The 288,358-nt window shown below is 45.2% G+C and overlaps 6 protein-coding genes and 1 pseudogene across 11 annotated transcripts; 3 read left to right on the top strand and 4 right to left on the bottom strand.

Annotated features, from left to right (window-relative positions):
- Positions 1-55,454: 55,454 nt before the first annotated feature.
- LOC117365794 (calcineurin B homologous protein 2-like) lies at positions 55,455-80,679 on the top strand. The gene is made up of 7 exons (XM_033956625.1): positions 55,455-55,597; positions 64,492-64,564; positions 67,494-67,574; positions 70,274-70,395; positions 71,043-71,104; positions 76,504-76,626; positions 80,175-80,679. Exons 1-7 carry the CDS (start codon positions 55,528-55,530, stop codon positions 80,226-80,228), a joined length of 585 nt encoding a protein of 194 aa, XP_033812516.1. The 5' UTR covers positions 55,455-55,527; the 3' UTR covers positions 80,229-80,679.
- Positions 80,680-88,569: 7,890 nt separating this feature from the next.
- Positions 88,570-119,919, top strand: LOC117365621 (ras-related protein ORAB-1-like). 3 transcript variants are annotated; one of them, XM_033956193.1, is made up of 7 exons: positions 88,570-88,708; positions 93,524-93,610; positions 93,726-93,798; positions 93,945-94,040; positions 104,727-104,822; positions 105,148-105,279; positions 119,111-119,919. In XM_033956193.1, the coding sequence occupies exons 2-7, from the start codon at positions 93,588-93,590 to the stop codon at positions 119,318-119,320; spliced, it is 630 nt and encodes a 209-aa protein (XP_033812084.1). In that variant the 5' UTR covers positions 88,570-88,708; positions 93,524-93,587; the 3' UTR covers positions 119,321-119,919. The 3 variants fall into 3 exon arrangements, with proteins under 3 accessions (XP_033812084.1, XP_033812083.1, XP_033812085.1); XM_033956192.1 differs by lacking the exon at positions 88,570-88,708 and adding an exon at positions 89,310-89,420; XM_033956194.1 differs by lacking the exon at positions 88,570-88,708 and adding an exon at positions 89,447-89,562.
- LOC117365620 (adenosine deaminase domain-containing protein 2-like) lies at positions 119,759-174,202 on the bottom strand. 3 transcript variants are annotated; one of them, XM_033956188.1, is made up of 12 exons: positions 174,069-174,202; positions 167,694-167,968; positions 167,358-167,507; positions 147,276-147,425; positions 146,613-146,675; positions 138,541-138,666; positions 136,819-136,969; positions 136,423-136,587; positions 135,738-135,952; positions 135,397-135,631; positions 134,934-135,066; positions 119,759-120,675 (listed from the first exon to the last, which is right to left on the bottom strand). In XM_033956188.1, the coding sequence occupies exons 2-12, from the start codon at positions 167,959-167,961 to the stop codon at positions 120,526-120,528; spliced, it is 1,806 nt and encodes a 601-aa protein (XP_033812079.1). In that variant the 5' UTR covers positions 167,962-167,968; positions 174,069-174,202; the 3' UTR covers positions 119,759-120,525. The 3 variants fall into 3 exon arrangements, with proteins under 3 accessions (XP_033812079.1, XP_033812080.1, XP_033812081.1); XM_033956189.1 differs by having other exon boundaries at positions 173,988-174,106; XM_033956190.1 differs by having other exon boundaries at positions 173,994-174,096.
- A 2,954-nt stretch (positions 174,203-177,156) lies between these two features.
- On the bottom strand, positions 177,157-203,458 carry LOC117365793 (ribonuclease T2-like). The gene is made up of 10 exons (XM_033956624.1): positions 203,351-203,458; positions 198,621-198,719; positions 198,444-198,501; positions 192,845-192,912; positions 191,903-191,960; positions 189,813-189,877; positions 185,838-185,951; positions 184,512-184,560; positions 181,698-181,772; positions 177,157-177,626 (listed from the first exon to the last, which is right to left on the bottom strand). The coding sequence occupies exons 1-10, from the start codon at positions 203,404-203,406 to the stop codon at positions 177,450-177,452; spliced, it is 819 nt and encodes a 272-aa protein (XP_033812515.1). The 5' UTR covers positions 203,407-203,458; the 3' UTR covers positions 177,157-177,449.
- Positions 203,459-205,105: 1,647 nt separating this feature from the next.
- On the top strand, positions 205,106-214,219 carry LOC117366066 (cytochrome c oxidase subunit 7A2, mitochondrial-like). The gene is made up of 4 exons (XM_033957143.1): positions 205,106-205,262; positions 207,830-207,919; positions 212,969-213,053; positions 213,848-214,219. The coding sequence occupies exons 1-4, from the start codon at positions 205,248-205,250 to the stop codon at positions 213,904-213,906; spliced, it is 249 nt and encodes an 82-aa protein (XP_033813034.1). The 5' UTR covers positions 205,106-205,247; the 3' UTR covers positions 213,907-214,219.
- Positions 214,220-219,086: 4,867 nt separating this feature from the next.
- LOC117365635 (synaptosomal-associated protein 25-like) lies at positions 219,087-241,871 on the bottom strand. 2 transcript variants are annotated; one of them, XM_033956224.1, is made up of 7 exons: positions 241,774-241,871; positions 238,615-238,656; positions 231,080-231,128; positions 229,115-229,232; positions 220,919-221,053; positions 220,100-220,244; positions 219,087-219,902 (listed from the first exon to the last, which is right to left on the bottom strand). In XM_033956224.1, the coding sequence occupies exons 1-7, from the start codon at positions 241,825-241,827 to the stop codon at positions 219,834-219,836; spliced, it is 612 nt and encodes a 203-aa protein (XP_033812115.1). In that variant the 5' UTR covers positions 241,828-241,871; the 3' UTR covers positions 219,087-219,833. The 2 variants fall into 2 exon arrangements, with proteins under 2 accessions (XP_033812115.1, XP_033812116.1); XM_033956225.1 differs by lacking the exon at positions 241,774-241,871 and adding an exon at positions 238,914-238,946.
- Positions 241,872-258,538: 16,667 nt separating this feature from the next.
- LOC117364846 lies at positions 258,539-259,620 on the bottom strand (annotated as a pseudogene).
- Positions 259,621-288,358: the final 28,738 nt, after the last annotated feature.

Genomic DNA, 288,358 nt, shown 5'->3' on the forward strand with positions numbered 1-288,358 from the left:
ATCGGCCCAGATTCTGCAAACTGCATCCCGATTGTAGGCAGCTATAGGTGTCCTACAGCTGTCTAACCAGCCAATCAGAATGCAATTAAAAAAAAAAAAAAAAAAAGCTTCCCAGGCAGGCCACCTACATTGGAGGTGCCTCCAGGAGCATAGGAAGGTCCGCAAGCCCGCCTAAGTTCACCTAAGACTAGGCGTGGGCGTGGTTTGCCCCAGAAATAGCCTTAGGCGGCCGTATGCGTCTCCCTAGGCCAGCGGGAGACGCGTACAATGTAGGCCAACAAAATGCTGGCTTACATTGTAAGTAGACGCAGCCGCTACACTTATCATGGCAAGGGATCTGCCACGATAAGTGTAGCGGCAACGGCTACAATAACCCGATTGCCTAACCAACATCTGTAACATGGACGTCGGTTACAGAATCGGGCTTATTTTAGGCGGCCTTAGGCCCCATTCTATATAGGACGCCCGTCGGCAATACCTTCCAGATCGATGCGGTTTACATCATCAAGAGATTGTACATCACAGTGAAATATAAGAGGAATATCATCTTCCTTACTTTCCTAAGAATTTTACAAAAAGAGATGTCTTTAATAGTTTTTGGAAATGCATATATGAAATTGAAGAAGCAAACAAAATACGCAGTTCCGAATCTCTTTCAAACTACATGTGATTTTTATTTGGAAGGGGATGGTGTCTAAGTTGTCCATTCCTACAGTAGGTCCCAGCTGCAGTACTGAATACAAGATCCTTAGCTCTCTCCATTGGGAGGGAAGGAGGCAGAGATCCAATATTTTTTTCTCATGTCTCTTCCCATGCTTAGCCTTCTCCCCACCTGATATCCTAATTAGGCCCCTGTGCTTTCACTGATCGATCTGTGTCTTCTCCAGGGTTTCTTGTATCAACACAACTAAAAACTTAAATGGATAAAACATACAGGATTCTCTCAACACACACCACCCTGCAGGACCCCCTGTGCTGTGAAATACTTTGACCTCTAACCCTCAGAGGAAGGCCTTTTACTCCCAGCTGTCATCACATCGTTAAAGAGAAAGCAGGGCTAAGCATTTTCTCCAGGTCATGTCTTTAGTTACAGGCTGGGGCGGAAGTGTGTTTTCTGAGTGTATATAGGGATACCAAGAAAGGCGATATAGCCCACCACTGGCAGAACACAGGGGGCATAAAAACCAGGGTTGTAAGTGCTCAAGGGGGCATTCAGCCCTCCACTAGCAAAACACAGGAGGGAAATGACATCATGTCTGTAATTTGTAGATGATGTGAAGCTCATATGAGGAAAGACTAAAGAGGCCAGGGTTCTTCAGCTTGGAAAGGAGATGGTTCGGGGTGGTGGGGAATGATTGAAGTCTACAAAATCCTGTGTTGTAGAACAGGTAATAGTGAATCGATTTTTCACCCTTTCAAAGGACACTCAATGAAATTACATAGGAATACATTTAAAACAAATAGGAGGAAATATTTTGTTTACACAAATTAAGTTCTGGAACTCATTGCCAGAGAATGTGGTTACAGCGGTTAGAATAGTTGGGTTTAAGAAAGATTTGGACAAGGTCCTGGAAGAAAAGTCCATAGCATGCTATTGAGACAGACATGGGGGGAGGGGGAGCCACTGCTTGCCCTGGGATCGATAGCATGAAATCTTGTTATTCTTTGGAATTTTGGAATGGGATTTGCTACTCTTTGGGGTTCTGGAATATTGCTACTTTTTGGGGTTTTGCCAGGTACATGTAACCAGAATTGGCCACTGTGGAAGCAGAATACTGGTCTAGAAGGACCATTGGTCTGACCCAATATGGCTGTTCTTATGTTCTTAAGCTGTGATTACCATTTGATAGAACAGCTTTGAGTAGGAAAGAGTTTCTCAAAAGGTATCAAGATGATTTTGGACTGGAAGATACAGAAGAAGAACCTCTGTCACCACCAAGGGTAAAAATCAAACAAAACAAACACTTAAAAACTATGCAGCCAATATTCATTTATCTATTTGAGTGGTGGGAAACTATCCTTAATAGCATGTTGGAGCAGCAGCCATTTAAAACATTGAGAAAATGGCAAATCGAATTTCTGTTGCAAAGACTGAAAAGATATTGACCATCCTTGATCCATCACATCATGCAATGTTTTAATTCCTGCTTGCATCCAAATTTTCCAAAGGTTCATAGAGCCATTGATGGTAATTGCAGGGTTCAGCCATGGAGATATTTGTGTCATGCTTTTAGTTGGAATAGTAAGCAAAACATCCAAAAACAACAAAGCTTGCCACGTAGATTTGAAAATTTCATTGTCCCTATTAATGTATGGAATTCATATACCTATCAAGTGGTTAAGTTGGAGCGGTGACATCAGAGCAGATTCTAATTTTAACCGATCATATATCTCCAGTACTATCCAGGCCTTTTTCTGCCGTCAAACTCTATGTTTCAAACTCTATTCCTTGTCTTAAAAATACAAAGACTAGGGGACACTCAATGAAGTTACAGGGAAATACTTTTAAAACCAATAGGAGGAAATATTTTTTCACTCAGAGAATAGTTAAGCTCTGGAAGTGTTGCCAGAGGATGTGGTAAGACCGGTTAACGTAGCTGTTTTTAAGAAAGGTTTGGACAATTTCCGGGAGGAAAAGTCCATAGTCTGTTATTGAGAACATGGGGGAAGCCACTGCTTGCCCTGGATTGGTAGCATGGAATGTTGTTACTACTTCAGATTCTGGATTCTTTGGTTACTCTTTGGGATTCTGGAATCTTGCTGTTCTTTAGAATTCTGAATGGAATGTTGCTACTCTTTGGGTTTGGGCCAGGTAGTAGTGATCTGGATTGGCCACCGTGAGAATGGGCTACTGGGCTTGATGAACCATTGGTCTGACCCAGTAAGGCTATTCTTAGGTTCTTAAGTCCTGAATATTGGCACTTAACCTGCCATGTGCCTTTGTGGATATTTTGTGGTATATCTAGCCTTTGAAATAAAATAAAATAAATTACATTGTTCCATAAAAAGTGTATGGGTGTGACATGGGTCCTTAGTACAGCCAAGTCATCAGGATCCACTCTGATCACCTCTCCAGTTGCTATCTCAGGCTTACCAAGGGTTAGACAGGCAAACAGAAGAGCACCTCGCCTTGGGATATAGGCAGTCTAAGGCAGGGGTGTCAAAGTCCCTCCTCGAGGGCCGCAATCCAGTCAGGTTTTCAGGATTTCCCCAATGAATATGCATGAGCTCTATTAGCATACAATGAAAGCAGTGCATGCAAATAGACCTCATGCATATTCATTGGGGAAATCCTGAAAACTCGACTGGATTGCGGCCCTCGAGGAGGGACTTTGACACCCCTGGTCTAAGGAAAGGCAAGGGAAGTGTCTCTTCAACCAATGATCAAGACTTTATTTAAACCAGTGGTCTCAACAAGGATCCAAGTTTTAGTGCTTGGAAAACGCCTTCCTCAGGGGACACTCTGTTATAAAACGCTGAAGGCAAAAACACTCTTTGCTTACAAAAGCTGAGTGTGATTCACTCTTACGGAGATAAACCTCACCTCACCTCGTTTACACTGTTCTGAGCAGTGAGGTTTAGCTGCCAAAGCGTTGAACCCCTCACCCCGATAATAAAAAGGACCTATCAATAACTAACCTCGGACTCAGGTTGTGTTTGCATATGGTTTTCTCCTAAGAGAATTCTCCCTGGGATGCCTCGCTTCCCGTGATGGGTTGTATACCTCTTCACAATGGGTTTCCATGAGTGTACTTGGGCTTCTTTTCAAGTGTAAGATTTTTTTAATTTATTTTATTTAAAAAAATGTCTTATATGTCCAATATTGGTCGCCGTACCTTAAGAAGGATATGGCGATACTCAAGAGGGTTCAGAAAAGAGCAACGCGATTGATAAGAGGTATGGAAAACCTTTCATATGCTGAAAGATTAGAGAAACTGGGGCTCTTTTCCCTGGAAAAGCGGAGGCTCAGAGGGGACATGATAGAGACTTACAAGATCATGAAGGGCATAGAGAAAGTGGAGAGGGACAGATTCTTCAAACTTTCAGAAACTACAAGAACAAGAGGGCATTCGGAAAAATTAAGAGGGGACAGATTCAGAACCAATGCTAGGAAGTTCTTCTTCACCCAAAGGGTGGTGAATGCCTGGAATGCGCTTCCAGAGGGTACGGTATCAGGGTTCAAGAAGGGATTGGATGAATTCCTGAAGAAAAAAGGGATAGAAGGGTATAGATAGATAGAAGAAGAAAGGGATAGAAGGGTATAGATAGAGATCATTATACAGGTCCTGGACCTGATGGGCTGCCGCGTGAGCGGACTGCTGGGCAGGATGAACCCCTGGTCTGACCCAGCAGAGGCACTGCTTATGTTCTTATATATTGCACATCTACAAATCTGGGCAGTTAAAAAAAAAAAATACATACACAGTCTAAAGCAGGGATGTCAAAGTCCCTCCTCGAGTGCCACAATCCAGTCGGGTTTACAGGATTTCCCCAATGAATATGCATGAGATCTATTAGCATACAATGAAAGCAGTGCATGCAAATAGATCTCATGCATATTCATTGGGGAAATCCTGAAAACCCGACTGGATTGCGGCCCTCAAGGAGGGACTTTGACACCCCTGTAAAGCATACAACCCATATAATATACATGCATACCCAGTGCTGGTTCCAAAGGCTTCCCTCTACTGCCAACCTGCCAAACAGGAGAGAGGAAGTGATATCAGCGAGGGTGGGACATAGCAGAAGAAAGGGCAAGTGACACCTGCCAAACAGGAAAGAAGTGACTTCTGCGAGGGTGGGATAGAGCAAAGGAAAAGGCCATCACCAGCTACAGAAATGAGTTGCTGCAGGTGCCAGGAACACATGTAAGGTTTGAGGAGGAGGGGCAGGTTTGAGAGAGGCAGGTTTGAGAGATAGGATGGCAGATGCTGGGATGCCGAGGAGAGCGGGGAGAGGGCAGTGTGATGCTATCACTGGATGGGCCCGTGCCCACCCGCATCTACACAACTGCTTTGTGGTGCCTATGTGAGTTGATTTTTGTCTTCAGCGTCTGACCCATCTCCCCAGCATAGCACCATCGCTGGATGGGCCCGTGCCCACCCAGGCCCACCCGCATCTACACAACTGCTTTGTGGTGCCTATGTGAGTTGATTTTTGTCTTCAGCGTCTGATCCATCTCCCCTGTAGTACCCAGGAGAAGCCTCTATTTATGTTTATTGAACTAGATATACCGCCTTTGGAAAGGAACACTAAAATGTGTTACAGGAAAGAGATCAGTGAGCCAACATGAATAATCAGCACAGATCTTCAATCAGAAGGTAAAATGTAGAGCGAAATCAGCAAGTGCCATGTCCAGTCAGGCAAAAAGCCTCTTGCGCTCCACCTGATCCCCAAACACATGGAGTGCTGCAGATCTCATCTCAAGAACCTGCTTCCCCTGCAATGCCCCCTCTCGCATCTTATTTTTCTTCCTCCTGGCGAGGAGCCAGATGCACTGACTGAAACATGGCACGACACAAACACTCTTGTGAACTCCAGTCCTAAACTTCCTGGCCTTTACGGAATGCACTTCAAAACAGGATACGCCGTGAGGATTAACAATTAAGAGAGCACACAGGGAAGCCTTCCCGCTGCCGGGGGGCACGGACAGCCTATTCCTGGAGTATACAGAGTTGCTTATAGTAACTGGGTATATCACTGGCAAGGGCAGCTCATGATGCAAATGCTGCCCCTCTGTTCCCAACCCCCAGGTATTGATCCTAGTAACTCTGACTCCTTCATCTGCCTGGACAGAAGATGATAAAATTGGGCTGTTACCCTCTTATCCGCGGACAAGTAGGATAAGTCAGCTACTCACTGATGAGACCTCTACTTGTAAATATAGATGGTGGTGAAAAACAGAAATACAGGCAGTCCCCGAGTTACAGACACCCGACTTAAGTATGACTCGTACTTAAGAACACGGTTGCGGCTTCATTTAATTTCGCTGAGCAGTCTTTCCAGTTGCATAGATTCCTATACTTCTCCTGCAGCATATTCAGGAATGATGCATGGCCACATTAAGAACCTTAGAGAGAACACTGGAAGGGACAGTTGGCCCTTTTGTTGGCCCTTTTGTCAGCAGAGGTAAGCAGCGAGAATCTTAAAATCTACATATTCTGAGTTACATACAAATCTGACAATGAGAACAGCTTTAAAAACGTAACTTATTCGTAACCCGGGGACTGCCTATAAAGAAATAATCAAGCCATTGTGACATCACTGATGAGGTTGGCTCTTAGGCATTGGTGGAATGAGGCATTATGACATCACAATCTCAGCTCTGGAATGTTGCTACTCTTTGGGTTGGCCACTGTTGGAAACAGGATACTGGGCCTGAGGGACCTTCGGTCTGTTCCCGTTGGGCAACTCTTATGCTCTTATGTGAGTCAAGTGCAGCCAGTCCCCGAGTTACAGACGCCCGACTTAAGTATGACTCGTACTTAAGAACAGCTTTAAAAACGTAACTTGTTCTTAACCTGGGGATTGTCTGTAGCTATATTCCACATAAGGCAACCTGTACAGAACAGGGATAAAGGGAGAATGGGGAAATATGCTGTCGTACGCACTAACCCCCCCCCCCTTTATAAAACCGTTGCACAGTTTTTAGCACCGGCCGCAACGTTAACAGCTCTGACACTCATAAGAATTATATGAGCGTCGGATCTGTTACTGCCATGGCCGGCGCTAAAAACCTTGATACTGTTTTGTAAAAGGGGGCTAAATGCAGGTTATAAAGGCACTACCACAGGACACGCTCAGATGTCCTGCGGTATTTGATGGATCGGCGAGCGCTATCCATGTGCTAAAAGTAGATTTTATTTTTTTAGCACAGAGGGGTATGTTTAGGGGAGAGCCGACGGAGGAGGGCTGCAGTCCGTCCATCGGACCAACGGTCGGCTCGGGGGCCCGTTCAAGCTGGACTTCAGTTTTGACTGTTTTGATTTTATTTTCACTTCTTTTTAGTTTATGATATATTTTTTAATCTCACTTATTGTTTTACCACTTGTTTTGTTTTATTTTATCATTCAAATTTCATTTAAATTTCTCCAGAATTCTATTGCTTCAACAGTTCTCCCTCTGCATCTATTCTTATCTCCCCTCTTTTTAACCTTTCAAATTCCTTTAGATCATTGTAATCTTATTAGTATGTTTATTTTCTTATTTTTCTCCTCTATCTCTATTTTCTTTCTTTATTACTCTTCTAATTGCCATTTTTCCTGGTACTTTAGTTAGATTGTGAGCCTTCGGGACAGTAAGGGAATTTCTAAGTACCTATCTTACTTATAATTTTAATGCACCAATATATTCATTGTAACCCGTTCTGGGCTCTTTTGGGAGGACGGGCTAAAAAATCGAATAAATAAATAAATAAAAATAGGTATGCCCTGTGCTAATCAGTTAATGCAACTACATCACCGCGTTCTAACCAATTGCATAAACAGATCAGCATAGAAGATAATCTTAAAATCAACAAACTGTTCTCAATATTAGATAATCTAACCAACATGAGCAAGATCACATATGGTGACTATCCCACTATTCCAACAGCCTCAGAACTAGCTAACTATTTTAAAACAAAGATTCAGTCCACACGAGACCAGCTACCCCACTACCAGTCCAGCTAGACCCACTGCAACAAAACCACCTATTGAACGATTTTGAAGAGATTAAATTCAAAGACGCAAAACAGCTTCTCCTAAAATACTCCAAAGCATACTGCAGCCTCGACACCTGCCCACCTTACCTGATCAAAGCAGCCACCCCAACAACCTTAGGAAAAATAACCCAACTATCACCTAAAATCTGGCCTTTTCCCCCAAATCAGGAAGAGCAATTATCTTAACACCCATTCCCAAGAACCCAAAACTCAGCCCTTCTGATGTGACCAATTAGAAGCCAGTAGCTTCCATCCGCCTATTTATCAAAATGATGGAAGGAGATGTCACAGAACAACTCAAACGCTACTTACGCTTCAATATCCTCCACCCGTCACAATCGGGATTCAGGAAAAATCGCATCACTGGGATGGTGGTCATAGCTCTAGTAACACACGGCAAAGAACTACTAAGCCAGGGTCACAGTGCAATCATAATCCAATTCGACCTCAACAGCATATCTGACCTAATAGACTTTGATCAAATGTTTAAGATCTTCAGTTATTTTGGATATAGCGTCCCAGTCCTCTTCTGGTTCAAAGTCTTCCTAACCACTAGGCACTATGCTGTACATAAGGATGGTGAGTGAACTATCTGACTGTTGGCACCCTCTTAGCAGAGTCCCCAAAGGATCCCCACTTTCACCATCAGTGTTCAGTCTTCTAATGCAATTCTCGGGAGACAACCTAGATCTCACATGAATAAAACATGTCACCTATGCAGATGACAACAATCTTGCTACCTGTATTGGTTGCATTAGCCAACACCCTTGCCAATGCCAAAAAATGTGTCCATTTCATAGAAAACTGGACCTCAACCCAACACCTCAAACTAAATAAGAACAGAACCAAATTACTTTGGCTAGGACCTTCACCTGACCCACATTACACTCCAAGGATTACAGTAGTAGGCAACTCAGACTTTCCATTAGAACTACAATCCCGAATCTTAGGAGTAGAAATTGATAACCACCTATCCATGAAGAGCCACATACAATCAATAATAAAACAATCTATCCTTGTGATGAGAAAACTAAGATCCATCAAAAAAATACTTCAGAACAGAAGCTTTCCGACTTTTAGTGCAATCCCTAACCCTATCTCGACTAGACTACTGTAATGCAACACTAGATCTTTGCTCTAAAACGCTGCTTTCACATCTACAACTAGTTCAAAATGCAGCAGTAAGATTCATATAGAGACTATGGAAATCGGAACACCTACAGCCCTACTATAAGAAACTACATTGGCTGCCCATAACTGCAAAGATCAAGTACAAATTAGGCATCACTGTCTTTAAGATCCTGACAGGCAATGCCCCCGACTACCTAACAGAGTTGGCCATCCTACTCCAGGATGCTTCCAACAGAAATTCCACCAGAAATCTTTTCCACTTAAAACTCTCAGCATGCAACAATATAAAGTCTAACAGGCAACTTACCTTATCGATCCAATATCAATGAGCAAAATGCTAGAACCAACTACCACTTACACTATGATCTTGTGACCACTCATATCTCAGGTACCTTTCAAAAGCATTTTTGTACCAACAATGAAGGAACTGAAGCGGTAGTTGTAAAAGCCCATTTCTAAACTGTCTACAGTATAATCTCATTATAACGGACTCGCTTATAATGGAACCTCACCTATAATGCCATTATAAACATACAGAAACTCATCGGATATATTGGACTTGCATATAACAGACTTTTAGATATAACGGACAACTATTTTGTCCCGAGAGCCACTTCTAGCTGTAAATTTCTTCAGCTATAACGGACATGCAGGCTCTGCCTGCAAGGTGCGTGGCATGCTGGTGATATAGTATCAAAATGCATCCCAGAAGAAAATGACAGAGTGTTTTTCTTTCCAGTACAGTACGACATAATGCTTTAGAAAATCTTTTAGTTCTGGTTTTGCAATCATTTCGTGCCATACCAATGTTTTGCTGAGTTTTGTTCTTGATGTTGCTGATATGGTTGTGTAGTGACTGTTGTTCATTGATTGTATGTTGTTTCAAGTTGACCTAAATAAAGTTTTTAAAAAATGCAACTCTGGACTCTGGCTATAACGGACCATTTTTCCAGGTCCCTTGAAGTCTGTTATAACGAGATTATACTGTAATGCAACTCCATAATAATGAGCCTATGATGACCTATTTGAACTTGTAACTATGTATTTGTAACTATGACCTAACTGTATTGATCTGCCTACGCTAGCAATACTATCCACTGTAACTTCCTGGGTTATTGATCCAACCGCTTGCAATGTAATTCGACCTTGAACTGAGTAGGTAAAGGCGGAATAGAAAACCTGATTAACATAGTATAACATAATGCACCCATATCTATATATATGGTGAAAATGTAGGTGTGAACACAACTTTTTGGGATCTGCAGGGTGAAAAGGATTCAGGTCCCAATTCCTGCCCCATACTTTCTCTGTCTCTGTCATATGTAAGTCAGGTACCTGGGGACACATCTTAAAGACCAGAAACCATCTTTCAAATATGTCCGTCTTTTATTATGAGTTTCACATCTTTTATACGAATCAGGTTTGTCAGCATGTGATGGCATGTGACGTAAATACAAACCATATATGGAAGGTCACATGAAACTTTAAACACATCAGCATTTTTTCTAGCTAGAGATTGAAGTCCAAAAGGTAAGAAAAAGCCTTGACCAGCAGAGCTTCTTAACTAAAGCTGTCTGTAAATACGGCTTAACAAAACAATTGAATTCACTTCACTACAACTCTGTTTAAACATTCATGTCAAAGAAAGAAAGACAAACATAGATGTCCTTATACCATCTTCAAAGAAGGGAAAGATAAACAGGGCCTACCTTTGCATCTTTAAACAACATATGCCTAAGGACACTTACTAAAGTTCTGATACGTGTCCGTTCAATTCCCCTCTTACGTCATGTAAATGACGTCACAAATACACAGCATGAGCTGGAAGGGAGTGATACTCTAGGTATGTCTCTCAAGGAGGGGTCTTTTTAGGAGCTGTAATACGAATAACACAGTACATGAGCAGTCAAGACAAGAGTGCAAATAATAAGAGATTATGCATTCAACTAAAGTGCTGATCCCAAAAATTAGATAAATCAGAGTTACATTTGAACTCAGCAAAGAGGTCTGCTAATTTCTGAATGTCCATAGGAGGACCTATATTGTCAGAAAGAAAAGTACAACAGCATAAAATACTGGGAAGAATTTTTCAGCTAGAATCCTAGCTAGGGCCATACGATTTTGAGAACCATCTGAGAAGTGGAGCCTAATTGATCAGTAATACCTTGCAAGGCGTTCCTAGAATAGTTCACAAAGCGTTGCTGATTATAATAATTTTAACTAATCCGATCAACATTCTTATTAATAGTAATAAAGGGAATAAGGAACTCAAACCCAGCCTTAACCTGAGCTCGGGCCTTAAATTCATCTGGGACCCCTCTTGGGACCCCTATAGCATCTATGTATACATGTGATCAGATTTATATCAAGACAAAAAAGAGGAAAAACCATGTGAATAGGAAGGATGCCTTTCAGAAAAATATGCAGGAGCATAGTAACCTTAACTAAAGTGCACTGGCCTATCCACTGGCTGGGTAGCTTAACAGGGAGCCAAAAGTCTCCATAAAGCCAGTAAATATCAAATCTGATGCAGCAACAATGGGGCATACCTATGAGCCAAGACAGAACAATAACCTGGGGGTAAATTACCTACAAAACTACCCTGTGTCAGATTAGAAACATGACATGTGTAATTGCCCTTATAGATGGTAATGGCAATATCAAGCTTTTGCTGTCCTGGCAACAAAGGGTATTTAGAACACTACAGTGCACAAAGAGGATAGGTAAAATTAGAGGAGATACTGGTAAATAACCCAAAAAGGCATGGTTGGATACCAGGAGGGAGGTCCAGAGGTACGGTTCCTAGATGGGGTCTAGCTTGAGCACATATGTAACAATTACTCTTATTATGTTGATCAGCAGTGAATTTCATCCATTCTAACCAAAGGTTACGTTCTGAAAACCCTACCTCAACAGCCACAATATCTTCAAAAGTGGGATTGGCAATAGCCATCATGTCAGTAAGTTTATTGAATGTAGGGGCCAGTGGGTTAGTATTTTTTGGGGCCCCCACAAAATGGCAGGAGAAGATGAGTGGAGGTAGATAGATCCCGTAAGAAAACTGATGATAGCTAGACCCACCCTTAAACCACATGTCCATAATGTACATACCTTCATCAGTAGGTCTAGGGTTGTCAATAGTAAGAGAAAGCTTAATAATTTGTGCAGGAACACTTTTCCTATAACAGTGTCCAACCTTATGAAGGGTCATACAAGTAAGCAGTGATTTACCATTTTGGTCCACTGTTTTTCAGGGTATTTTCTAGTTTATAAGCCCAGTCAGTATTAATATTCCACCCTACCACTCCCCAGAATGCACACTTAACCCCCCCAACGTGAGTCAGTAACATATACATATATGTCCTTAGTTTTAGGAATCTCTGAGGACCAATGGCACAGCCTTGGGATATCAATTAATGAACAGTCCACAATGTCACAATACTCAAAGGAGAAGGTGGCAACTTGTACACTGCTGGAATTATACCAAAGGGTAGCATACTATCGGTCTTTTCTGGATTCCAATTGAAGGACAGCCTTTGCGAGGGAGTAGTCCAGCTTGATATTTTAGTCGCAAAGAGGTGTCGGGGGTGCTGTTTACAGCAGAAGTGTCATTTACAGATGGGTATGGGCAGAAAGTGTCGTGAACCCAGAACACATCATCCCTGTAGACCCAGTTAGAAATGATTCATACAGGGAGAAAAACTAGCAGCAGCAGTGCCAGTAAGAGAATGATAAAGTTGGTAGAATGCTGCAATGAGATCATCATGTTGTTCCACTGGAGGAGGTGAAATCTGCGCAGGGAAGACTTGCTTCTGGGGTTTTAGGTTAACCCTCTTCAAGCGACTTGCGTGGATCCAAACAGGAAACTCCTCAGTGAGTGCAGCGGGCCTGGTCACAGCGATCACAGTAGTGGGAAGGCCAAAGGGGAAATCCATCTGCTTCCGAACCTTGGAAAGCTGCTGGATAATCACCAGGCTGGAAAAAATGGGTAGGAATCTGTGGAGAGAAAGGAGAAGTGCAAGACACGTTTCTTTGAACAAGCCCTAATATTTCAATTAGCTTTTGGACGTATTCCTCCTGTATCAAGGGAAAATCTACCCATGGGGCAGGGAAAGGTCATCCCGTGAGAATCTCAAAGGGAGAACAGCCAGATGTCTGTGCATACAGAAAGAGATACTTGAAAAGAAATGCTTGAAAAGCATTCCAAATATCATTCAGCAGCTGTACTCCAATGTGATCCAAATAAGAGATAGAAAACAAGAGAAACCATGTTGCCTGTACTGAATGTGGCAACATGTAACAATACCAATTCATTCACTTAGCATAGCCATGGCAAAAGAGAGACAATACTCAGTTACTTAAGGTTCTTAATTGAACAATCCAAAAGGATATGTTTTTTCGTGCTTCATATAACTATTATGCACTTCAGAGAGACCATACTGATGTACTGAATGTATTCAGAAATGTATGGATCATATGTAGGGAACACCACGAAATAAATGCTGTATAAAGTAAAACTTTTTCTTATAACCCCTAACTAAACTATATTCAGAATATAAAAGCTAAAAGTAAAAGAACATTGCGCAGTTAGGCTAGTAAGAAGTGGAAAAAGAGCTCTAGAAATGGCCAATATTATGTATCCTGGGGTACCCACTAAACTAAAACAAGTAGACATGACACAGACAAAACATAAAGTTTTAAGCGTGGAGCTATTTCTTCATCTGTCAAGTGTGCAGGGCTGAATTTAACTGCAAATAAACACATTGATATAAAAAAACCAAAACTACAAATAATGTATATCATAACCATCTCATATTTGAAAAAAGGCATAAAGCTAATGTCTCTTTGGAGCGTCTCTATCTCTGCAGTGATAAAGAGGACCCGTGGAAAACATTAGAAATATCTGTGCCAAAACTGATCTGGGATGGCTATGTATAAATCCGGAAAAAACATTTTAAATTAGCAACATCCTAATTTCAGCTAAAACAATAGAAAGGAATTGTATTTTCCAATTTATTTTCAATTCACAACCATGCCAGTTGTAATTATCGAGCTATATATCTCTGTATCAAGGAGCAAAAGGTCAAGAATGAAAATATCACTAGCAAGAAGTTAAAATGTCGAGCGAGCACTACGATAACCAATACCACGAGCACTACGATAACCAATACCATGATATTGGGCAATGAATAAGGGAGAGCTAGCAGCTGGTATCCAGGGTTTCCCCTCTTTGCACCAAAGTCCGTCCAAAAGGGCGGCTTTGGGCACCTGCCAAACGCCAGGCAACAAATTCAGAGGAAGCTGTGAAAAAAGAGAGGAAGAGAATCCTGTTCACCCTTGAGACCCAGAAGCCTATTTAAAAGAAGGGCTTGGACATCGTGAAAAGTATGAAGGGAAATGGGGTGACCTAGGATCAAAGAAGTAACCATCTCTACCACAATAGCACAAGCAGCCAGGGAACTTGAACAGGAGTGACTATAAAAAAAGGCAACAGAGCGTAATTTACCGCCATGTTCTCCCTTCATGGTGTTACAATAGTCCCAAACAGATAAAACATGTGGGCATAAGCAGGAAAACCCAAACTTGAGCTAGAAACCAAAGCACATCTTAAATGTCCAACATTTCATAAGTCCATCTGATAAGAGCAGTCATTTCAGAAACCAGGGTCTGTCTCAAAATCTGGTCATAGAAGGAACAAGCAGAAATCCATTGGCGGCAGTGACCAATCATAGCAAGAAAAGTAAGCATGTCTTTCTTGGTAACTGGGAGGGGCAGACACAGAATAGCAGCAGTGCAGAAAGTGCAGATTTTCCTCTGACCATGAGACAGGACAAAACCCAGGTATTTCACTTCAGATGTACACCAGTGCAGTTTATTTCATGACACCTTGTGACCACACACAGACAATCATTATAAAAGGTACAAACTATCAATCGGACAGGTCTCCTGAATTATGGAACACAAAAAGTTGTACAAAATAAGAATAGGACCATGAGGGGCAGTGCATGACTTGTAGAATAGCCAAAAGGACATTCCACACTAGGTATACTGTTGCTTAAAGGTGAAGGCAGCCTCACCAAAGGGACTAAAATAAAACATTCTTTAGGAAAATGACAGAAAAAAAAATCATTGGCTGCCGGTGGAATGGTGGAAGAAACATAAGGGCAATGAGAATTACCAAAACATTAACAGCCCGAAAATCTAGGACGAAACAGGGAATGCCATCAGCTTTGGCAACAAGAGCGATGGGCGTATTATAAGAAGAGATGGTGGTTTTGATAATGCCGGAGAAAAGTCAAGAGACGAGCAGTGGAATCTCACCTTACTGCTTGATAAAACCAAGAATGAGTAACTTCAAAGAAGCACTATAGGGGGTCAGTGGAAGCCCAAACAGAGAAGTCTGGGGGAAGGGACAAAAACATTCATGCACAGACCCTGATAATGAAAGCAAAGAACAGATTAGCTTTGCTCTGCACAAGAAAGAAAACCTTTAAAACGGAATTTTTTCTTTTTCTTGTTTCTTTTTTTTTTATGATCCAGCACAGAACACAAAGAAAGCAGCCGGTAGAAAAAACGCACAAAATTAGTCAGGATCAAAAGGAAGACAAGAAATAGTGCTTGTGTACAAACTACAAGGGAAAGATCTTAGACTGATTCAAACAGCGCTTTCAATTCATTCCACATAACAGCATGTCCTACCTCAGTATTAAACATTGGTGACACAGAAAGATGGGAGCTGAAGGAAAAATGTCATACACACACACAGCCGTACAAGTCTCATTTGTCTAGGAGTAAGTGCCTTTATGACTCATTACAAAAGCAATATAACAATGCAAAAATATTCGCTTATCTTACCTTATAAGCGAGGTACAGTAATAAGAGACAATAAAATCTTATACTCTATAAAAGTGTTAACCTTACAAATGACAGAGTGGGCAGGGGGGTTCTATAAATAATTTCATTCTTTCCGAAAGAATGGCAGCTGCGTATATATTCATGAGGGGCGCTTACCGAAAGTACCCCGAGATTTTTCCCAAAAAAACTCCATAATAGAACCCAAAGCTTGAACTTAAAATAAAGGGTTGGGTACAGGTCACCACTACCCAGTGAGTATTAAAGAACAGAAAAAATTCAGAAATACTCACAAAATACTGGTGATATCATCTGCCCATCCCGGACGAGCCCCCAACTGAAAAGGATTCAGGTCCCAATTCCTGCCCCATACTTTCTCTGTCTCTGTCATATGTAAGTCAGGTACCTGGGGACACATCTTAAAGACCAGAAACCATCTTTCAAATATGTCCGTCTTTTATTATGAGTTTCACATCTTTTATACGAATCAGGTTTGTCAGCATGTGATGGCATGTGACGTAAATACAAACCATATATGGAAGGTCACATGAAACTTTAAACACATCAGCATTTTTTCTAGCTAGAGATTGAAGTCCAAAAGGTAAGAAAAAGCCTTGACCAGCAGAGCTTCTTAACTAAAGCTGTCTGTAAATACGGCTTAACAAAACAATTGAATTCACTTCACTACAACTCTGTTTAAACATTCATGTCAAAGAAAGAAAGACAAACATAGATGTCCTTATACCATCTTCAAAGAAGGGAAAGATAAACAGGGCCTACCTTTGCATCTTTAAACAACATATGCCTAAGGACACTTACTAAAGTTCTGATACGTGTCCGTTCAAAGGGTTATTGTTATTAAGTACTATTAACCTGGTGTTGACTCATGGCAGAAAAACCAAGAGGCACAATGTCTCAAACTATAACCGACCAAGACACGGCGAACCTATAACACGGGGCACCTGAGACTTTCTGTCAACTTTCCTATCCACTGTAGCCATGCTGATAATATTCTCAGATTCTCTATGGCTTGTATGTCCTTAGATTCACTATAGAAAACAAAACCAGAACTGCAGTATAATGTACAAGGTGCAGGAATTTAATAAAAAGTCATAAAAGCATGAATAACATACATAAAATAAATATAATAAAAATCCAAAATCTGGTCAAAAAAACACTTCTTCCTCAGGGGTCCCGGATGATGGTACGTGGAATATCGCCTACACAGGAGAATTTAACGCCTGTTCCGTTCAGTTTTGGTTTTTCCAATCTGGTTTTGTGATATTCCACGTACCATCATCCGGGACCCCTGAGGAAGAAATGTTTTTCCGAAACACGGACCGTGTCGGCTCCGGTCCACATGAATACTAGGACCCCACTTGTTCAACCCTTCCCCCACCCTTTCCTATCTTAACTAATATATGTAACTTCTCCCTTCCTTCCCCTCCTATCCTCACTTTCCAGTTAGTCTAGTTAATGTCATTTTCGTTCACTTCATAGTATTTAATCATTATTTACTTTTACTATATTTTGTAAACCGGCCAGATATTCATTTGATGGTCGGGATATTAAAAAATTAATAAACTTGGAAACTTGGACCAGTTTTGGGATTTTTATTATATGTTATACATGCTTTTATAACTTTTTATTAAATTCCTGCACCTTACAGTTCTGGTTTTGTTTTCTGCTTTGCATTTTTTTCCTGCAGGCCTTGTTGGGTTGTTGTTTTTTTTTGTTTTGCTTTAGATTCACTATAGCATGTGTGTTATTGATACCAGTCTTAGGGCTCCTTTTACGAAGCCGCGGTAGCGGTTTAACGTGCATAATAACGCGTGCTAAACTGCCGGCCACGCTAGCCGCTACCGCCTCCTCTTGAGAAGGCGGTAGTTTTTTTCAGCTAGCGCGGGGTTAGCGTTTGATTAAAAGTCACGCGCATTAAAGCCGCTACCGCGGCTTCATAAAAGGAGCCTTTAAATTCTCTGTAACTTATGTGGTCTGGATCCTGGTGACCACTGTGTACGTTCTGGGCTCCTGGGGAGGATGGGCTATAAACCTAAATAAACAATTAGGGGAGTGACACGATCGTCACGTTTAGCATTGCATAATAATCTTGCAGCGGTGTTTTGAAGAGACTGTTTCTAAGCAGTGCGGTAAGTTAAGCGGTGGCAGACGCCATACCGCTGCCCAACTTAATTGTTTTAATTGGTGCTAATCGGTGCGGTAATTGACTGTTATTTAAAATCAATTAAAATGTTATTTTAAAAAAGTATATCGATATAATAAAATACTCATAAATATCAATTTTTTCAAATATCCAGTAGTCAATTTAATGTGTTTTTTAATTTATTTATGTAGTGCTTATTTTATTTTATTTTTTTATTGTTGTTGTTTTATTTATCGGATTTCAGCGACGTCACTCAACAGCTTCTTTGCCGCTTGAGAAAAAAAACCCTCAATTCTTCATCCGATCCATTTTTTTTTTTTTCAGTTATTTTTGCTTACCGCAAATTATGCTACCCAATTTCACTTTTAAAACAAATTTTTCATTAAATATAAAGTGAGGGATAACTTTTCCAGACAGTCAGTGGTTCATTATACCAACATTCACATGTTTCACTAGGTCGCTGTTTCAAGGCAAAATCCCCCTGAATTGTAAGATAATAAAATTAATCCAGCACTCCAAAAGAATATACAGTCAAACCTTGGTTTGCAAGCATAATTCATTCCAGAAGCATGCTTGTAATCCAAAGCACTCGTATATCAAAGCGAATTTCCCCATAGGAAATAATGGAAACTCGATTCGTTCCACAACCCGAAAACTTTAATACAAAATACTATACATACTTGTATTGCAAGACTTCGCTCGTTTAAAACAGTCACTACACTCGTGCAGTGTCAGAAAGAGAACCATCGGCTCAGTTGTGATGTGTATATACTGTATGTACTTGTATTGCAAGACCTTGCTTGTATATCAAGTTAAAATTTAATAAAATGTTTTGCTTGTCTTGCAAACCAATGTTACTTGCAATCCAAGGTTTTACTGTATATATACAGTGCATATTATCCTCATTATTTATGAATTGTTACTTTTCAAATACCTTAGAGCTGTACCACAGTCGTCCATCAGCATAATTTTAGCGCTTCAAAATGGCCGCAGTGGTTTTAAACTGGCATTCTCTAAACAGCTGACATCTTCTCCACCAATCACAGAGCTTCTATGGTCAGAACAATGTCATCCATTCAATTTCCACATTAAGCCCAAGGTTAAACTATAACCCCATACGATGACTAAAGTGTAACCCTATGTATTATTATATTGAACGCTCTTCCGGAGTCTGTCATAGGGAAAAACACACTCCAGGGATTCAAGGCAAAGTTAGACAAGTTCCTGCTGAACCGGAACGTACGCAAGTAGGGCTAGTCTGTTAGGGCACTGGTCTTTGACCAGAGGGCTGCCATGTGAACGGACTGCTGGGCATGATGGTCTGACCCAGCAGCGGGAATTCTTATGTTCTTAAATAGTAAACCGTTCTGAACTCTATGGGGAGGACAGTGGGAATAGTGAGTTCAAATGTGTAAAAACCGTCAGTAGACTTTTTAAAACACCTCTGTTACGCAGGGACAATTGCAGAGTGAACAGCTAGAGGAAAATTGTTGATGGGGCCAATGTGGTTTATTAAATAAATGACAAATGTAAATGTGAACATACAACCTATAAAAGAAAAAAAGGCATGTTCCAAGACCCCAAACAGTGCCCGCCCCCTAACCCTGCATAGTCTCGCTGTTAATGTGGGTCTTACTCTTATCTGCAAAATTACTTTAAAGGAAGAGGTAAACGGGCCTACAAGTTATCTTTTTGAAGACAGGAAGAAGTAAATTAGAAATAAACAGGCCCTCCATCCTTCCTTCCCGCCCTCTCCTATTAATCAGTCCTGGGTATTTTAGGCCCCTCTCTCCGGGCATCTCCCTGCAGCTTCAGAGAAACTTTGTCCCTGTCCCTTTAAGACCCTGAAATAACACCCCTATCAGTAAAGTCAATAAACAGAGGGGCTGGATGGGAGGAGGGCCTGGTTATAGGAAAGGGCACTGCTTTCATGGGAACTGATTTTGCTTGCCTTCTTCTTCCCTCTCCCAATTCTATTCCTACAGATCCTCTTTTGTTGACCTGTGCTAGACTACATTATAGAGAATGGCACAGGGACAAATATGGCCACGTCCCCGCAGGAACTCAACTTCCCTGTCCCGTCCCCGCGAGTCTTGTCGCTGTCCCTGTCCCATTCCTGTAAGCTCTGCTTTAACTGCACAAGCCTCAAACACATGATTTTAAAGTGTTTGAGGCTTGTGCGGATGAGGACGGTGCTTAGGCATTGGTGGAATGAAGCATTATGACATCACAATCTGAGCTCTAGAATGTTGCTGCTTATGATATTAAAGTGTCTGAGGCTTGTGCGGATGAGGACGGAGCTTAGGCATTGGTGGAATGAGGCATTATGACATCACAATCTGAGCTCTAGAATGTTGCTACTTAGGATTTTAAAGTGTGTGAGGCTTGTGCAGATTAGGACGGAGCTTAGGCATTGGTGGAATGAAGCATTATGACATCACAATCTGAGCTCTAGAATGTTGCTGCTTATGATATTAAAGTGTCTGAGGCTTGTGCGGATGAGGACGGAGCTTAGGCATTGGTGGAATGAGGCATTATGACATCACAATCTGAGCTCTAGAATGTTGCTACTTATGATTTTAAAGTGTTTGAGGCTTGTGCAGATGAGGCCAGAGCTTTTAGGAATGGGGCAGGGACAGGAAAAGAACTTGCTGGGACAGGATAGGAAAATGAGTTCCCGCGGGGATGGGGGAAAAATTTATCCCCGTGTCAATCTCTACTACATTAATGTGAAGAGTTAGCTTGAGATTCTGGGGCTGATCTTTGCAGAGAGGGATGCTGACTGAGAACACAACCAGTCGATTTCACCATTCCACCACAGGGCCTCTGTCTCTGACCCCACTCTGCAGTTACCATTACACATCCCCCTCCATATTTGCGGGTTCAGAACGCGCGATTTTCATCTGGCTGACCCAGCCCCCGCCTTTCTCCCACCTCCCAGAATGCTCCACAGGACTTACTCTTTAAAACCTGGTGGTCTAGCAGTGAAGCAAGGCAGAAGCGATTTTCCTGCGCTCTGTGCAGAAATGGGAACAAAAATGGCTGCCGTGAGTTCCCGTGGTCAGGGTCTGTGTGCTTCTGCACTAAGTAGGTGACCTTATGACCTGGGCCTCTGCATGATTCAGATTTTTGAACTCCAATCACTACACATCATAATGCCCCACAATATCTTGATTTGCCCAGGGCTACATTCATAGTAACATATAGTAACATAGTAACATAGTAGATGACGGCAGATAAAGACCCGAATGGTCCATCTAGTCTGCCCAACCTGATTCAATTTAAATTTTTTTTTTTTTTTTTTCTTCTTAGCTATTTCTGGGCGAGAATCCAAAGCTTTACCCGGTACTGTGCTTGGGTTCCAACTGCCGAAATCTCTGTTAAGACTTACTCCAGCCCATCTACACCCTCCCAGCCATTGAAGCCCTCCCCTGCCCATCCTCCTCCAAACGGCCATACATAGACGCAGACCGTACAAGTCTGCCCAGTAACTGGCCTAGTTCAATCTTTAATATTATTTTCTGATTCTAAATCTTCTGTGTTCATCCCACGCTTCTTTGAACTCAGTCACAGTTTTACTCTCCACCACCTCTCTCGGGAGCGCATTCCAGGCATCCACCACCCTCTCCGTAAAGTAGAATTTCCTAACATTGCCCCTGAATCTACCACCCCTCAACCTCAAATTATGTCCTCTGGTTTTACCATTTTCCTTTCTCTGGAAAAGATTTTGTTCTACGTTAATACCCTTTAAGTATTTGAACGTCTGAATCATATCTCCCCTGTCTCTCCTTTCCTCTAGGGTATACATATTCAGGGCTTCCAGTCTCTCCTCATACGTCTTCTGGCGCAAGCCTCCTATCATTTTCGTCGCCCTCCTCTGGACCGCCTCAAGTCTTCTTACGTCTTTCGCCAGATACGGTCTCCAAAACTGAACACAATACTCCAAGTATTCCATGATGCTGTGTAATCTAATCTAATTCTTAGTCTTATATACCGAATTATCCCCTTAAAATAGGAGCTCGATTCGGTTTACATAATTAGATCACAAAGAAAGATCCATTAACATTCGCTAGAGCTACAGCCTACAAAGCGATGAAACATAGAGGTTTTTATAATTTTGCGAAAGATCTGAAGAGAGAAACACAATCTGATTTGAGGAGGGAGTCCATTCCATATCGCAGTTAGTAAGTATGGAAAGGAGTGTGAAAATTTTACTATTAGACTTGATTCCTCTCAAAGATAGAAAAGAGAGCTTATTCATATGAGTTGTTCTCATGCCCGAAGATCTCATGATGTTTAGAGATAAAGACATCAAAGGAACAAATAGTCCATGTACAATTTTAAAGACTATACAGGCACGTTTAAATTGAACTCTCAATTGAAACGGAAGCCAATATAATTTCCTCAACAAATCTTTCCAAAAATTAGTCTGGCTGCAGCATTTTGAATCAATTGCTTAATTCACATAAATGGAATTACAGTAATCCAGCTGTGCCAAGCTAATGGTTTGAACCAATACTGCAAAATGATCTTGATGGAACAGATGACGAACTTTTCTCAGCTTGCGGAGACTAAAGAAACATGTTTTGGTAAGATTATTTACCTGGCATCGAAAAAAGAGAGAAGAACCTAAAAACAACCCCCAATACTCTTGAAGTTTGCAAAATATTACCAGATTTAAGGATAACTGAAGATGGCAAATTAACAATTTCTGTAGAGCTGCCAAATTTACCCAGTTCCAGGAGGGAGACTTTTGGCCAGTCCTGGTTTTACTTACCCCCATAGCATCATGGCTCGTATTTGTAATCCCTGATTCTACCCATTGAAATCCAAGGCAGGGCCATAATTTCCCTCTTGGAACTGGGTAACTTGACAGCTCCGGCTGAGCATGTCTTTTCAGTACATTTTATTGAGTTTTTGTAATAAACAAAATACAGCTAAGGAGAACTATATTAAACATAAAATATGAATAAAACATTGTTATATCATTGTCATCGAGAAGGGAAGAAATACTACAATCTCATAATTAACAGAAGCACAATCCTAACACCCATTGATGAGAGAGTATATTAACCCCCCCTCTTTCACGAAGCAGCGTTCGGCTTTTGTATCGCCAGCCATGGCGGTATTAGCTCCAATGCTCATAGGAATATCGCCCTAACTGGCGATTTTAAAAAAAGCCTCGTAAAAGAGCCCTAAATCCATAAAAGATAAGTTTCAAGGAGTTTCCAAATCTTACAGATTTTATGGTATCTGTTGTCTTTTTCCACAGCCTTAAGTTCATATTTCCAGATAAGACATATTGTTTGCCATCAAAAGATATCATTCAGAGTTGTGGCAGTCTTCCAAGAAAATCAAAAAAACTCTGTGGAGTGACGATGTTCCTAAATGGACTTTATTTGAAAGTGTCAAAGTTCCAAAGGTCCACTGAAATCATCCACATAAAATAATTCCATCCACATAAAAGTAAATCATCCACATAAGAGCCTTAAAGGACCTAGTCCGCTAGGGATACAGAACCCAACACAGTCCGCGTTTCGACAAAAAGTCTTCTTCAGAGGTCCTATAAAGGTGAGTACATGAAGAAGACTTTTTGTCGAATCGCGGACCGTGTTGGGTCCTGTATCCCTAGCGGACTAGGTCCTTTAAGGCTCTTATGTGGATGATTTACTTTTATGTGGATGGAATTATTTTATGTGGATGATTTCAGTGGACCTTTGGAACTTTGACACTTTCAAATAAAGTCAATTTAGGAACATCGTCACTCCACAGAGGGGTTTTTTTTTTTGTTTTCTCTGGATTTTCTTCTTTGTGGATATTTTGGGGTCAATTCCTTTTGTTTTTTGCAGTCTTCCAACAACCAAGAATCATTTGGATTGCAAGCACAATTAATATGTAAATTACTAATGCTGAATGACAGATGATGATGGATAGCAAAACTAAATTGATTTTCAATTGGTTTGAATAGTTGACCATGGGCTCCTTTTATCAAACTAGGTAGAGCTTTAAAAAAATAAAAATAAAAAAAATTATTATTTTATGTCAATATGTTTTATTAAATTTACAACAGAAAAACAGATCACTCAAAGATGCATGGTGTTCAACAAAATACCTGAATACCAATTTTCACCCAAACTTCACCATATACCTGAGCACCTACCCTCCCCCCACCCCACTCCCAATGCCACAAGAAACACAGTAAGCAATAAACTTATTCCATTCCAGTGCAATCTACAGAACAAAAAAAACCCAAAAAACCTCATACATTCAACAAATGACTATGAGCTCTAGGTGTTAAAGTGTGCCAAAAGGGTTCCCAACAAAGGCTAAAGGTTCGTCCCAAAACAAAAATTTTATTATTTTATAAACTGCAACAGTGTATTACATTTGTTAAAATACAGAACAATTTTTCATAGAATATACCATTTCATACAATTAATATAAAAACCATTACTTTACCCACCCACCCTTCTATCAAATAATGATAATACCAAGTAACTTTATTACAATTAAAATGAAAATTTAATATATATATTTTTTTCAATTACTTCCCGCCCTCCCGAATGTGTAATGATCAAATCTTAGAACAAAAACTCTTAATGTGAATCAGCAAATAAAGCCAATGGACCCCATATTTTGTTAAATAAAGCACTGTATTCCAAACATTCAGCATTCATTTTCTCATATTTCTATGTATTACATACATTTGTCCACCAAAATGTGTAGTTTAATCTATCATAATTTTTTAAATTTTTTGTGATCAATTGAACAGCTATTCCAGTAAAGATCAGGAAAAGATGACTGTTATATTTATCGAGGGGAGGTTTAACATGTAACATAGTACCACATATAATGGCTTCATATGTTAATGAAATATCAGATTCTAATATAATATTTATTTGTCCCCAAATCGACTTCCAGAATTTAAATATCAGTGAACAAAAAAATAACAGATGATCTAAGGTCCCTAAGTCAGTATTACAGTGCCAGAATCTATTAGATTTGGAACTACAGGATCTAATTTTTGCAAACGAACTGGGGGTCCAAAAAATCCTATGTAATAAAAATAACCATGTTTGCCTCATGGATGCTGACGCTGTACATTTCAACCTCCAAGACCAAATTTGTGGCCAAACTAGGTAGAGCTTTTTACCACAGGCCAGTGAAGTACAAGTGCTCCGACGCTTATTCCATTTCTATGAAAGCTGGGAGTATATTAAAAAAAAAAGTTCTATCACAGTTTGACAAAAGAAGCCCCCATATCTCTTCCCTGAAAGTATTAATACATGAGCTGTGAGCTAAGGTGCTATAATTTGGGGGTCCTTTTACTAAGGGCTCAAGTTTCAAGTTTCAAGTTTATTTAGATTTAATGGTTCGCCTAATAAATTCTAAGCGAATTACATAACAGTATAATAGGGATAAAACAATTAAATAAAAAGTAAAAATATAAAAGAAAAAACAAAAAATACAGGGTTAATGCAGACTCACAATTTGGACAAGACTGGAATAATGGGAAAGAACATAAGGGAATGAAAGTTACAAATTTGTTGGGTTCCCAATGGGAAGAGAAGAAAATAGTAAAGGATGGGAAAAAACATTAGGGATGGGGTTTTTAAAAAAAAAGTAAAAACTTTTCTCTTTTATTATTTTAAATTGTCAAGGAAAACGTTCCTTTTTACAGATTGAAAGAAGCTTTAAAGAGAAATGTTTTTAAGTTGGTTTTAAATAAAGCGAGGTCTTTGATATTTCTAATATATAAAGGGAGAGTATTCCAAATAAGTGGAGCTTTGACTGAAAATATGTCGTGACGTCTAGTTCCTATTATTTTTAAAGAAGGGACCATAAGTAGCTCTTGGGTGTTAGATCGAAGAAGGCGGTTTGAACCGTGAGGAATTAGTAAACGATCAATGAACTGAGGTTCATTCGAAGTTATTGTTTTGAAAACTAATAATGCTATTTTATATGTTATTCTTTGGTTGATGGGTAGCCAATGAGATTTTATCAGATAAGGAGTCACATGATCATATTTCTTCCCATGATGGATTATTTTTATGGCTATATTTTGTATTATTTGTAAACGTCTTTGTTCTTTATATGTGATGTTTAATAACAGTGAATTACAATAATCTAATTTGGAAATTATTAAAGAGTGAACTAAGATATTTAAGGATTTTGGCTCCTTTTACAAAGCTGCGCTAGCGAGTTTAACGCACGCGGCTTTTCATCACGTGCTAACCCCCACGCTGAAAAACTACCGCCTGCTCGAGAGGAGGCGGTAGCGGCTAGCGTGGCCGGCGGTTTGGCACGCGCTATTACGCGCGGATTTGTAAAAGGAGCCCTAAGGCGCGCTAACCGATTTAGCAAGCGCTAATCAATTTAGCACGGGCTAAAGATTAGTGCACGCTAAATGCTAAGGCACCCAATATATTCTATGGGTGCCTTAGTATTTAACGCATGCTAAATCGGTTAGCTAAATTGGTTTACTAGTCCTACCAGCCTTAGTAAAAGGAGCCCTTTGTTTACAATGCTAGCAGTTTGATAATGTCAATGTTTGTTCTCTGTTTTTTAAACAGAGTCTATATTGCGGTGTCAGGTCAAAAGAGCGCCGGGACAAAGGCACGCCCAGACAATTGAGCACAGCGCGGAGGTGTGCACCGCTCAAAATTACTGTTTTTAGGGCTCCGCCAGGGAGGAACACCCCCACTTTACTTAATAGACATCGCGCCGCGTTGTGGGGGCGTTGTGGGGGGTTTGGGGGGTTGTAACCCCCCCCATTTTACTGAAAACTTCACTTTTTCCCTGTTTTTAGGGAAAAAGTTAAGTTTACAGTAAAATGTGGAGGGTTACAACCTCCCAAACTCCCCATAACGCCGGCGTGATGTCTATTAAGTAAAGTGGGGGGGGGGGTCCCCAACGAAACCCCCCGTCGGAGCCCCTAAAAACTGTAATTTTGAGCGGCGCACGCCTCCGCGCTGCGCTCAATTGTCCGGGCACGCCTTCGTCTTTCGCGCCGTTGTCTATGAACCTATATTGCTATATGGGCAAGAAAATATAAGTATCGGGATAGGCTAATTGATTTTGTAGGTCTGTTGACCTTATGCCGAGGGCTCCTTTGACTAAGCTGCGATAGCGGTTTTAGCGCGTGCTGAATTGCCCCGCGCGCTAGACCTTGACGCCAGCATCGAGCTGGCATTAGTTCTAGCCGCGTGGCGCGGGTTTAGCGCATGCTAACATCCTGCGTTGCGCTAAAAACGCTATCGCAGCGTAGTCAAAGGAGCCCCACAAGTATTCCCGGTTTACAGTTTGATCGAGAATTTCCAGATCTTGTTCCCAGGATTTTGTAAAGACAAAATGTGTATGAAAAGAGAAATTATGAAGAATTTTGGAGGTGGGTGAGGCAAATTTGCCTGCCACTAATATTTTTTTTTACTTAGATTGTACTGTAAATATAATGTAATTTGTAATTTATTTCTTATATACCGCTACATCCGTTAGGTTCTAAGCGGTTTACAGAAAATATACATTAAAATTAGAAATAAGAAAGGTACTTGGAAAATTCCCTTACTGTCCCGAAGGCTCACAATCTAACTAAAGTACCTGGAGGGTAATAGAGAAGTGAAAAGTAGAGTTAGAGGAAAAATAAAAATAAAATAAACATTTTAACAAGACAGCATTGATCGAAATACTTTGGAAGGTAGAAGAGAGGAGAGAAAGGAATAGAAGCAGAAGGGGGAGCCGTTGAACAGTAGAATTCTGGAGAAATTTAAATGATAGAAATAGAACAAAACAAAGACAAAAGGCAAAACAATAGATAAGATTAAAGATAAATCATAAGCTGGAAAGAAAAATAAAATATAACACATTTCTTCTAAATTATCAAAATTTATGGAGCTATTTTTTTATTGTTTGTATAAGGCATAGCCAATTAAAATATTGGGTTTTAGGTAAGTTATATTTGGGCAAATGTTCTTCAAAAGAGTAAAAGATATGAGCAAAGTTGTTTCAAAGTTCAAATACCATGAGAATGCCACAGGGGTCAAAATATAATTGATTGGGCAATTTTAAATTTGGGATTATACCAAAGTGACATATTAAGAGAGTTCCAACAAACAGTTGTTAGACATTTGTCTAATACCGTGTTTCCCCAAAAATAAGACATGACATATTAATTATGGGCCCAAAAAAACCACTAAGGTCTTATTTTCGGGAAAACAATCACAAACCCACAGCATCTTTCTATCCCCCTCCCCCCCCACCATGCAGCCGAACCCCCACTGACCCTTCCAGCTCACCCTCCCCTTCCATCTCTCTATCCCCACGCAGACAGCAGCGCTTAATCCACCCCCCCGCGCACCACCCCTGATCCTTCCAACTCTCCCTCCCCTTCCATCTCTCTATCCCCACGCAGACAGCAGCGCTTAATCCACCCCCCCTGCGCACCACCCCTGATCCTTCCAACTCTCCCTCCCCTTCCATCTCTCTATCCCCACGCAGACAGCAGCGCTTAATCCACCCCCCCTGCGCACCAACCCTGATCCTTCCAACTCCCCCTCCCCTTCCATCTCTCTATCCCCACGCAGACAGCAGCGCTTAATCCACCCCCCCCCTGCGCACCACCCCTGATCCTTCCAACTCTCCCTCCCCTTGCCAACCGCGAGACTGACATACCATCACCTTCTTCTAAATGGTAACGTCGCGGCAGCAATCTAAACGGGCTGCTTCGGGAGAAGGCACGAAGCAGCGTGTTTAGATTGCTGCCGCGATGCTACCATTTAGAAGTTAATGTATGTCAGTCTCGCGGTTGGCAAGGGGAGGGAGAGCTGGAAGGGGCAGGGGTGGTGCTCAGGGAGGGGGCGGAGGAAGCGCTGCTGTCTGCAAATCCAGCGCTTCAACTAGGGCTTAATTTTGGGGTAGGGCTTATATTAAGACCTACCCCGAAAATCATGCTAGGGCTTATTTTGGGGGTAGGTCTTATTTTCGGGGAAACACGGTATTAGTAAGGCTTTATGGGCCCCTTTTATCAAACCGCGGTAGAGCTTTTTACCGTGGATTAGTGAGGTAAATGATCCAACACTCATTCAGTTCCTATGAGTGTCAGAGCATTTACTTTAACAGCCCACAATCAAGTTTCAAGTTTATTAAAAATTTGATAAATCACTTATCGGACTTTTCTTTTTTTTTTTCCCCCAGCTTTTTCCTTTTTTTATTGTGTACAAAGCAATAGATGAGTGATTAGTTCTTGTATCCTCTGCTGGCTCTGAGACCTCAGGCACGTTCAAACTTCCTACCCCTGGAGCGCACATAAGGCTTAGGACTCCTTTTACTAAGGTGTGCTAGTGTTTTTAGCGCATGCTAAATTGCCACGCACGCTAACCCCACACTACGTGCTAAAAACTAATGCCAGCTCAATAGAGTCGTTAGTGTCTAACGCATGTGGCATTGCAGCACAGCTTCAAGTTTCAAGTTTCAAGTTTATTAGCATTTTATGAATCGCCTATCGTAATATCTAGGCGATGTACATTCTAAAAGCCACAGATGGTGGTTTCACATATAATTTTGACAAATTAGACTTATTACCGACAATACAAAACATAATCAAAATTTTTTAAAAAACAGTCAATACAATACATTTAGGATCAAAAAATAACATGACTGGGTAGGAAAGGAGGCAAAAGTTACATCGTTTTTATCTATTGAAATTTACATGAATAGGAAAACACAATATGGGGTGAGGATAAAAAAAAAAAAAAAAAAGTCCAATGTTTGTTATAAAATGTATAAAAGTTATGTGCGTTATATTGTGTGTTCAAATGCATCTTGAAATAAAAAAGTTTTTAAAAATCTTTTAAATGTTTGTAAGTCTTTTTCTATTCTTATGTAATTTGGTAGTGAGTTCCACAACGTGGGTGCCATAACTGAAAAAATGTCGTTTCTTCTTATACCAATAATTTTCAAGGAGGGGATAGATAATAAGTTCGAAGCCGATGATCGTAAGGAACGTACGGAATTGTATGGAATGATCATTTTAGAAATAAATTGCGGTTCATTGAAAGTAAAAGTAAAAGTAAAAGTAGCCCTTAGTGTGGCTGTGTGGGCTACCGGGTGCTTTGCCGAAGTGTCTATAGACTTCACGGGCCTCGCGCGGGCCGGATAGCAGGACTGCATTCTGGCCCTTGGGTGCAGCCGTGGCCAGCTGGTCAAAAGTCATGATCAACCCGCCATTTTTCAGAATGCGGTCGCGAGCCCCTATCGGACTTCTAAGCAGTCTACATATTTAAAACTATAACTTTGGGTGACAGACACTATAACAAACAGACGTACTGTAACGATAGGGATAAGGGGTAAGAAATACATGTAAAAATAGGAAAGCGAGCCATTTAAGGGTCGTACAAAAGGGAGGGAATCCCATCTGCAAGCAAAAGTTGAGAAAAAGAAAATACGTATGTTAAAGGTTAAAGGCATCTTTGAATAAAAATGTTTTTAATTTCCTTTGAAATGTTCTAATATTGTTTCTTCTCGTAATTCTGGGGGCGATGAAAGCTCTACTGCGGTTTGATAAAAGGAGCCCTATGAATATCTAATAATAATTTACGATCTGTAATTTTGGGAGGTATTATACAATAAGTGGAGACAACATTCCCCCTTCAGGTTGGCTGAGCATGTCTCGATTAAGGACACAGTGTGCCAAGCTGCCTTGCCTGCGCTGGTACAATGCCAGTCCTGGATTTAGTTCCATGTGTCTTTCTAAATTTTGGAAAAGGTCTTACCGGCGTGTCCAACCTGCGGCTCCGTGAAGTATTTTGTGTGGCCCCGGTCGAGGGCGATGCAGTGTTTTCCTCTGCTGACCCTGGGTGTTTACCGTCTTGCCGGCTCCCTCCTCTGCAGTGTTTGCGCGTTTGTGCGGCCCCAGAAATTTTTTTTTTTCAGCCAATGCGGCCCAGGGAAGCCAAAAGTTTGGACACCCCATTGTCTACAGCAGTGGTCTCAAACACGCGGCCCGGGGGCCACATGCGGCCCGCTAAGTACTATTTTGAGGCCCTCGGTATGCTTATCATAATCACAAAAGTAAAATAAAACAGTTTCTTGATAATATGTCTCTTTAGCTATAAATTACAATATTATTATTAAGATTTAGCCAAAAGGAAAGATTTATAAATTTTAAAGAGTTGCCGGACTTGATGGACCTAAGGTCTGATTCGGTGAAGGCATTTCTTATGTTCTTATGGAAAATTGTTATTTCTTTAATAAGACATTAACTATTTTTTTCTGAGGCCCCTCCAAGTACCTACAAATCCAAAATGTGGCCCTGCAAAGGGTTTGAGTTTGAGACCACTGGTCTACAGTGTAGTTTGACTGACTGTCACAAGACGTTAGCAGACTCTGCCTTCCTGGTTGAGGGATGATTCTGTGAGGATTTATGAAATCTTGGTTTTAAGATGTAATTATTCATTTGTATTTTAATGATATGTGTATAAGTCGTGTTTGTTTGACTTTATGTGTGTTATTTTTGTAATGCCACTTTGGAATAGGCGGTTGACAAACTTTTGTTAAATACATAAAATAAATACTATTTAAAACAATAAACAAGCAGAAAAATGACATCTTACTCCTCAGCTTCCCATTTCCAGATACAGGGGGGGGGGGGGGGGAAACACTCCGATGCCATCGTCACATCTGTAAACAGGAAAGAGATCCAAATTTAGAGTTTCCACCTAAAGCCGACCATTCTCCTTCAGCTAAAGAGTCTTTTCTCAGGCATGAATCACCAGTTCAATACTCAGTCCTGTTCCCGGATTTCTTGCAACCATCATACACCGTTCGTACTGCAGGCAAAGTAGGCACTTGCCTAGAGTGAGAATCTGAGGGAAGTGGGAGCGGCAAACGGGCAACTAGAGCCAGCCAGGAGTAGCACGACGCAGTTGGATGGGGGCGGCAGAAGCTTGTACAGCAGCTCCCTAATGCTTTTCCTCCTCCTCTTCTATAAGGCCAGTTCTGCGAACGCATTCAAAGCATAGGGACATGGGGCCAGCATCGATGCTTATTCGTAGAGGGGAACTCATCAGCGGGCCCTCTTATACAAAGGTTTTAGGGCACGATTAGCACCTGCTAAATGCTAATGCGTCCATAGGATAACATGCACACATTAGTGTTTAGCGTGCACTAATATTTAGCGCATGCTAAAAAGCATAGCGCACCTTTGTAAAAGAGGGGGTAAGTGATTAACCATATTATATATAAACATTATGGCCCAGATTCTATAGAAACATAGAAAGATGACGGCAGAAAAGGGCCACAGCCCATCAAGTCTGCCCACACTACTGACCCACCCCATTAAGTCTGAATGCTGATGACCTAGTTCCTTAACTCTCGTAGGGATCCCACGTGGATGTCCCATTTATTCTTAAAGTCGAGCACGTTGGTGGCCTTGACCACCTGCACCGGAAGTCTGTTCCAGCGATCTACCACCCTTTCTGTGAAAAAATACTTCCTGGTGTCACCATTAAATTTCCCTCCTCTGAGTTTGAGCGGGTGCCCCCTTGTGACCAAGGGTCCCTTGGGAAAGAATATGTCATTTTCCACTTCGACACGACCTGTGATGTACTTAAATGTCTCAATCATGTCACCCCTTTCCCTGCGCTCCTCTAGAGTGTAGAGCTGTAATTTGCCCAGTCTTTCTTCGTATGAGAGACCCTTGAGTTCAGAGACCATCCTAGTGGCCATCCGCTGGTCCGACTCAGCTCGAAGCACATCTTTATGGTAATGTGGCCTCCAGAATTGCACACAGTACAGTATAAACGACACCATTGCTGGTGGTCGCCGATCACGTGTCAGTCACACTTTCGGGAAAGGTAGGGTTTTTAAGGCCTACATTTCTGGTGCTTACCTTTTACATCAATCATGCCCACGTAGACAGTGGCATAGCAAGGGTGAGAGGCACCCGTGGCAGTGGCACCCCTCCCCTGACATCCTTCCCTGTACTCCCCCCCACCACAGCCACCCACATGCCCACTTCCATTCCCCATACCTCTTTAACTTTCCCAGCACGAGCAGCATCACCAACTTGCTGCCCGCGCCAGCTCTCCCTCTGATATCACTTCCTAGGCAAGGGACCCGGAAGTGACATCAGAGGGAGAGGCGATGCTGACACGAGCAGCAGGTTGGAGTTGCTGCTCATGCTGGTGAAGAAGTGAAGGTGCGCACACGGCAGGGGGAGGAGTGAGGAGTGGGAGCTGAGAGAAGGGGTGCCAGCACCCCGACCGAGATGACATGACCACCACCTCCCTTACTATGCCACTGTACGGAGATGCTTTACAATGCCTAATGCCACTTCCGGCGTTAGCCATGCCTACAATGGCATGGGGCACCTTTGTCTTTGTGATTCTAGCACCATTTTTATAGGTACTGGTAGGCGCCTTGAAATTTATTTTAAGAGCGTTTTTAAACAGCGTTTTGCACTAAGGCACCAGTAGGGCCATTTATGGGACACGGTGTTAAGCACTCAAAAATGTATTGATTATATCAGTTAAGTAAATATGCTGATATATTGTTCACATTCAAGCTTCCCAAGCATTCATTTAATCAATTAAAATGATCACTTTATATTTTAAAATTCTCAATTGATTAATTCTCCAATGATTCCATAATTAACTTTTTAATGTATTGGCTTCAGTCTGTTTTTAAATCATGTATTTGTCGTTAAAACATTTATTTTTTAGCACACGATGTTGTTATGTGCTCAAAAATTGATTGATTATATCAGTTAAGTAAATACGAGCTGATATATTGTTTAAGAACATAAGAAGTTGCCTCCACTGGGTCAGACCAGAGGTCCATCCCGCCCAGCGGTCCGCTCCCGCGGCGGCCCATCAGGTCTGTGACCTGTGAAGTGGTTTCTGACCACTTCTATAACCTACCTCAAGTTCTATCTGTACCCCTCTATCCCCTTATCCTCCAGGAACCTATCCAAACCTTCCTTGAACCCCTGTACCGAGTTCTGGCTTATCACCTCCTCCGGAAGCTTGTTTCATGTGTCCACCACCTTCTGGGTAAAAAAGAACTTCCTAGCATTTGTTCTAAACCTGTCCCCTTTCAATTTCTCCGAGTGACCCCTAGTGCTTGTGGCTCCCCACAGTTTGAAGAATCTGTCCTTATTTACTTTCTCTATGCCCTTTAGGATTTTGAAGGTTTCTATCATGTCCCCTCTAAGTCTCCTCTTCTCCAGGGAGAACAGCCCCAGCATTTTTAACCTGTCAGCGTATGAAAAATTTTCCATACCTCTTATCAGTTTAGTCGCCCTCCTCTGCACTCCCTCGAGTACCGCCATGTCCTTTTTGAGGTAGTATATTTAAGCTTCCCCAGCGTTCATTCAATCAACTAATTACAGTTATTAGAAACTTTTTTCTTCATTAACCAAATTCTTCTTGCTCATTGGTTACTTCTCCTTTTCATCTATTGCACTTGGTTGGTAAGCTTTTATTACAAAGAGCAGTCCACATTGATTGAAACAAATGTCTTTTCTGTTAAATGACATTGGTAATTTGTTCCTGTTATATTTCTTAATCAATCTTGCAAAATAATTTTTAAAAATGTAAGTGTATTTATTGTTTATAATATGTATTCATTCAAATGCATATTCTCTTATGTATTCCTTTAGTTCACGATTGTCCCCTGAGGAAGGCGATGTAGTCGCTGAAACTTGGACCTTAGTCGGGACTTTGTTTTTACATTTTTTTAGATGTTTTGCTTTGAATTAAAGACTCATGACCATCGGTTGGTTTTGACATCTCCAGTGCCTCTTTTTGTTGCTCTCTTCATTGTAGTTAGGAACATAAGAATTGCCACTACTGGGTCAGACCAGTGGTTCATCGTGCCCAGCAGTCTGCTCACGTGGCGGCCCTTATGTCAAAGACCAGCGCCCTAACTGAGACTAGTCCTACCAGCGTTCGGCCTTGTTCATTATGAACTTGTCTAACTTTGTCTTGAACCCCTGGAGGGTGTTTTCCCCTATGACAGACTCCAGAAGAGCGTTCCAGTTTTCCACCACTCTCTGGGTGAAGAAGAACTTCCTTATGTTCGTACGGAATCTATCCCCTTTCAATTTTAGAGGGTGCCCTCTCGTTCTCTCTATCTTGGAGAGGGTGAACAATCTGTCTTTATCTACTTTGTCTTGAGTCCCTGGAGGGTGTTTTCCCCTATGACAGACTCCGGAAGAGCGTTCCAGTTTTCCACCACTCTCTGGGTGAAGAAGAACTTCCTTATGTTCGTACGGAATCTATCCCCTTTCAATTTTAGAGAGTGCCCTCTCGTTCTCTCTACCTTGGAGAGGGTGAACAACCTGTCCTTATCTACTAAGTCTATTCCCTTCAGTACCTTGAATGTTTCGAACATGTCCCCTCTCAATCTCCTCTGTTCGAGGGAGAAGAGGCCCAATTTCTCTAATCTTTCTTCTGTTCTTTTTCTCTACCATATTCCTATGGGCATCATAGCATTTAGCACATGCCAATCATCAGCACACACTAATGCAGTTAACATGCATTGATAGGCTCCCCCCTTAGTTTCCTGGGATGCATTTCAACTGGTCTCTTGGCTGTGTTCATTTTTTTTCAGTTTTGTAAGCTCTTATTTATTAAAAAAATTTATTACTCGCAACCATCCAATAATTCTGAGTGAGTTACAATCAAACACACATAATTAAAACAATATTACACACTACAAAAAGACATAAAAACAAATCATTTCATAAACTATATCAAAACAATAAAATTCTTCCTAACTCAGTCATTTACCCCCCAAAACCCCCCATAAACAACACAATAGAAAGAATTTACCTAAACAATTTCTAACTCAATTGTTTACCAAAAACATTTCTGGAAAAGCAAAGTTTTAACCAATTATATAGGGCTCCTTTTACAAAGCTGCGATAGCATTTTTAGCGCACGCTACGCGGCTAGAACTAACGCCAGCTCAATGCTGGCATTAGCATCTAGTGCGCGCGGCATTATAGCACGCGCTAAAACCGCTAGGGCAGCTTTGTAAAAGGAGCCCATACTCTGTATGTTTGTTTGATTGTGAATCGTGGGATATCTATTCCATTTCCATATGTCCTTTTGCCAGCCTTCTGCGGTCCTTTTCCAGGGGTCATCTGCGAATGGTGACCCAGAAATGCTTGTTTGGAACTTCAGTCTTTTCCTTACCACTCTCCGCACCACCACCTCTGGTCTTCTCCTCCCCAACATACCTAAAGTATCTAGACAACTGATCCTCTCTTCTCTCTCCCCTCTATAGCGATTAACTTGTTCTATTGATCACTCTCTCCTCAAAAATGGATTTCCTGTCCTATTAACCCTCTTTCTTCCTCCCCTCTTAAAGTCAATCAATTTGTACCTTTGCTTAATCTTTGTAAACCGCAGAGAACTTCACGGTATTGCGGTATATAAGCTGTTATTATTATTACTAGTCTTTAAGCCCGTTACATTAACGGGTGCTAGAACATATGTGTGTGTGTCTGTCTTTATTTCTTTCTCTCTCTCTCCTTAGCCGCTTTTTTTCTTTCTTCCTTTCTTTTTCCTTGGCTGTCCATCACCACCCCTTAGCTGCTCCCCCTGTCCATTTTCCCTTCCTTTTACCTCCTCTGTGTCCACCACCACCCCTTCACTGCTCTCCTTATGCAGCAGCAGCCCTTCTCCCTTTGTTTTACCTCCCCCCTGTCCAGCAGCACCTCTTTTCTTCTCCCCCTGTCCAACATTAGTCCTCCGTTCCTTTTCTTCAACCCCCTGTCCATCAGCATCTCTTTCGTTCTCCCCCTGTGCAACGGGTGCTAGAGTAGACGACTGTTTGTTTTTTTTCCTTTCTCTCTCTGTGCTTGGATGCTGTCTGTCTGTCTGTCATTCTTTCTGTCTTTGTCTCTGTCTTGCGCCCTGCCTGCCTGTATTTCTCCATTGCACCATGTCTGCCTATCTCTCTGTGGCCCCCTTCTCTTCCCCGGCATGATTGGTGTGTGCCCCCAGAACACCCTTCCCCCCAAAGCAGCCCCGTTTCCCAATGCCCCTGCCCCTTTTTGTGCCATGCCTGCCTGCTCTGTGGCCCCCTTCTGTTTCCCCCCTATGATTGGTGTCTGGCCCAGCAAACCCCTCACCCCAAAACAGGCCCCTTTCCCTCTCCCCTTGTTGAGCCATGCCTGCCTGTTCTGTGATCCCCTGCCCATGACTGCTGTGTGCCCCCAGCATACCCCTACCCCCAAAGCAGCCCCTTTCCCTCTCCCCCTGCTTGCCTGCCATGCCTGCCTGCTCCCTGTGCATCAGCATTTCCCTCCCCCTCACCTGTTCCTTCATAGCAGCATGGAGATAAAACGGCTCCCTTAGTTCTTTGCTGGATTTTTTTTTAAGTTTAAAGATGCCGACGCGGCTCCTCTCACGATCCGGCCTGCGTCGGAAGCCTTCTCTGACACAGGCCGGGATCGTGAGAGGAGCCACGGCGGCAGTTTTAAACTTAATTAAAAAATTCAGCGAAGAACTAAGGGAGCCGTTTTCAAAGCCGCCGCCACCGCCGCGGCTCCTCTCATGAGCTGCACTTATATTACGTCGGAAGATGAGAGAGGAGCCGCGGCGGCAGATTTGAAATGAAAATAATTTATGCGGCAAGCCAGCTCCCTCGAAACCCTCCTCCCCCCCCCCCTTTCCGTTCCTGCGGTCCGTCTGGCTGCGTTGTTCTCTCCCTCATTCTCAAACCGTCCGTGCCCTACCTTCAAACTTGCAGTTCAGGCCTTGAGGATCAGGGAGGAAGGCATTGTTTGGCGGCCGCTGGAAGTTGTGGGGAGTGATGAGCCAGCGGTGCATCTGGATTGTGAGCAGCCCTGCCTTCGGTGCTGTCTCGGTCCCCCTAAACCGGCTGGCAATAACGAAGCCAGACATCACGGGGGCTTTCCCTCTTGCTAAATCGCTATAGGCTCTTCCGGTCTCGATCCCGCCCCTCAGGATCGAGACCGGCAGAGCCTTTAGTAATTTGGCAAAAGGGAAGAACCCATGGCATCTGACTTTGTTATTGCCAGCCGGTTTTTTTTTTTTTTTTTAGTATAAACTTTTTTATTCACCAACATGAAAGATATACACAGAACAGAGAGAACACAATTATTTTCTCAGTACAATACCACAATGCAGAGTAACATGATAACTCCCAACTAGAAATCTCAGATATCAGCGAGAGTCCAGGCCTGTACTCTGATAGCCTGGAGCCCTCCAAATCCATACTAGGCACAACCCCCCAACCGCTCCATCCCAACACCCCCCACCCCCAACACCCCACCCTCAACCCACTGGCAAGACGGGGGCAACTGGCTTCCGCAAGCGATTGACCACCTGGCTCTTTATCACAGGGGGCAGAGTATCCAAATAAGAAGCCCAAACAGACAGAAAAAGCTTGCTCCGAGATCCAGAGAACCGAGCGGACATGGACTCCCAGACCATTAAAAGATGCAATTTATTGCGCCAATACCAGATGGTGGGCGGGGAGTCCTGAAGCCAATGAGTAAGAATACATTTCATTCCCACAATATATCCCTTACGAATGAGCTGGCTATCCCCTGCAGAAAGGCCGCCTAAATAGCCCTCCGCCAAAAAAATAGTCCCTTCCACCGATGAGGGGAGCCGATAACCTACCAAAGATTCCAAATAACCGCGGACCTCCATCCAAAAGGCAGAAATTGAAGTACACAGCCACACCCCATGTGCCAAAGAATTATCAACCCGGTGACATTTCAGACAAATAGCCGTAGGGGCACATCCGAAATAAAAGGCCCGCTGCTGAGAGACATATCCCCGATGCAAAACCCGAAAGTGACATTCCCGGAGCTCGGCGCTCTGCACCACCCGAGGTATCCGGCGCACCAGAGGAGCCAAGGACGCCACCCGCGGGCGACATCCCAGGTCCCGGGCCCAAGATGCCAAAAGCCGCTGATAATCCCGCCGAGGCTGCAGAGCCACCAATCTGCGATGATATTGAGAGATAGAAAGCCAATCCCACTGAGCATCAAAGAAAAAGTCGCGTACAGTGATAGCAAAAGACTGGGTCAATGAGTCCCTGGGCAAGGAGGCTGCATAATGGGAGAGCTGCATATAAGCAAACCGATCCGTCGCCCCCAAAGACCAGGACGCCTGGAGAGTCAAAAAAGGAACAGCGCTACCATCCATCTGTAGAAACTGCTTTGCCAGCCGGTTTAACAGGGACAGGACTGCTCACGATCCGGATGTGCCACAGGACTCGGCGTTCACTCGCTCTGTGACGGTTCGTCTTCTGCCAGTGACGTACTATGCGCGCATGCGCAGTCGTGTGGCCACATCCCGACAGAAAGGGGATCAGGGAACACGTTTCGCTACTGCGCATGCGCGGGCTAGCATTTTATTATTTAAGATTATTATTAATAAACACTGCAAGTGATGTCTCTCATGGTATATAGTAAGAGCCCTAGGTGATGTCTCTTATGGATATTATAGATGCTGTAATTATATCTTTTGTGGCACCATTGCATCCTGTTTGTCTGTCGACTGATTAGATTGTTAGCTCATTCGAGCAGACTGTCTTCTTCACAATTACATCAGTGCTGCATATATCTGGTAGCTCTCTAGAAATAATTAATAGAAGTATTACTGTTGAGTGATGTCTCTTATGGTATATAATAGGCGCTCTGATATCCATTATGGTATGTCTCTTATGGCATGGGACTTGATATACCCCTTTTTCTGTGTGGTTACAATCAAAACAGTTTATATATTTTAGACAGATACTTATTTTGTACCTGGGGCAATGAAGTTTTAAATGACTTGCCCAGAGTCACAAGGAGCTGTTGTGGGAGTTGAACTCACAACCTAAGGGTGCTGAAGCAGTTGCTCTAACCACTGAGCCACTCCTCTACTCCCGGTGACCTATGTGGCTAGCTTCCCCCTTAGTGTGAAGAGTTTCAGACTCTGGCAACCAGAACTGAGATTGTGATGTCATAATGCCTCATTCCACCAATAAGATTCAACCACATCAATGATGTCACAATAGCTTGATTGTAAAGGGTAAAGGACTTTTATGCTGCTTTTTCTATGTGGTTTACACAATCAAAGGAGTTTAGGTGTTTTAGGCAGGTACTTATTTTGGACCTGGGACAATGAAGTGTTATGTGACTTGCCCAGAGTCACAAGGAGCTGAAGTAGGATGAACTCACAACCTCAGGGCGCTGAAGCAACTGCTATAACTGCTAGGCCACTCCTCCATAACAAATGCTATGACTGACGTCTCATGGTATATAATATGAGTAGGTAGTGTGAGTGATGCCTCTTATGATATATAATAAGTTTTATGATATCCATTATGGTATGTCTCTAATGGCATATAACAAGTGCCATGACTGATGTTTCATGGTATATAATAGGTAGTGTGAGTGATATCTCATCCAGTATATAATAGATGCTATGAGATCCATTATTATATGTCTCATATGGTATATAATAAGTATGATATATAATAAGTCTCTGTAGCACACACTATTCCAGGGTTTGGTTTCTGCCTAGCTAGCAACTATTTTTCTCAGCTGTCTGAAAACTATAATCTCTTTCTTCCTCACCTACCCAGACACTAATACATCCTGCCCTTTCTCAAACAGGGAAGAGAGCAACCGCAAAGGACAGACACAAGAAACAAACAAAAATAAAAAAAATCTAAAAAATTCACATCTGGTTCTGCTGTTAACACATCTGTCCATCCGCAATGCATCACTTCCTGTTTGTAAAGGAAGCCTGAGAACTGCACACCTCTGTATACAAACTTCCAGTGGCCTTGCCCGCATCCTTTTGCTGCGGTGATGATAACAATCCCCCCCTCCCTTCTACTATTTCCCCTGGGGCGGTGGGGGCTGAGGCACTTACAGAGAAGAACACAAAGACAGTGAACCATGGTATGCCCCTCAGCATGGAAGCGAAGGGTTCACAATATACAGGAATCAATCTCGGTGATATTATTTCAGGACAACAGGGAATTCAGCACAGATACCACGGCAAAACAACAGAGATCTCTAGTGTCTAAATAGGGGAATATTATTGCCAACTTACTCCTCTTCTATAGGGCTACCAGACGTCCAGATTATACCCGGACATTTCCTCTTTTTAGAGGACCGTCCAGGCATCAAAACCTGGCACTTTATCGGGGTTTTCAAAAGCTTTGGAGGGTATCTGTGGATGCAATGCGGTGATGCCACACATACGCGCACAAGCGCATGGGGTCATCGTGTCAGACCCGCACATGCTCGGAGGCCCTCCAAAGGCGGCTCTGAGCTTGAGAAAAGGTTTGGGGGTAGGGATAGGGATGGTGAGCTGGCCAGGTCCTGCTGCAGCAAAGCATCCCCAAACCATGATACTTCCACCTCCATGCTTCACAGTTTGTATGAGGTTCTTTTCCTGGAATGCTGTATTTGGTGTACGCCAAACTTGTCCTCTTTACTGGTGTCCAAATAATTCCATTTTAGGTTCATCTGTCCATAGAACATTTTAGGTTCATCTGTCCATAGAACACTATTCCAGAAGTCCTGGTGTTTGTCTACGTTCTCTCTGGCAAACTTGAGTCTGGCCTTGATGTTTCTCATAGAAAGCAAAGGTTTCCTCCTTGCATACCTCCCGTGCAAGTTAAATTTGTGCAGTCTTTTTCTGATTGTAGAGGCATGCACTTTCACATCAACAGCAGCAAGAGCCTGCTGTAGGTCCTCTGATGTCATTTTAGGGTTTTTGGAGACTTCTTTTAGCATCTTGCAGTCTGCTCTAGGAGTCAACTTGCTTGGACAGCCACACCTGGGCATGTTGGCAGTTGTTTGGAAAGTCCTCCACTTGTACATTATTTAATGGACCATGGAATGGCTAATATCAAATTCTTTCAATATCTTTTTAAATACCCTTACCAGACTTATAAGCTGCTACAATCTTTTTTTTTTTTAAGGCCTCAGACCGCTCTTTTGATCTCACCATGGCGTTCAATCTCACCGCAGCAGTCATGAGGTTTAAGTAGGGCAAACCTCTTTCAAAATACGGAGTAATCATGTTCTAATCATGTGCACCTGATGTGATACACCTGTGTGTGATTTGAGCCACTTTAAGTGGGAGGATATGTGGGGGTACCCTAATTTATTCCTCAGTTAGATTACACATTTTTGTGGCTATCTTTTGTTTCATGAGTAAATCAAGGAACATTTTTGTTGTTTACCTGCAATTACATCACTTTCTTTTCCAGAGATAAATAAAAAAAAGATTTGACATTGATATGTGAACATTTCTTAAGAAAGAACTGAATATCTCGTGGGGTGTCCTAATTTTTTCACGACTGTATGGTTTAGGCACCATTTATAGAATCGGGGCCTCAGTGCGTGGCATTGGCATGCCCAAATTATGGTGGCCCCCATGAGATAATTTGCGTCTTCAGTTCAGTTTTCTTGACCAATTACTGGAGATATATGGGACAAAAAAATTAAGAAAAAGAAGCCTGGCCCCCAGGGGGGGAGGGATAGGGTACCTGACTGCTTTTGATGGAACAATAAGTCAGGATATGAGACAGGAGAAGGAGACAGACTAAATAGTAAAGTAGGAAGTAGTTCTTCCTGGTGACACTCAGGGCACTGGATGCATTGAACAGCAACATCTGAGAAAGCCAGAGATCTTTCATGGTGAGATAGAGAGATCAAGTAAGGTCTGGGGCAGTAGAGTGGGCAGGGAAAATGAGACGAAACTAGACACATATAAGGATTGTTTTATATTCTCTCATAATCTATATTTATGTTACCCTTTTCCATAAGGCAGTTTTTCATGAATTCCTTTTCCAGTTCTCGCAAAACGTAGCTCTATCATGTCTCACAAACACCACATGATCCGCCATGCAGTATGCAGAATTCCAAGGGCTTTGCAAAAATGAAAATACATACATTGAGGCAATATAGGGACTCAGATAAACAACACAGCTCTTCAGCGGTGGGCATGGTAACAAATAGCAAATAGTTTTCTTTCCTCTAACACAACACAAACCGCATCTTGGCATTGAGCCAAGCTTTGGACAACTCATCCAGTGCCTGCAAAGACCAATACAAGGCGTTCTAAAATGCAAACTCCCTGAGCCATCATCAGCACTTTGTAAGGAAAAGGGTGTTTGGGGGAAAGATGGAGGAAGGATTGACAGCCACAGTGTTACTACGCCCAAAACTACCGTTTAATGCAAGTAGCCAAAATCTCTACACTGGAGAGATGGAAGGAAGGCATATTTTAAAGAAATTGTAACCTGTATGAAATAATGTAGGGGACTTTTTACGAAAATACACTAGATCTGAGTTTAACGCATGGTAATGTGTAATGATACTGTGCACTAAGCCCAGATTTAACACAGGACTTATGGGGGAGATTTTTTTTAAATATTTTTTTTAATGTTATCAGTGCGCAGTAGTATCTGTCCGGAGTTAATGCGAGAGCACGGACTGCCTCTTATTTAACACGCACTAATCATAGAGGTATTTTTACTAAGGGCTCCTTTTAGGAAGGCGTGATAGCGGTTTTACCGCACGCACCGGATGATCGCGCACTAGCCGGAAATCTACTGCCTGCTCAAAATGAGGCAGTAGCGGCTAGCGCGCGGGGTAATTTAGTGCACGCTAGTCCGCGCGTTAAGGCCCTAGCGCAGTGGTTCCCAAACCTGTCCTGGAGGACCCCAGGCCAGTCAGGTTTTCAAGATAGCCCTAATGAATATGCACGACAGAGATTTTCATAAAATGGAGATGCCAGGAATGCAGATCTGCTCCATGCATATTCATTAGGACTATCTTGAAAACCCGACTGGCCTGGGGGTCGTCCAGGACAGGTTTGGGAACCACTGCCCTAGCGCACCTTCGTAAAAGGAGCCCTAAGTTGTGGTAAGCAAGCGTCGGTGCTTACCACAGGTGACAAAGCACTACCATGCGGCATGCTCAGACACCATGTAATAGTTTTAGGATCAGATCAAACATTTGGGCTGCAAAAACCCGAGGGAATGATGCAGTTTAGGGGGTGAAGAACTTTTCTGCACAAAAGGGAGCGGAACTTGGGTGTGATAATATCTGGTGATTGAATGGTACAGTTTAGAGAAGGGGTCTCAAAGTCCCTCCCTGAAGGCCACAATCCAGTCGGGGATTGCGGTCCTCAAGGAGGGACTTTGAGATCCCTGGTTTAGAGGGTGAAGAACTTTTCTGCACAAAAGAGGACTTGGTGTGTGATAGTATCTGGTGATCTTAAGGTGGCCAAACAGGTTGAACAGGCGATGGCGAAAACTAGAAGGATGCTAAGAAGGTACATAGGGAGAGGTATGGCCAGTAGGAAAAAGGAGCTATTTGTGCCCCTGTATAAAACTGTGGTGAGACCTCATTTAGAATATTGTGTACTATTCTGGAGGCCACACCTTCAAAAAGACATAAAAAGGATGGAGTCGGTCCAGAGAAAGGCTACTAAAATGTTTGGTAGTCTACATCATAAGGCGTACGGGGACAAACTCAAAGATCTCAATATGTGTACTTTGGAAGAAAGGCGAGAGAGGGGAGATATGATAGAGAAGTTTAGATATCTACATGGATAAATGTGCATGAGTTGAGTCTCTTTCAATTGAAAGGACATGCTGGAATGAGGAGGCATAGGATGAAGTTGAAAGGGGATAGACTCAGAAGTAATCTGAGAAAAGACTTTTTCACACAGAGCATGGTGAATGATCGGCATGGCCTCCCAATGGAGGAGGTGGAGGCAGAAAGTGTTATCTGAATTCAAGAAATCTTCGGATAAGTACGTTGGCTCTCTAAGAGAGGAGGGGATAGTAGATGGCATGGTTAGGCAGACAAGATAGGCCATATGGTCTTTATCTGCCTTAATTTTTCTATGCTTCTATGAATAGAATAGGTGGCTTGGCATTTAGCATGTGCTGCTTTGCACTGCACCTTCATATAAGGATCTGTTTATTCTTTAGAATTGTTTAAATATTCTCTTTGCCAAAGATTAGAGGTCAAAGAGTGTGCAACAAGCAACACTGGGCTATTTTAAATAATCTTAGGGCCCCTTTTATCCAGCTGCGCTAGAGGTTTTTAGCGTGAGTCGGCATTGGAGCACTTACCTTGCCGGCCCGCACTAAAAACCTCTAGTTCAGTTTGATAAAAGAGAGGGCGAGGGGATTAGCCATATAAAAACTGCGCAGAGATCTGGGGCCCATCTTGCTCCAATGTAGCCAGAAAAGTTTAGCAAATGTATTCTTGCCACCTGAAAGTACGTGAGTGATGTTTCATAATGGAACTCAAAAGTGGGCAGAATTGTTCCAAGCCGATAGTTTTGCATGCATATTTTTTTTTTCTGATCTCTGATGTGTTGTTAAAATTCAGCAAAGCGGCCTTTTAAAAAGTCCTTTTGTTGTTATTTCTCCCAAATGATTCTGTAAACCTGACCTTCCTGTGGAAGTGCGCACGTGAGCCGTGGCAGATTGAAAAACAGGTCCGTGAGTCTTGGCATGAGAAGTGTGATCTAGCAGCAGCCCCTGGTGGCTGTTTGTAAGCATCAGATGGATACCAAATTATTTGAAAAATATATGCCTCTATACCAGTGTCTCGCAATCTTTCTCAAGCCGGGGCACACTAAACCTAGTGTCTGTGGCTCAAGATGCCCGGAAGTGCATGACTTCACTGTGATGACATCACGCATATGTGTGACATCATCACGTTAACGTCAGCGCATGTGCAAAGGCTCTTCAAAGGGGCCGGAGAGAAGAGGTGCTGGCGCTGGCTGATTGCCTACAGGATGTGCTTCTCTTCGCGAAAGGCACGTCCTGTAGAAAGTCAGCTGGCGCGGGCATCTCTCCTCCTCCCCAGTGTGCCGTGGCGCATCTGAAATCTCAGGAGGCGCACACTTTGCAATACACTGCTTTATAAAGTGGCGTAGCGAGAGTGAGAGGTGCCCATGGCAGTGGCTCCCCTCCCCACCCTCTTTTCCGCCCCTGCTCCTTACCCACCCACCTGCCCTCATGCCCCTTTCCCTTCCCCCGCACCTCTTTAACTTTCCCGGCGCAAGAAGCATCACCGCCTCGCTGCCCGCGTTGGCATCAGCTCTCCCTCTGACATCACTTCTTAGGCGTGGGACTGGTAAGTGACATCAGAGGGAGAGCCAACGCTGGTGCGAGCAACAGGTTAGAGTTGCTGCTCACGCCTGCAAAGAACTAGAGGTTCAGCGGAGGAAAGGGAAGGCACGCGCGCAGCAGGGGATTGAGAAAGGGGGACAGAGAGGAGGGCGGGTGCCGGCACCCCCCAGCAAAATGGTGCCCGAGGTGGACCGCCTCCCCACCCCTCCTTATTACACCACTGCCTTTGTAGTAGACACAATAGTCACAGAAACAAAGGGGGTAATTTTATGAGCCATTTTCAGACATAAAGGGGTACATTCTATATATGGTGCAGGAAAAAAACACAGTTAAACATGATTTTGTAAAGTGTGCTTAAAGTTAGCCACGGTTAGCAGAGCTTGCGAGATCAAATACCAGTGCTGCTCTTTGTGACCTTGGGCAAGTCACTTAATCCTCCAGTGCCCACCGCTTTGAATGCCAGCTTTCAAATGCCAAAGCCACAAAAAGGCAGTTCCGTAACTAAAGCGTGCAGGTCAATGGCGCACGGTCAATGGAGCACCGACACCTGCGCGCAGGACGATTGCGTACCGCTGTTTCCAGTGGTTTTATGGCTTACTGGGAGCGTTTTGAGGGGGGTTGGGGTGGAACCCCCAGTACACTTGTAAGTGGCTGCGCTCCCGTTGGGGGGGGTTTTGGGAGGGGGACCTCCCCCCATTTCACTGAAAACTTCCGTTCTCTCGCTGTTCAGGAGTTTTCAGTGGGAGCGCGAGCATTTATAAGTATAGTGGGGGGGTTCCCCCCACATTCCCCCTCAAAATGCTCCCGGTAAGCCATAAAAGCTCTGGAAACAGTAGCGCGCAATCGTCCTGCGCGCAGGTGTCAGCGCGCCATTGTCAATACGCCATTGACGTGCCAACCAAAAAGGCGGTATACAAGTCCCCTTTTCCTTTCCCCTGTAGAATACTACTACTATTTCTGTAGCGCTACCAGACACACGCAGCACTGCACAGAGTCACAAAGAAGAAGAAAACAGTCCCTGCTGGAAAGAGCTTACAATCTAAGCAGACAAGACGGACAAACAGGATGTCATGGATACAGTTAAAGGGTTGGAGGACAGAGGGAGTACAGGAGAATCAAGCCATTGTGACATCACTGATGAGGTTGGCTCTTATTGGTGGAATGAGGCATTATGACATCACAATCTCAGCTCTGCTTCCCAAAGACTGAAACTCTTCACACTACTACTATGAATTATTTGTTTGGTGCTACCAGATGCATGCAGCGCTGTAGAGAATCACAAAGAAGAAGAAACAGACCCTGCTCGAAAGAGCTTACAATCTAAACAGCCAAGACAGACAAACAGAATGTCATGGAATAATTAATCAGATAGCTGGGTTGGAGGGCAGAGTAGGCTTAAGGATTGAAGGCTATATCAAAAAGATGGGTTTTCAGTCTGCTTTTTTAACAAGGGAAGAAAGGGGCTTGACGGACAAACTTGGGTAATTTATTCCAGGCTTAGGGGCAGCTAGATGAAAGAAACAAAGTCTGGAATTGGCAGTGGAGGAGAAGGGTAAAGCTAAGAGCGACTTATCTGAGGAACGGAGTTCTCTGGGAGGTGTTTAAGGAGAGAGAGAGGGGCAAGGAGCAAGAAGGGCAAGAAGGGCAAGAAGCAAGGAGAGAGATTGAGGGGCAGCTGAATGAACACACTTGTAGGTCAGCAATAAGATCTTGAACTATATGCATGCATAGTGGCCAGTGCATGGGTGGGTCAGGGGTATTCCTAAAATTTGCTTATAGTGTTATGGATATGCGTCCAAATTAGACATTAGGAATTACACCAGCTTTTAGGAGGGGTAAATCCTTGAATCTAAATTTCGGCACTGAAATCTGCCCTCAATGAGACTCTGCAACAGTGTTTTTCAACTCGGTCCTGGAGTACCCCCTTGCCAGTCAGGTTTTCGGGATATCCACATTGAATTTGCATACACTGCCTCCGTTATATGTAAATTTCTTTAATGCATATTCATTGTGGATATCTTGCAAACCTGACTGGCAAGGGGGTACTCCAGGACTGCTCTACAATAGGCATTCATCATTAACTGTTCATTACACTGTGGAATAGCATTTAAGCGCTGAATTTTTTTTTTTTTGCGCTGAATTCTGAGCGCCATTTATCGAATCTAGCCCTAAGCATGAACTCTATTTAATTATTTTTTAAACCCACCAAAAAGAAAACTAAAGGGGGAAATTCATCAAAGAGCTCTACCTCATTGGTGCGCGCTAAACACTAAAGATGCCCATAAGAATATAATGGGCGTCTTTACCATTTAGCACACATTAACTTTGAGGAATTCAAAGAAAAACCTTCAAAGACTTCAGCGGATTCAGAATGCCGCGGCTAAGCTTATCTTCGCAAAAAGTAAATTTGACCATGTCTCACCGCTCCTGTCCAAGCTTCACTGGCTTCTAGTAATCTCCAGGGTCCGCTTTAAATGCGCCTGCCTAACTTTCAAGATCCTACACGGCATCCTTCCTCCCTTTATTCCACTTTCTTGGAATTCCTCAAATCCTAATACCACCAGATCCACCCCAAAATTAAAACTATCCTTCCCCTCATTAAAAGGCATATCCCATGCAGGAAAACTAGGGACCTCCCTCCCCTTCAGAATCACTGAGCTCTGGAACAACCTTACCTCCCCACTTTGGAATCTGAGCTCCCTCCAACTTTTCCGTAAACATCTGAAAACTTGGCTATTCTCGAAAATGTAATACTTCCTCCCTCTCTGGTATACTAAGCCCCTCTAAACATTCTTTACACTAAGGCCTATAACCCTTCATTGGAGTTCCTTTTCTATTCCAGTTCCTGTAAACCGTGCCGAGCTCTACGATTGTGGAGAGGATGCGGTATACAAACCTAAGGTTTAGTTTAGGAATTCCCCCCTAAGCAGCTTACAATTCAAGATTCACAAGATTCAAGGCCGACATCCGCCTTGCCGTATTTTTTTTTTGTTGTTGAAAGATGCGGCGGTGGCTCCTCTCATGATCCCCACCTGCGTCGGAAGTCCAAAGCAGGCGGGGATCGTGAGAGTAGCCACCGCTGCGTCTTTCAAAGAACTGTAAGCCGCGCATGCGCACTTCCTATGGGTCGCTACAGCTCACGGAAAACGGATGCACGCATAGGAAGTGCGCATGCGCGGCCTAGCCTTTTATTATATTAAGATTATTTTCTGATTCTAAATCCTCTGTGTTCATCCCATGTTTCTTTGAACTCTGTCACCGTTTTCCTCTCCACCATCTCTCTCGGGAGCGCATTTCAGGCAACCACCACCCTCTCCGTAAAGTAGAATTTCCTAAAATTGCTCTTGAATCTACCACCCCTCAAATTATGTCCTCTGGTTAGCGTTATAGTGCGAATTTAGCACACGCTAAATCAACCCGTGCGCTAACCGCTAACGCGTCCATATAATAATATGGACGCGTTAGCGTTTAGCACGTGTATAGCGGGCGCTAAAAAGCTTAGCGCACCTTTATAAAAAAGAGGGGGGTTAGCTTTTGGTCAGTGAACTTCTGATCTTTGGTCTTAGTAGCTGTAATCAATAAACTTTTGACATCTGATCTCGACGGGACCTGTTTCGCCCTGAGCTTCTTCAGGAAATTAGGAAATAAACAGTCCTCATACAGCCATGTTTCAAAGCACTCTTGATACAACAAGAGTGTCTACAATGCATATCTGCAACACACATAAAACCCTATCGCAGTGGTTCCCAACCCTGTCCTGGAGGAACACCAGGCCAATTGGATTTTCAGGCTAGCCCTAATGAATATGCATGAAGCAAATTTGCATGCCTATCACTTCCATCATATGCAAATCTCTCTCATGCATATTCATTAGGGCTAGCCTGAAAACCCGATTGGCCTGGTGTTCCTCCAGGACAGGGTTGGGAATCACTGCCCTATCGGCCAAATAACAGACAGACACACTGACATACTACATCAGTAGTTCCCAACCCTGTCCTGGAGGACCAGCAGGCCAATCGGGTTTTCAGACTAGCCCTAATGAATTTGCATGAGAGAGATTTGCATATAATGGAAGTGACAGGCATGCAAATTTGCTCCATGCATATTCATTAAGGCTATCCTGAAAACTCGATTGGCCTGCTGGTCCTCCAGGACAGGGCTGGGAAGTGGGAACCACTGTACTACATAATAACAATACCCTAGCTCAGTGGTTCCCAACCCTGTCCTGGAGGAACACCAGGCCAATTGGGTTTTCAGGCTAGCCCTAATGAATATGCATGAAGCAAATTTGCATGCCTATCACTTCCATCATATGCAAATCTCTCTCATGCATATTCATTAGGGCTAGCCTGAAAACCCGATTGGCCTGGTGTTCCTCCAGGACAGGGTTGGGAATCACTGCCCTAGCTAGCACATCCTGGGAGACTGTTTATTAACCACCTTTTATGAAGAGATTCACACAAGAGGTGCATAGCTACACATAAAACTTACAACTTTATTAATAGCCTAACAATAGTTAAATGACCAAACATAAGTATAAATACAATCAATGAGGTAAACCTGGAGATGGTTAAGAGTCACTGCCCAGGAAAAGGATCTAGTCATCATTGAGGATATGTTGAAACTCTCAGCTCAGTGTGTGGTGGCAGCAGCTTAAAAAAAAGCAAATAGAATGTTAGGAATGATCAGGAAAGGAATGGAAAGCTGATGAAAATGTTATAATGCCTTTGTATTGCTCTATGGTGTGGCCTCACATTGAAAACTGTGTGCGATTCATCTCGCTGCATCTCAAAAAAGATATAGCTGAATTAGAAAAAGGTACAGAGCGGGGCGATGAAAATGATAAAGAAGATGGGACGACTTTCCTACGAGGAAAGGCTAAACTAGGCTAAACTAGGCTTTTCAGCCTAGAGAAGAGGTGGCTCAGGTAGACAGAGATCTATAAAATACTGAGTGGAGTGGAGTGGAAAAGTGAGTCGCTTGTTTGCTCTTTCCAAAAATACTAGGACTAGGGGGCATGCGATGAAGCTACTAAATAGTAGATTTAAAACAAAACAGAAGAAAATATTTCTTTACTCAACATAGAATTAAACTCTGGAATTTGTTGCCAGAGAATGTGGTGAAAGCAGTTAGCTTAGCAGGGTTTAAAAAAAGGTTTGGTCCATAAGCCATTATTGAGATGGTTTGGGGAAATCCACTGCTTATTCTTAGGATAAGCAACATAAAATCTGTTTTACTCCTTTAGATCTTGCCAGCTACTTGTAACCTGGGTTGGCCACTGATGGAAACAGGATACTTGACTTGATGGACCTTTGGTCTGTCTCAGTATGGCAACTCTTATATTCATGTTCTCAAACTGAGTCCTAGTAAGAGGACTAACAAGAAGCAATATCAGGAATATAAACACTTAACAGCACTGTAAAACAATCAAAGCAGAAATGTGATAAATGTCAGCAGAATATGAATGATATAATAGGCAGCATGAAAAAACATTCAAACAACATAGATATGAAATTCTCAATGTCAGTACAATACCAATGAAACACTTAATAGTCACACATTAAAAGTAGGATGATGGATTATGAGCTAATCATGCCACTCTGTATTGCAACACCACCACAGAACTCCGTGTAGTTCAGTTTAGAGTCCATGTATTATAACACCTCACAGAAGCTCTATGCAACTCTGTATGGTAACATCTCTACAGAAGCTCATGTATCATATAACACCTTTACAGAAGCTCATGTATTGTAGCACATGTAGACCGCTCTGAATTAACTCCCCAGTCATTAGTAGCGGTATAGAACTCACAATAAACAATAGCTAAAAGGGCAAGTGCAGTTGAGATGCTGTATATAGACCAACAAGATGGGTAATACAAAATCAGTTGGAATAATAGATGGGCTTAGTACCGTGAGGCTTCCGCAAGTGGTCACGCAGCCATTAAGGCAGCCACAAGAGGCAGCAGTGAGTGGGCTTTGCTCCTGCCACCATCTCTTCACTGAAACATCAGGATAAGTAGGAGGTAGGGGGAGAGGGGGGGATTGGATATGTTACAGGCTGCGGGAAGGGGGAAAGAGGTGCCCAGAAAGAGACTGCTTTGGGGGCTTGGGTGGGAGGGAAAGAAAAAAAAAAAAGTTATATGAGTCCTGGCCAGTATTCAGATAGGGCTCAGATAACTTCCTTATGTGGGCCCCTGCCGAATATCTGCTGAGACTGCATAAGCTTCAGTGGCCAGGCCTACCAAAATCAGCTCCTCATATTCAGGGCCAGGGCCCCCGCCTGGCATTGAATATCTGGAGCTAATTCGTCCCACAGCGGTCAGCATTTTTTTTTTTTTTTTTAAAACGCTGACCATCGTGGGCTAAATATCTACCCCCATCATTTTTAAATGTGATTAAGTGATTTGAATGTGCCACCTTTGTAAATGTGAAGGTGCAGCATCCCTTGATCAAAAGGTGGTATACCAAACTGATAAATAAACATTCTATTAATTGGCACCTTGGTTTAGGCTGGGCACATAGCCTAAACCAAGGTGCCACTGTTTCTATAACAGCACCTTGGCACCTAAATTCCATTATAGAATACTAACATGTGTGATCATTGGCACACCCAGGTTTAGGTGTGCCCTTTTACATCATGCCAATGGCAGGTGTAAGTTGGCACGCCTGAGTGTGCCAAGCGGTGCAGGTAATTATTCTATAAACTAGGCACATAACTGGAAGACATGTCCATGGCTCCCCCCCATGCTCCCCCCTCCCACACATATGACTCCTTTGCTGCTAGGCAATATGGCTCTGATTCTATCAATATCGCCGAATAGTGTGGTGCCACTGGCGTAGCAAGGGTGGGAGGCACCCAGGCTGGTGGTGCCCCCCTTGCCCTCTTCTCCACCTCCTGCAGCGCACACGCCCCCTTCTCTTCCCCATATCTGTTTAGCTTCCCCGGCACGAGCTGCGCCTCCAACTTACTGCCCCACCGGCATTAGCTTTCCCTCTGATGTCACTTCCTGGCCCCGCGACCCGGAAGTAATTTCAGAGGGGAGCCAGGCCAGCGCAAGCAGCAGGCCAGAGAATTTACTCGCGCTGACAAAGATTTAAAGAGGTATGGCAGGGGAAGGGAGGCCGTGAGCGTGGCATGGGGAGCAGAGAGGTGCCGGTGCCCCCACCAAGATGGTGCATCCACCCCTCTCCTTACTTCGCCACTGGGGGGAATGTTATAAAGCAAGTAATAGTCTATAGCAGGGGTATCCAATAGGTCGATCGCGATCGACCGGTAGATCGCCAAGGCAAAGTGAGTCGATCGCGGAGCCCATCTCGGGCTCCGTGATCGACCCACTTTGCCTTGGCGATCTACCGGGCCAATCAGCCTTCCTCACCCTGACGTCAATTCTGCCATCGGAGAGGAAGTTTGGGCCAACCAATCACTGCCTGGCTGGGCCGGAACTTCCTCTCCAACGGCAGAATTGACGTCGGGGAGAGGAATGCTGGTTAGCCCGACACAGGGAAGCAGGGAGAGCTTGGGGTGGAGGCAGCTTTGGGGCCTATTCCCTGATGGTGGCAGCAGTGGCTTGGTGGAGGGCAGGGAGAAAGAAAGAAAGGGGGCAGGCAGGGAGACAGAAGGAAAGAAGGGAAACAGAAAAAAAAGAAAGGGGGCATGAAGAGAGAAAAAAAGAAAGGGAGGCAGAGAGAAAGAAAGGACAGGGAGAGAGGAAGAAAAAGTTGGGGGAGGGAATGAGGTCTGGAGGAGAGGAAGCATACAGGCTGAAAGAAGGGAAGAAAGATTGGATGCACAGTCAGAAGAAAGTGCAACCAGAGACTCATGAAATCACCAGACAACAAAGGTAGGAAAAATGATTTTATTTTCAATTTAGTGATCAAAATGTGTCTGAATTTATATCTGCTGTCTATATTTTGCACTATGGCCCCCCTTTCACTAAACCACAAGAGCGTTTTTTAGTGCAGGGAGCCTGTGAGCCAGCTCCCTGTGCTAAAAACTGCTATTGTGGTTTAGTAAAAAGGGAAGGAGGGTATATTTGTCTATTTTTGTATGGTTGTTACTGAGGTGACAGTGCACAAAGTCATCTGCCTTGACCTCTTTGAAAAAAAAACCCTGAATAGGAATGATAATTAACATTTTCTCAGGGTACAGTGTGCTTTGTGTTGGGTTTTTTATTTAATTGTTGGTAGATCATTTTAACTTGGTCATTTTAAAAGTAGCTCGCAAGCCCCAATAGTGTGGGCACCCCTGGTCTATAGCAGTGATTCCCTGGAGCCAGTCAGGTTTTCAGGATATCCACAGGGAATATTCATAAAGATATCTGCATGCACTGCCTCCACTGAAAGCAAATCTCTCCCGTCATGGCGGAGATCCTGAAAACTGGGGGTGCCTCCACGAGCAGGTTTAGTCTCCCATCAGAAGTGGGGTTACTCGGCACCTTTCACACTGCCCAGACCTCCCAGAATTCGTCTGGCCTGCAGCCCCTGTTGACCGCCACCGAGGTTGCGGTATGAGTCCCTAAGCTCAGCCCTCCCGCCCTCTTGCTCTGGACCCCCACATAATCCCGTTCGGTGGCTCAGATCTTTCCCCTGATTTCCAGGAGAGAAGTGGTGGGGCTTTTTTGCCTGTCTTTAGCACATCTAGCTGAATACACAGATGTTATTAGTTCTTTTAAAACTGATTACTAGTTTCTACCATTAGCCGAGCGAGGGAAAAAAATTGAAAAGGATGAGCTTTTAGCTTTCTAAAGAAAGGACAGATGTGTCCATTGTTTGTCCATTAAAAACATTAAGCCAATCCACCCAAACTGGGGCTTCTCTTTCCTCAACCCAAACTGCGGGAGGATCTGAAGTAGAGAATGACACGGTGACAAAATTCATCACCGTCCCCGTCCCCGCGGATAACCGCGGGAAACCATCTTCATGTCATTCTTTAAGGAAAGAGGGAAGAATCAGAGAATGAACGGCCACAACCACTGACCCGCAAGCTTTGCTTTGAAGAATGCTGGTGTAGAAGGACAGAGGATGAAATAGCCACTAGAAAATGGCATGTGTTTATTTCCCGCGGTTATCCGCGGGGACGGGGACGGTGATATTTTGTCACCGTGTCATTCTCTAATCTTCGCTTTTCCTGCAGCTCAGCTCAGGCCCCCGACTCCCTCGCGGTCCTCACGGATCTGAAGTGCACGTCACATCCTTAAAAATCCGAGGTCCGCGCACTTTTAGTCTGGCTCTGACAGAGCTCTATGACAATGTAACTCTGACGGATCCTAAAAGTGGCGCGGAACTCGGATTTTTAAGGACGTGCGGGTTTAGATCCGCGAGGTCCGTGTTTTACCCCTTCCCCCTTAAAAAAGAGCCAGCCAAGCTCCGCCCCCAAGCTGCCTGCAGACTCTGAGATTGGTGGGCCCTGCTTGTCTATCACTCCCTGAGCCCAGCGGCAAACAGTGATTGAGTAAAATTCAGCACAAAAGCAGCGGGTGTGAGAGGGAGCTGGACATTAGACCCGTCCAGAGCAGGGAAGCGTACACACCATGGGGAGTCAGGGCTCCCACCATGCCTCCAAAATCCCAGACATTGAAGCAATCAAGAAGGAGACAGGCTGTGAGTATGCTCCTTATTCTCCCGATAAAATCAGGGGGGGAAAAGTGTCTTATTTTCTGCATTTAAAAAAGTTACCTAAAGGTGGAATGGTCAGGAATGCGGAGAATGTGCTTACAAGCGCACAGAGAGGGGGAGATCGTGCACAGCGGGCTGGCGGGGGTTGCAAGAGAGGAGATGGGAAGTGCTTGCTGACATCTGGTGCATTTGCTTTCCTTGGGCGTAAGGCACTGCTGTGCTCCGGCACCCGGCCAACAAATCCTACAAAAACTTCTTTTTTCCTCTATTTTCTGATGCCGGCTTTCACATCTCCCATGTACTGGTGCAGGGGTTGAGGTTAAGGTGCTTTGGGTGAATCTTCAGCTTGATATAGGCTCCCCCCTCCAACACACACACACACACACAAGAGTTATCTTTCAAGCCCCCTACCCATCCCTCTCCCCTGAGGGTTGATAATAAAACTGAACAAGCCTGATTACCCAACACAACTCCACCCGAACAAGTATAATACAGACATCATACTTATTAAACTCTGTTTTGTGGGTGTGTATAGATAAATGGACAATATTCCATACATTTTATATCTACACCTCCCCCTCCCCATTCGCGGTTTCAGCAATCGCGATTTCACATATTCGTGATTTTTGGGGGAGGGGGAAAAAAAGAACCCTCCCCCCCCACACACACAGTTTAGCCTTCCCCCCGGCGTCCCGGCCTTACCTGGCGGTCTAGTGGACTTTCGGGGCAGGAGATCGCCAATAGGAAATGGCTGTGGGGAGTTCCCGTTGTAGTCTCCAGAGACTACAGGAACTCACGGCAGCTATTTCCTATTGGCGATCTGCACGGGGCAGGAGCGTAGGAAGATCGCTCCTGCCCCGAAAGCCCGCTAGACCACCAGGTAAGGCCGGGATGCCGGGGGGAAGGCAGGAGGGAGGCAGGGGTGGATCAGAGCTGGACCAGAAGATATTCGCGGTATTTTACCATTCGCGGTCCGGCTCTGCCCCTATCCCCCGCGAATCCGGAGGGAGAAGTGTATTTCAAAAATTGCCCACTGTAAAAGTATGCGCCGATGGTATTGTTTTTGCTTTGACTACACTTCCTGTTGGGCTACCCCCAGTGTCCCGCAAACTTTGTCGAGTCCGCGACACAGTAAACGTCGTGGCCACGGCTCAAGGCATCGAGAAGTGTGCCGACATCGACGCGATAACATCACGCATATGAGTGACATCATCACATCGATGTCGCATACGAGAAGGCCCTCCAGAAGGGCCCTGAACTGCCAGTGGGGGTGGGGGAGGGGGGGTACCGGTAGGGAAGGCGCATGGAGAAGAGAGGTATAAAGTTATCCTTTTTATGTATGAGGGTCTATGGCCCAGAAATATCAAAGAAAAAAGACAAGTTAATTTAATCATGAATTTATAATATATATAACAAATGGCCAGACTGGATGAACCATTCAGGTCTTTATCTGCCATCATTTTACTGTGTTACAGGACGTGCCTTTCACCACGCAAGGCACATCCTGTAGGCAGTCAGCCAGTGCCAGCGGCTCTCCTCCTCCCCAGTGTCTCAGGGCACACCTCAGATCTCAGGAGGCACACAGTTTGCGATAACTGGGCTACCCAAATTATCTGGTCTGCCTAATGGTTAAGCAAAAACCCTGTATCTCTGTGCAACCTTTGACTAATGCAATAAAATCCATCGTGGCAGCTTCTTTTGGATTTGTTTCCTGAGAGGTGAAGTAAGGTTTAAGTGTTTGCAAAGTTTCATCCACAGCAGCCAAAGGGCTGGTGTTAGACATGATGGGGGCACAGGGCAGAAGCCAGGGAGGGGAGCCCCAAAGCTTGCTTGCAGGCTGTCCCTCTTTCAACTTCAGGCAGGTTTAGGGCCCCATGTGAAGTGCCCTATTTGCCCATCCCTAATGCCTCACTGAGCAGCTATTTGATGACATTTTTTCAGAGTCTGACTTGCTGGACTCACCTCTGGTCTAAGTGGGAGGCTCAGTCACATCACCATTATTTCAGAATTAGAGACCTTGGAAGGCGACAGAGGATAGTGGTCAATGGAGATCGCTCTGAAGAAAGGGATGCTACTAGTGGTGTGCCTCAAGGTTTGGTTCTTGAGTCATCACAAGAACATAAGAATAGCCTCACTGTGTCAGACCAATGGTCCATCAAGCCCAGTAGCTCGTTCTCACGGTGGCCGATCCAGGCCTCTAGTACCTGGCAAAAACCCAAGGAGCAGCAACATTCCAAGCTACCGATCCAGGGCAAGCAGTGGCTTCCCCCATGTCTTTCTCAATAACAGACTAAGGACTTTTCCTCCAGGAAGTTGTCCAAACCCTTCTTAAAATCAGCTACGCTATCCGCTCTTACCACAACCTCTGGCTTAACTATTCTCTGAGTGAAAAAATATTTCCTCCTATTGGTTTTAAAAGTATTTCCCTGTAACTTCATTGAGCCCTAAACCTTTTAATCTTTCCTCATATGAGAGGATTGCCATCCCCTCTATCATCTTACTCGCTCTTCTTTGAACCTTTTCTAGTGCTCTTATATCTTTCTTGAGATAAGGAGACCAGAATTGAATGCATTATCCCATGACAAGCAGGCAGCATATTCTCTACATGTGGGTGACGTCATCCACGGAGCCCCGTCGCGGACAGCTTTTCAAGCAAGCTTGATTGAAGATCTCAAGTTTGTTAGTGCTGCATCGCGCAAGCTCAGCTAGAGGACACATCTCCTCAACGTGGTCTTCAGTTCTTAGTTTTCCGCGGAGCCAGAAAGCCCTGTCTCTCTTCTCTGCGATCCTAAGTGCCTCTCTTGCACCGCGGCTTCTTTCTTGTTTTTCTAGTCGGAAGTCGCTGTGCTCTGCGTCTTTATTGTTTTCATTGTCTTCTAAAAAAAAAAACCCAACTAAAATTTATTATTATTTTTCGGTATTTTTTTTCTTCGATCTGCAACCAGGAGATCCCGGTTTTGCAGTGCACGCAGTGCAGTCGGGTAATTTCCATCCGTTGGTGTATCCTTTGCCTGGGTGTTGATCACCTTATGGACTCTTGCCCTCGTTGTGCCACCCTTCAGCCTCGGGCGCTTCGTCGGTGTCAGGCAAAGATTCTGGACCTCTTCGCCATGGAAGCTGGTAACACCTCGACCCCGGTCTCGGCCTCGACCTCAGTCTCGACGTCGGCCTTGAAGACCTCGGTCCCGAGCAGTTCTCCCTCGACTTCGAAGTCTGGGTGAGGTCACACTATGGAGCGATACAGGGGCATTATAATATTCTTAGTCTTGTTAACCTTTTTTAATAATTCCTAGCATCCTGTTTGCTTTTTTGACCACCGACGCACATTGTCTACGATGACACCCACATCCTTTTCTTGGGTCTATTCTTTTTAACATTTTTTTAAAGCAATATTGCTGAAGGGCTGACTGGTAAGATTTGCCTCTTTGCAGATGATCCAAAATCTGCAATAGAGTAGACACCCTAACCCTGATAGTGTGGAAAACATGAGGAAGGACCTAGCAAAAGCTTCAGGAATGGTCTGAAATTTGGCAGCTAAGATTTAATGCTAAGAAATACAAAGTCATGCATTTGGGCTGCAGAAACCCAAGGGAATGGTACAATTTAGGGGCTGAAGAATGTTTATGCATGAAAGAGGAGTGGTATTTGAGTGAGATAGTATGTGATGATCTTAAGGTGGCCAAACAGGTTGAAAAAGCAATGGTGAAAGCTAGAAGGATGATTGGGTGCATAGGGAGAGGAATGGCCAGTAGGAAAAAGGAGGTATTGATGCTCCTGTATAAGACTCTGGTGAGACCTCATTTAGAATATTGTGTTCAGTTCTGATCACACTTTCAAGAAGATATAAACAGGATGGAGTCGGTTCGGAGGAAGGAAACTGGTTGATGGTCTCTACATCATAAGGCATACAGGGACAGACTTAAAGATCTCAATATATATACTGTGGAGGAAAGGCAGGAGAGGTGAAATATCATAGAGATGTTTAAATACTTATATAGCATAAATACACGAAGTTAGTCTCTTTCAATTGAAAGGAAACTCCGGAGTGAGAGGGCATGGTTCCTCATTCTATTTAAAAGCTTTCTAAAATGCACATAAGAGTACATACAACCTGTAACTGCAGAGAACTTGAAAGAAGAAAAGTTAGGCAAAGAACATCCCGGAGATGCAAATAAAAATTGATTCATCAAATATTTTGGTATTAAACCATGCTATGCTTTATATATAAAGAATTCAAACTTAAATAAAACTTTGCCCTCTCTGCAGGGCAGGGGTGTCAAAGTCCCTCCTCGAAGGCCACAATCCAATCGGGTTTTCAGGATTTCCCCAATGAATATGCATGAGATCTATTTGCATACACTTCTTTCACTGTATGCTAATAGAGCTCATGCATATTCATTGGGGAAAGCCTGAAAACCCGACTGGATTGCGGCCCTCGAGGAGGGACTTTGACACCCCTGCTGTAGGGAGTCTTGGGGTTTTTTGTAATTACTTTTTAATTGGTTTTAAACAATACGCTCAATTACTGCGTCGTTTAGCACTAATTAAAACAATTAAGTTAGGTGGCGGTAGGATGCCTGCCGCTGCCTAACTTTCGGCGTCCCAATGAAAATCTGGGCCGAAGGTTCTCGAATGAGGGGCAGGGTGCAAGGACTGCCATTTCCCATTGCGCTTAGGCCTAAACAAAACATAAATCTGATCTGGGACAGCAACTGAATATTGTTGCCCTCTGACTATATAGATCAGGCTTGTCCAACGTATGGCCCTGGGGTCGCAACCCGGCCCTTCATGTGCTTTTTTTTTTTTTGGCCCTTGGAAGCTTGGTAATTCATGTGGCGCTTATAGCAAGATTCCCGCTTCCCCGTCATGACTAAGATCTTTAAGTCTGAGCTGAGCAGTGGCAGAAGTTTGAGGTCTCATGAGACTTAAACCATGAAACCGACTTCCAGCACCATGCAGCTCAGACTTGAGAGAGCAAGGTCAGGGTGGGGAAGCAGGAAACCCATTGTTTGTTTTGTAACTGAAGCCAGGTGAGGGGAAAGAGACTGGGTAAAGCCGGTGGAGGGCTGCTACATGAGAGAGAGCAAGTAGACTGGATGAAGGCTGCAGGTAGATGAGACAGAGAGAGAGAGAGACTGGTTGGGTGGTGACAACACACTTTATTTTGCCACTATTTGATGAAGCATATGGCAAAATACAATAGTGCATGTTTTGGACCTCCGAATGTTACAAAATATGGCCCCTGATAGAAAAAGATCGGACAAGCCTGAAGATAGTGTCAGGCTGGACAGAGATTTTCAACTCAATACTATCCATATAGCTGCTGAAAATATTTAGGCAGAGTTAACCAGTGAATGTGTAACTGCTTATGAATTTGACCCAAAGATGATCATCACTCTGCGATGCCTAATTTCCATTTCTGGTATATGTAAATAAAAGTTACCACAAAAATAAGTTGAATCATTTCTTGGCTAACCTTTGGAGCTGACACCCTTCCTGATGTGAATTATATGACTTTCTGAGCAATAAGTGCAGTGTTCAAGATAAGCAGTTGTTTTTCCCTATAGGAAATTAGGCAGCAAATGGAATCAGCTGACCTTGGCCACCAACCAATAGCAGGGCAGCTTTATAAATGCTCAGTCAGCTGACCATAGCCACCAACCAATAGCAGGGCAGCTTTATAAATGCTCAGTCAGCTGACCATAGCCACCAACCAATAGCAGGGCAGCTTTATAAATGCTCAGGCAATTAATGATATCACAATATACCCTCACCTATCCTCAGATTTCAACTGAGCTAAGAACATAAGAGCTGCCACACTGGGACAGACTGCAGGTCTGTCAAGCCCAGTACTATTCTGTTTCCAACAGTGGCCAGGTCACAAGTACCTGGCAAGATGCCAAAGAGTAAAACAGATATGCTGCTTATCCTAGGAATAAGCAGTGGATTTCCCCACATCTATCTTAAGAATGGTTTAAAGACTTCAGCTTAGGTATTCTGGACTCTTTCCTTAGAAGAAATAAGAGAGGAAAAATTCTAAGTGTTGGGAACATTAAGGATACACAAACTTTGAGGCAGAGTCTATTGAGTTCTCTCTAGTGTATGAGAACATTTTGAATGAAATTGGTTGAATATTTCATAAGTTATTGGGGGGGGGGGGGGGAGAACAGGCACACAGACAATGATTTTATAAACCAAGTTTTCCTAGGAAACTGTGCTACACATTTATTGAAGCTAGTAAAATGCTGGCTTTCCTTGAGTGTGATTGTGACAATTCATTTTTGTTTATTTAAGGTTCACAAAATGATCAACTACTTGCACCTTTAACTACAGTAGTCTTTCTCTCATCCTTCTTCCTGTCATCCTACAACATGAAAACTTGGGCAACTCATGTTCTAAATACTTTCTATTATAATATGCATGTAATATTTATGTCAGTTGAGCTATTCTTATACCCCCTCTCAACCCTTGGGTTTCCCTTCACCACCAACTTTTGAATCCTCCTTCCCCACACAGGCCTCCCCAACCCATCCTATCCCTCTCCTTAACGTATCATTCCTGAAAAGGGTCTTGCACTTCCTAGAATTTTTACTTTCTAGCAAAACGTTTCATTTTGATTGGTTTTCTCAGTGAAGCAAGAAAGAATTGAGCTTTCATCGTCCATGGAAGAATCATTGCCAATTCCGTGGCCGAAGGAAAGGCTGCAAAATCCGGCCCCTCCCACTGAATTGGCCAGTTCCTGTGGCGTTACAAGGGGAAATAGGGATTGGGTCGGGGAGTCGGTGGAGACAGGTTGGGCAGGGTGCATATTTATAAATCCTTCCCCTAATGCTGAGGGGGCCAACAGGAAGAGATCAATAGCTGTGCAGTTCAGAATGACTGTTTGATCCCAGGCAGGAAAATACAGCCCATGAGGCAGGGGTGTCAAAGTCCCTCGTCGAGGGCCGCAATCCAGTCAGGTTTTCAGGATTTCCCCAATTAATATGCATGAGATCTATTTGCATGCACTGCTTTCATTGTATGCTAATAGATCTCATGCATAGTCATTGGGGAAATCCTGAAAACCCGACTGGATTGCGGCCCTCGCGGACTGACATTTGACACCCCTGCATTAGTCTATGCTTTCTTTCCCACCCTGTCAGCCCAATCGGGGTGGGAAAGGAAGGCATGAGGATGGGTGGCTGTAAGTGGTTTAGGACAAGTGGCCCTGCCCTGTTCCATCCCTGCCCCCACACAAATTTTGTCTCTTCTTCCCTGAGCTTGGGGCCACGTCTCGAGGGCCTCTGAGGATGCGACACAATGATGTCACACGCCTGCGAAGCAATGATGTCATGCAATGCAATTATGTCACACGCATGCGATGCAATGATATCATGCACGTGACATCATCGCATCGCACTCACACATGCTCTGAAGCCCTCCTGACGTGGCTTTGAGCTCTTGTCAGAACTGGGGCCTTCCAAAACCCAGACAAACTGTCGGGTTTTTTAAGTCTGTCCGGACATCCGGACAGCTCTCTAAAAACAAGACATGACTGGGTAAATCCGGACATCTAGTAGCCCTAGGCTTGTGTGAAAAAAAAGGTTCAAAAGGAAAGGGTGGTGTATTTGTGTATATATATAATAATAATAATAATAACAGTTTATATACCGCAATACCGTTAAGTTCTATGCGGTTTACAATAGATTAAGCGAGGTACAAATTGACTGAATTTAAGAGGGGAGAAGAGGAGAGTTAATAGGACCGGAAATGCGTTGTTGAGGAGAAAGAGATTAATAGGACAGAGGAATCTCTATGGAGGAGAAAGAAGATGAGTGGGTCAGTTGTCTAGATACTTTGGGAACAGTTGAGTTGTTTAGACGTTTTCTGAATTCCTCATAAGTAGTGGGCGAAAGCAGTTGATCTAGATCTTTACCCCACAATGCTGCTTGATGTGAAAGAAAGTGTTCATGGTGTTTTTTCAGTTTACAACCTCTAACTGGGGGGGAAACGAAGTAGGAATGAGAGCTTCTCTTGTGTCTGTTGGCAGAGAAGGAGAAAAAGGTCAGTTATGTATTTAGCGCTTTAAAGCAGAAGCAGGCGAATTTAAACTTTATGCGTGGCTTCTATCGGTAGCCAATGTAACTGCCGATAGTAGGGTGATACATGATCGAATTTCTTTAGTCCGAAGATTAGTCTGACCACTGCATTTTGCATTAATTGTAAACGTTGCATATTTTTTTGGGAAATGGCTAAGTAGGCGATGTTACAGTAGTCAAGCGACTTAGTACGAGGGATTGGACCAGGGTTCTGAATGCCGACGTATCGAAATAAGCCTTAATGAATCTGAGTTTCCAGAGAGTGAAGAAACCCTTTCTGATTAAGGAGTCCACCTGGTCTTATATAGTGACACTGGGATAGGAAGTGAAAGTAGTCCAGGGAGTGTGGAGGTGGAGGATGAGGGGGAGAGGTTGGAAAGAAGAGATGGAACAAGGCTGGAACCAGGAGAGACACACCTCCATCCAAAATCTTCTTCTCCCCCTAACTCCCCCCCCCCCCTCCATTTCCTTTCTGAGATTATCTCTTCCTTCTTCTCTACCTACCCCCTCCCCATCTGTATCCTGAGACCTGCACCTGAAAATTAGGTACGTAACACAAAGTAAGCTTGGAAAACTATTTTATTTCTGTAATGAAACTAATTTTTGCATTATTTACCATGCAAAACACTTCAAAATTTATGTTAATGTTTGTTTAAGCAGCAAAAACTTTCCCACAGAATCAACCCTTAAGCTGCAGAAGGAATTTGGGTTTCATTTATCTTGCATTATCCCCCCACTCCAACACACCTGTTTGATTTGGGGAATATTATTTGCAGAGTTAATGCTTTCTCTGGTTCTCAGTTTCTCAGGCCAACATTGTCCGTCTCCACCATCGCTTCAGGGCACTGGACAAAGAAGATAAGGGCTTCCTTAGGTAAGGTTGCTCTGAGGGACAATCACTATTGTATCCCCACTCCCCGGTACCCTGTTCGCTTTCTGGGATCTATTAGCCCTGCCCTGCTCTACCCTTCTGATAACATATCAGTTTTTTGCTTTGATAAATGAGAAATCAATCCCCAGCACTCTGGCCTCTAGCTCTAAAACAAACTCCACCGGAGGACCTAATGACTTGGTAACTAAGTTACGATGTCCAGCCCACAAGGATATATTGGGGCCAGGTTTTAGAAACAAGCAGTTAAAGTGTCGTGCATTTGATTTACTGTCTTTCTGAGCACAACCAAAGCAGTTCAAATATTATATAATCACAATTAATTTATTTAGTGTTCAATCTAGACCGTTCTCCCAAGGGAACTCAGAACTGTTTACATGAATTTATTCAGGTATTCAAGCATTTTTCCCTGTCTGTCCCGACAGGCTCACAATCTATCTAATGTACCTGGGGCAATGGAGGGATTAAGTGACTTGCCCAGGGTCACAAGGAGCAGCGTGGGTTTGAACCCACAACCCCAGGGTGTTTTTTAAGCACTGCACCACACTCTTCCTAAGGAGCTGTTGTGGGAATCAAACCCGGTTCCTTGGGTTCACAGCCCACTACACCTGTATTTAAATGGGATAACTAGTCTTGGCTCATGTAAATTAGGTTATATTTTTGGTGTGTACTAAACCCCTAAAGTTTCAACTGAATTTAAGATATGGGAGTCAGTTTTAAAATACTTAGCCATCTGCTATAAAGGTAGAAGAATTAACGTACAATAGAATTTAATTTGGAATTTATATCCTGCACCATAATCAAACTAAGAACATAAGTAAGCTATATGCAGGTAAGTGGTTCCATAATGTGCAGACTTGTTTATATGATGAGCTATTTTAGAGTTGTGTATAATATAGAGAGTTGCACAGGGAGACAAATTTCACCCATTCCCACCCATTCTTAAGAGATCTAATAGATATCCACCTGTACCTGCTAAAGATCCATTCCATCCCCACAGGAATTGACACTATTATTTACTTGCTCAAAGACCTCTGTTTCCTCCCAATCCCAACAGCCTGGTATTCACTATTCAACCAATAAGTGTTCCAAGCCTCATTCTGGTACTCCAGTTGCCTCTTTCAGTGCATTCCAAGCCTCATTCTAGAGTCAACAGCGATTTTGACTACAGTCCTGCAGGAATCCTGTGGTAACTTCTTCCATACCTACCATGTTTCCCCAAAAATAAGCCCTAGCATGATTTTTAAAGATGCTCCTAATATAAGCCCTACCCAAAAAATAAGCCCTAGTTAAGATCAACCCCGCAGCCCCCCCGAATGTCCTTGACACTCCCCAACTCCATCCCTAGTTAAAAAAAAAATCCCAGGGCCGGGCCTCCCCTCTGCAATATCTTTCTATCCCTCCCATCCCCCTGTGCATCAAAATCCCCCAACCCTCCCACTGTGAAATTGACATACCTCCAAGGCATCCAAAAACAGTGGTGATGGCAGCGCTATGAACGGGCTGCTTCGTGACCTTCTCCACTGGTGCCTTCCCTCTGCAGCATCACAGGGAAGGACCCGGCGGGGAAGGCCATGAAGCAGCCCGTCCACCGCCGCTGTTTTTGAATGCCTTGAAGGTATGTCAGTCTCACGGTGGGAGGGTAGGTGGGGTTCTGCTGTACAGGGGGATGGGAGGGAGGGATAGAAAAATGCTGGACAAGAGGATGGGTGAGAGGGAAGGAAAGATGCTGCACATGGGGGGGGTGGAGAAAGGAAAGAGGAAGATTTTGGGTGGAGGAGAGGAAGGGAGAGATGATTGTTGTACATGAAAAAAAATGACATCCCCTGAAAATAAGCCCTAATGCATTTTGTGGAGCTAAAATTAATATAAGACCCTGTCTTATTTTCAGGAAAACATGGTATGTGCTCTGTGGGATTCCTGCAATCCCAATTCCAATGCAGCTCTCTAGTATAATACAGTATAATCTCGTTATAACGGACTCGCTTATAACGGAATATTGTTTATAGCAGACGAAGTCTGCTGGTCCCGGCCGTGCGCCTTTATGAGCATGCAGAAAATCACTGCATATAGCGGACTTGCACATAACGGACTTTTCTTTCCAGTACAGTACGACATAATGCTTTAGAACAGTGATTCCCAACCCTGTCCTGGAGGATCACCAGGCCAGTCGGGTTTTCAGGATAACCCTAATGAATATGCATGGAGCAGATTGGCATGCCTGGCACCTCCATTATATGCAGATCTCTCTCATGCATATTCATTAGGGCTATCCTGAAAACCCGATTGGCCTAGTGGTCCTCCAGGACAGGGTTGGGAACCACTGCTTTAGAACATCTTTTAGTGCAGTGATTCCCAACCCTGTCCTGGAGGAACACCAGGCCAATCGGGTTTTCAGGCTAGCCCTAATGAATATGCATGAGAGAGATTTGCATATGATGGAAGTGATAGGCATGCAAATTTGCTTCATGCATATTCATTAGGGCTAGCCTGAAAACCCAATTGGCCTGGTGTTCCTCCAGGACAGGGTTGGGAACCACTGTTTTAGTGGTTTTGCAATCATTTCATGCCATACCAATGTTTTGCTGAGTTTTGTTATTGATGTTGCCGATATGCTTGTGCAGTGACTGTTGTTCATTGATTGTACGTTGTTTCAAGCTGACCTAAATAAAGTTTTTTAAAAATACAACTCTGGATATAATGGACTGTTTTTCCAGGTCCCTTGAAGTCCGTTATATCGAGATTATACTGTATGTGCTCGCAAACCTAACATTTTCAGCACGTGCACACTTAGATATCCCTTCCCTAAATGTAACAGTCTGTTTTTCAAAACTGTATATGGAGTGAGAAGAGGTGGATCTGGTGTTTGAAAATCACCTTGATCATTCTTAACAAACGCTATCATCCTTTCCAGCAAAGAGAACTTCCTCTGCATTGGAGAGCTGGCTGTTAACCCTTTGTGTGACAGGATCATCAATGCGTTCTTTGAGAACAGGTCTGTCTGAACTTTGTTTTTAATGTCATGTGATTAGTGATGGTGTGACCCAAAAGTGTGTTGGGGGGAGGAGGATCAGGAGATATCTGTATCTAGGACTCGGTAGCCCAGAAATTCAAGTCTTTATCAGCTGAAGGACTGTTTAATTAAAAAGACACCAATAAATAGTTTCTCCTAACTGGGTTGGGAATCCTAGAAATAGAATGTCGCAACTCTGAATAAGGGAGATGAGATGAGATTAGATATACTGCCTTTCTGTGGTTACAGTCAAAGCAGTTTAAATATTATATAGGGCTGCAAGTTAATTGTACACTTCTCCCTCCGTATTTGCGGTTTCGGCACTCGCGGTTTCGCTTATTCGTGATTTTTTTGCATGCTGACTCCGCCCCCCCCAAATTACATCATGAATTAAGTTCCTTTTCTTTTACTGTACCGATAAAAAAGTTTAGCGCTTACCAACATTCACTCTGAAAGTCGCTGCTTACATGCTTTCTCCCACAAAATTGCTGGTTCAAATTTTTCGCCCTGAAAATCGCTGCTTCCCAGTATGCACAGAGAAAAACGCTGCTTCCCAGCATCCATAGAGAGGAACGCTGCTTCCCAGCATGCATGGAGAAAATCGCTATTACTGTACCCTGAAAATCGCTGGGGATTGCTGCTTGCTTGCAATAAGCCCAAAAAGCTTTGGGAATCGCTGCCTGCCTGCCATAAGCCCAAAAATATCTGGGAATCGCTGCTTGCCTGCTATATCCTCTTCGTCTCCTCCTCCTGCAGTACTTGTACAGGACGATGAGGATGAAGACACTGCCTGAGTACAGTAATGAACATTTCTTTTTTTTCCTTGTTGAGAAAACAGTATTGAACTTTTTTTCTACCCTGAGATTATTACTGTACTGTACATTCACTACCTTATTCGCGGTTTCAATACTAAAAACGCTAACTTTTGCAAAAAAAAGTTATTCACGGTTTTTCCATATTCACAGCTATGTGCCGCCTGCATCCACCGTAAATACGGAAGGAAAAGTGTAGTTATTTTTGCAATTAATGCATTAATAATAGTGATTAAAAAATTAATCACATTGCAGTGTCTCTTCTAAATATCCCCCACTGTCTTCCATTCCCAAGCCCTGTCCTCTACATGATGATCCAGCATCTTTTTCCCCAAATCCATGCCGGTTTACTTTAAAAGTGCTCTTCTCCTGGTCCCTTGCAGCGGCAATGTTGCACACCTGCAGCCTGCTATGAAGCTTTCTCTCTGGCCCATCCCACCTAAGCAGAAACAGGAAGTGATGTCAGAGGAGATGGGATGGGCCATAGGGAACGCTTTGGAGCAGGCTGTGCAACACTGCTGGGGACCAACAGAAGACCAGCTTTAAGATAGACCCTCTCACTGCTCATGGGGAAAGAGGGGGAGAGGGAGAGGTGCTGGATGATGGGAGGGAGGAAGGGAAGAGAAGAGAGAGAATGGACCTGGAGGAAGAGGAGAGGGAGGAAAGAAAGAAAAGGAGAGATATTGGATTTGGGGGTGGAAGGGGGGAGATTATATTGGTCCTTTAAGGTGGATGGGATTTGATATACTGCCTTTTTTTGGTTACAGTGAAAGCGGTTTATGTATTATAAATGGATAATTATTTTGTATCTGGAGTAATGGAGGGTTAAGTGACTTACCCAGAATCGCAAGGAGCTACGGTGGGAAATAAATAAATAAATAAAACTAAATACCTTTAATTGTGTGATTAATCGTGAAGAAAAATTTTAATTGAAATGCAGCCCTTATAACAGGTGCTTATTTTGTACCTAGGGCAGCGGAGGGTTAAGTGACTTGCCTAAAGCCATGAGGAACTGCAGTGGGGACTTGAACCCCATTCCCCTGGTTCTCAGGCCACTGCACTAACCATTAGGCTACCCCTCCACTCCAAACCCTAAATAAGTGTTTATGGTGTCGAAGTCGGTCCTCGAGGGCCGCAATCCACTCGGGTTTTCAAGATTTCCCCAATGAATATGCATGAGATCGATTTGCATGCACTGCTTTCAATGCATATTCATTGGGGAAATTCTGAAAACCCGACTGGATTGCGGCCCTCGAGACCGACTTCGACACCTGTGGTTTAGAGGCATTACTGTTCCTTCTCCAAGACACTTTTATTTATGTTGTTTTCACATCGTCTTCATGGAGTGGAGATGGGACCTGAAATACATTCTGTAGCAATCAGGGAGGGGGGGGGAAGGGGGAAGGAAAGAGGAACATCAGCTTTATTGGGGCCATAGAACAACGGCTACAATTCTCAATTAATAGCAAAAATAACATACAGGCTGACCTTTTGCAGATGTTCAGATTGGTTGGCTGACAACTGGGAAATCTCCTTAGCAGGAAAGTACATGTAACTGGTCAGAATGAGCAAGCTAAATGGTCTTTTTCTATTCATATCTTCTGTGCATGCCATGTACAAAGCCAGTGGGAGAGCTTCCCTGTGCATACGTGTCCTAATTACCCTGTACTGTCCAGTAGTGATTGGGACTTATTGCCGTAATCAAATTTCTGTTCCATTCAAATACGCAGGGAAAGAATACAGACTTTACAAAATGTTTACTGTAGCGGGAGATTACCAGGCTAAGCCGGAGCCCTCCCCAGTCTTCTGTCTACTCCGCCACCTGTTAGCTTTCATGCATGTAGTAATTGTTCCTTTTTCTCCCCCCAGCAATTCTTTGGATTTTCGATCCTTCATTCGCATCCTAGCCCACTTTCGCCCCATTGAAGAAGATAAACCAAAAGACCCCAATTCTCAGGAGCCTATTAACAGCCGGAGAAACAAACTGAAATGTGAGTGACGAGAAAATCAGGGCATCGGATGTTGTGAACAGCCAGGCCAGAGCTGTTGGCGGCAGCGGCAGCAAACTGTTGAGTCCAAGGTCGTGATTTAGGGAAAGTTCAGTATGGAAGGACGGAGTGATAGATTCTGTCAAAGTAATGCTTGTGAAAAACATCTGTCATTAGATTGTAAGCTCTTTCGAGCAGGGACTGCTTTCTTCTTTGTGACTCTGTACAGTGCTGCGTGCATCTGGTAGTGCTAATATATACTAACCAGAACAAAAAAAAAAAAGAAAAACAGTCAGTGGTGATTGTCTGCTGGCCTGAATCCATTTGGTGCTAATCTGGAACCTTTCTGAACTTTTTGGGAATGCAGAGGCTGCCACTGGCCCCAAACTGGTTCCTTTTTCATTAACGAGAACGACCACTGGGAACGTTACGACTGCCGATTTATGCAGCCGGTTGACAAAGATAAGCAAAAAAGAGAAAGGGGATTGCCCCATCTTTATAGATATTAAGGTCAATGTGATAAAAGGCGGGAAACTTGATGCATAGCATGGCACAGATTTTGCGCACAGTTTTCTGCATTATAGAAGCCATTTGTACGAGGATTAAATGTAGAGTATCTAAATTAGTTTGTTTTTTCTTTTTTTGTAAAGTTGCTTTTCAGCTGTACGATCAGGACAAAGATGGAAAGATTTCCAGGAATGAACTTTTACAGGTAAGAAGTCATGAGTACAGCATCATAAGAAAGAGTCTTCCTCTTTATCTATCTTATCATTCCTTACTCTCCAGTTAGATTGCTTTAGTCTATCAATCTATTACACTGGCCAATACTCATTTTGGTGCCTCAAATGTTAGACCTGTTTCTGGGTATATTTGACCTCTGATTCCAAAAAGAGAGGCAGAACATGTGCCATATATCACTCTTCACTCTGCTCGCCCATTTAAAAAATTTGGATATTTTAATGTAGTGTTTAAATTAATATCTTTTAAGCATGAAGGAAACATATTAAAAATTAAAAGAAAAGGTACAACATGAAAATCCGCTTAGTTCATGCCAAAAACACAAGTTTATGATACAAACTTTCCAGTCATTCAACACACAAGAAACTCCTTTTGTAAGACTTCTGAGAGTGGGATCTGCCAGGGCAATCCCGCATAAGATTCCAACAATAGTCTGCCATCATGTGTGCATCCTATCTTCCTTGGTATCTGGCTTCCATTGTTTTTATGTCTTAGTGAAATCTTTCACCTTGTTCTTCGCTTAAGTCACCAAGGTTCTCTGCAAAGCGATCTAAGTGACTGCGCAGATAATGGACTTTAACATTCATGTTGCAGCCAAGCCTGTTGAAATGAAAGAGCATATCCTCTACTAATTGTGTGTAGTTGTCTGCCTTCTTGTTGCCAAGAAAGTTTTTCACAACAAGAACAAATGAAGACCAGGCACATGATTCAATTTCATTCACTGATGCTATGAAGTGTGGGTCATTTTTAAGTTGTCTGATCTGTGGACCATCGAAAATTCCTGTGTTCTGTTTTTCCATGATAAGTCCAGGTAACATATGTGCTATATATTCAATGCACGAACTGACTTTATTCAAAGCCTTTACAAATTGTTTCATCAGGCCTCGCTTTATATGTAGTGGTGGTGGTATGATTCTGTCTTGTGCTACCAAAGGTTCCTTGATTACATTTTGTCCTCCAACCAACATATATTCCCTTGGAGGCCAATCTTTTTTGCCCAATGTTCAGATTTGGCTCTACTATCCCATAACCATATCTAAGAAACTAGAGCTGATGCGGTCTATCCAATGCAATTTTCTGAATCAGCGCCCCAGATAACCCCAGGAACAGGTCAAAAACCCAAGGTACCAAGAAATTTTTTTTGTTGTTGTTATTATTAGTAGTACCAATAGAGGATCTAAGCAGTTTACAAAACTAAAATTAAAGAACACATAAAAATAGACCAAAATCAACAGGAAAAGTTTCAAACATCACAGCAATCACACAGAAAATAGATGCATGATGATCATTGCCTACACCTTCCTAGTCCCAGAAATGCTCAGCTAGAATCCACTAGACATTGTGCTTTCTTTTTTAATGGCTCCTTTTCTCTGGAACTCCCTTCCCCTTCAAATACACATTGAACTTTCCTTCTAAAACTTCAGGTCTTCTCTGAAGACATTGTCTTAGTAGATTTAAAACAAACCGGAGAAAATATTTCTTCACACAATATGTAATTAAACTCTGGAATTTGTTGTGAAATCAGTTAGCTTAGTGGGGTTTAAAAAAGGCTTGGATAATTTCCTAAAAGAGAAGTCCTAGGACAGCGATGGCGAACCTATGGCACGCGTGCCAACTGTGGCACGCGAAGGCCTTGCAGCTGGCACGCGCAGGGCCGCCATCAGGGCAGTACTACCAGGGGGTGCACAGGAGAGAGAGCTGAACGGGGACGATGGGGGACCCGCGGGGTTAAATATAACTCGAGCCGCGAGGCTCGTCTTCTACTCCGACTGCCCTGCCGCTCACACAGCCGATCGGAAATCTTCCCCGACGTCAGCGCTGACGTCGGAGGGAGGGCTTAAGCAAAGCCCGCCCTCTGACGACAGCGCTGAAGTCGGGGAAGATTTCCGATCGGCTATGTGTGCGCGGCGGGACAGGCAGGAAATAGAAGACAAGCCTACACGGCTCGAGCAACATTTTGCTGAGAAAGTTGCTAAGATGGGCTGGGAGACAAACGGGGAACACAAAAGGGGGAGGGAGTGCGTTTTGGACACAAGGCATGAACTTGGGAGAAAGGAAGGGAGGGAAAGAGATGCTGAGGTGGGGGAGGGAATGGGTTTTTGGACACAGAAGGCATGAACTTGGGAGAGAGGAAGGGAGGGAAAGAGATGCTGAGGTGGGGCAGGGAATGGGTTTTTGGATACAGAAGGCATGGACTTGGGAGAGAGGAAGGGAGGGAAAGAGATGCTGAGGTGGGGGAGGGAATGGGTTTTTGCACACAGAAGGCATGGACTTGAGAGAGAGGAAGGGAGGGAAAGAGATGCTGAGGTGGGGGAGGGAATGGGTTTTTGCACACAGAAGGCATGGACTTGGGAGAGAGGAAGGGAGGGAAATAGATGCTGAGGTGGGGGAGGGAATGGGTTTTTGGACACAAGGCATGAACTTGGGAGAGAGGAAGGGAGGGAAAGAGATGCTGAGGTGGGGTGGGAATGGGTTTTTGGACACAAGGCATGGACTTGGGAGAGAGGAAGGGAGGGAAATAGATGCTGAGGTGGGGGAGGGAATGTGTTTTTGGACACAGAAGGCATGGACTTGGGAGAGAGGAAGGGAGGGAAAGAGATGCTGAGGTGGGGGAGGGAATGTGTTTTTGGACACAGAAGGCATGGACTTGGGAGAGAGGAAGGGAGGGAAAGAGATGCTGAGGTGGGGGAGGGAATGGGTTTTTGCACAGAGAAGGCATGGACTTGGGAGAGAGGAAGGGAGGGAAAGAGATGCTGAGGTGGGGGAGGGAATGGGTTTTTGCACACAGAAGGCATGGACTTGGGAGAGAGGAAGGGAGGGAAAGAGATGCTGAGGTGGGGGAGGGAATGGGTTTTTGCACACAAGGCATGAACTTGGGAGAGAGGAAGGGAGGGAAAGAGATGCTGAGGTGGGGTGGGAATGGGTTTTTGGACACAAGGCATGGACTTGGGAGAGAGGAAGGGAGGGAAATAGATGCTGAGGTGGGGGAGGGAATGGGTTTTTGGACACAGAAGGCATGGACTTGGGAGAGAGGAAGGGAGGGAAAGAGATGCTGAGGTGGGGGAGGGAATGTGTTTTTGGACACAGAAGGCAAGGACTTGGGAGAGAGGAAGGGAGGGAAAGAGATGGTTGTGTACACGGGGAATAGAAGAAAGGAGAATTTTTGGTCATAGGGAGGGAGTGAGGTAGACAGTGGCATACCAGGGTGGGGGCGGTCTGCCCCGGTTTTACGCCCCAAGGGGGTGCACAGCTGGCCACCCTTCAGTGTTCTCCCTAGGCTGGCAAACTGCATCTCTTTAGCCACTTGAGTGCCACCGCCGCCATTGGGAACAGGCCGGTGCCAAGTTCTCCTTTCTTTTCCCTGTGGGGCCGACCAACTCTAGCCACCCGCATCAATTCTGATGTCGGAGAGGACGTTCTGGGCCAGCCAATCGCTGCCTGGCTGGCCCAGAACGTCCTCTCCGATGTTAGAATTGACGTCGAGTGGCGAGAGTTGGTCGGCCCCGTGGGGAAGAGAAGCAGGGCGAACTCGGCGCCGGCCTGTTCCCGATAGCGGCAGTGGCAGCCTATTCCCCAGCGGCGGTGGCAGCATTTTCCCAATGGTGGTGGCATAGGGGAGGGCAAGGAGAAAGAAAGAAAGGGGGGGACAGGGAGCCAAAAAAGAAAGAGGGCTGGGTGAAACAAAGAAAAATGGGGCACGGAGAGCAAGAGAGAGACAGACATACAGAATGAAAGGGGGTATGGAGAGAGAGAAAAAGAAAGAAGGGGGCAGGGTGAAACAAAGAAAAAGTTTGGGGAGGGAATGAGGTCTGGAGGAGAGAAAGCATACAGGAGGCTGAAAAAAGGGAAGAAATATTGGATGCACAGTCAGAAGAATAAAGTGCAACCAGAGACTGATGAAATTACCAAAGGTAGGAAAATGATTTTATTTTCAATTTAGTGATCAAAATGTGTCCGTTTTGAGAATTTATATATGCTGTCTATATTTTGCACTATGGCCCCCTTTTACTAAACCGCAATAGCGTTTTTTAGCGCAGGGAGCCTATGAGCTTCAAGAGCAGCGTGGGGCATTCAGCGCAGGTCCCTGCGCTAAAAACCGCTATCGCGGTTTAGTAAAAAGGGAGGGGGAATATTTGTCTATTTTTGTATAGTTGTTACTGAGATGACATTGCATAAAGTCATCTGCCTTGACCTCTTTGAAAACCTGCGGAATATAAATGATAATTAACATTTTCTCTGCGTACAGCATGCTTTGTGTTTTTAAAATTTTTATTGTTGGTAGATCATTTTGACTTGGCGACAAAGGTAAGGGGGAGGGAGGGGAGCTGCTGAAAGAGTCTACCTTGACGTGGTTGCAGGCTTACAAATCTTTTGGTCAAAGAGTGCGGTGACAGAGAAAAGTATGTGTGTATTCAGCCCATGAATGAAATCATTAAAACATTATAAATTGCCAATAAATTGAAATGAAAACCAAAGGATTGTGAATCAAATTGACAATACAAAGATTCCAACCTTTAAAAATGATGTTACATAGTTCAGGCAACTTTATAAAGAGTTTTTAGATACTAAAATCTTGTCGTGCTGGCACTTTGAGGAAATTCTTTGGTTTTGTGCGGCAGTTTGGGCACTCGGGCTCAAAAAGGTTAGCCATCACTGTCCTAGGATAAGCAGCATAAAATCTGTTTTATTACTTGGGATCTAGCTAGGTACTTGAGACCTGGGTTGACCATTTTTCAGAACATGATACTGAGCTTGGTGGAACTTCAATCTGTCCCAGTATGGCAGCTCTTATGTTCTTATGTGAGCCAAGTATATGATGAGCCATTGTGACATCACTGATGAGGTTGGCTCTTAAGCATTGGTGGAATGAAGCATTATGACATCACAGTCTTAGCTCTGGAATGTTGCTACTCTTTGGATTTCTGCCAGGTACTTGGGACCTGGGTTGGCCACTGGGCTTGATGGACCTTCAGTCTGTCCCAATATGGCAGTTCTTATGTTATGTTAAGACATGGCTATTTCAAAATACTTTTGAGCACTCCTGAAATGGTATTCTTACTATTATCATCATTCTCCTTTCCTTTCTTTCCTCTCCTTTCTCCTCCTATCTCAACTCTGATCTGTTCTTGCTCTAAGTGTATGGTTCTGTCCTATTTCCTTATTGTTTTTAACTTAATTGCCTTGGTCTGAAAATTAGTAAAGGCGGTATATCAAATCTCAATAAATATAAACAGGAGGACAAGAGGTCTGTGCATGGGGATAGGGGAACATGAATAGATTGGAGTGCCCAATAGGGGATCAGCTCAGGCAGAGCACAGGCAAGACTGGGAAAGCATCACAGGGAATGAGGCTTTGTGTGTCTTTGGTGCACAGGTGCTACGGATGATGGTCGGCGTGCAGGTCACCAATGAACAGCTGGAGAGCATCGCAGACAGGACCATCCAAGAGTCGGATCTAGACAATGACAACGCTATCTCCTTTGAAGAGTTTGCAAAGGTTTGATCAGTGAGACAGTCATAAAGCACAGTGCCGTTCACAATACATAGCAATGGGTCAAAAAGCCATCTTCCAATCACACAAAGGAAGATGCAGGTGTGATAGTGAAGCGAGCTGTCGGTCCACAGTACAATTGTCATGCCTCAGCATTATGGCAACTGAGGGGAGAATAGTCCCTTGCCTCCCAGCACTGGTTGAACTGAGATACTGAATTCTTTGTTGTGCTTTGGTGTTTTGGAAATCCTTGAAACTAGGTCACCTTCTAGGAACAAGTTCTTCATCCATCCTCCTGTATTATAGGGCAGTGGTCCCCAACCCCCTGTCCTGGAGGACCACAAGCCAGTTGGGGGTTTCACGATGGCCTTAATGAATATGCATGAGACAGATTTGCATATAATGGAAGTGACAGGCATGCAAATCTGCCCCATGCATATTCATTAGGGCTATCCTGAAAACCCGGCTGGCTGCTGGTCCTCCAGGACAGGGTTGGGGACCACTGTTATAGGATCTGTAAAGCAAAGGTCTGCAATCGTGCCCTGGAGGCATATTTAAGGATCTAGTTTTCAAGATAACCACAATGGATGTAAGACATTCAAATTCCTCTGTAGCGTAAGTGCACAAGCAGCAGACCTTTTTCAATTGAAAGGAAACTCTGGATGAAGATTAAAAGGGATAGATTCGGCAATAATCTAATGAAATATTTATGAAAACGGTCTTCCAGAGGAGGTAGTGAAGATGGAAGACTGCATCTGAAATCAAGAAAACATGGGATAAGCACAAAGATTGTCTAATGAAGATGAAAGGTTTATAGAACTTAGAAGTGGTTTGAATGGGCAGACTGGATAGGCTTCATAATCTATATCTACCTTCATTTTCTCATGTTTCTTTGCATACCTTGGAGAGCCATTGTTTGAAAACCTCTCATAGAAACATGATGGCAGATAAAGGCCAAATGGCCCATCTGCAGGAACCATTATCTCTTCCTATCCCATGCCTTCTTGAATTCGGACACATTCTCTGTCTCCACTACTTCTTCCGGGAGACTGCAAAAAAGTATTTCCTTAGATTACACCTGAGCCTATCACCTCTTTAACTTCATCCTATGCCCTCTCATTCCAGAACTTTCTTTCAAATGAAAGAGACTCGACTCATGCACATTTACGTCATGTAGGTATTTAATCGTCTTTATCATATCTCCCCTCTCCTTTCCTCTAATGAATGCATATTGAAATCTTTAAGTCTGTCCCCATATGCCTTATGACGAAGACCATGCACCATTTTAGTAGCCTTCCTCTGGATCGACTCCATCCTTTTTATATCTTTTTGAAGGTGCGACCTCCAGAATTGTACACAATATTCTAAATGAAGTCTCATCAGAGACTTATACAGGGTCATTAATGCCTCCTTTTTCCTACTGGCCATACCTCTTCCTATGCACCCTAGCATCCTTCTAGCTTTCCACCATCACCTTTTCAACCTGTTTGGCCACCTTAAGGTCATTACATACAATCATACCCAAGTCCAGCTCTTCTGAACTACATTACCTTGCATTTCTTAGCATGAAATTTTAGCTGCCAAATTTCAGACCATTCTTCAAGCTTCACTAGGTCTTTCTTCATGTTATTCATACCATCTGGGGTGTCTACTCTATTGCAGATTTTGGTATCATCCGTAAATCTTACCTGACAGCCCTTCAGCAATATCACTTTTAAAAATGTTAAAAAGTTGCTCATGTTTGGGATCCCAACTAACTTCCAGGATGAACTTCATATAGCTGAGGTTGAGCAAAGTTGTAGGAAACGGCAGGTCAGTAAGACCCTACTTAAATCATGATTTTGAAGAAATTGCAGATCTTGCAATATTAGGCCTCTACCCATTGGTGTAGTAAGGGGGTGGGGGTACCATGCTCTGGGTGCCATATTGGCTAGAGCTCCAGCATCTCCCACCTGCTGTTTGCGCTAGCCTCGGCACTCTGATATCACTTCCTCTTTGCATAGGGTTACCAGATTTTCCATTTGGAAAATCCGGACCCCTAGACCCACATCCAGGTCCGCCCAGTTCCACCCATCCCCGCCCTGTTATGCCCCAGTCCCGCCTCCAATCCCACCCTAGCCCTGCCCCAGCTGTCTGCTTTTGTTGGGCAGGAGCGCATCCGAGCATGTGTGGAATAACATGATGATGTCACGCGCATGTGACATCATTGCGTGGCATTTGTGGATGCGCTCCTGCCCAACAGTGATTTTTTTTCCAAGCTTTTCAAAATTCGAACAAAGTACTGGGTTTTGAAAAGATATCCGGGGAACTCCAGATGTCTGGTAACCCTATCTTTGCGGACCAGGAAGTGAAGATCTAAAGAGGTACTGGGGGGGGGGGGCACACGGTGCAGTGATGCCAGGGTGCGGGAAAAGACTGCATGGGGCACTTGGTGTGATGATGATGGGCGCCTCCACCCCAGGTGCAAATTTCCCTTGTTAGGCCACTGCCTCTCTCACAATTTAAATAGGGTCTTCCTCATATATATTGATTACATAGAAAGATAATTAGATAGCCTAAAGAAAACAATGTTGTATGTGCCTCCAGGACAAAGTTCAGAACCATTTGAAAAGGGGGTGAAGAACTTAAGTGAACGACAGAAGAGTGGGACTTGGGTGTGATTGTATGTGATGATCTTAAGGTTGAAAAAGTGACGGCAAAAGGTAGAAAGGTGCATAGGGAGAGAAAGGCCAGTAGGAAAAAGGAGGTATTGATGCCCCTGTTTAAGACTCTGGTGAGACCTCATTTAGAATATTGTGTACAATTCTGGAGGCCGCACCTTCAAAAAGATATAAAAAGGATGGAGTCGGTCCAGAGGAAGGCTACTAAAATGGTGTGTGGCCTTCATTATAAGGTGTATAAGGACAGACTTAAAGATTTCAATGTGTATACTTTACAGAGAAGGCGGGAGAGGGGAAATATAATAGAGATGTTTAAATACTTACGTGGCGTAAATGTGCATGAGTCGAGTCTCTTGAAATTGAAAGGAAGCTCTGGAACGATAGGGCATAGGATGAAGTTAAAAGGTGATAGGCTCCGGAGTAATCTAAGGAAATACTTTTTTATAGAAAGAGTGGTAGATGCGTGGAACAGTCTCCCAGAAGAAGTGGTGGAGACAGAGATCAAGAATGCATAGGATAGGCACATGAGATCTTGGAGAGAGAAAGAGATAATGGTGACTGCGGATGGGCAGACTAGATGGGCCATTTGGCCTTTATCTGGCATCATGTTACAATGTTTCTATAACCATAAGGTTCTATGACATCACAATGCAGGTGTAAAGAGCCTTAGCCTATAGGAAGAGGAGATGCAAATGTTAAGAGCTTTAGCTAATAGGGAGAGGAGGAGATAGTGGATGTTGCAGATGGGTAGACTAAGATGGGCCATTTGGCCTTTATCTGCCATCATGTTTCTATGTTTAAGTATTATATCTCTTATGATTCAGCCTTTTAGGATCATGTCTCTTGTGGTGGTATTGAATAAATTTAATGTGTCTTATTTCTCTCTTCCCTCAGTCACTGGAGAAAATGAATATAGAGCACAAGATGAGCATCCGATTTCTTAAATAACTGAGCCAGATATCACATGAACCACAGAGACCCACTTCCCCCATGGACCTGACTAGAAGACCATGGCCAAGACTGTTTCATAAACTTCTTCCCTGGCTGCCATGAGTGAGACTGTTGGCAATGCCTTTTTTTGTGCAGCAAGCCTATTTTCATGAGCTGGTACCCTGACTGCCAAGGGTGAAACTTGTATTACAAACTGCTAGCTGGAATGGTTTCCTGAGCTATTTCCACTGTTGCATAGTTTTGGCTTCCATATGACAGAAGAAAACCAGAGATTTTTTTTTTTTTAAGTGAATCATAACTTTTTCCATGAGAGACATCTTTAGGCTCCCTGGAATTCATTGCCAGAGAATGTGGTGAAATCAGTTAGCTTAGCAGGGTTTAAAAAAGGATTGGATAATTTCCTAAAAGAGAAGTCCATAGGTGAGATAGCTTGTGGAAATCCACTGCTTATTCCTAGGATAAGCAGCATAAAATCTGGTGTACTACTTGGATCTTGCTAGGTGCTTGGGACTGGGTTGACCACTGTTGGAAACAGGATACTGGGCTTGATGGGCCTATGGTCTGTCCCAGTGTGGAAATTCTTATCTTCTTATGTAGCTATCCCATGAGCCTTAACAAGAGCCAATACTTCAGTTGAGTGTATTTCAATATAGTATTAAAAACTGTACTGATCTACCTGTACTAGCAACTCTATTGAATATCCCTGTCATACTGTCCATTGTAACGTTCTGGGTGACACAACCTCTTGTAATGTAATCTGACTGTAAGGATTCGCTGCCTACCTGTAGTACCCCCAGTAAAATTTCAATTTTAGTACTCCGATTCGTGAATGTCCTGGTACGGGAGAAAAGGCATCTCTAAACTGGCCCACCAGATATTGTAACTGGGATTTAAGGACTCTCCCATTTCTATCTTCTGGACCTCCCCTCCATAGTGCTAATTTCTGGACCCAAACCCACCTGTTCTTCATCCACTCTCTCTCAACCCACAATTTTAGAAGGTTCACAAGGAACACCTGCTTTTTTTCCTTTACCCAACTTTATTTTGTAAGTTATGGGTCCTAACTGCTTAGAGACTTCGGAGGGCCCTTTCCACTGAGCCTGCAGTTTGTTGGCAGAGGTGAGTCCCTCACTCTTAGAACGTCTGATCATAATATAGTTTTTGCTATTCCTGGGCTTCTTCCAGGTTTTCCTAGTAATCTGTCTTATACTCTCTAACCTCTGACCCAATTTTTGTACAAACTTAGATACCAAGGTAATATCTTCCTGTGACCCTGACCAAGACTCCTTCACTGACTCTAATATGTTCCGGGGCTGTCTCCCAAACATCAATTCAAAGGGAGAAAACCTCAAAGAGGCTTGAGGTACTTCGATGAACGCAAATAGGACATAAGGGATTGCCATGTCCCATTCAGTGGTCTTTTCCCCGAGGCACTTTAGCATTTTGTCCTAGACTTTGGTTGAACCGTTCAACCAAGCCATCCGTTTGCGGATGATAAGCAGAAGTTTTTAAGTGCTTAGTGCCAAACATCTTAAAGGTATTCTCTAGAGTCTGTGATAGGAAATTTGTTTCCCTGTCAAGACTTCCCTAGGAAAACCTACTTGGCAAAAAATCTTAAGCGCTTCTTGAGAAATTAATGGAGCTGTTGTTTTCCTTAATGGTACTTCCCAGGGATACCGGGTGGCATTATCTATTAGCAATATTTATTGATACCCAGCAGGCGTACGATCAAGAGATCCCACCATATCCATACCTATTTTATTTTATGATCTCCCCATAGCTGGTAAAGGGAATAGGGGAACCTTTTCAGGCATTCTTTGGAGTACTCGTTGACATTCTGAGCATGAGCAACAGAATTTCCTCACATCTTGGTTTATTTCAGGCCCAAAGAACTGAGCCACTCTTTCTTGGTTTTAACCTCTCTCCTTGTGGCATAGGGGTCTAGGCTTTCTCCTAAAGAGGCTTTAGGATCATATCTTCCTTCTGCTCCTGGGAGAACTGATTGAATTTATGAAGGACATCTATTTCTAACATTCTACCCTCTGGGCAGGGATCACCTTCTCCCACTTTTCTTCCCTCCAGTGGTCGGCCCATTCTCTCTTCTGAAACTTCCTTCAATAACATTCAGGAGATATTCCCAACCGTTCATGTATAGCTTCCTACACTTGTACATAGTCTAAAGCCTTGCTGGCATCTAGGGCTCTATATGTGGCCTGGGCTTCACAGGCTAGGTATGGCGCAAGCCTTACAGTCCATTGTGCCACTGAGCAGCAACTGCTACCCTCTCAAAGGTAATCAAAAAAGCCTCCGGGTCCTCCTCCGGGCCTAGCTTGGTCAAAGTAAGTTCTCTAGTCTACTCCCCTGCATCCAGCTTGTGAGCCCCCACATCTGAAATTGGGGTTGCATCTGTTCGAGCTACCTGTTGGTGTATCCTGTCCACCAGTCGGTGCAATTCTGTGGCTTGTGCCTCTAACAGTTGCATCAGGGGCTTTTGTCTCTGCCAGTGCTGGTCCATGGTTTGACTAAAGCGTCTCTCCATGGCCTCTTGCGCCTGTAGCTGTTCCGCCATCCATTTGAGACCTGCCTCCGATGCCATAGTGCTGATCTGCTGGGACAGAAACAAAAAAGATAATTCAAGTGTAGATCAACCCTCAAGCACACTCCCTCCCGCCTAGCCACAGCTTGGTAGGAGCACCTTCCCCGAGGGAACACAGTACTGGTTGTTCATTAGGTGGTTTCTCAATCCCACTTCTGACAAAATGTAAGGTTTCACTGCCTACCCATGAGCCTGGGCTGAGTCTCCAAGCTGCCACACCGCCTACCTGTGAATGTAGGCCATGTCTCTAAAGCTGCCACACTGCCTATCCGTGGACATAGGCCAAGTCTCCAAACTATCACACCACCTATCTGTGGACGTAGGCCGAGTCTCCAAACTGCCACACCTAGGATGAGTTCTGGACCACATTCTGGTCCCTCCAGTTCTCTGGCTCATAGGCACAAGTATGGCTTACTGAGAGTTAGGCCAAAGGCCAACATCCATCCCCCCTCGAAGTTTGCGTAAGGAGTCCTTGTCTCCAAGAACTCAGAGAGCATGTTCTCTTGCACTGAGAATCCTATGAGTAGTTTCCCGTGCCCTCAGGGTGAGGCCACTATCAGTCCATCCAAATGACTTTAGACCATAAAGTCCCATGTGAGGAACTCCCCACACCCCTTTGGTTCATACTCCACTCTTCTAAAGTCTCTTCTCTACTTCCAAAGGTAATACTATTCCCTATTCAAACTTCTAAGCAAATGAGTATGCAAATTAGTTTATCAGGCACCTACCCACTCTGGGAAGATATGGGGTAGCCTATTCCTGCCAACACTCACCTAGTCTCCTGGAATGACTAGTACTTCCCCCTAAGCAGGAATTGGAATGACTGAGCTACCCTCACACCCATGTAGTTTTCCTAAAATTATGTTGGGGACCCTGGAGATCCTTTTGCATCTGTGATGGAACATATATCCCGTCACACTGATCTTGAACTGAATAGGTAAAGACGGAATAGATAACGCAGCATAAAATTTCAATATAATAACTTCCAGGCAGTAGGGGTTCTCTCGCTTCCTAAAAAGAGCACAGATGTAAGAAATGTGAGGTGGAGAAACAAGAGACAGTAGTCCCTAATCAAACTATCCATGGACTATTGATAGTCAAGCGGCAGTTTTCAGGCAAAAAAAAAAAAAAATCTGTGGATGGGAAGCTCAGAAGCCCAACATCAGGCTCTTCATGTCTTTGCTACATGTGTTCTCCAGAAGTAAATGACTATAGGCTCCTTTTACAAAGGTGTGCTAGGGCCTTAAAGCGCACAATAGCGCGTGGTAAATTCCTGAGCGCGCTAGCCTCTATCGCCTCCTTTTTTTTTGCGCGGTAATTTTGAGCGTGTGCTAAAAACCCTAGCGCACCTTCATAAAAGGAGCTCTATATTGTGTGAATGGGAGAATTTAATTATCTGGATGTACTAAATTCAATAAAATAACTATTGTTATCCTGGAGCACATTCATATCTTAATCGGTGTTAGTCTCCTCTAAGTAATGTTTCTCTCTCAATCATTGTATTTATATAAATTTCTCAAAAAAGACTTGGGGGCTCATTTTCAAAAAAAGAAAAACATTCAGAAAGGGGCAGATGAACGTTTTTCTTGCCAAACTAGGGCTGTGCATCGATTAAAATTTTTAATTGCATGATTAATCGTATAAAGTGCACCCTGTACAGTGCAAAATAGAAATAGCAGATATAAATTCTCAGAATTGAAATATTTCAATTACTAAACTAAAAATAAAATAATTTATCTTACTTTTGTTGTCTGGTGATTTAATCTTTCTAATTTCTCACTCCCTTACTCGGGTGCTGCTTTCTGCACATGCAGCACAACTCTGTTTTCAAGGCCTCCTTACTCACTATTTATTTTTTTCTCCTTCACTTCCTGTTGTATACCAGTCCTTAACATTAAACTGTCTTCCATTTTTCTTCCTTCATCTTTATTCTATCTAGTTTTTATCTCTTCTATTCCCTTGTTTTTTTCCATTCATGGACTCCATCTCCTCCCTTCTTTTTTCTTACTTTCCCTTCTGCTCCATGACCATCATTTCCACCAGACTCTCTTCTCTCCCTTTATTCTCCTCTTTACATTTGCTGTCTCCTTCCATCTCCCTTGGGCACTATCTCATCCCTCCCTCCATGGTCCACCATTTCGAGAACAAGAGGACACTCTCTAAAGTTGAAAGGGGATAGATTCCGTACAAACGTAAGGAAATTCTTCTTCACCCAGAGAGTGGTAGAAAACTGGAACACTCTTCCGGAGTCTGTTATAGGGGAAAACACTCTCCAGGGTTTCAAGACAAAGTTGGACAAAGTTCATGCTAAACTGGTAAGACTGGACTCATTTGGAGCACTGGTCTTGACCTTGGGGCCGCCGCGTGAGCAGACAGCTAGGCAGGATGGACATTGGTCTGACCAGCAGTGGCAATTCTTATGTTCTCTCTATCACTGTCACCATTTCTCCCCGCAGATCCAAAAGACAAGTCCTTTTGGGGTGTCACATCCACGCTGTAGAACTCTGTAAAAGTAAGTAGCTGCTCTACAAATCTCGTCAGGCGGAACCGTCCTGGACTCTGCCCATGAAGAAGCTCCACTTCAAATGGAATGCACTTTCAAGGAAATTGGCGGATGTTTACCATATCTGATGTATGCGGAGGAAAAAGCCACCCATATCCATCTGGAAATCAAGGCCAGCCTTCCTCTCCGTTCAGGACCCGTTAGGATAGAGATGATCTGAAAGTCGGAAATCATTTGTCACTTCCAGGTAATGGAGTACCTTTCTGACATCTAGCCGTGCTATACTGTCCTACTTCTTTATGCACGTGGCCTGAAATGCTGGCAGTCAGATTTCCTGATTCACTACTAGTTAGAACCACCCAAGTATATTGAGATAAACAGAAATACAGTGAACAACACTCTCAAAATATTTTAGCACAGTAAACATACAATCCAGATGAGAGACCCCCAAGCTCATGGGAAAGGCAAAACAAAAATTCATGGGATTATTCCAAAACCAGAGTCCAACACTTCAAACAGCTTTTGCACCAAAATAACTTTGAGGTAGGAAAAAGCCTCAAAGCCACTCCTCCACCAGCCGATACAACGGCTATTTAAATGGAGACTACACCGGGGTACAGTTAAGTCATTGGCATAAAAAACTTTCTCGATTGATAATTTGGCAAAAAAAAACCTTCTACAATGCAAACCTTTTGATTTCAAAATAAGACCGCCATGAATCACTAAATCATTAAAGGAGTACTTATAACATAACATAACATAACTTTATTCTTCTATACCGCCACAATCCGATGATTTCTAGGCGGTTTACACTGAAGAGAGCTGGACAATCAGCGAATAACAAAATACAAATAGTAAAAGTACAACATATTTCTCAAGAATAGTCAGAATAAAATTATTAAATTTAGTATGACTTCTGTTTAGGAAGTAGATCTATCAAACAATACAGTCTTAATTTCTTTCCCAAATGCGCCATAGGTCAACCAGACTCCATTGATGTAATTACCTAATCAAGACTGCTGTTTACTTGCTTAAAACATAAAAGTTCTATCCAAAAAGGACCTGTATTTACAACTGGTGATCCTTGGATAGGCAAATAAAGTACAATGTCTGGTTATCCTTGTAAGGCTATATAGCACGAAATGATGTAAGAGATAGGTAGGAGCTATTCCCCAAACCAACTTAAAGCAAATGCAAGAGAACTTAAACATTATTCGTGCCTCCATTGGCACCAGTGCAGCAATCTATAGTAGGGACTAACATGATCGCTTTTCTTTATCTGAAGTTGAAGTTGGAAGCACACCACACACCATCGCTGACACCACCTTTGGCAGAAAAAAGGGAACCATAGGCAGGGAAGCTCCTGCCTCTGTGATTCTGAGGAATGGTTCCCTACTTGACAAGGCTTGGAGCTCCGAAACTCTTCTAGCTAAAATGATGGCTACCAGAAAAACCATATTTACATTGAGATTCAACAGTATGGCCTCCTGTAAGGGCTTGTAAGGGGGCCTTACTTAGGTCCAACACGAGGTTAAGATTCCATGAAGGACAAGTTTAACGCACAGGTGAATGCATCCACACTGTTCCCTTCAAGAACCTGGCCAAAGAACTTCTCTCCAATTGAGCTCAAAAACAGGAGAGATTTGCCCCCCTGAACCTTTAAGGAACTAACCACCAAGCCCTGCTCTAGACCTTTCTGAAAGAATGATAGGATTGCGGCTATTGGAGCCCTAACAAGCTCTAGCTGTTGCTCCAAACACCAGTATTGAAATAATTTCCAGACTTTAGCATAAACCGAAACTGTTGCTGGTTTCTTGGAGTGAAGGAGTGTGGCTATGACCACCTCCGAGTAACCTTTTTGCGCTAAGGCCATGTGCTCAAGAGCCATGCTATAAGCCCAAATCGTTGCAAATTCTCTAAGGCAACTGGACCCTGTGAGAGCAGCGTCAAATGGAGAGGGAGTCTCAGACTCTGGTCTCTGCAGTCAAACTAGATCCATGTACCATGCATGATGTGGCCATTCAAGAGCTATGAGGGTCACCAGCACCTCAATGTATCACTATTCTTTAAATGACACAACTTATCATTCGCCAAAGCAGGAACACATACATTAGATTCCTTGAGCCTACCAAGGTATGAGTGACGCTTCCACTGTCCACTCCAAAGGCATCAAAGGGAATCTATAGTGACCAGTGGGACAAAAATGCTCTCTGGATAAGTTGGAGATGAGCTTTCACCAACGGTATCATCTCTTTTGCTGCCACCACAGACCCCAATAACTGTAGATAATGCCATGCTGTGGGGGCTGGCATTACCAGAATCTCTAGTATCTGCTACCTCAACTTTTGTTTGCAAGCTTCCGGAAACCTCCGGAAGCCCTCTGCCATGTTGAATACAATCCTCAATTACTCCAGGGACCGCAAGGGATCCAGATGACTCTTTTGGAAACTGAGGATCCAATCCAGGTCCTGCATGAGGTGGATTACTTGCACTACTGCCTGGGCCACAGACCTGATGAGCCAGTTGTTCAAGTACGAATGAATCTGATTCCTGGCTCTGCACAAATGTGTTATCCAAGGACCGGAGGCAGATATTCTTACTAACTTCCCACCTGCCCTAGTTGGCATCTTACTGAACTGAAGGAGCTGCAAGCTGGTGTCGGGCAGGAAGGCACTCGCATGTGCATGGTATGGCTGATCTTAAGACTAAGGGTTATTTTTTAAAGTGATAGTGTACTTTTAAACTGTCCATACTGGGCTTGGTGGATGTAGGGTTACCAGACATCCAGATTTCCCCAGACATGTCCTCCCTTTTAAGGACATGTTCAGGGGTCCGGACAGCTTTGAAAAGTTTCCTGTCAAATTGCGTTGGGAGGGGGGCATCTGCACATGCATGAATGCAACACGGTGATGTCATTGTGTCACAGCTGGGGCGGAACAGGGTGGGCCTAGGGGCATGGCCAATCTGGTAACCCTAGGTGGAGGACGTCACCCACATGTAGGGTTACCAGACATCCGGATGTCCCTTTACATGTCCTCAAAAGAAGGGGGGTCCAGATGGCTTTTCAAAACCCAGCACTTTGTCTGGGTTTTGAAAAACTTCAAATCGCATTGGACTGGGAGGAAATCTGCACATGATGTCATCGTGTGGCATCCGTGCATGCGCAGATTTCCTCCCTGCCCAATAAGAACAGGCAGCCTAGGGCGGGGCTAGGGCAGGACTGGGGGGTGGGTTAGGGTGTTACAGGGAAGGGATGGGTGGAACTGGACGAGGCCTGGGAGCGGCTCTAAGTGCCTGAATTTTCCGATTGGAAAATCTGGCAACCCTACCCACATGTAAGAATATCTTCCTGCTGTCCTTGGATAACACCTGTTACAGGTAAGTAACTTTGTTAAAGTTGAGAACAGAGCAACTAGCGACAGAAGAGTCAATTTTTCCAAACTCTCCTGGGTATTTAACTGTAGCCCTCATGTTGTGAAGACAGAGCAATCACCTGTCAAAGCAACGCCAGAGTGAGACCTGGCTGGAACGCACTGAGAGAAGCAATTGGAGAACCAGAACGAGACTTGGAATACAACAGATGCTATTCGAGTCCCAGTATGAGGCTTGCAATGCACTGAAAGAAGCTACGAGCGCGAGAATGAGGCTTGAAATTAACAGAATAGGAAGACCGGAGATTTGGAACACTCATTGGTTGAATGGTGAATACCGCCCCAAAAAACCGCACACACTACAATAAAATAACCCCCCCCCCAAAAAAAAAACAAAAAAAAACACCAAACAAACAACCGCAACCTGCTAATACCAAACATTTCCCCGCCGCCAACCTCCAAATCTAGTCCTAATTGGCGGGAAACCCAACCAACTGGCACTGACGCACCGCTTCCCTGCCTCTCCCGTTGGCTGCGGGCGCCGTCGGGACAGGTTGTGCAGGGGGGGGCGGGACGCTAGCCCTGTGTCCGCGCCTCTATTGGTGGGAGCGGAGTGTCCCTCGGTTTCTTCCGAGGCGCTATTGGCGGGTTCCGGGGGCGGGGCAGAGCGGCGGGTTGATGGCACCGTGGCCTGTGGTGAGGTGAGAGCCGGGATTTGGGTGAGTATTAGCAGGGAGGAAGCGCATATAAGTAACGGTGATGGTGCAGGCGATTTAGTTCGTGTTCTTTTGAAGTTATAGATGCTGCTTAGAGCCATGTCTTCGTTTCCAGTGACGTGTTCCTATCCCTATATGATATATTGTATGTATTGTATAATTACTGTGCTGATAACTATCTCTTGCCCTTATATAAAATCTACTAATGTTCTGACACACATAAGGGGAAAAAAACGATGTTCAGGATATCGCCTGTTCCTGATGGTAACCATATCCCAGATATAGTCTGCCCTGTGTGGTATATACCTTATGTGTTCCTATGTCTGTGTCCGGTTGGATTTTTACCACTGTATTTTTTACCATTGTGCTTTTTTAATTGAATTTTCATGTTTTTATATGTCAGTGTATAATAAATTATCTCCAGAACATCTATATCCACAGTTTTTTGTTTTTGTTTTCACTGTGGATCATTGGATCTCTCCATTTTTCTATATTGTTAAGCAAGTCATTGCTGTTGTTACAATAACACTATGTTTACATGATATGTATTGTACCTATAAGAACTTCCTTCTTTCTCATTTATATCCTGTCCTTTATGAAATATCCAGCCAATGTCTCTGAAGCCCTAGTAGTATCGAGTTTGTTTGTTTTGGGTTTGTTTTTTTTAATATGTCATGAGTTCTCAACCCAGTTCTCTGGACATACCTGGCTAGTAAGGTTTTTAGGCTCTCCATACTAAATATGCATGAGACTGATTTGCATACAAAGAAGTGCATGCAAATTTATCTCATGCATATTTATTGTGGATATCTTGAAAACCTGACAGCTAGGTGTATCCTGAAGGCTGGGTTGAGAACCCAGTGGCTACCAAGAGCAAGATGGATGCATTGAGCAATCATGGTGTCGCAATCTACAGTTGCATGACTGTCGGCTCCGCCAGTCCTCTATCCTGGTCAGAGGGGGCAGGGAACCAGCAGAGTTAACAGCTGTGCACCTGTAGACTGCGGCTCCATCACTGCTTACAGGAGGATGGGAGGAGGAAGGGTGGGCACGAGGTGGAGTACTCTATCCCAGGTGGCAAACAGGTTAGGTATGCTGCTGTACTAATAATATTGGTCCAGTAGGCAGAGGGGCTGATAAGTTTCAGTATCATCAGTTCCCTAATCCAGTTCAGCATATACCAGGCCTGGCTAATTTGAACTCATTGGTGAATAAATTAATGGAATTGTTGGTGTGCTTTGTCAACCCTCTCTAGAAGGTTCATGTAGCCAGTTGAGTTTTCAGGATTGCCACAGTGAATATGCATGAGAGACTTCCATACCTTGAGATCTTTAATATATGCAAATTTGCCTGAAAAAATATTCACTGTGGTAGCTCTGAAAATTCAACTTAACGAAGTGCCTCCAGAAGAGGAAAAGCACTAGACTACATGATCTAGTCTGGTTATTGATTGTAAACTACATTGATGGCTTCAACTGGTGGTATATCAAGACTTTAATAAACTTGGACAGACAAATCTGATACATTTATTTGACTGGGTGAAAGAGAATTGAATCAGTAAAGCACTTGATGTAAAAGACCTGGATTTAGCAAGGCCCCTGACATGGTCCCACATACATGACTCCTAAATAAAAGTGAATGCCCTTGGTATAGGCCTAGGAGTAGAGAATGACACGGGGACAAATTTTTCCCCGTCCCTGCAGGGATTCAAGACAAAGTTAGACAGGTTCCTGCTGGACCAGAACATACGCAGGTAAGACTAGACTCAGTTAGGACTCAGGTCCTTGACCTGGGGGCCGCCGTGGGAGCGGACTGCTGGGCACGATGGACCACTGGTTTGACCAGCAGCAGCAGTTCTTAACCCAATTTCCCCGTGAGTTTTGGCCCTGTCCCATTCCTGTAAGCTCTGCCTTAATCACACAAGTTTCGAACACTTATGATTTTAAAGTGTTTGAGGCTTGTGCAGATGAGGACAGAGAGATTTCAGGAATGAGGTAGGGACAGGAAAAGAACTCGACAGGAAAATGAGTTCCCACGGAGACAGGGAAAAATCCCTCCCCCCCCTCCCCGTGTCATTCTAGGAGCTGGTTGAGTTGGAGGTAACAAAAGGGTAGTGGTAGAAAGAGCTCAGGCTGTGAATAGGGCCATTCCCAATGTGTGCTACCTTAGTTTGGTTCTTTTCAACATTTTCATAAGTCAGCATTGCAGAAAGGCTGCTGGGAAAGGTTTGCCTTTTTATGTAGATGATATAAACATTTAAAACCAGGTAGAGACCCTGGAAGGTGAGGAAAAGCAAGAGTCCTAGCAAAACAAAGGTCTCTCTGTCATATTCTCATTTCTCAAACCTGGTCCTACTACAGTGGTTCTCAACCGAGTCCTCAGCCACACCAAGCCAGTTGGGTTTTCAGGATGGCCACAATAAATATGCATGAGATGGATTTTTATACCAAGGAAGCAGTGTATGCAAATCTCTCAATTATATTTATTGTGGAAAACTTGAAAGCCCAACTGGCTGGGTCAAACAAATATTAGAACAGCACATTCACCATAATCAGTAATATGGTCTCTTTTTTCTGCTGTCATGTTCTATATTTCAATCTGTTAACAAAGTATTTCCAGAAGTGCACAGCAGCAAGTCATTGCTGTTGCCTCTCTGTGTCTGGCTGCTGCTTGCTGTTATAGTAGCATTTATCCTAATGAATAGGTAAAGGGGTCATGGACTTGATATACTGTCTTTCTATGGGTATCATCAAAGCGGTTTACATGCAGGTGCTTTTTTCTGTTCCTAGTGGGCTCACATTCTAGGTTCTGTTCCTGGGGCTCTGGAGGATTAAATGACTTGCCTAGGAGCTACAATGGGAATTGAGCCCACCGCAGTAACCATCAGGCTACACCTCCATTCCATTTCCTGCTGATATTCCCAGTATTACTAGAGTCAGCGTGTGTAGTTTGACCATGTAAGGTTTCTAGGACAACCCCTTGTTGGAAAACAATTGGCAGTCTTGAAATGGTATCTCACTCTGCAGTTAATAAATTATAAAGTTGTACCAGAGTGGGATGCTTGGAGTGTGCATGAGATGGCCAGTTCTATTTCTCACTTCCTTTTCTCTGAGCTGCTGATGTCTTTCTGTTGTGTGCAGTCTTGCAGTAGGATTTTGTTGCTGGAAATGTGAGTTTTCTCTCTTACAACAGGGAAGGCTGGAATGGGATTACATGACTTTCTGATGGCTAGAAAGGTTCAGTTTTCGCTGCTGCAGGAGTAGTCAGAAGTCTGCAGTTGAATGGGACATGCTTCTGTTTGAGAAGTGTCTGCAGTACATGGAGCTTTGTGTGCACCTGCTCAAACTCCCAGGGCATAGTCCAGGCTGATTAGGCCTAGTTGTGGTTTTAAGACATCTGGATTTCCTTATCTGTCTGATAGATTTGCTGAGTTTAAGGAGGCTTCTGGAAGTTTTTCAGGATGCTTCTAATTTGGCACCAGCTAGAAACAAAATCAACTCATTGCCAAAGAATGTGGTGAAAGCAGTTGACTTAGCAGAGTTTAAAAAAGGTTTGGATAATTTCCTAAAAGAAAAATCTATAAGCCATTATTAAGATGGGCATGGTAAAATCCACTGCTTATTTGTAGGATAAGCAGCATAAAATCTGGTTTACTCTTTGGGATCTTGCCAGGTGTTTGTGACCTGGATTGGCCACTGCTGGAAACAGGATACTGGGCTTAATGGACCTTCAATCTATCCCAGTATGGAAACTCTTATGTTCTTATGACCCAGTTTCTATGTGATAAATTGTAATCAAGCTGAGGGCACTGCAGCAGACTGCAGGGCTACTACTGACATATTTGTGTTTGAAGCAGAAAGCTCAGGAAAAGAGAACAAGCCAAATAATATCCCTTTCAGAACCAATCCCAGCTGGTATTAAAAAAAAAAATCACGGTCAGCTAGCGCTAGTAGAAGTTAAAATCTAATCTGTCAGATGTGCAGTTGTAACACTAAGTGAATGCAGGGCAATGTTGCTCAGAAATATTTTCTGCTCATAGAGGTGGCTGAAGGTACTAGCACATGGGGAACACTTTACACTGATCCATTTCACTTGTCTCTATTTAGATTAAGAAGCAATACACTAAAGTGACACCAAGAAACTGTTGCAAAGAAAATTCTAGCTACTGTGATGTCGGCGATGAATCCAGAGTAGTGAGTACCAATAATGTCTCCTATCCATTCTTCACACACACTGGAAGGATGAAACAGCTAGCCCATGCCCTATCACCAGATCACAGGATGTGTCTTTGCTCTTTCCTTGTCACAGTGACTACTTATTTAAGCTCCTCCTGATTGGTGACTCTGGTGTTGGCAAGTCATGCCTGCTGCTTCGGTTTGCAGTAAGTATTTGATTTGGATCTCACTGTATACTTTATTTATTTTAAAAGTTTATATTCTGCATATCCTGCAATTCTATGCGGAGTACAAATGCGTGAGACAAGCCAGCTTCATGCCATTTTTAACCTTGGTCGTCATCTTTTCTCAGGATGACACGTACACAGACAGCTACATTAGCACTATAGGAGTGGACTTCAAGATCCGAACCATAGAGCAGGAGGGCAAGACCATTAAACTGCAGATTGTGAGTATGTCCATCTCGCAGTACAATGTGGGATATGCTGCCATTGGTTCTTAAGTTCATCTTGGGGCTGTATAGTAATGGACCCTCCAGAGACGCGCTCTCTCTTGAGAGTGACATCTGTCCTGTTGTGAATAAGTCATGCATGCATGCAAAGCATCCCTGGCATCAGATATTTATGAGAGCCTAAGGATTGCAAACCCAGCCATTTACACCCAGCACTCTGCTGGAATAAGATGAATGGTAAGGCCTTACATGGTTCTGCCCTCACAGACTGTGGAATATGATGAAGTCTTCCATGAGTTTTCTACCATTGCAGATCCCTGTGGCTCAGGGATGCTTAGTCAGTTTTGGTATGGGGGGGGTTAAATTTTTGTACAGAATCTGAGGTTTATCATGCTGGATAACCTTAAGTTACATAAGGCAACAGCAAAAGGAACAAGGATGTTTGGGAGTATTAGCATTGGCCAGTCAGATAGAGATGGTAATATAAATCTCCAGCAATTCCAGCAAATTGTGCTGTACTGTATATGGACCTATCCTGTAAAAACTGCTCATCAGATTCCATTTGGCTGTCTCCCTTTAGTATCGTTCACCAGGGGCAAATTTACGTAGATGACACAGACTAAGCTAATTGATGTGGACCATTTTAAGGACATATTCACCTTGAAAGGTTTTTCTTGTGCAAATATGATATGCAACAGGAGAAGCTTTGTCCACTATACGAAGTCCTGACAGTTAGGTTCATGAACTCATCCTAGAAAAAGTGCTACATATTTCATTGCTGAATTTCACTATGGTCACTTTCGAAGTACTCCCCTTGGGAAGCTATGCACTGATGCCAGCACCTAGTCCACCCTTCAAAACAATTTTGGAACTCTTTTTCTGGAATGGCCTTCAGAGCTATAGTCGTATTACCCTTGATGCCCTGAATGTCATCAAAATGTCTTCCTTTCAATATTTCCTTTATTTTCGGGTAAAGAAAAAAGTCATTGGCCATATCAGATGAATAGGGAGGGTGTTCCAATACTGTTATTTGTTTTCTGGCTAGAAACTCACAGCTGTGTGAGCTAGTGCATTGTCATGATGCAAAAGCCATGATGAACCGTTTTTGCACACATCTTTCTCAAGCTAAGATTTTCAGTTAAGATTTTCCTGTTTATTGATGTTTACGTGGTCTATGCTTCTCACAGTCAAATGATGATTTTGATGCACAATCCAACAAATTTTTGCAATGTTTTCATCAGTTCTGCTAGTTACTGGCTGCCCTGATCTCTCCATCAGTGACTCTTTCTCTCCCCTCAGAAAAAGGTTTAATCCATTTGTACTGCCATTTTCTTCATTTCATTATCCCCATAAACTTGGACTAACATGCCCATGATTTCACTTCCACTCTTGCCAAGTTTAACAAGAAATTTAATGTTTGTTCATTGCTCTAATTCAAGCTCCGACATTTATTTATTTAAAAATTTATATACCGCTTAAAACTGTGGATAGCATATTGGTTACACACATAATATACTAATCGCCCTTTAGTCGCATGGATATGAACAATGGACAGACATCTTATCAAGGAATAGCAGATTTAGCAACATTTTCATAAGAAAGCATTAACAAAGAGCTGCGTGTTCAACATTTTCTTAAAGTTGATCTTTCCAACACAAAATCACAGTATGCCTGGCAGAGCATCCCAAAGTTTGACACCCACCACTGACATCATTGATGCTCCAATTCTAACGTAAATAATAGGCATCCTCCCCTTTAAACTCAATTTCATAGTGTTTTCAGACCTTAGATTTCTTCTAGGTTGGTAGATTTCAAACAATTCTTGTAGTACCCTTGGAGCAATATGGTACAATATTTGATGGATGATTGCAATGATTTTAAAATGTACTCTTTGCTGAATAGATAGCCAGTGTAGCTGTTTCAATATTTTTGCAACGGCACACAAGAACATGCAACAATAATGAATGCCACTCAGCAAGATACTGCCACTAGTATGCACTGATATACCAAGGTTATGAAACTTTAACAAGCTGTTTGTACAGTGCTGCCAACATAAGTGCACAGTGACAAGTTCGTGAACTTAATTGTCAGACCTCATAGAACATGGATCATGCCAGCTAGACAAAAAATTGTGTTCCTTGGCCTTGTTTTTGCCAGAGATATAAGAGCACCGTATTACCAATTTGGTATTTCTTGGAGGATAGTAGGCTTTTCTACCTTGCACTGTACTTTCCATATTCTTTTGAACAATGCAAACATAGTCTGCAAATGTTTATGTAAGTGGGTAACATAGTGGCTAACACTGGCAGTTTCTCATCAGTAAGTGTAAGAGAATGGAACATAGAAACATAGAAAGATGACGGCAGAAAAGGGCTATAGCCCATCAAGTCTGCCCACTCTACTGTCCCACCCCTTTAAGTTAGAGTGCTGCTCGACCCACGTAGAGATCCCACGTGGATGTCCCATTTATTCTTAAAGTCGAGCACGCTAGTGGCCTTGATCACCTGCACCGGTAGTTTGTTCCAGTGATCCACCACCCTTTCTGTAAAGAAATACTTCCTGGTGTCACCACCAAATCTCCCTTCTCTGAGTTTGAGCGGGTGCCCCCTTGTGACTGAAGGTCCCTTAGGAAAGAATATGTTGTTTTCCACCTCGACACGACCTGTGACGTACTTAAATGTCTCAATCATGTCACCCCTCTCCCTGCGCTCCTCTAGAGAGTAGAGCTGCAACTTGCCCAGTCTTTTCTCGTATGAGAGACCCTTGAGTCCAGAGACCATCTTAGTGGCCATTCGCTGGACTGACTCAGCTCGAAGTACATCTTTACGGTAATGTGGCCTCCAGAATTGCACACAGTACTCCAGATGAGGTCTCACCATCTGATGTTTTGTTGTTTTTATGCGTGTTTTGTACTATTAATATATGTTTTTTTTACTGTGATCCACCGGAATTAAGCGGAATACAAGTGTTAAAATAAATAAATACAATAGATGAATGAGTAAAACCATTTCCCTGCCTGTTATCATCTCAAAAGGGAAGCCCCTGTTGAATAACAAGGTGTGGCACAAATAGCCATCAAGATCAAGGGTAATCCTTGCCAGATGTAGACACATACTACCTCAGCAGAGACAGAACGAGGCTACTTGCAAGCAGCATCAAGAGAGAAGTTGAGAAGTTTTTAAACTGGGAAGAAGGAGAAAGCTGACAGTCGACCGAGAGAGTCGATAGTTCGGGAACAGGTATACCCGGAGGATATCGTACAGGAAGATAGAGGGGAAGACTCACCAGATCACAGGCAAGACAAATTGAAAGGGACACGAGAGGGAAGGAAATGCAAGAAAGGAACAGGCCGCAAACTCAAGTGTATGTACATGAACGCAAGGAGCCTTAGGAATAAGATGGGTGAATTAGAAGCTATGGCACAAAAAGATAACGTTGACATCATCGGCATCACGGAAACATGGTGGACGGAGGAAAACATCTGGGACACTGTGCTACCGGGATACAAACTATATCACAGAGACAGAGTGGCTCAAAAAGGTGGAGGCATTGCCATATACGTCAAAGAGGGAATTGAATCTACTGGAGAGAATACACCACAACTGACGGATAAGTTAGAGTCTCTATGGGTCAAAATTCCAAGAACAAATGGACTGGAAACGAAGATCGGCATCTAATACCGACCCTCGGACAGTCCGAAGAAATTGATGGAGAAATGACAGACGGGATTAAACGCAACTGCAAGGGAGGCAACGCAGTTATCATGAGTGACTTCAACTATCCAGGGATAGACTGGAACCTAGGCACCTCGGGCTGCGCTAGGGAGACCAAGTTTCTGGATGCTGTAGGCGATTGCTTCCTGGAACAACTTGTCAAGGAAAATACAAGAGGAAATGCAATTCTGGACTTAATTCTAAATTGACTGCGAGGACCGGCACAAGGTATAAAAGTAGAAGGGACACAGGGAAACAGTGATCACAATATGATCCGCTTTGAACTGGACGCAGAGGTGAAACATTGGTCCAGAACAACGGCCACGGCACTGAACTTCCGAAAAGGGAATTTCGAAGGGATGAGACTCATGGTGGGGAAGAAGATTAAGAAGAGAATAAGCACTGTAAAAACGCTAGAGCAAGCTTTGTCCCTTTTTAAGGACACAGTCACCGAGGCACAAAATCTATACATACCGCATATCAACAAGGGATCCAAGAGGAAAAAGAACAAAGAACCGGTGTGACTCACTATAGAGGTGAAGGAAGCGATCATAAGAAGTTTCAAGTTTCAAGTTTATTCATTATTTGATTGATCGCCTATCATAATTACTAAGCGATTTACATATACAAAGAATACAGGATAAAACTATAACATTAATAACAATAAAAATATAAAAATCATTTAAATACTAGACAAATTATTACAGGAAACAATAGGATAGAGGGTAAAGAAATACACTTTATAATAGGAAAGAACATAAGAAGTTGCCTCCACTGGGTCAAACCAGAGGTCCATCCTGCACAGCAGTCCGCTCCCGCCGCGGCCCATCAGGCCTATCACCTGTGCAGAGGTCCCTGACTATTCCTATAACTTATCTCTACTCCTATCTGTACCCCTCAATTCCCTTATCTTCTAGGAACCTATCCAAACCTTCTTTGAAGAGACAAGAAAACTTCGTTTAAGGAATGGAAAAGGTCAAAAACGGACAAAAACTGGAATAAGCACAAACAACATCAACGCAGGTGCCATAAGACGGTAAAAGGGGCCAAAAGAGACTACGAGGAAAAAATAGCCAAGGAGGTGAAAAACTTCAAACCGTTCTTTCGATATATTAAGGGGAAACGACCCATGAAGGAAGTGGTGGGGCCATTGGATGAATATGGAATAAAGGGAGAGCTAAAGGAGGACAAAGCAATTGCCGACAAACTGAACACATTTTTTGTGTCTGTATTTACTGAAGAGGATATACAAAGCATACCGGAACCCATCAGGCTATATGCTGGAAATGAAGACTGGAAACTGACAGGGTTGACGGTCAGTCTAGAAGAGGTATGCAGGCAGATTGATAGACTTAAGATCAATATATCCCCGGGATCGGATGGCATCCATCCGAGGGTCATCAAGATACTGAAAGGGACTATAGCTGAACTGCTTCAACTAATAGCCAATCTGTCGATCAAATCGGGAAAGATTCCAGAAGACTGGAAGGTGGCGAATGTTTAACGCCGATCTTCAAAAAAGTTCAAGGGGAGATCGGGAAACTACAGACCGGCGAGTCTGACCTCAGTACTGGGAAAGATGGTAGGACCGCATCATTGACCACCTTGGTAGGACACAGTCTGATGAGGACCAGCCAGCACGGTTTCAGCAAAGACAGATCTTGTTTGACGAACTTGCTGCACTTCTTCGAGGGAGTAAAAAGGCAGAGAGACAAGGGCGACCCAGTTGGATTTTCAAAAGGCATTCGACAAGGTTCCACGTGAACGACTACTTCAGAAAAGTGCAAGCCATGGAATTGTTGAAATACGTGGTTTAAAAACTGGCTAGAGCATAGGAAAGGGAGAGTGGGGGTAAATGGACAATACTCAGACTGGAAGACCGTCACCAGTGGGATGCCGCAGGGCTCAGTGCTTGGACCCGTGCTCTTCAACATCTTTATAAACAATCTGGACATTGGTATGACGAGTGAGGTGATTAATTTGCGGATGATACGAAGTTATTAAGAGTAGTGAAGACACAGGGGGATTGAGAAGATCTGCAAAGTGTCATAATCAAGCTCGAGAAATGGGCATCAACATAGCAAATGAGGTTCAATGTGGATAAGTGTAAAGTGATGCATATTGGTAACAAAAATCTCATGCACAAATACAGGATGTCCGGGGCAGTACTTGGAGAGACCTCCAAGGAAAGAGACTTGGGAGTTCTGATTGACAAGTCGATGAAGCCATCCAGACAATGTGCGGCAGCGGTGAAAAGGGCAAACAGAATGCTAGGAATGATAAAGGAGATCACGAACAGATCGGAGAAGGTTATCATATCACTGTACTGGGCCATGGTGCGCCCTCACCTGAAGTACTGCGTCTATTACTGGTCGCCGTACACGAAGAAGGACACGGTACTACTCGAAATAGTCCAGAGAAGAGCGACTAAAATGATTAAGGGGCTGGCGGAGTTGCCGCACAGCGAGAGATTAGAAAAACTGGGCCTCTTTCTTGAAAAGAGACTGAGAGGGGACATGATCAAAACATTCAAGATACTGAAGGGAATAGATTTAGTAGATAGACAGGGTTGTTCACCCTCTCCAAGAACGAGAGGGCACTCTCTGAAGTTGAAAGGGGATAGATTCCGTACAAACGTAGGGAAGTTCTTCTTCACCCAGAGAATGGTAGAAAACTGGAATGCTCTTCCGGAGTCTGTTATAGGGGAAAACATCCTCCAGGGATTCAAGATAAAGTTGGACAAGTTCCTGTTAAACTGGAACGTACGCAGGTGAGGCTGGACTCATTTAGAACACTGGTGTTTGACCTAAGGGCCGCCACGTGAGCGGACTGCTGGGCATGATGGACCACTGGTCTGACCCAGCAGCGGCAATTCTTATGTACTCAGAATAATAATATGGTTGGCTCTTTCTACTTGGCCTGAGTACTTCATTTTCTCTCTTCCCAAACCACCCCTGCAACCAGCTCTTGTCAGAATTTCTGAAGAAGGCATGGCCATCCATGTAGACCTTAGGGATATCACTGTTACCAGTTCTTTGGTGGGGAATGTGGTTCATGAATACCTGCAAGGGAATTATTTACAATACATTCATGCAGTTCTGCTAATTCGTGAGCTGCAGCATTCCAGTACTTCTGAGTATACCTCCATTATCCCAGGACAAGCAGGCAGCCTATTCTCAACCTGTGGGTGACATCATCCACAAAGCCCCGATGCGGACAGCTTCACAAGCTGATTTGCTTGCAGAACTTAGAAAGTTTGCGACTGCCGCACCATGCATGCACGAGTGCCTTCCCACCTACGCAAGGGCGCGCGTCTCCTCAGTTCTCTGTTTTCCACAGAGCCAAGAAGTTGTGTTTTCGACACTCTGCGCTAGACTCAGTTCTAAACTTTGTGCCTTCTCTAACACGGCTCGTGTTTTCTTATTTTATAGGGTCGCTGTGTTTCTTGCGTGTTTTTTTTTCTTTTCAATTAAAAAAAGAAAAAAGCTTTCCTTTTATATCTTTGTCACGGTGGGACCTGCTTTGCGGCCTCTGCCACCGGGTTTTGATTTTGCTGAAGCCATCTTCCCGCCTATGTCCAGGCCAGTCACAGGCTTCAAAAATTAGCCATTGCCAGTGCGCAATCTCCCTCACTGACCCACATAGGTGGTGTATTCAGTGTTTGTGACCTGACCACTATCCGGAGTCGTGTACTCGCTGTGCTACCCTTTAACCTCGAGCCCACATGAGTCATCTAGTTCAGGTGGAAAAGCTCTTTGGTGGTATGGACCTCGCATCCGGTCAAGCTTACCGGGGTTCCGCCTTCTGCCTCGACTTTGACCTTGTCCTTGATCAAGCCTGCCTTGTTCGATGGGACCTCGTCCTCAAGCAAATCTGCTAAGTCTTCACCTAACAAGACACTTTGGTTCTCGGAGCCCTCAACAAGTTTCTTGTCAGGGAGAAATTTCAAAAAGTAAACTAAACTAAAACTTAGCCTTATATACTGGGTCACACTCGCATTCCCATTCATCCAGTCTCTCGAAAGTTCCTCAGATTTCGGGTGGGAAATTTGCATTTTCAGTACAGAGTGCTACCTTTCGGCCTGGCTTCATCTCCAAGAGTGTTCACCAAGTGCCTAGTTGTAATAGCAGCAGCTCTGCAGAACCATGGGCTCCAGGTGTTCCCGTACATGGACGACTGGCTCATCAAGGATTCCACAGCTCAAGGGGTTATTGTAGCGATCCTACGGACTACGTGGTTTCTACAAAGTTTGGGATTCAAAATCAACTTTCCCAAATCCCAGCTACAGCCCTCTCAGACTTTACAGTTCATCAGAGCTGTCTTTGACACTGTCCGACTCAGAGCATTCCTTCCTCAACAACGTCAGAATGCTCATCTCGACAGTCTCCGTATTCAAGGCCATTGGTCCAGCACGGATCGTCAGTGTCACATCAATCTGTTGGAACTCAGCGCGATCTTCAATGCTCAAAGCTTTTCAGCATCTTCTTCATGACCAGGTAGTCCTCATTTTGGACAGACAACCAAGTCGCCATGTACTATGTCAACAAGAAGGGAAGAACAGGATCTCTCCCTCTTTGTCAGGAAGCTCAAAAGGTGTGGACCTGGGCAATCCATCACAACACCTTCATGAAAGCAGTCTACATTCAAGGAGAGAAAAATTGGTGGACAAATTGAGTCGTCTTCTGCAATCTCATGAATAGACACTCAATTCCTCGCCTCTACATCACATTTTTCCTCAGTGGGGCACTCCTCAGATAGATCTCTTTGCATCTTCCCACAACCACAAACTGCCTCAGTTCTGCTCCAGGATATATTCTCCTCATCGCCTCGAGGCAGATGCTTTCCTTCTGGAATGGACGACTCAGTTTCTCTATGCATTCCCTCCATTTCCTCTGATTTCGCAAGACTCTTGTCAAACTCAAAGAGGAGCATGCCACCATGATTCTGATAGCTCCTCGGTGGCCCAGGCAACCTTGGTTCTCCCTTCTACTTCAACTCAGCAGCAGGGAGCCACTGCTTCTACCAGTTTTTCCCTCTGCTTACACAGTCAGGGGTCTCTACTTTATCCCAACCTGCAGTCTCTGCACCTGACAGCTTGGTACCTCTTAACCTAACTGCCACTCTACAGTTTTCCCAATCTGTACAGGACATTTTTGAAGCTACTAGAAAGCCTACCAATAGACAATGCTACAATCAGAAATGGACTAGATTTTCTGCTTGGTGCACCACACATCACAAGGAGCCCCAATCTACCTCCTTTTCAGTTTTGGATTACCTGTTCCACTTATCACAATCAGGCCTCAAATCCACATCCATTCGAGTCCATCTCAGTGCAATTGCTGCTTTTCATCAGCCTATCGAAGGGAAACCCCTTTCTGCTCATCCTGTGGTTTCCAAGTTTATGAAAGGACTTTTCAATCTCAAACCTCCTCTAGTGGTTTGGGATCTCAATGTTGTTCTTGCTCAATTGATGAAGCCTCCTTTTGAACCAATGGATATGGCTGATCTTAAATATTTCACTTGGAAAGTGTTTTTTCTCATTGCTCTTATGTCTGTTGGCAGAGTCAGCGAGCTACAAGCTTTAGTAGCGGACCCACCTTTCACAGTATTCCATCATGACAAGGTGGTCCTTCGTACTCATCCTAAATTCTTACCTAAAGTGGTTTCAGAATTTTATCTCAACCAATCGATTGTACTTCCAGTATTTTTTCCAAAGCCTCATTCTCATCCTGGAGAAACAGTTCTTCATACTATGGACTGTAAGCATGCTTTGGCTTTCTACTTGCAACGCACTCGACCACATAGATCTGCTCAACTTTTTGTCTCCTTTGATCCAAACAAGTTGGGACATCCGATTTCCAAGCACACCATCTCCAACTGGTTAGCGGCTTGCATCTCTTTTTGCTATGCTCAGGCTGGACTGCATCTACAGAGTCGAGTCACAGCCCACAAAGTCAGAGCCATGGCAGCATCAGTAGCTTTCCTTAGACCTACTCCTATTGAGGAAATCTGCAAAGCTGCCACTTGGTCCTCGGTTCATACTTTCACATCTCATTGTCTGGATACTTTTTCCAGATGGGATGGCCATTTTGGCCAGGCAGTATTAAAAAATTTATTCTCCTGAATTGCCAACACTCCCACCATCCCATTATGGTTAGCTTGGAGGTCACCCACAGGTTGAGAATAGTCTGCCTGCTTGTCCTGGGATAAAGCACAGTTACTTACCGTAACAGGTGTTATCCAGGGACAGCAGGCAACTATTCTCACAACCCACCCACCTCCCCTGGTTGGCTTCTCTGCTAGTTATCTGAACTGAGGAGACGCGTGCCCTTGCATAGGCTGGAAGGCACTCGAGCATGCGCGGTGCAGCAGTCGTGAACTTTTTATGTTCTGCAAGCAAATCAGCTTGCAAAGCTGTCCGCATCGGGGCTCTGTGGATGATATCACCCACAGGTTGAGAATAGCTGCCTGCTGTCCCTGGATAACACATGTTACAGTAAGTAACTGTGCTTTATTGGCCATCCTTGGAGAACCAAAGTCCCAGAACCTATCTTGTTGGACACTCAATCATATTTGATCCATTCACTACCCAAGAAACTTATGGATTGGTGAAAGAGTTCCACAATCAACATCAGCAGGGGACAATCTTGGTACTGGTTAAGGTTCACAGTGTTAGAATCCCAGCAGTGGTTCTGATTAAGATGGAAGAAAAAATGGAGACTACAGGGTCAAGAAAAATAAATGTAGCTTCTCCAGTATGTCCCCTTCCATATAGTACTGGTCACCTTTTCAATCTTACAATTCAACTTGTTTTTCTTTCTTTCACTGACCTACTTGAAAGTCTGGTCAACTCTCGTTACCTTTTCTTCCATTTGTCTTTTTGCTGTGCTGAAAATTCTCACTGCTTATCTAGGTGCAGAGACCAGGAAGCAGAATTGTTAGTCTGTTTCTTTTCTCTCCTTCTCTTCAGTGGGATACAGCAGGTCAAGAACGCTTCCGAACCATCACTTCCAGCTACTACAGAGGGGCCCATGGCATCATCATTGTATATGATGTTACAGACCAGGTACAAAAGTGGGAAATTCTGCACCTAGCTAGTGTCTTAACTGTTGCAGAGAGAGAGAGATATAGTTTGGAAATATGAAGTTATGAGAGTTATCTAAAACAAAGACTGGGCACTATAGACCCTCTCAAGACCTGGAGAAGCTTCAGGAGATAACCAGTTGCTCACTAGAGGTTAGGTTAAAAAGACTGGAGAAAGCATCTGATATGGCTTTATTTCTGTCTATATTGGGGATATCTGAGGGAATGTGCTGGGCACTCCTTCCCAGTATGTTACCAGGTATCTGACCCAGCTGTTTTAGACCCATCTGTATTCTCTCTACATGCAGGACTCTTTCAGCAATGTGCAACAGTGGCTAGAGGAGATTAATCGCTACGCCAGTGAAAATGTCAACAAGTTACTGGTGGGGAACAAGAGCGACCTCACCACCAAGAAGGTTGTTGACTACACAACAGCCAAGGTTAGTGAAGCACCAGACCTACAAGGCATCATGTCCTCCCCTTCCCTTTTGTCCCTCTTTGTGCACTCGAGGCTCAAAGCCTATCCTACATCCGTTCTTAACTGCCAAGGACATAACTTAGCAGAAGTTTTCAACCCAGTCCTTCCTTGAACCACATCTAGCTAGTCTGGTTTTCAGGATCTCTCTAATATGCACAGCTTTCATTATATACAAATCTCTTATGTATTGTGGATATCCTGAAAACCATACTGGGTTGAGAACTCCTGCTTAAGAGTAATGAACCATGGTGGTTAAAGATGGAGAAATAATTTGTTCATCTCTGATTTAAGCACAGGGGTTTTCAACCTAGTCTGGGTTTTCAAGCTAGATTTGCATTTTTATTATGGTATTACCTTCATTATTACAAGACTAGGCATCCAGTTGGCAAATAAATATGAACAAGGGCAAAATGCTGCTTATAGGGAAGAGCAACTCAAACTATAGCTATATGATGAAGAGGATCTAGGTGTCCATGATGATATGTTGCATTGGCAACCAAGCAAATAAATAGATTGTTTAGAATTGTTAAGGAAAGGAATGGCAAATAAAAAAGAATGTTATTCTTTTTTCTTTCTTCACAGGGCAGTCACAACTCAAATATTGGGGAAGATTAGGTTCTGACTTCAATCTTTCTCTTAATACAGCATACGAGTCCTGATATTAGATGAATATCCCATACTTGCAAATTCGCTACAGCAGGTTGAAATTTACATTCTTCAGCTCTTGCCTCCAATGCTGTAGAGCCCACTTCAAAGCAATCGAACAGCACTAAAACACAGAAAACAAGGAAAGGGGGTACATGGAGAGGGGTACATGGAGACTCCCCACAAACGAGTTCTGTTCTGCTCTGTAAGAAATATTAAACAAGGTTAAACACCACCTTAAATAACTTAGGGTGAACGAACCAAAGACACCTACCAAAAACATGCATTAATCTTATGGAGCTTGGAGTGTCTTTTCCAGTAAAGCACTCCTCTCTTCCTGAGTGACAACAGAAAATTTGTAGCTGTGGATACTGAACTCTGATCCAGTAAATACACAGAATCCCAGAATGATAGTGTCAGGATTCGTATGCTGTTAATAGAAAAAAATGATTATCGAGGTAAGAACCTAATCCTCCCTTTTGTTACACAAAGCAAATGAGTCCTGACAACAGGTGCCATACCAAAGCAGTCCCTGAGTTTAGGGCAGGACAGATGAGCCTGCCCTTATCACTGATGATTCACTGCTACATCTACCCTATAAAACTTTATAAGAACATAAGAATTTCCGCTGCTGGGTCAGACTAGTGGTTCATCATGCCCAGCAGTCCGCTCACTCAGCAGCCCTCTGGTCAAAGACCAGTACCCTGAGACTAGCCCTACCAGTGCACGTTCTTGTTCAGCAGGAACTTGTCTAACTTTGTCTTGATTCTCTGGAGGGTGTTTTCCCCTATGACAGACTCCAGAAGAGTGTTCCAGTTTTCTACCACTCTCTGGGTGAAGAACTTCCTTACGTTTGTACAGAATCTATCCCCTTTCAACTTTAAAGAGTGCCCTCTCGTTCTCCCTACCTTGGAGAGGGTGAACAAAACCTGTCCTTATCTACTAAGTACCTTGAATGTTTTGATCATGTCCCCTCTCAATCTCTGTTTGAGGGAGAAGAGGCCCAGTTTCTCTAATCTTTCGCTGTACGGCAGCTCCTCCAAACTCTTAACCATCTTGGTCTCTCTTCTCTGGACCCTTTCGAGTAGTACCTTGTCCTCCTTCATGTACGGTGACCAATGCTGTGTGCAGTACTCCAGATGAGGGCGCACCCTGGCCCGGTACAGCAGCATGATAACCTTCTCCGATCTGTTGTGATCCCCCTTCTTTATCATTCCTAGCATTCTGTTCATCCTTTTTGCCGCTGCCGCACATTGCGCGGATGGCTTCATCGACTTGTCAATCAGACTCCCAAGTCCCTTTCCTGGGAGGTCGCTCCAAGTACTGCCCCGTTCATCCATTCGTGCATAAGATTTGTTACCGACATGCATCACTTAACACTTATCCATGTTGAATCTCATCTGCCCTGTCGATGCTCATTTCTCGAGTCTGATTACCTCACGTTACAGATCTTCACAATCTCCCTGCATTTTCACTATTCTAAATAACTTCATATCGTCTGCAAATTTAATCACATCACTCGTCGTACCTATGTCCAGTTCGTTTATAAAGATGTTGAAGAGCACGGGTCCAAGCACCGAGCACTGCGGCACCCCACTGGTGATGGTCTTCCAGTCTGAGTATTGTCCATTTACCCCCACTCTCTGTTTCCTATCCGCCAGCCAGTTTTTAATTCACGTGAATATGTCACCCTCAATTCAATGGCTTGTAATTTTCTGAAGTAGTCGTTCATACGGAACCTTGTCAAACGCCTTCTGAAAGTCCAGATATGCAATGTCGACCAGGTCGCCCTTGTCTATCTGCCTGTTTACTCCCTCAAAGAAGTGCAGCAAGTTTGTCAGACAAGATCTGCCTTTGATGAAACCGTGCTGGCTGGTCCTCATCAGACCATGTCCATCAAGGTGATCAATGATGTAGTCCTTTATTAGCACCTCTACCATCTTTCCCAGTACTGAGGTCAGACTCACTGGTCTGTAGTTTCCCGGGTCTTCCCTCAAACCTTTTTTGAAGTTCGGCGTAACATTCGTCACCTTCCAATCCTCCGGAATCTTTCCCGATTCGATCGACAGATTGGCTGTTAGTTGAAGCAGTCCAGCTATGGTCCCTTTCAGTTCCTTGATGACCCTCAGATGGATGCCATCCGGTCCTGGGGATTTATCGCTTTTAAGCCTATCAATCTTCCTGCATACCTCTTCTAGACTGACTTAAACCTGTCAGTTTCCTGTTTTCACTTCCAGCATATAGCCTGATGGGTTCTGGTATGCTGTGTATGTCCTCTTCAGTAAAAACAGACACAAAAAATGTGTTCAGTTTGTCAGCGATTGCTTTGTCCTCCTTTAGCTCTCCCTTTATTCCTTGGTCATCCAACGGTCCCACCGCTTCCTTTGCAGGACGTTTCCCTTTAATATATTGAAAGAACGGCTTGAAGTTTTTCACCTCCTTGGCTATTTTTTCCTCGTAGTCTTTTTTGGCCCCTTTTACTGCCTTATGGCACCTGCGTTATGTTGTTTGTTTTTGTTCCAGTTTTCGTCTTTTTTTAATCTTTTCCATTCCTTAAGACTTTTTTGTTTGTTTCTGATCGCTTCCTTTACCTCTACAGTGAGCTACGCTGGTTCTTTTGTCTTTTTCCTCTTTGATCCTTTGTTATACGAGGTATATATAGATTTTGTGCTTCGGTGACTGTATCCTTAAAAAGAGACCAAGCTTGCTCTAACGTCTTTACAGTGTTTATCCTCTTAATCTTCTTCCCCACCATGCGTCTCATCCCTTCGTAATTCCCTTTTCGGAAGTTTAGCGCCATGGCCGTCGTTCTGGACCGATGTTTCGCCCATATTTCCAGGTTGAAGCGGATCATATTGTGATCCCTGTTTCCCAGCATCCCTTCTACATCATGTGCCGGTCCTCGCAGTCCATTTAGAATTAGGTCTAGAATTGCGTTTCCTCTTGTATTTTCCTTGACAAGTTGTTCCAGGAAGCATTTGCCTACAGTTTCCAGGAACTTGGTCTCTCTAACACAGCCAGAGGTGACTAGGTTCCATTCTATCCCATGATAGTTGAAGTTCCCTTGATAACTGCGTTGCCTCCCTTGCAGTTGCGTTTAATCTCTTCCATCATTTCTCCATCAATTTCTTCAGACTGCCCTGGGGGTCGGTAGATGCCTATCCTCGTTTCCGGTCCATTTGTTCCTGGAATTTTGACCCATAGAGACTCTTAACTTATCCGTCCATAGAGACTCTAACTTATAAATATGTGGAGAATGGACCATGTAACTGCTCTACAAGTTTCCTCAGGAGAAATTGCCCGCATCTCCTCCCATGAAACCACTACACTTCTGGTAGTGTGCTCTCAAAGCTATTGGAAACTGTTGCCTAAAACCAATGTATGTGGAAGATATCATCATACAGATCCATCTGAAAATGGTCGCCTTTAAAGTAAGCCTGCTACTCCTAGTAGCATTTATCAAAACAAAAAGATACTCAGAAAGATAGTCATTCGTCACTTCTAGGTATTTAAGAGCTCTTCTCACATCCAGTAATTTCAACACTTCGTCCCTCAGCTGGGAGCCCGTGGACTGAAAGACAGGTAACTTGACTTCCTTGATTGATATAAAACAACATGACCACCTTCGGTAAAAATGAGGGTACAAATCAAAAAGCACAGTTACTTACCGTAACAGGTGTTATCCAGGGACAGCAGGCAGATATTCTTAACGCATGGGTGACGTCACCGACGGAGCCCCAGTACGGACACTTTTAACTAGAAAGTTCTAGTTGGCCGCACCGCGCATGCGCGAGTGCCTTCCCGCCCGATGGAGGAGTGCGTGGTCCCCAGTTAAGATAAGCCAGCTAAGAAGCCAACCCGGGGAGGTGGGTGGGACGTAAGAATATCTGCCTGCTGTCCCTGAATAACACCTGTTACGGTAAGTAACTGTGCTTTATCCCAGGACAAGCAGGCAGCATATTCTTGACACATGGGTGACCTATAAGCTAACAGAGAGGGAGGAGGGATGGTTGGCCATTAGGAAAATAAATTATGTAACACAGATTGGCCGAAGTGTCCATCCCGTCTGGAGAAGGCATCCAGACAGTAGTGAGTAGTGAATGTGCGAACTGAGGACCAAGTGGCAGCCTTGCAGATTTCCTCGATGGGCGTGGAACAGAGGAAAGCCACAGAAGCAGCCATAGCTCTGACCCTGTGAGCCGTGACAGCACCTTCCAGTGAGAGACCGGCCCGAGCATAACAGAACGCAATGCAGGCAGCCAGCCAGTTGGAAAGCGTCCGTTTAGAGACAGGGCGACCTAGACGGTTAAGAGTCGAAGGATAAAAAGAGCTGAGGGGACGAGCGGTGAGCCCTGGTACGGTCAAGGTAGTATGCAAGGGCACGCTTACAATCCAGCGTGTGTAACGCCTGTTCCCCAGGATGAGAATGGGGCTTAGGGAAAAAGACAGGCAACACAATGGATTGGTTGAGGTGGAAGTCCGAGACCACCTTGGGAAGGAATTTAGGATGGGTACGCAGAACCACCTTGTCATGGTGAAAAACAGTGAAAGGTGGGTCGGCAACCAGTGCATGCAGCTCACTAACCCTCCTGGCAGAGGTGATGGCAATGAGGAAAAGCACCTTCCATGTCAGAAATTTGAGTGAAGTAGTGGCAAGAGGCTCAAACGGAGGTTTCATGAGGGCTGATAAAACCACATTCAGGTCCCAGACGACTGGAGGCTTCAGAGGTGGTTTGACATTGAAGAGGCCTCTCATGAACCAGGAAACCAGGGGATGAGCCGTAAGCGGTTTTCCGAGGATAGGCTCATGAAACACAGTGATGGCACTGAGGTGGACTCTGATTGAGGTGGACTTAAGGCCAGCATCGGATAGAGAGAGCAAATAGTCCAGTACAGTTTCCACCGCCAAAGAGGTAGGATAGTGGTGATGCAGTAGACACCAAGAAGAGAACCTGGTCCACTTCTGATGGTAACATTGGAGGGTAGCCGGTTTCCTGGAGGCATCCAAAATGCGACGGACAGGCTGAGACAGATTCTCTGGAGAGGTCAGCCCGAGAGAAACCAAGCTGTCAGGTGGAGCGAGGACAGATTGGGATGTAGTAGAGACTGATGCTGCTGCGTAAGTAGAGTAGGAAACACAGGAAGAGGAATGGGCTCCCTGGAGCTGAGCTGGAGCAGGAGGGAGAACCAGTGTTGGCGAGGCCACCGAGGAGCGATGAGAATCACGGTGGCTCTGTCCCTGCGGAGTTTGAATAACGTCCGCAACATCAGAGGCAGTGGAGGAAAGGCATAGAGGAACTGATCCGTCCAGTCGAGCAGGAATGCATCTGGGGCCAGACGATGAGGAGAGAAGAGTCTGGAACAGAACTGGGGCAGCTGATGGATGTGAGGAGCTGCAAAGAGGTCCACCTGAGGAGTGCCCCAGCGAGCAAAGATGGAGCGGAGTGTGGGAGGATCCAGAGTCCACTCGTGAGGTTGAAGGATGCGGCTGAGATTGTCGGCCAGGGAGTTCTGTTCGCCCTGGATATAGACAGCCTTGAGGAAGACTGTGGGCCGTGGCCCAGGTCCAAATGCGGATGGCCTCCTGACAGAGGAGGAGAGATCCGGTGCCGCCTTGCTTGTTTATGTAGTACATGGCGACTTGGTTGTCTGTGCATAGGAGAAGAACCTGAGGGTAGAGAAGGTGCTGGAAGGCCTTGAAAGCATAGAACATGGCCCTGAGTTCCAGGAAGTTGATGTGATGCTGACGCTCCTGATGGGTCCAGAGTCCCTGGGTGCGAAGATCTCCCAGGTGAGCTCCCCATGCATAGGGGGAGGCATCTGTGGTTATGATCATGGAGTGAGGGGGTAGATGAAAGAGTAGACCCCTGGAAAGATTGGAGGAGTTCAACCACCAGTGAAAAGATTGCTGAAGAGACGATGTCACAGAGATGGGACGAGAAAGAGGATCCGTGGTCTGTGACCATTGGTTGGCCAGCGTCCATTGAGGTGTCCTGAGGTGGAGTCGCGCCAGAGGAAGCACATGGACCGTTGAGGCCATGTGGCCCAGGAGGACCATCATTTGCCGAGCTGGAATGGAGCGACGAAGGAGCACCTGACGGCAGAGGTGGAGCAGGGTCCGTTGGCGGTCTGAAGGGAGAAACGCCCTCATCAGAGTGGTGTCAAGGACGGCTCCAATAAACTGAAGTCGCTGTGTGGGAAGCAGATGCGACTTGGGGTAGTTGATCTCGAACCCCAGGAGGTGGAGGAAGGAGATGGTGTGCTGAGTGGCTTGTAGCACAAGAGGAGACGTAGGTGCTTTCACTAACCAATCATCCAAGTAGGGGAACACCTGGAGGTTGTGGGACCTGAGAAAGGCCGCCACCACAATGAGGCATTTGATGAACACCCTGGGCGATGATGCGAGGCCAAATGGTAGCACTTTGTACTGATAGTGACGGTGCTGTACCTGAAATCGAAGGTAGCGACGTGAAGTCAGATGGATTGGAATGTGAGTGTAGGCCTCTTTGAGGTCTAGGGAACATAGCCAGTCGTGTTGAGAGAGAAGAGGGTAAAGCGTGGCAAGGGAGAGCATTCTGAACTTTTCCTTGACCAGACACTTGTTGAGGTCCCGGAGATCGAGGATGGGACGGAGGTCTCCTGTCTTCTTGGGAACCAGGAAGTAGCGGGAGTAGAATCCCTGAGCCCTTTGGGCTGGGGGTACCTCTTCGATGGCATTGAGAAGAAGGAGGGATTGGACCTCCCTCAGGAGAAGGGATTGGGAGGAGTGAGAAACAGACTCTATGGGAGGATTGTCTGGTGGAAGAGTCTGGAAGTTTAGAGAGTAGCCGTGGCGAATGATGTTGAGGACCCACAGGTCTGATGTGATGACCTCCCAACGGCTGAGGAAGAGTTGAAGGCGTCCTCCGATCGGTTGAGGAAGAGGCAAGGATGGTGGGAGACTGGCTATGCCCTGGAGAAAGGAGTCAAAAGGGCTGAGATGGCTTTGACGGAGGGAGAGGCTTGGCAGGTTGGTGAGACTGTGAGCGAGCCTGAGTTTGATGCTGTTGCCGAGGTCGGCGAGGCTGTTGTTGAGGCGGGTTGAGAGGTCTGGCCGAGAACCTGCGTTGGTAGGAAAACTGCTGTCTGTAGGGGCGAGCAGGTGGAGTCTTCTTCTTAGGTTTTATCAGAGTATCCCACCTGGTCTCGTGTGCTGAGAGTTTCTGGGTGGTTGAGTCCAGGGACTCCCCGAAGAGTTCATCACCAAGACAAGGTGCGTTAGCCAGGCGGTCTTGGTGATTAATGTCGAGGTCAGAAACTCTCAGCCAGGCCAGGCGCCTCATGGCCACAGCCATGGCAGATGCTCGAGAGGTTAACTCAAAAGAGTCATAAATGGAGTGCACCATGAATTTCCGGAGTTGGAGTAGACTGGAAATTTGTTGTTGAAAAACAGGAACCTTACGTTCAGGGATGTATTTTTGTAAGGAGGAGAGTTGTTGCACCAGATGCTTCATATAGAAGGAGAAGTGGAAGGTGTAATTATTAGCCCTGTTGGCAAGCATTGAATTTTGATAAAGGCGCTTGCCAAATTTATCCATCGTTCTGCCCTCTCTGCCAGGAGGGGTGGAGGCATAAACACTGGAGCCCAGGGTTTTCTTTAAGGTGGACTCCACTAGAAGAGATTCATGGGGTAGTTGAGGTTTGTCGAACCCCGGGATAGGAATGACCCTGTACAAACTATCCAGTTTTTGAGGGGCTCCCGGTACCGTGAGAGGGTTTTCCCAATTTTTGTAAAAAGTTTCCCGTAAGATGTCGACGGGTAACTTCAAAAATTCTTTGGGGGGTTGTTCGAAGTCTAAGGCGTCGAGAAAAGCCTGGGACTTCTTAGAGTCGGATTGAAAGAACCGCCGACATCTCCCTTAGAAATTTAGTGAATGAGGACTGTTCAGGTTTGGAACCGGTATCGACCATCGAGGGGTTCCTCGTCCGTTGATGAAGCCTCATCATCGGTACCGGGTGGGGATTCTTCCCATAAGTCCGGGTCCCTGACGTCGGTGTGTGCAGGACGGGACGGTGGTGTGGATGGCTCAGCGTGGCGAGTCTTAGAGATTTGCCAGAGCGCATCGAGACGGTACCGGGGGGACCGGTGTCGGTCTTGATGTCGGGGAGGGTCGGCATCAGAGCGTGGTTGCACAGGAGGATTGAGTGGTTCAGCCGCGAGCACCGGCATGGACGTGTTCAACGGTACCGATGGGGTCGACACCGGTGGTATGGTGCGAGGCTCGGGCCGGTCTGGTACCGGAAGGAGTGGGGCCAACATTGCTGGCAACAGGGGTTGGAGTTGCTGCTGTAGTTGCTCCTGCAATTGGCTTTGGAGTATGGCCACAATGCGGTCGTCCAGGGGAGGCACCGGTACTGCTTTTTTCTTTTTCGGTACCATAGGTGCCGCTCCATGCCCCGGCGATAAGGAGGCCGATGACGAGGCACTCACCGAAATCGGGGCGGAGCTTTTGCGGGGTCGGCATGATGTCGGGAGGACCGGCGTCGCAGCTGTAGCAGGAGGGCGCTCAAGGGAAGTGGAAGGCTTCTTAGCCGGCTTACCTGGTGCTAGCGACCCCGAGGAAGGATCAGGCGTCGTCGAAGTAGTCGGTGCTGACTTTTGCGGTGCCGTCGACGGCGCGGCCGATTCCATGGCAGATCCGGTACCGAAAAGGATATTCTGTTGGATCTGTCTATTTTTTAATGTACGTTTTTTAAGAGTAGCACAGCGGGTGCAGGTGTCAGCCCGACACTCTGGACCCCAGGCACTGTAGGCACCAATTGTGCGGGTCAGTGAGAGAGATCGGGCATGCACACTGCTGGCACTTCTTAAAGCCCGGCTGAGGGGGCATGAAGGGAAACACGGCCTCCGCAAAATCAAAACTGGATTTCTCAATATGTATGGTGGCAACAGGCCCCGCCGGGGCCGGCCTGAAAAATAAAGAAAAAAGAAGAAGCAAAGTTTTTTGTTTTTTTAAACTGAAAAGAAACCCGAAGGGAAAAAGAACAAAAAAGAAGAAAATTTTGCGAGCGGGAAGGCAAAAATCAGATTTTTCAACAGCTGTTGAAAACACATGCGTCTTCTTCGCTCCGCGGAAACAAAGAAACTGGGGACCACGCACTCCTCCGTCGGGCGGGAAGGCACTCGCGCATGCGCGGTGCGGCCAACTAGAACTTTCTAGTTAAAAGTGTCCGTACCGGGGCTCCGTCGGTGACGTCACCCATGCGTTAAGAATATGCTGCCTGCTTGTCCTGGGATAATGTGTCCGCTTCTGTAATTCTGAGAAATGGATCTCTGCAAGGCAGAGCCTGTATTTCCGAGACATGTTTCACGGAGACTATGACTACCAAAAAGACGGTCTTCACTGTTAGATCCAGCAGACATCCCACAAAGGGGAGTCTGCTCAAGGTGCCTTTAGAAGCCGAGACTTCCACCATGGCCTAATCCAGAGCATTCTGCAGGCAGAGATGGAATACGCTGACAACTAGTCAATCCCCACCATAAGCAGCTGGGGACATACTTAAATCATCTATGCTGGAAAGCCTACGAACTCTGGTAAGACAGGTTCGTATCACAAAAGCCACTGAGGCAGACTTAAAACCCAAAGCCAGGGCCTCAAACTGATGCTTGAGGATTATATCCACTTGGTGGTCCTGTGCATTCTTCCATATGACCTCCCCTCACTAGGGAGGGAAGTACGCTTGGTAATTTGCACTACCAGCAAGTCCACCTTGGACTGGATGAATAACTCCTGAAAATCAGGAGCCAAGGGACACAGACATGTCATTGCCTTTACACCCTATAAGGAGCCCTCCAGGACCTCCCAGTGCTCTGTAATTAAAGAAAAATGAAGTCTGCGCTACCACTACCTGAAGCGGTTCCAGATCTAATTCCCTCAGCTGACCTTTTGAACAGGCGGTGCACCATAGGATCTTCTCCTTGCTTAAGGGAAACAACTGCCTCCTGGCTTTGCCTAGGCTCTGCAGTGCCCACACACCTGCACATTGCCTTCACTCTTTCCCCAGGCTCCTGAGGGATTCTTTTTCCCAAAGGATATTTTGCAATCCCCCATCTTTACTGATGCCAAATGGGATGAAGCCTGTAGTTCCCACTCCTCCCTCAAGTGGCGTATGGCCACTGTTCAGTCAGTCATCCATCTTAAATCTGGCATGAAATAGGGGTATCACCACTAGAGTCCATGCCTAGTGATTTCTACTGAAATTGGGGTTTTCTTGAGGCAAATGGAAGCTTTCTCTCAAAATTGGGAAAATCCAAGATGGCCACCACTAAAATGTGGTTGCAGCAAAAACAGCCCCAGGATCAAAAAATTCTGAGAAGGGGTTATTGGAGGTAGGGAACCCTAAATACAGCCCCAGATGATCTTAAAACCACCATAGACTTGTATATGTAGAACTGTATGTATGTGTGCTGGGAAAGCCTGCTGCAGCTGACAGAGAAGCTGGGAACTGGAGGACACTGCCTTACTCGACAATCCAGATCCACGTATTGAAAGCTTCAGTTTGCCATTCAGACCAAAAATCCGACTGAGACATCAGCCCCTGTGGATCCATTTGCGAGCAGGGGGAGAATTTAATGCAGCCAGCACCCATTAAGCCCAGCTGGTCCAAGCAGCTTGTGCTCAAGCAACTGATGACTCAGGATGCGAGCTAGTTTCAAGGGAACAGTTAGCTCAAAAGGTTCAAAGAAGGCTGACTGGCCTGGAACCCAAAGCTTATCGTGCTAGCTTCAGATTTCTGACAGTCTGTGTCCTCTCCCAGACAGAGCTACCCCCAGGGTCACCAGGGGTCCTTTCTAGCAATAAAAGTCTTGGACTCAAATAGAAAACGCAAAACTAATTATAAATGTTCAGAGATCAGAAACGCCCTTCACAACTCGCTTGCAGAAGGGAAAAACTGGAGGAAGTAGATCTGAATTAAATTGCATCCTTCTGCAGACAACTCCTAAGTATGGGATATTATTATCAGGACTTGTATGCTTTGTGTAACAGAATGTGCCATTCTATCACCGCATCTCATTGATATACTTAGAAAAGGTACAGAGGTAGGGACCAGACAGTCAATACCCTTCTTCTCCATGCCCTGCAAATAAAAGTAACTGTAAGCAAATCTCCCTTCTTCTCCATGGCCTGCAAATAAAAGTAACTGTAAGCAAATCTCGCTCATGTATTGTCATTGTGGGTATCCTGCAAATCTGACTGGTTGGATGTGGCCTGAGGACTGGGTTGAGAACCCCTGCCTTAGCACACATGACTAAGTTCAGGTCACATGTATACTGTTTCACATCCTTCACTTGGTGACAGAGGAGCAGCTATAGTAGTGGTCTCAAACTCGTGGCCCATGGGTACTATTTTGAGGCCTTCGATATTATAAATGATTCTTTATAGAAAACTTGTGCCTTAAGTGACCGGCGGTCACTGTAACCTCACGCAAGCGCTTTCCTGAGTCTATGCGATTGTGAGGTGGAGTCCAATCATATGCAGACACAGGAAAGCGCTTGCATGAGGTTACAGCAGTGAGGCGGGGAAACGGTCCAGAACGTAAGGTAACCATTGGAGGCAGTGCAGCTTATGTGTGTGTCTGGAGCTGAAGGTGGATGCAACCGCTGGACACTTAAGGAACAAGTTTGCCATAAAGAATCATTCTTTATAATACCAAAGGCCTCAAAATAGTTGGTCCAAAATCTTGTCTCTTGCAATTGATACTTTGATAGTTTTTCACTTCCTGCATGTTGCACTGCTTTCAGCTTATAGTTAAAAAACTTATACTTTAAAGTTTATAATAAGTTTATAAATCTTATAACTATAAGTTAGCTATACACAGCTGAAAGCTTTATTATATTTATTATTATAAACTTATAGTTATAAGATTTATAAACTATATTACAACTATATGACAACTTTGCTTGAGGTAAAACTCATTATAGTTACTATAATGAGTTTTACCTCATGCAAAGTTGTCTTTTCTTTAATAAGACATTAATTATTTTTTCTGCAGCCCTCCATGTATCTACAAATCCAAACTGTGGCCCTGTAAAGGGTTTGAGACTGCTGAGCTATAGCTTATGTTCATAGTGGATCATGGAGGCACTTCTGTAAAGGGTGTTTAAAAGGCAAGCACCTAAAATCTAGGTGCTAAGCTAGTATTCTATAATGGAAAATTTGTGTGCCTCATTCATTATGGAACATTACCATAGGTCACTTACGCATAGTCTATGGGCGTAGCTAACTTAGTGTTTCCCAAGTTGGTCCTGGAATATTCCTTCCCAGGAAGGATCTGAAGATGTCCAAAATGAATATGCAAGAAAGAGATTTGCATATAAAGGAAACAATGTATACAAATCTTTCATGCATATTCATTGCAGATATCCTGGAAACCTGACTTGGAAGAGGGTACTCCAGAACAGATTTAGGAAACACTGACCTTAATATGCTAGTTAAGCTAGTGCTTTATTTCAAATGATGTCAAGCTTCCTAAATCAGGGGTTTTTAGCCAGTCATCAGGGCACCCACCTAGCCAGTCAGGTTTTCAGGATACCCAAATTGAATATGCATGAGCTCCATTAGCATGTCTACCTCCACTGTATACTAGTCTAGCAGCTCATGTATATTCATTATAGGTATCCTGAAAACCAAACTGGCTAGGTGTACTTTAAGGACTGGGTTGAGAACCCCTGGCTTAAATCTTGCAAATGTCACTTTCCTAGTTACACATTTTATAGATCAGCACCTAACTGCCATTTGAATGCCAATTTAGGCTCCCAGTAGGTACACTATATAAGCAGGGTTTCTCAATTATAGTCCTTAGGCAGGGCAGGTTTTCAGGATAGCCACATTGAATATGCGTGAGAGAAATTTAAATGCCTTGCCTCCTAGGTATGCAAATTTCTCTCACGCATATTCATTGTGGCTATCCTGAAATTGTGCCAGTGGACTTCAAGGACTGGAATGGAGTAATTGTGCTAGATAGAACGAGAAGCCATCTGTTATTCATCATTAACCTCCCTTTGTAACTAGTAGCTGCACGCTGCTGTCAAAGGACCAGCTTCCCCCCTCAAAATCATTTGTCCTCAAGCCTGTTTTGTAACTAGTTCTATTTATATCCCCTTGCAGGAATATGCAGATTCACTGCAGATCCCGTTCCTGGAGACCAGCGCCAAAAATGCCACCAATGTAGAACAGGCCTTTGTCACCATGGCCACGGAAATTAAGAATCGTGTGGGGACCGGTCCCACCCACGACGACTCCCAGAAACCCAACATCCGCATCCAGAGTGCACCCCTGAAACAGGGTGGGACAGGTGGGGGTGGGGGATGCTGCTAGAGCCCCTCCACCCCTTCTCCCTACTGTAACAATGAATCGGGACAGCCAGTGTGTGAGCCAGAGCTACAAGCTCTTTCTATTTATTTTAAGTTAATTTCTTTTATTTATTTGATGTTCTTCTAATTGCTGGGGCCATGACAGCAGCTCTGCATAACAATTTCTTTTTGTTCAACATATGGGGCACCTTGCACCACTGTTTAATAATATATAAATAGGTAGCTCTTTAAGAGAGCATACTATGGTCAGGAAATCCATAGGTCAGCACAACATAACCCCCTCCCAGGCTATGAGGTAAGGGAGAGAAAGTCCTCTGCCTTTGGCTGTAACAATCTCTCTCCTCAGATAAGACAGGTTGCCACAGCAGGCACTGAGGGGAATAGGTGGCGCTCTTGCAACATAACAGCCCTAGTCGGGGTTCAAGAGCATAAGCCAAGTTGGGCAAGACCTGAAGAGACACAGTCCTATGTGAGCAGATGCTGAGCCTGAGCCCCTCCTCCCAGCAACCAAGAAGCCAGAACCATGATTATGGCCAGGTTACTCACTACTGTGACTTCTGCTAGAAAGAATGATGAATAAACCTGTATCGGATTTTTCTCTTATGTTTTTTTTTGTAAATATTTAACAGCAAAATCCACCAGAGTACCTGTTCCAAAGAAGGGCAGCAACCAATGCTCCACCTCTTTCTGCCTCTTCTAAAACATTTCATGAGCCACAACGAAGGATTGAACAGTCTGACATGAACAGTCTGACATGCTCTCAGCCATTACACATACCAAACATAGCATTTATGCTACCTAGTTCGCTCCCACCTCTTCCAGAAAATGTGGGGCAGGGTGCACTTACTAGAGAGAGACAAGGGAAGTATTCTTTAAACACAATATTTCTCTTCTTTAGCAAAACACAGGAAACACACTGAGGAACAAAACCCTTTCTCTTTTCACCACCTTACCAGATAGGAAGCTAGGCTGCATAAGCTGAACTGTAACACGATAACAGTAAAAAGATACTGCTCCTGCTTCTACCGTGCAAGGCAAAGTGGCCATTCTTCTAAAGCAGTTACATTAAAAACTAAAAAATAACTTAAAAGGGCCACTATCAGAACAAACATAATACGAGTCCAATTCGTCTCTGCCCCAGTGACCGGATGAGATTTAACATGATGACTCCAAAACAACTCAGGAAACCACAGCTTCAGCTACGCCCATTCAGAAGGTGATCTCTTCCACTGTCAGATCTTCTCGCTTTGGCCTAGGGAACCTGTCTACTAACTGTTTTCTTGGCCAGTCGCCTAGGCCCTTCTTGCTCAGGTGACTGTACAACTGATTTTTGGCCTGCTGGTAGTCCAAAGCTGCCATCTGAAACAGAAAATAATTTAACAAAAGAAAGCATTAAATATACTGCTTATAATAGCTGTCTAAGATTACAGTATAAAAATGTTAAAAATAAAATTTTGGGGAATAAAACAAAGACACATGACATAATATGATGTACAGGAACAAATGGAAGGGAAGGCTGAACTACAATTGAGAATAGGAGAGAAGAACAGCAATGGATAGAACAGATTAGGGCGGAGTAGCTATGCTCCTTGATGGTATGGATGGGAATAAGGATGTAAGCGGTCGCAAGCATCCTTAAATAGGATCCATAATGCACAAATTACTCTTTAACACATCGCCTAAAAATTACAGATGTATTACACTAGAACAGTGGCTCTCAACCAAGTCTTTTGAGCCCAATAAGGCAGCTGTATTTTTATCATATGTATAGACGTCAAGTCTAAACAAACAACAAAAGTCCAACAGGACAAAAACACACAAAAAGAAGTAGGAACGGACAATGAACACTCCACAAAATATCAAGAATGTAAAAAAACTTTGTTTATTCCAGAAAAAAGGACAAAACATTAACTGTGGACCCATAGTTGATGTTTGTCCTTTTTTATCTTTTGTGGAGTGTTCATTGTCCGTTCCCACTTTTTTGTGTGTTTTTATCATATGTAACATGAGTATCACATAGTGAAACATGACAAGACTATACTGCTTATCCAATCTGTATCTATACCAATGACAAAACTCTCCCATCCCTTCCTAGCCCTGGGAGATCCTCTGTATTTTATGCTACATATCTATGGTTGCGAGGTTTGTTTTTTTATTAAAATTTTTAAACATTTTCCACAAAACAGAGAATAATAATAATTTTATTCTTATATACCGCCAAAGCCATAGTAGTTCGAGGCGGTTTACAATAAGAAGATCTGGACAATCGGCAAAATAGTCACAATGAAAGTTGTCGAATACATGTAAGCAGGTTATAGGAGCTAATCAGAGAAAAGGAGATAGACAGGGAAGTAATCACAATGTTGTCAAGTACAGAGATAAGGCTTTAAGAGTTCTTAGATTACAAATTGGTTAAACAAGTTTGTTTTAACTAGTTTTCTAAAACTAAGATAGGATGAGGAGTGCTTAATGATGTTACCCAACCAATCGTTCTGTTGACCTGCTTGGAAAGCAAGAGTTCTGTCCAGTTATCTTTTATATTGGCAGGCCTTTACTGTTGGGTGGCTAAACATATGAACTCTACATGTAGGTCTGGTGGAACAATCCAAATTAAAATGAGAATCCAGGTACGTAGGGGCCGAACCAAGAATAGATTTGAAACAAAGACAAGCAAATTTGAACAACACTCTTGCTTCCAGGGGCAGCCAATGAAGTTTTTGATAATAGGGGGTTATGTTCCCATTTTTTTTATACAAAAAAAAAAAAAAAACCTGCTGGATTTTGGATATCAAACAAATCATACTAATCATTATCCCAGGACAAGCAGGCAGCCTATTCTCACATATGGGTGACGTCATCAACGGAGCACCGAAGCGGAAGACTTGCTTGTAGAAACTAGAAGTTTCGAGTCAGACGCACCGCACATGCGCAAGTGTCTTCCCTCCCAGCACAGGGCGCATCTCCTCAGTTCTCAGTTTTCCACGAAGGCGAGAAGTCCGTCTTTGACTCTCTGCATTTAACTTTGTTTCTTCGTGCCTTCTCTCATCATGGTTTGTTTTTATTTTCTTCGCGAATCACTGATACCTCCCATCAGTATCTCAGATTTCGGGTGGGATATCTGCATTATCAATACAGAGTGCTACCCTCTGGCCTGGATTCATCTCCCAGAGTATTCACCAGGTGCCTGGTGGTGGTAGCAGCAGCTCTAAGGAACCACAGTCTCCAGGTATTTCCCTACCTAGACGACTGGCTCAAAGATTCAACATCTCAAGGGGTTATTGTAGCGACCCAACGGACTACGTGGTTCCTACAGAGTTTGCGATTCGAAATCAACTTTCCTAAGTCCCAACTTCAGCCTTCTCAGAATCTACAGTTCATCGGAGCTGTTCTGGACACTATTCAATTCAGAACATTCCTTCCGCAACAATGTCTGGAAGCTCTCATTCAACTCTGTATGCAGTGTCTTCCTGCTCTTCAATCTCAACGACACACATGATGATACTACTAGGTCACATGGCCTCCACAGTACACGTAACTTCTTTTGCCAGCCTTCACCTCAGAATTCCTCAGTGGACCCTGGCATCTCAGTGGATGCAGGTTTGCGACCCACTTTCGACACATTGCATTCACTCCTTCATTGAGACAGTCTCTCCGCTGGTGGATGCTCTTCCAATCTCTCCAGAGGCTTGATGTTTCAAACACCCCCTCATCAGAAGGTCCTCACAACAGATTCCTCGACCTACGCTTGGGGCGCTCATCTCGATGGTCTCCGTACTCAGGGCCACTGGACCAGTACGGATTGTCAGTGTCACATCAACCTGTTGAACTCAGAGCAATTTTCAAAGCTCTCAAAGCTTTTCAACATCTTCAAGATCAGGTAGTCCTCATTCGGATGGACAACCAAGTCGCCATGTATTATGTCAACAAACAGGGAGGGATGGGATCTTCCTCCCTTTGTCAAGAAGCTCTGAAGTTTTGGGACTGGGCAATCCGCCACAATACCTTCCTCAAAGCCGTCTACATCCAAGGGGCAAAAAATTGCTTGGCGGACAACTTGAGTCATCTTCTGCAATCTCACGAATGGACACTCCATTCCTCGCCTCTACATCACATTTTTTCACAGTGGGGAACGTCTCCGATAGATCTCTTTGCAGCTCCCCACAACCACAAACTGCCTCAGTTCTGCTCCAGGATCTATTCTCCTCATCGCCTCGAGGCAGATGCTTTTCTTCTGGAATGGACGAATCTCTTCCTGTATGTATTCCCTCCATTCCCTCTCATTCTCAAGACTCTTGTCAAGTTGAAGAACGACCATGCCACCATGATTCTGATTGCTCCTCGGTGGCCGAGACAACCTTGGTACTCCCTTCTCCTTCAACTCAGCAGCAGGGAGCCATACCTTCTACCAGTTTTTCCATCTCTGCTTACACAGTCAGGGATCTCTGCTTCATCCCAACCTGCAGTCTCTACACCTGACAGCTTGATACCTCTCAATATAACTCCTCTTCAGTTTTCTCAATCTGTGAGACATTTTAGAGACTTCTAGGAAGCCTACCACTAGACAATGCTATCACCAAAAATGGACTAGATTTTCTATGTGGTGTTTTTCTCAAGATAAGGAGCCTCAACATTCCTCCTTATCTTCTGTTTTAAACTACCTTTTGCACTTATCCACCTATGTCCTCAAGTCTACATCGATCCTAGTCCATCTCAGTGCAATTGCTGCTTTCCATCAGCCTATTGAAGGAAACCCCCTTTCTGCTCATCCAGTGGTTTCCAGATTCATGAAAGGACTTTTCAATGTCAAACCGCCTCCAGTGGTTTGGGACCTCAATGTTGTTCTTACTCAATTGATGAAGCCTCCATTTGAACCAATGTGTACGGCTCATCTGAAGTATCTCACTTGAAAAGTGGTGTTTCTCATTGCCCTCACTTCTGCTCGAAGAGTCAGTGAGCTGAAAGCTTTAGTTGCTGACCCACCTTTCACTGTGTTCCATCTTGACAAGGTGGTTCTCTGTACTCATCCTAAATTCCTACCTAAAGTGGTTTCGGAATTTCATCTCAACTAATCCATTATTCTTCCAGTGTTTTTTCCAAAGCCTCATTCTCATCCTAGAGAATCAATTCTTCATACTCTGAACTGTAAACGTGCTTTGGCCTTCTATTTGGAACACACCAAACCGCACAGAACTACTCCTCAACTTTTTGTCTCCTTCGATCCAAATAAGTTGGGACATCCTATCTCTAAGCGTACCATCTCCAACTGGATGGCTGCTTGTATCTCTTTCTGCTATGCCCAGGCTGGATTACCCCTACAAAGTAGAGTCACACCCCATAAGGTCAGAGCACAATGGCAACTTCAGTAGCTTTCCTCAGATCCTATTGAGGAAATTTGCAAGGCTGCTACTTGGTCCTCGGTTCATACTTTCACTTCTCACTATTGTCTGGATGTTTTCTCCAGACAGTATGGCCATTTTGGCCAGACAGTATTACAAAATTTATTCTCCTAAATTGCCAATACTTCCACCATCCCATTCTGGTTAGCTTGGAGGTCACCCATATGTGAGAATAGGCTGCCTGCTTGTCCTGGGACAAAGCACAGATACTTACCGTAACAGGTGTTATCCAGGGACAGCAGGCAGCTATTCTCACAACTCACCCACCTTCCCTGGTTGGCTTCTCTGCTAGCTATCTGAACTGAGGAGATGCGCCCTGTGCTGGGCGGGAAGGTACTCGCGCATGCGCAGTGCGGCTGACTCAAAACTTCTAGTTTCTACAAGCAAATCTGCTTGCGAGGCTTCCACATCAGGGCTCCGTCGATGACGTCACCCATATGTGAGAATAGCTGCCTGCTGTCCCTGGATAACACCTGTTACGGTAAGTAACTGTGCTTTCTAGTGCAAAAGGCATGAATCTTGAACCAGTGTATTATTCACCTTTACTCATGAGTTTGTTTAGAAGGTGTCATCTACATTTCTTTATTGTCCCTCCAGACTGGCACAGAACGGACGGGTTTATATTCCTCTGCCAGCAGGTGGAAACTGAGACATGACTTTTGGCTACAGTACAAGTGGGCTGTGCAGTCCCATCTACAGTCTGTTCTCAGTCTCCAGCAGGTGGAGTGTTGCTTGTGCAGTCTGTGCTGTTTGTTAGGGCTTGTTGGATCTGATTAGTGAATCTTTCTTGTCCCTTTTGCTGTCCAGACAGAGCTTGGGGGACCCTCTTGGGGGTCCTTCTGACCTCAGGGGTGCCACACTCGGAAGGGTTGAGTTCCTCCCCCATTTCCCCCTACCTCCCCTTATGTCTTTGCTTTAGAGGAGCCTCAACTGGCCACTTGTTAGGCACAGACTACAGTTTAGAGAGCTGGTGGGGTCTGCTATCTTGATACAACTGGTGAGCTGTGAGAAGGAAAACCTCCCCCCAATAAAAGGGCCTGAGACTGCCATTTTTATATGGCGTTGTTGTGCGTGGGTTTTTGGCACGTTCGTTATGAGGACTTCTATAAAACAAAGTGCATTTTTTTGTGGGCACAGAGCAGTGGATGCAGCCAGCGTATGCGCAAAGTGTTCTGGCCGCCTCGGTGTCTGCTTTGGGTGTCTGCATGCAGGGCTCCCCATCGCGGATGCACCGCTCATCGGCAGGGGTAGGTGGAGACTGCTGGGATTTCCTTCCCTGCCGAGAGTCAGGGAGATTCAGCATTGATCGATTGATGGGGTGCTGGGAATTCCCTTGCCGCTGCAGGAAGTCCTGCCTTAGCAGCCTCGTTGCCACTTCTTTCAGGAGACAGTTTGTCTGCAGGTCTTTCCTCGATGGGAAGCGCAGCCTTAGGCGACCAGAACAGGTCTTGCATGTATCTTCTGCTCCTGCTGTGAATTCTGTATTGGGTGGGGGTTGGGGATGGGGGTTTGCCCTGATTTTGGGTTAGCCATGTACAAGATTTATTTACAGGTGGCAGGGGGTCCTGCTTCTGTCCCGGGCGGGAGTCTAAAATATATCACCTATCTACTAGAAAAGAATTACCAAGGTAAGTACATAATCTCTTTTTCCAGTGCAATAGGTGAGACATTCTAGACCAGGGGTGAGCAATGAGGGCCGCAATCCAGTCCAGTTTTTAGGATTTCCCCAATGAACATGAGATCCATTTGCATACAATGAGAAGCAATGCATGCAAATAGATCTCATGTATATTCATTGGGGAAATCCTGAAAACCCGACTGGATTGTGGCCATCGTTGCCCACCTCTGTTCTAGACATTAGGGATGTACAAAAGCAGCCCCCCAAAAATCTAGGGTGCACTGGCCTGGAAGACCGAGGGCCCAAAGGCAGAGTCCTGTCTTACCACCTTGTCCACTTTGTAGAACTTGGCAAACGTGAATAGAAGTGCTGGCCTGCAAATCTCCACAAGAGAGACAGCTCTAGCTGTGGCCCACTAAGAGACTACACAGCTGACTAAGTTTCTGCAAGAATGTGAGCTGACGAAATGACCCTATGGAGCCATCTGGAAATCTACTCTACTCTCAGCACATCTTTTCGATAGTATGGCCTCCAGAATTGCACACACTATTCCAAATGAGGCCTCACCATTTGCTCGCCAACTCTGCTTGCTGTCGTGCAAGTCTTTCCAAATCTTCATTCAGTGACTTGAACTTATTCACCCACATGTCTGAGGCCTTCAGGTCAGCAGCTTGGAGCTCAAAATCTCTGACAGAGACACCGGGGATGTAACTCAGGTCGATGCTGTCCACTGCACACTCGTGCGGATGGGTGATGAACTTAAAAAGACGAGCGCACTCACAAAATTCTCCAAAGCGCGCTTTGAATGACTGCAGGAAATTAGATGTGAAGCCCGCTAGCTGCTGAAGATCAAGATGTTGAGCAGGGTCACTTGCTGTGCATGCATCTTTAAACTCTCCCAGTTTTTCAAAAAGTAGTAAGGTTTTCAGGATATCCACAATGAATATGTATGAAAGAGATTTGCATATCAGGAAGCCAGTGCAGGCAAATCTTTTTCATACATATTCATTGTGGATATCCTGAAAACCTGGCCTGCCAGTAGATCTCAAGGACCGGACTTGGGCAGCCCTGCTTTAGGCTAATTATAACCACCAGATTTACCTATAAGAAATTTTTAAGATTCAACACATGTGGCATAAATATGCATGAGGCGAGTCCCTTTCAATTGGAAGGAAACTCCAGAGAGGACATGGTATGAAGTTAAGAGGTAATAAGTATCTCCTTAGATTACTCCTGAGCCTTTTTTTTTTTTTACAGAAAGGGTGGTATATACTTGGAATAGGCTTCTGGTAAAGGTGATGGATACAAAGACTGTATCTGAATTCAAGAACGCATGTGACAGGCACGTACGATCTCTTAGGGAGAGGAGGAGATAGTGGATGGGCAGACTGGAAGTGCCATCTGGCCTTTATCTGCCATAGTTTCTAGGTTTCTATGTAATGTACAACTGGCGACGAACAAAGGGAAGATAAAGAAGTATCCAAAGAAGAAATAGATGGTGTGGAGGGTCCATTGACCGGAATTAAAAAGGACCCTCCAGAGAAATTTCTTCATCTCTTACTCTGCCCGCCTCCACCATTTCGTGCTTCTCCATGAGCCAATCAGTACAGGAGAAAGGGAGCACAATAAGGTAAGTTTCATGACCAAAAAGAAACAGAAGAACCTCAAAGTCATTGGTGTCCTAAAGTGCTCCTTTACCACAAATGCAGTACAAAGTTATTTTGTTTTTTTAAGAAAAAGGTAAATTTTTTTTTTTTTTATAATTCTTTATTCATTTTCATATTTTACATGAAGTGTACAAAATATTGAGTTACAACTAATGAATACACAATATCACTTTTATATCTATTACATAATATTCTGAACAAATTTTTTTTATCCCCTCTCCCACCCCCCACCCTTCAAGTACTTTCCAATCACCTTATACATATTGTATACATATTATAACATGTTATGTAAAATTATTTTCACTACCCCCCCTCCATGTGTGCCATAAAGAAGACAAGATAAAGAAGAAGATAAATCCTACTATTCATTCAGTACAATAATTTGTCAATGGCCCCCATATTTTTATAAATTTAGGATATGTCCCTCTTTGTATTGCTATTACTCTTTCCATTTTGAATATATGACAAATTGTATGCCACCAAAATGTATAATTAAGGTTACTATGTTTCTTCCAGTTATTGGTTATATGCTGAATGGCAACCCCTGTCATGACTAGTAAAAGCTTGTTATTTTCTGGTGAAATTTGACTTTTTTTTCTCATCATCATTCCAAATAACACTGTATCATATGATATTGCTACATGATTTTCCATCAATTTATTAATTTGTGGCCAAATTGCATTCCAAAAACTTTTAATGTAGGGACAATGATATAGTAAATGATCCAACGTTCCAGATTACAGTGCCAGCATTTATTGGACTTAGAACTATCTAATTTTTGCAAACGTGTAGGGGTCCAAAAAGCTCTATGTAATAAAAAGAACCAAGTTTGTCTCATAGATGCTGACACTGTACATCTCATTCTCCAAGACCAAATTAGTGGCCATTGAGATGCAGTAATTTGATGCTTAATCTCAATGTTCCAAATGTCTCTTAGACCATTTTTTGGTTTTTTATTCAAATATCCAGATATTAATTTATACCACAATGCGGCTTGATGCCCTAGGAAGTCTGCTTGGAAGCATAAGAACTCTAAACTATATTGATTATTCAATGTTTTCCATTCAGGGAACCCAACCTGAATGGCCTACTTCAATTGCAACCATTTAAAACTTTGTTTTTTACTAAGACCAAATCTATGTTGCAATTGTGAAAATTCCAGCAGTTTACCTTCCGAAATAACATCATTCAGAGATCTAATGCCTGCAATAATCCAGTCCTTCCAAAGGATTTGAGCTCCGCCAATTTTAATCTTGGAGTTTATCCATAAAGACTGATTAGTTGACTTGTTTATTGGGGCAGGTGTTAATTTACTAATAAACCTCAACGTTTTCCAAGTATCCATTAATATCTTATTTTCTCTGTATCTTCTAGGCATGTTGATACTTGGAAGATGAACTAAATTTAGGGGAAACATAAGGCGCCATTCCAAATATAACCAATCCGGTGCATTATCTATCAGTTCTGGGAGGATCCAATACATACCCTGACGTAAAATATAGGCTTGATGGTACCTATAAAAATTTGGAAAATTTACCCCTCCCTCCTTAATTGATTTTTGCAAAGATACCAAAGCTATTCTATGCGTTTTACCAAGCCAAAGAAATTTCGTTAAAATGCTATTAAGCTTTTTATAAAAGGACCCCTGAAAATAAATAGGTATCATACTCATTTGGTAGCAAACTACAGGCAAGATCATCATTTTAATAGTTTGAACTCTCCCCCACCAAGAAAGATGTAACGGATTCCATTGCTCACATAACTCTGTAACTCTTTTCAATACAAATTTTTCATTTTCTTTTACTGTATCTTCAATTGTATTTTTAACTTGAATGCCAAGATATTTAAATCCTTCTTCTTTCCATATGAACGGAAAAGCGTCAAATAATCCTTTTACACAGTGAACATTTAAAGGTATAAGTTCAGACTTACTCCAATTAATTTTATAACCTGAAAATTTGCCAAACATATCAATTAATTCCAATAGACAAGATAAGGTAGACTCTGGATTCCTCAAATAAAGTAAAATATCATCCGCATAAGCCAAAATTTTATATTCCATATCAGAATAAGGAATACCCTGTATCCCCCTTGCTTGCTGTATTGCTAACAATAAGGGTTCTAATACAACATCAAATAACAAAGGATATAAAGGACAACCTTGTGTAACTCCCCTCTGCAATTGAAAACCATCAGATATCATATTATTAATATTTAATCTTGCAATCGGGAAGCTATACAATGTTTTTACCATTTGTATAAATCCAGAACCTATACCAAACCATTCTAAAGCCTGATACATAAAATTCCATTTTACCCTATCAAACGCTTTTTCTGCATCCAAGGAAACTGTAAAAGCCGGTTCATCCATTTTTTTTTGATAAATTTAACATATGAAACAATAATCTAGAGTTATTAGAGGAATGTCTTTTAGCAACGAAACCCGTCTGATGCGTGTCTATAATATGTGGGAGAGCTTTGGCTAATCTCAAAGCCAAAATTTTTGCCAAAAGTTTATTATCCACATTTATTAACGATATAGGCCTGTAGTTTGAAACCAAAGTAGGATCTTTATTTGGCTTAGGCAAAACAATTACTATTGATTCAGCCATAGTACCTTTAATATCACCTTTTATAAGTTGTGTCTGATATAAATTTAGTAAATATGGGGAAAGGACATTTTGAAATGTTTTATAAAATTCTACTGTATAACCATCACCACCTGGAGCGGATCCAACTCTAAGAGATCTCAACGCTGTTTCTAATTCTTTTAATGATATAGGTTAATCTAAACTCCGTTTTATATGATCAGGAACCTTAGGTCCAATAATTAAATCTAAAAAATTTTTACCATCTTTTTGCCTCTCCAAATAAGACTCGGAAGAATACAGGTCCTTATAAAATTTTAGAAATTGCTTTAAAATTATATCTGTTTGATTGGTTATTATACCATTATCATCTTTTATCCCATTAATGTTAGTTCTTCTTTTTTTTGCTTTAAGATAATTTGCCAATAATCTTCCCGCCTTATTAGAATTTCCATAATACATTGTCTGTTTGGAAAACAAGTCTTTTCTTATCATTTTTGAAGCTAATTCGTTATATTTACCTTTTGCTTTCAAAAGAGCTTGTAATACATCATGTTCCCATTTGCTTACCAATTTAGTTTCTAGTATTTTAATTTCTTTTTCTAACTCTATATACTGTTTTTTAATCTGTTTCCTAACAAAAGCCGAATATGATATAATATGACCTCTCATAGTCGCTTTAAAAGCGTCCCATACATTTTCAATAGATGTATCTTCCACTAAATTAATTTGAAAGAAATCACTAATTTGTGTTTTAAAATTTTCCAAAAATTTTTCATCCACAAGCAATGCATTATCAAATCTCCAAAGAGGTCTTCTATTTTCTAACTGATCTAATTGTAAATCTATCCATACTCCCGCATGATCCGAAATGATAATGGGATCAATGGAAGCCTTAATCACTTGCTGCACCTTATGTGATGAAATAAAAATATAATCTATTCTTGAAAATGATTTATGAACCTGTGAACAAAATGAAAATTCCTGATCATTAAAATGAAGAATGCGCCATATATCCTTCAAATCACATGATTGAACCAAATTATCTAAACCTATAAGATTTTATACTTTTACCTGGTTTTTTATCCATTAATGGATCCATTACAGCATTAAAATCTCCAGACACCACTAAATTAGAAGCAGCCAGTGGTAACAACATACTCTGCAATTTTTTAAAGAATTCTGATTGATTCAAATTAGGGGCATATATATTGAACAACGTCAGGGCATTATTTCCCATACTTATATCAACATGTAGCCATCTTCCATGTGGGTCCGAATTTACTATCTTAAAATTGGCCATACACTTTTTATTTATAAGAACTGCTACTCCTGCTTTTTTACCCTCTGCTGGAGCAAAAAAACATTCTTTCACCCACCCACCCATTAGTTTCTGTGATTCCTTTATATTAAGATGGGTCTCCTGCAGACAATAAACATCCGCGTTTTGCTTCTTTAAAAATGATACCTTTTTCCTTTTGATTACATGATTCAGGCCATTGACATTAATAGAAAATATCTTAAGACATAATATATTTTATACTCCTTATCATAATCTTCCTCTTCCCTTCTTCCATAACTAAGATCTAAAAAACTTCTCCCCATGGCACACATTCTTACCTCCAAATTACCCAATCCTTTATTAATCTTTTCCTTAATCATCCTAGTAATATCTTTAATACCCACCTTCTTCCCACCCCTCCCCCCCCAATATAATGACTGCTTAAGGACACACATTGGACAGTAATCCCAACTTCCCCCCTCCCCCAGGCAACCAATATTTATTAATAACCCCTTTATCCTTTGAGACAAACTCACTACCTCTCCACAATATATCTAATTATATCTCTCTTCTTTTTCCATTTTAAAGTAATTAATTTCTCTATCTATTATTTAACCTTTAGTCACATAACCATATTTATTTCCTAACATTCCATTAATGCATTTTTATCATTTCACCAATCTCTAATTCATTCCCCCAACATTTTATTTCATTCAAGAAAATTCTATCATAGTCATATATTTAATAAAAAGTATCATTTTCCTATATCTTATATTATCTAATCCATCTTCTCCTATCCTCCTTTAAATATCCAACAACAAATATCCATCTCTTCATATATTTGTTTAAAAAAAAATTTCAATTTTATAAGTTTTTATCCCCTATTTGTATTTAAACATTTGTATTTCATTTTCAAAATAATTTTTTTTTTCCCCCTTTTTATATTTCCTCTTCTCCAAATTAAATCCAATCTTTTTAAAACTATATTATCACAACATCAATCTTTACATTCCTTCAGCTACCAATAAATTCTTATGTATCTTTCTTTTATATTATTCATTTTCCTTTCCTTTACTTGCATTTAAATATCATATAACTTGTCCTTTCTATCATTAGTCCATTCTGCAATCTTTTCCTTATTGTCCTTTCATTCTTTACTTTCTCCTTTTCTGACATTAAATAAACTGAACTTTCATATTTATTTATCTCCATCCATCCACTCTTAAAGACTTTTGACTGCCAATTGTCATTCATTTTTTTTTTTTTTTATAATATCCTTTTAGTCTATCAATCCTGCTTTCTTCTTCTTCACATCTATTTATTTTCCTATTCAGTCTTCACTTTTCCTTTTGTGTTAATTTGTCCAGTCCTTTAATCCTTCTTGTTCATTCTTTACTCCAACCATCCATCTTTCAGTCTCCTAAAAGTTCAATCTAATAACTTCACTTTAATGTCTTTCCAGTCTATCCTTCTTTCTACTTTCTTTTTTACATTCTTTTATTTTCTTTTTCACTTGTTCATTTTTATTTCCTGTTCTTTGTTGCATATTCTTCTTTTTCCAACAAACAAAAGTCCCATAGTTCTTTATATTTAATTTTTTGTTCAATATCCACCAATCCAGTCTTAGTATTTATCCCTTCATTTCAACACCCATTGTGCTAAAATGACATAGGTTCTGATTTTGAAAGAAAGGTCTTTAGTTTTTCCGGATCAACAAAATACAAAGATTTATCCCCACAAGATACCCTCATTTTTGCTGGGTAATATAACCCATACTTATATCCTTTTTCCTTTAATTGAGATCTCAGATCAAGGAATTTCTTCCTAATATTTGCTGTATTTTTAGCAAAGTCTGGTAAAAACCATATTTTGGATCCTTTATAGTTTAAGTTTTTATCTTTTTTGGCAGCATTTAAAATTTCTATTGCTTGCTGGTATCTTAACATCTTGAATATTAATGGTCTTGGTCTCCCTTGATTTTTCAGACTCTTTATTGGAATCCTGCGCGCCCGTTCTATTTCCAAAGGCTGTTTGAAATCCAACTGCAATAATCTAGGAATTAAATTTTCTAAAAACTGTATTGCATTTTTCCCTTCCAAATTTTCCTGTATTCCAAAAAGTTTTATATTCTTTCTTCTTCCACGGTTTTCGTAATCTTCCAGCTGACTTTTCAATTGAATTATTTCCAAACTGTCATTTTTGCATCTTTTTCCTTCACATTCTAAGCTCTCCATTTTAACTTCTAACTCTGTTGTTCTTTTATTAGCTACTTCCATTTGTCTGTGTATATTCAGGATTTCTTCCTTCAGTTCTGCCATATTACTCATAGTCTCTGTCAGCATTTGTTTGATTTGCCTCAGTTCCCCCATAACTTCAGCTTTGCTTAACTCCTTTGATACATCAGCAGGAAGCGGAACCTTACTCGGGGTAATTTGATCCTGCTTCTGCCTTTTCACAGCCCCTCCGGTTTCACTCTTACTCTGTCGGGTGCTCGCCATGCTCCCGCTGTCCTCTCTGATGTTTTCAGCCGAAAACAGTTTAAAAGGAAATCTTTATTTATTCAACGATTGCCCAGGTAAGAGGAGCGCTGCGATCACACGACCATTTTGTGTGCGAGCTGCGGTTGGAAATGAACCCAGTTCCCCTGGTTTTCAGACTACTGCATTAAGTTACTCAGCCTTTGGGTGCCTAGATACAGATCAATCAATTTCTAAGCCAGCCAGTCAATTTAAGGCCCTTTATAGTTTTTATTTATAATTTCCAGATAATAAAACTGTCAGAAACCTTGCTGACATCTAAATACACATTTAGCACTCTTCCCCAAAACTCTCTGGTCACAGAATCAAAGAAATCAATTGGAAAATATTTGAACACAACAGAGGCAGTGCCTTTAGATCTCTGTCACACATATTCTATGTGAATAGCCTATAAAACCAACTAACTGGACAGGTCCCATAGAGTGGCAAAACCACTCCTCAAGTATCCATCTTGACTACCTAAATGTTAGATATTCATGCTACACTAGTAAAGGCCTTTGCCACGGCACACCCTGGTTTCTGTGCCTACCTTTGCTTGCTGGTAGGTAGGCAACTGAAGGAGGTCATCCTTCTTCATGGTCCGCAGAAGGTTCCGGAAGTAACTCAGCATTGCAGCCTTGCAGAGGCGACTGCCACCAGATACGCTGTCTTGTGTCGGTGAGCTGTGGTAAGAAAAAAGATGCAAAAAGGCGGTCATAAGAGGCGCAGCATGGCATCAAGACCACACCCATTTTTCAATCCTGCACACAGGCAGAGCCATATGCTCATTTCACCAAAATGAAGCATCTTTCTCATTCTCTCTACAGAGGCAGCACAGCCTTGCATCCTCAACCCCCAGCAAGTATGCCCAGACCCAAGGAAGAAGACAGATCATAAGAGAAGCCAGCATATTTGGGCAGTAAAGGCCAATAACGATCAGCGTGGTGAAAGAAAATGATCTCAGCAGAACTAAGAGAGACTGTTCTCAGGACCCCCATTTTTTGGTTACTCACTCCTTTGTCACTTTGCCTGTGGTTCCATCTACTATTTCAAAATTCTGGTCCCCCCGTGTCCAATTGAGACTGAGAGTCTGGCAGGCTGGGTCACACTGTGCCAAGAACACCTGAGGTCCCTGGAAGGCCTGTAACTGTTTCACTGCATAGGGCTTTGGCAGCCTCATATGATCCTCAGGCTGTTGCCTCCGATTTATTGCCCGGTCTACTGCAGCAATGTCTGCAAACTTGCTTCCTGCAAGCAGAAGCACTACAGAGTTAGAATAGGAGAGCCGGTAGGTACGCATAACCCAAGCGTTAAGGAGCCAAAAAAAGAAGAGTTCTGTTATCACTTTCCTTACCTAGCACCAAACTGGAGATATAGATGGGGTAGATTAGATTACTGAGAAGCGCTCCCTGTACTCCCAGCACGTTCCAGCGGGTAAGCTTATCGCTGCCAGACATACAGCACACACGGGCAGCCAGCACACATGGCCGGCAATACGAGGCTGGCTTTAGGGCCCCCTTGGCTTGGATGTGAAGAGCCAGTGAGGAGTCATACTCCACACAAAGATTACTGTGAAAAGTGTGTGAAAAGCGTTAAGGATCTGACACAGGGTACTCCATCTGTGAAACATACTATGAGCGGGCATGTGCCATTCAGCAAGTGTATTTATTGTAGTTTTCCCCTCCTACCTTTTGTTCTTATTGTAAGTTTGTTTTATGTCATGTTTATTCACTGCTCATTCCTCCCATTTTTTTATTATTGTAAAATGCTTAGAATTTGATAAGCGTTTAATCAAATTTTTAATAAACTTGGTATGCAATGCATGTGTAATCAGAAGTGTAACTCAAGAGTTTCAGCACATATGTGCACACAAGCTATCCTCTGCAAGCATGTGTGTATGCACATATGGTTGGGCGCATGCTTCCCTGGAATGTGCATATATGCTTATAGGCATGTACACCTTGGTAAGTACATGCTCCCTGAACGTTCCATAAGCATGTGCACATATATGAGGGAAAAGAAAGGAGAATCAGACTTACTGGAAGTTCTCAGCTGCTCCAGAAGGATTCTTGCTAAGGAAGAGATGCAAAAAGATCTTGGGTTTAAGACAAAGCAGACCTGTGTCCTCTGCGTAACAGAAGATGGATTTTTGCATAGCCAAAGGTTTTCCACTATGGAACAGCATCAGTTGCTTGTAGAAATACCTGTTGGCGAAAGACATTCACCATTGCCCATTCGAAAGCATCACAGGCATTCCACAGCCAACAGCAGGAGTACAAAAATCTCAGATTAGAAAGTGAATTCTAGGCATCTCCAAAGAAGGATCTATAAGGGAATCAAAAGGCATCCTCTGGGACCCTCTTGTCCGTGCAGTCGTCTACGTGACCTATTTCAGTGATACGATCTAAGTATTCATTCATCCTCTATGTACTCACCTCTGCAGCGCTCTGCGGGCAGTGACCAAGGCATGCATATCATGCAGTAACAAGCCATTAAACTCCAGCCAGCCGGTATAGGACACATCTCCTGTGCCCAATGCTATTGCCTCATATACCTCTCCATAACAGTCTGGGCTCTCTGAAACCTCTGCAGGTAGTAAAGTAAGCGGACACCAAGAGTTGTGCATGAGAAGATCTGCGCCTACTGTTATGTTAGCATATTACTAGAAAAAAAATACACAATGCTGTTACTATTTCTTGTGAACTGCTCAGAATAGTACGAGAGGCGTTCAATATTTTATCCACCTTAGTAGGGAAAAAAAAAAGTGTTTTATTTTTCAATACAGTCTCCCCCAATAGCTCCATTCACTTTTCCTGCAATGACTTTAACCTCTTTGAAAATAATTCTTTTTGACCTTCAAATCAGGATGTTACAGCTTCCTTGATGTCTTCAACGCTTGAAAACCACTGTCCGAGAGATTCAAAACTCAACAGGAAATAATCTGAGGGAGCCAGGTCAGGACTGTAGGGTTGATGGTTCAGCTCTGAAACCCACATTCTTGGATGGCAGCCCGTGATTGTCATGACATGTGCACCAGTACATTGTCGTGAAGAAGCAGCACGCCTGCTGTGAGTTTTCCTCATCTTTTCACCTTGACTCACGCAAAATGATCATTGTGTTGGCAAAACTCTCCCCAGTTATGGATGTCTTGTGTGGCATGAACTCCAGAAGCAAAAGTCCATCATCCTAGAAGACAGCGCCATGACTTTGCCTGCAGATTTTTCTGTCTTGAACTTTTTTGAGGTGGGGGAATGACTTGTGCTTCCACAGCATTGCCTCCGTTTTGGACTCAGGATCTCTGTGATATACCAAGTCTCTTCTCCAGTCACCAAACGATGAAAAAAATTCACTTGGTCTTCACGGAGCATCTCCAAGTTCTCTTGACAGCACTGGAGCCTCGTGGCCATGACATGGCATCAGCATTCTTGGAACCCATCTTGCATGAACCTTTGACATGCCCAACCTTTCATGAATTATTTTCCAAACTGTACCTGCTGAGATGCCCATTTGTTCAGCTGCTATTTGGTAAACCTTAATTCATCTGACAAAATTAAATCCTTGACTTTATTGCATATTTCTGTGGAAGTTGCTTCCACAGGCTGTCCAGTGTGATGGTCATCTTGAATGGACTCTCTACTCCACTTAAACTGCTTGCTTCAAAATTTTACTTTGTAGGATGATGGGGCACTCACCAGAAACTGCTGTCATGCATTCATGGATCTCCTTTTGCTGTTTCCCTTCTTTTGTGAGAAATTATCATTGAATGGTGCTCCAAATCTAGCAGTTTCTTACTTGATTTGCACGGGGACACTCCTGACATCCTGTCTCTTGGAATGTTTAGGCTCACATTGAGCCACAACTGTGCATGAGTAACCTGGAGATGTCACATGTTTCAACACACTTGCTACTTTCTTTTATACTCAGGTAGATAAATTATTGAATTCCCCTCATAGATGATGTGTGGTGGTAAATTTTTAAAATAAACCACTTCTCATGAACAAATGCCCTGCCCCTCACTTCTTAACTTTTAGAATCTTTCACATCCTCCAGCCTCTCGATTTGTATCCAGAGTCTTCCCTCCCACCCCACATTACCCCACTCCAGGATAAATACTACTACAGGCCTCTGGTATGTGTCTAAGGATTCTTCCACATTACCCCGCTCCAGGATAAAAACTGCCAGAGAACTCTTGCAGCTCTGATAATCCTTAGCATTTTCCAACAGATGATCATAAATGAAACTGCTGATAGCGGCACAACGGTCTTCATGCACCAGCAACGTCTCTATAGGGGAGGGACAAACATATCAGAGATGTCAATAATATGCAAGCAGCAGAGAGAGGGCAAGAACACAGAAGGAACACAAGGTAACATGGTGTCCAAGGTACATATGGGGCTGGAGAAGAGGGTGAGAAATTGCAAAAGAAGAGTTGGGAGTGAAAGTATGCCAGGGACCCAGAGTATGAACATGTAGCGCTGTGCTTTTCAACCCAGTCCTCAGAGCACACCCGGCCAGTCGGGTTTTCAGGATATCCATAAATGAATATGCACGAGATATTTGCCCATCAAGGAGAGAGTGAATGCAACTCTCTCTCAAGCATGTATTATGGCTATTCTAAAAACCTGACTAATTTGGAACATTCTGAGGACCAGATTGAGAAGTACTGATGTAAGGAGCAGGGCTTAATTTCTGGAGCATGGCCTAGAGCACAGTTCCATCACTTTTCAGACTGCAGAGCCATAAGGGTGTTACGTTCCAGCCCCTTCTTTCCAGGCAGCTTGCAGAGGAGGGGATGAACCTGGAGCTAAAAAAATGACACGGGGACAGATACCCACAATTAACCGTGGGGCGGGGACAAACTGTGTGCCTGTGTCCTTCACTAGACAAGCCTTAAAATAGGCTGTTCCAACTACATGGAACACATCTTAAGGCGATTGGCATCTGAATTCAATGAACATAAGAACATAAGAAGTTGCCTCACTGGGTCAGACAAGAGGTCCATCTCGCCCAGCGGTCCGCTCCCGTGGCGGCCCATCAGGTCCGCGACCTGTGAAGTGGTTTTTGACCATTTCTATAACCTACCTCAACCTACCATTGCAGAAGCTGCTTTGGGATTTAAATTAAGCACTTAAATGACATCATTTATGTATTGTCTGCTAATCAGACTTCTACCATCTGCAATGTCCTTCCACCACATGCCCAGTTGCTTATAATAATAATAATAACTTTATTCTTATATACCGCCAACAATCTTGCGACTTCTAGGCGGTTTACAGTGAGGTGAAACTGTACAGTCAGCGAATTACAGAGTATAACAGTGACCATCTGATATTAACAACATTAATAATAACAACAGTTTATATTAAGCACTGCAAGAGATTCATCCATCGTTGCTGGCCTCAAGGAGCATTTCCAACCCTTTGATAGGCATTTATTTTCCTGTTCATCTACTACACTGTTGGTTCTCTTCTACACACAAGTCTGAAAGACAATCCAGTTATCTTCCCAGATGATGTAAAAACACAGGCAACCAAATCTTTGGTAAAGTTGTACCAAAACCAGATTGAAATGGAAGGCTCTATTTGTTGTTTACAAATAGTTGAACATAATATTGCCCCTTTATATACTTTGATTAAAAGATTTAAATATAAAATAAGTGTTTTGAGGCCAGTGCAAATAAGGAAAATATCTGCAGGGATGGGGATAGGAACAAACTTTACACTGGGGCATTCTCTACCTGGGAAAGAGCAATCGCTCTACACTTCCCCTCCGCATTCGTGGTGACAGGGGAACGGCAAGGCAGTGAATAGAGAAAAACTGCAAATATCTTTTCGTAAGTTATTTGCAGTTTTTCTGTTAAAAAAAAAAAAAAAAGACACAAAGCCGCAAATAACCTGACCTGTTCCAATGAAGAAAGTGCAGCTGGGAGCAGCTATTTTCTTTGTGCATCTCCCGGAGAGCAGTTACTTACCGTAACAGGTGTTATCCAGGGACAGCAGGCAGATATTCTCTACATGTGGGTGACCTCATCCACGGAGCCCCCACGCGGACAGCTTTTCAAGCAAACTTGATTGAAGATTTCAAGTTTGATGGTGCTGCACCACGCATGTGTGTGCCTTCCTGCTCCATTAGAGGGCGCGTCCTCTCCTCGTGGTCTTCAGTTCAGATAGCTAGCAAAGAAGTCAACCCCGGGAAGGTGGGAGGGTTGCGAGAATATCTGCCTGCTGTCCCTGGATAACACCCGTTATAGTAAGTAACTGTGCTTTATCCCAGGACAAGCAGGCAGCATATTCTCTACATGTGGGTGACCTCCAAGCTAACCAAAAAAAGGGACAGAGGGAAATTGGCAATTTAGGAAAACAGATTACGCAAAACCGACTGGCCAAACCGGCCATCGCTTCTGGACAAAGTATCCAGACAGTAGTGAGGTGAAGGTATGAACCGAAGACCAAGTGGCAGCCTTGCAGCTCTCCTCAATGGGCGTGGACCTGAGGAAAGCGACAGAAGCCGCCATCGCTCGGACTTTATGTCCCATGACCAGACCATGCAAAGAGAGACCAGCCTGAGCATAGCAGAAGGAAATACAAGCAGCCAACCAGTTGGACAAGATGCGCTTGGAAACAGGACGGCCCAACCGATTAGGATCAAAAGATAAGAACAACTGAGGAGCCTTCCGATAAGGCTGGGTGCGTTGGAGATAGAACGACAACGCCCTCTTACAGTCAAGAGTATGAAGCGCCACCTCCCCAGGATGAGAGTGGGGCTTCGGAAAAAACACCGGAAGAACGATAGACTGATTTAGGTGAAAATCTGACACCACTTTAGGCAAGAACTTGGGATGAGTGCGCAGGACCACCTTGTCATGGTGAAAACAGTAAAAGGTGGGTCCGCGACCAAAGTCTGCAGCTTACTGACCCTGCGAGCAGACGTGAGGGCAAGCAGGAAGATCACCTTCCAAGTAAGGAACTTCAGATGAGCTTTGTCCATGAGCTCAAAAGGAGGTTTCATCAATTGAGCGAGGACCACATTGAGATACCAAACCACAGGGGGAGGCTTGAGAGGAGGATGGACATGCAAGAGACCCCTCATGAAACGAGAAACCAAGGGGTGGACAGACAGCGACTTTCCATCAAGCTGCCGATGGAAGGCAGCAATCGCACTACGATGGACACGAACACAATTGGTCTTGAGGCCAGACCGAGACAAATGAAGCAAATAATCCAAAACCGAAGACAAAGAAGCAGACAAAGGTTCTACCTGATTGGACGCACACCAAGTGGCGAATCTAGTCCACTTCTGGGCGTAACACTGTGTAGTAGAAGCCTTCCGGGAGGCTTCCAGAACATCCCGCACCGACCAGGACAACCCCAGGGAAGGTGTCAAGTGGAAAGGAACCAAGCCGTCAGATGAAGAGACTGCAGATTGGGATGCAACAGTGAACCCCGACTCTGAGACAGCAGAGAAGGAAACACAGGCAGAAGCAGAGGATCCCTGACACTGAGTTGAAAAAGCAGGGAAAACCAGGGCTGCCGAGGCCACTGAGGGGCTATGAATGTTGTACACTTGTTGTAATTTTTGAAAATGAATAAAGATTTTTTTAAAAAGAATCATGGTGGTGCGGGCAGACTTCAGATGGACAAGAGTCCTCAGAATCAACGGGAAGGGAGGAAATGCATACAGGAACCTGCCCGTCCAATCCAAAAGGAATGCATCGGCCTCAAGACGGTCCGGGGAGAATACCCTGGAGCAGAACAGAGGCAACTTGTGATTGAGAGGCGAGGCAAAGAGATCTACCTGCAGAGTCCCCCACCGTAGAAACACTTGGTGCAGAGTCTGGGAATGGAGCGACCATTTGTGCGGCTGCAGAAGGCGGCTTAACCTGTCCGCCAGACAGTTGTGCTCGCCCTGGATATACACCGCTCGAAGAAAGATGTTGTGGTGGAACGCCCAATTCCAAAGGCGAAGAGCTTCCTTGCAAAGAGACAGGGAACATGTACCCTCCTGTTTGTTCACGTAATACATCGCCACCTGGTTGTCCGTGCGCACCAGGACCACCTGATCCTGAAGCAGATGTCGGAAGGCCACCAAAGCATTGTAAATGGCCCGAAGCTCCAACAAGTTGATGTGACAACGGCGGTCCACACTCGACCAAAGGCCCTGTGTACGCAGCCCGTCGAGATGCACCCCCCAAGCATACGCCGAGGAGTCCGTCGTGAGGTCCTTGTGATACGGAGGAGCAAGAAAGAGCAAACCTCTGGAAAGATTGGACGAGGTGGTCCACCAACGGAGCGAGCGTCTCAAGGAGGGAGTTACCGTAATGCGATGAGAAGCAGGATCCCGATCCTGCCGCCACTGAGAGGCCAGAGTCCACTGAGGGACCCTCAAATGCAGTCTCGCGAATGGTGCGACATGCACGGTGGAGGCCATGTGACCCAAGAGGACCATCATCTGCTTGGCCGAGACCGAAGTCCGCAGGGACACCTGCCGGCTCAGCCGCACGAGCGCGGCTTGCCGAGGGGGAGGCAGGAACGACAGGAGGCGAACCGTGTCCAGCACCGCCCAGATAAACTGAGAGGGGCACAACTGAGACTTGGGGAAGTTTACCTCGAACCCCAGACTCTGAAGGAACGTAATAGTCCGACAGGTCGCTGAAATAACCCCCTCCCTCGACGGGGCTTTGATCAGCCAGTCGTCAAGGTACAGGAAGACCTGGAGTCCCCGCAACCGCAGAGCCGCAGCCACCACCACAAGACACTTCGTGAAGACTCGTGGGGATGAAGCCAGCCCAAATGGGAGGACCCTGTACTGAAGATGCAGGCCCCCACCTGAAAGCGCAGGAACCGGCAACAAGCCAGATGAACTGGCACGTGAGTGTAGGCCTCCTTCAGATCGCGGGAACACATCCAGTCGCCCTCGTTCAGCAACGGATACAAAACAGGAAGCGAGAGCATCCAGAACTTTTCCCGAACCAGGAACTTGTTCAGCTTCCGGAGGTCCAGAATAGGACGGAGGTCCCCAGTCTTTTTGGGGACCAGGAAGTACCGGGAGTAAAAAACCCACCCCCGCTGGGAGGGGTGAACCTCCTCCATAGCCCGAAGACTAAGAAGAGTCCGAGCCTCCAGGAGGAGTAAGGGAAGCTGCGCTCGATTTGAAAGAGACCCGCTGGGAGGATTGTCCGGAGGCAACTCCCGGAAGTTCAGCGAATACCCCTCTCCGACAACGGAGAGGACCCATGCGTCCGACGTGATGCAGGTCCAGGTCAGATAGAACGCCCGTAGACGGCCCCCAATAGGAAGAGGGACGATGTCCAAAGTGGAGGGGGCCCGCCCCCTTCCGCTCAGCCAGTGAAAAAGACGGCGCGGGCTTAGACACAGCAGGGGTCTGAGGCATAGGAGGAGCCCGTTGCTGCCGCTGGCATCGAGGAGGCGGACAAGAGAAGGCAGGTGTAGACTTCTGCGAGTACCGCCGTGGCGGCAGTCAATACGCCTTCGAAGGAGTGGGCTTCAGCTTAGGACACACCAAGGACGCAAAGGACCACTCGTGCTCCAAGAGGCGCTTAGTGGCCGCCTCAATCGAGTCGTCAAAGAGCTCGTGCCCCACACAGTGGAGATTCGCTAATCGGTCCTGAAGGTTGGGGTCCATATCAACAATGCGAAGCCATGCCAAACAGCGCATGGCGACCGCAAAGGCAGAGACCCGAGAGGAAAGCTCGAAGGCATCGTAAACGGCATGGAACAAATGCAGACGAAGCTGCAAAAGAGAGTCCACCACCAGCCCAAACTCCGCATGGCGAAAGGCGGGCAAATCACCCTGAAAAGCAGGCAAAGATTTGACAAGGACCTTCAGATACGAGATGAACGAGAAGGTATAGTTCAAGACCCTGTTGGCCATCATGGAATTTTGGTAGAGGCGTCTACCAAACTTATCCATGGTCCTTCCTTCCCGGCCCGGCGGGACAGCCGCGGAGATCCTAGAGGGATGAGACTTCTTCAGGAAAGACTCGAACAGCAAAGACTGGTGGGAAAGCTGCGCCTTCTCAAACCCCGGGCATGGAACAGTCCGGTATCTAGACTCCATTTTGGACGGAATAGCGGGGACCGCATAAGGGGTCTCCACATTCCGGAAGAAAGCCTGGCGTAGAACCGGATTCAAAGGGAGCCGCAAAGACTCCAGAGGAGGACAAGGGAGGTACATCTCCTCCAGGAACTCCTTGGTATACTTGGAGTCAGAATTGGAGGTCAAGATTGAGCGCTCTCCCCATGTCCTGGACAAACCTTGTGAAGGAAGAAGGGCGACCCTCCGACTGGTCCTCAAGAGGGGTGGTCGAGCGAGACCGCAGTGCTGCCTAGAAAGAGGGCGAGGCCTCCCGAGAATAGTGAGGCGGCCTATTAAGTGTCACCATGCCCGGAAGCCCAGGACGCTCCACTAAAGGAACGCGGCGGGGTCGAGGACCGCCTGCGCCTCGAGGACGCCTGAGGCAAGGACCCCGGGGTTCAAGGCACCGAGGTCCGCCACCGAGGCGACACGCCTCGGGACACCGAAGGGGAGCCTCTCAATGCCCCGGCTCCCTGGGCCGGGGCCCCGGACCAGGCTGGTGACTTAAACAATCGGGGGTTGGACAAGGACACCACCGAGACCCGGAGAGCCTCAGTCCGGTGACCCAGAGACCAGCCCCACCTCGGGGGGGGGGGGGGGAGTCCCGGGGCTGCTTCGCCAAGCGGCGAGACAGGGTCGAGGCACGCCCCGATCAGCGCTTTGGCTTCGGCCACCCTGAAGGAGAGGAACGCCCAGAGGCGAAGAGTCGGAGGAAGAAAGACGCCGAGACTGATGCACCTTGCCCCGCGGGGCCTCAACAGGACGCTCGGGCTGGTCTACCAGCCGCGGGGTCAAACAGGCCAAAGCCGAGGAGAGCTCCGAGGATATCAAGGCTCGCAGCATACCCTGGAACACAGGCACCGAGACAATCGAGGGTCTATCAGGTGCAGCAGTGCATTCCACCGAGGGCGACCTCGAGGATGAGTATTCCCGGGAGGCAGAAGCACGCTTGGAGGGCTTGGACAAGACCGGGGGGAGCACACTCCCACCATGGACGGCCGGAGACTCCAAGGCCGGCTTCCTCGCCAGCGCTGACCCTGAAGAAGGAAGAGGGGACTTACCCGGAGCCGAGGTCTTCGAAGCCAGGGTCGAGCCCTTCGAGGTCGAGGTCTTAGCCGAGGCTGAGGTCTTCGAGGCCGACACCAATGTCGAGGCCGAGACCAGAGCCACCGGCTCTCCAGCAAAAAGTTCAGCCATGCGGGCCCGACGCCGCCACAGGGCACAATTCTGAAAATTAGCACACCGGGGGCAAGCGTCGGTCGGATGATCGGCCCCCAGGCACAAGATACACCACCGATGCGGGTCGGTGATTGACAACAGCCAACCGCACTGGGTGCACTTTTTAAACCCGGTAAGAGGCCGGGACATAGAGGGAAAAAAACGGCCGCAGCCAAGTCGAGGCCAGGCGGCGGATGCCGAAGTCCAAAATCACGGAAGTCAAAAACTTTTTTTTTTTTGTATGAAAAAACCCAAAGGCAAAAAGGCGCACAGCGACTCCGAGAAACACAAAGAAGCCGCGGTGCTAGAAAGGCACTTCAACATGGAGAGAAAAACGACAGGGCTTTCTGGCTCCACGGAAAACTAAGAACTGAAGACCATGAGGAGGGGATGCGCCCTCCAGTGGAGCAGGAAGGCACACACATGCGTGGTGCAGCACCAGCAAACTTGAAATCTTTAATCAAGTTTGCTTGAAAAGCTGTCCGCGTCCGGGCTCCGTGGATGACATCACCCACATGTAGAGAATATGCTGCCTGCTTGTCCTGGGATAACATCGATTTCCTATGATGTAAATTTGTGGGTGGGACCTTCAATCAAAAAACAAAGAATAACCGAAACCGCAGTCCGCAAAACCGTGAATATGGAGGGGGAAGTATACTCTCTAATCCAGCCCCTCTTCAACTGTTTTTCCTGCCCTCCCCCCTCCAGCTCCAATTTTGTACAAATTAAGCCCTGCGGAAAGGGAGACTGGATGTGGGAGTTAAGACCCTGTAAGGACCCAGGAAATATATAGAGGGAGGTGAGTGTATACACAAGCAAATGGAGAAGAAAAACTTAGGAATGAGCAAGAAGTGGGGATGTGCAAAACAAGGAGGCAGTCCAAGAGTGCTTAAAAAAATAAAAATGAAGACCATACCTATTGGTGGGGTGACATGAGTAACAGTTGCTTGGTTCAAGGCCTTACAATGCGATTCAGGTTCTGTGAACAGACACAAAGTACTGTACTTTGCTAAAAATCAGTCATCTGGAACTCTACCCAACTCTACCTATATCTGGCCAGTACATGCAAGAGATAGCTCAAGGGAAGGGCATAGACCACAGCCACAGAGATAATACAAAATCAAGCCCCCTCCCACCCTTGGTTCAGTCCTGACACGGGGGAAGATTTTTCCCCATCCCCGTGGGAACTCTTTTTCCCGTCTCGGCGAGTTCTTTTCCTATCCAATTCCTATAAGTTCTGTCCTCATCTGCACAAGCCTCAAACACTTTAAAATCAAAATTGTTCGAGACTTGTGCAGTTAAGGCAGAGCTTACAAGAATGGGACAGGGACAGCGACAAAACCCGCAGGGATGTGGATAAATTTGTCCCCATGTCATTCTCTATTCCCGATGTCCTCAATAAGTTAGCAATTGCGGGAAAGGAGTGGGCATGCGTATCAAGCTCCGAGTCAGCAGATAGCTGAGTGGAGGAGTACAAAGAGGGTACAGAGTTGCACAGGTTCTTGAATCAGAGGTTGAAGGGTAGGGGTGAGAGGTGCAACCCAGCCCAAAGTCAGGCAGTGGAATGTGCAACTCTTACCTTTGTCGTCCTGGAACTCAAGCATCTGCCGCAGCTGGCGAAGAGCATTTTGGGCTGCTCGGATCTTGGCTTCCCTCTTGCTGCTCCCTATCCCTTCAGGAAAGGTAACTCCATCCACCACGGCGCAGAGGGAGAACTGAAGAGATGAGGCTGGACGGGGAAAAGACAGGACATATAAATGCAAGTAGCCTGCACACAGACTTCATACATCCCCCTGAGGTTAGGGTTCAAATCCTGCACTGCTCCTTCTGACCTGGGAAAGTCACTTAATCCTCCACTGCCCCAAATACATTAGATAGACTGAGCCCACTGGGACAGATAGGGAAAAATGCTTGCGTAAACCGCTTAATACACATTGTTCAAGTAGTATATAGAAACCCCATTCCCTTCCCTCAGCAAGATACAACAGATATGGTCTATATAAAGCTCCCAAATGCTTTTCCATAGAAATGCACTAACAATAGACGTTATCACATTATATATATATTTTTTTTTTTTTTTGCTTTTCTATTGACAACTTATTTCCATGCATTCAAATGGCCTAACATGACTACAAAAGAATCTCAGTTATCCGGCACCCACGGGGAATGGTGGATACCAGATAACTGTTTTTCTGGTTAATTGAGAGTGTATTGGAAACCTTGTCTAACACACTCTCAATTCCCCCCGCCCCAAAGCACCAGCGCGGCAGTGGTCCTGAGCCGCACAGCTGTCCTCCTTCCCTCAAGCCCCAAAGTGGCAGAAGCAAGCGGCGGTCCTGATCCAAGAACTCATCACTTCTAACGCATGAGTAAAGGCCCTGCAAGGGTTGTCTGCAAGCAGCCTGTTTTGAGGCAGCCTCTTGCTGACTGGCTGCGCTCGGGTAAGGAAGGGAAAGGAGGGAGAGAGCAAGGGAGTTCGTGGCTCAGGACCGCCGCCTGCTTCTGCCACATCAGGGCTTGAGGGAGGAGGGTTTTGCGGCTCAGGACTGCTGCCACACTAGTGCTTCGGGGCAGGAGGGAGGATTTGCAGCTCAGGACCCTGCCACTGGTGCTTCAGGAGACATTATCCCCCCCCAGCAATTTTTTTTGCCAGTTCTGTGAAAGTCCCAGTTAACCGAAACTATACTGTACTTAGCAGAGACTAGGAGCACAACGAGAAAATTTAGTGGGGGAGGGGGGGTGGATGACCTAGCATTTCCACTAATCCCCCCTACCACCAATTATACTTTGCTGGCAGGGATGTTTAAGCCCTGCCAGATAAAGTTTTGCTGCCGGAGTCCTGAACATGCTGAGAAACAGTGCAGCAGGCAGGCCGCTCTAGCTTCCGACACCTGCACATGCTCAGTTCGAATACATGAACTAAGCACGTGCAAAAGTGCCGACATCGGTAGATAAAGCAAGAATGGAACAACATTCTGCTGCTGCTCAGGCAGCACAGGCAAAGCTCTATCAGTGAAAACTCTTTGGCTGGCGGGGCTTAAACATTCCCATCAGCCTTGACTACCACAATTTTGGAGGGGGCCTGAGCCCAAAGTTAGGAGGGCCCAAGCCCTCGCTGGCTACACCAGTGGTAAAACCTACGCAGTTTCAGTGAACCATACGGGAGTTAGGAAATAAAATGAAAACCTGAGTGAGAAGTTTAAGCAACACAGCTCAAAGCATGCAGTAGTGGTTGATGGGGTCCAATCTGCTGCAAGAAAAATGCAGAGCGATACCGCAATATTTATAAAGGTCAATGTTTGGCACCAACATTGCAGAAGAGCTAACAGACAGATATGTCAAAGGGTGTAGTTAAGAGGTAAAAAAGACTTAAAAATTTAAATAAAAAACCAAGGACTGTACTTAGAGATATTTGGAGCATTGAGATTAAGCATAAAATTAATGCATCTCAATGGCCACGTATTTGGTCTTGGAGGATAAGATGTACATTGTCTGCGTCTATGAGGCAAACATGGTTTTTCCTGTTGCATAGAGCACTCTGGACCCCTGTTCGTTTACAAAAATTGGATTGCTCTAAGTCTAATAGATGTTGGCATTGTCATCTTGAGGCTGGAACCCTAGATCATTTATTATTTTATTGTCCTCATTAATAATTTTTGGAAATTGATCTGGGGACAAATAAATTCTATGTTAGAGAATCATGTGGCCCTGTCATATGACACAGTTTTGTTTGGGATGTCTATGAGGGCCAAAAGTCAAATCTCCTCGAATAAGCTGTTAATGATTTTAACAGGAGTTGCCATCCAACAAATAACATACAATTGGAAAGATTACAGGGGGTTGAATTACTGTTTCTGGTGGAGTTCGGTGTGTCATGTGTATGAAATGGAAAAAACATTGGCGATTAAGAGAGGATATTATAAGAAATTTAAAGATGTGTGGGGACCATTAATTGATTACTATAATAAATAATTGAATTTATCCCCATTTAGTATGTATAGGGTGGGAGGGTGGATGGGTGGGTTTTATGACATTAGGATGAGTAGTTAAAAAAATATTTGGAAAGGGAGGGAGGGGAGGTAATTTATGGTATAAGATGATTGTAAAGTTTCAAGTGAAGAATGTATAATATGACTTGATTTATTGTACACTTGTTTGTATAATGTAAAAAGGAATAAAGATATTAAAAAAAAAAAAAAAGACTTAAAAATTTCTAAGAATGGTTGAGTGTTTGACTATTTAATCCATAAAATTGAAAACATATTTGGGGTAAAAAAATCTGATGCAGCCACCAAAACAAGAAAAAAAGGACTTGTCTGATAACCCATTAATGAAAATGCATTTCTAACCTTTTCCAGCCGAGTTATGCTGACTTTGGGATTATCAATGTTTTAAATATTTATTTATTTTAAAAAACATTTTATACCATCTACTTGCTCCTGAATAAAAACTCAAATCAATGTACAAACCATAAGTCGCCTTTATCTGCCATCGTTTTCTAGGTCAATCATAAAAATAAAATAGAATAAAAAACAAATAAAGAAATGCAAAAAGCTCTTCCTGATAACCTCTCAATAACTAAACTAGACTCAAAATTATTAGGTTTAACAGAAAAGTGGTGAACATTTGGAAAATACCGTATTTTCACGCATATAACGCGCGCGTTATACGCGTTTTTACCTACCGTGCATACCCCTCGCGCGTTATATGCGTGAGCGCGGTATACGAAAGTTTTAAAACATAGTTCCCACCCCGCCCGACGCCCGATTCACCCCCCCAGCAGGACCACTCGCACCCCCACCCCGAACGACCACTCGCACGCGCTCCCACCCGCACCCGCATCCACGATCGGAGCAAGAGGGAGCCCAAGCCCTCTTGCCCGGCCGACTCCCCGACGTCCGATACATCCCCCCCCCCCGGCAGGACCACTCGCACCCCCACCCCGAAGGACCGCCGACTTCCCGACAATATCGGGCCAGAAGGGAGCCCAAACCCTCCTGGCCACGGCGACCCCCTAACCCCACCCCGCACTACATTACGGGCAGGAGGGATCCCAGGCCCTCCTGCCCTCGACGCAAACCCCCCTCCCCCCCAACGACCGTCCCCCCCCCAAGAACCTCCGACCGCCCCCCCAGCCGACCCGCGACCCCCCTGGCCGACCCCCCCACCCCCCTTCCCCGTACCTTTGGAAGTTGGCCGGACAGACGGGAGCCAAAGCCGCCTGTCCGGCAGGCAGCCAACGAAGGAATGAGGCCGGATTGGCCCATCCGTCCTAAAGCTCCGCCTACTGGTGGGGCCTAAGGCGCGTGGGCCAATCAGAATAGGCCCTGGAGCCTTAGGTCCCACCTGGGGGCGCGGCCTGAGGCACATGGTCGGGTTGGGCCCATGTGCCTCAGGCCGCGCCCCCAGGTGGGACCTAAGGCTCCAGGGCCTATTCTGATTGGCCCACGCGCCTTAGGCCCCACCAGTAGGCGGAGCTTTAGGACGGATGGGCCAATCCGGCCTCATTCCTTCGTTGGCTGCCTGCCGGACAGGCGGGTTTGGCTCCCGTCTGTCCGGCCAACTACCAAAGGTACGGGGAAGGGGGGTGGGGGGGTCGTGGGGGTCGCCAGGGGGGTCGCGGGTCGGCTGGGGGGGCGGTCGGAGGTTCTTGGGGGGGGCGGTCGTTGGGGGGGAGGGGGGTTTGCGTCGAGGGCAGGAGGGCCTGGGATCCCTCCTGCCCGTAATGTAGTGCGGGGTGGGGTTAGGGGGTCGCCGTGGCCAGGAGGGTTTGGGCTCCCTTCTGGCCCAACTACCAAAGGTACGGGGAAGGGGGGTGGGGGCGTCGTGGGGGTCGCCAGGGGGGGCGCGGGTCGGCTGGGGGGGCGGTCGGAGGTTCTTGGGGGGGGCGGTCGTTGGGGGGGAGGGGGGTTTGCGTCGAGGGCAGGAGGGCCTGGGATCCCTCCTGCCCGTAATGTAGTGCGGGGTGGGGGTAGGGGGTCGCCGTGGCCAGGAGGGTTTGGGCTCCCTCCTGGCCCGATATTGTCGGGGAGTCGGCGGTCCTTCGGGGTGGGGGTGCGAATGGTCCTGCCGGGGGGGGGGGATGAATCGGACGTCGGGGGGGGGGGGTGAACGGAGAGTCGGGACAGCGCACGGAGAGGCGGGGCAGTGCACGGAAGTCAGGGGGGTGAACGGAGAGTCGGGACAGCGCACGGAAAGTCAGGGCAGTGCACGGAAGTCAGGGGGGGTGAACGGAGAGTCGGGACAGCGCACGGAAAGTCAGGGCAGTGCATGGAAGTCAGGGGGGGGTGAACGGAGAGTCGGGACAGCGCACGGAAAGTCAGGGCAGTGCACGGAAGTCAGGGGGGGTGAACGGAGAGTCGGGACAGCGCACGGAGAGGCGGGGCAGTGCACGGAAGTCAGGGGGGGTGAACGGAGAGTCGGGACAGCGCACGGAAAGTCAGGGCAGTGCACGGAAGTCAGGGGGGGGTGAACGGAGAGTCGGGACAGCGCACGGAGAGGCGGGGCAGTGCACGGAAGTCAGGGGGGGTGAACGGAGAGTCGGGACAGCGCACGGAGAGGCGGGGCAGTGCACGGAAGTCAGGGGGGTGAACGGAGAGTCGGGCAGCATGCGCGGTATAATCGTGAGCGCGTTATACCAAAGTTTTTGTGCTTATCATCGTGATTTCTGCGCGCTATACACGTGTGCGCGTTTTATACGGGTGCGTGTTATTTGCGTGAAAATACGGTACTTCCAGTAGAGTCTCTAAGAGGCAAACTAGAGGCAGAATTCAAGCAGACTGGGGACAGACAGAAGATCCTGGTGGTAGCAGGGGAGCCACAGATCAATGGAAGATTAGGTTTATACTTTCGATAATCTGTTAGTCCCTGGAGGATTCCATATGCTAGGTATTCAATCTCAACCCGCAGTCTGGGTTTTGCAGAAATCCACATCTTTTCTGAACCCATGCTCCACCCCCTTGGCTTGAGAGTTAGTAATTCCAGTTAAGTCCCAAAGTAAAGCACATACCTGCAAATCCAGGACAAGGGGGTATAGCCTAGAATCCCCATCAACAGAAGTAATTCAAGAACTGGCATGCTCTGCAAAGTATTAACAAGTGATAACAGGCACAAAGACAACTCAGAAAAAACACTGAGGAACACTGTATCACTAACCTGCAGTGTGCAGAAAGCACCACAAGAAAGGCCTTCGGTAAAGCACAGTTACTTACCGTAACAGGTGTTATCCAGGGACAGCAGGCATATATTCTCACATGTGGGTGACGTCATCTACGGAGCCCCGATGCGGAAGCATTTTCAAGCAAACTTGATTGAAGATTTAAGTTTGCTCTGCTGCTCCACGCATGCATGCCTTCCTGCTCCACTAGGGGGCGCATCCCCTCGTGGTCTCCAGTTCACTTAACTAGCAAAGAAGCCAACCTCGGGGAGGTGGGCGGGTTGTGAGAATATATGCCTGCTGTCCCTGGATAACACCTGTTACGGTAAGTAACTGTGCTTTACATGATTGAGACATTTAAATACATCACGGGACGTATCGAGGTGGAAGATGATATCTTCTTTCTCAGGGGACCCTCTGCCACTAGAGGGCATCCGCTCAAACTCAGAGGCGGGAAATTTCATAGCGACATCAGGAAGTATTTCTTCACAGAAAGAGTGGTTGACCATTGGAATGAGCTTCCAGCGCAGGTGATCGAGGCCAGCAGCGTGCTGGACTTTAAGAATAAATGGGATACCTATGTGGGATCCCTACGAGGGTCGAACTGGAATATCGGTCGCTAGGTATAGACTTAAGAGGATGGGTCAGTAGGGTGGGCAGACTTGATGGGCTATAGCCCTTTTCTGCCGTCATCTTCTATGTTTCTATCCCAGGACAAGCAGGCATGATATTCTCACATGTGGGTGACTCCAAGCTAACTGAAAAGGGATGGAGGGAAGTTGGCAATTTAAGCAAATAGATTTCGCAATACCGATTGGCCGAACCGGCCATCGCTTCTGGACAGTGAGTCCAGACAGTAGTGGGAGGTGAAAGTATGAACCGAAGACCACGTGGCAGCCTTGCAGATTTCCTCAATAGGTGTGGACCTGAGGAACGCTACGGAGGCTGCCATCGCTCGGACCTTGTGTCCCGTTACTCGACCATGCAGCGCGAGACCAGCCTGAGCGTAGCAAAAGGTGATGCAATCGGCCAACCAGTTGGACAAGGTGCGCTTGGAAACTGGGTAGCCTAACCAGTTTGGGTCGAAGGACAAAAATAATTGTGGGACTTTCCGGTGTGGTTGAGTGCGTTGGAGGTAAAAGGCCAACGCTCTCTTACAGTCAAGAGTGTGAAGCGCCACCTCTCCGGGGTGAGAGTGAGGCTTGGGGAAAAACACGGGCAAGACGATGGACTGAGAGGTGAAAATCAGACACTACTTTAGGCAGGAACTTTGGATGTGTGCGGAGTACTACCTTGTCATGGTGGAAAACAGTGAAGGGTGGGTCCGCTACCAGAGCCTGTAGCTCACTAACTCGCCAGGCGGAAATGAGTGCAAGCAGGAAAATCACCTTCCACGTGAGGAATTTAGGATGGCATTTGTCTAGGGGCTCAAATGGAGGTTTCATTAGTTGAGCCAGAACCACGTTAAGGTCCCAAACCACCGGAGGGGGTTTGAGAGGAGGGTGGATATTCAGAAGACCCTTCATGAAGCGAGAGACTAAGGGGTGGAGCGAGAGGGCTTTTCCTTCCAGGGGCTGATGAAAGGCTGCAATCGCACTGAGGTGTACTCGAATGGAGTTGGTCTTTAGGCCGGAATGAGATAATTGAAGTAAATAGTCAAGGACCAGAGGGACGGGGACCGACACCGGGTCCTGGCTCTGAGAGGAGCACCAGGTTGAGAATCTTGTCCACTTTTGAGCATAGCAGGTTCTCGTCGAGGTCTTTCTAGAGGCCTCCAATATCTCCTTGACTGATTGAGACACGGGGAGAGAAGTCAGGGGGAAAGAAACCAAGCATTCAGATGAAGAGATTGAAGATTGGGATGTAACAGCGAACCCTGACTCTGTGATAGTAGAGAGGGAAACCGAGGCAGAGGCAGTGGATCTCTGACACTGAGTTGAAGTAGAAGGGAAAACCAAGGCTGGCGTGGCCAGCGAGGAGCAATCAGGATCAGGGTGGCTTTCACCATTTTCAGGTGGACCAGCGTACAGTAAACCTTCCCTCCCAGTCGAGGAGGAAGGCGTCGGCCTCGAGTCGGTCCAGGGAATGTATCCGGGAGCAGAAGAGGGGCAGTTTGTGATTGTGGGGGGATGCGAACAGATCTATTTGCTGCGTCCCCCACTTTTCAAACACCTGTCGTAGGGTCTGAGAGTGCAGTGACCACTCGTGTGGCTGGAGGAGGCGGCTGAGTCTGTCCGCCAGACAGTTTTGTTCTCCTTGTATGTACACCGCTCGAAGGAAGGTGTTGTTGGAGATTGCCCATTTCCAGAGGCGCATGGCTTCCCGACAGAGGGGCCAAGACCCTGTCCCCCCTTTGTTTGTTTACGTAGTACATTGCTACCTGGTTGTCGGTTCGGATGAGAAGCAGATGTTGAAAAGCTACAGCTGCGAGATAGATGGCCCGGAGTTCTAGCACGTTGATGTGACAGCGGCGGTCTTCTGCTGACCACATCCCCTGAGTGCGGAGGCCGTCCAGGTGGGCTCCCCAAGCGTACTCCGATGAGTCTGTGGTGAGTACCTTGCTGTGAGGAGGGGCGAGGAAGAGCAAATCTTTGGAAAGATTTGAAGAGTCAGCCCACCAGCGGAGCGATCGTTGCAAGGAAGGAGTCACTGTCACGGGACGATCGATCGGGTCCCGGTCTTGACGCCATTGAGAGGCCTGGGTCCATTGAGGGATTCTCAGATGGAGACGGGCGAAGGGTGTGACATGGACGGTGGAGGCCATGTGGCCCAGGAGAGTCATCATCTGTCGAGCTGATACCGAGGTCATCAGTGAGATCCTTCGGCTCAGACTTACTAACGCCTCTAGACGCGGAGGGGGGGAGGAAGGAACGGAGGCGAACCGTGTCCAGCGTGGCCCCGATGAATTGTAGGGACTGCGAGGGCCGTAGTTGGGATTTTGGGAAGTTTATCTCGAACCCCAGACTTTGTAGGTAGATAATAGTCTGTTGGGTCGCTGAGATAACCCCATCCCTGGACGGGGCTTTGATCAGCCAGTCGTCCAGGTAGGGGAAAACCTGAAGACCCTGGGAGCGTAAGGTAGCTGCGACCACCACGAGGCACTTGGTGAAGACCCGAGGTGACGATGCTAGGCCGAAGGGGAGGACTCGGTATTGCAGGTGCAGGTCTCCCACCTGAAAACGCAAGAACTTGCGGTGAGCGGGGTGCACTGGAACATGTGTGTACGCCTCCTTCAGATCGAGGGAGCAGAGCCAGTCGCCCTCGTCGATCAGGGGGTAGAGGGTTGGCAGGGAAAGCATCCGAAATTTTTCCCGTACCAGGAATTTGTTGAGGCGTCTCAAGTCTAGTATTGGGTGAAGGTCTCCCGTTTTTTTCGGTACCAGGAAGTAACGGGAGTAGAAGCCCTTCCCCCGTTGGCCGGGGGGAACCTCCTCCACTGCTCTCAGGTGAAGCAGATCTCGAGCTTCGGAGAGGAGTAGGGGTAGCTGCGTCCGGTTGGGAGGGCAATTCCTTGGGGGGTTGTCTGGAGGAATGGCCCGAAAGTTGAGAGAGTATCCTGATGAGATCACGCCAAGGACCCATGCGTCCGACGTGACTTGTTCCCAGCGAGGGTAAAAGACCTTGAGGCGACCCCCGATGGGAAGGAGGCCTGGGACTACGGTGGAGGGGGCCCGCCCCCTTCCGCGTGTCCCGTCAAAAGGACGGGGACGGTTTGGTAGTCGCAGGCGGTTGGGACTTGGGCGGGGCCCGATGGTGGGCTTGCGGGCGCCTGGGCGAAGGCCGCGAGAAGGCAGGAGTGGATTTTTGTGGGTAGCGGCGCGGAGGGGACCTGAATGGCCTGGACGTGGATGGTTTTGGCTTTTGCCGCACGAGGGAGGCAAACGAGCGTTCGTGTTCGGAGAGGCGTTTTGTAGCCGCCTCGATAGTGTCATCGAACAGTTCTTTACCCACGCAGGGGAGGTTAGCCAGCCGGTCCTGTAAGTTGGGGTCCATGTCGACCAGGCGCAACCAAGCTAGTCGGCGCATGGCGATAGCAAAGGCTGCCTCTCTGGAGGAGAGTTCGAAGCCATCGTAGGCCACGTGGAATAGATGGAGGCGTAGGTTGGAGAGGGACTCTGCAAGCAGGCTAAACGCTCCTTGGTGGGAGGCCGGTAAGTCAGTCTCAAAGGCTCTCAGTAGTCCAATGAGATGTTTGAGTTAGGATGTGAAGGTGAAAGTGTAGCTTTGCACCCTAGAGGCCATCATCGCATTTTGATATAGTCTCCTGCCGAACTTGTCTAGGGTTCGGCCTTCTCGGCCTGGGGGGACCGCCGCTGAGACCCTGGAGGGGTGAGCCTTCTTCAAGGAGGATTCTACCAACAGCGACTGGTGGGAGAGCTGCGATTGTTCAAATCCCGGGAAGGGTACTGTACGGTACTTAGCCTCCATTTTGGAGGGTACTGCTGTGACCATATAGGGGGTCTCGAGGTTTCTGAAGAAAGCCTGTTGGAGTACCGGGTTAGGCGGTAAGCGAAGGGACTCTCTGGGCAGTGATGGCATATCCAGCTACGCTAGGTACTCTTTAGAGTATCTGGAGTCGGACTGGAGGTCTAAGTCCAAAGCGTGGCCCATGTCCTGGACAAAGCGAGAGAAGGATGGGCGGGATGTTCCCGAGGCCCCTTGCGGGGTCGGTGAACGAGACCTCTGTCGGGTGGAGGAGGATGGGGAGTCTTCCCTCGAGTATCGAGGTTCCTGCTCCGATCCACGCTCCGAGACCGGGGAAGCACTGTGAAAGTGTTCCGGGGTCGTGGATCTCCGCCGTCTCGAGGAGCCCCTCGGAGACGATGCCGGGGTTCGGGGTACCGATCGATGACGAATCGGTGACCTCAACCCGGACTCCCTCGGTGAAAGTCTGAAATCTCGGATCGGAGCCCCGGTCCGAGGGGGAGTTCGGAGGATGCGCGGGTTGGAGAGTGATAGCTCCGTCACCCTCAGCGGTCCCATACGAGGTGTAGGTCAACGGCCTCGTAGAGTGGGGGAACCTCGGGCCTTCTTGGAGGTACGGTGGTTCGAGGTTTCTGTCGTTTTAGCACGACGTTTTGCCCCGCGGCAGTCTGTGGAGGGAGAGCGCCTCGGGTGTCTCGACGAGGAGTCCGAGGAGGATGGGATGCGGCGAAGCTTGCGCGCTTTTCCTCGAGGTGGCTTGACGTGAGGCTCAGGCTGGTCTGGCACATGCGGGGTCGAGGTCGGTTGTAGATGGGCCATTGCAGCGGACAGCTCCGATGAAATCATTGCTCGGAGTAGGTCCTGGAAAACGGGCACGGACAGCATCGAGGGCATGTCCACTGCCTCGGTGCGCTCCACCGGGGGCGACCTCGTATCAGAGTATTCCCGTGTGGTGGAGGCACGGCCCGAAGGCTTGGAGGGCTTCGCCGAGGCTGTGAGCATGGGACTTCCACCATGCGTCGCCGGTGTCCCCGAGGCTGGCTTCTTCGTTGTTGCGGAACCTGAAGAGGGAAGAGGGGACTTACCCGGAGCCGAGGCTTTCTGTTGTCCCGAGGACTTCGGATTCGAGTCTCGAGGCGATGCCGAGGTATTCGGGGCCGAGGTCAAGGCCGGGGCCGACCTCGAAGCCGAGGTAGAGGGTTGGTCGGCGGCGAAGAGATCCGCCATGCGGGCTTTTCTTCGGCGGAGGGCCCGGTTCTGGAAAGTAGCACACTGGGGGCAGGAGTCGATTGGATGAGCGGCCCCCAGGCAGAGGATGCACCGGCAATGCGGGTCTGTGATGGAAAGAAGCCGCTCGCACCGGGTGCACTTTTTAAAGCCGGTCAAAGGCCGGGACATAGAATCGAAAGTGGCCGCGGCTCGAGTAGCCACGTGGCCACGGGGACCCGGAAGCCTCCGGGTCGGTTCAAAAACGAAGCAGGAGCAAGTTGAACAAGAAAAAATTTGCGCACAGCAACTTAATCGAGAAAAAAAATAAGAAAATCGCGGTGCTAGAAGGCAGTTGGGGCAGAGCCTGAAAAAACATGACTTCTAGGCTCAGCGGAAAATTTTGAACTGGAGACCACGAGGGGATGCGCCCCCTAGTGGAGCAGGAAGGCACGCATGCCTGGAGCAGCAGAGCTAACTTAAATCTTCAATCAAGTTTGCTTGAAAATGCTTCCGCATCGGGGCTCCGTAGATGACGTCACCCACATGTGAGAATATCATGCCTGCTTGTCCTGGGATAATATACTCACAGAAACTCCCCACAGGGTCTGCCAACTGGCTGTAAAAGCTTCAAACCTGTAATTGGGAGGAAGCCATGCCCAACCTCTGGCAACATTGGCGCTTTTTTTTTTTGAGAAGCATAGCCACTGCACAAAAACCTGAGGACACCTGGAATTGAAAACGTGGGCGTAGCCCTTGGAATGTTTCTAGGAGAAAAAACACCCGAGTATCTCTGATGACCTGCGGAAGGAACAAAGAGAACTACAAACCCCCTGAAACTGGTTTACTGGGAGAAAACTAGGGCAGCGTTCGCAACACCTGAATAGAGGACATCAAGACCTATACCCAACAAGAATCTGGCCCTGAGAAAGGCGGCCGCTGAAGATGATCCTCAAGAAAGCATCCTCTTCCAAAGACGAATCCTAGGAGTTTGGCACTCAGACACTGCACCAGCAGAAAACATACTAAGAACTCGAATGAGATCATAAAGGGCACCTCCACACCAACCAGCACCAGAGGAGGACAGGTATACACCTTCACAGAGGATGCATTGTGCAGGCCCAAATAACAGGCACATGCCATAAAGGAAGTGGCCACCGCCACTCGTTTGTAACATAACATTTACCCTGCAATCCTGAGAGTCCTGAAACCTCATTCCCCCTTCCTTAGGGTGGGTCTGCACGCTGGAAAACCTACCCCACAGCAGAATCTACCTCAGGCTATTCACACCTGCCAAAAATCAGGATTCAGAAAATCAAAGCGTAGACATAGCTTTAGCAGATCGGAAAAAACATTCCAGAGACCACAGTGTTCTGGAATTAGACCAAGGAATGGAAAAAGGCACAGAACAGACCAGGACCAAATCCAGAGAATGAAAAGGTGAAAAATCCAAAATGGAGCTCTTTCAGAACATCAGCCGTAAAGAAGCGGACCGAAGTCTGCTGAAAATGTGAAGGATCAGCATCTTCAAATCCAGACGCTTAAGGCGGCTGAGGAAGACAATCTCAGCAAAGGTATCAGCTGGATCCAAATTAAATACAGTGGCAGGAGAAAGAAGCATCATAAAAAATCTGCATGGCAACTACTGCAATCGAGCTCCCAAACAGAAAGCTTTACCACAGAGTGAAAAAGCCCCGATGTGCCCGCCAGCTGTGCCAAACAAGCAGTGTCTGAGCATACACTGTTCAGAGGAGCCAAATAAAATCCAGTGAAAAGGCCCATTCCGCAACCAGGGCAAGGCTCTGTCAAGGGTCCCACGACAACAAGAGGGCATCCGTTGAAAATCAGAGGCGGGAAACTACGAGGTGACACCAGGAAATTCTTTTTCACTGAAAGAGTGGTTGATCGCTGGAATAGTCTTCCACTACAGGTGATTGAGGCCAGCAGCGTGCCTGATTTTAAGGCCAAATGGGATCGGCACATGGGATCTATTCACAGGGCAAAGGTAGGGGAGGGACATTAAGGTGGGCAGACTAGATGGGCCGTGGGCCCTTATCTGCCGTCTATTTCTATGTTTCTATGTTTCTATGTTAAGGTACATGCATTGCACCAAAAGAGTCCCCAGACTCAAAACGTAGGTGTACTGCACCAGACTCCAGAAAATCCCCTGGGCAAGACCCAGGCCAGCTTCCCAGCCCAAGAGGACATGGAGGAGGTGAAGTCCGCAGCTACCGCCCCCTGCCATGCTACAAGCATGCGGTACAAAATCGCTGACCCGGCAGCCTGCACCTTGAACCCAGACGGGTTTCCTTCCACAAGCACACAGCCTGCGCTAGAATCCTGTGAGAGTCACGGGCCAGCAGACTCCCACGAGAAGGGACCCCGGGAACTGGAAGAAGATGACACACAGCAGGCTGGCTCCACAGATCCACCAGAGTTTCTCTGTGAAGCTGCAGTCCGGCACCGCAGGACTGTGTCCTTTTCTCTGATAGGGGAGCCACCGGGGAGGGGTCTCAAAGTTTGTTTTTTGGTGGCTTCAGTGCTTTAAGTGAAAAAAATAATAAACAGAAACAGATCAACTGCAAAAGACTTCTGCACGGACTGCTTGCAAAAACTGTAGCTGGGATTGTTTACTAACTCTCAGGCTAAGGGGTGGAGTATATGTGCAGAAAAGATATGGATTTATGAAACACCCAGATGCAGGTTAGGATTGAACACCTAGCATATAGAATCCAGAAGGGATGTAATAGAAGGAAAGATTAGGTTCTTACCTCAACAATAATTCTTTCTAGTAGACAGACACTCCATTCCTTATCGCAAGAATTCTTGGGCTTCATTAGCATTCTTTTGCTCTGTCTCTCATCCTTCTGGGCTGTCCTCCAATTCTTCGGTTCATACCAAAGCAGATGGTCAGCTCTGGAGAGGAAATAGGAATGGGTATATATAACAGATAAACTTAACCATTTGCAATACATAAGGTGAAAATCAAACAAATTACTGCACTAAGAGTGAGGGAGATTTTACATATATCCTCTAACTTCAACGCAGCAGTCACATTCTCTATCCTTGTTAAGGCTGGACAAAGGAAAAAAAAAAAAAACATGTCCAGATTCCCCGGCACCTCTGAGGCGGTAAGCAGGCAAATGAACATCTGACAGGGTGGGCTTCAGGAATGAAGTGTCTGTCTACCAGAAAAATTATCAAGGTAAGAACCTAATCTTTCCTTCTAGTGCATCAGACATTCCATTCTTGAACGTGTGGGATTTATCAAAGCACCCAAGTTTAGCTATCAGAACTGAAGCTTTGAATGCAGAGTCCTGTTTGGCTGCCACTTCCACCCTGTAAAACATCATGAACTTATGAACAGAAGACCAAGTGGCAGCTCTACAGATTTCTTGGGGACATTGCCGAAGATTCCACCCATGAGGAAGCTATGCTTCTAGTAAAGTGTGCCTTTAAGGATATAGGAGGATGTTTTCCACTTCCGATGTAGGCTGAAAAAATGACCATATGAATCCATCTTAAAATAGTCACTTTTGAGACTAGTTGACTTTTACGGGCAGCCCCAGCCAATACAAACAGATGATCCAACAAACAAAATTTGTTCGTAACCTCTAGATACAATAACAGTCTGTGCACATCCAACAAATTTCAACATCTGATCACTCTTTTCTCGATCCCGAAGGAGTGAAGGCAGGTAAGCAAACTTCTTGATTGATGTGAAAGTTGGAAACCACATTATCCTTGGACAAGCAAGCAGCATATTCACACACATCATCATCCACAGAGCCCAATATGGACAGTGCTAAAAGTGTGCTGTCATTTTAACTTCTTAAGAAGCTGAGACTGTCTGCATTGCACGAGTGCCTTCCCGCCTGACATCTGCTCGTGGTTCCTCAGTTTTTCGTTTTCTGTGGAGCGAGTTGCCTTCCCAGTCAATGTACTTTTTGCCTTTCAGCTCGTTTTTCCTTTTATTTAAATTACTTATAGTTCTTTTCTTCAGTACTTTTTCTCTGGGGAAAAAGAAAAAAAGTTTTCTTCTCGTCCTTTTTGGATTTTCCTCAGTACGGGCCTTCAGGCCTGTCTGCATTTTTTTCCTCACCCCGAGAGTTCCTTCTTGGGGTACAACCATTGGGTTTTTTGACCTTGAAACTGAGATTTTTCCTCACATCGAGGCTTTCTAGCAGGTTCAAAAAGTGCACTTGTTGCTAGCAGCCCATTTTCATCACTGACCGGCACAACTGGTGCATTCAGTGTCTGTGACTGGACATCGAGTAGAAACTTACATCCACTGTTCTACTTTACAAAAATGCTGTCTTAAGGCTCAACCCATCCAGCAAGAGAAGCAGTGTCAGATGTCCTTCCTACATCGAGTAAGCCTACTAAGAAGCAGTCTACCCAGCCAGTGTCACAGGCATCGTCCACATCGAGTCCCTCGATGTATGCCAGGTATCAACGCCATCATCGATCTTCTGTGCAGGCTATGTCTCCTTTAGGGTGCACTTCCTCACTGAGGTCCCCCACCCCTTGACACCCTGCAGCACCGATGGTACCGGCTGTTGAGCCAATGGTACCAGTGCAGTCCTTCCAGGACCAGCTGAAGTTCTTTTGGAGGGAGCTCGGTGACCTGTTTAAGCTACATGTGGCACCAGTGCTTGCATCGACTCCCTCAGTACCGGCCCAATCTAAGCATGGCACATCAAGGCCTAAGGGTACCGAATCCAGCTGTCCATCGAAGTATCAATGGACATCAAGATCTCACAGTACCGATGTCAGCTCTTCTAAATCCAAGTGAGCATCACACAGTACCGATTCACGTTCACCTCGATGTAAGTCCAGAACACATTCTTGACATTGATCTTCGTCTTTATATGATCGGTACCGACATCATCAAAGAAGCTCTTCTCAACACTCTCAGTCATCATATTCCTCAGACCAGGAAGCATCCTTCTCCTTCCTATAGAGAATCTCCTGGAGTTGGAGACGCTGATTCTGATCTTTCTCTGCAAGATACTGATCTTGAACCCACCTTATCTGCTCCAGAGTTATATGACATCCCATCAGATCCATCTCCTCCACCACCAAGACATAGATCTCCTCCAGAAGGACTATCTTTTACTATTTATTTATCAGGCAGATGGGGTAAGCTTTGCCTGTCACACTGAAGTCAGACATTGAGCTGAGAGTAGAGATCCTTGAGGAGTTAGATTTTGACAAATCTCTTAAAAAGCTTCTCAAATTGCCTCTTCGCAATCTACTTAAGGAAGTTCTGTTTACGAACTGGGAGACTTCTCTCACACTTCCCACAGCTCCAAGAAAGATTGACTCTTTGTACAGAATACAATCCTGTTCCGGATTTGATAAACTGCAATTGCCACATCAGTCTTTGCTGGTTGAGTCCACTCTTTAAAATCCTCTACTACAAGAGTATATGCTACTGCTCCACCAGGACTTGAAGGCCGCACCATGGACAAGTTTGGGCGCCTCCTCTTCCAGAACTCCATGTTGACCAGCAGAGTTCTGTTATAACTTCTATATGCCATTTTATCTTAAACAACTCATAAAGAAGTTGACTGATTTTGAACAATATATCCCATCTAAGCATCTTCCAGAGTTCCAGGAGCCTACTCATAGCCTATTCCAAACCAGAAAGTTCATGGTGAGATCAGCTTTTGATGCATTTGATATGACATCCAGAGCATCGGCTATGTCTATCGCTATGAGATGTCTTGCATGGCTGCAAGTCTCTGACATGGACATTAACATACATGATCGTTTAGCAAATATCCTCTGTCTTGATGAAGAACTGTTTAGGGACAAAGTTGAGGATGCCACCCAGAGACTTATACGACATGAACTGAACTGGTCCGCCTTTAACGGGGGTCTAAGGCTAAGACTTGGCCATCTAAGTCTTACCAGAGACCTGCTTCCTCTGTATATAAGAGGCATTATCCAACCACCTCGTTCTCTTCCAAGCCACCACCACAGATGAGGAAATCTCAGAAGCCTCAGACTTCTGCTCCTCAAAAACCAACTGTCTTTTTGACATGCTTCTAGAGATCATAGCTGCAATACCCCCATCTCAACCATCTCCCCAACCCATCAGAAGCTGATTTCTATTATTTCATTAATGCTGGACTCTTATTACCACAGGCACCTGGGTACTCAAAGTCATACAGGAAGGTTACTCTCTTCATTTTATCACAATTCCTTCAAGAGAGTGCTCTTTCAGGTATCATCAGACGTCCCTTCTTCTTCAGGAAATCAAAGCTCTAATTCAACTAAATTCCACAGAAGTAGTACACCCTTCCCAGAAAAATCAGGGGTTCTACTCCAGGTATTTCCTAATTCCAAAGAAGACGGGAGGTCTTCGTCCCATTCTCGACCTCCGAGCTCTCAACAAATATCTAGTAAAAGAAAAGTTTTGTATGCTATCTCTGAGGCTCTATAGAAACTTCTAGAATGAAACAATTACCTGTGCTCTCTGGACCTCAAAGAGGCCTAGACACACACTTCCCATACATCCGGACCAATAAAAAATTCTACCAATCAGCCTCACTTCATCTCCAAGAGTATTCACAAAGTGCCTTGATGGAGAAGTCCATCAGGGAAGCTTGATTCATAGGTTTGTAGGACACTCTCACCAGCACTCGGAGGACCAGATTTAAGATTCCACATTGGAAAAGGTTATTGCACTGGAGGACGGATGAGCAACATATCCTTCAAAAACCTAGCCACATCTGGATATGTGGCTACGATGTTCTTATTAATCCTAAGCCCAAAACAGGAGACATATATCACACCTGTTTTTAAGCAAAATCAATGTGTTCTGAGACACACAAAAGCTTTTATTTTCAAATCAGGAAATCCAAGATAGCCGCCGTAGCAGCGATTTTAGTTTCAAAATCGGTCTGGGGGAGCTACACTAGGGCATAAAAATTAGTGATTTTAGGAGGTAGGGGAACCTAACTAACTTCTAATCAAATAACTTTGGCAAATTGTTTTAAAATTATTGAAATTGACACAAATCCATTGAAAAACATCTTCCTGCTCTTTTAAAGCATTTCTATGCTAAGGAGAGAGACTCAGATCCCCGTGCGTTGCTAGATTTTACAACAGCACTGGATAGGGAATGAATCCTCACCGGCTCTTGGTCCCCTTCCTGTCCTGCTAAACACAACTTTACTTCTTCAAAAACCAGCTTAAAACGTAATGATTTCAAAATGTCACAAAAAAAATCAAGCTACTTAGCTGCAGTTAAAGAATGTCACTGCATCCCCACCAGTCCTCGCCAACTCTAACCCCATAACCTACCCCCCCCCCCCACTGATTTTGTTTTCCAGGCTATCAGCCTGTTACTGTGCCATGCTGTGTGGCTGGGAGCTGTGAGTCTGGAGGCTGCTAACAGCTTACAGGGAGAACCTCTGCCTCCACAAGCCTGGAATTCGGACTGCTTGTGTCTTCTGACTGCCTCTCGGGCCCAATGAAATGGCCAGAGATCTCAACCCCCCACCGAATCACGCATATGCAAATGGGGAAAAGGAAAGCAGTCGGCCCTGATCCTGGAAAAACTGCCACGGAGCCTCCCTCTCAGCATGTGCTCAAGTCCACTGCGGACGAACCTGGGGTGAGCCCTGCTCCCAAGAGAACAGTCTCTGAGCCCCCGAACTGTTAGTGCAGACTGTCCAAGTGGGTGCACTGCAAAGCAGTCTTCCCCTTAGTCTTCCCCTTAGAAGGTCTTCGACCTCAGTCTGTGCTCTCCCGCAGACAGAGCTGTCCCAAAAGAGGGATCCTCTGCAACAAATTTAAGTTCAGATTCAATTTATTTAATATACCACAAATATAAAACCAAGGTAAATCTAAACGGTTTACAATGAAATGTAAAATTAATAAAAAGAAAACAAAAAGTAAAAAATAAAATAGGGTAGGAAACAAAAATTAGACAAAACACAAAAGTTGTTCCAGTTATGCTTCGTTCTGAATTGTCTTATGTAAAATTTAAGGAGTCTTTTACTAAGGCACGCCAGACAATTTAGCGCGCCTTAGTAAAGGACCCCCTTAAATCAATGGTTAAGGCGCATCTTTTTGGTTTAGCAATTTTATGAGAAGTTTGGCAAATTGTGATCCCGTTCTTTGGCAACTATTTAAGCAAACTATTTTCTTTTTAGATTTAGATTACATAGATTTAATTAATTTTTAAATGTCATTTCATTTCTGTTCTCTCTCTATTTTTGGGGTTTTGAGTGGGGGTTTCTTTCCTATTTTTGTGGCGTTTTTTCTTTTTTATATATTTTATACACCATGCTGTTGGTAAACCGAAGTGCGGTTAAAACTTTTAATAAAAAACATAAACATAGAAACATGAGAAGAGGAAGGAATCAATAAAAGCAAAAGGTTGGGGAGAGGGAATGAATGAAAAAGCCTTGCGAAAGGTTAACAAAAAAGACCAAATTTAAATGAAAAGAAACACGTGCAGAAAATACAAGATCTCGCTTGTAAAGAGACAACTGAGGAATTGGAGGACAGCCCGGAAGGATGGTAGGCGCAGCAAAAGAATGCAAATGAAGCTCCCTACAAGAATTCTTATGACAGGGGAATGACTATACCCACGTTCAGGAATGGAGTGTCTGTTGCACTAGAAATCAGTGCAATCACGTTGTGGGGGTGAGTTGTGTTGTCCCTCCCCCGGATTCTCATCGGAGTCACCCTTCTTATTACTACCTGTTCCATGGAAAGCTTTTGGCTAATGCAAAAAAATTATTGGCCCTCCCCAGTGGTGCCAGTAGTGTAGGGAAGAATTTCTCCAAGGAACATTATATGAAAATATCCTGTATAATTTTTCTCTTCTTAATGCTGTCATCACCCTCCCGTCACCTGTTGGACTTCTTTCCAGAAATCGTCCTTTCACCCCTGCATACTGCATGTACTGATTCAGCAGCATCACTGGGCAGGCCTCCAATTTGTCCCAGTGCCTCTGCAGCAGCTCCAAAGGAGGAGATGGTGAAGACTTTAGATGTGGTGTGTCTGTCCAGAGAAATATAACAAGATTAGTTCCTCTCTCTTAAGGCACTGAAAGAGTAGCATTACCATTGCTGGTGCTGGTCAAATTCATACCCCTGAAGCAAAGCTCAAAGCATCCCAGGCAGCATGCAAACTGGCACTAAACTTAGTGTTACATCAACTATGCCTCTTTTCTAGTTTCAGTCTTACCTCCACCAACTGCACCCTCCCTCAGGGACTCTCCATCTTCACTTGAGGATGTTATGGCCATCCCAGAGTCCTTCAGTGTGCATATATCTAATGAACAAGAAGCACCACGAGATGCAAGACTGCAGGGCTCTGAGCAGTCCCTTCCCCAGGCAGAAGGAGTTTCCAGGGAGCACCTTGGCCTGTCAGGCTCCCATGCTTGAAAGGGTCCATGAAGAGAAGCGGCCAGCCTGGGCAACCTGCGGGTCTCACGTACACCTTCCTCCATCATCTATGTCCTGAAACAGGGAAAATGAATGCATGAAAACCAAACGTGAGGGCCATGGGCTTATGGATGGAACAAGGGATACAGAAGGGTCTACAATGGAAGTATTTTGTGTGTGGGGTGGGGGGTCATGGAATGAAGTAGCAATCTAATGGTTAGAGCTACAGACTACAAACCAGGGAACTCAGCGTTCCGTATGAGTTTTGACAAGTCACTTGTAGGGTGTATTCTTAAGACTATACACACTCTAAAGATAGGAAAATACTGTACCTGAATGTCACATCTTAAGCTATCTAAAAGAGACGGCTGAGGGGAGATATGATTGAAGTTTACAAAATCTTGAGTGGAGTAGAATGGGTACAAATGGATCGATTTTTCACTCCTTCAAAAATTACAAAGACTAGGGGACACTCGACGAAGTTACAGGGGAATACTTTTAAAATCAATAGGAGGAAATATTTTTTCACTCAGAAAATAGTTAAGCTCTGGAACACATTGCCAGAGGTTGTGATAAGAGCAGATAGCGTAGCTGATTTTAAGAAATGTTTGGACAAGTTCCTGGAGGAAAAGTTCATAGTCTGTTATTGAGAAAGACATGGGGGAAACCACTCGCTTGCCGTGAAATGTTGCTACTCCTTGGGTTTTGGCCAGGTACTAGGGAACTGGATTGGCCACCGTGAGAACGGGCTACTGGGCTTGATGAACCTTTGGTCTGACCCAGTAAGGCTATTCTTATGTTCTTATTTATTTATTGAGATTTATTAACTCCCTTTATGAAGAGAATCACCCAAAGCAGGTAGGTACAGATTAAGGGAAAGGGAATTGGAACTTTTATACCGCCTTTGTTGCTTTGGCATTTCAAAGCTGACATTCAAAGCGATGGGCACTGGAGGATTAAGTGACTTGCCCAGTTTCACAAGGAGCAGCATCATGATTTGATTTCACAACTTCTTTAGCGGCCCAACCAGTGAGCCACAGCCCTTCTTCTCCTTAGAACTTACAATTTTTGTTAATAGCAACAATAAAATTATCAAATAAAAGCATAAATACACAATCTACAACTACTACTATTTATAATTTCTATAACGCTGAGACGTATGCAGTGCTATATATTTAACATTCAAAAGACGGTCCCTGCTCCAAAGAGCTTACAATCTAATTTGGACAAACAGGGCATCTCAGGGTTGGGGAGTTTCTAGCAGAAGGAATTATATGAGTATCGGACGGTGAGTGGGAGTTAAAGAGCTGAAAGAAGCTTCAAAAAAAGTGGACTTTTAGCTTGGTTTTTAATATTGCTAGAGATAGAGCATGATGTATTGATTCTGGCAGCCTGTTCCAGGCATATGTCTTGGCAAGAAAGAAGGCACTGGAGAAGAGAACAGATAAGAGGGACTTACCCGATGAATGGAGTTTACGGTGGGAGGGGGCATAAGGGAGATAAGTAAGGAGAAATATTGAGGGGTTACAGAGTGATATACTTGTAAATCAGTAAGGGGAGTCTGAACTGTATTTGGAAACGGATGAGGACCCAATGAAATGACTTGAGGAGAGAGGTAATGTAAGTGTGGTAGCTCTCAAGGAATATGAGTCATGAAGCAGTATTTTGAATGGATTGAAGGGGAAAGAGATGGTTGAGCAGAAGACCTAGAATTCGGACCATTTGCATCTTCTGACTACTACTCAGGCCCAACGAAATGGCCTGAGATCTCAACCCCCACCAGATCACATGCATGTAAACGGAGGTGAGGGGAAGAATGCAGTCGGCCCTAATCCTGGAAAAAGCCGCCATGGAGCCATGCAGCCTACGCTCAAGTCCACCAAGAATTAACTTGGTACAAGCCCTGCTTCCAAGGGAACTGTCCCCGAGCCCCCGAACTATTAGTGCAGGCTGTCCAAGTGGATGCACTGCAAAGCAGTGGAAGCAGGCTCTCGACCTCAGAGTATGCTGTCCTGCAACCAGAGCTGTCCCACAAAAGGGGATCCTCTGCAGCACCAAAAGTCTCACAAACAGTTAATTTAAATTAAATGAAAATGATCTCTCTTTCCACACCAGATATCTTACAGGAATTCAGGCCCGAATTTCAGCTTGCCTGTCCGACATTGCCACTTAGATATCTCACCGCCATCTAAAACTGAATATGGCTAAAACCAACTCCTTATCTTTTTGCCTAAACTCACCTCTTCCCTCCCATCGTTCTCTATTTCAGTAGATCACATTCGCCTCCCTGTCTTGTCAGCTCGCAATCTCGGGGTGATCTTTGACTCCTCTCTCTTTGCTCAGATACAACAAACCACTAAAACCTGTCACTTCCTCCTCTATAATATTACCAAAATCTAACCTCTCCTCTCCGAGCACACTACCAAAACCCTTATCCACGCTCTCATCACCTCTCACTTAGACTACTGCAACGTACTTGATAGGTCTTCCACTCAACTTGTTTCTTTCCCCTTCAATCTGTTCAAAATGCTGCTTGCACGAGTCAATGTTCCCTCTAAGGATTGATGAGGTGTGTGCAAAAAAAAATATGCACGAGCGACAAGTTACATACTCCACAAATTTATGAGCAGGCGTGGAGGACGCATTTTTAAACAAATGTAGTTTATCCTTGTACTCCTTATGTATTTTTAATCATCCATGGTGTACTCCTTATGTATTTTTAATCATCCATGGATATGTTTGTATGTTTATTGTTCAAATGGTTTTATTTATTTCACCAAATTTATTTTTGTTATACGCATTGAAAATATTTGATATTGCGTTTAAATCAAAATCTCAATAAACTTGAAATGAGTGCCAGTGAGATTGTGGGAGGGTTAAATACTCAAAACTTAGAAGAATAACAATTTACTTAAAGTTTTTGCTTCGCCAGCTATCTGGTATCTTTACATACAGTGGCGTACCTAGCATATGTAACACCTGGGGCCCATCATTTTTTGGCATCCCCCCCCATCTGTACGAAAAACATGATTTTTAGTAACAAACCACACGTCACACATGAATACCTAGGAAAAGGCAGCATCTTACATATTGCAGTGAGCAGTACATCAATACACCCATTGTAAAATTAAACAAGCCAGACCAGCACAGATCAATCCTACACCGTCAATCCTAACAGAAAACCATGTCTTTCGAACACACAGAACACAGAAAACATCTTCGCCTAGTATGGAATATGTCATCACAAACTAACCCCTCCCCCTTTTACAAAACTGTACTGTGGATTTTAGCCACGGTGGTTAACAGCCCTGACGCTCAAAGAATTCTGAGCATCAGAGCTGCTACCACCACGGCTGGCGCTAAAAAACGCTCCACAGTTTTGTAAAAGGGGGGATAAAATAGAAATACACAGCTTCAACGCTCTAGCTCAGGGGTGCCCAAACTTTTTGGGCTTGCAAGCTATTTTAAAATGACCAAGTCAAAATGATCTACCAACAATAAAATTAAAAAAAAACACAAAGCACACTATACGCTGAGAAAATGTTAATTATCATTCCTATTCTGGGTTTTTTTCAAAGAGGTCAAGGCAGATGACTCTATGCATTGTCACCTCAGTAACAACCATACAAAAATAGACAAATATACCCCCCTTCCTTTTTATTAAACCACAATAGCAGTTTTTAGCGCAGGGAACTGCGCTAAATGCCCAGCGCTGCTCTCGACACTCATAGGCTCCCTGCGCTAAAAAACACTATTGCGGTTTAGTAAAAGGGGGCCATAGTGCAAAATATAGACAGCATATATAAATTCAGACACATTTTGATCACTAAATTTAAAATAAAATCATTTTTCCTACCTTGTCTGGTGATTTCATGAGTCTCTGGTTGCACTTTCATCTTCTGATTGTGCATCCAATCTTTCTTCCCTTCTTTCAGCCTGTATGCTTCCTCTCCTGCAGACCTCATTCCCTCCCCTAACTGTTTCTTCCTCTTTCCTGCCCTTTCTTTCTTTTTTCTCTCTTGATGCCCCCTTTCTTTTTTTCTGTTTCCCTTCTATCTCCCTGCCCCCTTTCTTTCTTTCTCCTTACCCTCCACAAAGCCACTGCTGCCACCATCGGGGGAAACAGGCCCCAAAGCCACCACCGCGGCTGCCCCAAGCTCTCTCTGCTTCCCACCGTCGGCCGACCAGCATTCCCCCGACGTCAATTCTGCCGTCAGAGAGGAAGTTCCGCCCAGACAGGCAGCGATTGGCTGGCCCGAACTTCCTCTCCGATGGCAGCCTTAGGGGGGGGCCACAGCCGGCCAGATCCGGACTTGGCCGGCTGTGCACCCCCCCTAAGGCTGCACCCGGGGTGGACCACCGCCCCCCCCCCCCGGTACGTCACTGAAGACGTGGCAGCGACTCCTCTCACGAATCTCCACCTGCGTCGGAAGTCCGATGCAGTCGGGGATCTTGAGAGGAGTCGCTACTGCATCTTTCCACTTAAAATACACCAAGGTGAGCAGGGCAGACCGCTGCCGCCGCTTCCTCTCACCTCCGCCCGTGACACGAGCTGAGCGACACCAGAAAACGTATGAGCGACGTCACTGAAAATAGTGAGCGATCGCTCATACACTCAGCTTAGAGGGAACATTGTGCACGACTCATATTCCGCGAGAGGTGCCATGCTCACATTACCCCTCTCCTCAAGTCACTTCACTGGCTCCCCATCCATTTCCAAATACAATTCAAACTCCTCTTATTGACTTACAAATGCATTCACTCTGTAGCCCCTCAATATCTCTCCTCACTTATCTCCTCCTATGCTCCCCCTCTCATGAACTCTGTTCATCGGTTAAGTCCCTCTTATCTGTACCCTTCTTCTCCACTGCCAACTCCAGACTCTGTCTTTTCTTTCTTGCCAAGCCATATGTCTGGAACAGGCTGCCAGAGTCAATATGTCATGCTCCGTCTCCAGCAGTATTCAAAGCCAAGCCAAAAGCCCACTTTTTTGAAGATGCTTTCAACTCGTAACTCCCACTTACACTTCTCCTTCCGTATTTGCGGTTTCAGCAATCGCGGTTTCGATTATTTGCGGTTTTTAGCTTGCTGGCTCCTCCCCCCTAAATTACATCAGCTTGCCTAGAGAAATCTCTGATTCTAAGCGCTTACAGGGAACATCGCTGATTCCCAGCACTTTCTTCACCGCGTTTTGCATCTCCTTCAGGAACAGGCCAGGTCTCCCACCATGTTATTTGCGGTTTCACCATATTCATGATGGTTTTTAATAGAAAACAGCGAATAACATGTGAAAAAGTTATTCGCGGTTTTTCTGTATTTGCGGTTCGGTTAATCCCCTATCACAGCGAATACGGAGGGAGAAGTGTACAATCAGATACCCAGTGCATAATTCCTCCTACCAGCAAGGCAGGATTAATTCGTCGAGGGCCTCTAGGCACACAAGTACACTGGGCCCCCCTGCCCCACCATGCGCCCAGGCGGAAACAGGAAGCTGCATCAGAGGGAAGCTTTGGGCAAGCAGCACCACTTGCAAAATTACAGTTCCCGTTGCCTTTCTTACCCGCGTTGCTTGCTTGTCTTACTTTCCGTCGATGTGGGGGGGGGAGCCGCGTTGCCGATCGGGGGGGGGCCGTGTTGCCGATCGATGCTGGAGGGGCCCATCGCCGTTTGGAAAAAACCAATGTTGATGCCTTCCTTCACCGGGCCCTCGTGACCATTTCGGGCCCTAGGCATGTGCCTACTGGGCCTATTGGTTAATCCTGCCCTGCCTACCAGAAGCTCCCCAACTCCGAGATGTCCTGTCTTGTCTGTCCAAATTAGATTGTAAGCTCTTCAGAGCAACAGAGAGGAGCACAAAGAATACAAATGAAGCTTCCTCAAGTCTGTGTGTCCACTGTTGGAAGCTTGATACTGGGCTTGATGGACCTTCGGTCTGTCCCAATAAAAAGGGCCTCGGTGGCGGAATAAAAGGGATGCTGGGAGGGGAACTGTGAAGGCTGAACAGAGAGATGCTAAAGGGAAGGGCCAGGGAGGCGCAGAATGCGATTTAAAGAGGGAACAGAAGAAACAAGACCGAAATGAAGGCGAAAAAGACCTGAACCCCGTGCTGAGTCGTCGTCGGGTACCACAAACGCTGCACGAGCCCCGCTCGCTGCCCTCCGTGGACCCCACTCACCGCTCTTTCCAGACTTCCACCACGTGCACAATCCCGGCGTTGGCGTCCGTCCCCGCCCACCGGAGGACTTAACAGTCCCTCCAGCCAATCACGAACGAGCTGGCAGCAGTTGGCCGCAACCCCCGGCGTTGGAGTCTGTCCCCGCCCGCCGGAGGACTAACAGTCCCTCCAACCAATCATGAACGAGCTGGCAGCAGTTAGCCAATGACGCTGTTACGGGGGGGCGGGCTCAGATTTTGCCAGCCGTCAAAATTCGACGCTGGGTATTGTTGCTACAGTTTGTAGCCCAGAAGGGAGGAAGGGTTTTGTCGAAACGCAGAGGCGTCTGGGGTGACGTTGCAAAATAGCCCACGGAACGTCCTCAGGGTGTAGATCCATAAGTGTTTGGGTGGGAGAAATGAAGAGTGCAGTCCTGAAGGTCAAGGGGCGCAAGTTTTTAACCATACTGGGAAATGAAAGGGAGAGACATGTGGAAACAGTCATAGGCTCAACACTGCATCTGCAATACTGTAGTTGTGAGACTAGGGACAGAGGTCTTTTGTTCCCAGTTTCCCCTTGTATCTCCAGCCTCTGCCTCTTCCCACAAATCAGTGACCTTTTCCCCCTTGGTAAAAAGCTTATACTGTATAAATTGCCTCTTACCCCATCAAGGCTTTAGCTTTCTTTGTTATGTAGACAGCAGCCACTCTTGGGGTGCATGCTCTGAAGGGCAGCCCAGAGATGAGCAAAAAGAATGCAAATAATGCTCCTTACAAGCGTCCTTGCAAGGTCAAACAACCTGACTTAGAACTGGTGCGGACCGGGGGAATCCGACTGTTTCATTAAAACAAAGCATCGCGAAGGCCTGCGGTGGGTGTTGACGCAATGTGATTTCGGCCCAGTGCTCTCGACCTCAGATCAGATGTGGCGACCCGCTGAATTTAAGCTTATGTTCTTATATGAATTGTCTTTGGGGGGAAAAAAAAAGAGCATGATAGTAAAGCATTGTTATTAGCCTAAGACTGGGTATTATAATAATCCAGAGTAGGTCTTGTGTCTCCTTTGGAGGCTAGTGCCCTGATCACTGGTCACATTCCTCCTCACACAGACCTGCCAGGAACACATCCCTCTTCCTTTTGTCAGTGCTGGTCAAACTTTTTCTGGCCATGACCCTTCAGAGACACATCATAATGGCACACCTATGTAGCGCCTGCCCAAATCACGTCCCCAAATATGTGTATGACCCCATTCAGGGTCACAACCCATAGTTTGGCAAGCTCATGTACTGTGCACTTAGATAGGACACTGGTTTGGAGATGAATGTACCATATTTCCTCGATTTTAAGACTCACATTACATTACTCATTTTAACGTGAATGGAAAGTGGTTGCGGGTGCTTACATTCAATGGTGTCTTAGAATCGAGGACAAACATTACAAATCATGCGGCCTTGGAGCACCTAAATGGAAATTTAAGATATTTGTACACTCCTTAACAGTTTACTTTCAAATTCCATACTTATATTGTTTTCCTTCTGCATGTTTACTTACCATATTTTTAACTTTTGCAAAATGGGGATGCATCTTAGTATAGCCTGGGGGTAATTTCAGGCACCATGGAATGTGAGATTTGGTTAGGGTTACCATTTTTTGGGCTGCAAAAACCCGGACACATGACCCTGCCCTGTTCCACCTTCAGCTCTGCCTCATTCCACCTCGGCCTCTCCCAGTTCGGCCTCCACCCCCACCCACCTCCTCTCTTCTTCCCCGATAAGCTCTGGCCAGTCTGGAGGGCCTGAAGCATGTGCAGATGTGTATGACATCATCCACGCATGCTCAGAGGCCTTCCAGATGTGGCCGGGGCTTGTTGGGGCTTTCCAAAACCTGGACAAACTACCGGGTTTCAGAAAGTCCATCCGGGACCCCGGACAGTCCTCTACAAAGAGGACATGTCCAGGTTTTCCCAGACGTCTGGTAACCCTAGATTTGGTGCATGAATCTCCCCAGTCTAGGCAAAGAACATTAGCAGTCTATATTTTAGGGCTGCTTATGTGTTAAAGGTGGTTAGAGAAATGTGAACTGGATACCAGCAACTCTGGTTTGGAGATGCTGCCTGTTAGTACAGGTTCATGAAACATGATATGCACTGATACTGATCAGTAAACATCTTATAAGAAGGCAGTTGGAGGCCCAGCTCTTGGGTTTCCAGCAACTTCTAGAAATGTGCAGTGCATGAGACCCCAGGCAGGACTTGGATCTCTCTGCATGTGGATACACATTAATATATGAGTGACATCATTAGAGATTTCTTAAGCTCCTGTCATGGATGGGAGAATGTCTTCCGGGCTATCTCCACCATAAGATCAGGATCCTAACAATATGGGGAATCTTACAATTAGGAGATATTTACAACATTTATACCAACTGTACTGAAATGGACTCTGTACATAGTTTGTTGTTTTAACTTGCAACTGTACTGTTACAAGAAGATTCTCTCTCCTGTTTGGAGGGAAGGAATAAAGTTGGAGTTCAGTTTGTTCATAAGTAGGGTTACCAGACATCCAGATTTACCCAGACAGCTTTTCAAAACCCGGCACTTTGGGTTTTGAAAAGCTTCCTCTTCAGATCACATTGGGGGGGGGAGGGGCCATCCGCGCATGCATCATGGGGTGGGAGGTTGCACTTACCAATCAAGTCACCATACATGCCTGCATGTGCAATCTCCCAGTCCCGCCCCCTGATCAGTGAAGAGATGGCAGCCGCGGCACAAGGAAAGGATAGCTAAGCTGGCCTGGCACTACACTTCCAAGGGAACCCCACAGGACCTGCGTCCATCCCTGCAGGAGTCTCATGAACTTAGAGGAGATCCCCACAGGAGTTCCATAGTAACTGAGGGTTTTATGCTGCTTATCCTAGGAATAAGCAGTGGAATTTTTAAACCCTGCTAAGCTAAATCAGTGGATTTCCCCAAGCCATCTCAATAATGGCCTATGGACTTCTCTTTCAGGAAATTATCCAAATCTTTTTAAAACCCTGCGTAAACCATGAATCCTCCTTTTGCTCTAAGTTGATACAGTAGTATAATAAATGACCGATACATTGCATTATTTCTGCAATCAGACATTTTATTTGCAGCCTACATATTATTTCTGTTATGCATGAGACAAAGTCAGTTTTCCAGTTCACAGATAGAAAAGAAGCAAAAACAATACAATTTTTTTTAACGCAGCAAGGAAACTAGAGGCTCAAAGTTGGTTTTTAATAAAATCCCAAACGAGACTGGTCCCAAGCGTGTTGATATCCAGACTTCAAAATACATTTCTCCAAAATATTCAGCATGTTTCAGCAACACAGCACCTGTGTCAGGGTCAGGAATCAACCCATGTCTACCTGCTAAGATGGGTCATGGACAGGGGTCTCTTGGGGTCTTCCTGTTTATAGGGAAGTAATAGATGTTTGCAGTCTTGTTGCAGGGTCTGTAGGGACTGCTGGAAGGGTTTAAGGCTCCCTGGAAATCTTTACATCCAGCCGAGAAATTCCGATGGAGAGAAATTTTTACCTGCACTAGAACTTCATGGCCCTAGGAAACATTAACAAAAAATCAGGTCCTGCCTGCACAGGTACCCTACTATATATGCATAATTATAGGCATTTAAAGAACAGGAATGGGATCTGATACACAAAGAAATCTAGAAGTCAAGAGATATGACCTACTTGGTGCAGCCATTCAGCCATCTGCACTTGCTTAATGTGCTACCATGCTATCTGATCCTATTTGATCTGTGGCTTTTCCCTCTCCTTGTCACTAAGATACCGTCTGTCCCAAGCAAGCATAACATCACAGACTAGGAAGGCACGTTAGGATCCAAAAGGCCTTTCTGTCACAATGCCTTAGACCTCTGTTGGTCTCTGATTTTCCTCTCACTTCTTTACAGTTAGTTCAAGTTCAAATTTATTTAATATACGGCAAATATAAAACCAGAAGGAAAATCCAAGCGATTTACAATAATTAAAACAAAACACAAAACAAATTAAATAGGGTAAGAACAGAAAGAAGACAAAGCGTAAAGGAAACAGAAGGAAAATAAACGTAAAGGGATGTGCAATGTGGTAAGGGAGGGAACAAAGAATTGAAATCTGCCCACACAGAAAAAAAGTAGCTGTCAGGAAGAAGTAAGTTAAGAGCTAAAGGCCAAAGAGGAATCCTTTGTGCCCGTCCTAGGCTTTTTATTTTTTTTTTTTTAATTCTTTATTCATTTTTAAACGTACAATAAGTGCATCAATATAATATAACAAATAGATCATAAATATATCACTTAATAGTCATCAAGAGTACACATAAAATGCTATTAACCCCCACCCTCCCCAACCTTATATAATCAAATACAATGTACAATATACATTAATAAAATAATAAAATTATCCCCACTCCCCCCTCGTTAATTGAACCTGTAAATCAAGGGAAAAGAATCATTTAATCATTGCAATGTTTTGTTAATGGCTCCCACACATCTTGAAATTTTCTAAAACACCCTCGCTGTTTTGCAATATATCTTTCCATTTTATATATATGACATAGGAAATTCCACCAAAAATTATAGTTTAGTCTACTCCAGTTTTTCCAATTGCACGTAATTTGTTGAATGGCAACCCCGGTCATTATAAGTAATAATTTGTTATTATTTGAAGAAATTTGACTTTTTGCTCTCATTGCCATACCAAACAACACAGTATCATATGACAATGCCACTGGATTGTCTAATAAACAATTAATTTGGTCCCAAATTGATTTACAAAATAATAATTGTCCATAATAAACGGACAATAGAACAATAAATGCTCTAAAGTCCCTGCTTCGAGATGACAATGCCAACATCTATTAGACTTAGAGCTATCCAATTTTTGTAACCAAACAGGGGAGAAAGGAAATGAATCACATAAATTACAGTCCTAGGCTTTTTTTGAATTCTGTTCCTGTTCTTTCCTCCACCATCTCCTCTGGGAGGTTGTTCTATGCATCTGCGACTCTTTCTGTGAAGAAATAGCTTTCTCTGGAGCTCTTTATATAGGGGTCCTTTTACAAAGGTGCGGTAGCGGTTTAACGCACGTAATGCCACGCGTTAAACCGCCTGCCGCGCTAGTACCTAACGCCTCAATTGATGAGGCATTAGGATTTTAGGCTGCCACGGGGCTTAGCGCATGATGAAATGTCTGACGCGCTAACCCCTGTAGTGCGCCTTGATAAAAGGAGCCCATAGTCTTTTGGCAACGCCACGTGTCCACATGCCTAAACCTACTCACACAAACACCTGTATATACGATTGGTCCCGGACTCCTAACGGAGGAAAGGGAAACTAAAAGAAACACTTTTTTTCTCTTTTTTTTTTTTTTAAGAAATAGTAATTTCCTCAAAATAAACCTAAATAAAATAAGCAAAAAGGTACGCACAGGGAAGGCACGATTAAGAAAACACATGCAGCTAATAGAAACGCAGCTTCTTCGCTCTGCGGAAAACAAAGAACTGGGGTGTCGCGTTTCCTCGACGGTTGGGAAGGCACTCGCGCATGTGCGGTAGCGGGCAGTCTGAAAGCTTTGAATTTCTTAAAGTGCCAATGCACTATTTACTGTCTGTGCCGGGGCTTCGTGGATGACATCACCCTACTTGTCCTAGGATAGCACACTCCCCCAGTGGTCACTGACCTCCTCCCATCCCTTCCCACCCCCAGAGATATGAATGAAACAGTGCGTATCTGCCTGTATGATAGCTTCAGATGTTATGGCCAGTCCTAGTAGAGCAGCAAGGCGGTTCCTGGAGTATCCTAGTGGGTAGTGTAGTCCAGTGTTCCTCAACTCGGTCCTGGAGTACCGCCTTGCCAGTCAGGTTTTCAAGATATCCCCAAAGAATATGCATGAAAGACATTTGCATATAATGGAGGCAGTGTATGCAAATCAAGTTTATGCAAATTCAATGCAGATATCCTGAAAACCCAATCATAATGATGGTGACTCAGGCCCATATCCCACTCTAACTACAGGCAGTCCCCGAGTTACAGACGCCTAACATAAGAACATAAGTAGTGCCTCTGCTGGGTCAGACCACAGGTCCATCACGCCCAGCAGTCCGCTCCTGCGGCGGCCCAACAGGTCATGACCTGTCTGAATCACCCCTTGGTTTCTCATCGAAGTCCTATCTTCCCATCAAATTCTTGACCCTTTGTCCCTGCACCCCTTTCAGTACCCTACGATCCCTTTGTCCCTCAGGAATCATACTTAAGTACGACTCATACTTAAGAATATGGTTGTGGCTTCATTTGATTTCACTGAGCGGTAAGTATTTCCAGTGGCATGGACTCCTACACCTCCTGTAGCAGATTCAGAAATGATGCCTGGCCACATTAAGAACAGTGTGTGGCTGTGAATGCTGTACCTTAGAGGGAACACTGGGCTAGGGACAGTTGTCCCTTTGTCAGCTGGGATCACAGGTAAGCGGCAAGAATCTGAAAATCTACACGAGGTCTGAGTTACATACAAATCAAACTTAAGAATAGCTTTAAAAAATGTAACTCATTCTTAACCCAGGGACTGCCTGTACTACGCTTATGGTGGAATATGTGAGCCTTCCAAAACCCACCCAAATCCCACTGTACCTATATTTAGGTGATACGTACAGGCATAAGGACTATTGGTGTGGTGTACAGTTGGGTCCAGTCGGTTTTGAGTGAATTTTGGAGGACTCACGATACAATATGATGAGGTTATGATGAGGTGTGTGCCTGGGCCTTTTTATGTGAAGTTCACTGCAATGCCCTCTGAGGTGCCCCACAGAGGGCCCCACAGAGGTGGCCAATCTACTAAAAATGTTGGCCCTTTCTACATCCCAGTGGCTTGTTTGGCACATTTTTCTTTTGGATGTGTTGTTTTGGGTTTTTTTTTATAATTCTTTATTCATTTTCAAAAATTACATTAAGTTTTAAATATTTTCATTCACAGTAACAATAAATACATCACTTATAAACAATCATTGGTATATTACATAGATTCTTATCCCTACCCCTCGCCCATCCCTCCCAACCATATACTCCATTATTGTATGATATATATATATGTAATAATAAAATACCCCCCTCCCTACCTCATAAACTGATAAACATAAGGGAAATAATTTTACTTAATCCTGACAATATTTTGTTAATGGTTTCCACACATCCTGAAATTTCTTAAAATATCCCTTTTGTGAAGCAATAAATCTTTCCATTTTATAGATGTGGCATAAAGATGGATGTGTTGTTTTTTTTAAATGGTTCAAAAAGGTAGATGCACATGTGGAAAGTGGTCATTTTTGAACACACCAGCTAAGACGTTTTGCGGTTTTGAAAATGGCCATGTTTGGGATTGTATTTTTATGCGTCTTCCACAAAACGTCTAAACTCGGATTTAGATGTCATATTGAAAATGCCCCTCAATATCGCCTTGAACTAGAGATAGAGCACCATGGGCTCTGAACTGGAGAATTCATACCAGATTTTTTTAAATAGTCCATGGGATTTGGACCTGGAACTAGCTAAATTCCTAGACTAGACAAGTGGGCATTAACACCAGCTAAGTTAAAAATTGTTTTGTATAGTAGAGTGACACAAAGCAAGCTCCTCACCTCCTTATCCATCACGCACTGGAGTTCAGGGAACTCCCTGAAAGCAGACAACAAAGTTCCTGAGAGATCTTTATACTGAGGAAAGAGAAAGAGAAAAAGGATTAGACAGCACCTTCTCTAATGGCAGATCTCGGAAGCCCTGAAAAGCAGGTCTCTTGTGGATGCCGTCAGGGGCATAGTAAGGGAGGGGATGGGGGGTGGTCTGCCCCGGGAGCTGTCTTGGTGAGGGCGCAGGCATCCGTCTTACTCTCTGCCCCTCCAGCACTTTTTCCACCCCCACTTTAAAACAGTGGTTCTCAAACCTGTTTCAGGATATGCCTAATGAATATTCAGGCCCTTAGTTAATTTCCATTTCTCATTAGTTCACAAAATAAAGGAGAGGTCTATTTCACAACGCAAAGGAAATATAACTTTCCAAAGGGAAAGTAAAAATAAGAAAGAAAAATAAAAATTAATTACATTCAAAACCAGCAGATACAGACTAATTTCTCACTAGCCACAAAACTGGGTGTCTTATCTATTTCTTATAAGAAAAAGACAGACACCCAGTTTTGTGGTTAGTGAGTAATGATTATAAATGAGACAGATTTGCACGCCCATCACCTCTATTATATGCAAATCTCTCTCGTGTATATTTATAAAGGATATCCAGAAAACCCAACTGGCCGCCAGGCCAGGTTTGAGCAGTAGTGTAGTAAGAGGGGCACGAGGGGGTGGTCCGCCCTGGGCGCCATCTTCCTCGGAGTGCCGGCACCCCTTCTCCTCTCTGCCCCCCCCTCCGACTCCTCCCCCTGCCACGCACGCACCCCTTCCCTCCCCCATACCTTTTAAACTTTGGCGTGAGCAGCCACCAAGTGACTGCCCGCGTTGGCTTCGGTGCTTTCTCCGAGACCCGCACCTAGGACGTTACATCAGAGAAAACATCGAAGCCGATGCAGGCAGTAAGTTGGTGGATGCTCGTATCAAAGTTAAAAAGGTGCAGGGAAGGGGCGTGCACAAGTGTGGCGGGGGTGGGGCGCCACTGCCCCAGGCACCACTCAGAGGTAGATAATCTTAGGTGGTCAAACCAATCTGATAACAGCATACGTAAATAGAAAATTGCTTTAAGGACATTCGCAGATGTTAATGACCTTCACGTTAATTAGGGACATATGTACCTATAACTACGGAATTAATTATTATTTTTTTAAATTATATATTTATTCAGTTTTTCAAACTTAATTACCAAGCATAACTTGTACAGAAAACAATATTAGTTATAAACATATTCCATCATAGTAAACAATATCAAGACTAAAAATAAATTGGCTAATTATGCTCAAGTCCTCGAATTGGATCCAAAATGTTATAGTCCAGCAAGAACAAAAGAAAATTCAATAAGATTTAAGGCTGGTTAAAGCGTTGAGTATAGGTGTACATTCCATCTAAACAGGGCTCAAGTTTTTTTCCTTTTCCAAGCAGGACAACAACAAAAAGGTTGTCAGCTGGCTTGGCTCAAAAAAGACATATTTAACAACACGATATAAAACAATACCTTCACAAGGGTCCCATAAATAAAAAGTGGCACCCAAAGATGTAACCCCAGATTTAATTAACAAAAATTCACGGTGGCGCTTCTGCGTCTCTCGTGTCAAGTCAGGAAACAGTTGTACTTTAAGACCTATAAATTCTTTTTGCCTATTTTTGAAGAAAAGTTTTAACAACCATGTTTTATCGATTGAAAGAGCTACTCATATAATCAAGGTAGACAGCACCGCTGCACCACAGAATTAATTTTGCTAATGATGCTAACAAATCAGATTAGCAACTGGTCACTTATGATAATGCTAATAACCAATCAGAAACTTTCCAAAGGATTGTAATGCAAGGCTAATAATATATCAATTCCTGTAAGATAAGGAAGAGCAGGCATAGAAACATAGAAATAGACGGCAGATAAGGGCCACGGCCCATCTAGTCTGCCCACCCCAATGACCCTCCCCTACCTTTCTCTGTGAATAGATCCCACGTGTCTATCCCATTTGGCCTTAAAATCAGGCACGCTGCTGGCCTCAATCACCTGAAGTGGAAGACTATTCCAGCGATCAACCACCCTTTCAGTGAAAAATAATTTCCTGGTGTCCTGGTGCAGTTTCCCGCCCCATATGCCCCCTTGATTTTCCACGGATGCCCCCTTGTTGCCGCGGGACCCTTGAAAAAGAAGATATCTTCTTCCACCTTGATGCGGCCCATGAGATACTTGAATGTCTCCATCATGTCACCCCTCTCTCTGCGTTCCTCGAGTGAGTACAGCTGCAACTTATCCAGCCGTTCCTCGTACGGGAGATCCTTGAGTCCCGAGACCATCCGGGTGGCCATTCTCTGGACCTACTCCAGTCTCAGCACATCCTTACGGTAATGCGGCCTCCAGAATTGCACACTGTATTCCAGGTGGGGCCTCACCATGGATCTATACAATGGCATAATGACTTCAGGCTTACGGGAGACAGGGTATTTTTCTGCAGGGTGTAGAATCTACTCTGTTCCACTTTGAATGCTGTCAATTTGTTAATCTGCTCTCTTTTTCATATGCTGCCATTTACTTCATAAGAAATCTGTACTTTTAAGCAACAGCATTCCTGGTGTGGTCTGAGTCAGTTTATGGTAAGGGTCTAAACACCTGTCTCACATCGAGCACGACTTTCTATGGGAGCTTCTGTGCGCTATCGGGGATCATCTGTTTATAGTTGATTTTATAAATTTGGTGCATTTCCCCCTTTTTCTAGGTGATTTCTGTTATAAAATAAACCTCGGTTTGGAGCACAGCACACATACCGAGTAACTCCGGTCACAGGATGGCACAATCCCAGCTGTCTGGAAGGCCCTGAAAGCAAATGAAGAAATACATGTGTAGCTAAGGCACAACACATCACAAATGTGATTATATAAAAAAAAAGATTAAAACAGAATACACAGGAGAGAAGGATTGTATGGCCCAGCTAGTCTGCCAGCTTACTTCTGATGCAGTGCCACAGACCCTTCTTGTGAGTTGGATTCTTAACCGTACAGAGAGGAGAATAAAGAGACAGCTGAGGAATTAAAGATTTGGTGCCCCCCTTTCTGCACTACATCTATGGCCAATGCCCTAGTGCTATCTGATAATGGAAAGGGTCAGAACTTGTCATTAATACCCTAAACAAGGAGGCAATATGCTGCAGCTGTCTTGTGGCCCACAATAGGAAGGGCCAGAACTTGCCATTACTGTAGGCAATGGCCTGCAGCTTCCTGGTAGCCCAGAGTGGGAAGGTTGACACTTACCGTATTGTTCGTTCCATAAGACGCACTTTTTTCCCCCCCAAAAAAAAGTGGGTGGAAATAAGTGTGTGTCTTATGGAGCAAATATAACAAAAACACCCCACCCCACTTTTTGCGTGCCTGCTTGGTCCCACACCGCTCCCTGAATGGCTGCCATCAGTTCTCGCAGGATTCGCGAGAACTGACGGAGCCATTCAGCGAGCGGCGCGGGACCAGGCAGGCATGCAAAAAGCGTGCGCCTGCCTTGTGCACTGCTCTGCCACTGCCGGAACAGAGCAGGGGAACAGATCAGGAGGCAGCCATCCAGTGAGGCCGGAGCGTGGAAAGCGCGCTGGACCACTGGGATTAAAAAAAAGGTACTGGGGGATTTAAAAAAATATAGCAGGGGGCTGCCTACCGCTGCCTACCACTAGACCTGCCTGGGGGGAGAAGGAGGCTGCCTACCACTAGACCTGCCCTGTATCCTGTCGCGACCTACCACTAGATCACCAGATGGGGGACAAGGTACAGAGCAGGGCGGTGGGCAGAATTTTTTTTACTTGGGTTTTCCTCCTCTACGGGGGGGGGTGCATCTTAAGGTTGGGTGCGTCTTATGGAGCGAAAAATACGGTAACTAGGTTTACCAGATGTCTTGATTTAGAGGGCTATCTGGGTGTCCAGACAGATTTTTTAAAAGCAGCAGTTTGTCCAGGTTTTCAAGTTCGGGGCCGCTTCTGGAGGGTCTCCAAGCATGCAAGGCCATGTGTCTGGGTTTTAGTTTAACAAAATCTGGTAATCTTATACTTAACTATATATATACTATAATCATGCTCTGCTGCTTCCTGGGGGGAAAAGGGGGAGTCTTACTTGTCCAGACTGTAGAAGGTGTGGAGTTTGAGAGCTGTCCCAAAATACTTGCTAGGGGAACCCAGGGTCTCCACACAGGCAGCACAGCTTCCATGTTTGTGCCATTCGTTCTTCCTGTAGGGAGCAAAATGCACCAAGGATCATCATGTTCCACAAACAGGATGTACAGAGCTTATGAAGGATGAAAAGGGCATAGTTGGGCTAAGCAAAGCTCACCCTCGATCAGTTTCAAATAGTCTAGGTTAGTAGGTTATGGAATGGATTAGAAGGGCCCAGTCAGATGAATATGGCACATTCTGGGTCAGAATGGCACAGTCCAGATGGAATTTGGTGCACTCTGGGGTCAAAGTCTGAATGAATGGGTTTTGGTTTGTATCAGAATAGCACAATCTTGATGAGTTTGCCTTTCCCTGCATTACAGTTATTTGGATTAAGCTCACACCTTTTCAATGGTGGCTGAAAGTGAGTTACATTCACATACTGCAACTATTTCTCTCTCCCCAAAGAGCTTACAATCTAGAGCAGGGGTGGGCAACTTCGGTCCTTGAGGGCCAGAATCCAGTACATGCAAATAGATCTCATGCATATTCATTGGGGAAATCCTGAAAACCCATCTGGATTACGGCCCTCGAGGACCAGAGTTGCCCACCCCTGATCTAGAGGCAACAGAGGATTAAGGGCCGGATTCTTAAAACTTGCCAAGCCTTTAACAGGGAAAAAAATTCTCAAAAGCATTCATCTTGGATGCAAGTATTAAAGGTGCACATTGGGAAGAATAACCTGAATCACAGTTACCAGATGCTAGGGTCCACCATAGGGGTTAGCGCCTAAGAAAAGGTTCTGGGTATCATTGTAGAGAATACGACGAAACCTTCCGCCCAATGTGCAGTGGCGGCCAAAAAAGCAAATAGGATGCTAGGAATTATTTAAAAAGGGATGGTTAACAAGACTAGGAATATTATAATGCTCCTGTATTGCTCCATAGTGTGACCTCATCTGGAGTATTACATTCAGGAAAGAGACCTGGGGGTACTGATAGACCGGACCCTGAAACCGTCGGCACAATGTGCGGCGGCTGCAAAGAAAGCGAACAGGATGTTGGGCATGATTAAGAAGGGAATCACAAGTAGATCGGCTAATGTCATAATGCCGCTTTACAGAGCAATAGTCAGGCCACACCTGGAGTATTGTATCCAACAATGGTCTCCCTACCTAAAGAAGGATATAACCCTGCTGGAGAGGGTGCAGAGGCGAGCCACAAAGCTAGTAAAAAGTATGGGAAATTTGAGCTACAAAGAACGCCTCAGAAAACTGAGCTTATTCACCCTTGAGAAGAGAAGAATGCGTGGGGATATGATAGAGACTTTTAAAATACTAAAAGGATTTGATAAAATCCAGCAAGATGCATCGTTATTCACGTTGTCAAATGTGACTCGGACGAGAGGTCATGGACTGAAATTGAGAGGCGACAGGCCCAAGACAAATGTCAGGAAGTTCTGTTTCACACAGCGAGTGGTGGACACTTGGAACGTTCTCCCGGAGGAGGTTGTGACGGAGACCTCCATTATGGGATTCAAGGGCAAGTTGGATGCACACCTCCTTGCAAATCACATTGAGGGATACAGGTAAACAAGGGCTCATCTGGGAACACCTAGGTCTTCATCAGGAAGCACCTAGTTAAGCCTCCGCGAGTGCGGGTCACCGGACTAGATGGACCAGGGGTCTGATTCGGTGAAGGCATTTCTTATGTTCTGGTCTCCTTATCGCAAGAAAGATATAGCGGAGCTAGAAAAGGTTCAAAGAAGAACGACCAAGATGGTAAAAGGGATGGAACTCCTCTCGTATGAGGAAAGACTAAAACGGTTAGGGCTCTTCAGCTTGGAAAAGAGATGGCTGAGGGGAGATATGACTGAAGCCTACAAAATCCTGAGTGGAGTAAAACGGGTATAAGGGATCGATTTTTCGTTCCATCAATAATGAAGTTACAGGGAAATACTTTTAAAAACCAATAGGAGGAAATTTTTTTCACTCAGAGAATAGTTAAGCTCTAGAACGCGTTGCCAGAGGATGTGGTAAGAGCGGATAGTGTAGCTGTTTTTAAGAAAGGTATGGACAAGTTCCTGGAGGAAAAGTCCATAGTCTGTTATTGAGAAAGACATGGGGGAAGCCACTGCTTGCCCTGGATCGGTAGCATGGAATATTGCTACTCCTTGGGTTTTGGCCAGGTACTAGTAACCTGGATTGGCCACCGTGAGAACGGGCTACTGGGCTTAATGGACCATTGGTCTGACCCAGTAAGGCTATTCTTATGTTCTTACGTGAGTCAAATATAGGACAATTAACTCATTGTAACATCACTGATGAGATTGTCTCTGAGGCACTGTGCAATGAGGCATTATAACATCGCAATCTCAGCTCTGGAATGTTGCTCTCATTGGGGTTCCAGAATCTTGATATTCTTTGGGATGCTGGAATGTTGCTACTCCTTGGGTTTTGGCCAGGTACTAGGGACCTGGATTGGCCACCGTGAGAACAGGCTTCTGGGCTTGATGGACCATCGGTCTGACCCAGTAAGGCTATTCTTATGTTCTTATTGAAAGCCAACACTTGCACCTTTCCTCCCTTCCCTTCCCCTCCATCCAATAATTCTGGAACGCCTACGATTGACCCAACAGCTGCATGTGATATGTACCTGATGTGTGCATATATTGCGCTCCAATAAGGCATGCTCACAATATGTATGCCTATGGCGTAGCTTTTTCCCAGCATATGAGCACATTTGTGCCTCTTTCTATGGACTACTCGTAGAATTCATATGTTCACTTACCCTACAATAAAGGCCTGTTGATATAAAAGATTATTGGATAGAACTCTTGCTTTCCAGGCAGGTAAATTAAGTGAATGGATTGCTGGGCCAGGGCAACCTGGAGGCTCCTTACCTCTGCCGATTTTACATCCCCCGTTGCTGCCTTCCGATCAGGCTGGCTCGTGCAGGCTGATTCTCAGGCTTCATTCCTTTTCATGAAGTATCTCATTGCCCTCTTCCTCAGCTTGGGTGCGCGCAAAAACAGACAGGCACAATGCAAGCAGGGCTGGTTCAACTTGTGTGCTCGCGGAGACATGCGGCTACAATGCAAGCAACACTGGTCCTCATGTGCCGGATCCAATCAGCGGATGCACAATTCATGAGGATCCAGTGCATTCATTCTTCTCCTGCATCCCAGGCATTTCTTTTGATGATTCAGGCATCTTCAAGGTGATGAGTAGAAAAGTTGTAATGGAGAGCTGTAGAAAATCTGACCGATGGGAACGGGCGGAGACTAAAGCCGGGGGATTAGGGGGAAGCAGGCGGAAATGGGTAGTGCTCGGGCATGCCCAGTGGGGCCCCGGGCACTGCACGTGCTCAGAGGAAAAAAAAAAAAATCTCTCTGAGCTATTGGAGAGCTTATCCGCAAATGGGAGCTGATGGGACATCATACATATGTGGCTGACTCATCCTGTTTGTCCTAGGAGAAACCTGCATTACAGGTAAGTAACTACACTTTTTGCATTCCTCATCCTACTTCAGTTTCAGAAAATTAGTAAAAACAAAATTATTTAATCGATTTGTAAGTTAAGGTTGTACTGTTTTTACTTTCACATTGTATGTACGTACTGATGATTTTATATTGTGTTTTATTCCCTGATTGTCCAGCACTTCTTGTTGTAAACCGCCTTGAACTATTATGGCTTTGGCGGTATGTAAGAATAAAATTATTATTATTATTATTATTTTCTTAGACTCCTGTTGATCTGTGGCTTTCCAGTCACTTCTTCCCGGCTGTGGATCTCCTATATTTCTCCCGGCATTTCTTGAATTTGGCTACGGGTTTTGTCTCCTCCTCCACCTGCACTGGAAGACAGTTCTGTGCCATCATATTTTGAATACAGGTTTTAGACATTTGGGTGCAGGAAAGAAAACATAAAGATCTTTACCAGAAGATGAAGCTTGCATTGTTGATGAAAGAAGGCCAGTATAAGGACAGTTGAGTTTCTAGATTCTGGGGAAAGACCAAAAAGAAGGCAATTACTAAACAGAAAAAAGTGCAGTACAAATAGGACCCATGATTCCCGGGTGGGAGAGTCCTTCATGCCCCTCAGGGCACCTTCCCTGGACAACTATAGTGAGAGGGCAGATATTTCAGCAGCAGATGCACTCTAAGCCAGAAATGCACTCTGTATGACATGCTATTTATTGCCCCTGTCCTGGTCACTGCAGTGGATGGAGAGCAATATCCTGCTGTCCACGGAGAACCTACGTTACAGGTAAGTAACTACACTTTACACTCCCATCTCCCTCACATCCTGTGCGACCACAGTGCTTGCCTGCTTAGTGCCTGATAAAGGCGTGTTTTGTTTTTGTATAGTTATTAACTAATATTTAACTAAGTTTTAAAGTTTTAAAGAATGTTTCCTTTATACGTAAATAAAGAAAAGTGAATGGGATTGCAGTGGCGGTGACGGGGCGGTGAATGGGGTGGCAGTGGCGGTGACGGGGCGGTGAAGAGGATGGTGAGACGGGGACGGGGCGGTGACGGGGTTGGTGAGACGGGGACGGGGCGGTGACGGGGATGGTGAGACGGGGACGGGGCGGTGACGGGGACCAATTTTTTCACCGTGTCATTCTCTATTACAGAGCAAGCTCTCGGAGCCACAGACAGTGTGCCACAGTGAGATTCTGGGTGTATTGCGAGACGCCGGCAAGGAGGAGATGTGCTGGCGCTGCCAAACAGCCTATCCCAGGGATCTCAAAGTCCCTCCTTGAGGGCCGCAATCCAGTCAGGTTTTCAGGATTTCCCCAATGAAAGCAGTGCATGCACATAGATCTCATGCATATTCATTGGGGAAATCCTGAAAACCCGACTGGATTCCGGCCCTCAAGGAGGGATTTTGAGACCCCTGGCCTATCCAGTCTGCCCACTGAAGCTAACAGCCCAGCCTCCAAAACCCTTTCTTCTCCTTACTCGTGATCCTAAATGCTTCTCTCATGTGCTCTTGAATTCTGATACTGGATGAAAGGGGCAAACAGACCTTCATGTGGAGCAGTGTGCCGCAAACGTTTCAAAGCCGCGGCACACTACACGCGGGCCCACGGCTGGAGGGCATCCGAAAGCGCGGGGACATCGACGTGATAATGTCACGCGCACACGAGATGTCATCACGTAGACGTCCGCGGATGAGCTCCAGCCACGGCCCTGAGACTCCTATTGCCGCCGATGGAGGGGTTCTAGAGAAGAGAGAGGTGCGGATAGCAGGAAAGGTGCCGGCGCCGGTTGACTGTCTATAGGACGTGCCTCTCGCCGCAAGAGGTGCGTCCTGCAAGCAGTAGGTCAGCGCCTCTCCTCCTCGGGCGTCTCGCAGCACACCTGGAATCTGCCGCGGCACACAGTTTACGATACACTGATGTAGAGGGATCCTATATGGTATCCTCCCTCCCTTTATCCCTCTTTCTTGGAATTCCTCAAACCCTAATACCACCAGATCCTCCCACAAATTAAAACTATCCTTCCCCTCGCTAAAAGGCATTTCCCACACAGGAAAGCTAGGGACCTCCCTCCACTTCAAAATCACTGAGCTCTGGAACAACCTTACCTCCCCTCTTCAGAACTTGAGCTCTCTCCAAGTTTTCCGCAAACATCTGAAAACCTGGCTTTTCTCAAAAAATGTAAGTCTCCCTTCAACTTTGGAATCAAGGAAACTCTTATATCTTGGCATCCCAAGTCCTCTAAATTTTCTTCACACTTCTACCTCTAACCCTCTGTTGTAGTTCCTTCCTATTTCTCCTACTGTAAACCACGTCGAGCTCTACGAACGTGGAGATGATGCGGTATACAAACCTAAGGATTAGATTAGATTAGAAGAGAATGGAGACAGACTTCTTTAGAGATAAAGGGCTAGAAGGACAGAGAGAATGGTAGAGTGAACAGACAAAGATATAAAAGGAGAGACAAACACAAAAAGGAATAGGACAGATGGAGGGATGAACAGACAAACATACAAGGATGGAAAAAATGGCTAGTGCTCACCTGTAGGTCAGACTGGAAGAGATGCCAGCAGCTACAGCAGTTCATCACGTCACTGGGCCTGAAAAGGTGGGCAGAGGTTAGAGTCTCTTTTCCCACTGGAAGAAAAATTACTGTGATGTAGTTCTGATGGGCGTGTCTGAATGATATCGCAAATCTTTTATTTTCTTGCCTCACCAAAAGAATTTCAGAAATGCCAGGGGTGAGACGAAGACCAAAGAGCAAAGTTTTCCAGAGCAAGGCATCTGGGATATAAATCTAGAGAGTTTTAAGCGTGGAATCGCTGTGCAAATGAAAAATAATCGGCATAAAATGCTACGTACGTATCAGCAGGGGTCTCAAAGTCCCTCCTTGAGGGCCGCAATCCGGTCGGGTTTTCAGGATTTCCCCAATGAATATGCATGAGATCTATGTGCATGCACTGCTTTCAATGCATATTCATTGGGGAAATCCTGAAAACCCGACTGGATTGCGGCCCTCAAGGAAGGACTTTGAGACCCCTGCTGTAGAGCCTTCACAAGGATGCAGACAGTGTGGAGGCAATTATATGGGTAAATTTACTGGGTTGAAAATTAGCCTCCACTCAGAGGTTAAAAACATGTGCTTGGGTTTTAAAGCATTCATACTTGAAGGTGCAGAGAAAAGGAAGGAGAGATTTTGGTTAGGCTCTTTGGCATTAAGTGAGGCTTTAATAACCCCACCCCACCCCTCCCTTTTACAAAACAGGCCGGCGTGCTGAATGCTCTGCGCTGCTCCTGACGCTCATAGTTTTTAGAGGGTTTTGTTTAGAAGGGAAGTTAGTGTTATACCTCTCTGAATGCAACGGGACAAAACCAGGCATGGCTTGGCCTGCACTAGATGACATCATCATATTTGCCCATGATATCCTTGTGATGCCACAAGCCTGCCTTAAGACCACCTTTGCTACTTTGGAAGATATTTTACCATAGGCCATGGATTGTCCAAGTATTGACATACTCAGGAATCATACAGTCAAACCTTTTCTCCAGGAACTGCAATAAAAAAGCAAATAGATTATAAGGGCCTCACTTATGAGGGGAGGGGATATGAGTCAAAAAGAGATGGAGAAGTGGCAGGAAGAACGAGATGGGGAGGAGGAGGAGGAAGAGATAACGGGGAGCAAAGACTTGAGAGGACAGGATGGGAAATTAATGAATGGAATCGCTGTTACACGGCCTTGCACCTAATTATCTCGTGGATCATTTTATATTTGCTAATCCGAGATGTTCACAGCGTATCTACACTTCTTTTGCCTTTCCATCTGCTAAGGGTTGATCATATAGAAGATATTTTCAGCGGCTTTTCTTGTTTCAGGCTGCAACCTGAGACAAAGGGGTCCTTTTATCAAGCTGAGGTAGGGGGTTTTAACCCGCGTAATACCGCACGTTAAATCGCCTGCCGCGCTAGCCGCTAACGCCTGCATTGAGCAGGCGTTAGTTTTTTAGCCAGTCGCAGGGGTTAGCGCGTGATGAAATGTCCGACGCGCTAACCCCGCTAGCGCGGCTCGATAAAAGGACCCCAAAGAGTTCAGTCGTTTGATAGCCAGTTCTGTTCTTAACAGCATTGTAGGAAATTGTTGAAGACCTATTTGTTTGTAAAATGTCTGGACGTTTAATGTTGTTATTTCGCTGCGAATGTTCAGTTTTTCTTTTATGTGAGTCGCATAGAACTTTTAATTAGTACCAGTTAGCATCAATAACAAGGTGTTACTTGCCTAGGGTTACCAGAAGTCCGGATTACCCCAGACATGTCCTGCTTTTGAGGAAGGGGAAAGAAGGTACCAAGCCTCGAAGCAAAGCAAGAAGAGGCGCTGGAGATATCAAATCCAACCGAGTGGTCAGAATTCCTTTATTAGCAGTTTGTATCAAAAAAACAAGCAAAAATACCAAAAGTCAAAGTTCCAAAGTCAAAGTCCTGACTAGGATCCGAGTTTCGGCGATACTATCGCCTTCCTCAGGGGACAATTATGAATATTATCACTAAAAATAGATAACATTCAAACAATTAAACATTACAGAAAAAATATGTAAGAAAACAAATTGGCAAATAGGATATATAGTATAAATAATCCAAATCATATAAATTAAAAGTTGTGAATGAAGAAAGACACAGAATTAAAAAAATAAAAGCAGAGAGGCCGTAAATAAATGTAGAATGCTGTTACCAAAAAATCTTTACAAACATGGAGAAATATGGGAAAAATAAATAAGCAAAATGTCAGCATGTGTACACTTGGACTAATATATCTAATAACTCATGGACGATTTTGTGAATTGCTGATAGAAAAAGATGACATAAACCTTGATCAGTTAATAGTAAAGATAAATGTATGTAAATGTCAGTGTATGTAAAAAGGTAAATGATGAAAAAATAATTTTAATGAAAAAATGATGATAAAAACGGCTATGGAACATGAAACATGATCTTATTAAATGAATGAAAAGGAAGTTGGTAAAAGCATTCTCCAAAACGTGAAATAATAATACTTATCAGAATACCATAGCAAGACTGAACTCTGAAAATAAAAACACTAATGTCGTTCAAACTTAAACTTGCATTTACATACTTATTCAATATAACTAATTAGAGACATCTGTGGTGTATGATTTTAGAAAAAATAGAAGGGCTGGGATTGCAAGTAGAGAGTTGCGCGGGGACAGAAATCCCACCCATCCCTGCCCATTCCCGCCAGGATCCTCTCCATCCCCACCCGTCCCCGCCAGAATCCTCTCTGTCCCCACCCATCCCCGCAAGGAATTGCCTCCATCCCCGCCCGTCCCCATAAAAAGCAGCAATTACTTCTGACAGGATCATCAATTCCACAGTTTCTTTTGTGTTTGTGCTGCTGTTTTCCTTGTGGAATCTCTTTGGTGGAAGCTTTTTTTGATTTCTGTTCAGGTAATTATCTTATAAACCCCCTCTTTTACTAAGGCTGACCTGTCCATTATATTATATGGATGAACCCTGCTTCCAATGCCTTCCATCCCTGTGGGAGTCCCGTGGGTTAGGGGGGATTCCCGCGGGAATCCCGCGGGACCTACGGGATTCCCACGATCCCCGTTCCCATGCAGACCTCTAATTGCAAGGTCACAAGGAAAGAAAAAAGTCTTTCCTTGGGGCTTACTGATGCATAGCTTGTGTTTAAAGCAGAAATGTTGGAGCAAATCTGCACTGCTAGAAAAATAAAGTGCTTTTAGATGCTGGAAACAGAGATTAAAAATCATTCCAATAGATAATGAATGAAAATGAATGTATTTGTAAAACTAAATAGGGCTGGAACTGCAGGGTTTCAGGGAAGTAAATAATCTTTCCATGGGGCTTGCTAATTCTGACCACTCGGTTGGATTTGACATCTCCGGTGCCTCTTTTTGTCGGATCTCCTTTTGACACATCTGGGGGTCCGGACAGCTTTTCAAAACCCAGCACTTTGTTCGGGTTTTGAAAAGCTTCCAACTTCAGGAAGGCGTCCGCAAACGCACAGATGCAACACGGTGATGTCACACATGGTGTCCATCACGTCACATCCACGCATGCGCACGATGTCATCGCATTGCATCAACGGATGCCGATCTAATGCACAAACGGGTTAAGGGAGGGCAGGCCACAGGCGGAACTGGGCGGCCCTGGGCCGTGGCCGTGGGTCCAAATTTTCCTTTGGGAAAATCTGGTAACCCTATGCTTGCCAATTATTGGTGCCAATTAGGCCAATTAATCAATTACGTTGTATGTGCAACTTAAGGTGCCAAATACAGAATTGGGGTGTGAAGAAATATTTTCTCTGGTTTATTTTAAATTTACTACTTAGTAGCTTCGTTACCTGAAAAGAGTAAACAGGCGATTCACATCTACTCATTCCACTCCACTCGGTATTTTATAGACCCTGTATCATATCTCCCCTCAGCTGTCTCTTCTCCAAGCTGTCCTTATAATTCAGTGGTCTCAAACTCAAACCCTTTGCAGGGCCATATTTTGAATTTGTAGGTACTTGGAGGGCCGCAAAAAGCAAGCAGGAAAGGGATTTGGGGGTACTGATTGACAGTACCCTAAAACCATCGGCACAATGTGCGGCGGCGGCGAAGAAAGCAAACAGGATGTTGGGCATAATTAAGAAGGGGATTACGAGTAGAACGGAAGAGGTCATAATGCCACTTTATAGAACAATGGTCCGACCGTACTTAGAATACTGTGTCCAACACTGGTCTCCATACCTTAAAAAAGATATAACTGCTGGAAAAGGTGCAGAGGCGAGCCACGAAACTTATCAAAGGAATGGAAAATTTGACCTACAAAGATCGACTCAGGAAGCTGGGGCTATTTACCCTTGAGAAGAGAAGACTAAGAGGGGATTTGATAGAGACTTTTAAAATATTAAAAGGATTTGATAAAATAGACCAAAAAGAAGCATTACTTAAATATTCTGATGTGACGAGGACAAGAGGACATAGACTGAAACTGAGTGGCAGCAGGTTTAGGACAAATGTCAGGAAATTCTGTTTCACACAGCGCGTGGTGGGTGCTTGGAATGCACTCCCGGAGGAGGTTGTGGAGGAGACTACTGTTCTGGGATTCAAACGCAAGTTGGATGCACACCTTCTTGCATATCATATTGAGGGATACAGTAAATCCAGGTCTCCAAAAAGGAGTACCTAAATGGGCCGCCGCGTGTGCGGATCACCGGACTAGATGGACCTCGGTCTGATCCGGTGAGGGCGTTTCTTGTGTTCTTATTAAAGAAATGACAAATTTGCATGAGGTAAAACTTTTTATAATTTATAAATTTCCCCCCCCCCCCCCAAAGGCCTGCATGTTCCTCCCTTCTTTGCAGCGTCCTCCAGCTTCCCCCCTGGCCTCCCGGTCTTAGTTTCAGCTAATTACCGCAGCCTGCAGAGAAGATCGCCGGTGCTGTAACATTCCTTGCAAGCTGCCATTGGCCTCCGCAGCACGTTTCCTCTGCCGCGGTCCTGCCTCTCTTCTGACTTCAGGGTCAGGATCGCGGCAGAGGGAACATGCTGCTGAGAACGACGGCAGCCTGCAAGGACCGCTACAGCACCGACGAATCTCTCTGCAGGTTGTGATAATTATTTGAAGGTAAGAGCGGGAGGCCCGGGGGGAAGCCGGAGGATGCTGCAAAGAGTGGGCAGCACTAGTACAGACAGCACTAATACAGACTGCGGGCCGCAAAATAGTACCTGGCGGGCCGCGAGTTTGAGACTACTGTTATAATTCCTGTTGGTGGTGAGTGTCTGCTCTTGGGGGGGAGGTCTGGCAGCCAACAAAATGCCAGTTTTAACATAAGAACATAAGCATCGCCTCTGCCGAGTCAGACCATAGGTCCATCGTGCTCAGCAGTCCTTACTCGCGGCGGCCCCCCCCACCAGGTCCTTGACCTGTAGTGATCCTTTACTTAAGACATTTTATCCTTTATAGTACCCTCTAACTATACCCCTCAATCCCCTTTTCCTTCAGGAAATCATCTAATCCCATTTTTGAAACCCAAAATCGTACTCTGCCTTACCACCTCCTCCGGTAGCGCATTCCAGGTGTCCACCACCCTCTGAGTGAACAAGAACTTCCTAGCATTTGTTTTGAATCTGTCTCCTTTCAATTTTTGCGAATGCCGTCTTGTTTTTGTTGCCCCCACTAGTCTAAAGAATCTGTCCCTCTCTACCTTCTCCACACCCTTCATGATCTTATAAGTTTCCATCATGTCCCCTCTAAGTCTCCGTTTTTCCAGGGAAAAGAGCCCCAGTTTCTCCTGCCTCTCAGCATATGAGAGGCCTTCCTTGCCCCTTATCATCTTTGTTGCTCTTCTCTGGACCCTCTCGAGTGTCGCCATATCCTTCTTAAGGTACGGCGACCAGTATTGAACGCAGTATTCCAGATGCGGGCGTACCATCGCCCGATATAGCGGCAGGATAACTTCTTTGGTTCTGGTAGTGATTCCTTTTTTAATAATTCCCAACATTCCGTTCGCCTTCTTGGAGGCCGCTGCGCATTGTGCTCCCGACTTCAATGATTGGTCCACTAAGACCCCCAAGTCCCTTTCTAGGTTGCTCTTCCCCAATGTGCTAGCCAATGTGTTCAAGCTGACTGAATACCAGTCAAAAGAGTGAAGGCTGGGTTAAGAAAAAATAGGGTTGCCAGACATCTGGATTTCCCCGGAAATGTCCTTCTTTTCGAGGAAACGTCCAGGGGTCCGGACGGCTTTTCAAAACCAGGCACTTTGTCCGGGTTTTGAAAAGCTTCCTGCTAACAGCGACTTTGGGACGGCATTTGTGCATGCGTGTGGATGCAACGCGGTGATGTCACGTGCATGCGCGCATGCATGTGACATCATCAAGTCACACCAGCGCATGTGCAGATGCCCTCCCAACAAGCGAACAGGTTGAGGGGGCGGGGCTGGGGTGCGTGACTTGGGCAGAATGTTGTGGGGCTGTGCAGAACGGGGTGGGGCCATGGGTCCAGATTGTCGTTCCGGAAATCTGGTAACCCTAAGAAAAAGGTAGTATACAAGTAATCTCACCACACAGAAGGACCCAGGCCAAAGTTGCACAAATAGCATACATTTCCAGTCACAAAATCTAGAAAATAAGAAAAAATAAATGTGAGGTTTAAAATATTCCTAATCCCCCCCATCCCCCATCCAGAGTGAGATGTCCTGGCTTGCCTTGCCCAAGTTAAGATTCTGCAATCAACCTACCCAAACTTCTGCTTATCCTCTTCCTTCCAGAAATCCTTATATACGGTGTCCGTGAGCGCACAGCTCCAGAGCAGTAAGAGAACGCAAAGGAGTGCCATGCTGAGAGGAACAGAGAGAGGGAGAGTCACCTGGGACCACAGAAACACAACAAATTTAAAACCTAAAGGAGCAGGAAAGTGCTGTGAGCGGCCTAGGGAAAGTGTAGTTACTTACCTGTAACGTAGGTTCTCCGTGGACAGCAGGATAGTCAGCCACATATGGGTGTTGTCCCAACACCTCCCAATTTGCGGATAAGCTCTCCAATAGCTCAGAGAGATTTTTTTTTTTTTTTCCTCTGAACATGTGCAGTGCCCGGGCCCCACTGGGCATGCCCGAGCCCTACCCATTTCCTCCTGCTTCCCCCCTAATCCCCAGGATGTTCCTAGCTGTGGCCGGGTCGGCCGTATGGAGAGGCGGGTGGGTTGTGTGGCTGACTATCCTGCTGTCCACGGAGAACCTACGTTACAGGTAAGTAACTACACTTTCTCCTAGGACAAGCAGGATGAGTCAGCCACATATGGGTGACTCCCTAGCCGAGGGATGTACCGACTGGACCTGCGCCTTAGCGCTTTGTGCATCCCTCGCCTGGCTGTGGAGGCCGAGCCGGGCAGGGTAATCAGGCAAAGCAGGTAAAGTTGTGGAAAACAAGGTTTTAGATAAAGTGCTGTGTTAACTGAGCAATAATACTCACAGAACAGTGAACTGGTCAATGACAATCAATGAACAGTGAGAAACCAACTGGTCAAAAGTGACAATTCGTACTTGCATGTGAGAATTCATACTTGCCTATTCCACATTCAGTCTAGACAGGAGTGCTGGAAGACCTACTTAACTCACAGAACAGCGAAACTGGTCAATGACAATCAATGAACAGTGAGAAACCAACTGGTCAACGGTGACAATTCATAACTGGTCAATAGTGACAATTCGTACTTGCATATGAGAATTCATACTTGCCTATTCCACATTCAGACTAGACAGGATTGCTGGAAGACCTACTTAACTCACAGAACAGTGAAATTGGTCAATGACAATCAATGAACAGTGAGAAACCAACTGGTCAACAGTGACAAATCATACTTGCATGTGAGAATTCATACTTGCCTATTCCACATTCAGTCTAGGAAGGAGTGCTGGAAGACCTACTTAATCAATATCTATAACACCCTACTTGAACAGTGTTTGTCGATATTTATAACACCCTACTTGATCAGTGTTTGTCAAGGCTGTGCTAGTGGTTGCTGTCCCTCCCGGGAGGGAACCTGTGCTTGGTGAAGGTGTGCATGGAGGACCAAGTGGCTGCATCGCAGATGTCCCCTATTGGTGTGTGGTGCAGATGTGCCGTTGTGTTGGCTATGGTTCTGCGCTGGTGGGCGTTGGCTCCCACCTGCGGTTGATGCTGCACTTTTCTATAGGTGAAGGGGATGCACTCTTATATCCAGCGCGCGCGCCTGCGTTTGGTGGCCGGAAGTCCTGGTCTGTTTTGGTCGTAGGAGACGAACAATTGAGGCTTGTCTAATCTGCTGCATAATCAGGGCCCGCACACAGTCCAGGAGGTGTTGCTGAGGTGGCGGTGTGCCTCCCTGTGGGGAGATGTAGAGTCCCGGGAGGCACGCTGAAGCCGCCTTCGGCAAGAATCGGGGGTGGGTTCTGGGTACCACCCTGTTCTCATGAGGGAGTGTGTCAGTAGACACGATGGTCAGGGTTTTCCCTGCCAGGAATACGGGATCTGCCTCCCCCAAAGGTTTGAAGGGGTCAAGGTGAGATGATGCGGCACCAAGTTGAGGTCCCATCTTGGTGGTGGTCTGACCGGTGGGTGCAGATTGGACAGTCCCTTCATGAAATTTTGTGATTACTGGATGCCTCGACACTGGTTTGCTGTCTAGGCCAGCGTGGTATGCCATGATTGCACTTAGGTGGACCTTGATGGAAGTGGGTTTTAGGTCCCCCTGAGATAAGCTCAGTATGTACTGCAGGATGTCCGGTATGGGGCAGTTGTAGGGGTCTCGCTGCGTGTCTGTGCACTGGTAGAGGAACCTTCTCCCTTTCAACCCATAGCGTTTTCTGGTTGAAGGTCTTCTGGCTGCCATAAGAGTGTGCTCCACGTCTTGTGGTAGGTTCATCCTCTCATCATCCATGCGGTCAGGGCTAAGGAACGCAGGTCGTGGTGGAGGGGGTAATGAGAACTGCACTGATCTGGAGCGGGGAGAAGTGGGTGAACTGCTATCCCTTGCCGGAACGGGAACCCTGGTTGCAGGAGCCCGATCAGGGCAATCATGATCACCGTTGCTCTGTCCTGAAGAATCTTCTGCAGGACTTAGGGTGTTCCAACTCACAGACAGACCGTCGGGGCTGAGATGGCGATGGGTTGATCTCTTTGCGCAGAAGGTCGAGTATTTTGAGTTCGGTTCGGTTGAAAACAGGTCGATGCTTGGTGTGCCCCAGGTGCTGAAGATCTTCTTAATCGCCGCTGGGTTGAGACACCACTCATCGGGATCCAGCTGGTGGCTGAGTCTTTCTGCCAGGTCGTTCTGCTCCCACAGGAGGTAAGTTGCCTGGATGGTGCATTGAATGGAGTTGGAGAACTCCCACATGTGGCAAGCTTCCTTGCATAGCGAGGTTGACCCTGTCCCTCCCTGTTTGCTGATATAGTGCGAGGCCACCTGGTTTTCTGTTTGGGTGAGGACTGCCCTGCCTGTTTGAAGGTTTCGAGGGCATTCCCTAAGGCCCTGAGCTCCAGTGGGTGGGTGGTCAGAGGTTGGGTACACTGGTCCCAGTGACGTCTGAGGTGCCCTTACAGGGATCACATGAGTAGTCTGGTGTGCTGCACAACAAAGACTGGAGCGTGCTGACGATGAGCTGCTGGCAGGGATGCACTGGGCCAGGGATGTCATGGCGTCGATCTGGTAGTCCCGATGGGATGGCCTTGGTCTGCGTGGTGTCGATGACTGCCCAGATGAACGATATCCCCTGGGTGGGTATCAGGTGGGGTTTCATGTAGTTGATGAGGAACCCCAGTTCTTGGAGGAGGGTTATGGTGGTTGACGGGGCTGCCAGCTGTCGAGATAAGATAGGACGCGCACCCCTTGAAGGCGAGGAAGTGCCACTGCCACGCACTTTGTGAACGCTCTTGGAGCCGTTGAGAGTCCAAGGGGCAGGACCTTGTACTGGAGGCGTCTGTCTTGGCTTTAGAAGCGACGATGCCTCCTGTGGGCTGGGTGCATGGGATACTAGCCAATACTCGGGCTGTAACAGGGCCAAGACTGTACCCAGAGAGTGCATCTGGACCTTGTGTATGCATCTGTTGAGCTTACAGAGATCCAGGGATGAGCGTTGTCCTTGTCCATGGTGACGCGGGGGTTCCTGGAGTAGAAACCCTTTGGTGATCTCCTCTGTTCGTCACCGCCTCTATTGATTCTGCCGAAGCAGGTCCTCTCCTTGCTGCAGGAAAGTTGGGTCGTCAGATGGTCGGCAGTGGCGATTCCAGTCCACAAGAACCTCCTGGACTGCAGAGACGAGATTTGGCTGACTCCCTCCTCAGGGCAACCAACATCAAGGAGACTGGGATTGAAGTACCAGATCTTTCCAGCCCAGGGATTCGACAACCCGCAGCAGCCATACATGGACATTGCGGTAGCTTAAGAGAAACAGGGCAGCACGACCCCCCCCCCCCCCTCCAACCCCCGTCAGGGAAGGACCTGAAAAACCCTGGTTTCCACGGGGAAAAAGACCTTCGAGGGCGCAATGCTGAGCGCACGAATTGCTGCGCTCCAGTTCCAGATGCGGCTTTATCAGGAGGCCAGTGAGAGGAAATAAATAAATAAAATAAAATAGAGACTCCAGCTCACAACTGAGCCAGTCCACACTGGCAGCAATCTGTGCCCCAGCGTGGAAACTAAAGACTGGGGATTAGGGGGAAGCAGGGGGAAATGGGTAGGGCTCGGGCATGCCCAGTGGGGCCCGGGCACTGCACATGCTCAGAGAAAAAAAAAAAAAAAATCTCTCTGAGCTATTGGAGAGCTTATCCGCAAATTGGGAGGTGTTGGGACAACACCCATATGTGGCTGACTCATCCTGCTTGTCCTAGGAGAAAGAGAGTTACCTGGGCCAAGAGACACAGATAATTTACAGCCTAAAGGAGCAAGAGAGTGCAAAGGAATCCCACACTGAGAGCAGCACATGGAGAGAGAGTCACATGGGACCAAGAGACACAGATAACTTACAGCCTAAGGGGCAGATAGAGAGTGCAATGGAATCCTAGGCTGAGAATCACCTGGGACCAAGAGACAGCAAAGGAATTCCATTTGGAGAGTGTCCCCTGGGACCAAGAGATACAACTGACTTAAACCCCCTCCCCCCTCTCTTTTTACAAAACCGCGAAAGCGGTTTTTAGCGCCGGCTGGCGTGCTGAATGCTCTGCGCACTCGGGAGCAGCGCAGAGCATTCGGCGCGCCGGTCTGTGCTAAAAAACGCTTTTGCGGTTTTGTAAAAGGGGGAGGAGAGACGAGAGTGCACATGAATTCGGTGGTGAGAGCAACACAGGAAGAGTCGCCTCAGAAAAAAAGAGAAAGAATTAACTGATGGCCTAAAGGAAAGAAAGAGAGATCAGAATATCATTTGGAGACTCAGCGATACAACTAATTCATAGCCTAAAGGACAGAGTATATCACCTGAGAGTACAGTTAACTTACACTTTGTAGTCGTCAGAACCAGGGAGAGACCGTGCTCCTGAGTTCACATTTGACATATAAAAGTTTCTCTGTGTGTGGCTTTGCCTGTCTCTGTTCAGAAAAGGGAAGTGATTTTATTTTCAGAAAGAGGATATGAACAGAACAGATACTAGGGGATGAATGGTTTGGGGAGGAGTTAAGAATGACATGGACTTGAGAATAGGCCTCCCTTCTCATTAGAGAATGACACGGGGTCAAATTTTTCCCCCGTCCCCACAAGAATTAATTTTCCCATCCCCACAAGTTCTTTTCCTGTCCCTGCCCCATTCCTGCAAACTCCATCCTCATCTGCACAAGCCTCAAACACTTTAAAATCATAAGTGTTCGTGGCTTGTGTGGTTAAGGCAGAACTTACAGGAATGGGGCAGAGACAGGGACGGGAAAATTGAGTTCCTGCAGGGATGGGGAAAAATTTGTCCCCATGTCATTCTCTAAACTGCACCATTCTAGAAATCAAAATGTAGCAGACGTGAGCCAAGTATAGGACAATGAAGCCATTGTGACATCACTGATGAGGTTGGCTCTTAGGCATTGGTGGAATGAGGCATTATGATGTCACAATACCAGCTCTAGCCTGGTTATCAGAGGCTGAAACTTTCCACACTATTTATTTATTCAATTTTCTATACTGTTCTCCCAAGTAGAGAATGACACAGGGACAAATTTTTCCACATCCCCACGGGGACTCATTTTCCCGTCCCGTCGAGTTCTTTTCCTGCCCCTGCCCCGTTCCTGCAAGCTCCGTCCTCACCTGCAAAAGCCTCAAACACTTTAAAATCATAAATGTTCGTGTCTTGTGCGGTTAAGGCAGAGCTTACAGGAATGGGACAGGGACAGCAACAAAACTTGCAGGGACAAGGCGGGGAAATTGAGTTCCTGCGGGGACAGAGAAAAATTTATCCCCATGGCATTCTCTGCTTCTCCTAGAGCCCTGTTGGCGGCGATCCAACAGGTCACCCAAGCGGAGGGGAAGGGGCTTTTTGCTCGCCAGGTCCCAACCAGGCATCGCCTGAAAGGCACTACAGTGATTCCCAACCCTGTCCTGGAGGAACACCAGGCCAATCGGGTTTTCAGGCTAGCCCTAATGAATATGCATGAGAGAGATTTGCATATGATGGAAGTGATAGGCATGCAAATTTGCTTCATGCATATTCATTAGGGCTAGCCTGAAAACCCAATTGGCCTGGTGTTCCTCCAGGACAGGGTTGGGAACCACTGCACTACAGTATATTAAGATCATATAAGGTCAAAAGCAGGGCGGGTCAAAATAAAAAATCTCCTTCCTGGAACTGCAGTTTTGCCTTGGTCCCTGTCAACCCTCTTCTTGTCTACAAAATGCAGGGATTTGAGATTCAGAATAGAGCAATGGTTCCCAACCCTGTCCTGGAGGACCACCAGGCCAGTCGGGTTTTTGGGATAGCCCTAATGAATATGCATGAGAGAGATTTGCATATAATGGAGGTGTCAGGCATGTAAATCTTCCCCATGCATATTCATTAGGGCTATCCCGAAAACCCAAATGGCCCGGTGGTCCTCCAGGACAGGGTTGGGAACCACTGCTCTAGAATGCATGCAAAATATCGCTGCTGTTGGTGCACAGGAAAGTTGGGGGAGGTGGTGGTGGGTGGTTGCGCCATGTCAGACGGAGGTGCCTATTGCTAGACCCCAGACTCACTCTGCCAAGTTATCTGAGGCTTGGATCATGCTGCTGCCCTTACTTTTGGCTGCTGGGGCAGAACAGCTGAGCGGTTTCATGTGTGTATCCTTGTAGGGCAGTGACCTAGGGCTTCAAGCAAGGCCACAGACCGAGAGGAAGACAGAGACCAGACAACAAATTGAGCAGAAGAGGGCTGAGGACATGTCCAGTCTACTGGTAATGGAGGATTCTATGTCAAAGACAGGTTTTGACCACCGACCCTGCTGCTGTCACCCAGCACCATCAGCTGTCACTCAGCTTCTCTGGGCCCTCGGAATACTTGCTGCAGACGGTCACGTCTCAGGCCAGACAACAGTTATTTCTGTCCCAGAGACGCCGCTTACAGCTGTTGATTTAGAAACTTTCAGAAGCAGAAATGTCAGGGCAGGGTTTCACTTTTTTTAAAGAGAGAAGCAAAGAAAAAGAGGGAAAGTTTGATTTTAGATGAAATTATCCCACTGGGAGCTTTCTAGCAAACAGTCAGTGCTGTGAGGGAGGAGGCAGAGGCAATGGGTCTGTGCTTCAGTTAGTTTCAGAGGCAGATAACTGTTTTGGCATGGCAAATTTTACGTGTTCCCAAATTGATTTTTAAAAAAAGGGTATATACAAAATACTATAGTTATGGAGTCAATATTCAGCCAGTGGCAATCAGTGTTTTGCTGAGCATGGCTAGTGCTAAACCTGGAAATCCAATTCTGGGCTACAGGCACCAGCATTGGAATTTCCAGGTTTGTGGAACTGGCCCCGGACACCTCCCATCCTCGCTACACCAGTGGCTGGAGACGGTGGGTTACATTGCTCTGGGTATCACATTTGGAAACAAGGTGCCTTGTTGGCGCCATGTTTTTCTGACAGCAGGGTCAGTTCTACCACTAGGGATCTCAAAGTCCCTCCTTGAGGGCCGCAATCCAGTCGGGTTTTCAGGATTTCCCCAATGAATATGCATGAGATCTATGTGCATGCACTGCTTTCAGTGCATATTCATTGGGGAAATCCTGAAAACCTGACTGGATTGCGGCTCTCAAGGAGGGACTTTGAGATCCCTCCATTGTCCACCAAGGGACGCAGAATTTAGAGGTGCAGCTTTGGCATGGTAGGAGAGCAGTAATTTAAAGCTGCTGTGAGAGTGGTGAGGGCATTTAAGGAAAGGGCCACCTTGCCACTTCCCACTTTCTTTAACAGGAAGTTTGCATCAGAATGGGTGGGACGCTGCCAGACTTGACACAGCCTGTGATGAAGTCCTGAGTTGTGCTAAATTTCATTTTATCATAGCCCCCAATCCCAGGCTTGGCAGGGGGAAGGGAAGGGGCGTTCCTAGAGATGGTGGGCTAGGGAAGAGAAGAGGAGGTGCTGGACACAGGAGGAGGGCAGGAATGGATGTGTTATGCCACCGATTTGGCCACCAACTCATGGCAACATGCACATTGAGGAATCCTCCCTATGATGATTCATGGCAGAGTATAGGTGCTGAGCAGTGTGAGCTGCTCCCCGGCAGCAGCCGCTGCTCTTCCGAAGTGCCCCGGGGAGACAGGCAGCTGGCAGGGCCCGAGCAGAAGCAGGAGCAGGAGCAAGGGCAGGGTCCCCCCGGGGGGAAGGCGGCGGGGGGCCCCCTCCAGCACCATGATCACCGGTGGGCAAGGAGCGGAGTGACAGGATCCGAGCTCAGGGGTGCGGGACGCCACTGGGGAAAGTGCGGCGGCGCCACCTGTTGGCGGCGATCCAACAGGTCACCCAAGCGGAGGGGAAGGGGCTTTTTGCTCGCCAGGTCCCGACCAGGCATCGCCTGAAAGGCACTTTAGATTCGTTTCCTCCTCTAGAATGCACGCAAAATATCGCTGCTGTTGGTGCACAGGAAAGTTGGGGGAGGGGGAGGGAAATGCTGCTGCACAGGAAAGTGGGATAGGGGCAGGGAGAGAGACAGATAGACGAAGGACAGAAAGACAGACATATATTCTAGCACCTGTTAATGTAACGGGCTTAAAGACTAGTCCAGGGGTCTCAAAGTCCTTCCTTGAGGGCCGCAATCCAGTCGGGTTTACAGGATTTCCCCAATGAATATATATGAGATCTATGTGCATACACTGCTTTCAATGCATATTCATTGGGGAAATCATGAAAACCCGACTGGATTGCGGCCCTCAAGGAGGGACAGGGGAGATATGATTCAGACGTTCAGATACTTGAAGGGTATTAACAAAGAACAAAATCTTTTCCAGAGAAAGGAAAATGGTAAAACCAGAGGACATAATTTGAGGTTGAGGGGTGGTAGATTCAGGGGCAATGTTAGGAAATTCTACTTTACGGAGAGGGTAGTGGATGCCTGGAATGCGCTCCCGAGAGAGGTGGTGGAGAGTAAAACTGTGACTGAGTTCAAAGAAGCGTGGGATGAACACAAAGGATCTAGAATCAGAAAATAATATTAAATATTGAACTAAGGCCAGTACTGGGCAGACTTGCACGGTCTGTGACTGTATAAGGCTGTTTAGGGGAGGATGGACTACAGAGGGCTTCAATGGCTGGGAGGGTTTAAATGGGATGGCGTAGGTTTTAATGGCGATTTCGGCAATTGGAACCCATGCACAGTACCGGGTAGAGCTTTGGATTCTTGCCCAGAAATAGCTAAGAAGAAAAAATAAAAAAATTTAAATTGAATCAGGTTGGGAAGGCTGGATGGACCATTCGGGTCTTTATCTGCTGTCATCTACTATGTTACTATGTTTTTGGGTTTCTGTATATTTCCACAGGCACTGCGCTCTGGACTAGCACGAGGGTTTTCGACATCAAGCAGGAATGAGATCAAGAACAGAGTCCCTGAGATGCAAAAACTCTTCCAGGTGGAGTTCTAGCTGTGGCTTTAGTATCATAACACTAGGGCCAAGTCTGGGGGGCAGAGGGAAGGGAGTCAGCAGCCCAGAGAGATCTTCGGTCAACCATACAACACACGGGGGGGGGGGGGGGGGGGAGGGGGACACAACACACATAGATGCACATTGCATTGTGTGCAATTCAAGTCACAACTAAAAAAAAAAAAAAAAAATGTAACGTGGAACTGGAAAAATTACAAAGAAGAGTGACCAAAATTATTAAGGAGATGTAAGGACTTCCTTCTGAGGAAAAATTAAAGAGGTTATGTTCTTCAGCTTGGAGGAGAAAGAACCAATGAGAGATGTGATAGAGGTCTATAAAATCCTGAATGGAGTGAAATGGGGAAACGCAGACCAATTGTTTACTGCAGTGTCTTGCAAACTTTTTAAGCCGCGTCACTTTTTAAGCCCTATCTGGAGATCTGCAGATGTTGACGCAATGATGTCACGCAAATGGGTGATGTCATCACATCGACATCCGCGCCCGTGCGGATGTCCTCCAGCCTCGATGCTGAGCCTCCTGTTACCGCCGTTGTGGGTTGATGCAGAAGGAGAGGTGAGAAGGAGCAGAGGAGCCAGCGAGGAGAGGGTCAGGCCCAGGCTGACTGACTACAGATAGAGAATGACACGGTGACAAAATTCATCACCGTTCCCGTCCCCACGGATAACCGCGGGAAATAATCCCATGTCATTTTCTAGTGTCTATTTCAACCTCAGTCCTTCTACACCAGCATTCTTCAAAGCAAAGCTTGTGGGTCAGTGGTTGTGGCCATTCATACTCTGATTCTTATGTGAGCCAAGGATAATGAAGCCATTGTGACATCACTGATGTGATTGGCTCTTAGGCACTGGTGGAATGAGGCATTATGACATCACAATATCTGCTCTGGATACCAGAGACTGTCATTCTGTAGTGTCTGTTTCAACCTCGGTCCTTCTACACCAGCATTCTTCAAAGCAAAGCTTGTGGGTCAGTGATTGTGGCCATTCATACTCTGATTCTTATGTGAGCCAAAGATAATGAAGCCATTGTGACATCACTGATGTGATTGGCTCTTAGGCACTGGTGGAATGAGGCATTATGACATCACAATATCTGCTCTGGATACCAGAGACTGTCATTCTGTAGTGTCTGTTTCAACCTCAGTCCTTCTACACCAGCATTCGTCAAAGCAAAGCTTGTGGGTCAGTGGTTGTGGCCATTCATACTCTGATTCTTATGTGAGCCAAAGATAATGAAGCCATTGTGACATCACTGATGTGATTGGCTCTTAGGCACTGGTGGAATGAGGCATTATGACATCACAATATCTGCTCTGGAATGTTGCTGCTCAATCTCAGCATTCTTCAAAGCAAAGCTTGCGGGTCAGTGGTTGTGCCCAATTATACTCTGATTCTTCCCTCTCTCCTTAAAGAATGACATGAGATGGTTTCCCGCGGTTATCCGCGGGGACGGGAACGGTGTTGAATTTTGTCACCGTGTCATTCACTACAGAACGTGCCTCTTGCCTGTAAGCAGTCAGCTGGCACCGGTGCCTCTCCTCCTCGCTGGCATCTTGTGGAATCTGCTGCGGCACCCAGTTTGCGATACACGAGTTTACTGTATCGAAAAGACCAGAGGACATTCCTTGAAGTTGCATAGTGGCACATTTCTTTTCCACTCAACATATAGTTAAGAGTGCAACTCATTGTCAGAGCAAGTGGTTAAAGCAATTAACGTAGCTGGATTTCATAAAGGTTTGGATAAATTCTTGGAGGAAATGTCCACAAACCATTATTAAGTTAGTCCTGGAGAAAGCCGCTGCTTATTCCTGAGGTTAAGTAGCAAGGGATCTTACAGCTTTTTTGGGACTCTGCCAGGTACTTGTGACCTGGACTGGCCCCAGTCAGAAACAGGATACTGGGCTAGGTAGAGCCTTGGTCTGACCCAATATGACAACTCTTTATTTTCTGAAACTCAAAATTCCTGTGTTAAGTTCACTGCAACATCCAAAAAAGTGGAGAAAATCGACCTCAGAATAAATGCAACCACGTCATTCAGCACAATCAAGTCACGCGACAAGGGGCTTAATCACATTCATAGGTCTCTCCAAACACTCCATTAAACAGATGTGTAAACTTTGTTAATATCTGCAACTAGAGAATGACACGGTGACAAAATTCATCACCGTTCCCGTCTCCGCTGATAACCGCGGGAAACCATCTTCATGTCATTCTTTAAGGAGAGAGGGAAGAATCAGAGTATGAATGGCCACAACCACTGACCCGCAAGCTTTGCTTTGAAGAATGCTGGTGTAGAAGGACTGAGGTTGAAAAAGACACAACAGAATGACAGTCTCTGGTATCCAGAGCAGATATTGTGATGTCATAATGCCTCATTCCACCAGTGCCTAAGAGCCAATCACATCAGTGATGTCACAATGGCTTCATTATCCTTGGCTCCCATAAGAATCCGAGCATGAATGGCCACAACCACTGACCCGCAAGCTTTGCTTTGAAGAATGCTGGTGTAGAAGGACTGAGGTTGAGATAGACACAAAAGGATGACAGTCTCTGGTATCCAGAGCAGATATTGTGATGTCATAATGCCTCATTCCACCAGTGCCTAAGAGCCAATCACATCAGTGATGTCACAATGGCTTCATTATCCTTGGCTCCCATAAGAATCAGAGCATGAATGGCCACAACCACTGACCCGCAAGCTTTGCTTTGACGAATGCTGGTGTAGAAGGACTGAGGTTGAAACAGACACTACAGAATGACAGTCTCTGGTATCCAGAGCAGATATTGTGATGTCATAATGCCTCATTCCACCAGTGCCTAAGAGCCAATCACATCAGTGATGTCACAATGGCTTCATTATCCTTGCCTCCCATAAGAATCAGAGCATGAATGGCCACAACCACTGACCCGCAAGCTTTGCTTTGAAGAATGCTGATGTAGAAGGACCGAGGTTGAAATAGACACTAGAAAATGACTTGGGATTATTTCCTGCGGTTATCCGCGGGGACGGGAACGGTGATGAATTTTGTCACCGTATCATTCTCTATCTGCAACCAAATCTTCTTAAACACAGAAATACATAGGACTCGAGTGATCCAATACAAAACAGTTCAAACACCAAAAAGGGGGGGGGGGGGGGGAAGCATCAAATGAAAACCAAAATTGGTGAGCCTACAATGGAACAAGTCTTTCCTTTATAATTTTGGTTTTTGTGTAGAGTTGGAGATTTTTCAGGAGGGATATCATATTCGCCAGTCCTCTTGAACTAGCTGTATGTGAAACAGGGCCGCTGTTGCATGCTTCATGCTTTTCTTGCCCTTCTGGTCTTTGAACTGTTTTTGTTTTGGATCGCTCGAATCCCTATGTGTTCACGTGTTTAAGAAGATTTGGCTGCAGATACGAACAAAGTTTGCACACGTTGTTTTGTGGATTTTTTTTTGAGAGACCTATGACTGTGATTTAAGCCCCCATGTTGCATGACTTGATTCTGCAGAATGATGTGGGTCCATTTATTCTGAGGTAGGTATGTAAAATCCGACCCCCCCCCCCATGCCCGCCCAGTTCCACCCATCCCCATCCTGTTGTGCCCATGCCACGCCCCAGTCCCACCCTTAGCCCCCCCCCCTTCAGTTTGCTTGTCTCGGTTGGGAGGGTTTTGGAAAGCCGCCCGGACGCCCAAACATGCCTTCTAAAAAGAGGACATGTCCGGGTATATCTGGGCGTCTGATAACCCTATTCTGAGGTCTGTTTTTCTCCACTTTTTTTGGATGTTGCAGCGGACTTAACATAGGAGCCCGTAATGGTTAAGGATTGAGTTTCTGATTTAGATATAGTTCTTGTGATTTTCATAAACTCTTGTTTTCTTACATATACATTTAGGTGCACATGTCGCAGAGTAACTTGATAACCTGTTCTCTTGGGCAGTGGCGTAGCGAGGGAAGTTGGCGTCCAGGGCAGTGGCACCTGGCATCGCCCCCGCCATGCACTCCCCGCTCCTCCCCCCATGCATGAGCGCCCCACTTCCCCCTGTGCACCTCTTGAAATGTTCACCGGCACGAGCAGCATCTTCCACCAGCTGCTCATACCGGCCCTGGCTCCCTGCTGACATCACGTCCTTGCCCTGGCTCAGTGGTATGGAGTGTTGCTAGTATTTGGGGTTTTGCCAGATACAGTACTAGTGACCTGGATTGGCCACCATGAAGACAGGTTACTGGGCTAGATGAACCACTGGTCTGAACCAGTAAGGCTATTCTTATGAGTTCAGGACCCCCATGGCTCAGAATACCATCACCTGGGGCCCCTCACTCCTATGGGAGTTTTCAAGCTGATTCTTCTCTCTATCTCCTTAAACCAAGTACTAAGCTACTGAATAAGACCCAGGATTGGGTTTCTTGCCGTGGAGTAACTCAGAAGCAGTGGCGTAGCGAGGGTGAGAGCTGGTGGTGCCCCTCCCCCACCCTCTTCTGTCTCTCCAGCCCCTTCCCACCCACCCCTGCCATGCGCCTGCCCCCCTTCCCTTCCCCGTACCTCTTTAATTTTCCTGGCGGGAGCAGTATCACGAACTTGCTGTCCGTGCTGTGTGCGCTTTCCGTCTGGTGTCAATTCCCAGGCACGGGACCCGGAAGTGAGGTCAAAGAGAGCTGACACCAAGGCGGACGGCAAGTTTGTGATGCTGCTCGCGCCTGGAAAATTAAAGAGGTACGAGGGAAGGGGTGCACATGTGTGGTGGGAGAGGGGGAGGGGAAGGCGGGGGGGGGGCCGCCCCCACCAAGACGGTGCACGGTGCGGACCACACCCCCATTCCGCCCTTACTCCGCCACTACTCAGTTTTCCCTGCCCAGTGACAGAACCCAAAGCCAACTCCCATCATCATCTCTGACATCATCAGTGCATTCTGGACCGAGCACAGCCTTTCATGTGGCAGCCATAGACACTGCCATACCCCCGTTGTCACTGCAGAAACATAATCCACAGCATGTGCTCCTCTTAACTACTCCAATTTTAATCTCGCTGCAGGAAGACAACGGCCTACCTGTGCACCTGAAAGGAGGAACGACAGATGCCATTCTGTACAGGGTCACCATGGCCTTCGCCATTGTAGGTAGGATGCATCACCGCTGCCATTCACAGACACATCTCACTCAATCATGATTTCACAGCATAACATGTTTAGGTTCAGCTTTATTTAACTTTTGAAATACCATTCGGTCAACCACCTGAGCCCCTGCCTTTGGGGAAAAAACCCAAAGAGAAAGGACTCACAGGTAGTCAGTGGTGTAATAAGCGTAGGAGGCGCCTGGGGCAGTGGCAGTGGGCCCCCCCCCCACCACCACCACTGTGCCCACCCGCGCCCTCCTCTCTGCACCCCATTCATTCTCATCCCTCACTCCACACTCTCGTGCTCTCCCTCGCCCCAGCGTTGGATTTCCCTCTGATGTCACTTCCTGGCCCCGTGACCCGGAAGTGATTCAGAGGGGAACCAGGCGCAGATGCCCTCCTACACAAAGGAAAGATTTTCAAAACCTGGACGAAGTGCTTGGTTTGAAAAGCCGTCCGGACCCCTGGACATGTCCTCAAAAGGAGAACATGTCCGGGAAAATCCAGATGGCTGGTAACCCTACTTTTATCTGCCGTCATTTACTTTGTTATTATCTTAGTTATTTATTAAAAATATTTATAGCCTGCATTATCCCACAGTTCGAAGTGAAGTACAAATCATTAATGCATACACATATTGGAATTCTGTCCAATGACAGTCCAGATTTGACAAATATCCCCCCCCCCTTCAATCTCTTTGGAAGCAGTGTAGAAAACAAAAGCCAAGACCTGGATGTCTTCTCCCGCAGATCTTGCTGCTGTCTGGAAGTAAGTCTGTCTGTCTGTCTCCTTTTGCAGGAACCTGTTTGTCTGTCTTCCATCTGGTGAAGGCCTCCTTCCCAAGAAAGGGAAAATGAACAGAGCCATGCGGAAGCAGGTGGATCAGCCCCACACCTTCCCACCCAAATAAATCCAATCTGTAGTCAAGACAGCCAGCCTAACACCCTATCTGCAACAGATTGTTCACATGGACTTTCTATATTGTTTATCAATGTTATCAGATTCTAATTCAATCCTGATTATCCAAGCTCCCCTCCCAGAGTTATAAAACATAATCTGGAAAAGAATGTAGAGGTGGCATAGAAGAAAAATTTGATCATGCTGTTGCACTGACTGGCTTCTTTTTATCTGTGTGTGTATTTTCTGGAAAATAAAACACTGAAATGGTAATGTATGGTGGTATTTGTTATATAGTACAGTGGAACCTTGGTTTGCGTATACCAAAGTACATTTCCCCAATGGAAACATGGGTGATTCGTTCCACATCCCAAAAAAGACACACACCCCCTGCGAGGCCACTGGTGTGTTTCCCACCCCCGGGAGCTGGCATCGCCCCCCCACCCGCCCAAACCCATACCGCGATCGGGCATTGGCACGCAGCACCAACCCACAGGACGTGCCGGTTCCCAAAGAGCCTGCTGCTTGCCGCTGATTCTGCTGGGCCTTGAGAATCTGCGCATGCTCAAGGCCTTCTGGCTCCCGCTCTCTCCGAGATTCTAATGAGATTTTTGGAGACACCGTATATAATACAGTAAGCACTAGAACATCAATACACCCATTGTCAAAGTAAACAAGACAGATTAGTAAGGCTGTTCTTATGTTCGTAGTACAGATGGACCTACACTGTAAATGCCAACAGAAAACTATGTCTTTTTCACACGCACAGAACAGATACACCCTCACCCAATATAGAATAAGTAACCACAAGCTAAAAATAGAATATATAGACAAAAATTAAACTGAACTTCCAAGAAGCCAGGCTTTGCATACAATGCAACACCACAGAAACAGTGATGCAAGCTCCCCTGGCCCACCACTGATCAGTGCATAATTTAGGTGGCAACTATCAGCATTTAAAAATTTGCTGATTTCAGCCTTGACTCGTGTGCAGTACGATGGGCCACTGAAACATTCTCAGCCCAACCAACAAAGCTGGGGCAATCTCCCTCAATTAGTCCATCGATTTTCCACTGTTTTCGTTCTGTATTTTTCCCGACGGAATGAAAAAAAATCACTGGACTTAAGTGTATAGCCCTCGATGGAGACTGCCTCAGCTTTGTTGGTTGGGCTGACAACTTTTCAGCGGCCTCCCTCGTATAGCTTATGCTCACAATAAAGACAGCCAGCAAAAGGTTTGTGCATGCAGTTGCTAGGCATGTGCGTACCCTGTCTAACATATATGATAAGCACATAGCATAGAGCAGGGGTCTCATAGTCCATCCTTGAGGGCCGCCATCCAGTCGGGTTTTCAGGATTTCCCTAATGAATATGCACGAGATCTATGTGCATGCACTGCTTTCAATGCATATTCATTGGGGAAATCCTGAAAACCTGACTGGATTGAGATCCCTGGCATAGAGGGATCACTGATAGTGCTTGAAAATTCGTTTTAATCAAATCTGTGGAACCCCAAATAATGAAAGATATATTTGTACCTATCTGCCATATTTTCTTGGTCTCATGCTACATTTCTCAGCACTTGAGGATCTCTATCTCCACATGGTGCTTTTCCCTTGTACTACTCTCATGTGTTGTGACATGGTGGGTTGCATGTTCGCAATGCAGATCTTGCCTTGCTCCTGGAACAGCTACAAGAAAGGCCTCCGCAGCCAGAGGATTCACAAACTCGCTTTTCTTTATTGTACTTGAAGACACCAGGTTATTGCAGGCATTGAGACAGAGCGCTGGAGCTGCTCACACAGTAACCGACATCATAACCATGCAGCTGCTTAACATGAAATCCTGAACACATGTACCAGAACACGGAAGACTGCAGGTGCATCCGACGTGAAAGCCTCCACCTGCACGGCGACATGACGTGCTGCGCATACATCACGACAAGGACTCCTGTACAAGGACTACCTGACCATGCAATCAATATCACATTTCTAGATGGAATCAGGTTGGGCAGACTGGATGGACCATTCGGGTCTTTATCTGCCATCATCTACTATGTCACTATGTTACATTTGGTACAAAGACCTTTTATTCCCTTTCCCGGCAATGGAATAGCTCCCCTCTACCTCTGGCCCTTCCAGACAGTGGCATGGCCAGAAATTATTTTTGGTGAGGCCTGAGGTTAGCGCGGGTGGTCACTAGGCACTGCCTCTAGTTCTCCAGCTTAGGTCACTGTCGCTGACTGGGTGGGCCTGACTCTCAATTAAAGGTGCCACGGCCCACCCAGACCTGTCCCTGCTTCCAGTGTCCCTTCTTAATTCTTTCCTTGTCATTATAGTTACTACATGGCTCCAGGTCACAAAGTCCAAATGAAGAGCGGAGAAATCCATGTCTTCAAGCAAAAGGAACTTTAATAGCAATCGCTGGATTTTGACTCATATTTTTTAAACATCATATGTGTTTTGACGAGTTCTATTTGTCTATCTTCTCTGTTCGACCTTCTCTGTCCTATCTAATTCATGGAGTTGCTTTCCATTTTTAGTTTTATGTACATTCCTTAATTCTGTAAACCGCTTAGATAAGTCAATGCCAAATTCACAATAAACATAAGTTACTGTAGCATCGCATGTGATTAGATGACTCACTCATAAGGACTCCTGAGGCAGGCTCTTAAGCCGAAACACGGCCCGTGTCGAGTCGAGTTATGTGAATGCTTTGCAAAAGAGGCAAAAACTCATAGCAATTTTTTAGGTACATCAGAAGCAGAAAACCTGTGTGGGAATCTGTGGGACCGTTGGATGACCAAGGAGCAAAAGGGGTGCTCAGGGAAGATAAGGCCATAGCGGAAAGACTGAATGAATTCTTTGCTTCAGTCTTTATGGAAGAAGATGTAAGAGATCTACCTGAACCAGAAATGGTTTTCAAGGGTGATGAACTGAAAGAAATCTCGGTGAATCTGGAAGATGTACTGAGCCAAATCAACAAGTTAAAAGGTGATAAATTGCCAGGACCGGATGGTATACATCCCAGGGTAGTAAAAGAACTCAAACATGAAATTGCTGAGCTGCTGTTAGTGATCTGTAACCTGTTGCTAAAATCATCTGTAGTACCTGAAAATTGGAGGGTGGCCAATGTTACACCGATTTTTATAAAGGGCTCCAGGGGAGATCCAGGAAATTACAGACTGGTAAGCCTCACTTTGGTACTGGGCAAAACAGTAGAAACGATTATAAAAAAATAAAATTGTGGAACACATAGACAAACATGATTTAATGAGATGGAGTCAGCATGGGTTCAGCCGAGGGAGCGCTTGCCTCAAAAATTTGCTTGACTTCTTTGAAGGTGTGAATAGATTTTTAGAAAGCTTTTGATAAAGTTACTCACAAGAGGCTCCTGAGAAAATTAAAGAGTCATGGAATAGGTGGCAAAGTTCAGTTGTGGATAAGGAATTGGTTATAGGATAGAAAACAGAGGGTAGGGTTAAAAGGTCATTTTTCTCAATGGAGGAGAGTAAACAGTGGAGTGCCGCAGGGGACCAGTGCTATTTAACTTATTTATAAACGATCTGGAAATTGGAACGACGAGTGAGGTGATTAAATTTGCAGATAACACTAAACTGTTCAAAGTTGTTAAAACGCAAGCAGATTGTGAAAAATTGCAGGCGGACCTTAGGAAATTGGAAGACTGGGCGACCAAGTAGCAGATGAAATTTAATGTGGACAAATGCAAAGTGATGCACATTGGGAAGAATAACCTGAATCGCCCAAGAAAAGGATCTGGGTATCATTGTAGACAATACGATGAAACCTTTTGCCCAATGTGCGGCGGTGGCCAAAAAAGCAAACAGGATGCTGGGAATTATTTAAAAAGGGATGGTTAACAAGACTAAGAATGTCATAATGCCCCTGTATCGCTCCATGGTGCAACCTGATTTGGAGTATTGCATTCAATTCTGGTCTCCTTAACTCAAGAAAGATATAGTGGTGCTAGAAAATGTTCAAAAAAGAGCGACCAAGATAGTAAAGGGGATGGAACTCCTCTCGTATGACGAAAGAATAAAACGGTTAGGGCTTTTCAGCTTGGAAAAGATACAGCTGAGGAGAGTTATGATTGAAGTCTACAAAATCCTGAGTGGAGTAGAACGGGTACAAGGGGATCTATTTTTTGCTCCGTCAAAAATTACAAAGACTAGGGGGACACTCGATGAAGTTACACGGAAATACTTTTAAAACCAATAGGAGGAAGTTTTTTTTCACTCAGAGAATAGTTAAGTTCTGGAACGCGTTGCCAGAGGACGTGGTAAGAGCGGATAGCATAGCTGGTTTTAAGAAAGGTTTGGACAAGTTCCTGGAGGAAAAGTCCATAGTCTGCTATTGAGAAAGACATGGGGGAAACCACTGCTTGCCCTGTATTGGTAGCATGGAATATTGCTACACCTTGGGTTTTGGCCAGGTACTAGTGACCTGGATTGGCCACCGTGAGAACGGGCTACTGGGCTTGATGGACCATTGGTCTGACCCAGTAAGGCTATTCTTATGTTCCTTTGGCTTGAAGACTTGGATTTCTCTGCTGTTCATTTGGACTTGTTGTGGTTGTGCAGAAGTTGACATTCTCTTGTGTTCAGTGGTCCAGGTCATGAAGGACATGCTAAGCCAGTCCTGGTTTAGCTCACATTGTATCAGTGCCACTGGATTCTTCTTAAATTTCCTTCCCTTCCCTCCCCTACCCATAGTGCAATGATTTCCCAGGCCCTGGCAGTGTAATAGCTTCTCAATCGTTCTCAGTGCAAAAGTTTCCCCTTTACTTTTTATTCCTACAGTAGTGCAATACCTCCTCTTCAGTGCAATGATTCTCCTAGCTAGGTACTTGGGACCTGGGTTGGCCACTGTTGGAAACAGGATACTGGGCTTGATGGATCTTCAGTCTGTCCCATTATGGCAACTCTTATGTTCTTACATGAGCCAAGTATAGAATAATCAAGCCATTGTGACATCACTGATGAGACTGGCTCTTAGACATTGGTGAAATGAGGCATTATGACATCATAATCTCAGCCCTGGAATGTTGCTACGCTTTGGGTTTCTGCCAGGTACTTGGGACCTGGGTTAGGCCAGTGTAGGAGACAGGATACTGGGTATGATGGACCTTCAGTCTGTCCCATTATCCCCTCCTCCCCCTCCCTCCCTGAGTAGTTTCCCTACTTCCCCTGCAGTTTGGTGGCTCCTTCTCTCTCACCTCACCCCCAGGCTCCTGTATTCATTTAACTTTTTTCTAGCTCAATACATCCAGCAGAACAGAAGTGGAATTACAGGTTGCCGACAAAAGCAGTGAAGGGGCAGAGCTTGGAGAAAAGCATTCGTGCCATGCAGGTGAGGTTCACCCCGGGTCCAGATGGTACATGCACAATCAGAGAGACCAGGCTGAGGGGAGAAGGAGCAGCAGAGAATTGTCTGGGCTAGGGGTAAGTGGCAAATACAGGAGGGATGGGCACTCATGGAATGCTGGGAAACAAAGAAAGTGGTACTGATGGGGCAGGAGGGGGTCATAAATCAGATAGGGTTTGGTGAAGCAGATACAGAAAAAAAAACAAGCCTTGCTGGAAGGGGAGTGGTTGGGGTAAGTAGATACAGTAGGAGGATAAATCAAGATTGGGGGGAGTAGATATACCAGAGAATCAACCAGGCTAAAGGAAGAGAATACAGCAGGAGGGGCAGGACTGGTAATCATGGGGGAATGGTTACAAGAGAAGCACTGGTATGCAGGAGAGAGTGTGCATAGATGAGAAACCAGATGGCTGGGGTGGAGGAGGAGACACAGCAGAGGAATTGGATGAGCTGAGGGGGCAGGTATAGGAGAAAGATGTATGGATTCAGCAGAGAGATATCCCTCAGGCATTCTTGAGGATTTTCTTTGCTTTTGTGTTGGCCTCCTGGATACGATCCTCATTTACAATGACCTGAGGGAGAGAAAAGGGGAAGAGGTGGTGAGTTCATATGGGATCGTCTAAGCAACATCCCCTCACAGAGAGACAAAGAAACCTCTTGAATGATGCTTTTCACATTTTCCATGCTCAAAAGAGACTGGAGAGCTCTCCTGTCTCCTCCCTTATAATAGAAAGTGAGAACCATGGAGGTCCCTTCACATCCATCTCACCTTCCCCACGATCTTGTCAACTTGCTTATTCTGGATGTCTATCTCATTCCCTACATCCAGCGCCATACTCTTGAGGTTCCCAAGGATGCTGCCCACGTGACCCAGATTCTCCTCCATCTCATCTTCCCGAGCGTCATTGGTCACCCTAAGGCCAAAAACACCAAAAGCTGCCCTTAATACTGACCGCCATCTCTTACCCGCAGAAGAACAGGCTGAGGGACAAGGCTATAGGAGCAATGGCGTAGAAATGGGGGGGGGGGCAGACCGACCCAGGTGCCGTCTTTATTGGGGAGGAGGCACCAGCGCCTCTCTTCTTCTCCTTTCCCCGCATACCTCTTTAAATATTCGCCGGCACGAGCAGCATCTTCCACTTGCTGCTCATGCCAGACTCGGCACACGGGGGTGCTCAAGTGACAGGGAAGAGGGGGGTGCACGATGTGGTGATGCCGAGCACCACCGCCCCAGGCATCAAAATTCCTCACTATACCACTGTACAGGAGCAAGTCTTTCTGGCAAAGGGACAAGGTTGTGGGAAAGAGGTCAGATGTCCAGAAAGACTGAGCTATGGGAAGAAGTCCTACCAGCAGAAGGATAGGCCTGCAGGTCTTACTGGCAGAGAGATAGAGCAGTGGGGCAGGTCTTACTTGTTGAGGGATAGGACTGTGGAGGAAGGTTTTAGTGACGGAGGGACAGGGCTGTAGGAAAGGTTCATACCTATGGAGGAATCGGGAAGTGGGAGTAGGTCTTATCAGAAGAGGTATAGGGATATGGGGAGAGGTCATACTGGCAGAGAGATAGGATTGTGAGGAGAGGTGTTACCTGCGGATATAGCCGCCACTCATCACCATCTGTTCCCTCTCATCAGTGACTCGGGAGGGTTGGGAAGAGACCACCCCATCCTGTGTGTTACCCCAAACTGCTTTGTAGGCTTCACTGGACTTGATATTCTTCAGCCTGGGGAGAACAGGAGGGGGAAAAAAAGGGGGGGGGGAGGGGAATCAAAACATTAAAGGTAAGGAAATTCCGTTCATCTAATGAATTGAGGCAGCCCTTCTTTAGTTGTTCATCTCCCCCCTTCCCTTTGGTCAGCACCGCCACTGCCATTTCATGTCTTATCCTTCCCACAGTAATTCTTCCTGCACCCTTGCTCCCTCTATCTCTCCCCAGTGCCGAGCTGCACATGTAAGGATGGCTGCGGGGGAGGCGTCTCCCTTCCTCTCAATTGCTCACAGAGTCTATTCCTGGCCATACAGCACAGAGGCGGACGGGTTTGGTGATGCTGTTCCCATGGAAATTGGAGATTTTAGGGATCTCCCAGTAAGAGAAATACATGCAGGGTCTGCACCTGACAGTGCTTAAATAACACAATACAGCCAGAGAACAAACAATACAGAGGAGAACTACACACCCCTGCCTGGAGCAACCCGCAGCCTTTAGGTCAGGGGTGTCCAATGTCGGTCCTCGAGGGCCGCAGTCCAGTCGGGTTTTCAGGATTTCCCCAATGAATATGCATGAGATCTATGTGCATGCACTGCTTTCAATGCATATTCATTAGGGAAATCCTGAAAACCCGACTGGACTGCGGCCCTCGAGGACTGACATTGGACACCCCTGCTTTAGGTCTTCAAAAGTCCCCCAGATAAGGTTGTCAGCTAATTGTTTCTCTGGAGCTCGATTTTTTTTTTAATTTAGGCAATAAATAGAAATGAAACAAAAGAGAGAAAAAGAAGGCGTTACTTTTTTTATTGGACTAATTTAATACAGCTTTTGACAAGCTTTCAAAGGCTAGGGCAGGGGTAGGGAACTCCGGTCCTCGAGAGCCATATTCCAGTCGGGTTTTCAGGATTTCCCCAATGAATATGCATGAGATCTATTTGCATGCACTGCTTTCAATGCATATTCATTGGGGAAATCCTGAAAACCCGACTGGAATATGGCTCTCGAGGACCGGAGTTCTCTACCCCTGGGCTAGGGTTACCAGATTTTTGCTGGGCAAAAAGAGAATGTGTGGCCCCACCCCGTTCAGCCCAAAGCCCTACCCCACCCTATTCCGCCTACACAAACCTTGTCTCTTTGGGCTACGTCTGGAGGGCATCTGTACATGCTTTCCATAACCTGGACAAAGTGTTGGGTTTTGAAAAGCAGTCCAGATGCCTGGAAAAGTCCTCTAAAAAAAAAAAAGGACATGTCTGGATAAACCCGGACGTCTAGTAATCCTTTCAAAGGCAGAACCCTCTTCTTCAGCAAAATAAAATGACAATATCAAAAGATGTGTTTTGCTCATTTTGGACCTGAAGAAGGAGGTTCTGTCTTCATAAACTTGTCAAAAATGTATTATGTTAATCCGGTAAAAAAATGTATCACTTGATTTTCCTTTCTTTTGTTTTCTTTTATTATTAATTTTTTTTAAAATCAGTTTTTAATCGCATATTCAATTAGCACGCCAATTAAGTTTTACATAGAATTAACTATACTATTTTAGGACTATGTACTGAAGTGTGAATGATGGCTTCTATCCAGTGTCAGGTCAACAGCGCGCCGGGACAAAAGCGCGCCGGGACAAAAGCGCGCCCAGACAATTGAGCGCAGCGCAGAGGTGCGCGCCGCTCAAAATTAATGTTTTTAGGGCTCCGACAGGGGGGTGGGAGTGAACCCCCCCCCCCACTTTACTTAATAGACATCGCGCCGCGTTGTGGGGGGTTGTAACCCCCCACATTTTACTGAAAACTTCACTTTTTCCCTGTTTTTAGGGAAAAAGTTAAGTTTACAGTAAAATGTGGAGGGTTACAACCCCCCAAAACCCCCATAACGCCGGCGCGATGTCTATTAAGTAAAGTGGGGGGTTTCCCCAACAAAACCCCCCGTCAGAGCCCCTAAAAACAGTAATTTTGAGCAGCGCGTGCCTCCGTGCTGCGCTCAATTGTCTGGGCGTGCCTTTGTCTTTCGCGCCGTTGTCTATGAACCCTTCTATCCTGTTCCTTTCCCTGTATGTTTTTTAAATTGTAGACTGCCTTGACTTGCTCAGCAAATAAGGCAATATATCACATGTAATAAACAATTATCTTTAAAGTGCAAATTCGTTTGGCTCACTAACATAGGTCTTTCCCACGGTTGTTAAAACTTTTCTTTAAAATCAGACAAAAAGAATTTATAAGTCTTAAAGTACAAATGTTTCCTGATTTGACACGAGAGATGCCGTGAATTTCTGTTCATGAAACCTGGGATCACATATTTGCCGTTTTTAATTACGGCACCCTTGTAAATGTTTTGTTGTATATCGTGCTGTTAAATATGTCTTTTTTGAACCAAGCCAGCTGACAACCTTTTTGTCATTGTCCCGCTTGGAAAAGGAAAAAATGTGAGCCCTGTTTAGATGGAATATACACCTTTACTCAATGCTTAAACCAGCCTTAATTCTCATTGAATTTTCTTCTTTTCTCGCTTGACTATAACATTTTGGATCCAATTTGAGGACTTGAGCATAATTAGCCAAATCTATTTTTTCTTGATATCGTTTATTATGATGGAATGTGTATATGTCTAATACATTCTCCCTCCGTATTTGCTGTGATAGGGGATTAACAGAACTGCAAATACTGAAAAACCGTGAATAACTTTTTTATATGTTATTTCCTGTTTTCTATTAAAAATCATCGTGAATATGGTGAAACCGCAAATAACATGGTGGGAGACCTGGTCTGTTCCTGAAGGAGAGGCAAAACACGGTGAACAAAGTGCTGGGAATCAGCGATTTTCTCTGTAAACGCTTGGAATCAGCGATTTCTCTATGCAAGCTGATGTAATTTGGGTGGAGGAGCCAGCAAGCTAAAAACCGTGAATATGGAGGGAGAAGTGTATTGCTTTCTGTACAAGTAATGCTTGGTAATTAAGTATGAAAAATCTAATAAATATATATTTTTAAAAAACATAAGTCTTCCCACTGCCAAGGTCCCAGCTTGAAAAGCTGGAACTGAGCTAACTGGGTGCTCTCCTCCTCGGACACAACGGATCTGATTCTATAAACGGTGCTTAATATGTAGGTGCCAGTTGTCAATCGACTGTGTGGCACCGTTTCTAGAATCACACCTGACAGCGCCTAAGCTGCGCCTAAGCGGGCGTAGGCATCCCAGTTGTAGGTGCTGTTATATTAGGCCAGGGTTTTCCTGGCCTAATTTCCTGGCACCTAACGCAGAAGTCTAGCAACGCCTGTCAACCACTCCTATTCTCCGTCCCTAACCACTTTTCAGGCAGGTGTCATCAGGCGCCAGTAGGTGCTGCGCAGTATTCCGTGTGAAACCTAAATTGATTAATTTTTTAAAATTGGTTTTTAATTGCCTAGTCAATTACCATGCCAATTAGCCCAATTAAGTTTTGCGCAGAATTCAGTTAGGAGTCGCAAAACTTAATTGGCGTAGTCAATTGCCAAGCCAATTAAACCAATTAAGTTTTATGCAGAATTCAGTTAGGAGTCGCAAAATTTAATTGGCGTAGTCAATTGCCAAGCCAATTAAACCAATTAAGTTTTGCGCAGAATTCAGTTAGGAGTCGCAAAACTTAATTGGCGTAGTCAATTGCCAAGGCAATTAAACCAATTAAGTTTTGCGCAGAATTCAGTTAGGAGTCGCAAAACTTAATTGGCGTAATCAATTGCCAAGCCAATTAAACCAATTAAGTTTTGCACAGAATTCAGTTAGGAGTCGCAAAACTTAATTGACGTAGTCAATTGCCAAGGCAATTAAACCAATTAAGTTTTGCGCAGAATTCAGTTAGGAGTCGCAAAACTTAATTGACGTAGTCAATTGCCAAGGCAATTAAACCAATTAAGTTTTGCGCAGAATTCAGTTAGGAGTCGCAAAACTTAATTGGCGTAGTCAATTGCCAAGGCAATTAAACCAATTAAGTTTTGCGCAGAATTCAGTTAGGAGTCGCAAAATTTAATTGGCGTAGTCAATTGCCAAGCCAATTAAACCAATTAAGTTTTGCGCAGAATTCAGTTAGGAGTCGCAAAACTTAATTGGCGTAGTCAATTGCCAAGGCAATTAAACCAATTAAGTTTTGCGCAGAATTCATTTAGGAGTCGCAAAACTTAATTGGTGTAGTCAATTGCCAAGCCAATTAAACCAATTAAGTTTTGCGCAGAATTCAGTTAGGAGTCGCAAAACTTAATTGGCGTAGTCAATTGCCAAGCCAATTAAACCAATTAAGTTTTGCGCAGAATTCAATTAGCCATCATTAGGCTTCACTGATTAGGGCGCCCTTTATAGAATTTCCCTGAAAGTGTTAGACCTGCTGCAATCTGACATGTCTGTGATAGAGGCTGCAGAAGACTTACACCCTGAGGGTCACAACATGCCACATGGGGGTGGGGGGGAATTCTGGATAGGTTATGCAAAGTTAGGCATTGGGATGATAAGGAAAGGGGATGGGATTTGATATACAGGAAGTCCCCGAGTTACAGATGCCCAGCTTAAGTATGACTCATACTTAAGAACGTGGTTGCGGCTTCATTCGATTTCACTGAGCAGTATTTCTAGGGTTCATAGACAACGGCGTGAAAGACAAAAGCGCGCGCCGACAATTGAGCACAGCGCAGAGGCATGCGCCGCACAAAATTACAGTTTTTAGGGGCTCCGACGGGGGTTTTTGTTGGGGAACCCCCCCAGTTTACTTAATAGACATCGCGCCGGCGTTGTGGGGGGTTTGGGGGGTTGTAACCCTCCACATTTTACTGTAAACTGAACTTTTTCCCTAGAAACAGGGAAAAAGTTCAGTTTTCAGTAAAATGTGGGGGGTTACAACCCCCCACAACGCCCCCACAACGCGGCGCAATGTCTATTAAGTAAAGTGGGGGGGTTCCCCCCCCACCCCACCCCCGTCGGAGCCCTAAAAACAGTAATTTAGAGCGGCGAGCGCCTCCGCGCTGCGCTCAATTGTCTGGGCGCGCCTTTGTCGCGGCGCGCTTTTGACCTGACTCCATTTCTAGTGGCATAGACTCGTACACTTCTCCCGTAGCTGATTCAGGAATGATGCCTGGCCACATTAAGAACAGTGTGAGGTTGTTTGTGCTGTACCTTAGAGGGAACACTGGCCTAGGGACAGTTGGCCATTTTGTCAGCTGGGAGCAGAGGTAAGCATTGAGAATCTTAAAATCTACAGGTTCTGAGTTACATACAAATCTGACAAGAACAGCTTTAAAAACATAACTCATTCTTAACCCGGGGACTGCCTGTATAGAAATAATCAAGCCATTGTGACATCACTGATGAGGTCGGCTCTTAGGCATTGGTGGAATGAGGCATTATGACATCACAATCTCAGCTCTGGAATGTTGCTACTCTTTGGGCTTCTGCCAGGGACTTGGGACCTGGGTTGGCCATTGTTGGAAACTGGTTACTGGGCTTGAGGGACCTTCGGTCTGTCCCAGTATGGCAACTCTTATGTTCTTATGTGAGTCAAGTGCAGGCAGTCCCCGAGTTACAGATGCCTGACTTAAGTATGACTTGTACTTAAGAACGCGGTTGCGGCTTCATTTGATTACACTGAGCGGTATTTCCAGTGGGGCATAGGCTCCTACACTTCTGCAGCAAATTCAGGAATGATGCCTGGCCACATTAAGAACAGTGTGAGGCTGTGCATGCTGTACCTTAGAGGGAACACTGGGGACAGTTGGCCCTTTTGTCAGCTGGGAGCAGAGGTAAGCAGCGAGAATCTTAAAATCTACAGGTTCTGAGTTACATACAAATCTGACTTAAACCTTTGAACCCCAATCGGCTCCCTTCAGAGGCTGGCTGTAAGAGGCAGCATGCCGTCTGGAGGGTGAAAGCCCCGATCTGTTGCTTGCAGAGGCTGTGGATTTACGCAGCAGCATGCAAGACTCCTATCGGCTGCCCTGCAGAGGATGGCTGCGTGGCAACATGCAGGGATTCCTGGAGAGATCTCTCGGTCTGGCGAGACTCCTATTGGCTGCCCTGCAGAGGCTGGTTCTAAGCGGCAACATGCAGGGACTCCAGGATATATTTCTCTACCGGGCCAAGTGCAGGCGGGGGGATTAGCTGAGCCAGGGCATCCTGGAGGCTCCTTGCCACTGTAGCATGTGGATCCCCCGCTGCTGCATTCTGATGAGGATGGCTGCTGGAGGAAGATTCTCGGGCCTCACTTCTCTTCATGCCCTGCGGAGGCTGGCTGTAAGCAGCAACATGCAGGAACTCCTGGAGAGATCTCTCGGTCTGGTGAGACTCCTATCGGCTTCCTGCAGGGGCTGGCGGCTAGCGACAGCATGCAGGACTTCCGGGAGAGATTTCTCGACCGGGCAAGTTGCAGTCGGGGGGGTTGACTGAGCCAGGATGTCCTGGAGGCTCCTCACCGGATTCATCTGTGGATCCCCTGCTGCTACGCTCCGATGAGGATGGCTGCTGGAGGAAGATTCTCGGGCCTCACTTCTCTTCATGAAGTCTCTCAGTGCCCTCTTCCTTAGCTTGCGTGCACGTGGTGACATGTGCGCACAATGCAAGCCACACGGAAACCTCGAGCGCCGGATCCAATCAGTGGGCGCACAATTCATGAGGATCCAGTGTGTTCATCCTCCTCCTGCATCCCAGTTGTTTCTTTAGATGATTCAGGCATCTTCAAGTTGAGTAGAAAAGTTGTAATGGAGAGCTGTAGAAAAATCCGACCGATGGGAACGGGCAGAAACTAAAGACTGGGGATTAGGGGGAAGCAGGGGGAAATGGGTAGGGCTCGGGCATGCCCAGTGGGGCCCGGGCACTGCACATGCTCAGAGAAAAAAAAAAAAAATTTCTCTGAGCTATTGGAGAGCTTATCTGCAAATTGGGAGGTGTTGGGACAACACCCATATGTGGCTGACTATCCTGCTGTCCACGGAGAACCTACGTTACAGGTAAGTAACTACACTGTTCTGAGTTACATACAAATCTGACTTAAAACACTTAAAAAATGTAACTCGTTCTTAACACGGAGTCTGCCTGCACTGCCTTTCGGTTGTTTATGTATACTTATTTTTAACCTGGGGCAATGGAGGGTTGCGTAACTTGCCCAGAGTCACAAGTTGCTGCATTGGGAATGGAACCCAATTCCCCTGGTTCTTGGGCCACAGTAGTATGCATTAGGCTACTCCTCCTCTAAGAGCTAATTCCTCTGCTAAGCACAAATTCTATAAATGTTATTCCTTGTCGAACAGCCTTGATAGATAATAACTTAGCACACATTTCATGACTAACTTTGGGCACAAGCATGGCAATTAAATATGTAAATAGGATTACCAGACGTCTGGGAAAACCCAGACATATTCTCTCTTTAGAGGACTGTCTGGGTGCTCAGATGGATTTTCAACGTCTGGTTATTTGTTCAGGTTTCCCAAGCTCAGGGCCGCGTATGGAGGGCCTCAGGGTGCGCGCGGATGTGTCACGATGACGTGTGATGTCATTGCATCACCACCACGCATGCTCGGAGGCCCTCCAGACATGGCTCCGAGCTTGGGAAAGGTGATGAGGGGGTGGGACTGGAAGCGGAACAGGGCGGGGCTGGAGGCAGAATGGGTCGTGGCTGGAGGCGGAACAGGATGGGTCTGGGGCAGGATGGGGCGGGGCTAGTGAAGAACAGGGCAGGGCCACGTGTCCTCTTTTCATGGAGAAGAAATCTGGTAACTCAATGTGTAAACGCATGTATTCTGTAACACTGTGCCTAAATTCTGGGAACACCCCAACCCATCTATGCTCCTCCCATGACCACGCCTCCTTTGGAGTTGTGTGCTATGAGAATTAGGCACACATCTTATAGAAGAGATTGTAGGGCAGATCCATATGTAACTCCTAATGACTGTCAATTAAAAGTGCTTGTTAATACCAATTATTGATCACTATCACCTATTAAACCAATCATCTTGTGCGAGGATTGAAAAATTGAGCACCAGTTTTGGGCAACCTGTTACAGAATCCTGACATGCCTCACTTCCTGCCCTCTGACCTGAACAGACAATGCCCCTCCCTAGGAACTTACTTATCACAGGGGCACACGCAAAGGCCACAGCATTTCCCCATATCTATTAAATTTTTTTCAGCTTCCTTCATGTCCTGGTTGATCTGGTCCAGGCCCTGATCAATACGGTCCAGCTGTTCTGGGCAAAACAAGAAGATACAGATGAGTATCTACCGTGTTTCCCCGAAAATAAGACCTTGTCTTATATTAATTTTAGGTCTGAAAAACACACTAGGGCTTATTTTCGGGGGATGTCTTATTTTTCTCATGTACAATGATCATCTCTCCCTTCCTCTCCTCCACCCCAATTCTTCCTCTTTCCTTTCTCTCCCCACATGTGCAGCATCTTTCCTCCTCTCTCACCCATCCCCTTATGCTTTCCCTCTGCAACATGTTTCAATCCCTCCCTCCCCATTAGAAGCAGTACTGGGATCCTGACAACACAGACCTTCATCTGCAACTATCCAGGGAGTTTTCCCATATTTTATATCTTCCCACTGCTAACTTGATTTACTCCACTCATCGTAGGTACAGTCCTCAGCCAGGTACCATATACCCAAGCCACAGTCCAAATCTCTAAAATTTCAAATCCTGAACTCACCTATTTGGTCTTACCATATAGTACAATGACTGAGACTCTCTCCTCTCGAGCAGCATCTTTTCATCCCTCCCCCCCACCCACCGCACAGTCAAACCCCCGCTGACCCTCCCGTCTTTCTATCTCTCCCTCCTGTCCGAACCCCGCCAATCTCGCAAGACCGGTGACATACCTCCCTCCAAACAGCAGCATAGGCAGCACTCTAAACAGGCTGCTTCGTGGCCTTCTCCCGCCAGTGATGCGGCAGAGGGAATCACCAGCGGGAGAAGATCGCAAAGCAGCCTGTTTAGAGTGCTGCCAACGCTGCTGTTAGGAAGGAGGTATGTCAGTCTTCTCGTGGTGGGAGGGTTGGCGGGGTTTGGATGGGAGGGAGAGATAGAAATATGGGAAGGTCAGCGGGGGTTCAGCTGCACGGCGAGAGCGAGGAAAAGCGCTGCTGTTGGTGAATCCAGGGGCATTCGGGTTAGGCTTCCGGGGTCGATATAACTAGCTCTTATTTTTGGGGAAGGGCTTATATTAAGACCTACCTTGAAAATCATGCTAGGGCTTATTTTCAGGGTAGGTCTTATTTTTGGGCAATCATGGTAGGTTAGGGATAGGGAAGAGGAGTTTTTGAATTAAGATGAGTGCAGCTTAGTCTTTATGAAAAGATCTGGGGCAGGTGAGTCCCCGTGCCAGGTAGGATGAGGAAGGTGAGTCTCTGTGGAAAGACCAGGGATAGGTGAGTCCCTGCAGCAGATAGGATGGGGACAGGTGAGGCTCCGGCACTTCAAATAAAGCTTCCTCTGGTCACTATATTCTCTAATAAAATAGATTCTGCATTCCAGCAGCAGATGGCACTCTAACACCCCTTCCTTCTTCCCCGCATGGAGGCCACGCACTTTCTCTAAGACACAGGTGATGGCATCAGCCACCTGCTAGCTCTCTGGGGGGAGTTTCTCTCTCATGTAGGGAAAAACATGTCTCTCAGAGTTTCCTGTCTATTATATGTTCCTATCTGTGTATTTTTATTGATGTACATCGCTTTGAAAATTTTATATAAGCGTTTTATCAAATTTTAAATAAAACTTGGAAACTTCACTTGATTCATACACAGGTCCACGCACTATGATGTGAGGGAGAGTAGGGAATGGCCTCTCTTTATTCTCCGCCAAAAGGCATTGGAGAAAGGGAGCTTTAGGAGGGGGGTCAGAAAAGAGACGAGGACACTTTTGGCCGTCTGCCAGCGTCTAGTCTGTTTGCTCCTCAGAGCTGCGTGCTATCCTTTCTCCATACCATTTTGCAGTGGCACCTCTGTGCTGGTCTCTCTTTGTTCCTCAGATCTGCATGCTGCCCTCCCTTTCCCTCTCCCCCTTCTGCAGCGGCATCTCTCTCTGCCCCACTCTCACCTCCTTGCTCATCCAGCATCACCAGAGTCCTGATTCCAGCATCCTTGCTCTATTGTCATAAACAAACAAACAAAAAAAAAAAAAAAGAAAAAGTCATGTTACTGGGCCCCTAATACAGTAACACAGAATATGATGGCAGAAAAAAAACACCCCAATTGACCCATTCAGTCAGCCTGGTTATTCTCATCCGCACCGTGAGATGGCTTCTAAGATATCACTCCATTTCCACGACAGTTTAATGGCAATTCTGTGTATGGTGCGTCTGCAATTGTCTGGCGCACATTAACTAATTGGATGGTAGGTGCCTACCGCTTTCAGGGAGGCGCCGCCGCCTAGTCCAAGGCTCCTGCCAGAAAGTAGGCGTGGTTAGGGGGGTAGATCATAAGCATGATTGGCATTTAGGCACCTGTTATGGACTTAGGCACCAGTATTTAAGCCAAAAAAAACCCCCTGGCATAAATAGGGTAAGCCTCAGGTTAGGATGCCTACTAGTGCTTAAGTCCATTTCAAGTACCGCTAGGTGCGATTCTATAAATGGCGCCTAACTTAAGATTGAAATGCGCTAAGCTCCGCGTTCCTCAGCACCTGTGTTTTAAGCACCGTTTATAGAATCGGACCCTTAGGGCCAGATTCTGTAAATGACGCCTACATTGGGTGTCAATCACATGTAGGTGCTGTTTACAGAATCACGGCTACAGAGAAACTTAGGTGCCAGTGGTGTAGGCCAGGGTTTTAAAGGCCTACATTATCAACACCTAAGTTTGACTGAGAATCGCGGCTACCAGCGCCTAAGGTTATCTCCGCCCCCCACTAACGCCTACTTTGATCTTAGGCGCCATGCTTAGACGCGATTCCGGCACCTACTTTTTTTAACGAGGTTTCAATCAGTTTTTAATGGCGCAGTAAATTACTGCACCAAATTAAAACCAATTAAAGCAGAGGGAAGCCCTGGTGGGGCAGGTTGCGAAAAAGACCATTCAGTAGGATAAAAAAAATTCAATTAGATTCGATTTTCCTGCCCAATTGAGTGTGTTTTTTGTCCCAAACATCCTGGTGGGTTTATTTTATAGCCTCTTCACCCCTTTTATAGCCTCTTCATTCCTTTTGCCCTCTTCTACCCACACTGGCGCTGTGGTGTAAACAAAATAAACAAAAAAAAAGACTTTTCCTCTCTCTGTTAAATCCTAGCTCACATTCACGGTCTAACATCAGCTCTGGCAGGATACACATTTCAAATTTGACATATTTTTTTCTACCTTTTGTTGTTTGCCCATTATTCGAACCATGTTGGTTCCAGGCTCTGGTTTCTGTTTGTCTTCTGATAACTCGCTTGCTAGGGTCTCCTGCCCATTTGTCGTTTTCTTCTTTCTCCATGCTAACCATCCATCTTCCATTTCTGTCCTCCCCTTCCAATTCCCTTCCCTCCCCCAGAGGTCTGGCATCTTTCCTTTTTTCGTCTCCATTCCCGTAACTGCAGTGATGGACCCCACCACCCCAGATCCACCATCTCTCCTTTTCTCAACTACCCTTTCATCTAGCATCTCTCCCTCCTTCCCCACCACCCCAGGATCAACCAGCTCTCCCTTTCTCTTCCCACTACCCTCCTATCCAGTATCTCTATCCCCCCTCTACACCATCCCTTGTGTCCAACTTCTTTCCATTTCTGTTCCTTCCTTCCCTCCATCCCAATGTCCATCTCTCCTCCGGAGTCTGTTATAGGGGAAAACACCCTCCAGGGATTCAAGACAAAGTTGGACAAGTTCCTGCTAAACTGGAACGTACGCAGGTGAGGCTGGACTCCTTTAGAGCACTGGTCTTTGACCTGGGGACCACCGCGGGAGCGGACTGCTGGGCACGATGGAACACTGGTCTGACCTAGCAGTGGCAATTCTTATGTTCTTATTTCTTCCCTCCCCCCCAGTCCGGTATATGCACATCTCTTTGAACCCTCCCCCCCTTTCCTCTCTGTACTTCTACACCAGGCTCCCCCCACCCCCGAAGACCTAGTCCCCCCCAAAGGCCTGCATGTTCCCCTGAAGGCCTGGTCCCCCCTGAAAGCCTGTATGTTCCCCTGAAGGTCTGCATGTTCCCCCATTCTTGCAGCGTCCTCTGGCTTACCTCCTGTCCTCCCGGACTTACCTTTAGCTAATACGGCAGCCTGCAGAGAGGATCACCAATGCTGTAGCGATCTTTGCAGGCTGCCATAGTCCATAGCAGCACGTTACCTCTGCCACAATCCTGCCCCTGATGTCAGAGGAGGAGCAGGACTGCGGAAAAGGTAACATGCTGCTGAGGACGACAGAAGTCTGCAAGGATCGCTACAGCACCAGTGATCCTCTCTGCAGGCTGCCGTATTAGCTAAAGGTAAGACCGGGAGGCCAGAGGGAAGCCGGAGGACGCTGCAAAGGCCTATGCAGCTCTTTCCGACTGATCCTTCCCCCCTTGCCCCTTAAAGCAGGAGCGGCAGCGGCACTGGATGACCAGCAAGAGGCAGCGCTGCCACTCCTGCTTTAGGAGACCTGAAGGCATGGGGAGGAGGGCTGCTCAACGAATCGGTTAAAAAAAAAAAAGAAAGAAAGAATCGATTCGAATTAATTTACCCGAAGTGAATCGGTGAATTGATTTGAATCAGAAATTGGGCAGCACTACCGTTCAGTGTCTGTATCTGCTAACCTGCTGCTGCTTTAAGAGACCCGATGGTATATCAGATCTCGGGGGTGGGGGGGGGGGGATGTTGGTCGGGAAGTTCTGCGAAAGGGGATGGGAGGAACGAAAAGTTGCCTCATAGGGGTATTGGAGGGAGAATCAAATTGAAAAATCGATTCAATAGGCTGAATCGAATCAAATCAAAAATTTTTTCTCTAAATCGGGCAGCACAAAAAAAACATTTGCGTGGTTTTGTAAAAAGGGAGGGCAAGTTAGGCAGTGGTAGGGCGCCTACTGCCATCTAACTTATGGTGCCATTTCTAGAATCAAGGCCTTAGTGCTCACATGTTTAGCGTCTGACTTTACATAGTAACATAATAAATGACAGCAGATAAAACCTGAACGGTCCATCCAGTCTGCCCATAGGTTATACCCATTAAAAAATACATGATTAAATTAACTTGTCTCTTCTTTGATATTTCTGGGCCATAGATTGTAAAGTCTCGTATTGTCCTAGGTTCCAAATACTGAAGTTGCCGTCCAAGCTCACTCCAGCCAATCCAACCATCCCGTTATTTGCAGAATATCAACCCAGACCCCTAGGCCCACCCAGTTCCACCCAGCCCCGCCCTAGCCCTACCCAAGCCCCGCCCCTTGCTGCTTGCTCTCATCGGGAAGGAGCGCATCCATGCATGTGCGGATGCCCTCCTTTCCAACAGTGATTTGTTCCAAGCTTTTCAAAACCCGGAAGTGTCTGTCTTGGCTTTAGAAGCGACAATGCCTCCTGCGGGCTGGGTGCATGGGCACGTGAATGTATGCATCCTGTAAGTCCAGGGATACTAGCCAATACTCGGGCTGTAACAGGGGCAAGACTGTACCCAGAGAGTGCATCTGGAATCGTTCCTTGTGTATGCACCTGTTGAGCTTGGCAGAGATCCAGAATCGAGCGTTTGTCCTTGTCCATGGGGACGCGGGGGTTCCTGGAGTAAAAACCCCTTGGTGATCTCCTCTGTTCGGCACTGCCTCTATTGATTCTGCCCGAAGCAGGTCCTCTCCTTGCTGCAAGAAAATTGGGTCGTCAGATGAAGGGTGTCCCGCTTGATGATGCTGAGGACCCAATGGTCGATGGTGACCTGGGCCAAGCCTTCGCAGGCAATCTGATCCTACTTCCCCTGGCCCCTGCTGAGCCGGAGGGTGGTCAAGGTTCTGTTTTTGTTTTGGGGAGAGGGCTGCCCTTGCTGCCTCTGCCCCTCGGGCAGCGCTTGTTTGCGTAGCACTTATGTTACTGTTGCGAGCACTGGGGCACGGACTGCTGCCAGTGTGGTTTTCTGGGGTATCACTTGGGGGCGGTGAAAGACATGCAAGGATAGTTCCTCTGGTGTCTTCATGGGTGTGCCCAGTGTTCTAAGGGTGGTGAAGTCATCTTTGGTGCCGTTGACTGTCTCCGTAACCTTGTCCCCAAACAGGACATGGTGCATGGTGCATTTGCTAGAGACTCTCATCATGGAGCACCCAGGCACAAGGCTAGGCTAAGCGCTGGGCAGGGATGGCTTTTCCCCCAGTGCAGCTGGATGTTTCAAAGAATTCAAAGGCCGTCTTGGAGAGGCGAAAGCTGCATTCTTCTAAATTAGAAGGAGGAAAGAAAGAGACTCCTGGACCGGCTTGGTGGTGAGCTGGAGTCCCTGTTTTATTTTATTTATTTATTTTCTCTCGATGGCCTCCTGATAAAGCCGCATCTGGAACGCAATTCGTGCGCTCAGCATTGTGCCCTCGAAGGTCTTTTTCCCTGTGGAATCCAGGGTTTTTCAGGTCCTTCCCTGGTGGGGCACTGGAGGGGGGGTAAGTCCTCGTTTGTGGGTTTGTTTTTTTAAAAATAGTTATTTATTTATTTTTGTGGGTGGTGACTCAGGGCGTGGCTGGAGGCTGGTATGTTGCTTCTTCCTCTATTGCTTGGGTGCATGGCATGCCGCTGGAACGCGCCATGTTGTTGTGCGTGGCTCCCTCTAAAGGGGGGCATTGGAGGGAGTGTTGCCCACTGAGAGAGGAGTTGGGTCAGCAGGAGGGTTAACTGTTGCTGCTGGTCCCACCCCTGGTGGTTCGCAGGTTCATCTGCTGCTCCACTTGACTGGTTGGGTGGCTCCATGTATCCCACCGACATTCTCTGTCCTTATTGAGAGGGGGGTGAGCCTGCAGAGAGGGGGGCAGGATGCTCCCCTTCATCTGTGCCAGTGCTCCTGGCTGCGTTTCCCTCTGTGCCTGGAGGCAGAAAAAGAGGAGTGGTGATGATGCCTCCTGTGTGGGCTTCTCCTGCTGTACTGCCTATTGTTTATTAAACTGTACAGCGCTGCATATGTCTTTCAGCGCTATAGAAATAATAAATAGTAGCAGAGTCCCTCATGCTGGCTGTGAGCTGTGGAAAAGCACTCTCTGCCTAGGTTTCTGAAGTGCAGTGAACAGCTCTTTAGGCCGAGGAGTATCAAACCCCCACCTTTGGGGAGGCGTGGTCTGACATGCCGCATCACTGATGACATCAGCACCATACTCTAAAAAGAGTTCCCTGGGACTGCCCCTGTTGCCGGGGAGGAAGGAAAAGCCTGTGCTGCAATTGGTTGCCAGCGGTTTCCATCATGGCTGGTTGCTGAGACAGGGAGGAGGGACACTTCTGGGATTGCTTACCAAGTGCCCTGCCCATGTCTGAGCTCCGGAGCTTAATGAGAAAGGCAGACTCCTCGTGCTGCAAAAGTTCTTCCCAACATGAGGGGGAGGGGGGGGGTGGGAGAGGTCTGCACTGCAGACTCTGCAGGTCCCCAAGAGGGAAAGAAGCATCGAGTTTCTTTTTCTTTTTCAGAATGGGAGTAGGGAGGGAGATTATCAGAAGTTTCCCAGAGCAGGCAGATAAGGCACTTACCTTGATGGCTGATGCAGGGAGTCAGGGCAGAGCCAGGGCATCCTGAAGGCTCCTTACCCCTGCCAATTTTACATACCCCATTGCTGCCTTACTATCAGGCTGTCCAGGCTGATTCTTAGGTTTCACTCCTTTCCATGGAGTTTCTCAGCGCCCTCTTCCTCAATTGGAATGCTCATGAAAACAGGTGGGCACAGTTCCAGGAGGGCTGGCTTACGTGCGTGCGTGCGGATACAAGCAGGCACAAGGTAAGCAGGGCTGGTTCGGCTTACGTGCGTGCGGATACAAGCAGGCAGAAGGAAAGCATTCCGATGAGGATAGCTGCTGGAGGAAGATTCTCGGGCCTCACTTCGCTTCAAGAAGTCTCTTAGTGCCCTCTTCCTTAGCTTGCGTGCCCGTGGAGACAGGCGGCCACAGTGCAAGCAACACTGTTCCTCGTGCGCTGGGCCCAAGCAGCGAACGCACAGATCGTGAGGATCCAGTGTACTCATCCTTTTCCTGCAGCCCGGACATTTCTTAGATGTTTCTGGCATCTTCAAGATGGTACGTAGAAAAAGTCTTGATTGTAGACAAAATGGTGATGGAGAGCTGTGGAAAAATCCGACCGATGGGAACGGGCAGAAACTAAAGACTGGGGATTAGGGGGAAGCAGGGGGAAATGGATAGGGCTCAGGCATGCCCAGTGGGGCCCGGGCCCTGCACGTGCTCAGAGAGAGAGAGAGAGAGAAAAAAAAAAAAAAAATCTCTCTGAGCTATTGGAGAGCTTATCCGCAAATTGGGAGCTGTTGGGACAACACCCATATGTGGCTGACTCATCCTGCTTGTCCTAGGAGAACCCTATACACCCTGTAATGTAATATAGAGATGTCTGTTTATTAGTGTGCATTGCATTTGCTTTTGTCTATACTACCCCAGATTATCTCTTGAATCTAACTTCCTTCTGGCTTTATTTTCCTCTGTCCAGTGGAATGGGATGATTCATTGCGGCCATTTCATTGCTGGATGTTTCAAGCTGCGATGAAACGGCCACACTGAATCATCCTCTCGGGTCTGGAGAAGGAAAGCTGTGAGGGAGAGTTGTCGGAACTTGAAGGGGAGAAGGGGGAGATTTTGGATTGGGTATGGAGGAAAAAGGCATCACCCCCAAGGGTATAATTTTGGATAGTGTGGGGTGGCATTGCTGAATCAAACCAGAGAGGAAAGCTGCAAGGGAGAGGTGCTAGATTGAAAGCTGTGGAAGAGTTACCGGTTCACTTTTGGGGGAGGGGGTGTTGGGGGTGGCACAGAGGGATAGTCAGCTCAACAGCTGTGAAGTTATTGAGCCCTAATGCATGTGAGGATGATTCATCACAGACAGTGTTGGTACTTTCAAAATCCAGGACTTTGATTTTTGTGTGATCCCTTTCTCCCATTACCGTTAAACAAAATCATGTTGTCCAATCATCGGCTGCACTCAGGCGGCTGCCTAACTCCGTTCATCACCCCTCTTTCATGGTTTCCATTACCATTTGTTGGAGAAGAGCCCCGTGAAGGGATCCGAGATCTCGCTACCTCTTTCCAAACTCTGCAAGACAGAATATTCCAACCCACGTCTGCTGGGTCAAGGGTAGGCAATTCCGGTCCTCGAGAGCCGGAGCCAGGTCAGGTTTTCAGGATATCCACAATAAATATGCATGAGATAGATTTGCATCTCAAGGAGGTAGTGCATGCAAATCCATCTCATACATATTCATGGTGGATATCCTGAAAACCTGGCTCCAGCTCTCGAGGACTGGAATGGCCTACCCCTGTGCTAGGTTAAAATCTCCCACATACATCTCTTCTTGCTGTCCAGATCTCTGTCTGGATTTTCTACTTGTGTTGGTGGGTCTGTCAACTAGACCTTGTTGCTGGGGCTAGGGCTGTGTGAGCTTCCTCACAGCTAATATCACTCAGAAAATGGTGCAACCCCTTGACTGAAATCCAAGGATATTTTGGCTCTTACCTCCTCCACCATCTGCACCATTCGCCTTGTGCATTCCAGAGACTGGGCAAGGACAGAGGCGGGCGTAAGGAGAGAGGACAACAGAAAGCAAGATGTTAGTATACATGTAAAACTTTTTAATATTTATATATTTTCCGCAATTTCTATCATTAACGCTTAAAAAGAACAGAATCGGTTACACTTGTGACATAATTAGCTAAATTAGCACTTAATTGGAGATAAGCAGGTGAAACTCTGTTCCAGGGCGCTGGCGCTAAAGGGCGCCAAACACCCAGATCCGTGAAATCGCCGGCCCATACGTTAAGCTGCCCTGCTTGTTCCCTCCTCCTCCTCGCTCTTCTGACGCTGCTGCCCTGAACCGGCAGGTTGCGGCTTCATAGGCCAGCTGCCGCGAGGGGGGAGGACTAGCGTTAGCGTCAGAGTAGGGAAGTGCAGCACTTCCATCCTCCCTCCTCTGACGCTACTGCTTGACACTGATCCTGGCCTATGAAGCCGCATCCTGGTGGGACCAGGCAGTAGCGTCAGAGTAGAAAGGAGGGAATTAGTTGGGGAGGGGGCGGGACATGGATCGGAGTGGGGCGGGGCATGGACCAAAGGCAGCGCATGGACCTGGGCGCCGTAATCTCTTGAGCCGGCCCTGCGATAACAATAATTGGCGTTAATAATGGTACTAATTAGCAGTTGCGTGTGTAACTGACTTACGCTGCTATTCTGTAAACTGAGCACCTAACTTTAATTGTAAGGGGGTATTAACCTGGGAGGGGAAGGGGCGCGTCAGTGACGTTCTGACTAACCTTGTGCGCGCTTTACGGAATGCTAGCTGTTACGTGCGCAACTGCCTTATTTAGGGGGCCACCGTTTATCCCAGACACAGACATGACATCAGCGGTCTTGTTACTGTGGACTTGCGCTACTATTCTATAACAGATTTGGTGCGCAGTTGTGCCACTTTGACACCTACATTTTTGGCACCTGTTAGCGACTTAAATGAAATTGAGCCCTTCATGGTTCCTGCGCTTTTACTGGGGTGCGCACGCCTTTAAGTATTTTCTGCTGTACCCCTCTGATCCGAAGATCCTGTGGCAATGGGAGGAAGGAAGCTGAAGAAAGGACTGGGGCTCGTGTGAATGCGTCATCAACAGGGCAGGGTTAACCAATAGGCCAAGTAGGCACGTGCCTAGGGCCCGAAATGATCAGGGAGGGCCCGATGAAGGAGGGCATCAACATTGTTTTTTCCAAACAGTGATGGGCCCCTCCAACATCGATCGGAAATGCGGCCACCCCCCCCCCCCCCCGATCAGCAACGCGGCCCTCCCCCATCGATGGAAAGTAAGACAAGCAAGCAACGCGGGTAAGAAAGGCAACGGGAACTGTAATTGTGCAAGCGGTGCTGCTTGCCATAAGCTTCCCTCTGACGCAGCTTCCTGTTTCCGCCTGGGCGCATAGTGGGGCGGGACAGGGGGGCCCAGTGTACTTGTGTGCCTAGGGGCCCTCGACGAATTAATCCTGCCCTGGTAATCAACCATGTTTCAGCTCAGCCACAGCATCTCTGCTCCTCACACTGGTCTAGCCTTTTCCCCTGGGGAAACTATGCAGCGCAGAAGAAAAATCCCTTCCTTCTCTCGGAGCTCAGCTTGCTGTGGCTTCCCAAACCTGCGAGTAGCTCTGGAGATATTCAGTATAAGTGGAGAAGGAAAGGAAACTAGGACGAGTGTTTCATTGAGCTCATGAAGGTAAGGACCTTCACCCATCAAGTTAGGCCTGGTTGGAATATTTTGAACCCCACCCCACCTCTTAGGGTATTTGAAGGTTCTATAAACTGCTGCTTTTGAATTATCTTCACTTTGATACCTGGGGGGAGTTTGTGGTGCAGTGGTTAAAGCTACAGCCTCAGCACCTTGAGGTTGTGCTGTTCCTCGTGACCCTGGGCAAGTTACTTAATCCCCCCATTGCCCCAGGTACATTAGATATTTGAGACAACCAGGACAGACAAAGGAAAATGCTAGAGTACCTGAATAAATTCATGTAAACCGTTCTGAGCTCTCTAGGGAGAACAGTATAGAAAATTGAATAAATAAACAGTGTGAAGAGTTTCAGCCTCTGGTAACCAGAGCTGGTATTGTGACATCATAATGCCTCATTCCACCAATGCCTAAGAGCCAACCTCATCAGTGATGTCACAATGGCTTCATTGTCCTGTACTTGGCTCACCTCTGCTACATTTTGATTTCTAGAGTGGCGCAGCGGTTAAAGCTACAGCCTCGGCATCCTGAGGTTGTAGGTTCAAACCCACGCTGCTCCTTGTGACTTTGAGCAAGTCACTTAATCCCCCCATTTCCCCAGGTACATTAGATAGATTGTGAAACCACAGGAATAGACAGCAAAAATGCTTCAGTACCTGAATAAATTCATGGAAACCATTCTGAGCTCTCCTGGAAGAGCAGTATAAATAAATAAATAAATAGACCTTTCTTAAAATCACCAGACTGCATTTTGGATGCTATGAATCCAGGGTGCCTTACTAGCAGTGAACTGACCTTCTTACTGTGCCTAACAATTAATCCAAAAGGTGCTAAGGACAGAGACGATTGGGTGAGCCCTCACCAGGGTAACGTTTCATCTTTGGAGGTAAACAATATTTATATTCCATCTTACTATAATGCTATCTATTTGACAACAAGAACCCAGCAGAGTAGGGATTGGAACCCATCCAACGAACAACCAATTAGATAAGCATGATTTTCCTTCATCCCCAGCCTCTTCCCCTTGCCTTCTGTTTTATCTGTACCAGAGCTGTGTGTGAGAATAGCCTAATGGTTAGAGCAGTAGGCTAAGAACTAGTAAAGCCAAGCTCAAATTAGAGAATGACACAGAGGCCTCTGATATCTGGGCTCTTTAAAGCTACTAGCTCTGGTGTTGAATTGGCCCATAATCTGTGCTTATTACTGTTTTCTAGTGCTACTGGATGCTCCTTGAGCACCCCTCCCTCTCAGGCAGGAGCCTAGAGGCCACGCCCCACCACCCACTTTGCATACCACTGCAGTAAAGGCACTGGTGCCCACCACTTCAGCTTTTCTCCCACCCTGCTCACGTTGATTCCTCCAAGAGAATTTCTGTCTTTGTAGAGATGGAAAGAGAAGAAACGCTAAAGCCAATCACCTCATCTGTGAACTGATTAACCCGCCGCTGGATCTCCTGATATTCGGATTCCATCTTGCTGTCTCTTGGTCCCACGCGCTTCCTGTCCTCTACCAGAATAACCTGCAGGAATTTCAGGAGAGAAAAAGAGGGCAGCGGCAAGCTTGACATAGACAGAACACATATATTTCTAGCATTTTGGGGTTGATTCGATAAATGGCGCCTAAATCGGCCTGCGCCTAGAAAAATGGCGCCGGCCGCGTGTCAGTCGCACTTAGGCACCTGAAATGTAGGCCAGGGTTTTAAAGGCCCACATTTCAGGCACCTACGTTTTTGGAGAATCGCACTTAGCCTTAGTCACACTCTGGCCATAAAGATGTTGGTTTTAGGGGTTTGGCTTGATGCTACCCTGACAATGAGCCGTCGGATCTAAAAAACTATTCAGACAGGTTATGGACAGTTGCATATGTTGTACAGAATAAAGTCAATGCTTCTGCCTTATGATTTTTGAACTGTGGTACAATCAATGATTTGGGGTAGTTTGGACTGCTGTAATGTGCTGTATTTAGGAATAACAAAATTATAGTGCAAAGCTCTACAACTTTTGATGAATTCAGCTACCAGATTATTAACTAGGGCACCATGAATAGCCTATGTGATGCCTCTTTTGAGGCAATTGCACTGGCTCCCTGTTCAACAGAGGGTGCAGTATGAGGTTCTGTCAATAATCCATCAAACTGTATATGATGTGGCCTCTAGATGTTTCCATAGTACTACTGGAAAGGGTCCAGAGAAGAGCAACAAAAATGGTTAAGGGGCTGGAGGAGTTGCCATACAATGAGAGGCTATAGAAACTGGGCCTCTTCTCCCTTGAAAAGAGGAGACTGAGAGGGGACGTGATCGAGACATTCAAGATATTGAAGGGAATTGACTTGGTAGAGAAAGAGAGATTGTTCACCCTCTCCAAGGTGGAGAGAACGAGAGGGCACTCGCTAAAGTTAAAAGGGGATAGATTCCGTACAAACGTAAGGAAGTTCTTCTTCACCCAGAGAGGAAAGGGGATAGATTCATTACAAACGTAAGGAAGTTCTTCTTCACCCAGAGAGGGGTAGAAAATTGGAACGCTCTTCCGGAGGCTGTTATAGGGGAAAAAAACCCTTCAGGGATTCAAGAAAAGGTTGGATAAGTTCCTACTGGAACAGAACATACACAGGTAAGGCTAGACTCAAATAGGGCACTGGCCTTTGACCTATGAGCCACCCCATGAGCGGACTGCTGTGCACGATGGATCACTGGTCTGACCCAGCACCAGCAAATCTCATGTTCTTAGAAACACCCACTTAGGTGTTTGGTGCTGCTAAGAGCCATGTGATAGGAGCCTATCTTTTATAGAAACGGATAGGAGCCTATCACCCAATTCATTTTTTTCCCATTTATTAAGGCTACTAAGGCTATTTTGCCAATTTACCCACCTTTTACAAAACCGCACAAGAGGTTTTTAGTGCTGGCCGACGTGCTGAATCCTCTGCGCTGGTCCTACGTTCATAGGAACTCTAAGACCGTCGGAGCAGCACAGAGCCAGTGCTAAAACCTCCTGTGCTTTTTTGTAAATGGGGGAGGGGAGTTTAAGTTAGGCGCCTTTATAGAATCAACCCCTTTGTGCATTACGCTGTCAAGGAACCAAATCAAGATCTTGTTTCCATATTGACTGTAGCCCCAGTGGGAGCTGAAAGCACTTTACCCTCAGTGAAAGCAAAGCAAAACAGAAGGGGGCAGAGAAACTCCTTGCATAATGCAGAATTCCCAAATCTGGAGGATTACCAGCGAGGCAGATTTTTAGGCTTTCCATAATGAATATGCATCTCCAAAAAGCACAAGTTTCACATTAAAATATTCCAAAACTAGGTTGGAATGGGTTTGGACTCTTTCTCAAATGGGCATCCCCTCCTGAAGATGCCAAGACTAGCGAAACTCAAGTCAGTGGAGGAGTCCATTGAGTTTGGGTAATTCACATATGGTGTTAGTGCCCAGGTGGCTAGGCAAGCTGTGAAAGTATAGGAACCACCAGTCATACCAGAAAGATAAGTACTTTTAATCACTAATAATAAAACCCTAAGCGTGCACGCGCACTCCTACCTCCATGATCCATGCTCTGTAGTTCCGTGGCTTCGCATGCACAGTAGAAGGAGTCAGTGGTGGTTTCTTCTGCACATGCGGAGGCACCTTAAGCAGGGATGCACAGAGGCGACTCCCCCCCTCCCGCCTTACTCCGTCTAACACTCGCGGCCCCCCAGGTACTGTTCTGCGGCCTGCGGTCTGGCCGGCTCCGTTACACGTCACGTCAGAGAGAAGGCTTCCGACGTAGGCATGGATCGTGAGAGGAGCCACCGCAGCAGCTTTAAACTCAAAAATAACTTTGGCAAGGGACTGTAAGGGAGCCAGCCAGAAGCAAACAGAAATGCTGCTGCACAGGGAAGTGGGGTGGGGTGAGGGAAATGCTGCTGCTGCACAGGGAAGTGGAGGGGGAGGGAATGCTGCTGCACAGGGAAGTGGGGTGGGGAAGGGAAATGCTGCTGCTGCACAGGGAAATGAAGGGGGAGGTAATGCTGCTGCTGCTGCTGCTGCACAGGGAAGTGAGGGGAGGGAAATGCTGCTTGGCTGGGGCTGGAAGCTGAAAGGGAAAAGATGGGAGAAGGGGGCTGGGGGGGGTAAAAATAGGTTTGGAGCTGGGGCTGAAAATAGGGGATATGTGAGGGAAGGAGGCTTTACTAGCACCTGTTAATGTAACGGGATTAAACACTAGTATATTTCATAAAAGCATGGATACCGTGTGACAAGGATTAGGCAGTTTGCAACACTGATGTGACAGTGATGGTCCCATGGTAACCCTTGCCTATCCTGTGGCATTATGGTTACGGGTCTGAGCACATCAAATCATTTTCAAAACATTTTTTCTATAGGGTATTTTTGGAATATTTAAAGTTAAACTTGTGTTTTTTGGGATTGTGTATTGACTGCACACAAGTAATTTTCTTTAGTTACACTCCTAGTACGTATGATAACGAATATGCATGAGATAAATATATGTATGCAATAAGGGCAGTACTTTTAGAAATCCATTGTGGATATCAATATACTACCCCCGTCTCGCTACCATTACCACTTCTGCAACAGCTGTTCTGTTTACTCAAGGTACAATGGTGCTCTGGCTGCGTCTGAGCCAGGCAGTGCCCAAATTCTCATGAGTCTGAGGACACTGGGAATATGGACAGCGCAGAGCTCACTGAGAGCTGTGTGGCGCTGAAAGAAAACAGAGCAGCTGTTCTGGAGGTGGCATCAGCAGCTAGCCCCTGGAAAAGATAAAAGGGTGCGGAAATAGTGAGGTTGGAAGGGGGCAGGGGAGGATGGAGTTGGGGACAGGACAGAGGGTGGCTGACTCATGGGAGAGAAGGACAGGGGATGCGGAAGAGCATGTGGGAGAGAAGGTCAGAAAAGAAAATGTGCTGGGGGGGAGGGGGAGATCATGAGGAAGAAATTGGTAGAGGGGTGGAAAGAAAGTAGGCAGGGGATGGGCTACTTCCGAGTGGACTCTATAAAGAAGGGGGGGGCAGCACATAAATACTGTTTATGATGTTGAAATTAAAAGGGTTAATGTCTTAATCCTTGTTGCCACCTCTTCCTTGATGTTATGCAAAAATCAAGGTTCAAGGTTTATTAATATTTGATGAATTGCTGAATCGATTTACAAAGCGATGTACACAATTATAAAAGAGAATAAGATTATAAGATACAAATTCATTAACATAAAATTTGAGACAAGACAAACTTTAGTTGGAGGGGAAGGAGGGTAAAAGTTACATCTGTTATATCTTGAAAAACAAATATGGGAAAAATAGAAGGAAACAGGGTAGTTAAAAAATTAAAAGTATTATGAAAGTCTAAAAATATTAGGTGTTAAAAGCATCTTTAAAAAGGTGCGTTACTAGTTTACTTTATGAGTGAATTTCAATAAAATGTTGTCTCAGTAAGTTTTGTCACTTATGGATGGACGCTTGAAAATAGCTCCTATTGAACCCTTGATAATAATAATTTTATTCTCATATACCGCCATACCAAAAAAGTTCTAGGCGGTTCACAACAAGGTGAGCTAGTACATGGGATACAAATTAGAATAATGGACTTAAAAACATAAAGATAGAAAGCATTTACAATATAATGCAGAAAGTACCAGCACGGCAGGGAAAGAAGTAATACATAGAACAGATAAAATACATCAAGTTGATTGAAAAAATGAAGCAGCCAGCCTATCAAAGAGTCTTTAACAATTTTCTAAAATCAAGATAGGAAGAGACCTCTAACGTAATTTTTCCAGTTTAGCGGCTTGAAAAGAGAGGGTTTTCTCAAAATCTTCTTATAATGACAGGATTTTATGGAGGGATATGAAAATAAGCGCACTCTACGTGTGGTCTTTTTGGCGTGACTCAAAGAAAAACGAGACCACAAGATAACCTGGTAACAAACCCGAAACTGATTTATAACAAATACAAGAAACGGGTCCCGTCGGGCTGGCTGGCAATCCTGCAAAATAAAGATAAGTGGCAAAACTTACCGTGTCACCGTTTTATTGAAATTCAATCATAAAGTAAATTAGAAGCAGTAAAATTTTTGCATAACATCAAGGAAGAGGTGGCAGCAAAGATTAAGGATTAAGACATTAACCCTTTTAATTTCAACATCATATATGTATGTGCTGCCCCCCTTCTTTATCGAGTCCACTCAGAAGCGGGAGTGGACTCGATCTATATTTGTGGATGGTTCCATCTAACCTCACTTGATCATCTTCTTTATTCTGGTAGGGGATGGACTACCCCTTCTACTCGCTCCCCTGCTCTGCTCAGGGCTGCTTTGGTCTGGCTCTCAGATTGAATTTTTTTTCCCCAAAATGGCCCTCCCTAATCTTGCATGCACATCAAGATAATTAGCGTGCAAATTTGTGCATGCAGATTGTATAGAAATAGCAGTTATGCGCATTACTCTGCAGTTATACATGTAATGGCCCTTAGTTGCCATTCTATAAATTTAGGGCCTGATTATCAAAATGATTTAAGTGACTGCTGACTGGTTAAATTGTTTGACTGGGGCTAGCCGCTAATATTCAGCGGTACTTAACCAGCATTTTTGATAGAAAAAAAGTAGTTGCTATGACTTCTGATTCAACCCTCATAGAATATTGACAGCATTTAGCATTTATATCATAGAAACATGATGGCAGATAAGGCCTAATGGCCCATCCAATCTGCCCATCTGCAGCATACCCTGTCTCCTACTCTCTCTAAGACAGTGGTTCTTAACCTGGGTTCGACCGAACCCCAGGGGTTCGGTGAGTCAGTCTCGCGGGTTCGGCGGAGGTCAAAACACACCTCCGACTCCTATAGCGCTTCGGTCACGTTCAATCATCTAATCAGTTATTCAGTGATTTTGATCAAGACTGATCGTGTACTCGGTTTCTTGATCTATCAATCTGTAACTAACGCCTTATATACATCAATCAATTCCTGATCAAAATTTGTGATTTAACTGATAGATGATTGAACGTGACCGAAGCGCTTATGATTCGTGATGATACGCCCCGCTTGTCCATAATTGGCTGCCGGTGATCACGCAACATCGCTTGGCCTATCTGTGCTGCAGGGGATTTGATGCGCACAGTAGTCGAATTGTAACTGTTGTGATGGTACGTCGTGTGATACCTATCTTAATATTTTAATCCCTTACTAACTAGGTCGAGCAAAATACGAAAGTGGTCGGACGAATATGTACAATATGGATTCACATGTATAACGGAACGTGATGGGAGTCAGCGTCCTAATTGCATGATTTGCAATGCCAAGTTGAGTAATTCTAGTCTAGCTCTGGCAAAACTAAGGGAATAAAGAAGGGTTCGGTGAACACGTATATGAAACTGGTGGGGTTCAGTACCTCCAACAAGGTTAAGAACCACTGCTGTAAGAGATCCCACACCTGTCCCACGCTATCTTGAATTCAGATACAGTCTTCCTCTCCACCACCTCCACTGAGAGACCATTGCACGCATCTACCACCCTTTCTTTAAAGAAGTATTTTCTTACATTACTCCTGAGCCTATCACCTCTTAGCTTCATCCTATGCCCTCTCCCTGCGGAATTTTCCTTCATTTGGAAAAGACTCACCTCCTGTACATTAACACCATGGAGATATTTAAATGTCTCTATCATATACCTTTCTCCTGTCTTTCCTCTAGAGCAGGGATCTCCAAAGTATGGCCCGCGGGCCACATTTGGCCCGTGATATGATTTTATCTGGCCCGCGGAAGAATTGTGCGGAAATGTGCCAATTGGCCTCATTTTCCAATGAGCGTTCACTAAAAAAAAAAACCCACGGGGTGTTGATAGATTTCAAATGCATTAATTAAAATTGTGTTCAAAATATATTGATATTTCATATTATGTTAATATTAATATTATTCACAACTTTATTTAATACTGATCATTATTGTATACTTCGCGGTATATATTCGTACTTGTTTGGCCTCAATCGACAGGGTCATTTTAGCGCTAAATAGACAGGTATAAATGTGAATTCTATATTGGCAATTATATGCAAAATTACAATATGCAAAATTACAATTTTAGATTACTTTTCGGCATATATATGGCACCCAAAAAATAATCTGCTCCAATTTGCATGGCGCTTAGCACAATTCTATAAAAGGCATGTGCAGCCATATACGGCATAACATTTAGTTGCACCCATTGAGGTCAATTTAAAGCAAGCCTAAACACTTGCGCCTAACTTGTGCGCAGGACGGGCATATTCCATAGCAGTGCGCCTAACTTTTAGGAACGCCCACAATCTGCCGATGCTCCTCCCCTGGCCAAGCTCCCCATTTGAGACTCATGCACCGGAACTGACATGCACCAGTTTATAGAATGACTAGGATTTCGAAAAGCTTCCCGACACTATCGCATCGAGAAGGGGCGTCAGCGCAGATGTGACGCGGTGACATCACGTGCACGCATGCCTGACTTCATTGTGTCGTGCCTGTGCATGCGCGGATGCCATCCGGGGGTGGGACTGGGGGGGCGGAAATAAGGGCGGGAAAGAGGCGGTACTGGGCAGTCCTGGGGGTGTGGCCTTGGGTCCGGATTTTCACAAAGGATACCAAGTTGCGCGCATAAATTTTAATAAGTGCCTATTAGCATCAATTATGAGGTGATAATTGTCAATTATTCGCAATAATTGGCTTGTTAAACAAGTTTAGCATGTAGACTGGCTGTGCACACAAGTTTCAAGTTTAATAAAATTTTGATTAATCGCTTAATCATAATTCTAAGCGATGTACATAGTGATAAAATTACAAGGTTTTGGGAAACAATACAACGCATAAAAAGAGCTAAGTCTTACAGGACTATTGACAAACTTTACAAACCTAAAAACACAAGGAAAGGAAGGGAAAAGAACTACAAATTATTTGAAAGCAAGCAAGATGTTTAAGGCAAATACACGAGGAACGGGAAGTTAAAATGCTTCAATAAGGTTATGCAGTAAAATTAAGATTAGCTAGGAAACTAGCTAGCTAATTATCAAAGGCGTCTTTAAAAAGAAAGCTCTTTAATTTACTCTTAAATTTCTCCAAGTTGCATTCTTCCCTCAAATAAATAGGAAGCGAATTCCAGGTTTGGGGGGCTGTAATAGAAAAAATAAATTGCCATCTTGTACTAATAATTTTAAGTGAAGGGATCGTCAGCAAGTGTTGTTCATTAGATCTCAGCGTTCTATTAAAAGTACACTTCTCCCTCGTTATTTGTGGGGGATACGGGCAGAGCTGGACCGCGAATGGTGAAAAACCGCAAATATCCGGCTCTGACCCACCCCCATCTCCCTGCTGCCTTCCCGGCCTTACCTGGTGGTCTAGAGGGCTTTCGGGGCAGGAGCAATCTTCCTACGCTCCTGCCCCGTGCAGATCACCATGAGGAAATGGCTGTGGGGAGTTTCCGTCGTAGTCTCGAGAGACTACGGGAACTCACGGCAGCCATTTCCTCATGGCGATCTGCACGGGGCAGGAGCATAGGAAGATCGCTCCTGCCCCGAAAGCCCGCTAGATCACCAGGTAAGGCCAGGAAGGCGGCAGGGAGGTCAAAAATATGTTTTTTTTTATTTTCCCCCTCCCCAGAAAAAAATCGTGATTATGTGAAACCGCGAGTGCAGAAACCGTGAATGGGGAGGGGGAAGTGTATATGGAATTAGTAATTTATAGATGAAAGCAGGAGTTTTATAAAGTAGGGATTTGAATGTAAGCAGACATAATTTATATGTTATCCGGTGAGCTACCGGAAGCCAGTGGGCTTTCTTAAGAAGAGGTGTCACGTGATCACACAACTTATGGCATTATATATGCAACTTACAACAAATGTAACTTCTCTGCAATAGTAACTGACCTGAAAAATAACTTCACCGCAAATGTAGCGTCGCCAAAAATGTAAATGTAGCTATACCAAAAAAAAAAATGTGTAACTTCGCTGTAATGTACAGTCTCTTCATCTGTTAACCGCATAGAACTTCCATGGTAATGCGGTATACAAAAATAAAGTTATTATTATTATTAATATTATTATATAAGGAGTTTGGACCTTAATGTATGTAAATTATGTAAGCTGTTTAGTGCAGTGTCTCTCAAGCTTTCTCGAGCCAGGGCACACTAAAGGTAGTGGCCACGGCTTGAGGCACCCAGAAGTGCGCAGATGTCACCGTGATGACATCACGCGTATGCGTGACATCATCACATCGACAACCATGCATGTGCAGAGGCCCTCCAGATGGGCCCTGAGATGCCAGTAGGGGGTGCCAGCAGGAAAGAGGGTCAGAGAGGAGACACTGGCGCCAGCTGATTGCCTACCGCAGGGTTTCTCAACTACTTCAAGCTAAGTGCCCCCCCCAAGTCTAACAAATATCAACTGAGTACCCCAACCACAGACCGCCCTAGGCCCACCCAAGCTCTGTCCCAGATCCCATCCCCTTTACTAATTGTAATGGAATTTTTTTCCTTTCATTTTTCATACACACACAGCAGATATAAATTCTCAAAACCGACACATTTCAATCACTATATGGAAAATAAAATCATTTTACCTACCAGCGATCCTCTGCAGGCTGCTGTAATTAGCTTTAAAGGTGAGACCAGGAGGCCAGGGGGGAAGCCGGAGGACACTAGAGAGAAGGAGGAAACATGCAGGCCTTCAATGAATCGGGCAGCGCTGGCGTTGTACCGCATAGGGAAGTCAGTTGACAGGTGCCTCTCTTCCTCCTCGGTGTGCCGCGGTACACTTGGAATCTCAGGAGGCACACTAGTGTGCCCCGGCACGCAGCTTGAGATATACTGGTTTAGGGTTTCAGGTCAAAAGCGCGCCGGGACAAAGGCGCACGCAGACAATTGAGCGCAGCGCGGAGGCGCGCGCCACAGAAAATTACTGTTTTTAGGGCTCCGACGGGGGTGTGTGGGGGGGAACCCCCCCACTTTACTTAATAGAGATCGCGCCGCTTTGTGGGGGCGTTGTGGGCGGTTTGGGGGGTTGTAACCCCCCACATTTTACTGAAAACTTCACTTTTTCCCTGTTTTTAGGGAAAAAGTTAAGTTTCCAGTAAAATGTGGAGGGTTACAACCCCCCAAACCCCCCACAACGCCGGTGCGATCTCTATTAAGTAAACTGGGGGGGCTCCCCAACAAAACCCCCCGTCGGAGCCCCTAAAAACTGTAATTTTCTACAGCGCGCGCCTCCGTCTTGCGCTCAGTTGGCACGCGCCTTTGTCTTTCGCGGGGTTGTCTATGAACCCTGGTTTAGTGCTAAATGGTATAGAAATTTTTAAAATAAATAAATAATGTCCTCTGCTCAGTCATTTTTTGGGAATAATTTATTGCATAAAGCAGACTTCCCAGCAATAACAAATGACCGGAACTGGTCCATATCATTTCCTCTGGAGGTGGGAAGAATCATTTACTCCCCTCTCCCCCCCCCGCCATAAACCTCCATCTAAGATTAATCAGAAGGTGCAGAAAAAGCTACAGCAAATCTTCTCTGGTTCACAGCAATGAGACTTGCACCAAAGACACTTTTTGGGAGAGTTGAACTCTTTAGCTAGAATCTCCCTCAGTAACCTAACCTAGTAGGCTTCTTTTTTTTTTTGCCTATAGCTCAAAGCCAACATCCATGGGTTTTCCTGCTGATTTTTACTGATCCTGAAATGGAATAGCTTTTATTCCAGAGCCTGGCTCAAGGCCCGACACCCACCTCCCTCGGCAAAAGTATCCAATCTGGATACTGTCTGCTAGTTTGCCAAAAACCAAATAGAAATGGAAGAATCATTAGGGGGCTCATTAAACTAACTGCCACCTTTACAGTGGAACCTCAGCTGCATATCTCCTCTCCACCCCCCTTCATATTTCTGCATCTTTGGAACGAAACAAAAATATCCAAGTTGGAATAACATGCAGTGGGTTCCTGTGTCTGCAAATCGTGGGTGGAATAAATGTGACAAATATGAGTTAATAGCAGGGTGCGTTCTCTGTTAGAGAAAAATATTAAGGAACACAAAAGACCCAGGAATTGGGAAGGGATAATTTGATGGCTCTGTGCTGCTAAAAGGTCCCTGGTAATTTGTCACAGTGTGATGTTGCAGAGTCCTTGGAGGAGAGCTCGGGACTCACCACGGTGAGTTTTCAGTAATGTGCCTACGAGTCTCAAGAGCTCTGCATAGTTACACAGCTTCCCAACAGAGGCATAACCATAGGGTTACCAGACGTCTGGATTTCCTTTTGAGGACATGTCCGGGGGTCCGGACGGCTTTTCAAAACCCGGCACTTTGTCCGGGTTTTGAAAAGCCTCCTCAAATCGCATCGGGCAGGGAGGAAATCTTCCTTCCAAGCGGGGGCGGGGCTAGGTGGGACTGGGGGCGGGATTAGGGTGTTACAGGGCGGGGATAGGCAGAGCTGGGCATGCCTGGGGGGCGGGGCTAGGGGGGTCCGGATTTTCTGATTGGAAAATCTGGCAACCCTACATAACCATGAACTGTCAGTGCAGTGGTGAACTTTCCACACCCACACCCAAACCTTGACACATCCCACTCCTCTGACAGGATGTTTGCATCAGGTATGCAGAATAAGGCAGGTGTTGAGCACAGGCCTGGTGGTAGTGGCAGACCCAACAGAGGGAAAGCCAAAGGAAGGAGATGCTGGACACATGTGAAGGGTAGGAAACATAAAAATATGATGGCAGAATCCCCAACAAAAAATCAGTCTTGATCCCAGGACCCTCACCTGAGCTCCTAAGAGTTTACAACTGCTGGCTGTAGACAAAGAGCAGAAAGGCCAAACTGAATGATTTGCCCCTGTAATTAGGGTTACCATTTTTCGGGCCGAAAAAATCCAGACACATGGCCCGCCCTGTTCTGCCTCTGGGCCTGCCCCGTTCTACCCCAGCCCCGCCTTATTCCGCCTTTGGCTCCACCCCTCTCAGTTCAGCCTCAAGCTCCGCCCCCACAAACCTCTCTTCTTCCCCAACAAGCTCCGGCCACGTCTGGAGGGCCTGGGAGCATGCGTGGATCTGTGTGACCTCATCCATGCATGCTTAGAGGCCCTCCAGATGCAGCCGGAGTTTGTCTAGGCTTTCCAAAACCTGGACAAACGGCCGGGTTTTAGAAAGTCCGTCCAGGACCCTGGACAGTACTCTAAAACGAGGACATGTCTGGGTTTTCCAAGATGTCTGGTATGCTCAGAGTAATAAGCATGCAAATTTATGTCACATTAAAATTACACTGGTAATTTGCTGCTCACTATTCTGTGCTATTTCCTGTCAAAGCCTGAACGCATTGACAAGAAAGTTGAGAAATATAAAAATAAAGAAACTACATTGTGCGACTCCCCCCCCGCCCTTAAAAAATGCCCTGTGGTCCAGTGGACCCCAACCCCCAAAACCCTAGTCCTAGTGGTCCAGTGGGACCCCTCCAAGTAGGCCTGGACCCAGACTCTGAGCCCCCCCCCCCCCCGAAGCAGGACTTGACAATCCCCCTCTCTGAAGCAGGACCCAATACCTCCTCATCTCTGAAGCAGAACATGACCCCCCCCCCCATCTCTGAAGCAAGACCTGGCACCATCTCCCTGGTGGCCTAGAGGCTCATCCTGCACCCCGACATAACTTTAAAAAAAAATCCAGGAGGCAGGAAGGAGGGTGTAAACATCCTTTCTTCCTTCTTGCCTCCTGGATTTTTTTAAAGCTATGTTGGGGTGCGGAGTGAGTTCCTAGACCACCATGGAGAAGGTGTCAGGTCCTGCTTCGAGGGGAGGGAGTGTCTTTGGGTCCTGCCTCAGAGGGGGGATGGGTCCTTAGATCCTGCCTCAGAGGGGGTGTCAAATCCTGCCTCAGAGTTGGAGGGGTGTCGGGTCCTTCATCGGGATCCAGGTCCAGGCCTGTTTGAGGAGATCCAACTGTACCACCAGGGCTAGAGTTTTTGAGGAAGCCTGTTTTAGACAGGATAATAATAATAATAATAACTTTATTCTTCTATACCGCCACAATCTTGCAACTTCTAGGCGGTTTACAATCAAGAGTGCTGGATATTCAGCGAAATACAATAAGTAGATATTCAGAGGAAATACAGAGATCAGAGACCTCAGGAGGCAATAGTATAGAAATACAATTTGCTGAGCGAAAAGGATGGTCGGGTTGGTTTGCGAAAAGGGGTGTCATTAGACACCCCTTCTCTCAACCAACCCTTTTAACGCTGCCCCAGACCTGGTGTTATTTTTGCCAGTGCTTGACACACCTGCCAGCATTTTTGGTTTTTAAGCATGCTGCAGGATATTTAAATGCAGTCTGCACTGAAACCATTAGAGCAGTGTCTCTCAAACTGTGTGCCCTGGCAGAGTGGTGTAGCCTGAAAAGATTCTGGGTGTGCCACGAGAGATTCCAGAATTCCCTTCATAAGTGTACACTAGAATAGATCACAGGTACGTCGCGTACGCAAGAGTTTATCACTGTTATGAGCATCTGTGCGCGTAAGGATACAACTGCCCAGACAAGAATCGTTCTTTGACATGATTGGTCCTTGAAAACTAACCGCAAGTATTTTTTTTTTTTTTTTGTGCAGTAGTCACTAATGTAATGTAATGTAACTTGAGCAACAAAGCAATTAAGGCTTTGTTACCGTTTGGACCTACTTAGATTTTCAGCTCCGCCACAAATTAAATAAAGAGAACAACTGCAGATGGTGGACGATGAAAAGCGCGTTGGCTTTTCGACAATTGAGCCGGGTTTTAAATTAATTTGCACTCAAAAACAAGCACATCCATCGCACTGATTAGCAATTCTATTTTAACTACTTTAATTTCACCGTTGTTACAATTACCCATAAATAGCTTAAAGAACTTTAAATAAATAACTTTCAAATTTAATTTTTTTGTTGGTTCTGCAATTTTATAATTTCAATTATAATGTGCTGTGAAAAATATTTGCTCCGTTTGGTTTGCCGGTGCTTAAAAAGTTTGAGACGCAGCGTCTGCTCTTTCATTGGGGAGGGGCTGGTGGTGTCTCCGGATCCGTGGAGTGGGACCGTGCCGTGGACTCCTCCTCCCGGTTGTCCGATGGAGGCAGAGTGCTGTATTCTTTGGGAGCTGCCCATGAGCATCCCCCACCCACCGAGAGAAGTGCGGCCCGGCGCTGGATTGTTCTATCTCTGTGCATCTTCTGGCTGGAAGCGACGAGTCGGGGCTGCAGCAGCTGAAAAGCCCGAGCTGATATCTGTCCCGTCTGGACTTCTGCCGTTGGGATTATTTTTAAATATGCTGAGGCAACAGAGCTGCTTCAGGAAACTGGACTTCTGCCAGACTTATTTGATTTTGTTTTTCAATTTTTTTTCTTCCAGTTTATGAATTATTTTAAATTTTATTCCATTGTTTTTACCACTATTCTTTTTATTTTATTAACTGAATTCTGTTGTTTAACGGTTCCTCCCTTCTATTCCTTTTTACAAGTTTCAAAATCAAGTTTCTTTATTTTTGATATGCCGACTATCAAAACAAGTGTCTAGACGGTGTACAATATAAAAAGATTGTAAGGGACAATTAAAATAGGTAAATAAAAGCAATATTTTATCAAATATTAAATACTAGATGAATTCGGATTAACGTACATGAGACGGAAGGAAAGTAGGGGAGGAAAAGGTTGTTTAAAATACATCGAAGTAAAATTAATGAAAAAGGACGGTAAATAGGGAGTGGCAAAAACCTTAGGACGGGGATCATTTCAAAAGAAATATTAGATGTTTCAAAGCTTCACATGAATGAAGGAGTTAAGAGGCTAATACTAAAGAATAAAGGCATCTCTAAAGAGGAAAGTTTTAAGTTTGGCTTTAAATTTTTCAAGCGAGTTCTCTAATCGAACGTCTAATGGGAGGGCATTCCACAGAGAGGGGGGGCGGTAATTGAAAAGATGGATTTGCGAGTAGTATCGTAAAATAGTTCCCGTATTGATGGTATGGAGAGTAAATTTTGATTATTTGATCGGAGGGTCCTTTAATTCATTTAGATGCTCCTATCAGTAAAGTTAGGAATTTCTATGAAATATTCTACATACTTCTCTCCTCTCCACTCCTTCCTGCCCTCCATAGTCCTCCCTACCCTCTTCTAACCCCTTCCTCTGTAATGCTGCCTAGAGCTTGTATAGGTATGTGCGACGCACAAATGGAAGAAATAAAATAATATAAATAAATGTAGCGCCAGTCAGTGGCATACCAAGGGGGGGGGGGGAGGTCCACCCCGGGTGCAGCCTTAGGGGGGGTGCACAGCCGGACAGGTCCAGAAAATTCCTGGGCTGCGACGGCACTCAGCTGCATCAGCGCCCCCCCCTCCGTGACGGCACTCAGTGCATCGGCGCCCCCCCTCCATGATGGCACTCAGCGGCATCGGCGCCCCTCCTGCCCCGCGACAGCACTCAAATTTGGCCTCCTTCTCCCAGCATCAGCAGAACTTCAGATCGGCAACAGGTGCTCAGTCAAAAGCTTCCCCTGACTGATCTGCCTGGGCGGAAACAGGAAACTGAGTCAGGGGAAGCTTTTGACTGAGCACCTATTGCCGATCTGAAGTTCTGCTGATGCCGGGAGAAGGAGGCCAAACTTGAGTGCTGTCGCAGGGCAGGGGGGGTGCCGATGCCGCTGAGTGCTGTCGCAGCCTAGGAATTTTCCGGACCTGTCGGGCTGTACACCCCCCCTAAGGCTGCACCCGGGGCGGATCACCCCCCCACCCCCCCCTTGGTACGCCACTGGCGCCAGTGTTAGATTTTGAACATCGGTTCATAAGTGTACCTGGAGGGAACAGGAGCAAAGGTCTATAACACATAGGGCTCCTTTAACTAAGGTGCGCTAGCGTTTCTAGCGCACGCAGGAAATTACCGCACGCTACGCTTCTAGAAATAACACAGCTCAATGCTGGCATTAAGGGCTTCTTTTACGAAGCCGCATTAGCGGCTTTAGCTCGCATGACATTTAATCACGTGCTAACCCCTGCGCTAGCCGAAAAAAATACCGCCTGCTCAAGAGGAGGCGCTAGCGGCTAGCACGTCCGGCAGTTTAGCGCATGCTATTACGCGTGTTAAACCGCTAATGCGGCTTCGTAAAAGGATCCCTAAGGCCTAGCGCACCTTAGCAAAAGGAGCCCATAAAAACAATGAACAGGATCTGTCTGTTACCTTACACTGGGAGTAGTCAAAATTATTCAGAGTTGGGAAAGTTACCTTTTTAAAAAAAATCTATTAACGTTACAACCGTAGGACGCGATACTTAAAAGCTACAAGACCATTAAATCTTAGATATGACCTAACCTAGGGCTCCTTTTATGAAGGCGCACTAAACCGCCGGCCGCACTAGCCGCTACCGCCTCCTCATGAGCAGGCGGTAGTTTTTAGGCCAGCGTGGGGGTTAGCGCGTGATGAAAAGTCGCGCGCGTTAACCTTGCTAGCGCGGCTTAATAAAAGGAGCCCATAGTGGTTTTTTCTCTTTATGTTTCCTTTTCAAACTTTTTGTAGTTCTTCCCACTATCCTAATGTTTCCCTGTGATAAACCGTTTGTCTATTGTTAAGTCTTCTGTCCACCTTAACATATTGTTTTGTCATATACTATTAAATTTTAATTTTCTTCATCGCTTTGAAATTATTTTTACGATTATTTCAAAACTTTTATTAAACTCGAAACTTGTTTAATGAAAGTAATATGTTATTTCAATGTCACTTTTTAATTAAAGTGTGCAGAATATTGCAAAATTTTTAATTTTTATTGTACAGAATTCCACCAGGAGTAATAATTTCTTTAATACTTCCTCCTCTCTTCCATCCTTTCTTCTCCCCTCTTTCCTTCTCTCCATTTTTGCCCCTTCCCACTCCTCTCCTCCTCACTCTTTCTTCAGCTCTTCTTCCTCCCCTCTCATCTTCCTGCTTTCCCTCTACCTTCTCCCCCTTTTTAAAAATCTTCCCCTCTATAATCTTTCATTTTCCTCCTCAGACCCTCCCCTCTTATCTTTCTCCCATCTTCCCAAGCACAGTTTTTTTTTTCTCTTTCCTTTCACTTCTTCCTCCCAGTAAACTCTCCCTTCTCCTTCATTCCCATTCACTCACTCTCTCATCCTCCAACCCCTGCTGGCATAGATGCCATCTCTGTGGGTGAAGTGCTCCTTCATTGTACTCAGGATGGGTAATTTGTCTTGTGCTTAGCACTTGCACTTGGAAAAGTAGGCGCCTATACTACCTAACACAACTTCTTCCCTCCTCCCCTTCGCCCCCTCCAGGCCCCTTCTTGATTTCATTGTGCTGGGTGGCAGGGCTGTAATTTCCTTTTGCATCCTGTCAGCAATACCAGGGTACATGGAGTACCACCAGAAAATACTGTGTTAGCAAAAGGGTCCTTACGGACATCTACATCACATTTCATGATGGATTTGAAAGTAGTCTCATGGATACCACATGATTCCATTCCTAAGAAAGAAGGCTGGAAGAGAGCCTCTGGGCACCTGAACCTCTCATTGCCTATTGTGATCACTTGCCCATCAGGTAGTTCATAGCTCTTCTCAAGGGAGGATGAAGAAGCAGCAGTGGCCATCTCTTGCTCAAAGTCCAAGGCAACATAACATAACTTTATTCTTCTATCAAACGATTTCTAGGCGGTTTACACAGAAGAGAGCTGGACAATCAGCGAAGTACAAATAGTTTAAAAATACAACATGTTTCCTATGTATACACAATGTCAAATTTTTGTTATCCATAAGGCTTCAATTAAGAAATGAGTTTATCAAACAGTAACATTCTTAATTTCTTTTCGAAATGTGCCATAAGACAGCATGGCTCCACTAATATAACTACCCAACCAGGACTGCTGCTTACTTGCTTGAAATGCAAGAGTCCTATCCAAAAACACAGCTTTTCTTTGATGTCACACACAATTTCTCTTTCTGCTGTGGGTCTCTCTGTCAGGATCTTCATGAGGTGGTCGGCCAGCCAAGTCCAGACGCAGAATTGCATGAGGCAGGGCATAGCCTTTGTAGATGGGTACAGTATGGGTGATGCCATCACCAGAGTCCATAACAATACCCGTGGTACACCCAGAAGCATATATGGACAGCACAGCCTGAATGGCAACATATGTTGCTGGGGTGTTGAAGGTTTCAAATATGATCTGTGTCATTTTTTCTCTAGTAGCCTTAGGATTCAAAACAGGATGTTCCACAGGGGTTACACGGAGTTCATTATAGAATGTGTGATGCCAAATCTTGTCCATATCATCGCAGTTTGTGACGATGCCAGCATACTATTTCTCTTTACACAAAATCCTGTCCCCTTCTGCTTGCTCCAGCATCAGACCCTTCTAATATGATGCTACTAGATAAACATAGTCAAGTGAGAGAAGGAGGCATAGGCTTCCTTACCTCTCTCCTATTCCGGCTGTCCTTCTACCCAGTGGCGCAGTAAGGGTAGGAGGTGCCTGGGGAGGGGTGCCCCCCCCCCCCCGGTGCCTTCCCGCTGCCCATTCCCCACTCCTGCTCTCCCTCTCCCCCATATCTCTAAATCTATTCTTCACCAGTGCAGGTGGCTTCTTGAGCATGCTCCTCGCACCAGCGTTGAATTTCCCTCTGATGTCACTTCCTGTCTCCGTGACCTGGAAGTAACCTAACACAGCATAACATAACAATATGCTTGTATACTGCAGCTATCTCTCAGTTCTGTGCGGTTCACAGAGTAAAGATACTGGGCATTCAGAGTGAATTACAATCCATTAGTTAAAAAATAAAATAAAATAAAATAAAGTGATTCAGAGGGGAACCAGGCTGGCGCGAGCAGCAGGAAGGAGAAGTTGCTCATGCTAGCAAAGATCTACGGAGACATGGGGGAGGGGGAGGGATGGTGCGAGCGTGCCGATACGGCGCCTGGGGTGGTGTCCCCCCCCCCCCCGCCACTGTTTCTACCTATTCCTTCATCCCTGTGTCCAACATATCTCTTCTCTTCCCTCTCCCCCACCTACATGGTCCAGATAGTCCAATATCTTTCCTCTCCAGTCTTCTTGCCTCTATTTCATCATCCTACTCTCATGTGTTCTTGCATCTATTATTGTAAGCCACTTAGTTACCACGTCTGTGATTTGTGGGATTTCAAGAAACAATAAAAACTTGAAACTCGATCTACCCCTTTTGTCCCCCTCCCCCCCCCCAGCAAGGTCAATCTTCATTCTCCTTTTGTTCCTGCTCCCCTTCTCCAACTAGCACCATCCCATCTGCCTCAACGTGATCCAGCACCTAAACTCCTTCTTTTCTGCCCTCCCTACCTCTACACACTCCTGCATCTCCCTCTTTCTTCTCTCAAACCTTTCCTCCATGCCGCAGAAGTCCCTACACACCTCCCCCCTTTTCCTTATACTGCTCCTCTGTGCTCCGCCAGCAGCAATGCCAGTGGTTAAAAGAACAATGAGGCACCTCGAGCCTTCAAGCCAAAGTACTGCTTCTGCTGGGTCCCACTTCCATGACGGCACCAGAGAGGTGGGATCTGGTAGAAACTTAAGAGTGCTTTAACAGTGCCAGGAGGGCTCAAGGCACCTCGCTGTATTTTTAAACTATTGACGCTATCAAATTGGCGGAGTTTGGAGGAGCAACCCGAGAAAAGGTGGTTGGGCCTCGGGGGGGGGGGGGGGGGGGTAGGGCATGGAGGAGCATGGAGTAGTGCAGTAGTGGCATGGAGGAGCAGTTTGAGGAAAGGTGGATGGTGGTGGTGGGTAGGGACTGCCAGTAATGAGAAAATATATAACTCATTACTGGATAAAAGTAATTATTACAGTTACTTCTTACTGTTTATGGTAATATATTACCAGTAATATATTACATTGTAATATATTGCTGCACAACTCTGGAATTAATCTAATATGTGGGATTTTCCTTATATACACTTCTTGTGTATTCACGGTGATTGGGGATTGACTAACCCGCAAATATGGAAAAACCGTGAATAACAGTAACGTATATATATATATATATATATATATATATTATGCTAGCAGGCTCCAGAGGGCGGACAGACTTACACAGAGCACCGGGATTGAGCTGAAAGGGAGAAGTGGGCAGATCGGAAGCAGCTGCAGGCTCGCACTTGAAAGCCTTACCCACTGCACACTGAGGTTCGCTCCTGGAGGCACCAGCTCCGGTAAACACTCCTAACAAGGTCAGGAACAGCAGGAAACCCCAGCCGCAGACTGCCTGCTCCCTCTGGTAATTGACCGGTGATAGCAGAACCGGCTTCCAACCCCCCCCCCCCCCAATTAGAAGCAGAAACCCCCGGTTCAGCCGCCCCTCCCGCATCTCGGGCTCCAAGCAGTGCCCCTGTTGCACCACGCTGACATGCCCTTCCCTCTTTCCAAGGGACTTTGTGCAATCCATTGTGATTGGTTGATGCGACTCCCTGAAAGAAATAGATCGGTCACGAGATCACTGAGAATTGGGTGAAAATCAGAAACTGCTGCCAAACCTGACCTTGCAGCCAGGGCCAGTTCCTTAAATTAACATTTGAAATGCCTCGCTCAAGCTTCTGAATTTTTAGTGGTACCATACTGTACTGTGCTCATGGATGATGTAATTTGGGGTGGGGGAGGAGTCAACATGCTAAAAATTGTGAATACTTGATTGCTGAAACCGCAAGTACGGAGGGAGAAGTGTACAGCTGTTTATTTGGTCATATTTAACATTAACATCAGGACAGGGCTGAATGAGGTGCATCAAGAAAATAGAAGAGGATGTTTTAGTACCAGAATCATAAGGGGTGCTGCAAGGCTGGAATGAGGTGAAGCGAAGAGTAGTCTATAAAAACTAATAAACATTAGGTGAGGGGGAGGGGGGCTAAAAATGATAGGATTGAGATGAATTAATGGAACTGTGTGTAGGATTCTCAGTACAGGAAGAGCAGAGGGGGTTCCAGGGCAGTATCAGAGCTGCCAAGCTCCCCGTTCCAGGAGGGAGACTTTTTTTTGGCCAATTTTGACTTTTTTAAATGTACATGCCAAATCAGCACGGCATTTATAGTCCCCTGATTCTACCCACTGAAATCAGCGCTGCGGGATCCAAAATGCATCATGATGAGGCTGGCAGAAATCCAGGACCGGCTGCGTCGGGATGAGGCTGGCAGAAATCCAGGACCGGCCTAAAACCTCCCTCCTGGATCTGGGCAGCTTGGCAGCTTGGCTGTTGCAGAGCCGAGCTGCCTGTGGGTCTCGTGTTGTAAGCGCGCAACAGCAGGTGTTGTGGCGGCGAGCTGACGCGTTTGGGCGCTGCAGGTCAGCGTGAAGAAACAACGCACACCTGGCAGTGGGGGTGGTCCTAAGTACAGTAGGAGTGTGGAGTTTCAGCTGACAATATCCCTTGATGGCAGTCATTAACATTTTAACCAGCTGCTAAATGGTGTTAATTGGATTCCGCACTGCACAAGCAGCTCAGCGAAAGAAAAACAGTTCCAAAACTGTGCTTATAACCCAAAACTTGTACAGTCTGTTTCTAATGCTAATTACTTATTATTGATACTGTACCAGCATCTGATAGTGATTTTATATGTTTTTTTTTATGTTTAAATGTTTTTATTCATTTTCAGCGTGCATAGAACAACAACAACCATAGTAAAACAATACAGAATACAGATATGTTTGCACAATATCCAAAATACCCCTCCCAACCTCCCACTTTCCAACAAAAACCCCAACAGAAAATCCCTGGTGAGAAGAAAATGCAAAATAGAAATAAAATTGCTATTATGAGTTCAAAAGTCTATTCCGAGCCATCAAGTTTATTATGTGATTTGATTAATCGCCTAATCTACATTCTAGGCGATGTACAAACAATAACGAATAAATAAAAACTTGGGTAATTATTAAAAAAAACAAATAATATTACATAATTACAAAAACTTACAGTCATAAAACATTAGGAAAAATATATTTAAAGGGTTACAATCTGGTTCAAATTTTATATTTCAGGATTAAACAACAGGGAGGGAATAAAAGCACAAATATGAAAATGAGAGGATAGGAAGAAATATTAAGTTATTTAATTAACTAAAAGCATCATTGAAAAAAAAACTTTTAAGCTTAATCTTAAAATTAACTAAATTCTTTTCTTCTCTGATAAAAATAGGAAGATTATTCCAGGTTTGTGGAGCAGTTACTGAAAAAATAGTAAGCCGTCGAGTGTTAATGACTTTCAATGATGGGATAACCAATAGATGTTGATCCTGTGATCTAAGTGTTCTTGAAGTTATATACGGAATTAGAACTCTAAAAATAAAGGCTGGGGTTTGAGGTAAGGGTCATCCAAAAACGCTCCCAAATCACTGTGAATCTGCACCCCGATCCCGAGTCAAGTGATTTTATATGTTTAAGGTTGATTTAGATTTTGTCCTAAGAGAGAATAAACCTCCGTCACTATCTGACGTTTAGCACAATAAACACAATATGAGCCCTGTTTAAAAGACCAGCTAGAGAGGGCCCATATCAAAGGCAGATCAAGGTTTGCTGTTCTTCCTAACCACCCCCCCCCAAAAAAAAAAAAAAAAAATGTAATGAGGTACAGAATGGGGGTGGGTGGGATGGGTTGGGAGAGGGGGGAAGGGAGGGTGTGCTTAGAGAAGTTGTATAAGAAATTTAAATTTTTTTCTTTTTAGATACTATGAAATGAGAATTTATAATCACTTAATGTATTAATGAATGATTGAATATGAAAGACAAAATTTTTTTAAATGTATTTAAATTATTATCATTATTATTATTTAAATTATTATATTTATTTATTTCAATCTTAATTACCAAGCATAACTTGTACAGAAAGCAAAAAATTGGTCATATAAAATGTTCCAACATTATAACAATAGCAAGTAAACAAAATTAATTTAGACTAATTAAGCTCAAGTCCTCAAATTGGATCCAATATGTTATAATCTAGCGAGAAAATACAAGAAATATTTTACTTTAGAATCAAGACTGGCTAAGGCATTTGAGTTGCGGCGTATAATATTTAAATTATTAATAAAGATTGATTGGTTAAAAAAAAAAAAAAAAAGTAATGAGGTACAGAAGCCAATAATCAATAAACAGAATATAGGCAGAGAAGCCTTTTCCTGATTTCCAAATAACTTCAGTACTTTCTGAAGCTGTAATCCACTGAGAATTGTGTAGATTGTACAGAATATGAATATGTAAAAACAAATAAATATAATAAATCACGAAGGGGTCTTTTTATTAAGGTGCATCTAGAGTACTGCGTCCAATATTGGTCGCCGTACCTCAAGAAAGACATGGCGATACTTGAGAAGGTCCAGAGAAGAGCTACGAAAATGATAAATGGCATGGAGGACTGTTCATACGCTGACAGGCTGGATAAGTTGGGGCTCTTCTCCCTGGAAAAGAGAAGGCTTAGGGGAGACATGATAGAAACTTTCAAGATCATGAGGGGCATGGAGAAGGTAGACAAGGATAGATTCTTCAAACTACGGGGAACCACAGGCACAAGAGGGCACTCGGAGAAACTGGAAGGGGACAAGTTTAGAACCAATGCCAGGAGGTTCTTCTTCACACAGAGGGTTGTGGATACATGGAACGCGCTCCCGGAGGAAGTGGTCGGGCAGAGTACGCTACGGGGATTCAAAGAGGGATTGGATGGATTCCTGAAGGATAGGGGGATTGAGGGATAAAGAAAGGGGTAGATATCAGCATGGAAAGAGTATAGATAAAAGCAAGGGGGCTATAGGGCTAAATCAAGATAACATGACAGGTCATGGACCTGATGGGCCGCTGCGGGTGCGGACTGCTGGGCGCGATGGACCTCTGGTCTGACCCAGCGGAGGCAAATTCTTATGTTCTTATTTATTGGGTATTGATCAAGGTCATTGCTTTTGTGTAGTGTCCCTTGATATATCTGCAGCGTTTGACTCTCCGAACCACTGTGGGCTACTGGAAAGATTGAAAGAGACGGGGGCAGATGGCCGAGTGAGTATATGAGTGGTTTGTGTCATGTCTTGACCATAGGAGATTGCGTGGCCGCGACAATGGCGAGATATCTTCAGAATTTAAGTTGCATTGTGGAGTTCCACAAGGTTCAGCTCTATCGGCAACTTTGTTTAACATTTATCTGTCCCCGCTGGGTGCACTTATGGATGAGATGGGTATTTCCTACAGCAGGGGTAGGGCACTCCGGTCCTCGAGAGCCGTATTCCAGTCGGGTTTTCAGTATTTCCCCAACGAATATGCATTGAAAGCAGTGCATCAAATAGATCTCATGCATATTCATTGGGGAAATCCTGAAAACCCGACTGGAATACGGCTCTCGAGGACCGGAGTTCCCTACCCCTGTCTTACAGAATGTGTGCGGATGACCTCCAGTTTTTCTTTAAAGCACAGGGATGGGGTGATCAATTGGTAAATGAGTCAAATGGATATATGGAAAAAGATTATAAAATGGATGTGAGCTAGAGGCTTTGAGATGAATGTGGAAAAAACAGAGATCCTGATTGTGGGTGAGGTGAATGAGCATCTGTGGCCTAAAGAGAGGTCTGTGAACACTTGGGCCCTCTTTTACTAAGGTGCGCTATGCGTTTTGGCGGGCGTTCAGTGCGCGCTAAATCAACACGTGCGCTAACCGCTAACGTGTCCATAGGATAACGTGCACGTGTTAGTGATTAACGCGCGCTAATATTTATCGCACGCTAAAAAGCGTAGCGCACCTTAGTAAAAGAGGAGGTCGATTAAGACCTGGGAAGAAATTCGAGTACTTGGCTTGATGGTAGATGCGCATCTATCCGTCAAAGCACAGATCTCAAAAGTAGTGAGGTCTGCTTATTTCACCATGCGGAAACTGTCTCATTTGAAGAATATTTTGTCAAATTGGGATTTGAGACAGGTATTTCAAGTGCTAGTACTATCCTGGATACTAGATACTGTAATGGTATCTATCTAGGTTTACTTCAAGTACGTATTAAAGCGTTACAAATGATACAAAACTCAGCTTCCCGGCTACTGGCTGGATTATCTCTAAACTAAACTAAACTTTAAGTTTGTCTACCGCATCATCTCCATAAAGAGAGAAAAAAGGAGAGAGAGAGAAAAAAAAAAAAAAGAGAAAGAGAGAGAGAGGGAGAGAGAAAAAGAGAGAGGAAGAGAGAGAGAAAAAAAAGGAGAGAAAGAGAGAGAGAGGGAGAGAGAAAAAGAGAGGAAGAGAGAGAAAAAAAGGAGAGAGAGGAAGAGAAAGAGAAAAAGGAGAGAGAGAAAAAAGAGAGGAAGAGAGAGGACAAGAGAGAGCGAGAAAGAAGAGAGAGAGAGAGAAAAAAGAGAGAGAAGAAGAGAAACTAAACTAAACCTTAAGTTTGTCTACCGCATCATCTCCATAAAGATAGAGCTCGGCACGGTTTACAGGTAAATTCAATGAATGAGGGAAGGACATAATAAGAAATTAGAGGTTATGAAGAGGATCGCTAGCTTTACATTTTAAATAGAAAGCTTTACGTTTTGGAGAAAAGCCAGGTTTTCAGATGCTTTCAGAATAATTAGAATGAGTCTTTCTTTCTTTCTCTTTTTCTTTCTTTCTCTTCCTTTCTTTCTTTTTCTTTCTTTCTTTCTCTTCCTTTCTTTCTCTTTTTTCTTTTCTTTTCTTCTTTTTTCCTTTCTTTCTTTCTTTCTCTTCCTTTCTTTCTTTCTTTCTTTCTCTTCCTTTCTTTCTCTTTTTTCTTTTCTTTTCTTCTTTTTTCCTTTCTTTCTTTTCTTTCTCTTGACAGTAAACCTTAAGTTTGTATACCACATCATCTCCATAAAGATAGAGCTCGGCACGGTTTACAGATAAATTCAATAAATGAGGGAAGGACATAATAAGAAATTAGAGGTTATGAAGAAGATCGCTAGCTTTACATTTTCAATAGATAACTTTACGTTTTGGAGAAAAGCCAGGTTTTCAGATGCTTTCGGAATAATTGGAATGAGCCTTTCTTTCTCTCTCTCCCTTTCTTTTTCTTCCTTTCTTTCTCTTTCTCTTCCTTTCTTTTTCTTTCTCTTCCTTTCTTTCTTTCTCTTTCTTTTTTTCTCTTTCTTTCTCTCTCTTCCTTTCTTTCTTTCTCTTTCTTTTTTTCTCTTTCTTTCTCTCTCTTCCTTTCTTTCTTTTCTTCTTTCTTTCTTTCTCTTGAAACTAAACCTTAAGTTTGTATACTGCATCATCTCCATAAAGATAGAGCTCGGCACGGTTTACAGGTAAATTCAATGAATGAGGGAAGGACATAATAAGAAATTAGAGGTTATGAAGAGGATAGCTAGCTTTACATTTTAATTAGATAGCTTTACGTTTTGGAGAAAAGCCAGGTTTTCAGATGCTTTCGGAATAATTGGAATGAGCCTAGGTTCCGCAGCGGGGCAGGGAGGTTGTTCCAAAGCTCAGTGAATTTGAAGAAAAGGGATTTCCCTAATTTACCTGCATACATGACGCCTTTTAACGAGGGGAAAGATAGTTTGAGTATGTGGGCGGATCTGGTAGTGTCAGGTCTCGAAGAATTCCAGGATAGTGGGATTAGGGGAGGAAGAATGCCATGCAGGATCTTGAATGTTAGGCAGGTACATTTAAATACAAACACATACACCTATTTTTAAAAGATTGCACTGGTTGCCCATTTTGTTTCGAATCCAATTCAAAGTTTTGAAACTTGTCCAACAAGGTGTTTATGCCTAACACTATATACTCCGCCAAGGACGCTGAGGTCATAAAATTGTTGGTTGTTAGACACATCAAAAGGGGAATATTTTATGATATGTATGGACCAAAAAGTCATGGACCATTTATGTGAAATGCATTGCTGGTACCTTACGGTTTTGTAGTGATCTATTGCAATTTAGAAAGTTGCTTAAGACTCATTTGTTTGTCCAAGCTAATATTCTGCTTCTTGAGTTAATATTTTACTTTCTGAATATCATCTTTTTTTTTGTAGGTTATTAGATTTATGCATCTTGATTGAAGTAATGTAGTAAATGAACAGCTGAGATGTAATTTATAGGTTGAGATGGTATAATCTTATGAGATTTTTGCTGATGTATGGGATCTTTATGTTGGACAAATCCTGAAATATGTAGGTAATACTGTGTGCCGCCTTAGATAAAGGTGAATTAAAAATTTTTTAAATAAATAAATTCTGCATGCGCTAAATGCTAAGATGCCCATAGGAATATAATGGATGTCTTTTAGCATTTAGCATTCGCTAAATTGGTTAGCACACTTTAATAACAGAAAGCCCAAGAGCCCGTCTCGACGGGCGCCTTTAATGTGGAGCTGGAGGCCCACGAGGTCGCCCGTTGGGGAGGGGGGGCTGGTTCAGAGCAGGGGCTAGGGTAGATGGGAAGAAGTGGGTTTTTCCCACCGCGGGAAAGACTTGGGATTGGGGGAGGCTGTGGCGAGGGGAACGATGGGAGGGAGATAAAGAGAGGGAGCTCGGAGGACCCAAACGGTCACCGGGTCCTCCAAGGCTGCTTTCCTGCCCACCCGCCTGCAATACAGTTCCGGGGGGGGATAGGGGTAGCTCGGGGGGGGGGGGGCGATATCCAAAGCTACTGACTGCTGGGCTCATCAGGGGATGAGCGATGGGCCGGCGGGGAGCCGTGTCTGGTGAGTCGGATGACCCTGAACAATGGGGCATGTGGAGACATGCCACCCCTCGGACCCTTGCTGGCACGGCGGGGTCAGGGGCCATATAATTGTTATAGTAGCTCAGGATTAAGATGTGTTTTGTTTTATAATGATTGTTTTATAATGATTGTTTGTTAAAACAAGGTTATAATATATTTAAATTATATATTTATTTCAATTAACAGGGCTGCGGCCAGGTTTCACCAACGACAGTGTTTGAATGTGTTATTGAGGCTCGGGAAGGGGTATGGGTGAGAGAAGGTTTTTGTTTGGGGAGAGCGAGCTGCTCCAGGTTTCGTTGTTAAAGGACCCCAAAATAAAAATCAAAAGATAAAGGGTGGACCTCAGAGCTAAATGGTACCACTCTAATTGTACAAGTTCAACAGGAAGCTATAGTCAATCATATGACATAATCAATATCCATAGGGTAGCAAAAAAAAAAAAGAAGAAAGAAAACAACAAAACTTCTGCACAGAAAAAAAATGCACAGAAGAAAGGCCCCCTGAAGAACTAAAAGCAACATAGAAAAAAAGTTTAACTTTGACAATCCAGTAAAAAAGAAAATAAAAAGCAAGTCTTCTACAAATTAATTCATACAAAGGCAAACTACTGAGCTCTTTATCGATACAGTACAATACCAAGTGCACTTATCTCCATATGATTAGTCATCACAGTAAAGGATATTAGGGCAGGACTTCAAACTCAACAAGGGTCCCCCGGTTTATCCCTGTACCACATTCTCTGTCTTCAGATATTTAATCTTTAAAGATTAAAATGCATTTCAGCATTCTGTGTCTTTATAGGAGCTGTTGGCACTGCCCACACAGCCCATTCTGGTTATCCTGCTGTAAATTCCTCTATAGCCAGTACTCCTACATCATTCTTTATAGCACTACCTGCTGGTAGAGGCTGGGACTGCAGGAGTTGTAAATGCTCTGCCCACATACCCAGAGCCAGTGCTCCTACAAGCCTGCTGAGAGAGACTTGAACTTTAAGAACATAAGAACATAAGAAGCGCCATCTCCGGATCAGACTTTCGGTCCATCTAGTCCGGTGATCCGCACACGCGGAGGCCCTGCCAGGTATACACCTGGCTTACCCTATAGCCAACCATATCTCTATATGCCTCTCTCAAGGAGATATGCATCTAGTTTGCCCTTGAAGCCTAGGACTGTCGATTCTGCAATAATCTCCCCTGGGAGAGTATTCCAGATGTCAACCACTCTCTGTGTGAAGCAGAACTTCCTGATATTAGTCCTGAACTTGCCCCCCCTTAGCTTCATTTTATGTCCTCTTGTCCGTGTCAAATTGGACAATGTAAATAATCTTCTCTGCTCTATTTTGTCGATTCCTTTCAGTATTTTGAAGGTCTCGATCATATCCCCACGCAGTCTCCTTTTCTCAAGGGAGAACAATCCCAGTGTTTTAAGTCGATCCTCATATTCCAGTTTCTCCATACCCTTCACCAGTTTAGTTGCTCGCCTCTGCACCCTCTCCAGCAGTTTTATATCCTTCTTTAGGTAGGGAGACCAATGTTGGACGCAGTATTCCAAGTGGGGTCTGACCATTGCCCTATAAAGCGGCATTATAACTTTCTCCGATCTACTTGAGATTCCTTTCTTTATCATGCCCAACATTCTATTTGCCTTATTTGCCGCTGCCGCGCATTGTGCCGACGGCTTCAGGGTCCTATCTATCAGTACACCCAGATCCCTTTCTTGTTCACTTTTTCCCAGAGTTGCACCTGACATTCTGTACTCGTATTCCTTATTTTTACTGCCTAAATGCATTACCTTGCATTTCTCCACATTGAACTTCATCTGCCATTTCTCCGCCCAGTTTTCTAACCGACACAAATCGCTCTGGAGTTCCTCACTGTCCTCCTGCGATCTGATTTCCCAGCAGAGTTTTGTGTCGTCTGCAAACTTGATGATCTCACTGGATGTTCCGTTTTCCAGGTCATTGATATAAATGTTAAAAAGGATCGGCCCAAGTACCGAGCCCTGGGGTACACCACTAGTCACTTTCTCCCAGTCGGAGAACTTCCCATTTAGGACCTACAAGTTTTCCATCTATCTTATTCTGTTGGTGACTGAAGCCAAGATTTGAACTTCCATTTGGGAAGGCAGAAGTCTAATTCCCTCCAGGGATTCAAGACAAAATTAGACAAGTTCCTGCTGAACCGTAACGTAAGCAGGTAGGGCTAGTCTCAGTTAGGGCGCTGGTCTTTGACCAGAGGGCCGTTGCGTGAGCAGACTGCTGCGCACAATGGACCACTGGTCTGACCCAGCAGCGGCAATTCTTATGTTCTTATGTTATCTCAGTTCAGTCCCCTTACCAATCAGGTTTTCAGGATATCCACAAGGAGTATGCATAAACTCGATTTGCAAACACTGCCTCCATTCTATGCTAATTTCTTTCATGCATATTCTTTGTGGATATCCTGAAAACCTGACTGGCAAGAGGATACTCCAGGACCGAGCTGAGAGACACTGGTAATATATTGTAGATCTACTTATTTGCCTTTATCCCAGCTTCATCTCCTTACACAGGAAAACCCAGCATGAAAATACTGCTATGAGCAATGGGAATGATGGAGGTTTTTTTTTTTTTTTTTAATTTACATTTTTAACGCTTTACTGGGAACACTCACTTTGCACCTTTGTGTATCTCAGGTAGGAATCCTGTTTCAGATTTGGCACTTCTTACCTAAGCTTATGCTGAGAGCAAAGTAGACAAGTGTACTGTGAATCTTTTCTACACAAAATGTTTTCCTACCCTAGACAAGAGTGTAGCTAGGACCCAAGAGGGAACAGGAAAGTCCCAGAGCACCATTACCTCATCGTGAAATGAATTGCGGATTGCAATTGAAAATAATAAACGCCAACTCAAGTTCTGTTTGTTATTTCACTCCCCCACCCCTTTGTTTCAATGAATACAGTTCTAAATAAAAAGTCGAACACCTGCAGCTTGGTATGGGCTGGAGTCATCTTTTTGGAGGGAAAAAAACAATGATGATACCTCCCAGCTTCCTAACACTGAAACCAGGGATAAAAGACTATTAGGCAGCTTAAGGGATATAATACCCAGAGATGCAGGTTCCAATCCCATCTCCACAACTCACTGTATGATCACAAGGAAATCACTTAATTCTGCTTTAAAGCATGTGGTTTATTCAGTACACCTAGCACCTATTTTGCTATAACACATTAGTCAACTCATCGAACCTCACCTACCAAAAATATTCAGATTCCTAAATAAGCACATACCATCTATATCCAATAAACCTATTCCTCAATGTTAGGTAACTTTCTTCTGTTACCCGTATATGTTGTTATTCTCCACTGTTTCCTGTAATTCCTTGAATCTTGCTATGTAATTCTATCGGAAAAATTCCAGAAATCTTCTAATTTGTAATTCTCTACCATAACATGTAATTTACTTGAATCGTTGTTTATGTAATTCTCTCGGTAATGTCCAGATCTCTTTTAATTGTAATCCGCTTAGAACCGCAAGGCACAGGCGGAATAGAAATCACTAATGTAATGTAATGTAATAAACAGAAAGAAATATGGGGAAAGGGGGAAGGGGTAAAACACGGAGCTGACGGACCTCGCGGATCTAAACCCGCACGTCCTTAAAAATCTGAGGTCCGTGCCACTTGTAGTTAGTTTCTGGCTCTGACAGACCTCGGTGACAATTTAGCGCTGACGGATCCGTCTCAGCATAGGGACGGAAAAGTATTAGGATCCGTCAGCGCTACAATGTCACCGAGGTCTGTCAGAGCCGCGGACCTCAGATTTTTAAATTTACTGGGGCTGCAGGAAAACAGTTTAAAGGATTCGTTTTAGAGCCGCTCCAGCACTAGTCTCTGGCTCTGACAGACCTCGGTGACATTTTCGCGCTGACGGATCCTAATACTTTTCCCTCCCTATGCTGAGACGGATCCGTCAGCGCTAAATTGTCAACAAGGTCTGTCAGAGCCAGAAACTAACTACAAGTGGCACGGACCTCAGATTTTTTAAGGACGTGCGGGTTTAGATCCGCGAGGTCCGTCAGGTCCGCGTTTTACCCCTTCCTGGGGAAAGGGGATGAAGCTTTAAAAAAGGGCACTTATATTTGGTAGTTGGACTCCACCTTTGCAGCTGCCCCAAACTTTTAGAGCAGTGGATTGGATGACTATATAACTGAGCAGAGAGGCTCACAACCTTGGAATCCTAGAAAGGGAAAAAAGGCAGAGGCTGGAGGTGGCATTCAGAGGGGAAAAAATGATAGAAAAATTGGGAATCCCTAAAACTAATGTAAACAAATACTTGGACAGCCAACAGTATTACCAACTGAGACATACATTAACACTAGTACTAATAAATACGTGACTAACAAACATTGGTACCAATACAATATGTACTAAATGCCTATACTAGCAATAAAGTGATTGCATTAATTTATACAACATGGTCGTATTCAATGGTAGGTTTACGAGATCAAAATGAAATGGCATGAAGTACGGAAAACTAAAAATAAACTGATCAGAAGTACTGCTTACAGAAACAGTAGTAGTAATACCACTATTTCAGAGGAGAGCGACACGTCTGATAAAAGGGATGGAAAACCTTTCATACGCTGAGAGATTGGAGAAACTGGGACTCTTTTCCCTGGAGAAGAGGAGACTTAGAGGGGATATGATAGAGACTTACAAGATCATGAAGGGCATAGAGAGAGTAGAGAGGGACAGAAAGAGAGAGAGAAATAGAGAGAGAGAGAGAAAGGGAGAGAGACAGAAATATAGAGAGAGAGATAGAGAAAGATTGGAGAAACTGGGTCTCTTTTCCCTGGAGAAGAGGAGACTTAGAGGGGATATGATAGAGACTTACAAGATCATGAAGGGCATAGAGAGAGTAGAGAGGGACAGAAAGAGAGAGAGAAAGGGAGACAGAGAGAAATAGAGAGAGAGAAAGAAAGAAAGAGAGACAGAAAGGGAGAGAGACAGAAATAGAGAGAGATAGATAGAGAAAGATTGGAGAAGCTGGGTCTCTTTTCCCTGGAGAAGAGGAGACTTAGAGGGGATATGATAGAGACTTACAAGATCATGAAGGGCATAGAGAGAGTAGAGAGGGACAGAAAGAGAGAGAGAAAGGGAGACAGAGAGAAATAGAGAGAGAGAAAGAAAGAAAGAGAGACAGAAAGGGAGAGAGACAGAAATAGAGAGAGATAGATAGAGAAAGATTGGAGAAGCTGGGTCTCTTTTCCCTGGAGAAGAGGAGACTTAGAGGGGATATGATAGAGACTTACAAGATCATGAAGGGCATAGAGAGAGTAGAGAGGGACAGAAAGAGAGAGAGAAAGGGAGACAGAGAGAAATAGAGAGAGAGAAAGAAAGAAAGAGAGACAGAAAGGGAGAGAGACAGAAATAGAGAGAGATAGATAGAGAAAGATTGGAGAAGCTGGGTCTCTTTTCCCTGGAGAAGAGGAGACTTAGAGGGGATATGATAGAGACTTACAAGATCATGAAGGGCATAGAGAGAGTAGAGAGGGACAGAAAGAGAGAGAGAAAGGGAGACAGAGAGAAATAGAGAGAGAGAAAGAAAGAAAGAGAGACAGAAAGGGAGAGAGACAGAAATAGAGAGAGATAGATAGAGAAAGATTGGAGAAGCTGGGTCTCTTTTCCCTGGAGAAGAGGAGACTTAGAGGGGATATGATAGAGACTTACAAGATCATGAAGGGCATAGAGAGAGTGGAGAGGGACAGAAAGAGAGAGAGAAAGGGAGAGAGACAGAAAGAGAGAGACAAAGAAATAGAGAAAGAGAGAGAGAGAAAGGGAGAGAGACAGAAATAGAGAGAGAAAGGGAGAGAGATAGAAAGAAAGAGAGAGAGAGAAAGGGAGAGAGAGAAAGATTGGAGAAACTGGGTCTCTTTTCCCTGGAGAAGAGGAGACTTAGAGGGGATATGATAGAGACTTACAAGATCATGAAGGGCATAGAGAGAGTGGAGAGAGACAGAAAGAGAGAGAAAGAGAGAGAGAGAAAGAAATAGAGAGAGAGAAATAGAGAAAGAGAGAGAGATAGAAAGGGAGAGAGACAGAAATAGAGAGAGAAAGAGAGAGAGAGAGAAAGAGAGAGAGAGAGAGAAAGATAGAGAAAGATTGGAGAAATTGGGTCTCTTTTCCCTGGAGAAGAGGAGACTTAGAGGGGATATGATAGAGACTTATAAGATCATGAAGGGCATAGAGAGAGTAGAGAGGGACAGATTCATCAAACTTTCAAAAAATATAAGAACAAAAGGGCATTCAGAAAAGTTGAAAGGGGACAGATTCAAAACGAATGCTAGGAAGTTCTTCTTTACCCAACGTGTGGTGGACACCTGGAATGCGCTTCCAGAGGGCGTAATAGGGCAGAGTACAGTACTGGGGTTCAAGAAAGGATTGGACAATTTCCTGCTGGAAAAGGGGATAGAGGGGTATAGGTAGAAGATTACTGCACAAGTCCTGGACCTGTTGGGCCGCCGTGTGAGCGGGCTGCTGGGCACGATGGACCCCAGGTCTGACCCAGCGGAGGCATTGCTTATGTTCTTATGTTGAACTGAAGTTTGCAGAATTGTTAATAACCTTGGAACTTGCAATAGCACTGGCGGTAAGAGTGATATTCGAATAATAGCAGCACCAATTCTTGCAGTAGAGTTGGCAATAGAAATTGGTCCTTGCATTAACATTGGTAGTAATAGTGATACTTACACTGAGCGCCACTCCTGCTTGCACGAGCACTAGTAACCATAGGTTCTTGCAGCATCTGCCAGCCAGCGCTACCTTTTATTAGAGTTGTCTCGCCCCCCCCCCCCCCCCGATCCCGCCAGGATTCTCCCCCGGCCGAAACTCCGCTGCTTCTCGCGACAGGGGCGGGGCTCTTACCTGCGGATCCCGGCTGTTGCTCCCACTGCCACCGACTTTCAGCGTCTCGCGCCGCCTCGGCTGCTCTTTAGTCTCCCGGGACGCGGCTGCTTTTCCATTGGCCGCCCCTGCGTGACTGAAAGCGCGGAGAGGGTTGCCATTGGCCGAGAGGAGGGGGCCGGAGCCTGGAGGCGGAGACTGAGCGGCCCGAGGATGCTGTTGCTCAGGGCAACGGGCCGCGCAGGAAGAGGGAGGGAGGGAGGCGGGAAAGGGGGAGGAGGAGAGGGCAGATCTGTGAAGGTGGTGGGGGGGGGGGGGGGGAAGAGCTGAGACAGGTACAGCGGGAAGATGAGAAGGTAGAAAGAGAGAAGGAAAGAGCAGGTGGAGGTGACAAAGCAGATAATGCTGTAGGCCAGGGGTAGGCAATTCCGGTCCTTGAGAGCCGGAGCCAGGTCAGGTTTTCAGGATATCCACAATAAATATGCATGAGATAGATTTGCATCTCAAGGAGGCAGTGCATGGAAATCCATCTCATACATATTCATTGTGGATATCCTGAAAACTTGACCTGGCTCTGGCTCTCGAGGACCGGAATTGCCTAGCCCTCTGTAGGCAGTGGCACAACCAGTGCGTCCTCATTATTGGAGGGATGAGCTCGAGCAGAGGGCAGTGTGTGTGGCATTAAGCATTAGATGAAAACAAAAACAAAAAACTGTGGATATAGATGTTCTGGAGATAATTTATTATACACTGACATTAGAACCTGCAGCCCTAGGCAGCTGGATGGCTCACAACAGGGTTGCAGCAGCAGATGAAGTCTACTGAAACTCTACATCAGGGCTGCCCAAGTCTGGTCCTCGAGATCTACTGGCAGGCCAGGTTTTCAGGATATCCACAATGAACATGCATGAGAGAGATTTGCATACCAAGAAGGCAGTGCAGGCAAATCTCTCTCATACATATTCATTGTGGATATCCTGAAAACCTGGCCTGCCAGTAGATCTCGAGGACCGGACTTGGGCAGCCCTGCTCTACATTCACAGGAGCACAGTGGTTTCAAGTTTATTTAAAAATTTGATTTGCTCGCAAAATTGTAATCCAATGCGATTTACATATAACAATAAAATCAGGGTAAAAAAAAAAAGAAAACCACATTAATTAAACCAAACGGTTAATACAACTTTTGACCAAACTCACGGCCCACCTGGTACTATTTTGAGGCCCTCGGTATGTTTATCATAATCACAAAAGTAAAATAAAACAGTTTCTTGATCATCTGTCTCTTTAGCTATAAATTTCATTATTATTATTAAGACTTAGCCAAAAGGAAAGATTTATAAACTATAAAGAGTTTTACCTCATGTAAAATTGTCATTTCTTTAATAAGACATAAACTTTTTTTTCTGAGGCCCTCCAAGTACCTACAAATCCAAAATGTGGCCCTGCAAAGGGTTTGAGTTTGAGACCACTGGCTTAACTATAAAGACATCCTGTTTGTCTTTGGGAAGCAGAGCTGAGATTGTGATGTCATAATGCCTCATTCCAATAAGAGCCAACCTCATCAGTGATGTCACAATGGCTTGATTGTCCTGTACTCCCCTCTGGCCTCAACCCAGCCAGCAGATTAACCGTTCCTCTTAACTCAGTCGTCTCAAACTCTTTAATAAGACATTAACTATTTTTTCTGAGGCCCTCCAAGTACCTACAAATCCAAAATGTGGCCCTGCAAAGGATTTGAGTTGGAGACCACTGGTCTAGGATATCTCTGGTCATCAGGGTTCAAAGACACAGCCAAGCTCTTGGCTGTCTTTGCTGGGCCAGAGTAGTAAAGGCAGCATTGCTGCTTTATGCAAACATGCCCACAACACACATACACAAAATTAATTTGTTTCATTTGAGCAGTATAGCCTGTCTTTCCCAGGGCTGAGAAGCCATTCAAAGGAAAATTGGTGGGGAGGGGGTGCATAGAACCATATGGCATACATCAATCAAAGAACATGATACAATGGAGTTTAAGTTAGTAAAAAAAAAAAAGTGTGAAAACTGTGGCTAAACAGTGAAAGGATTTGTTAGGATTTAATTAGCAATACCAAGTTGCATCTAGGGAGATAGAATTGGGTGCTTGATAAAGGAAGGCATATTAATGTTTTACAAAGAGAGAAGGAACAATGGATTCTAGAGTGAATGAGTAACCTAATGGACTGAGAACTAGGGGAACTGGTTTGGTTTCCACTGCAGCTCCTAGTGACCCTGAGCAAGTCACTTAACCTTTCACTGCCTCAGGTTAGATCAGGCAATAAGAATAAGGAATACGAGTATACAATGTCAGGTGCAACTCTGGGGAAGAGTGAACAAGAAAAGGATCTGGGTGTACTGATAGATAGGACCCTGAAGCCGTCGGCACAATGCGCGGCAGCGGCAAAGAAGGCAAATAGAATGTTGGGCATGATAAAGAAAGGAATCTCGAGTAGATCGGAGAAAGTTATAATGCCGCTTTATAGGGCAATGGTCAGACCCCACTTGGAATACTGCGTCCAACATTGGTCTCCCTACCTAAAGAAGGATATAAAACTGCTGGAGAGGGTGCAGAGACGAGCAACAAAACTGGTGAAGGGTATGGAGAAACTGGAATACGAGGACAGACTTATAACACTAGGATTGTTCTCCCTTGAGAAAAGGAGACTGCGTGGGGATATGATCGAGACCTTCAAAATACTGAAAGGAATCGACAAAATAGAGCAGAGAAGATTATTTACATTGTCCAATTTGACACGGACTAGAGGACATGTAATGAAGCTAAGGGGGGACAGGTTCAGGACTAATGTCAGGAAGTTCTGCTTCACTCAGAGAGTGGTTGACACCTGGAATGCCCTCCCAGAGGAGATTATTGCGGAATCGACCGTCCTAGGCTTCAAGAGCAAACTAGATGCATATCTCCTTAAGAGAGGCATATAAAGATATGGTGGACTATAAATTACGCCAGGTGTACACCTGGCAGGGCCTCCGCGTGTGCGGATCGCCGGACTTGATGGACCGAAGGTCTGATCCGGAGATGGCAGTTCTTATGTTCAGGTATAGAAACTTAGGGCTAGATTCACAAAGCAAACCAATTGTGTACTGAATGGTATGTGACCCTTTTGCGACCAGATTTCCCTCCTGCAGCATTCACTAACTTCTCCTACAATCCGCTTCAAATCTATGCATGCAAATAAGGACAAACACATGCAAATTGGACAGTGACGCGATTCTTCAACCAAAAATTTAAAACCGACTGGGCTGGCCGATCAACCCAAGAAGTGACTGCTGGAGACCAGTTGAAAACGTCTTTCCAACTCTCGAGCTCCATAGAAGCCCTGCTTTGCCCCAATCTGTCTCCTGCCTGCTCTCCCCAAATGTTGCCCCGCTCTTTCCCGATCTATCTCCTGCCTGCTCTCCCCGAATGTCACCCTGCTCTGCCCCGATGTCTCCTGCCTGCTCTTCCCGAATGTCACCCTGCTCTGCCACGATCTATCTCCTGCCTGCTCTCCCCGAATGTCGCCCTGCTCTGCTCCGATGTCTCCTGCCTGCTCTCCCCGAATGTCACCCTGCTCTGCCCCAATGTCTCCTGCCTGCTCTTCCCGAATGTCACCCTGCTCTGCCACGATCTATCTCCTGCCTGCTCTCCCCGAATGTCGCCCTGCTCTGCTCCGATGTCTCCTGCCTGCTCTCCCCGAATGTCACCCTGCTCTGCCCCGATCTGTCTCCTGCCTGCTCTCCCCGAATGTTGCCCTGCTCTGCCCCGATCTCCCCAAATGTCACCCTGCTCTGCCCCGATCACTGCCCTGCTCTTCCCCATCTCTCCTGCCTGCTCCTGCTCTTCCCGCACTGCGAGCCCATGGTTTTAACTCAGGGATATAAAGCGAGTTAAAACCATGGGCTCGCTGGTCTCCAAAAGTTAAAAAAAAAGTTAACAAACAAAAAAGTTGCAGCCCCAAACACGCCTCCCTGCCTGCCTGCCCCGACTCTCCCACCTTTCCCCACAGTGCATGGGCTCCTGAAAAAAATAATAAAAATCTATGCTGGGCCCAGAGCATGCACAGACCATCTAGAGATGGTCTGCGCAAGTGCTGGGATTGCTATCAAGCAATCTGGGCAGGCAGATGGGGGCATTCCTCTGATTGCCCCCATCTGCATAGTAGGGTTTCCTGAATTCATCGGACCTGTCCGGATCGAGCCTGATCTGGCAGGTTCGTGAATCTAGCCCTTAGATTGTGAGCCCAGTAGGACCAGAGAAAGTACCTTTAGATAACATGGCAGATTAAATCTAATGTGGACAAATGCAAAGTAATGCACATTAGGAAGAATAACCCAAATCATAGCTCGTACCAGATGCTAGAGTCCACCTTGGGAGTCAGTGCCCAAGAAAAAGTTCTGGGTGTCATTCTAGACAATATGCTGAAACCTTCCACCCAATGTGTGGTGGTGGCCAAAAAAAGCAAGATGCTAGGAATTATTAGAAAAGGCATGGTAAACAAGATTAAGAATGTTAGAATGCCTCTGTATCGTTCCATGGTGCAACCTCACCTTGAGTATTGCATTCAGTTCTGGTCACCTTATCTCAAAAAAAGATCTAGCGGAACTAGAAAAGGTTCAAAGAGTGACCAAGATGATAAAGGGCATGGATCTCCTCTCATATGAGGAAAGAATAAAGAGGTTAGGCTTAATTAAGCTCTGGAACACATTGCCAGAGGATGTGATAAGAGCAGTTAATGTAGCTGGGTTTAAAAAAAAAAAAAAAAAAAAAGGTTTTGAAAAGTTTCTGGAGGAAACGTCCATAGTATGCTATTGAGACAGACACTGGGGAAGCTACTGATTGCCCTGGGTGGTGTAGAACGCATTGCCAGAGTACTTAAAATGAAGTCCCAGAGATTACCTATTTAAGTCTCCCTTTTCCAACATTTGCAAGCAATTTCCCAGCAAAGTCCGACTAGTGAAGGTCTGTCTCTGAAACTTCTCTCACAGTACCTTTTTTTGGACTGAGGAAGAAAATCAGCCCTGCTCTATTTATATGCTTCTTGTTCCTTGATTGAAAACAATGTGAGTAGGGTCCTTCTGAACTTTTGTCTTTAATCAGTCACTGTGGTTTGATTGATAAATAACTGAACACAGCGCCCCCCCCCCCCCCCCATGTTCTAAATTTACCATTAAAATCTTGTGGGTCCCTGTTGTGGTGGAAAATTTTCCAATTTAAAAGAAATGAGCGATGCTGTAAAAACTTTGCATATTATTTTAGGTGCTCTGAGCATCTGAAAAACTTTTGAATTTTTTATCAAAAGGATTTATGAGCCTCAGTCCCACCACTCCACAGCCTCAAAATACTTTCATCGTGGCGAGCTTTAGGTGGTTATTTCCTCATTGGCTCTTTCTACTTTTTATCATGTTTTCTTCATTCTCGGCTATTTTAAAAGTGCATTGTGCATTATACTATTGCTACACTTCCTTACCGTTTCTATAAAAGTGCTTACTTATTTCATCAAATTCATCTATAGTTTTTCAGATGCTCAGAGTACCTAAAATAATAAGTTAGATTCTACACTCTGAGCAGAGACCATTATTACTATTAATCATATTTTTGGGAGAAAGTAAAAACTTTGCATACTGCGTGTCAAAGCAGCTCCTGATTGGCGAGGCCCGACTTTTGTACAGGAAGAGGCGGTCGGAGCATACAGCGAGTGATTTTCTTCACTCGCTGGCGCTCTGGCTGCCCTCTCCTGTCTCCCCCTGCCTAAAAACCGAATTTGCGGTTTTTCGACATTCGCGGAGGTTCCTGGAATGGAACCCTCGCGAATATCGGGGGAGTACTGTATTCCCAAATAGCTTGCTTTCAGTTTGTATTGCTAGAGCTGTCTTTTGAAATGGCTAAGTTTAAAAAAAGTCTAAACTGGGGCTGCCTGTGCCTATTAGCTATGCTTTATACTGACACTTTAGCAATTTTAAAATAGCCCTTTTAACCCTTTCAGGACCATAAGGATCGTAGGCCAATTTTTGTGGTTTTGACGACATTTTTATGGTAAAAAGGGTTTGCAGATGCCAAAAAATTGATTTTTTTTGTGAAATATTATTATTTTTTTTTTAAATCAAACTTCTGGCTTATGGACAGTGTGGCAAGTGAATCTTCTCGTCAATCTGGCAACGACGCTAATGAATGAATGTCGGAACCAGTTTGTTTACATAAAGGCAGTATCATATGGAATCCGTACATATCAAATTTAGAACTGTAGACTATCCCAATCAAAATTTATAGGATTTTAAAGTTATGGGACAAATATGTCCCTTGGTCCTGAAAGGGTTAAATGTTAGCTATGAACTGTAACAGAGACTTTCTATGTCAAGAAAAATCTATCCCTTAAACTCCCTTGCTAAATGAGCAGAAAACTTAAAAGTCCCTGAGCTTACCTATTTAACTTTAAGGGCTCATTTTACTAAGGTACGCTAGCGTTTTTAGCGCGTGCTGCACTGCCCCGCGCGCTAACCCACGTTACTCGCCAAGAACTAATGCCAGCTCAATGCTGGCGTTAGAGTCTAGCGCATGCTTAGTAAAAGGAGCCCTAAGTCTCCCTTTCGCCAAGTTTGCAAGCAATTTCCCAGCTAGTCTTACTAGTGAAGATATCTCTGTCTCTAGAAGTCTTTCTCATAGCACCTCTTCTGATAGCCAGGGCAAGGAGATGAGTAGAGAAGTAAGATCCTTACCCATCTATGTGGTCCTTTGAGTAATTTGGCTGCAGCATTTTGCACCATCAAGACTAGACTTGGTAGGATTTTCTTTGGGATTTCCAAACATGTGATGTTGCAAACAGTGATACCATCCTATCTGGACTACTGCATGTCTGTTGTTAACTCACTTCAGTGTATGTAAGGCTGATGTTGGATAGCGTAGCTGGTTTTAAGAAAGGTTTAGACAAGTTCCTGGAGGAAAAGTCCATAGTCTATTATTAAGAAAGACATGGGGGAAGCCACTGCTTGCCCTGTATTGGTAGCATGGAATATTGCTACCTTGGTTTTGGCCAGGTACTAGTGACCTGGATTGGCCACCATGAGAATGGGCTACTGGGCTTGATGGACCATTGGTCTGACCCAGTAAGGCTATTCTTATGTTTTTATGTTGGAGCTCAGGGCAGAAATTTGGAAGGGAGCTCCAAACCACACTAGTAGGTTCTATCTCTTTCAGCTTCAGACAGGCATGGGGCCCAGGATAATTATAATATACAACTTTTACTGCTCTCTGTAACTATCACATCCACAAAAGGCTCTTTGCACAGAAAATTAATTGTATTTAGCCTCACTAATCAGTCCCTAGACACTATCCCAACTACTTAGATCTCTGTACAAATATCATCCAGTTCCTGGTCTGTCTTGTGTCAGGTTACTAGACACATGAGAGGCATTAAAAAAAAAAAAGTCCAAATCCAACTTGGACATTTCCAGCTGGATGGCTAAAGTTGGAGGAACAGAAATGACCATTTTCGAATGGCAAACTGCTTGACATCCAAATATAATTTTTTTTTTTAATTGTCTACTTAGACGTCTTGGCCACTGGGATGTCTTAACTTTATACCCCATTTTCGATGAGAAAAATATTCACGTTGAATACGTCCAAATGCAAACCATTTGGACATGGGAGGGGCCAGCAGAGTAATGGACTGGCCACATAGACATCCCAACAGCGCAGTGGAACACCTTAGAGGGTACTGTTGTAAACTTCACATAAAGGGTGCCAGATGTATATCTCACTATAATCCCCTTATAATTGATGGTAAGCCCTCCCAAACCTACTAAACCCACCTATGTTCCATCCCAATAGCAGTTATGGCTGCAGGTGGCACCTATATGACAGTATAGTATGGTTTAGGTGGGCTCACACGTTCTATCATAAATATAGTGGTTAGAGTGGCTTATGGGTCTAGGTCCTCCTCTCTATGGTTCACTACTCCACCCACCAGGCTACTTAAGATACCTTTGTGCAGCTCTACTAGGCTTCCCCATATCAGATGCTGCTGTTTTAGAGACAGGTATGTACCTTTCACCAGCACCACTTTGCCCTAATTGTACAACCAATGATACTACCACAACTAGACTACTGCAACTCCATCTACATAGGACTCAACACCGCTTTAATCACCGCTTTAAAAAAAATGCAACTCATCCAAAACACAGCTGTCAGATTAATCTTCAACCTGAGAAAATATGACTCAATTACAGCCTTCACCAGGCAACTGCACTGGCTACTGTGGGACCGGGATCCTGGCGAGGCCTAGTAACTTCCCAGAATCCCAGTCTTGGCGCGAGCGTAACCGTGGTGGACCACAGCGGCCTGGTGCCTCCCATAAACTGCACACCACACTGGCCGGGCTTTTGTCCAAATATATCACTTTTATTTATCCACAAGAAAAGTTTCAAACAAAAAAAGGTCAAAATTTGGCATTCAAAGTAAAAACCCAAAACATTGCAATTTTCTCTTGTTCTGCTTTCTTTCTCTTATGTGCCAGTTCTTATCACTGCACCTTTAGTGCTGGCCAATTTAAGTTCACAAATAAAGAACATAAAATACAGTTCCTGTTAGGTATTATTTCCACAAGCAGTGCTAGAACCGTACCTGCCTTGGCAATAATTAGGCTATCTAGTTCTAGGCACTAATTAGGCTTCTGGTAGATTTGAGTGGCAGTTCCCTTTTCCTAGGAGCAGAGAGACTTGTACTCCCACAGGTGTGGCCACTGTTCCACTTATCTAACCCAACAGTAAATTCAGCAGCTTCCAGCCCAGGTTGAAAACAGGATACAAAATCCTTCACAAAACATAAACCTCAAAAAGGAAGAAACAAAAAAACAAAACCCTTTCACCAAGGAAAAAGGACATTCAGGCTTTCCTAAACCTATTCCCATTCCATAGGGTGTTCTTCCCCAGACATAGCATTACTCTCTAACCAGTCCATGTCACAAACCTCAGATTGTGTTTCAAGGTTTTGCATTTCCCTATCCTGGTGAGAACTTCTGAAGGCTGGCCAAAAGTTAGCTGCTGTAGCTGGTTTCCTTCTCAGCTTCCCCTGAGCTTCCAGTCCCAGCTGTCCCTCCCCTCTCACTGACGAGGGAACTTCAGAAAAAGGGAGCCTCGGCCCATAACCACGCCCCTTCACAGCAGCTTTAGCTAATTCCTTAAAGAGCCCTGTCCTTCCCGTTCCAGCCTGAGCTCTGTGAGCATTTAAAGGGACAGGCTCCCTCTTAACCTTGTGCTCAGGATTTTCCCTATACACAGGATATTTCTTCTCCTTAGTCCCTGGCACATTATTAATGCTTCCCTGCTCTTTTCCCTGGGCTTTTCCCTGGGCTTTATTAGGACTAGCCAGATCCCTGTCACACTACCCATTCCATCACGGATAACCTTCAAAACTTCATGCATCATTCACCGTGGGGTGCCGCAGGGCTCGGTGCTTGGACCCGTGCTCTTCAATATCTTTATAAACGATCTGGACATTGGCACAATGAGTGAGGCGATTAAATTTGTGGACGATACAAAGTTATTCATAGTGAAGATACAGGGGGATTGCAAAGATCTGCAATGTGACATAATCAAGCTGGAGAAATGGGCATCGACATGGCAAATGAGGTTCAATGTGGATAAGTGTAAAGTGATGCATGTCGGTAACAAAAATCTCATGCACGAATACAGGATGTCTGGGGCGGTACTTGGAGAGACCTCCCAGGAAAGAGACGTGGGAGTTCTGATTGACAAGTCGATGAAGCCATCCGCGCAATGTGCGGCGGCGGCAAAAAGGGCGAACAGAATGCTAGGAATGATCAAGAAGGGGATCACGAACAGATCGGAGAAGGTTATCATGCCGCCCTCACCTGGAGTACTGCGTCCTGGTGATTAGAATGTCCAAGTGCTGATTTAGGATGCTTTTTGGACATGTATGTTTTTTGATTACGAGCCCAAATGCTTTCTTTTTTTGTTGCTTTTAGCCTTTGCAACAATCTTCTATTCTAACAAGTTGAACCAAGGTTTAAGAAATGTAAAACTGGTCTGAAAACACACTTGTTTAGATCTGCATATGGCGCCAGCACTTTAGAAAATCTCTTTAAATTGAGTCCACTCTTGGGATGGTGGAAAGTGAGCACCCAGAGGACCGATTGTGTTCACTGGTTCATAGACAACGGCGCGAAAGACAAAGGCGCGCACCGACAACTGAGCGCAAGACGGAGGTGTGTGCCGAAGAAAATTACAGTTTTTAGGGGCTCCGACGGGGGGTTTTGTTGGGGAACCCCCCCCCACTTTACTTAATAGACATCGCGCCGGCGTTATGGGGGGTTGTAACCCTCCACATTTTACTGTAAACTTAACTTTTTCCCTAAAAACAGGGAAAAAGTTAAGTTTTCAGTAAAATGTGGGGGGTTACAACCCCCCACACCCCCCACAACGTGGTGCAATGTCTATTAAGCAAAGTGGGGGGGGGGTTCCCCCCACGACCCCCCGTCGGAGCCCTAAAAACTGTAATTTTGAGCGGCGCGCACCTCCCTGGGCGCGCCTTTGTCCCGGCGCGCTTTTGACCTGACACCGTGTTCACTCTGTTATGTGGAAGATTAGAATACTTATAGAGCAATGGTCAGACCACACTTGGAATACTGTGTCCAACATTGGTCTCCCCACCTAAAGAAGGATATAAAACTGCTGGAGAGGGTGCAGAGACGAGCAACGAAGCTAATAAGAGGTATGGAGAACTTGGAATATGAGGAACGACTCAAGAAACTGGGACTGTTCTCCCTTGAGAAGAGGAGGCTGCGAGGGGACATGATCGAGACGTTCAAAATACTGAAAGGCATCGATAAAATAGAGCAGGAAAATAAATTATTTACATTGTCCAACGTGACACGGACAAGAGGACATGGTTTGAAGCTAAGGGGGGGACAAGTCCAGGACAAATGTCAGGAAGTTCTGCTTCACGCAGCGAGTGGTGGACGCCTGGAATGCTCTCCCAAAGGAGGTTATTAAGGAATCCACTGTGCTGGGATTCAAAGGCAAATTAGATGCACATCTCCTTACGAGAGGCATAGAGGGATATGGGTGACTAAAACTACATCAGGTGTATACCTGACTGGGCCTCCGCGTGTGCGGATCGCCGGACTCGATGGACCATGGGTCTGATCCGGAGATGGCAGTTCTTATGTTCTAGTGAGTAACAAATTCTGTTTTTCTCTCACTGCACTGTGCACTGCTTTGACTTGCTTGTCAGGAAACATGGTATATCAAATTCCAAATAAACCATAAAACAACTTATAAGTAAATGGAGATAGACCTTAGAAATTCAATTACAGGATCCTTCATTTTCCAAGGGATTTACTTAGGTGTCCTTTTGTATAGCTGTGGTAAAAATTGATCTTTATTTATTTCAGTTTTCTATACCTTTCTCCCAGGTGAGCTCAGAACGGTTTACATGAACTTATTCAAGTACTCAAGCATTTTTAGCATGCAGATCTTTCCCGTGCACTAAGGCAATTTTTACTGTGGCCATAAAATCCCCAATTTCAATTTTTTCCCCCCATTATGGCCTTTCGCCGATACCTTTAGTACATGGTCATTTTAAAGAATTATTGTGGCAGACCTTACTGCCACCTATTTTGTAAATGGCAAGGGCTCCCCTGTTTTCAATGTGCTGTAATGAGTGCAACAATGTGACTATGAGAAAGTTCTGAGAGCCACCAAAAGATTTCAGACTTACAGTTTAAAACAAGCCAAAACTGCAGATATGTACAACGATGTAGGCAAAATTTATTGTGACAACCAAACTATATATTAAAACCTTTTTACCAAACAGGGGACCCAACACGGTCCGTGTTTCGGACAACCTTCATCAGGGGTCCATGGTAGAAAAAGGAAAAAACATGTCACAACAAATGTATATAATAAAGCCAAACTGATGTTATGTAATGCCGAGTCACTGTGAATAGTAAAAATCGCTAGGTTTTAATATATAGTTTGGTTGTCACAATAAATTTTGCCTACATCGTTGTACATATCTGCAGTTTTGGCTTGTTTTTTCCTGGTTGGTTTTTTCACTGCAGACAAGGTTGGACTCCCCTCTTTTTGTTTCTGTTGCTTTAGACCAGGGGTGCCCAACGCGTCGATCGCGATCGACCAGTAGCTCAGGAAGGCAACTCGAGTCGATCGCACTCGTGTTGCCGTCCTGATCTACAGGCCGATCAGCCTGCCGCTGCTGAACATTTAAAAAAAAACCCAAAAAAACCGGCTTGGAGATTCAGCCCCTAGCAAACTTATGCTCCGGGCTCTAACGTGTGCGTGCAGGCTTCCCTTCTCTTCACTCCGTAACCGGAAGTTATGCCCGGGGAGGGGGGGGGGGAGAAGGGAAGCCTGCACGCACATGTTGAGAGCCCTGAAGCAAGCGTTCGCTACGGGCTAAGGCGGGAGACAGGTCAGTGAAGCATTTC

Source organism: Geotrypetes seraphini, chromosome 8 (genome assembly GCF_902459505.1).
Source record: "Geotrypetes seraphini chromosome 8, aGeoSer1.1, whole genome shotgun sequence".
NCBI lineage: Eukaryota > Metazoa > Chordata > Amphibia > Gymnophiona > Dermophiidae > Geotrypetes > Geotrypetes seraphini.

Bases quoted from the DNA above. Each gene is read 5' to 3' on its own strand.
- LOC117365793 (XM_033956624.1), bottom strand. From the start codon at position 203,406: ATGTCAAATGTGAACTCAGGAGCACGGTCTCTCCCTGGTTCTGACGAC. The intron at 191,961-192,844 runs GTAAAATATCTT...CCACCTTTTCAG, and splicing joins TGGACAATCCATGGCCTATG to GCCCAGTGACGTGATGAACT. The intron at 184,561-185,837 runs GTAAGACTCCCC...ATTTGCTTTCAG, and splicing joins ACCTTCTACAGTCTGGACAA to GGCCTTCCAGACAGCTGGGA.
- LOC117365620 (XM_033956188.1), bottom strand. From the start codon at position 167,961: ATGATGGAGGAAGGTGTACGTGAGACCCGCAGGTTGCCCAGGCTGGCC. The intron at 136,970-138,540 runs GTAATGTGGAAG...TACTACCTGCAG, and splicing joins AGTTTTTATCCTGGAGCGGG to AGGTTTCAGAGAGCCCAGAC. The intron at 135,953-136,422 runs GTAAGTCTGATT...CACTTTTCACAG, and splicing joins GGAGCAGCTGAGAACTTCCA to TAATCTTTGTGTGGAGTATG.
- LOC117366066 (XM_033957143.1), top strand. The intron at 207,920-212,968 runs GTGGAGTTCTAG...ATCTCGCTGCAG, and splicing joins AGATGCAAAAACTCTTCCAG to GAAGACAACGGCCTACCTGT. The intron at 213,054-213,847 runs GTAGGATGCATC...CTCCTTTTGCAG, and splicing joins CATGGCCTTCGCCATTGTAG to GAACCTGTTTGTCTGTCTTC.
- LOC117365635 (XM_033956224.1), bottom strand. From the start codon at position 241,827: ATGGAATCCGAATATCAGGAGATCCAGCGGCGGGTTAATCAGTTCACA. The intron at 229,233-231,079 runs GTGAGAGTGGGG...TGTTTTGCCCAG, and splicing joins GATGCTGGATGAGCAAGGAG to AACAGCTGGACCGTATTGAT. The intron at 220,245-220,918 runs GTAACACCTCTC...TTTTGGCCTTAG, and splicing joins AGTGGCGGCTATATCCGCAG to GGTGACCAATGACGCTCGGG.
- LOC117365794 (XM_033956625.1), top strand. From the start codon at position 55,528: ATGGGGAGTCAGGGCTCCCACCATGCCTCCAAAATCCCAGACATTGAA. The intron at 55,598-64,491 runs GTGAGTATGCTC...TCTGGTTCTCAG, and splicing joins AATCAAGAAGGAGACAGGCT to TTTCTCAGGCCAACATTGTC. The intron at 67,575-70,273 runs GTCTGTCTGAAC...TTCTCCCCCCAG, and splicing joins AATGCGTTCTTTGAGAACAG to CAATTCTTTGGATTTTCGAT.
- LOC117365621 (XM_033956193.1), top strand. From the start codon at position 93,588: ATGTCGGCGATGAATCCAGAGTA. The intron at 94,041-104,726 runs GTGAGTATGTCC...CCTTCTCTTCAG, and splicing joins AGACCATTAAACTGCAGATT to TGGGATACAGCAGGTCAAGA. The intron at 105,280-119,110 runs GTTAGTGAAGCA...ATCCCCTTGCAG, and splicing joins TTGACTACACAACAGCCAAG to GAATATGCAGATTCACTGCA.